This window comes from Somniosus microcephalus, chromosome 13 (genome assembly GCF_052327205.1).
Source record: "Somniosus microcephalus isolate GS21.2 chromosome 13, FLI_Smic_1.0, whole genome shotgun sequence".
Classification (NCBI taxonomy): Eukaryota; Metazoa; Chordata; class Chondrichthyes; order Squaliformes; family Somniosidae; genus Somniosus; species Somniosus microcephalus.
Window position 1 is genome coordinate 125,100,168 of NC_140999.1, and position 288,358 is coordinate 125,388,525.

Consider the following 288,358-nt stretch of genomic DNA (forward strand, 5'->3'; position numbering starts at 1 on the left):
TATATTTAAGAAAGCGACAGATAGATTTCTCAACACAAAAGGCATCAAGGTGTATGGGGAGAGAGGGGGAATATGGTATTGAGATAGAGGATCAGCCATGATTATATTGAATGGCGGAGCAGGCTTGAAGGGTCGAATAGCCTACTCTTGTTCTTATTTTTCTATGTTTGTCTGTTTTCTATGTTTCTATAACAAGTGGCAAATGGCTTTAAAAGACTTCTTGTTGCAGACATCAAGTTAAAGTCTATCTCAGTAGACATCGGTAACAAGAAAGAAGTTGAATATGTTTAACTTTCAGCTGTGGAGGAGATGGGGGGGTCACTCTGCAATTGGCCTCCGTGTCCCCAGGCTCAGATGGAGAAAAGTCAGAAAGGATTCCTAGTCTGAGTCGCTTACTGTGGATCCTACTGGAAAATGCACATTGATACCAGATGAGAGCAAGACCAGGCTCTGCTGTGGTCAAATATCACTGGACTGCCATTTCTCACTGTTTAAGCTCACACATAGACAATGGCCATTTTGACCAGATACTATAGGACCCCAGCTGGGGAAATTATTTTTTGTTAAGTTTCAATCCTGTTGTTCTTTAACCTTAATAATGCTCCAACAATTAAGTAACCCACTCTTTCTTACTCAAACTTCTAAAGCATTAGTCTCAATACTTTTCCAAAAATCAGTGTCAACATGAACTGTTGATGGACTGTGAATCATCTCTTCTCAATTACTTCCAGTGAATACCAGTAAATCTTATGCTCCGATGGTTCAACTGTTTGATATTCTGTTATTTATTTACTGCTCTGGCTTTGAAATTGAATGAAAGTAGGGCATCTTTGCTGCTCGTTGCAAAATGCTATCAGAATGGAAACAATGTAACTGTTCCTCCCACCCTCTCAGTTATCATACACATGGCTCCATTACGGTTAGAGGACGGCAGAATTGAAAAATAAACTATTTTTAAATAGATTTCTTTATATTAATATTAAAATGTGACATTGTCAGTTACAGTAAATCCAGTTTAAAACCCAACAGCTGAAAGGTTCTTATCAGTGGGTGCAAATCCTGAATCAATAGAAATGGTCTAATAATTCCGACCAAAATACGAGCCTGCCATTTTCTATATTTTCACGTTAGGGTGAACGAGTCCCATGTGTAAAAAATCATAAAGCAGTGCTTTAGAAGCAATTTATGAATTTGCTGCACATATCACACAGAGGAAATCATTCTCCAAGGGTATTTACTGCAAATGGTGAGTTAAACGAGAAAATGGAACTTAACAATTGAAAATGACCCACTTGAGCTCTGTCTGGCTTATTTTATGCTGATGGGAAGTGCAGGAAAATGTTGTGCAAAAAGCAAAGTAAAACAACCCATATCCCTGGGAACACTTCATATTTTATAAACTATTTTCATTAGAGAAAAAAAAACTCCTGACGTTGAGGGCATCACCTTAGTTGCAGAATAACAATGTCCCTTGCTGCACCAATAAGCATCAGAAATTCACGATGAAAATTTCAAGTCGTTGACACAATGGATTCCCGAACAAGTTACAGATTAGCAGATCAGAAACGGAATTTAAAGATCAGCATTTGGGGCAGAACCACATTAGTGCATGTGTTTAAATGGAATGTTATTCTTTATGAAATTAGAAGTAGCAATTTAAAATATGTGTATCTGCTTTAAAGCTGCCCATACATGATTACTAGTTTGCATTTATATGCATGGATGGATTGTATGTTTTATAATGTATCCCAATAGAGATGTTTAATACACTTTTACTATGGAATACTTACATTGGAGTTACTTATGGTATTATTTATTTATCTAGTTCAACGAAATTCAGTCAACGACTTATTTTCAATAAAAGAGTTGAGCTTTTGCATTATTTAATACATCACTTACCATCTCATATTTCAGTCTTGTTGCAGCACTCAATGAAATTCAGTCAAACATTCCTGATTGGTACAGATTTCCAATTCTTTCTCAGGCATTCACTGGGGATATGTTTAAATTTATTGCTAATTCTTCAAGCTTGTAAATGAAATTGGCAAAGCCATAGTCAGATGACCAGCAACGCTATCTGTTAAAGAGTTGTAGATTTTACTGGAAGGGATGAAAATATAAAGGGGGCAGAATTCATTATTGCCCAGGAACGGTCGCTAACTTCTGAAAAGTTTGAGATTTAGCACCAGGCACTAATGAATCTCGCTGCACGCAAAATTCAGTGTCGTCGCTCAAAGAAAGGATGGGAGCGCTAAATCAAGTGCTAACGGCATAGCTCAGTGGCGTTAGACTCAAAGCGCTAAGCAATTTCAGGTGCAGTCTAATCGCAAGTCATCATTGCCACAGGCTCTTTCCAGTTCTTAAAGGGGAGGTTCAATCACGCTGCAGAACCTCATTCTCATCATTGCTGGTTCTGCAGCTGTCTCAGCAAGCAGCAGAAGGCCAAGGAGAAGGAACCAGACCACTAAAGAAGGTGTCATTATGGCAGATCAACGGCCCAGGAAGAGCACTCGCAGATTATGTGACCAAATATTGGAGGCTTTGGTCTTCGCTGTGGAGAGACGGAGGGCAGTGCTGTATCTGGCAAGTGGCAGGAGGCCCTCGCCGCAAGTCTTCTGCACCACATGGAGGGAGGTAGCGCAGCAGGTCTCGGGCAGCACTGTGGTCCCCAGGACCCACACACAGTGCAGGATGTAAGAATTTGCAATATTTTACAGTTCTGAAGATTAATTTTTTTGATTAAAGAATCTCTGGGCGATGTGCCTTTCAATTTCCAGGGATAGAAATGGCCGTCAGACTGCATGGCCAAAGACAAAAGGACTTGGAAGCAGCTGGTGTGTGTGTCTGTGAAAAAGGGGTGATCAAAGATGGCTCCCCGACCTCGTGTCAGGGCACAGAGACAATCAACATGAAAAAGGAGGATCAAAGATGGCTGACTAAACTGCCAATCAAAGACAGTTCAGGGAGTTCCCTCCCTGCAGAGACAATCGATGTTTGTTTACAGGAACTGCTACTTTGTGTACACAAGGGATTATCCACTTCAGACTGTGGTTTCGGGTGACCACAGAACAATGGCCTTCTGTTTACACTCCTCCCAAGCTGTTTACATAGTAATACAGCTCCATTCAAAACCCATCAGTTTGAATGGAAATGGTTCAATAGCCCATTACACACAACGAGGACACATCCAAACTGCAGCTTTACATTCAAAGCTCAGCACAGAAGAGACATTTGAACTAAGAAAAGGAACAGTTTAAAATGAATGGGTTTGGATGAACCACCCATTACTGGACAATGGGGCAGTTGAATCCCTTTTGTTTTAGCCCAGAAACATCCGGAGCTGGGCGGGCCCCAAAAGGGGGTATAAAAGATAGCTTCCCAGAAGCTCTCTCTCTCTGGCCTTGCCTCCGTGTGCCTCTACAGCGTGGGAGTCTGCCTGTGGAAGCGAAACACCAGCAGTTTACTTTTAAAACACTGGGGTGTTTTTCACTTCAGGGCAGTGAAGATCTAAGTTCGCAGGGCACAGAGCTGGCACTGCAGTGGTGAGCATATATTTTTCTGGCCTTCCACAAGGCAACTTAGGATAGGCATAGGGGTGGAAGTAAAGTGGGAATTTCGTTAGAATTGTGATTTTAGTCGATTTCCCTCGTTGTGTCCATTTTTCCTCCCCCATTTAAGTAAGACAGTGTTGCACCTAGCAGAAAAGTGCTATAGTGAACACTGGTTTTGGTATTTAAAACTGTATTAAAAGGAGTAGCTGTTTTAAAGTACTGTATTTAAAACTGTATTAAAAGGGGTGTTGCACCAAGCAAAGGAGTGCTGTGGTGAACGCTGTTAGCTGTTTTTAACGTAACTTTATTAAAGTGCTGTGTTTTTAAGTAAAAGCCACTAAGCTAAGGTGCTGTAGTGAGTAAAGGGTCTTTTAAGTAAAAAGTACTGGATTTAAAATAAAAGCAGTGTTGCACTGAGCAGGGAGCCCTCTAGTGGACACTGAGTGTACTGCGTGTATTAATCAAAGGAGAGTTGCACTGAGTAGGGAGCCCTCTAGTGGACACTAAGTGAACTGTGTTTAAGCAAAAGTGTTGTACCAGGCATAAGGGACATTTCGATTTTTCTTTCTTTTGTTTTCAATAAATACTGGTCTGTTTTGCACCCAAACCACGAGTCACGTTGTTTTCTGTCTACATTGCCACCGAATAATTCCGGGGGTCAGAACTCAGGAATAGGGGAGCGCTTCGAAACCACAAGGGGGTCCCTGGAGCAGCTCAGAGGATTCTGACTGGCCAGAGACAAATAACCCCAGCCCCGCTATATTAATTCCTTACAAGGAAGAAATTTAATGACCTCATTCAGGTGGTCAGGGTGAGTGAATGCTTCTACAAATGCTACATACCACTATCTGAACATCAGTCTGCACACACTGCCCAAAGCACCACACCCCCAGCACTCACCCACCAACAATCTCCACCTACCAACATGCACACCCACATCTCACACCATGCACAGAATGACAGCTATTCAACTATGGCAGGCACATCTCTCAAACACATTGCACCACAATCACTCACACACTTTCCTCTCTCTTGCAGGCCCAGGTGGCTCATAACAGGAGGGAGCAGGAGCGCGCAGGCAGGGAACAACCTGACAACTAACCACAGTCTGAGCTGGAGAATAGAGTGCTGCAGATTATTGGGCGCCAGGTGATGGGCACCGTGGCCACCAGCGACGTTGACCCCCTTGGGGAAAACAACAGTATGTTCATCCCTACTCCTTCTTCTCACATCCCACTTTCCCCTCACCCAACAAGCCTTTCCCACTTTCCAGCTAATCATGCTGCATGCATGCATTTCTCCCTTCCTGCCCCCCTCTCCTCAACCTTAACCCGACTCTTGTGCCTTTATGCTTTCAGATAATGAACGGACACATGTCTACTCTAGCATCCCTCCCAGACAGGAGGTCTATGAGCCTCTGCCGTCTATGCTCCATAGATAACCATCTATTCTTCATAGAGACCATGTGCTCCTGTGAGTGGCGCATTAGCTGCTCCATGCAGGTGGCCATCCTATCTATGGAGGAGCCTACAGATGCCGTTGCCTGCGACACGATGCTGCTAATGTTGGAGATGGACTCTGTTGTGTCCGTGTATAATAAGACACAGACTGCAGGAGAACGGTACAACAGGTGTTTACTCAACGTGGCTCACACTGGAACTGATCTGTACAGATTACTACTCAGTGCTATGTACAGGTGTGGTCACTGCCGGTACTGCAGTATACATGAGCTGTAAAAGATAGTTCCCCCCTTAAAGGTATATACATTACAATTCCTCCCCTTTTAGATTAACAGTACCATAACACTCATTTAACAATTAAATATCAAACTAATTACAATTAACACTTTTAACATGCAACATTAGCTGAAAATAGTCTATTTATAAATTCAGTCTTTGGGGAGGCTTCCTGATCCTTTCTGGATAGCGCCTTTCCCGAGTGTCTTGCTCTTGGTGCGGAGGCGATTCTGGCCCCCTGTCGTCGGTTGGTTCATCAGCTTCTGATGCTACTGTTTCTGGGGTAGATGCTACCTGTACGTCGGGTTCATCACCAGGTACATATGGGCGAGGCATGGGGTTGACTTGTTCCTGTGACTCTAGGATCTGGTCAACATGGCGTCTCACGATGCTCTCCCCAACATCCACCGTGTACATTAGTGGGCCCTGCCATGTGCATATCATTCCTGGCTGCCATTTTTCTGTTCGGTAGTCGTGGGCCAAGACTGGTTGCCCTACATTGAAGCTCCTTGTTGGCTTCTCATGGATGTGCTGGAATTGCTTACTCTCAACATCTCTTTGTACGTTTGGTCTGAGCAAATCCAGGCGAGATCTTAACCTTCGGTTAAAGAACATCATGGCTGGGGCCTGGTTGGTGACTGCATGTGTCGCATTCCGGTAGGCGAACAGGAAATTGTCCACCTTGTGCTGCAGCGGAATGTTGTCATTGTACATAGCCTTTATTGCCTTCTTAAAGGTTTGTACGAACCTCTCAGCCAATCCATTTGTGGCTGGATGATACGGGGCGGATGTGTAATGCCTTACCCCATTCTTTTTCAAGAACCTCTGGAACTTTTTGGACACAAACTGTGGTCCGTTGTCAGAGCAAATCTGTTCTGGCAAGCCATTCCTGGCAAAAATGGTCCGTTGGACTGCAATAGTTTTCTCCATGGTGGTGGAGGACATTTTGATGACCTCAGGCCATTTCGAGTGCGCATCCACGGCTATTAAAAACATTGAGTCCATGAATGGACCAGCAAAATCAATATGCACCCGTTGCCATGGAGATGAGGGCCACTCCCATGAGTGTAGAAGGGCCTGTGGTGGTGCATTTTGGACTTTCTGGCATCCTGAGCAGCTCTTGGTCAGGTCCTCGATTTGTTTATCAATTCCCGGCCACCACGCATAAGCCCTGGCTAGGCTTTTCATTTTTACCCCTCCCAGATGACCCTCATGAAGCTCATTGAGCACTCTATCCCTTAACTTGGGTGGAATTACCACTCGGGATCCACACATCAAGGTCCCCCAGCGCACTGACAGCTGTTCTCTCCTTGTCGCGAATGCTGGCAACAGTGAGTCGCCATGTGCTGGCCATCCCTTCACCGTCAAATCATATACCCGAGACAGTGTCGGGTCATTTCGGGTTTCCTTTTCGATACAAGCGTTAGTTACCGGTAGGTATTCAACTATAGTCGAATGGAATATTTCGACAGGATCCACTGCTGGTGCTTCCTCCGCAGTAGGCAGTGGCAGGCGTGATAGCCCATCAGCATTTCCATGCTGTTTCGTGCCCTTATATTCAATCTCATAGTGGTGCGCCCCTAGAAAAAGTGACCTTCTTTGTAGTCGTTGCGCAGTCATCACCGGAACGCCCTTCTTTGGATTAAAAATGGAGACAAGAGGCTGGTGATCAGTCAGCAAGGTAAATTTCTGCCCGTGCAGATAGTGATTCAACTTTTTTACTCCCCACACTAGCCTGAGGGCCTCCCTGTCAATCTGGGCGTAGTTACGCTCGGCTGAGGTTAGTGATCGTGACGCAAAGGCTATTGGCCTCTCTGAGCCGTCCGAGAATTTGTGCGACAGCACCGCTCCAATGCCGTAGGGTGACGCATCACATGCCAACCGAATTGGTAATGCTGGGTTGTAATGGGCCAATACCTCTTTCGATGTGATTAGTGTTTTGCTCTTCTGGAAAGCTCGTCTACATTCGTCACTCCACTTCCATGGCACCCCAGTTTGCAGTAGGGTGTTCAGTGGGTGTAGTATTGTAGACAAATTTGGCAAGAACTTATGGTAGTAGTTTACCAGCCTGAGGAATGACCTTAGTTGTGACACATTTTCCGGTGCTGGAGCCTTGACTACTGCCTCAATCTTCTCTGGGGACTTATGTAACCCCTCTTTATCGATAACGTGGCCACAATATAAGATCTGTTTTCTAAAAAACTCGCATTTGGGGCGGTTAGCTCAGAGCCCATATTCCTGCAAACTAGTGAGCACCTGCTCCAGGTTGGCAAGGTGATCACTGTCATTTTCGTCCGTGACCAGGATGCCGTCCACATAACACTGGGTCCCTGGGATCCCTTGCAGGATTTGTTCCATTGCCCTCTGCCACATAGACGGAGCTGATGCTACCCCGAATACCAGCCAGTTGTATTGGTAGAGACCTTTATGGGTGTTGATTGTGAGGTATTTTTTTGATGCTTCTTCTACCTCCATTTGCAGATATGCCTGGGCCAGATCAATCTTAGTGAAGCGTTTCCCTCCAGATAGCGAGGCAAAAATATCTTCAATCCGCGGAAGTGGATATTGTACGGTGTGAAGGATCGGGTTCACTGTTACCTTAAAGCCCCCACAGAAGTGAACCTTCCTTGGTTCCCCAGGCGTGCTGCTCAATGACGTTTTTATCACAGGGACGATGGGTGTAGCCCACTCGCTCCAGTCTACCTTGGACAGTACATTTGAACGTTCCACACTCTCCAGCTCTGCTTCGACGGTTGGGCGGATCGCATAAGGCACCGGTCTGGCCTTAAAAAATTTTGGCCTTGCATTTTCTTCAATTTTAATCGTCGCTGCCATGCCTTTTAGTGTTCCGAGTCCTTGCTGGAACACTTCTTTCGCGTCAGTTAGGATCTTTGACAGTCTCCCAGTTGTGACGTCGTCATCCTTTTTGTCAGCCACAGTCAGTGCCTGTATGGAATGCCAATCCAGTTGTATTTTCCGGATCCATTCACGTCCCAGTAATGGTGGTCCTCCATCTTGCAATACATACAGGTCTAGTTTTGGTGTTTCCTTACCGTTATATATAACGGTCACCCTTATTTTTCCTTTGTGGTAGACATTTTGCCCCGTGTACGTCTTCAAAATAATTTTTGTGTCTCTCAAGGGTATGTGTGAGAATAGCCGCTCGTAGTCCTGTCGGTTTATGACTGTTAGGGCTGATCCTGTGTCCAATTTCATCTTTACCTGGACTCCTGCTATCTTGAGAGTGACCCAAATGGTTCGGTGATCCTCCATTGTGATCACATTATGTAGTTTCAGGCAACTCAGTTCCATGCTTTCGGAGTCGTTATCACTCTTTTGTTCGTCTGAACTATTCTCCGTCATCTTATGTACCTTCTTGTACTTTTCTTTGGTAGGTTTCTTATTGCTGGTTTTCTTTCCCGACCTGCAGACTCGTGCTATGTGTCCTACTTTTCCACACTGTCTGCACACTTTGTCTTTGAACCAGCAATCATTCTGGTCATGTGTTGTTCTGCCGCAGCGATAGCACTTCTCTGTTCCATATGTAAGAAGTCACACAACACCAGGTTATAGTCCAACAGCTTTATTTGAAATCACAAGCTTTCGGAGCGCTGCTCCTTCTTCAGGTGAAGTGGAGAAATGCATAAAGACACAACTTATATAGTCAGAGAATCATGTCAGATGTTTACAGGTAACCTTTCCAACTGCCATTTATCACACCTCGGCAGAGAGATAATCACAGCAGTTCCATATGACATTTCGTTTGTGCCATATTCTTGCGGTCTCTGTTGTGTCTCTGCAGCGCCCCGTGCTGCTGCTTCATATGATACCGCAATGCTGAAATCCTTTTTCAGCGTAAGGTCCTTTTCAGATAAAAGCCGTTTCTGGATTCCTTCACTTTGAATCCCACACACAAACTTGTCCCTTAAGGTATCTGCCAGTCTCACTCCAAACTGGCAGTGTTTCGATAGTTTGCGCAGTTCTGTTAAATAATCAGCATTGCTTTCATCCTTATGCTGGTTCCGTTTGTGAAACTTGAATCTTTCTGCTATCAGCAGCGGTGTGGGGTTTAAATGTTCCTGTAGTATCATTACTATGTCTTCAAAACTCTTTTCCATTGGCTTCGTTGGGGTTACTAGATTTCGTAATAAACCATACGTCTTTGCACCCATTAAATTTAACAATACCGACGCTTTCTTGTCATCTGACACCTCATTTGCCTTGCAGTAAACCTCTATTCGTTCGACATATGTAGTCCAATCTTTGACTTCATTGTCAAACGCGGTGATACTGCCACTCTTCGGCATTTTGGGTGTGGTTTAAAATGGCGTCTCCCAATGGCTTAAAATGGCGTCTCCCGCGCTTTCCTTCCTCCCCCGCTGCTGCCAACGCCGCTCCCGGCGGTTCTCGCGGCAATGGCGGTGCCCTGTAGGTTTCGCGCGCTTCTCCTGCACTGCTGCCAACGCCGCTCTCGGCGGTCCTCGTGGCAATGGCGGTGCCTCGTGGATTTCTGCGCATCTCTCTCTCCCTCTCTTCGACGCTGCTCGGCCCCTGAACACCGGCTGCGCCCTGTGCGCTCTGCCCTCTCTCTCTCTCCCCCGTCGATGCTGCTTGGCCCTTTGCTGTGCTGCTCGTTCAGGCTCTAACCCGCCGCTGTCCGGGAAGGGTCTGCGCACTACCTGTTGCCAGCCTGTTTCGCTGGACCACCTCAACTGGAAAGCCAAGCCTGGCTCTCGGCAGCCTCCCCCGCAATTCTCGAGTCTCTGCTGGATGACTGGGCGGTTGCCCGTGGTTGACGCCCTAGTCTCTGGCCTTGACCTCCTATCCACTGATCTCCAGGAACGAATCCCCGGGAGGTGTTGCAGAGTTGCAGGTAGGTTCGAACTTGCCTTGTCGCCAATGTTGTGTCCGTGTATAATAAGACACAGACTGCAGGAGAACGGTACAACAGGTGTTTACTCAATGTGGCTCACACTGAACTGATCTGTACAGATTACTACTCAGTGCTATATACAGGTGTGGTCACTGCTGGTACTGCAGTATACATGAGCTGTAAAAGATAGTTCCCCCCTTAAAGGTATATACATTACAGACTCCTTCATTCTCTGAACATTTGGAGACATCGCACTCACCAAACCTGTCAGAGCCTCCTGCACTTCTTGCTGCACCTCCAGGATTGCCCCCTTACTGGATGGCCCCCGAGTCTCAGCGTCTGCATGCAGCTGAGCAGAGCTGGGAGTATCCTGCGCCCTCTGGTGAGGTGTCCCTGTCTCCACCATCTGCTCTTGCTCACTTGTGACTTGTGACAGACCATGTGACACCCATCCACGTGTGCGTCTCTGCGCTGGTGCTGGGTGTGCTTATGTCTGGTGACTGTGCACCCTCAGAGGTTGGAGGCTCCTCTGAGGCGTCATCTTCTGCTTCCTCCTGGACAGTGCGGGGTGGGCTCTTGATGCACCTGTGGGAGAGTAAAGAGATGAATTAAATATGTCATTTGAAGAATGGTACAGATACCATTATGCACATGGTGACCATTCTGTGGCTGCTGACATCAGCCTCCATATGAGTGACTGGTGTATGCCCTGTAGCTGTATGATAAGTAATTCTGTCACCAGGTTGCTGAGATGTCCCCTCTCTCCGTCTCTCACCGCCAGCTGCTCAGCCAATCCCGATACTTCCAATGCAGCCTCCTCTGCTGTTGTAAGGGTGGCAAATGATGGTGGCCCACCTCCAGTTCTCTCCCTCTCATTGTGGGCTCTCTTCTCCTGCAGGCAGGGAAAGAAGAGAAGGTTGAGTGAGAGTGATGGAATGAGTGTAAGGAATGGATGTGTTACATCTTTAGAGGGAGACTATGATGGATTGGGGTGGCAATGCCAATTGGCCTCCTTGTGTGTTGTTAGTTGGTATGATTGCATTAGGATGAGGGTGAGTGTGAGGGGTGGCTAGTAAGATGGGGATGTGATAATGTAGATAGAGAGGGATGGGTGGACGTGCAAGGTAAGTTGGTGTGAGGATGTGCAGGAGTAGGGTTGGGAAGGCAGAGTGATGGGGATGTGATGAGAGGCACAGCAGGGTGAAGTTGAGTGTGGCTTTTCACTCACCTCTCCTGATCTAATGAGATCTTTGAAACATTTCTGGCACTGCACCCAGGTCCTCCTGAACACATCACTGCTGTTCACCTCCTCTGCAATTTGAAGCCAGGCTCTTTTTCTCTCCTGGGGAGGTTTCTTCCACAATTTCAAAGGGAAGTGGACTTTCCTGCCTGCTCTGACTCCCTCCACAAAGATATGGAGGGAGTCATCGGAGAACCTAGGTACAGCCCTCTGCCGCTGTGCAGTCATGTCTCCAAGTGTTTGGAGCAATCAAAGCCTCCAGTGCAGTGACTGCACACTCCTAGATGAACTTTCAAATGTCATGTGGCCGTGGCTCCTTTAAATATCCCAGCTGAAAACGTGCCATCGATGATGTCATCAGACCCAGACCATTTAATTGGGCTGGGTAATGCGCAGGGCCAGCTTAATAGGTCCCATTAGTGGAATGTCGATTTCTGCAGCGGGATGGAAGCAAGAACGGGGCCGCGACCCGCCACGCCAGCCACCCGCACCCCACCAACCCAGGTAAAGAAAATTCTGGCCCATGTCTCTATAATTGAGTAGAACTGTTAATTAAGTAATTCTATAGTCTTGGCCATTCTGAGGACAATAATTAAATTCAGAACTAACATTTATTATGGTTCCTTGTGGTGTAATGGAATTGCACACAAAGTTGGCTTGTGTGGCACCTTATCGAGTGCCTTCTGAAAATTCAAATACATCACATCCACTGGTTCGACCTTATCATTCTGCTAGTTACTACCTCAAAAACTCTAACAGGTTTGTTAAACATGATTTCCCTTTCATAAATCCGTGTTGACTTTGCCCAATCCTATTATTATTTTCTAAGTGTCTTGTTACCACGTCCTTAATAATAGATTCTAGCATTTCCCCTACTACTGATGTCAGGCTAACTGGTCTGTGGTTCCCCGTTTTCTCTCTCCTTCCTTTCTTAAATAGTGGGGTTACATTTGCTACCTTCCAATCTGCAAGAACCATTCTAGAATCTATGGAATTTTGGAAGATGACAACCAATGCACCAGTATCTCTACACCCACCTCTTTTAAATCCCTAGGATGTAGGCCATCAGGTCCAGGAGATTTATTGGCTTTCAGTCCCATGAATTTCTCCAGTACTACTTTTTACAAATACTAATTTCTTTCAGTTCCTCATTCTCGCCCTTGGTTCTCCACTATTTCTGGAAAGCTTTTTTGCGTCTTCTTCCGTGAAGAAAGACACAAAGTATTTATTTAATTTCTCTGCCATTTCCTTATTCCCCATTATAATTTCTCCTGTCTCAGCCTGTAAGGGACCCACGTTTACTTTTGCTCATCTTTTTCTTTTTACATAGCTATAGAAGCTTTTACAGTCTGTTTTTATATCCCTCGCTAGTTTACGCTCATATTCTATTTTCCCTTTCTTTATCAATTTCTTGGTCCTCCTTTGCTGAATTCTAAAATCTTCCCAATCCTCAGGCTTACTATTCTTTTTGGCAGCATTATAAGCCTCTTCCTTTGATCTAATACTATCTTTAACTTCTCTTGTTAGCCATGTTTGGACAACTTTCCCTGTGGGGTTTTTCTGCCTTAAAGGAATGTATATTTGTTGTAAATTAATTATTAATTCTTTAAATGTTAGCCATTGCTTGTCTACCATCGTGCCTTTTAATGTAGTTTCCCAATCTACCTTCGTAAACTTGCCCCTCATACCTACGTAGTTTGCTTTGTTTAGATTTAAGACCAGAGTTTCAAATTTAACTAAATTACTTTCAAACTCAATATAAAATTCTATCATATTACGGTCACGCTTCCCTAAAGGCCCCTTTACTACAAGGTTATTAATTGACCCCTTCTCATTTCACAATACTAGATCTAAAATAGCCTGTTCCCTAGTTGGTTCCTCAACATACTGATCTAGAAAACTATCTTGTATACATTCCATGAACTCGTCCTCCACAGTATTACTGCAAATTTGGTTTGCCCAGTCTATATGTAGATTGAAGTCCCTCGTGATTACTATATTACCCTGGTTATATGCACCTCTAATTTCCTGATTTATACTCTGCCCTACATTACAACTGCTGTTTGGAGACCTAGGAACAACTCCCACCAATGTTTTCTGCCCCTTGCTGTTTCTTAGCTCCACCCAAACTGATTCTACTTCTTGATTCTCAGAGCTAAGATCCTTTCTCTCTACTGTCTTTATCCCATCCTTTATTATCGGGAGCGGAGAGCCAGAGTGACAGAGTACTTTAAACAGCACGGACCTAATTGGAGACACCAGCAGCGGCGACGGCGGGACCTTCCACAATTTCCCAAAAATAAGGTGTGACATCACAGGGCAGCAGTACAGTCTGCGTGAGCGGACCTGCGGCAGGAATGGAGTCAGAGACCGGGGATAAAAACAGTGCGGAGCAGAGGCCTGGGAGTCTGAGCGAGCGGACTACCTGCGAGGGGGACAGTCAGCAAGTGACACAACGAAGGAGTGGCACAGAATTCAATGGTGTCACTGGCACAAGGGAGCTGGGAGGTGAGTATTTGTGGTAAGTTTTTTTTGTTCTGTTTTGGGTATATTTCTGCTAAGTAGGTCATAGCCTATCCAATAGAGGGAAGTGCTGATTGGTGGGTAGCTGTTAAGTGCTTCTTGTAAAGATTTAAGTTTATTGCTGCTAAATTACCTCCATAGACTGGTAAATAGAGGCACGGCAGGGCAGCTCAGTCCCATGATTTGCACATCCTGTGCCATGTGGGAAATCCTGGATGCTTCTTGTGGCCTAGATGACCACGTGTGCAGGAAGTGTCACCAATGGCAGCTGGCGTCACTACAGTGCATCCGTGAGGCTGAGATATACTTGGAAAGCACGTTTCCAGAAGTGGAGTCTGCGCAGTGTCATTTTCTAAGCTGGTGTCTGTGAGTGTCAGATGCAGTGCCGGTGTCGCTTCTTCTTCTCCTCCATCTGAGAACAGTCTCGCCCTTTCTCTAGGGTGTTGAGCCATGGCTTCGTCTCACTTGACAATGAAGTGATGCTGCAACAAAGCACCTCCCCTTTAAGTAGTGGAGAATCCTAGGCCAAACTTTACTGGCCAGTAGACTGCACCCGATATTGCCCCCCCCCCCCATTGAGTGCTAAGCCAATCAGCATTGCTTTTAGCACTGAGATCAGCGCTGCAATCATGTAAATGAGCAGGCAGCACAAATTAGAAGGGGTGCAGGCAAATAGCACTGGGTGGTGCCCTCGCCTGTTTTCAGGCTGTGATAAAAATGATAACTTCCGGGAAGTTATGTCATCACTTCCTGTGAACTATGAACTATGAACTATGAACTGTGTACATACCTCACTTCCTGTCATATGTCACTTCCTGTTGGACTGGTATAAATACTGGTCTGTTCAGTATTGTAAGAGGCTTCTACCAGAGGCATGGTAAAGACCTCTCTTGTGTATATAGTGTGTTTATAAGTTACTTAAAGCTTACTTTAAAGTTACTTGATGGTAAGTCTCCTTTTTCTTACATCAATTTAAGTAACTTAGTATTTACACTGACAAATACTAGACCTTCAGACAAACTCGGAAGTTAAGGATCCAGGGAACCACCCATCATGGAGAAAATCCTTAGACCTATTCGTCTGGACTTGGACCCGAATACACCAGCAGCTGGCAGGGTATGGAAGCATTGGTATCGTACTTTTGAGAATTTTCTGGATGAATGTAAAGCGGATGCTCCTGCTAAATTGAAGATACTTGTCAATTATGTGACCCCAAAAGTGTTCGAATATGTTGATGACTGGGATAATTACGAAGAGGTGATTCGGGCACTTAAGAAACTGTATGCGAAGACCCCAAATGAGGTCTATGCTAGACATCTACTGGCCACAGCCCGACAAGGGCCAGGGGAATCAATTGACGAATTCCTGCAAGAACTTCGCAGGCTCAGCGTAGATTGTAACTTTCAGGCAGCCTCAGCTGAGCTGTACCGCCAAGAAATGATTCGTGATGCTTTCATCTGCGGGATTGCCTCTCCATTTATACGCCAGCGTCTACTAGAAAGTAAAACACTTGAGCTACAAAAAGCTTTTGACCTAGCTTGTTCACTGGATTTGGCAAAGAGAAATGCAGACCTCTATCAGCTGCCCAGATCTCGATCTGCTGCTGTAGCTGCAACCAGACAATTCAAGCGGTCTCAGGTGAACCCTATCATGGGGGAATCTAATTCTGATAATTCTGATGAAGAAGAGGAGGACGACCCCACTTTAGCAGCCTCTTGGCAATCTAGGAAGGAATGCTTCTTTTGTGGAGATGCTTTTCACCCTTGGAAAACCTGCCCTGCTCGCAATGCAATCTGCAGTTATTGCGGGAAAAAAGGACACTTTGCTAAAGTTTGCCTATCAAGGGCCTCTACGAGGGCCAATCCAGCTAAGGCCTACCGAACTGCCCCAATTAGGGCCTATCAAGATGCTCCAGCTAGGACCTATCAAGCTTCCTCTCGAGCTCTCTCCCGAAGAAGCACACCGAGAGTTTTAGCCACTCTCTGTGCAACGACACCAATTACAGCTGCTTGCCCACAGAACCTGTCTCAGGCAGCCACAAAAATTTCAATTAAAGGGCATACCTTAGATGCCTTAATTGACTCAGGAAGTACTGATAGTTTCATTAAGGAACAGATTGTTGCGAAATTGAAACTACATGTCTTCCCATCGGACCAGGCAATTGCGATGGCCCAGTCATCACTTAATACCAGAATCTCCGGCTTTTGTGTTGTTGATATGACACTTCATGGTCGTATGTATCCCTCCACCTGACTTTCGGTGCTCAAAGACTTATGTAGTGATCTCCTCTTAGGGCTGGACTTCCAAAAACAGCATAAGAAACTCACCATTGAGTTTGGTGGATCCAAACCCGGACTTACTATTTCTAATATACCATCTAAATTACCATTTTGTGCATTATCAGCAGCTTCACTTGATGAACCCTCATTATTTGCCAGTATTCCGCCTCAATGCCAACCGATAATAACGAAATCGCGGCGCTTTAATCAGGAAGACCAATCTTTTATTGCGGCTGAAATCTCTCGACTTCTAGCAGAGGATATCATTGAACCATGTTCGTCGCCCTGGCGGGCTCAAGTCGTCATTGTCAAGAACCCTCTAAAACCTCACAAACAGCGACTATGCATCGATTATTCGCAAACCATCAATCAATATACCGACTTGGACGCCTACCCATTGCCACGCATTGATGATATGGTTAATAAACTGGCCGAATACAAAGTGTTCTCAACTTACGATTTAAAAAGTGCCTATCATCAGTTACCCTTGAAGGTCTCAGATAAGCAGTACACAGCCTTTGAGGCTAATGGACGGCTGTACCAATTTCGTCGCCTCCCATTCGGGGTTACTAATGGAGTGGCTGTCTTTCAACGGGCAATGGATGGCCTGGTTAAGCAGGAAAACCTAAGGGACACTTTTCCCTATCTTGATAACATTACCATTGCAGGTCACGATCAACAGGAACACGACTCCAACCTCCAAAAATTTCGGGATGCCCTCCATCGCCGTAATTTGACCCTGAATGAATCCAAATCTGTTGAGTCGCAACCGACCATCAACATCCTTGGCTACTGCGTAGGCAATGGTATCATTAAGCCAGACCCAGAAAGACTTCGCCCGCTCCAAGAGCTCCCGTCACCTAAGAATCCGGCTTCTTTACGTCGGGCTCTCGGTCTGTTTGCATACTACGCTAAATGGATTCCTCATTTTTCGGACAAAATCCAACCCTTGCTGCATGCTAGATCATTTCCACTGGGAACAGCGGCTGTTGCAGCCTTTAACCTTCTCAGAAAACAGTTGGAGAAAGCGGCTCTTCACTCCATTGATGAGAATCTCCCTTTCGTGGTTGAATGTCATGCCTCGGAGGTGGCGATCTCAGCTACTCTGAATCAGGAAGGTCGTCCTGTAGCATTTATGTCCAGGACCTTACAAGGTGCCGAGCTACATTATCCTCCGGTTGAGAAAGAAGCCACAGCCATCATAGAGGCAGTACGGAAGTGGAACCATTTTCTAGCTCGCCAGCACTTTACATTGATCACGGACCAACGATCAGTCGCCTTCATGCTCGATAATCGAAAACGAACCAAAATTAAGAATAATAAAATACAACTTTGGAGGATGGAACTGGCCTCTTTTGGTTATACCATTCTCTATCGGCCTGGCAAGGAGAATGTGGCCCCGGACACCCTCACACGGGCATTCTGCTCCACTATGTCATCCTCCACTCTCATGGATGTCCACAATGGTTTGTGTCATCCTGGCGTTACGCGCATGCTACATTTCGTACGATCACGGAATCTCCCTTTTTCCACTGGAGATGTAAAGAAAATATGCTCAGAATGCCGGCTTTGTGCGGAATTAAAACCTCAGTTCTTCCGCCCCTCAGATGGTATACTCATACATGCAACCCAACCGATGCAACGACTTAGCATCGATTTTAAGGGCCCAGTGCCCTCTTCAACTCGGAACACATATTTGCTCACCATGATCGACGAATATTCACGTTTTCCGTTTGCCTTCCCCTGCTCCAATATACTGGCGTCCACAGTAATCTGCTGCCTTGAGCAGGTATTTTCTCTCTGTGGCATGCCGGCTTATATTCACTCAGATCGGGGTCCATCCTTTATGTCAAGGGAACTCAAGGACTACCTCTCAGAACGGGGAATTGCTACAAGCAAAACAACACCATACCATCCCATCGGAAATGGGCAGGTAGAGAGGTATAACGGTATCATCTGGAATTCCGTACGTCTCGCTTTAAGATCTCGGGGCCTACCAGACCAGCAATGGGAAACAGTGCTTCCGGATGCATTGCACTCTATACGGTCCCTGCTTTCTACAGCCACAAATACTACACCATTCTTTGGATTCCAGCGTCGCTCATCTCATGGAACATCACTCCCGTCATGGCTAACTACTCCTGGACCTGTATTACTCCGAAGATACCTTCGGACGTCTAAAAATGACCCTCTTGTAGACGAGGTCGAACTAACCGATGCCAACCCCACCTATGCAAACATACGATATTCCGACGGCCGAGAATCTACCGTATCATTACGGGATCTGGCTCCCTGCCCACCAGGACCTAGTGGGACATCGGGTGATGGCATTTCACCAGGAAACTCTTGGGACCTATCAGGTACCCCTCTCCAGGATCCTGATCGGACACCAACTAGCTTGGTGCCGGTAGAACCCCGTGCTCAAGGTTGCGACCCTCCCAGTACCGCGCATGAAAGTACTGATCCGCCACAGACCAGCTCTGCACCTCCCTCTGAACAGAGGCAGTCTGACTTTGAACCTATTGGGGCTCGTACTCGAAGCCATGATCTCCCCGACCCTTCACAGGGCAATCCAGGCCACACAGACTCTGACCAATGGCCAACCGCATGTAAGCGGACCAGCGACCCTCTACGACGGGAATCCAAACGGGTGCGACTCTTCCTTGTTCGGCGGCTGCGGACCAAAAGGTAGACCACCGCCTCCTAATCCTGCAGGAGGGAAGAATGTGATAAAAATGATAACTTCCGGGAAGTTATGTCATCACTTCCTGTGAACTATGAACTATGAACTGTGTACATACCTCACTTCCTGTCATATGTCACTTCCTGTTGGACTGGTATAAATACTGGTCTGTTCAGTATTGTAAGAGGCTTCTACCAGAGGCATGGTAAAGACCTCTCTTGTGTATATAGTGTGTTCATAAGTTACTTAAAGCTTACTTTAAAGTTACTTGATGGTAAGTCTCCTTTTTCTTACATCACAGGCCTTATCTAATTTCTAGACCTTAGATTTAAATGCTGGCTCGCCTAACACTGTGCTGCACAGATCAATGATTCAACCAACATTTTTCTCTAATTGACCCTGGGATTTACATGGCCAAATGGAGATTTCAACATTGTAAATGATGCATTGAATCAGATGTAGACTGCAGACAATAAATGTTGCAATCATTTGTGTAAAACGTCGTGTAGTTTGTTATACATTGAAACCACAAATAGCAGAACAACCTCCTACAGCTCTACTCTAGCAGAGTATTTAACCCACTACTCCTCAGAACATAAGAAATAGGAGCAGGAGTAGTCCATATGGCCTCTTGAGCCTGCTCTGCCATTCAGTAATGACTGAGCATCCACAGCCCTTTGGGGTAGAGAATTCCAAAGATTCACAACCCTATGAGTGAAGACATTTCTCCTCATCTTAGTCCTAAATGGCCGACCCTTTATCCTGAGTTTATGACCCCTAGTTCTAGATACACCAGCCAAGGGAAACAGTCTCTCAGCATCTACCTTGTCAAGTCCTGTCAGAATTTTATATGTTTCAATGAGATTACCACTCAGTTTTCGAAACCCCAGAGAATATAAGCCCATTCCACTCAATCTCTCCTCATAGGACAGCCCTCTCATCCCAGGAATCAATCTAGTGAACATTTTTTGCACCCCTCTAGGGCAAGTATATCCTTCCTTAGGTAAGATCAAAACTGTACTCAGTACTCCAGTTGCGGTCTCACCAAAGCCATATACAGGTAGACTACCCTTTATCCGGACTTCCGAAAACCGAAACCCTCTAAAAACCGAAGGTTTTTTCGTTCAGCGTAAGTCGTGCGTACGAACGAAAAAACCTTCGGTTTTTAGAGGGTTCCAGTTTTGGAAGTTCGGATAAAGGGTAAGTCGTGCGCACGACCCCCCGCCGACCCCCCCACCGGCCCCGACAACCGCCGACCCCCCCGCGGACCCCGCCGGCCCCGACAACCGCCGACCCCGACAACCGCCGACCCCCCCGCGGACCCCGCCGGCCCCGACAACCGCCGATCCCCCCCCGCGTACCCCGCCGGCCCCGACTGACTTACGCTGAGCGTCAGCGTAAGTCGTGCGCACGACCCCCCGCCGACCCCCCCGCCGCCCCCCCCGCGGACCCCCGCCGACCCACCTTCCGAAATCCGAAATTCTCCTTTATCCGAAACTCGGCTGGTCCCGAGGTCTTCGGATAAAGGATAGTCTACCTGTACAATTGCAGCAAGACTTCCTTACTCTTCTACTCCAACCCCTTCTCAATAAAAGCTAACATACCACTTGCCTTTCTAATTACTTGCTGTACCTGCATGTTAACTTTCTGTGATTCGTGTACAAGGACACCCAGGTCCCTCCGAATACCAACATTTTCCAGTCTCTCACCTTTTAAAAAATATTCTGCTTTTCCATTCTTTCTACCAAAGTGGATAATTTCACACTTCCCCACATTACACTCCTTCTGCCACCTTTTTGCCCAATCACTATTTCCCTTTGCAGACTCTTTGGTGGCAATTTTGCCTTCCTCAGCGGGTTCGGAGCGGCCGGGGTCAGTGACGGGGTGTGACCCCGCTGCTGGCTGCAGCCCGCTCTGTGAAATGATTTTACGCTGATTGGGCTTGTGCAGGTAGTTGGACTCACACCTCCCATCTTATAATTGCAGAATCCGACTTGTACCCCTTCTGCGTGGAGTAAAATGGTCAAGGCTCACAAACTCATTGCAACTCAGCATGCTTTTAACAATTTATTGTACTACGAATAACATACAAACGTCAATGCACTGTTCCCTTATAACTCCAAAAAATACTAAAATACACCGTTCCCTTTAACTCTTTTAATTTCAAACACCACTCACCCCGGCGAGCAAGTGGAGGAGTCTGTTTCCATCTGTACGGGCGATCAAACCATCCGCAATTTCCTTGCAAGTTGCCACCCTCTGCTTCTAAACACACCCTTTTATAATACAACAGATCAAAACCCGTGACAATAGATTAATGCAAACCCTTCCCCTTTTGATTGTACCACCTTAATCTCGTTTTTCTGCCATTCTGTTCGATTTCAAACCATGCAATACAAAAAGAAATGTCTTCATCCTGATGTGCCTCAATAATTCCGAGACTCGATGTTAGCGAAACAAAACAAGGCTTTTATTAACTTAGTAGGTAACACGTAGTGGAGAGAGGTATCTTCCATCCGGAGGGCTGCAGTACTGGATATGAGGCCAGACTGAGCTTGCTTACATAGGGGCCAGGTATGGGCGGAGCCCTACACACAACACATTCCAATATACAATACAATGGTGAGGAAACGGAACTGGGGGAAGGGAAATGAAACTGAAACCGACCACAGTCACAGGCAGTGATGAATGGAATATTTCATCACATTCACCCCTTCTATAGATTTAGTCTGTTCGGGGGTTTGATAGTCCTCTGCGACCGACGTGGCTGTTGCGATGCCGCGGGTGTCGGCTGGGTGTCCCCGGTAGCCTCCTGGGTCTCTGCCGGGGGTGCCGCCAGGGCTGTTGAAGGGGTAGTTGGTGGGGGTGCCGTTGGTCGATGTTCTTCCGGGGGCGATGAAAGAGTAGTGGGTGGGTAAGAGTTGCTGCGATCGTTGTCGCTGCTATCGCCGTGGTTGTTGTCGTTACCGGCTGGGGCGACGTCTTTTATGGACACGGTGTCCTCCCTTCCGTCGGCGTGCTGGACATATGCATATTGGGGGTTGGCGTGGAGTAGGTACACTGGCTCCACGAGAGGGTCCGTCTTGTGGCCCCTCACATGCCTTCGCATGAATACCGGACCTGGGGTGGAGAGCCATGACGGCATGGATACGCCTGAGGTGGATTTCCGGGGAAAGACAAACATTCGTTCATGAGGCGTGGCATTAGTGGCAGTACACAATAGCGACTATATCGAATGGAGCACATCCGAGAGGACTTCCTGCCAGTGGGAGATAGGGAGGCCCTTGGTCCTTAGAGCTAGAGTGACTGCTTTCCATACTGTCCCGTTCTCTCGCTCCACTTGGCCGTTACCCCGGGGGTTGTAGCTGGTGGTACGGCTCGTGGCGATCCCCTTGGACAGCATGTACTGGCGTAGCTCTTCACTCATGAAGGACGCCCCCCTATCCGTATGGATGTAGCTCGGCATACCGAACAGGCAGAACAGGCTGTTGAGGCATTTAATGACCGTGGCGCTGGTCACGTCTGGGCAGGGGAAGGCGAATGGGAACCGGGAGTATTCGTCCACAATGTTCAGGAAGTAAACATTGCGGTCGACGGACGGGAGGGGGCCCTTGAAATCTAAGCTGAGCCGCTCAAAGGGCCGTGTAGCTTTGATTAGGTGGGCTCTATCTGGGCGGTAGAACCGAGGCTTGCACTCAGCGCAAGTGCGGCAGTTCCTGGTCAGAGACCGAACTTCCTCAATCGAGTAGGGTAAGTTACGGGACTTTATGAAGTGGAACAGCCGCGTGACCCCTGGGTGGCAGAGGTCGTTGTGGAGGGTCTGTAGCCGATCCCCGGTGGCGCTGGCACACATCCCTCGTGAGAGGGCGTCAGGGGATTCGTTAAGGGCCCCTGACCGGTAAATGATGTCATACTCGAAGGTGGAGAGCTCGATCCGCCACCTAAGAATCTTATCGTTTTTAATCTTCCCCCTCTGTTTATTATTGAACATAAACGCTACCGACCGCTGGTCGGTAAGTAGGGTGAAGCGTTTGCCGGCTAGGTAGTGGCGCCAGTGGCGCACTGCCTCCACGATGGCTTGGGCCTCCTTTTCCATGGAGGAGTGTCTGATCTCGGGCCCTTGGAGGGTCCTCGAGAAGAAAGCTACGGGCCACCCCGCCTGGTTGAGGGTGGCCGCCAAGGCAAAGTCAGACGCATCACTTTCCACTTGAAATGGAGTGTTCTCGTCCACTGCCTGTAGCGTGGCCCGCTCAATATCCTGCTTAATGCTTTTGAAGGCGGTGTGGGCCTCAGCAGAGAGCGGAAAAGAGGATGCTTTCAAGAGGGGGCGGGCTTTGTCGGAGTAGTTGGGGACCCATTGGGAATAATAAGAAAATAACCCCAGGCACCTTTTCAGGGCTTTGGGAGTGTTGGGCAGGGGCAGCTCCCGTAGGGGGCGCAATCGGTCGGGGTCTGGTCCGATTTCCCCATTCTCCACCACGCTGCCTAGTATGCAGAGGCGCATGGTGTTGAAAATGCACTTGTCCTTGTTGTAGGTGAGGTTGAGTTTTTGTGCGGTTTCCAGGAACCTCTCGAGGTTCGAGTCGTGATCCTGCTGGTTGTGACCGCAGATGGTGATGTTGTCGAGGTAGGGGAAGGTTGCCTGCAAGTGGTGGTCATCGACCATGCGGTCCATCTCCCTCTGGAAGACCGAGACCCCATTCGTCACCCCAAAGGGGACTCTGAGGAATTGGTAGAGGCATCCGTTCACCTCGAAGGCGGTGTACGGGTGGTCCTCTGGTCTGATAGGGAGCTGGTGGTACGCTGACTTAAGGTTGATGGTGGAGAACACCCGGTATTGGGCGATTTGGTTCACCATTTCTGATATGCGGGGTAGCGGGTAGGCGTCTAGTTGGGTGTACCTGTTGATCGTTTGGCTATAGTCGATCACCATCCATTTCTTCTCGCTACCCCTTACCACTACCACTTGGGCGCGCCACGGGCTGTTGCTGCGTTCAATAATGCGCTCTTTCAGGAGCCTGTCTACCTCGGTCGCGATAAACCGCCTGTCCTCCCAGCTGTACCTCCTGCTTTTGGTCGCTATTGGCCGGCAGTTAGGGGTAAGGTTCGCTTTACCTTCAGGGTAGCCAGACCGCACACTGTGAGGGGCGGCTGGGACCCACCGTACTTGAGCGTGATGCTTTGGTGGTTGCGCTGGAAATCCAGGCCCAAGATCACGCTTGCACATAGATTCTTCATGATTAATACTTTAAAATGATCATATACAGTTCCATTAACGGACAATTGTACCGTGCAGTAACCCAGAATGGTCGATGTCTGGGTTTTATCAGCCATAGAGATGGTACCCTGAGTAGGGACCACCTTTAGGGAGAGTTGTTGTGCCAGTTCAGGGTGGATAAAACTCTCCGTGCTTCCACTGTCAATTAAACATTTAACCCTGCACCCGTTTACCTCGATGTCCACCATTGATTTGGATAGCGGGTGCGGCCTGGTCTGGTCCACTGTGACCGATGCCACTGTAGGGCCCTGATCGAGACAAGATGGCGTCCACGCTGTCTGCTCATAAGATGGCGGACCCCACGAGGTCGGGCAAGATGGTGTCCAAGATGGCCGCTCCCACGGCGCGCATGCGGCGGTGGCGGGTTTTCCGGCGGTTGGTTTTCCGGCGGGGTTCCCTCTGCACACCTTCCCGAAGTGCCCCTTCTTACCGCACTTAAAGCAGGTGGTGCCTTTCGCCGGGCACAGGTTTCTGGTGTGCTTTGGCTGCCCGCAGAAGTAGCAGTTGGGTCCCCGACGCGTCGCGGCTGTCGTAGGACTTCTGGGGGGAGAGCGGGGCCCCGACGGTGTCGGGCTGCCGGGCGGGGAAGGTGCCTTCCAAGATGGCGGCGCCCTTGGTGCACACGTGGCGGCGTGGACGGCGCGGGCTGAAGAGTAGGCGTCCGAGTTTCTCTGGGCCACATCCAGGGATCGCGCGGTGTCCGCAGCCTGTTTCAGGTCCAATCACGTTTTTTCCAGCAGTCTTTGCCGGATGTAAGTGGAGCTGAGGCCTGCGATAAAGGCATCGCGAGCAAGCTCGTCAGTGTACACTGCGGCTTTTACATCTCGGCACTTGCAGTCTTTGCCAAGCATTTTCAGGGTGCCTAGGAACTCCTCCACCGATTCCCCAGGTCGCTGTGCGCGAGTAACGAGCAGATGCCTAGCATACACCTCATTCGTAGGCTGCTGGTAATGCGCCTTTAAGATGTCGCAGGCGGCCAGGTACGTGTCGGCATCTTGGATGAGGGGGTAAACCCGGTGGCTTACCCAATTCCGCAGAATTCCGAGTTTCATACTCGCAGCGTCCGTAGCGTCTTTGACGGCTGCGGAATTGTCCAGGAAGAATTCCATACACATAAACCAGTGTCCGAAGCGTGCTGATGCATCCGGAGCATGCTGATCCAAATCCAAACATTCGGGTTTCAGGAGTTGATCCATTGTGTTGAAAAATAAGTTAATAAAATTGATGTGCCTCAATAATTCCGAGACTCGATGTTAGCGAAACAAAACAAGGCTTTTATTAACTTAGAAGGTAACACGTAGTGGAGAGAGGTATCTTCCATCCGGAGTGCTGCAGTACTGGATATGAGGCCAGACTGAGCTTGCTTACATAGGGGCCAGGTATGGGCGGAGCCCTACACACAACACATTCCAATATACAATACAATGGTGAGGAAACAGAACTGGGGGAAGGGAAATGAAACTGAAACCGACCACAGTCACAGGCAGTGATGAATGGAATATTTCATCACACATCCTATTTGATGTTCGACCATTATCACACAAAGAAATGTCTTGATTAAACACTTCCTTGCTGATCATCAGTTTGAAAGGTTAATGAATGGGTTTCAATCCAACGCCAATCCTGGCATTAACATTTCCAAAAGCTGAGGGAGCCGTTCCAGACTCAGTGGAACCAATTGCAAGTCTGGGTAACAGCTGGATCAAGGCTAAATTTACACAAACACATGCCATTGTGTGGTTTGATTGTTCCAGCCACTTCCTTGGTTAGCATACTCATGAAGTTCTTCTTAGGCAGTCCCTCGGAACCGAGGATGACTTGCTTCCACATTAAAAATGAGTTCGCAGATGACTGATGAGTCCAATGCGGGACCTACAGTCTCTGTCACAGGTGGGGCAGACGGTGGTTGAAGGGGCGGGTGGGTGGGGTGCTTGGGTTGACGTGCGCTCCTTGCGCTTGGCTTCCGCTTGCTCCCAGCGAAGAGACTGGAGGTGTTCGGCGCCTTCCCGGATGCTTCTCCTCCACTTTGTGCGGTCTTGGGCCAGGGATTCCCAGGTATCGGTGGGGATGTTACACTTTTTTAAGGAGGCTTTGAGGGTGTCCTTGAAGCGTTTCCTCTGCCCACCTGGGGCTCTCTTGCCGTGCCGGAGATCCGAGTAGAGCGCTTGTTTTGGGAGTCTCGTATCGGGCGTGCGGACAATGTGACCCCTCCATCGGAGCTGATCAAGCGTGGTCAAAGCTTCGATGCTGGGGATGCTGGCCTGAGCCAGAACACTGACATTGGTGCGCCTATCCTGCCAATGGATTTGCAGGATCTTGCGGAGGCAGCATTGGTGGTACCTCTCCAGTGCTTTGAGGTGCCTGCTGTACATGGTCCATGTCTCTGAGGCATACAGCAGGGCGGGTATCACTGCTGCTCTGTAGACCATGAGCTTAGTGCCGGGTTTGAGGTCCTGGTCTTCAAACACTCTCTTCCTCAGGCGGCCAAAGGCTGCACTGGCACACTGAAGGCGGTGTTGGACTTCGTCGTTGATGTCTGCCCTTGTTGACAGTAGGCTCCCGAGGTATGGAAAGTGGTCCACGTTGTCCAAGGCCTTGTCATGGATTTTGATAATCGGGGGGCAGTACTGTGTGGCGGGGGCAGGTTGGTAGAGGCCCTTTGTCTTGTGGATGTTTAGTGTAAGGCCTATGCTCTCGTATGCTTCGGTGAAGGTGTTGATGATGGTTTGGAGTTCGACCTCCGAGTTAGCGAAGATGCAAGCATCGTCTGCATACTGTAATTCAAAAACAGAGGATGGGACGACCTTGGATCTGGACTGGAGGTGACAGAGTTTGAACAGTTTCCCATTTGTTCTGTAAATTAGCTGCACTCCAGTGGGGAGCTTACTGAGGGTGAGATGGAGCATTGCAGCAAGGAAGATCGAGAAGAGCGTTGGTGCAATGACACAGCCTTGCTTGACTCCCGTTCGTACATGAATTGGGTCTGTGGTGGAACCGTTGGTCAGGATCACGGCTTGCATGTCATCGTGAAGCAGGCGGAGGATGGAGACAAACTTTTGTGGACAGCCGAATTTGAGGAGGCACTCCATAATCCCTCACGGTTGACAGTGTCGAAGGCCTTTGTGAGATCAAAGAAGGCCATGTACAGCGGTTGGTGCTGTTCCCTGCATTTCTCTTGTAATTGACGTGTGGTGAAGATCATGTCCATTGTGCCCCTTAGTGGGCGAAATCTGCATTGTGACTCTGGGAGGAGCTCTTCCGCCACTGGGAGAAGGCGATTGAGGAGGATTCATGAAGTAAAAAAAAGTAGTGTCTGTGGTACTTATGCTGTTTAATCCAGAGTGTGTATTACAATTTCCTTTTAAACAGTTTTGTCTTTCCTCATGTTATACTAGGATATGAAGTTTAGTCAGTTTCTTACGTTTACTCAATTTCACAAAACTGCTTTTACAGTACAGCCGTTTGACCCTTTAATGTTGGTATCAATTAAGTTGAATGCATTCTTGCTGCAGGAACTGGCTACACTTGTTAAACCCGCCCAGCGCATTTCCCGGCCAATTGAAGGAAGCGGGTCTGATGATGTCACTTGATGATGCATCATCAGCCAGTTTCCTTAAAGGGACCATGCCCAAATTTAGTTTTGACAGTTCTGCTGTCAGTGTTGTACAGCATTGAGGTGCTGCAAACACTAACAAGCACTGCACAAATGTGCACGGCTGCACCCAGGCTCTTCCATGACTCCCTCCAAATTCTTATGGAGGGAGTCACACCATGCACGGAGGTCCTCTTCCCTTCCCATGGACGAAGAGACCTCCCCAGTAGATCAACGCAGCCTGGTTGCACTTTGCACAGGAGGACACAAGCAAGGATATCATTCGGAGGACCTGGGTGCAGTGGCACAAAACCTTCAATGATCTCAGCAGATCACAAAATGTTACTGCAAAGCCACACTCAACCTCATCCTGCTGTACCACTCATCACATCCCCATCACTCTGCCTTCCCTACCCTACTCCTGCAACATCCTTACTCACACCAACTTACCTTGCACCTCCACCCCATCCCTCTCTATCTACATTATCACTTCCACATCTCACTAGCCACCCCACACACTCACCCTCATCCTAGTTCAATGATACCAACAAACAACACACAAGTGTAGGCACTGGGTGTTTTAGCCAATGTTCATGTGAAGTTTCTGTTAATGTGCTGTCAAACATTGAAATCTTTATTTTCAACACTTTGCGTTCTTGGACAGATTTGTGTGCACCTTTGGAAGTGGCTTAGTGAGTTACAGTGGATGGTGAGACATAATGGTACTCCCCGCAATGGCGATGAGTGTGAAAGGAATGGCTTGGGCATTGTAGGGATGCTTTATGGTGTTGGTGTGGGGTGGTGCCAACCTGGCACATCATGTGGCAGGCAGGGTGTACAGCGTCAAGTGAAGTAAATCTGGCTATGGTGAATCCATCCCTGGCCTCCCGGGCAGCAGTGTGGCCGGGTGCTGATGCCCTCTGTCCTGTGCAGCATCAGTTGTTTGCGGAGAAGGTTGGTGTTGTTGTTGGTGCTGCTGGTGTGCCTGGTGCTGCTGGTGTTGGGGCTGATCATGGTGGGCTTCTGAGGACCAAGGTGAGATTTTTTCAAGGGCACCAATGCTGATGGAATAGATGGCAGGTGAAGATGACAGAAGCGATCTGTCACTGGTGAGAGGCGTTCTTCCAATGAGGTGACACTGGATAAAGGGTTTGCACCAAACACTTGCAAGCTGCATAAAGCTCAATCTGTCTTCTAAATGCAGTAAGCAACAGCTTCTAACCTTGGAAAGTGAACAGCTATAAAATGGGAGCTTTTATAAACCATTTGCTGCTGTCAAGTTAAGAAACCATCCCATGCTGACACAACACCCGACCTCCTTACCTGGCGTGATCCCCGAGCAGTGGGGAAGCTGTGAGCAAACTCTTAAAAACTATTTTAAGCTCAACTTTAGATTTTAAGTGCCTGTTAACAAGTTCGTAATAATCTAAATTGCCTCCCCCTGCTGCTTCATGTCAGGTCTGTTCAGTGACTACAGATCTGACATCAGGAAGACTAGCATGGAAGTAGATTGACAGCGGGTTCCTGCTGACCCCCTGAAAAATTCCCCTCCTTGTGTCCTCCTCACAGCTTACTTTTCCACCGAGCTTTGTATTGTCAGCAAACGCTACAATACACTTGTTCCCTTAGCCAAGTCATTAATATAGATTGCAAATAACTGAGGTCCAAGCACTGATCCTTGCATTACCCCACTAGTTACAGCCTGCCAAAACGGAAATGATCCGTTTATTCATTACAAGCCCACTGACTCCCACAGCTACCTGGACTACACTTCCTCTCACCCCGCCTCCTGTAAGGACTCTACTCCAGTCTCCCAGTTTCTCCGTCTTTGACGCACCTGCTCTGATGATGCCACCTTCCACACCAGTGCTTCCGACATGTTTTCCTTTTCCCTCAACCGAGGATTCCCCTCTACCATGGTTGACACAGCTCTCGACCGGGTCCGTTCTATCTCCCGCACTTCAGCCCTCGCCCCTGCCCCTCCCTCCCGGAACCACGATAGGTTTCCCCTTGTCCTCACCTTTCACCACACCAGCCTCCACATTCAACGGATCATCCTCCACCATTTCCGGCATCTTCAACGTGATCCCACTACCAAACGCATCTTCCCCTCCCCTTTCAGCATTCCATAGGGACCGCTCCCTCCGAGACACCCTATTCCACTCCTCTATCACCCCCAGCACCCCTTCCCCTTTGCCCGGCACCTTCCCGTGCAAGCGCAGGAGATGCAACACCTGCCCCTATACCTCCCCCCTTCCCACTGTCCAGGGCCCCAAACACCCCTTCCAGATGAAACAGCGATTTACTTGTACTTCTTGCAATCTAGTATACTGTATTCGCTGATGATGTGGTCTCCTCTACATTGGGGAGACCAAACGCGGATTAGCTGACCGCTTTGCGGAACACCTCCGTTCAGTCCGTAAGGGTGACCCCAAGCTTCCGGTCGCCTGTCATTTCAATTCACTGCCCCATTCCCACTCAGACCTCACCGTCTGCGGCCTCTTGTATTGTTCCACGGAAGCTCACCGAAAACTTAAGGAACAGCACCTCATCTTCCGATTAGGCACTTTACAGCCTTCCGGACTCAATATCGAGTTCAACAATTTCAGATCATAACCTCGGCCCCTATTACATTTTTATATTTTTTATCCACACTTTTGGTTTGTGACTTTTCCTTTTCTCTCTCTCTCCCACATGGCCGCTGTCTCTCACTCTGCCGGCGCGTTTCACACTTCATCCAGAGCCATTGTCTGTTTCTTTACGCGGCCTATTACTATCTCGTCTCACCTTGAATATCTCTTAATGTCTCTTGTTTCATACCCTCCCCCATTTCCCAGCCCCCAAAACTGCCTTTTGTTTCATTTCCTGCCTTTTCTCAGTTCTGTAGAAGGGTTTTGACCTGAAACGTTGACTCTATTTCTGTCTCCACGGATGTTGCCTGGCCTGCTGAGTTTTTCCAGCATTTTCTGTTGTTATTTCATTTATTCCTACTCTCTGTTTTCTGTCCATTAATCAATCCTCTATTCATGCTAATATATTACCCCCAACCCCATGAGTCCTAAACTTGTGTAACAACCTCTTGCGTTGCAACTTATCGAATGCCTTTTCAAAATTCAAATATACTACATCCACTGGTTCCCCCTTATCTACACTGCTATGTACACCCTCAAGAAATTCTAACAGATTTGTCAAACACAATTTCCCTTTCATAATCTATGTTGACCCTTCCCAGTCATATTATGATATTCTAAGTGCCCTGATACCACGTCCCTAATAATAGATTCTAGCATTTTCCCTACTACTGATGTCAGGCTAACTGGTCTGTCGTTCCCTATTTTCTCTTTCCCTCCTTTCCTGAATTGCAGCATTACATTTATTATCTTCCAATCCACGGGGACCGTTCTGGAATCTAGGGAATTCTGGAAGATCAAAACCAATCCATCCACTATCTCTGTATTAATAAATCTCTGAAATATATCAAGGAATACTTTTTAATGCAAGGGAATAAAAATAAATAATTATGCTCTAAAACACTGCCCAATTGTGCTGGTTCATGGAAGATTTTAAGTTTGTAATTATGCAAATGTGTTTGAGCAGAAACATGAACCTTAACTTCACTTCAGAAAATCTCCTCCATACCCTCTCCAAGGCTATTGATAAACCACATAAATTTCAATATTGCAGTTTATAACAACTTCTAGACTTCTTAGTATGTTACTGCTTGTAAAGCATTCAGCCTATATGTTATATTTAATGCATTGACTCAGGCATTTTATGACTTTCAGATGAAGAAAATTCTCATTGAAACATATAGGGGGAGAAATTGGGTGAGTAGCGCCACGTGTTAGCGCCTAAAGAGGCAGTCAGTGGCTGTAGCACCACTGGCTGCGTCTCCGGCGATATTCAGTAGGGGCGCTAATGGTGGCGTTAGGCATTTGCGCTGCACCGCCACTGATGACATCATCGGTGTGCGCAGCACCCCATTCGTGCCCCGTTCGCGATATTTGGTAGCGAACGCCGCAGTTGCGCCGCTCGCTACCCACGCCCGGTTCACGGGGCCTTACTGTGCCGGCAGGAGCACTAGTTAGGGTGGAGGTGTGGGGCGGCCACTTTTTCGGCGGCCGCCTGCCAGCACCTCCGTCCCCAGCCTCCTAACCCCCCCTGCCCGCGGCATTGCTGGCTGTTTCCCGAGAGCCCGGCACTTCTCCTTGGTGCCGGGCTCATTTGCCGGCACTCGCGAGTGGGGATCGCGCTGTTGCAGGCACCTCCCCCTTAACAGTGGGAGGAAGGCCTGCAGTGCCGCAGTGTGCCGTGCCGCAGCATGTGGTGCTGTGGCACGTTGCGCTGCGATAATCAGTTTCAGCACCCTAAGAGGGATGTGGAGCGCCTCGAGCCTCGCCCCGTCTCCCTCGAGGGGCACTGAAACTGAATTTCTGGCGATTGGTATCACTCTGATCGCTGCGCTAAATCCTGCGCTCAGGCGACTTTTGCGTCACTTTGCCGCCCCAACCCAATTTCTAGGCCACAAAATTCTGACAAGGCTAGACAGACTGGATGCAGGGAGGATGTTTCCCCAGGCTGGGGGGTCAAGAACAAGGGGTCACAGTCTCAGAATACGGGGTAAGACATTTAGGACTGAGATGAGGAGAAATGTCTTTACTCAGAGGGTGGTGAACCTGTGGAATTCTCTACCACAGAAGGCTGTGAAGGCGAAGTCATTGAATATATTTAAGAAGGAGATAGATAGATTTCTAGACACAAAAGGCATCAAGGGGTTTGGGGAGAGAGCAGGAATATGGTATTGAGATAGAGGATCAGCCATGATCATATTGAATGGGCTCGAAGGGCTGAATGGCCTACTCCTGCTCCAATTTTTCTATGTTTCTAATTACATATCAGTTGGAAAACATGGGTGCTCTATTGTGCAACTTAAAAGTGCAACATAAGGGTACAAACAATCTGACAGCAGTATATAGTATCCTGTTCACTGAGGCAATACAAGGACGAAAACCATTATCAAGTTTCATTGCTAAAAAGTAGAATGAGAAAACAGCACATTCATTATATTTTAATTCAATTTCTGTTCCAAGAGGATCAAACAATAGTAACTAGTATAATAACAAAATTGCTTTTTCTCTCATGATTTTCTCTTCTCTCCCCTCCCGAAATTAGTGGGGTAGATTTTCTCCTTCATTGCACAAGGAGAATGGAAGTTGAGACCAATTGCTTCAGATCTCCATCCCCAAACATGCTGCCCAGGCACTTTCTGCATTTTTTAAATATTTGTTCCTGGGATGTGGGCGTTGCTGGCAAGGCCAGCATTTATTGCCCATCCCTAGTTGCCCTTGAGAAGGTGGTGGCACGCTGCCTTCTTGATCCACTGTAGTCCGTGTGGTGAAGGTACTCCCACAGTGCTGTTAGGGAGGGAGTTCCAGGATTTTGACCCAGCGATGATGAAGAAACGACAATATATTTCCAAGTCAGGATGGTGTGTGACTTGGAGGGGAATTTGGAGGTGGTGGTGTTGCCATGCGCCTGCTGACCTTGTCCTTCGAGGTGGTAGAGGTCGCGGGTTTGGGAGGTGGCTCTTTGGCTCAATTAGACCTATGTTGAGGCTGCCGCGGAACACGAATGGAGGCCGAACCGATCTGAGGAACACATGGCTTTTCATTACATTCTCTTGAGAGATGGCTGCCCCAGCTCTTCTCTCTGCTAAACCCGAAAACAGAATGAGGGCGACGCCTGCGCTTTTGTGTACACAGAGGGCGATGCCCGCTCCTTTGTCAAGCCTTAAAGGCAGCATGCTTCTTAAAGGCAAGGTGCCCAATTTATTGTCCACGGACGGAAAAGTGGATTGCGCCCGTTTAGGTGGTGATCCGCCACACAGCTCCCCCCAGAATCTGCTTAGGAGGAGTGGATGAGACGGTGCGGTGGTCTGATGGGCCGGCCAGAGCGGCTCTTGTAGGATGCCGGTGGACGTGGAACGGCCGGGCGTGGAGCAGCCGGGTGTACTGGCTTGAGGGCAGGTTGGCCGCGTGGCGGTGGACGAGCTACTGGGACCTGCTCACCGGGCTCAGAGTGTGCTGGTTTGAGTCGGTCAACCGACACTTTTTCAGTCCTGTCGCCCACTTGTAGGGCAAAAAATTTGTCCCCAGCCTGTAGCACTTTGTAGGGCCCGTCGTACGGGGGTTGAAGGGGTCCGCGGTGGGCGTCGTGCCAGACGAAAACGAACCGTGCCTGGTGCAGGCTTAGCGGGACGTGTGAGGTGGATTCGCCGTGCCGGGCAATGGGCACCGGGGCAAACTGTAGCGCCGGTGAGGTGAAGTTGTGGCGTTGCTGGTCAGCTGACCAGGGTGTCGTGGCGGTGGGCAGGAACTCGCCGGGTACGCACAGCGGCTGGCCATACACGAGCTCTGCTGCCGATGCGTGGAGGTCTTCTTTAACCGCGGAGCGCAGGCCGAGGAGGACCCACGGGAGTCGGTCGGTCCAGGCGCCGTCCTGGAGGCTGGCTCGAAGAGATGCCTTCAAGGATCTGTGGAACCGCTCACACAGTCCGTTGGCTTGGGGGTGGTGCGCTGTGGTGTGGTGAATGGTCACCCTGAGATTGCGTGCGATGGCGGTCCAGAGTTCAGAAGTAAATTGCGGACCTCTGTCCGACGTCATGTCGGAGGGGACGCCGAACCGTGCGACCCAGGTGCTGACGAAGGCTCTGGTGATGTCGGCGGTGGTGTTAGAGGTCAGTGGAATTGCCTTGGGCCAGCGCGTGGTGCGGTCGACGATCGTCAGCAAGTGCGTGTGGCCACGCGACGGCGGCAGGGGCCCAACGATGTCCACGTGGATGTGGTCGAATCTACGTGAAGGGACGGTGAACTCCTCGAGGGGTGCTTTCGTGTGTTGCTGCACCTTGGCCCGTTGGCAGGCTAGGCAGGAGTTGGCCCAAGTACGCACATCCTTGCGAAGGCCGCGCCAGACAAAGCGGTTGGCTACCAATTTGATGGATGCGCGGGTGACGGGGTGGGAGAGGTTGTGGAGAATCTCGAACACCCGGCGGCGCCAGGACGCTGGGCCGAGGTTGAGATAGGGATATGTCGCACTTGACCGTGACTGCGGTCGGGCTGCAGGCGACGTCGGCCAGGCGTCGCCCTGGTAGGTTGGTAGGTGCGGAGAGCAGATCAGGGTCCGTGAGCTGGTCTGCTGCGAGTTGAGCGTAGTCGACTGCCAGGTGTGCGGCGTGGATGGCGGGGCGGGAGAGGCAGTCGGCTACCATGTTGTCTCGGCCGGAGACGTGTTGGATGTCCGTGGTGAACTCGGACACTGCCGTGAGCTGGCGCTGCTGCCTGGCGGACCAGGGGGTCAGTTGTCTTTGCCATTGCGAATGTCAGGGGTTTGTGGTCGACAAACGCAGTGAAGGGGTGGCCCTCCAGCAAAAACCGAAAATGGCGGACCGCCAGGTACAGTGCGAGGAGCTCGCGGTCGAAGGTGCTGTACTTGACCTCCAGGGGGCGTAGTTGGCGGCTGAAGAAGGCAAGTGGTTGCCAGGCGCCATCGACCCACTGCTCGTACACGGCACTGACCGCGTGGTCGGAGGCGTCCGTGGTGAGCGCTACTCTGGCATTGGGCAGTGGGTGCGCGAGCAGGGTGGCGTCGGCGAGCGCGGTCTTGGTGGAGTTGAAGGCGGCTGATACGTCTGCCGTCCATTCGACCGCCATCTTGCTGCTCCTGCCCCGGAGGGCTTCATACAGGGGCCTCATGAGGGACGCCGCTTTGGGGATGAAGCCGTTGTAGTAATTCACCATCCCGAGGAACTCCTGGAGTCCTTTGATGGTGGTGGGGCGGGGAAATTGCTGGACGGCCTGCACCTTGGTGGGCAGGGGAATGGCCCCAGCATGGGTGATGTGGTGGCCGAGGAAGTCGATCTTGTCCAGGCCGAACTGGCACTTGGCTGGGCTGAGGATGAGCCCGTGGTCGCTGAGGCGCCCGAACAGGATGCGAAGGTGTTCGAGGTGTTCCTGCTTGGAGGGATTGGCTACCAGGATGTCGTCCAGGTAGACGAACAGGAACTTCAGGTCCCGAAGGACCGAGTCCGAGTCCATGAGCCGTTGGAATGCCTGGGCCGTGTTTTTGAGGCCGAAGGGCATCCGCAGGAACTCGAAAAGCCCGAAGGGGGTGATTACGGCCGTCTTGGGGACGTCCGCGGGGTGGACGGGGACTTAGTGGTAGCTGCGCACCAGGTCGACTTTGGAAAAGACTGAGCGGCCGGCCAGTCTAGCCGAGAAGTCCTGAATGTGCGGCACGGGGTACCGATCAGGGGTGGTGGTGTCGTTGAGGCGGCGGTAATCCCCGCAGGGGCGCCAACCCCCGCCTGGTTTGGGGGCGATGTGGAGTGGGGAGGCCCAGGGACTGTTGGAGCGGCGGATGATGCCGAGCTGTTCCATAGTGGCAAACTCGGTCCGCGCGATCTCCAGTTTGGCCGGGTCCAGCCTGTGGGCGTGGGTGTACACTGGGGGGCCTGTGGTGGGGATGAAGTGTTCCACCCCGTGTTTGGCGACCTCCGCGGAGAAGGTCGGGTTGGTGAGGGCCGGGAATTCGGCCAGGAGTGCCAAGTAGTCATCCGTGGCCCGGGCGTGGCACTGTGACACCATGTCGGTGGGTTGACGGGGGGCCATGGTGCCCAGGATGGGGGACATGGTGTTCATGTCCACGAGGCGGTGTCGAGGGATGTCTACCAGTAGGCCGTGGGCGCACAGGAAATCTGCGCCGATGAGAGGGGAGAGTACCTTGGCAGTGATGAACTCCCATCGGTAGCAGCGACCAGCGAGGTCGAGGGTGACTGTGCGGGTGCCGTACGTCCGGATGTCCGAGCCATTAGCGGCAGCCAGCGCCTGTCCTTGTTCGTCCTTTTGGATGTCGAGGGCGGAGGCCGGGATGATGCTGTGCTGAGCTCCAGTGTCGCACAGGAACCGGCGGCCGGTTTTGTCATCCGTGACGTACAGCAGGGAGCCCGCATGGCCCACGGCCATCGCGGGGGCTGGTACGGGGGTGGACTTGAAGGAGTAGGGAGGTGTGCACCGTTGTGCCCTGGCGCCGAACCGTGCGTGGTAGTAACAGTAGCCCGGGTTTGTGGGGCGCGAAGGCCCCGTGGGCCCCGTGGCTGGGCCTTGTGGCCGCGTGGTGGCCGGTGAGGGGCGCGCCCAGGCTGTGGCTGCCAGGTCCGGAGCGACGTCGCGGCTGGAGTGAGCGGACAGCAGCTTGTCGGCCTCGTCGGCCAGGGCTTCTAGGTCTGTGAGGCCGGACGCCACGATCGCTGGGCGGATGCTGGGAGGTAGCTGGCGGATGAACAGTGTGCTGAAGAGGGACCCAGGTGGGCTCTCATCGGTGAGTAAGAGCATGTGGGAGAGGAGGTCTGACGGTGAGGCATCACTGAGGCCTGGAAGGTCGAGGAGGCGGCAGTTTCGCTGGTATGTCGAGGTCGTAAATTTTTAAGGAGCGCGGCCTTAAGATGCGCATACTTGCCCTCCTCTGGTGAGTCCTGCAGCGCTATCCAGACCTTCGTGACTGTGGAGCTACCAAGTGATGCGACGAGGTAGTCATACTTCGTCCCATCTGTGGTGATGTGTCGCAGCCGGAATCGGGACTCAGCTTGGAGGAACCAGGCTTCGGGCTGGTTTTCCCAAAACTCCGGCAGTTTCACGGAAACTGCGTTTGTGTCCGCCATTGCAGTGCTCGGAATACGTTCTGAGCGTCGGGGTCACCAATGTTGAGGCTGCCGCGGAACACGAATGGAGGCCGAACCGATCTGAGGAACACATGGCTTTTTATTACATTCTCTTGAGAGATGGCTGCCCCAGCTCTTCTCTCTGCTAAACCCGAAAACAGAATGAGGGCGACGCCCACGCTTTTGGGTACACACTGAGGGCGACGCCCACTCCTTTGTTATGTTTTAAAGGCAGCATGCTTCTTAAAGGCAAGGTGCCCGATTTATTGTCCACGGATGGAAAAGTGGATTGCGCCCGTTTAGGTGGCAATCCGCCACGCCTGCACCTACAGAAGGCACAGGTTCGGTGTAACAATGCTCAGTGTAACAATGCTCAGTATAACAATGCTCAGTGTAACAATGTTCAGTGTAACAATGTTCAGTGTAACATAAGAACATAAGAAAATAAGAAATAAGAGCAGGAGTAGGCCATTCGGCCCTTCGAACCTACTCCGCCATTCAATGAGATCATGGCTGATCTTCTGCCTCAACTCCATTCACTGGCCCTATCGCCATATCCCTTGATGCCCTTACTAGTCAGAAATCTATCGACTTCTGTTTTGAATATACCCAATGACTGAGCTTCCACAGCCCTCTGGGGTAGAGAATTCCAAAGATTCACCACCCTCTGTATGAAGAAATGTTTTGTCTTCTCAGTCCTGAATGGCCTACCGTTTACCTTAAGGCTGTCGCCCCTGGTTCTAGACTCCCCAGCTAAGGGAAACATTCTTCCAGCATCCACCCTATCAAGCCCTGTAATAATTTTGTATGCTTCAATGAGATCCCCTCTCATTCTTCTGAATTCAAGAGAATACAGGCCTAGTTTACTCAATCTCTTCTCATACGACAGTCCCGCCTTCCCAGGAATCATTCTCGTGAACCTTCGTTGCACTCCCTCTATGGCAAATATATCCTTCCTTTGGTAAGGAGACCAAAATTGTACACAGTACTCCAGGTGTGGTCTCACCAAGGCCCTATATAATTGGAAAAAGACTTCTTTACTCCTGTACTCAAATCCTCTTGTAATGAAGGCCAGCATACCATTTGCCATCCTAATGGCTTGCTGCACCTGCACATTCACTTTCAGTGACTCATGTACAAGGATACCCAGGTCCCTTTGAGCATCTGCATTCCCCAATCTTTCACCATTTAGGAATACTCTGCCTTTCTGTTTTTTCTACCAAAGTGGATAATTTCACATTTATCCATATTATATTCCATCTGCCATGTTCTCGCCCACTCACTGAGCCTGTCGGGATCCCCTTGAAGCCTCTTCACATCCTCTTCGCAACTGACACTACCACCTAGCTTTGTATCATCAGCAAATTTGGAAATGTTACATTTAGTCCCCTCATCCAAATCATTGATATAGATTGTGAATAGCTGGGGCCCAAGCACCGATCCTTGCGGTACCCCACTAGTCACAGCCTGCCATCCTGAAAAACACCCATTTATCCCTACTCTTTGTTTTCTGTCTGTTAACCAATTCTCAATCCATGCTAGTATATTACCCCCAATTCCACGTGCCCTAATTTTGTTCACCAACCTCTTATGTGGGACCTTATTGAAGGCCTTCTGAAAATCCAGATACACCACATCTATTGGTTCCCCTTTGTCTACTCCACTAGTTACATCCTCAAAGAACTCCAATAGGTTTGTCAAACAGAATGTCCCTTTCATAAATCCATGTTGACTCTGCCCAATCTTACTATTAGTTTCTAAGTGCCCAGTTATTGCATCCTTTATAATAGATTCCAGCTTTTTCCCAACTACTGATGTGGGGCTAACAGGTCTGTAGTTCCCGGTTTTCTCTCTCCCTCCTTTCTTAAATAGCAGGGTTACATTTGCTATCCTCCAATCTGCAGGAACCGTTCCAGAATCTATAGAATTTTGGGAGATGACAACCAATGCGTCCACTATTCCAATGGCCACCTCTTTCAAAACCCTAGGATGTAGGTCATCCGGTCCTTGAGATTTGTTGACTTTTAGTCCCATTAATTTTGCTAGTCTGTTTTTTTACTAATAATAATTTCTTTAAGTTCCTCATTCTTGCCACGCCCTTGGTTTTCTCGTGTTTCTGGGAGGTTTTTTGTGTCTTCCTCTGTGAAGACAGAAATAAAGTATTTATTTAATTTCTCAGCCATTTCCTCATTCCCCATTATAAATTCTCCCATCTCTGACTGTAAAGGACATACATTTACCTTTGCCAGTCTTTTCCTTTTCACATACCTATAGAAGCTTTTACAATACGTTTTTATAGTTTTTGCTCGTTTGTGCTCATATTCCATTTTCTGTTTCTTTATCAATTTCTTGGTCCCCCTTTGCTGATTTCTAAAAAGATCCCAATCCTCAGGCTGACCGCTTTTTCTGGCAACTTTATAAACTTCCTCCTTTGACTTAATACTAGATTTAATTTCTTTTGTTAGTCATGGTTGGATCACTTTTCCTTTTGGATTTTTATGCCCTAGAGGAATATATGTTTGTTGCAAATTATGCATTATTTCCTTGAATGTTAGCCATTGTATGTCCACCTTCATACCTTTTAGTGCAGTCTCCCAATCTACCATGGCCAACTTGTCCCTCATACCCTTGTAGTTTCCTCTGTTTAGATTGAAGACCTTAGTTTCAGATTGTACTACATCACTCTCAAACTTAATGTAAAATTCAATCATATTATGGTCACTTGTCCCTAAAGACCCCTTTTACACAAGATTATTGATTAGCCCTTTTTCATTACACAGTACCAGATCCAGAATAGCCTGTTCCCTGTTTGGTTCCTCCACATACTGATCCATTCCAAGAATTTGTCCTCCACACCATTAGTGGTAATTTGATTTGCCCAGTCAATATATAGATTAAAGTTCCCCATGATTACCGTATTGCCCTTGTTACATGCACTTCTAATCTCTTGATTGATACTGTGCCCTACATTACCATTACTGTTTGGTGTCCTGCACACAACTACCACCAATGTTTTCCACCCTTTGCTGTTTCTTAGCTCCACCCAAACTGATTCCAGTTCTGCATCATGATCTGCCAAGCCAAAGTCTTTAATCTCTACTATACCGATCTCATCCCTTATTAACAGCGCTACGCCACTTCCTTTTCCTTTTTGTCTGTCCTTCCTAAATTTTGAGTACCCTGGAACATTCAGTTCCCAGCTTTGGTTACCCTGCAACCATGTCTCTGTAATGGCAATTACATCATACCCATTTACTTCTATTGGTGCCATTAATTCATCCACCTTGTTGTGAATGCTATGTGTATTTAGATAAAGTGCCTTCAACTTTGCCTGTTTAATATTTTTCTGCACTTTGACCCTCTTTACTTTTGGCCTTTGTTTCTGCTCCCTACTAGTTTTGCTGACTTCTTTTCTAACTTGCACTTCCAGCTTGTTCCTCTCTGTTCTGGGCCACACTTAGGTTCCCAGCCCCCTGACAAACGAGTTTAAATCCTTCCCAACAGCACTAGCAAACCGCCCTGTGAGGATGTTGGTTCCGTTTCTGCCGAGGTGCAACCTGTCCAGCTTGTACAGGTCCCACCTTCCCCAGAAACGATCCCAATGCCTCAGAAATTTAAATCCCTCCCTCCTACACCATCTCTCCAGCCACGCATTCATCTGGTCTATTCTCCTGTTTCTGCTCTTGCTAGCATGTGGCACTGGGAGTAATCCTGAGATTACTACCTTTGAGGTTCTGCTTTTTAATTTATTTCCTAGCCCCCTATATTCTGCTTGCAGGACCTCATCCCTCTTTCTACCTATGTCATTGGTACCGATATGGACTATGACCTCTGGCTGTTCACACTCCCCCTTCAGAATGTCCTGCAGCCGCTCAGTGACATCCTTGACCCTGGCACCAGGGAAGCAACATACCATCCTGGAGTCACATCTGCGGCCACAGAAATGTCTATCTGTTCCCCTTACGATAGAATCCCCAATTACTATTGCTCTCCCATTCTTTTTCCTCCCTTCCTGTGCAGCTGAGCCACTCGTAGTGCCATGGACTTGGCTGTTGCTGCATTCCCCTGAGAAACCATCTCCCCCAGCAGTATGCAAAATGGAAAATCTGTTGGAGAGGGAGACGGACCCAGGGGACTCCTGCACTACGTTCCTAGTTCTTTTACTCTGTCTGGCAGTCACCCATTCCCTGACTGCCTGTGCACTCTTTACCTGCGTTGTGACCACCTCAATAAATGTGCTATCCACGAGGATCTCAGCCTCGCGGATGCTCCACAGTGACTCCAGCCGCAGCTCCAGCTCCGAAATGTGGATTTCGAGTAGCTGCAGCTGGAGACACTTCCTGCACATGCGTTCGCCCTGGACACTGAAAGTGTCCCTGACTTCCCACATAGCATAGGAGGAGCACTCCATGCTGCCGAGCTGCCCTGCCATGTCCGACCCTTAATTTACTCCCTTTACTTCCTTAAAATTAAAGAATATTAAATACACTAGCGACCTTACTTCATTTTAAACACTACTTACTCTAAACTAGAGACCTTATTTTTACTTTAACGACTGGACTGTAGAAATACTCACCAGGTCCTACTTACCAATCAGCTCCTTCCCTTGTGCCGACGTCACTTTTAATCTCTGACGTCACTTTCAAATGTTGCCTGTTGAGGTCCACTCTTGCTGCTGTTCCCAATAGCTCAGTCTGGGCCTCGAGCCTCGGGCTTTATTTCCTTGCTCCTCCTTTGCCTGTTCCCTCACAGGTCGGTCCGCTCTCGCTGCTGCTCCAAATAGTAACAAGAGCCTCTTGCTCTAATTGTGCACTGGCCAAGCAGTGGGTGCCCCAAAAACCCGGGAGTGAAGTTTACAATGGATCCCTCTTCAGACAGGAGGGTCTGCAGAGGTCTTGGAAGCATCCTGATGTAATTCCCGACTTGAGTGGGTGGTGAGGGGCGGGGGGGTCAAAAAAAGTCAATAGCACAGTACAGGTAGCACATACAGTTAATGCTATGGAAATAATGGGATGACTTCATGCGTCCACATTCATCCCCTTGCACTCAGTGCTACCTACAACCAGATAAATGAGACACTAAGGCTCGTCAGGATCAGCTGACCCTGACGGAACTGCTCTACTTAAAGGTGCCTACTGCCTGGACAGCATTTGTCCAGATATCAGGTGTACCTGTATATTTTGGGAATTCATTAATGCCTATGTGAGCTACTGAGATGGCCATTAAACTGACAAGATTGAGCGAATCTGCTAATCTTCAAACCTATGAACCCCTTCCCCCACAGTAAAGGGACTATAGAGCAGCAGAGGTTTCACTATGTGGATTGGTCTGTTTGCAATCGTGTTGGAGAAGGAGGCCAGAAAGGAGAAAAGGAGAATGTAGCAGCATTGAAGGATGAGGACAAGGATGAGGGAATTCATCCAATTTGGGATGTCTTCACAGCCTGAAAGAGCCAGTCAGTTCTATCATGTTGCTGGTTTTCCCAGAATTCAGAGGGTGATAGATGGGACTCATGTTGCGTTGTGGGCCCCTACTGTGTATCCCCTGAATTTCCTGAATGGAAAGGGGTTCCACTCCCTGAATGTTCACATTTTTTGTGACCATCAGCTACAAATTCACCATGTCAGTGCCAAACTTCTAGGGATTGGTCACAATTCTTCTGTCATAAGGTAGTCCGGCCTCTCAGCTCTATTCAGGAAAGACAAGGCTTCTGGGTGAAAAGGCATACCCTGAGCTCTCAACTTCACTATAAGAGTCATCCTCACCAACTGACCATCAGTACAATGGGTCACATTCATCCACGGGAGTGGTCTTTGAGCGGACTATTGGGGTTCTGAAGGGTACGTTTTGCTCGATAGATCAGGAGGGGATGCAGGCTGACATTGTGGTTTCTTGCTGTGCTCTGCACAACATAGCTATTCAGAAAAGAATGGAAATGGAATCTCCAGATGGGGAAGGCTTGGCTGCTGTGGAGGCTGAGGAACTCAACCTCATGAGGATCCCAACTCGGGTGAGATTACAGTTCTGGCCGCCATGGAAATTTGTAGGCGGAGTGCTGGAGATACATTTTCCTCCGATCAAAACACTTTCCTGATTAAACTTCCATCACTGAATTTCCCAAGTTTACACGCCTATTCCAATCATCCCACGAGAAAACATCTGTCTATGTCTTGCTAAACAAACATACCACTTCACCTAAATTAGACTACATAAGACCTAATGAGCTCTTGAAACAACGGAGCCAAACCAAACAGTCTGTAAGGGGTGGTGTGTGTGGTCAGCTTTGCCTCTGACTCCTGAGCGGTTCGAATCGCTCCCACTCCCTTGGTTCTAGACTTTGGACTTATTTTGGGGTTGTAATGAAATTGCAACAGACTACTGAGTTGGTGAAAAAAACTTGGATTTTATTTGAGACAAGAAAATATAAACACAATAATCTTACACTCTAAAAGGGGGAACACTTCGGAATATACGAGGGAGAACAATAGACAGAATACTTCACCCCTCCCAATCCCACTACACTAAGTTGGACTCCAGAGGACCAGGGAAAATGCTCACCAAACGACTTTCTTGACAGTTGTAGAGGTTCGCGATTTCGGGGTTCTCTAGGTGTGGCGGTTGGGGCCTGCTGTACCCCGGACGAGGTAGAAGACTTCACCTGCATTGCTTTTTCAGTCTTCGTGTGTCCGCTGATGCAGTCGGGTGCATATTGGATCTATCGGGTCAGTACCCAATTTCCTTTGGTCAGCAATATGGTTTGGAGTCTTTTCATCAAATCTTACCCAGGGGTAAATCAGAATAGTTTGTAGAGTGGAAACAAGCTTGCGAATCTTCGGTTTCTTCCAGGTTGGTTTCTTGTTGGTCGCGGTGGCCCAATATTACCTAGTTGCTGGTAATATTTTTTTGGTTGTTTGTTTCTTGGGGCCTTTGGTTGCCGCGAGGCGTTCGATGGGATACTTTTGTGATTTGACTTGGATTTTGAAGTCAGTTTCTTCTTCTTCTCTACACGAGTCGTGCTGTATCGAACGGGCTGAAACCGAACTGCTCACTTCTTCTTTCTCCGTATGGCTGTGTCTGCCTTTTACTGAAAAAGCAGGCCCCAATTATACCGTTTGAGGCCTTGCTTATCTGCCCGCCAAATCTTCTCTGGCCCATTGTCAATTTTGGCAGCTCATTAACATTAATAGTTTTAAATTCTTTAACAGGTTTTGAGCTGGTCCCATCTATTTTTAATTGATTTAAATTGGTGTAAACTAGGTTCGGGATGGTCCATCAAAGCCTAAATTGGCTTTAAATGACTGTTTAATCTTTGGTCCGATTAGTAAGTTTTGTCTTCTCCTGCTGGGGCCAGAGTCCCTTTCGTTGGTCAGTGGCATGTACTGCATTATGCATACTCTTGATGGCTCTGTAATTTTGGCGGGAACTGCTCTTCTGTAGGTCTTTTGTCATTTATGTGAAATGACTGAGACAGTCCAGAACATTCCCAGACAGTTTGGCCTATGCCAATACCCAAACTGCTTGTTTTACAGAGGCCCATCCCAACCCCTTTGTCGCAGCCTTCCACAGGCCTGGACATGCCCTTTTAAAATAACCAAAATCCTGGGGTTTTAACTTTAAGCCCCTTTTTGGCCCAACATTCTTTAAAACAATCCAACAATCTCTTCTTTGGGGTAATCTTCTTGGTTTGAGGGAATCTGCAGAATTTTGCGAACCTTACAATTCACATCTGTTTTGTTCTTATTTACAGTTAGTGTTTAGTTGATGGCCTATGAGCCTATGTCAAGAGATGGAGTTGGCTGCTCAATTGCAATAAGAGTTCATTGGGATTGGGATGGCTCTTATCTCATGAGGACAGCGGAGTCCTGGGAAAGAATTTTTGAGGCTGTTATTGCTTTATGACTGCTGGGGCAGACTGGCTCAACCTCCTAAATGCCCTTTGAGTAGACCTTGAGTGGCTAGGCTAGAAGCTTTTTATGTGTTGCTAACCTGAGGTCGAACCCAGCCATGTCACTGGTTGCCGTTCATGGTGGCCATTGATTAGTGGGAGGGCAGATTTAACGGATCTTGAAAGCCCTGAGAGATTATCTCTTGTAAGTTGGCCCCAAGTGTCTGAAGACCCTTTCAAATGTATCCCGCAAGGCCTTAAGTGCTGCGGTTTGTGCTTCTGAGGAGGAGAAACCCTGGGCCACCTCTATGGGGTAGCTCCATAACATTATCTTCATATGACGTCATTTCTTTTACGTGTGCCTGCCCACCTCTGGCATTGTGCGCAAGTCCTTTCCTGGAACAAGCTTAGATGAAAGCAAGCATGTCAAGGAAATCTCCCAAGTGACGGTAGACGGGGAGGATAGGAGCAAAAAAGGCCCAGTGACAGGAGAAGTTGGGGTTGTAAGGGGTGGCATGAAAGAAAGCTTGTGAGGTGAGTTCCAAACACAGGTTCGATGTGGAAGAGTTAAAGAGCCATTGAACCAGTGTGTGCTGTGCATGATGACTTGTTATTCCATTTAAGAAATGAAGGTGCGCAGTGGAGAGGGACTGTGGCAGAACATGGTGGTTTTCTCACCTCGCCCGCCCTCATCAGATCATTGTTCTGGCTCTGGTCAGGGTCCTTAAGGTAAATTGGTCCTCTAATTCTGCCCTCTTGAGGATCCCTGATTATAATCGCTCAACCTTTGGTGGCCGCACCTTCTGTTGCCTAGGCCCTAAGCTCTGGAATTCCCTGCCTAAACCTCTCCGCCTCGCTACCTCTCTTTCCTCCTTTAAGACACTCTTTAAACCTACCTCTTTGACCAAGCTTTTGGTCACCTGCCCTAATTTATCCTTAGGTGGCTCAATGTCAAATTTTTTGTCTTAAAATACATTGTGCAGCGCCTTGGGACATTTTACTATGTTAAAGGTGCTATATAAATACAAGTTGTTGTTGTTGCTGAGAGGGCTGTCAATGAGTGCTACTGCCATCTTGCTCCACATGACTCGGCCGACTCCTATGACTGGCTTTCTTCTATATGATCCCAACAATCAGTCCCTCCTCCTCTTCATTTGTCCCATCAGGACCTCCAGATCAGGACCTTCTGCTTCAGCCTTGGCGTTGCCTGGCCACAGGCTGGGCCTGCTGTGCCACTAGCAGATGTGGTTGCCATTTTAAAATTTCTGGTGCCTATCTGAAAGTAGTCTTGAAAAAGCACAGCAGTCTCCTGGTAAGAACTGAATGCAGAGGTGCATGCTGGAGGAGAAAGCACTGAACTGCCGGCCCTACAGGAACCTGCTGTTACTTTAAGATGCTGCACGCTTTCAATTCCTGCATCAACAATTTTCCTTCCTGCCCCCAGCACTTTACTCCCAATTTACACTGGATTTGCACTCCTGGGCTGTCATGCATTATGTAAATGAGCTGACCCTGTGAATTCTGGCAGGGTCAACGGTGCACTTCCCTGCCAGAGTAAAGTCCCGGCCCTGCAGCATAAACACACTGTAAATGGCCCCGAGGAATTCGGGACCTTGCTTTCTAAAATCTATTATAAGTTGCACTTCTCAATCTCTTCATTCACTACATATTTCACACCATCATACTTTGTAAATTAAAATAGCTTTTACTCTCATTTATATTTGATTTTTCAAAGATTAATATTTCTGTGTATTAATTGGAAAGTATCTTTGCTTGAAGTGTAGGAACCGAGTTCTGTGATTTTTCTGTTCTAAAGAGTAAAATATCTGACACTCCCGCTCCGTGATTTTCTAAAGTATGCTCCCTGCTGGAATTACCACCTCTTATAATCAACCCTTATAAAAATTGTAGGTAGTGGCAGTGAGCAACAAATTAACTGATTGATTGGAGGGGTTTTGGATATGGATTTTCTCTTTGGTCTGATGTAACTCAACAGTTGTGGTCTGAGGTACATTCACACTCTCAAGGTCGTGTTGGCGTGAAGTGATTTCATAGCAATGCTGCAGTTAGTTCAGCCTGAGACTGCAGTCAGGATCTGACTAGACACTGGCTCAAAGAGAAACGAGACTCCTTGGACGAAGTGGTCTCACTCCGCTTTATGAACCTTTGCACTCGATTTCACTCCGCGAGTTTAGTGTAGCTTGTAGTGCGAATGTGCCCGTAAATATAATCACCGAGTTTGGTTGGCTTCAATCTCCAACTGTTTGTATTATCACAGCGGCACAAAATTGTTCAAAGAAAAGGCGATTAACAGTAAAGAATGCCTGTGGTTTTTCATTGAACTGAACTTATGGTAAGCAATGTTGAAAATTGTGTAAACATATGGTAGAATAAGAATGACATAGAAATAACCTTTGCTTTTTTCCCCACATACTTACAGTAACACTTTGTGACACACATGGTTTCACTCAGTAAGTGACTTCTTGAAATCCTCCCGCACAGATTGCAAAAGATGTCTCAACGCAACATGTTGAATTAGGAAGTTCATCAGGAGATTGGACTATTGACTATTTTTTGACAGGAAAATGCAATCAAGAAACAGCTACATCCATTAAGAAGGTTAACACCAAGATTTGGCTTTTGATTTCTTGGCATGAAACCTCACCCACCAAAAAACTGTGTAGCAGACATTCGGCACACTGCTCAGACCATTTAGAAACTGACTATAAAATAGCGTGCAGTCCAATTTGGGGAACTCCGCCAATGAAGTGCCCCACCAGGAGTGCAAAGTTCGAAAATTGTCCCCTCTTAATGTTTGACTGAGTTTTAAACGCAGAAGCAGAGTTGTAATGATATGGAATGCAGTACCTAAAAGGGTAATGGAAGCAGATTCATTGGTAACTTTGAGAAAGGAAATGGATATTTACTTGAAATAGGAAAAAATGCCCAGGGCGCTGGGGAAAGACCAGCGGAGTGGGACTAATTGTGAGTAATTTTAACCTTCTGAAACAGGTGGGTTTGGGTCGAGTGGGAATTTAAAATTGTTAACATTTCAAACCCGGAACCAACTGACCTCGAACCCACCCACTTTCGGCTTTAATGGAGGGGTGTCGGGGGGGGGGGGCGGGCGATCAATACACTCTCAGGAGGTGAGTTGGTCATTAAAAGCTGTTAAGAAGGCTGCGTGCCTCCATTTTAACCAGCTTTTTATTTTTAACTAAAGTCGGGCGGGTTTCCCAGGCCTCGGGAAACCCCTCAGGTGAAAGGAGGCGTGAAGGGCTGGATCTAAGAGGCGAGTGCCTTTACAGCCCTGCTTATTGGCCAGATTGACCAGGAGTGTTTCCTGCAGGTCCAACAAGCTACCCTGTAAAACCCCCACTACCCCTGGGATCTGTCCGACCCCCCCACCTGCGATCACCAATTCTCCCCAACCTCCCCATGATCACCGATCCCACCACGACTAGACCTACCTGCTCCTCCGCTGTGGTCTTGTGCGGCAGGCTTTCCCACCCGACAGGCAGCCAGCTTATCAATCAGACTGGCTGTTGGGCAGGAAATCTAAAGAGAAAATTTAAAAGGCGGGACGTTCAGGAAACTCGTGCTTCCGGGTTTCCCGTCCATAACTCCTCCCTGCTCCAAATGCGTGACTCGGTAAATATCGGGGCCATTGGATAGCTCTTTGAAAGAGCCGGAACAGGCATGAGGGGCCAAATGGCCTCCTTCTGTGCTGTCAGATTCTATGAGAATCCAAGATTGCAACATCCTTCTTGTCCTGGAGATGATCATTAGTTCATTTTCTAATGTTGTAATCTGGTGCTTCCAGTAGGGAGCCAGGCTCGAAGCAAGCGCAGGTTAGAGGTAGAGTTATAATGGGGAGTGGAGAATTATCTCTCATGTATCAGGTTGAATCCATGTGTTGATCTTTTCATTAAAAAGACCAAGACGTAAGCATCCAAATTCTTAGTAATTGCACTGCACACTGAGGAAGTGAGTCATAAAGACCAGGAAGGTCCCAGGTTCAATCCTAGTCTGTGCTGAGTTAGCTCATTGCAGTCATAGTACCAGTGGGTGCGCTATAATTAGCCACAGAACCTGTGGGCTGAGGAGCAGGAATGAATGAGACAAGATCCTGAAAGCTGTCCATGACCACTGCTGGAAAGTTTGCTTGTATGGACAATGGGTGACAGTAGAGCTGGGCTCAGCTGTGAGGCCTCCAATGGTTGCTGACACTCACTGTTGAGGCTCGCTCATGCAGGTGTCCGTGGACTTGTACTGCAGCATGAGTCAGCCCCTTCAGGAGTGGAGGGAAATGGGTTGGATCCACATAATGATGCCAATACAGGTTGAGCGTCCAAAACCCGGAGTTCCAGAATCGGGGACGTTAAGGAATCCGGACTCCGGGACGATTGGTGGCAGGATCGTTCGGAATCCGTAAAATGTTCCGGAATCTGGACACCCTGTCAAACCGTAACCTGGGCCCAGGCATTTCCGGACTCGGAACGTGTTTCTGATGTCCGAAGTCCGGAAACGCCCGAGCCCAGGTTGCGATATTTCCGAACTTCGGACATCAGAAACACGTTCGGAAGTCCGGAAAGTACGAAACCCGACTCGACCTCGGGCCCACTGTTGCCGGATTCGGGACGCTCAACCTGTATACCTCCCACTCCCTTGGTCAGGCTGCTGTTGGAGAAGGCACCAAAACCTGAAGATCCACTGGATCCCTGAAAAAGAAAGCAAAGTCTCACATTTAGAGACCTCTTTACCTTTCTGCTAAGTCCTTTAGACCCGCTGATCTGAGGAGGGTCCTGGCCCACGAGCTACCGGGGATACCATTGGAGGTGGATTCTCCTTTGGTTGTAGTGGGAGGAAATTAAGTTGAGAGCCCAGGAACGCCCTCTCCCATGGGCCCTGTGTTTGTTACAGGTGCAGTCCCATCTCCTTCCATTTAGGGAAGCCTTGAAAATCCTGGGGCAGTGGAAAGAGGGCAGAGACCCAACATAACAGAGACTCTGTGCTCTTTTTATCTCGGCAGTGGCTTGTAATTGAATTTCCCTAGGCGCTACAGAGAGTAATATTGGGGCCAGTTACTTTTTTCAGCTGGAATGTATTATTGCAGATAATCACTCCATGCTCCATGGTTAGAATGCCATCTGGACCTCTCAATGACTCAGTATCCATTGTTCTATATGTAAGCATTGTATAACAATGAATTTCAGTATCGTGGCCATATATCCTACAAAAGTAATTTACACACAAACTTTACAATCATCTAACAATCATATAATTTATTTTTAATCTAAGCACTGGTCTGTGTTTTTGCACCTAGACGTCTGTTCAGAAGCTCCAAAAGTATATCTATGGTCAGGCCTGAAACTATACACCATTATCAATGCAGCTAGTGACCAGTGAGAAGGCAGCTGTGGCATCTTCTCAGGCTGTGCCTTAAATTGAATCATGAAGGCATGAGATCTGTGCCAGAACAAAATTATCATAAGTCTGTAGGTGGTCAAACTTCAACCTTTCTGCCAGCACTTAATGGTAATTTTTCTTAGAGTTTTTCAGTGTGTCTGTATGATGAAGCGACCATATAGTACAGGCAAAGTTAATGAGCTGTTGGATGGAGTGCTATAATGGATTTTTGTCTGAGGCATTCATTCTGTTGTAAAGGTTTCTATGTAAGGTGATATTGCATCAGGTTAGGCCTTTCAAAATGTCAAATTGTCATTTTGTCCATGTCAGTGCTGATGTCGAAATGTTTGAGAGATTTGCCAAGAATTCAGTGGGTGTAGAATAGAGGGCACCAGAGAGAGTGGTTTAATTGTATATCAATCAATTTTGTGTGATCACTCTTGCCTGACACGGGTATTGTGGAGGTGCATATACAAGTGAAGCAGTGATATGAAGAGTAGGGATATTGATGCACCAGGGGTTACTAGTTAGTTTCTCCTGATGTAATCTTTGCAGCTAAGCTCCTGTAATTTGAATGTTAGATCAGACTGGTCAAGTGTCATCCCAAAATGAGCCTCCTTTGTCACCCATTCACTAAATATTGTGTATAAATGTGCCAGTCATGTGCTACGATTTTCCAGTACATCTACAGTAATGATCTGAAAAGCTGCAAGGTGTTTGACGTGGGGAACAACTCACAAATGATTCTACTTATCTTTAGAATATATTAAAGATTAGTGCCACAGGAATTTGGTGTCTCTCTTACTCCTTGGGATCAATCACAGTTATTTGTGGAATTTTAAATAAGCCGGATCACCTATTTTGTGACTGTTTCAGGTTTTCTGGTGATTTACAGTAACATAACAGTGCAAACCATCACAGAACAGTATTACACTGCTTTGTGATAAAGTTGCCATCATATCAGTACAGTGATACATTAGTTGTGTCCCTCCATGGGAGATTAAGGCTTTTCTGGCTATTATAGCCGATGTATTGGACATTTAACTTATGGCACATTACAGGTGAATGTATACATAAGATGGGTAGTTTTGACTTTGTGCAATAGTGTAAAATGGGTGATAGTGAATCGGCAGCACATTTTACATCTCCCCCCATTGACTTTAATGGAAATTAAAATGGTGAGAGATGTAAAATGGGCTGCCGATTCACATCACCTGTTTTACACTATCACACAGCCAAAATTACCCCCAGTGTGTTCTGTATACTCAATGGTTGTTCTGAACTAAAAAGATATAATATTGAATATTTTCAGTGCACATGTATTAAAAACATATTTTAATTACTACAGTGTATTATATAAAACTCACCTCTCTTATAAAATTGCTTTAAGGGTTAATAATGAACTCCAACTTTTACGTTTCTGTTAAACCCAATAAACCATTAAACAGCCGAGCTTGTTTGATGACAGACATTCTTTATTGAACATCTGACATCCTACACAGTATATTGAGTAAAACCTTTGAAACGTTATACACAGTTCAAGCAAAACAAAATGTGCTGAACAGTCTCTGTTCTGACACATTTATTTCATTCACCAGTGAAGCAGAAATAAAAAACAGTACAGTGGTTCCTCGAAAATTCTTGCCACAGATGGTTCCTCAATGCTTGTGTTGTTTTTTTTTTTAATTTACCTCTTCCACTTATAACAAGGTTCAACCTTTGATGGCTCTTAACCTCTATACTCAACCTTTTAGAGGTTGAGAGTCATCAAAACTTTCAATTTCAAATTAGTGCAGTTTTTTTTACATTACAGGTAAGTAGAATTTAATGTCTGTCAGAAATGGTGGGCACAATATTGTGCTTGAGTCGTAATTGTACAACTCAGACAAAATAATGTGTTTTTAAAATCACATGGGTTAACACTGAAGTGTCCCTTTACCATTGAAGATTAGTGTGTGTAAGCAAGACAGTCTTTGGTTTTTCAAATGTTAGACACATGACAACAATACTTATCCTTGAGGGCTATATCTTCCTCTGCTTGATCATTTTAATGAAAAACTAGACACGAGTAAAAAGTAATGTGATGTCAGTAGAAAGTGCTAAAGGAGTATTTGTTTACAACTGACCCGAGAGGAGAGGACATGATATTTCTCCAAAATTGTGTTATTTTGTATGGGACCAATTGCCATCCAGTGTGTGGAAATTAAAGGTATGAGGAAGTTTGCCCAGGTTGAGAGCAAAGCCTTAAAAATACTTTTATGATATATGCTGTGAAATTTGGTGTGGCACAAATTCAGTGCACAGCCTCCACCCTAGTTGTACAAGGAACAGTAGCATTTTGGGTATGTTACTGAATGAATGATCCAGAGACTGTAAAGTCATATTCCAAGAGATACACCAACCTATGAACAGATTTTGACTTTATTAAAACATGAAAACTGGGTTTAAAAACCTAAAAGCCTCAATGACACAGGCTGCAAACAGAACACAGGCTTTTGAGATAAGATGAAGTGTTAACACAAAAGTTGTAAACACCATACAAGCTTTTGAAATGGGAATTGATTGTTAATACTAAGACAATGGCCCTATTGAAGCAAAGGGTTGGAGGTTCCTCTATGTCTGAACATTGGAACCAATGCAATAGCAATGCCCAAGTAAAGTGTTAAAAACTGACACCGAACAGAAACACAGAATATTAAAAAACCATGTGCCTTTGATAAAAGTAACATCAAATGAAAGACAGGAAACACGATTATATATACAACCAATTGAAGTAGCTATGAAATGCATGAAACACTCTGGTTGAAGTGGTTTTGATTTACATGTTGTAAAAGATACCAACAGAACACTTTGAAAATATTACATCAATAGATGACACCAAGCAATCACATGGTTTTTGTATTGAAAATGGAATAGTTAGGAGACACAATGTCTGCTAATAACCAGTTAAGCCAATATTAAGAATTGAATTGAAGCCCTTTGTAAGAATGGCATCAAAGAGATAAATCTGTTGCAGTGTAGGAACCTCTGTTCCTTACCAAAAGATGGAGTTCAACTCACGAAGTCAAAACAATAAACTTTAATGAGCAAATGAAGCAAGTTAACAACTACAGGATGAACTGGAAACGTGTCTGGTCTGCTTGGAAACCTTTCTCCAACTGCCTGGAACTGCTGGAAGGTTCTGAGCTATGACCCTCTCCTCAACTGCCTGGAACTGCTAGAAGGTTCCGAGCTATGCCCCTCCTTCCAACTGTCTAGAACTGCTAGAGGATTCCGAGCTCTGATGTCATGATGTCATCACACAGAGTACAGGAATGAAGCCTGAGTGCAGTAACAGATACATTTAAAGGTACATCATCAGACTATATAACAGAGCTGTAAAAAGGAATTATATACAATGTCCATAGCCCAATGGTGGCTCCGCCACAGTAGCCATTTTATGCTAAGTTTTGGAACGCCTAAACAACAGACAGAAGTCTGCAAGCTAATAATTGAATTGGCAGTTTTTAATTCTTTGAGTCTCGGGGATCAAAAAGGTACTCTTATTTGATTTTGGTGGATATTCTGGATTAAGAATAACAGAAATGTAAAAATGTATGCAGTTAAGATTTGAGAATAAGGATCTCTGAGAATAAAAAATGTAATCTATTTGTATTTTGAACTGTTAAAGTTGCGATTGACTCAACAGCTGTTAACTGTATGTCGGCTCTTAAATAAATCTATATATTTTTAGAATTGTCTCAAATAATATTTCTGTATCAAACTCACAAACTCAATTTCTGTACACTCTGTTGTAAGGAGTTGCAGAATTCTGGGGGGGGGGTTTCTGGACCCTCATAATATCCGGAAGGTTACAGTCTAGTTAAACTTATTACAAGTGCTATCTGGAGGACGGTAACATCTTTACATCGTTCCTTTCCTTTAGAGAGAGATAGCCTGGACCTTTAGACCCAATTAAGTGTTTTATAGAATTTGGCTATCTCTAACTTTAGTTGAAGGTGAACGTCTGGGGAATACGTCTGATCTGGGATAGCCCGAAAAGGGCTAGGTTTCGGGCTAGGACTAGTAATTATCCCTTCAAGACGTGAGTTCAAATTCCACCATGGCAGCTGGGGAATTTAAATTCAGTTACATAAGAACATAAGAAATAGGAGCAGGAGTAGGCCATTCGGCCCTTCGAGCCTGTCTGCCATTCAATGAGATCATTGCTGATCTTCTGCCTCAACTCTATTCACCGGCCCTATCACCATATCCCTTACTAGTCAGAAATCTATTGACTTCTGTTTTGAATATACCCAATGACTGAGCCTCCACAGCCCTCTGGGGTAGAGAATTCCAAAGATTCACCACCCTCTGTGTGAAGAAATTTCTTCTCCTCTCAGTCCTGAATGGCCTACCCTTTATCCTGAGGCTGTGGCCCCTGGTTCTAGACTCCCCAGCCAATGGAAACATTCTCCCAACATCCATCCTTTCAAGCCCTGTAATAATGTTTTATGCTTCAATGAGATCCCCTCTCATTCTTCTGAAATCAAGAGAATACAGGCCTAGTTTACTCAATACTTAATAGATAAATCTGGAATAAAAAAAGCTAGTATCAGTAATGGTGACCATGAAACTACCGGATTGTCATAAAAACCCATCTCGTTCACTAATCCCCTTTAAGCAAGGTCTCCTTACCTGGTCTGGCCTATATGTGACTCCAGACCCACAGCAATGTGGTTGACTCTTAACAGCCCTCTGAAATGGCCTAGCAAGCCACTCAATTAAGGGCAATTAGGGATGGGCAATAAATGCTAGCCTTGCCAGTGATGCCCACATCACATGAATGAATTTAAAAAATACATTGCCTGAGTTTAGGTTCCTCTTTGGGTCTGATATTATACATTTTCCTGCTTCTTCTCCATATCTTCTTTATATTCTTTAAGTGATAATATGCAATACTATTTTGAATGCTGTATTGATTTAGCATCCATCCCCACCTCATTAAACCTTTTTTACTTCAAATAAAGTTTACATCACATTTCAGTGGATAAATAATGACTGAAATCCCTTTCCACCAAATACTAGACATGATGATTAAGCAACTCAAGGATTCTCAGTATTTGCAGGGTTTCACACCCCTTGTGGTGAGCGGTGGCTCTGTACCGCCAGAGGGAGCTCTTATGTGTTCTCCTAAATATAAATAAAACGTATTCATTGCCCCTGGGACACCTTAATTTGCATAAGTCAGATGTCACACTTCGTGGGTCTGTTATTCTTCCAATTTCCGAGAAGTTTTAGTGTGACGTGTTGGGTTGACTATAAAAGTTTGCAAACTGGACAGTGGAAATGCAGAGTAGGAGCAGAGGGCGCTCGGGGTGAGAACAGCAGAAAACATTCACGACAGAAAGAACATGGCACAAGGTGAGGGAACTTTAGAATCATTGAACAAACCCGCCGGAGTGAATGAATGAAGTTGTTTTAGTGGCAAAAGTGCATGAGATAACATCATGGCTTTTTCTTAAATTTAAGCACACAAAAAGTTATGAAGACCTGAAAATTAACGATCAACCTGCTCAGTGTTTAATATTCTGAAAAGTTTGAAGTTATTGACCCAATTTATTGCACATTAAGTTACTAGAAATTGTCGTTTTGCATTCAAATGAAGCGGATGGAATAATTAATATTTGTTTTGTGATTTGTAGAACAGAAATTGAGAATAGTTCGATCAAGGTTGTGGAACCCGTTACTGTAACTGTCTCTTGTTTGTTGCTTCACAGCCCTGGAAGTGGCAGGTACAGATTTGCAGTGTAAACCCAATAACACAGCGCACAGGACAGCCGATTTCGGTTTCAGTCGACTGATTTTGAGACGGGGCAGTCATTTCACCATCACCGTGCGTTTCACCGGCAGGGGCTATCAGCCAGGAGATGACAAGATCTCCTTCACTGTGGAAACAGGTAGGAAGTGACTGTATTGAGGTCAAGGGAACAAGGGTGTATTCAAACACAATTTACCATATTTTGTGAGCCGGTTGTTCATATATTATAAGCCTAGAAATTAAAGAAAAAGAACTTGCATTTATATAGCGCCTTTCACGACCTCAGGACCTCCCAAAGCGCTTTACAGCCAATCAAGTACTTTTTAAATGCGGTCACTGTTGTAATGTAGGAAATGCAGCAGCCAATTTGCGCACAGCAAGCTCCCACAAACAGCGGTGTGACGATGACCAGATCAACTGTTTAAGTGATGTTGATTGAGGGATAAATATTGGCCAGGACACCGGGGATAACTCCCCAGCTCTTATTCGAAATAGTGCCATGGGAAGTTTTGCATCCACCTGAGAGAGCAGACATTTAACATCTCATCCGAAAGACAGATTATTACAGATTATTATTGTAATAGAGACCACCTGGTGAACTACTGATGTATATAATAATAAAGCCATGTGCAGTACAGTTCTTACTGGAAGCCATGTTGTGCTGTTGTGTGTGTATATATATGCTGTGTCTCAAAATATCACAGAATTGGCGATGAGGATGCGATTGCGGATTCTCTAGCTGAAATTTTTGTTGAAGGATAATCCTGCCAACCGACGGAGGGACTGTTAGAGGTTCTTCGTTTTGCAGAAAAACTTAAAAAGCTGAGGTAAATTTTGAGCATACGTGGCTGAACTGTCAACGTTGCCAGATTCCAGATGGCCACTGATATACCTATCAATTCATTCCATGAAAAGCGACGAGTTAAGATAGTAACTATAGGTTTTTATTGGCTAAATAACAGAGCCCACCCTCGTGGGTGATCGGTTCCAACAAGGAAGAATACTAGCCAAGCGGTCACCTTTATACCTGGGCAAGCAGGCGGAGCCATGGGCGGAGTCAGCTGAGGTATGCCTAGGTATAACAGCGTGCGTGGCAAGAGGTAACCTTGTGTAGTGATAACAACAGTGTAAACAGTGATAACAACAGTGTAACAATAGTGAACGGTTGTGAATGGTAACAGTGGTTTACCACATTCACCCCTTGTTTAAAATTGAGTCCGGCGGGGTGAAGTGTACTACCAGTTCGTGTATGTCAGTCTCTCAGGAGGCCTCGTAAGCCTTTCTGATCGGCGCAGCAGCGGCGGCGGTGGTGCAGTATCCGATGTTAATGCTGGTGTCTGCGTGGTTGACGAAGGCTCCTGGGGTTCCGGCATGCCATCTACAGGAGCTGGATTTGGGGGAGTGGTGGGGGGTAATGGTGGTATCTCAGGGGTGCCCGAGGGTGCGAGGTCTCGCAAGGAGACAGTGTCCTCCCGCCCGTCTGGGTATGCCACATAGGCGTACTGAGGGTTGGCATGCAGGAGGTCCACCCTCTCGACCAGGGGGTCCATTTTATGGGCCCTCACGTGCTTCCGCAGCAAGACGGGCCCCGGAGGAGTCAGCCATGTTGGTAGCGAGGTTCCCGTAGTCGACTTCCTGGGGAAAACAAACATTCGTTCATGGGGGGTGGCGTTAATGGCAGTGCAAAGCAGTGACCAGATGGAATGGAGTGCTGTCGGGAGGACTTCCTGCCAGCGAGAGATTGGGAGGCCCTTAGACTTTAGGGCTAAGAGGACGGCCTTCCAAACTGTCGCGTTTTCTCTTTCCACCTGGCCGTTCCCCCGGGGGTTGTAGCTGGTGGTCCTGCTCACAGCAATATCTCTCGCGAGCAGGAACTGGCGAAGTTCCTCGCTCATGAAGGATGCGCCCCAGTCGCTATGTATATAGTTCGGGAACCCGAACAAGGCGAAGAGGTCGTTCAGGCATTTGATGACCGTGGTACTAGTCATGTCTGGGCAGGGGATGGCAAAGGGGAAACGGGAGTACTCGTCAATAATGTTGAGGAAGTACACATTACGGTCAGAGGACGGGAGGGGCCCCTTAAAATCGATGCTCAAGTGCTCGAAGGGGCGGGTGGCCTTGATCAGGCTTGCTCTGTCCGGCCTATAGAAATGCGGTTTGCATTCGGCACAGGTTTGGCAGTTCCTGGTCATGGTCCTGACCTCCTCGATGGAGTAGGGCAGGTTGCGGGCCTTAATGAAGTGGTAAAGTCTGGTGACCCCGGGGTGGCAGAGGTCGTTGTGGAGGGTCCGTAGTCTATCAACTTGCGCGTTTGCGCAAGTACTTTGTGATAGAGCATCCGGGGGGTCGTTGAGTTTACCAGGCCAGTACAAGATATCGTAATCGTAGGTGGAGAGCTCAATTCTCCACCTCAAGATCTTGTCGTTCTTGATTTTGCCCTTCAGCTTGTTATTAAACATAAAAGCAACCGAACGCTGGTTGGTGAGGAGGGTAAATCGTTTGCCTGCCAGGTAATGCCTCCAGCGTCGTACCGCCTCCACAATCGCCTGGGCCTCCTTCTCGACAGACGAGTGTCGGATCTCAGGGCCCTGGAGGGTCCTTGAGAAGAAGGCCACAGGTCTCCCCGCCTGGTTAAGGGTTGCCGCTAGGGCGAAGTCGGAGGCATCGCTCTCCACTTGGAAAGGGATGGACTCATCCACAGCATGCATTGTGGCCTTCGCAATGTCTCCTTTTATGAGGGAGAAGGCTGCGCCTGCTTCTGCTGTCAGGGGGAAGGAGGTGGACTTCATGAGGGGTCTGGCTTTGTCCGCATAATTCGGCACCCATTGGGCATAGTAAGCGAAGAGCCCCAGGGTTCTCTTCAGCGCCTTTGGACAGTGGGGGAGGGGAAGCTCCATGAGGGGGCGCATTCTTTCGGGGTCGGGGCCGATGACTCCGTTCTCTACTACGCAGCCGAGGATGGCCAGGCGCGAGGTATTAAACACACATTTATCCTTATTGTAAGTGAGATTCAGCCGTTGGGCCGTACGGAGGAATTTCTCCAGATTAACATCATGGTCCTGCTGGTCGCGGCCGCAGATGGTGACGTTATCTAGATAAGGGAACGTGGCCTGAAGCGCGTTCTGGTCGACCATCCGGTCCATCTCCCTTTGGAAGACCGAGACTCCGTTGGTGACGCCGAAGGGAACCCTAAGGAAGTGGTAGAGGCGGCCGTTCGCCTCGAAGGCGGTATACTGGCGGTCCTCAGGGCAGATAGGGAGTTGGTGATAGGCTGACTTGAGGCCGATGGTGGAGAATACCCGGTATTGTGCAATCTGGTTGACCATATCAGATATGCGGGGAAGGGGGTATGCGTCCAGCTGGGTGTACCGGTTTATGGTTTGGCTGTAGTCGATGACCAGGCGGTGTTTATCGCCGGTCTTAACGACTACGACCTGGGCACGCCAGGGGCTGGTGCTCCCCTCGATGATGCCCTCCTTCAGGAGTCGCTGCACCTCAGAGCTAATAAAAGCTCTGTCCCCGGCGCTGTACCGCCTGCTCTTGGTAGCGACGGGTTTACAGTCACGGGTGAGGTTAGCGAACAAGGAGGGGGGCGGGACTTTGAGGGTGGAGAGGCTGCAGGTGGTACGCGGTGGGCGGTTTAAATTTTGCTGGTTGTAGACTGTGAGTGGGGGGAGGGGTCCACCGTAAGCCAAAGTGACACTTTGAAGGTGGCATTGGAAATCCAGCCCTAGTAGGACGGCAGCGCAGAGCTGAGGCAGGACGAGAAGTTTAAAATTTTTATATTCCGTGCCCCTAACCAACAGGGTCACTACACAGTAGCCGCTAATGCCTGTTGAATGGGACTTCGCCGCCATCGAGATCCGATGGCGCGCTGGCCGGACAGTGAGGGAGTAGCAGCTCACCGTGTCTGGATGAATAAAACTCTCCATGCTTCCGCTGTCGAACAGGCAGGACGTGGCGTGGCCGTTTACTTCGATGTCCATCATGGACTTGGACAGATGATGCGGGAGAGCTTGGTCAAGCGTGACGGAGGCCAGTGTATGGCTGAGCGAGCTGCTGTAGTCTGCAGGCGAGGCGGTGGTCGGGTCTGGAGACAAGACGGCGGCCGAGTGCGGCGAACAAAATGGCGGCGCCCATGACGCGGGTCCCCACGAAGTTGGACAAAATGGCGGAGAAGATGGCCGCCCCCACAACTCACATGAGGCACTGCTGGCGTCTGTGGCCTTGATCAAAGATGGCTGCCCCCACAACCCACCTGAGGCAATGCTGGCGTCTGTGGCCTTGATCAAAGATGGCCGCCCCCACAACTCACATGAGGCAATGCTGGCGTCTGTGGCTTTCCCCCTGCAGGCGTTTACAAAGTGGCCTTTCTTTTTGCAGCCGGAGCAGGTCGCGTTCCTTGCAGGGCAGCGCGCCCTTTGATGTCTCGCCTGGCCACAGAAGAAGCAACTGGCGGCCCGATCGCGGAGGTCCGCTGCCACAGCGGGTCCCGGGGGTGGCGGTCCCGATCGATTCCGGGACACCGACGCCGTGGTGGGTCCCAGGGGTGGCGGTGCGAGGGGAATTGCGGCCGGAGTCGGGCCCGAGTCCCAGGGTCGCGCAGCACAGTACCTGGAGTACACCTCGAGGTCCCGATGGGCCACTTCCAGAGAGCGAGCGAGGGCTGCAGTTGTATTCAAGTCGAGGTCCTTTGATTCGAGCAGTCTTTGCCGTGAGTAGTCAGACCGAAGGCCTTTCACGAAGGCATCGCGGATATTTCCTTCAGTATTTTCTGCAGCCGTTACAGCTTTAAAGTCACAGTCCCTGCCGAGTGTTTGTAGCGCCCGTAAAAATTCATCTACAGACTCTCCTGGCTGTTGCGAGCGGGATCTTAGGAGATGTCTGGCATACATAGAATTTACAGGGCTCCGGTACTGCTCTTTTAGCAGGTTGAGGGCGTCCTCGTATGTAGCAAGGTCCCGGATGAATGCAAATACTTTAGGGCTCACCTGGGCGGTCAGAACTCTTAGTTTGGATCCCGGAGGCACGCCGGATTCTCCCAGGTAGGATTCGAAACAGCTCAGCCAGTGTTCGAAGTCGAGGGCTGAGTTCGCTGCCTGTGGGTTTAGATCCAGGTCCGGCGGTCGGTGGGCTCGCAGCCAGGCCGGCTGCTGTGGCTGTTGTAGCTGGCCGTTTGGCTGGTCGTTTGGCTGCTCCGATCCACTCATTTCAAAATTTAGCCAATAAAATTGATATACCTATCAATTCATTCCATGAAAAGCGATGAGTTAAGATAGTAACTATAGGTTTTTATTGGCTAAATAACAGAGCCCACCCTCGTGGGTGATCGGTTCCAACAAGGAAGAATACTAGCCAAGCGGTCACCTTTATACCTGGGCAAGCAGGCGGAGCCATGGGCGGAGTCAGCTGAGGTATGCCTAGGTATAACAGCGTGCGTGGCAAGAGGTAACCTTGTGTAGTGATAACAACAGTGTAAACAGTGATAACAACAGTGTAACAATAGTGAACGGTTGTGAACGGTAACAGTGGTTTACCACAGCCACGTCTATGGGAATAATAGGGCACTTGTGTGAGTTCCATCACGACCGAGAGACTTTCGGAGCATATGTGGAGTGGATAGAAATGTTTTTCACCGCGAATAGTATTGTCGAAGTCTCCGATGATGTAAACCGTAACCGGGCAGTTTTAGAAATGAAACAGGCTATTTTTTTGACTGAAGCAGGCCCCGAGGTGTATGAAACCCTGAAAAATGTGTTTGTTCCTGCCAAGCTGAAGTTCTCGCCACTGACGGAGATCCTAACCAAGTTAGAACAGTATTACAGTCCTGAGCCCCTGGAAATTGCTGAAAGTTATCATTTTGGAACACATGATCAATTAAATGATGAGGGTACCAGTGAGTGCATTGTAGCTTTAAAAAAGCTATCCATTCACTGTCATTTCGGAAACTTTCAGGACCCAGCTTTGCGTGAACGCTTTGTGGGTTGAAAAATGAACGTATCAGAAGTAAATTGTTGACAACCCCTAACTTAACTTTTGACTTAGCTTGTCAGACAGCTATGTCGATGGATATGGCCGACCGATACCCCTGAGAGTTCCGCGCCATTTCCAGTCGCCAGACAACCGAGGTGAATCGGCTGCACGATAAAAGTAAAAGGCAGTTGGGCCCCAAGGCCTCAGTAACTGGCCAAGGTAACAGTGCATTGAAGTCGTGCTATTGGTGCCTGGGACAACACATTGCTCAAAGCTGTCCATATGTGAAGGCAGACTGTTTCTACTACAAGAAAACTGGGCATCTTGTGAAGGCGGCCGACAGAAGAGTAAAGCAACTGGCAACGCTAGAAGTAGAAATCGCCAGACACTACATACCGCTGAAGTGAAGCAGCAGGACGAGGAGTTTCTGGAGATTCATATCATCAGGAGCACGAATGTATCTAACAGCGATTTGCGAGGTATCATCATCCAAGTTGATGTCGCAGGAACCAGGATACCCATGGAAATCGACAGTGGTGCATCCGTGAGCGTGGTACTGGAATCACTATATTACGATAAGTTGCGTGATTATCGGCTAGCCCCATTGTTGTTGTACCTAAGTCAGATGGTAAGGTAAGTTTGTGTGGTGATTATAAGGTAACCGTAAACCAGGTTCCAGAGTGTAATCTACCCAATATGTTGCCAAATGTGGAAGATTTGTTCACAACGCTGACAGGTGGCCAGATCTTTTCGAAGTTAAATCTAACAAAAGCCTATGTACAACTTGAGTTAGATGAAGAGTCCAAGTCATGCTTGACTATAAATACTCACCGAGGCCTATATCAGTTCACTAGACTACCATTTGGAGTGTCTTCTGCCCCTGACATATTCCAGGGAGTGATGAACCAAATTTTGCAAGGGATTGAAGGGGTAGTGTATTATTTGGATGACATACTCATTTTAGCACCAAACAGGCAAATCCATGATGAGGTGTTGAATGAAGTGCTCAAATGGCTAGAGAAGCACGGAGTGTAAGTGACAGCAAGTGTGAGTTGTTTCAGCTGACCACGGTAATGCTGATGCTATGTCCAGGTTGCCATCCCCGTCACAAGTTACACCCAATAAGGAAGAAGTGTTCTATTTCTCCTACATTGATGAGCTGCCAGTCACAGCTGAAGAGATTGGTAGGGCAACCTAATGTGACCCAATTATGTCAAAGTTGTATGATTACATAGCAAATGGATGGCCAAACCAGGTATCAGAGGAAGATATCTATCCATACTTCATTCATAGGAATAAATTGTCAGTGGATAAAGATTGTTACATGTGGGGAGCAAGAGTGGCTATCCCAAATAGGTTCAAGTCTAAATTGTTAGGAGATCTTCATGACCAGCACCTGGGAAAGTGCTTGACCAAGAGCTTTGCACGCAGTTACTTATGGTGGCCAGGTTTAGATAAAGAGATAGAGTATATAGTCAGTCAGTGTATAACATGTCAATCGGTGAGCAAGAAACCACCATCAGTACCATTACAGCCATGGAAATGGCCTCCCAGAGTGTGGCAAAGGTTACGTATAGATTTTGCTGAGCTAGAAGGACAGCAATTGTTCATAGTGAGAGATAGTCACTTGAAGTGGGTGGAGGTGTTTCCGATGTGGATCATAACAAGCAAAACACTAGACAATTTGCGAAGATTGTTTTCTTCATACAGCCTCCCAGATGAAATTGTGTCTGATAATGGGCCGCAATTTTGTTCAGAAGAGTTCACACAGTTCATGAACAGAAACGGTGTGAAACATAGCAAAGTTCCACCGTATCACCCTGTTTAAATGGTGCAGCAGAGTGCACAGTACAAATTGTCAAACATGCCTTCATCAAGCAAATGTTGGATCCAAAACCAAAGAAACGTCAGTTGTCGTTGGACCACAAACTGGCAGATTTTCTGATTACCTATTGAAATACTCCTCATACCACTACTGGTAGAAAACTAGCAGAGTTGTTTCTCAAATGACAGCCATGAACTAGGTTCTCGCTGTTAAAGCCAAACTTGGCACAGTCCATAGAAGAGAAACAATCAAGGTAGAAAGAGAATCATAATAAAGGTAGAGTTAGAGAGAAAAGTGTGAAGTTGAACCAGAGGTTAGAGTGAAGAACCATCACCATAAGTGGTTACCAGGAAGAGTAGCAAAGATATGTGGCCCTCGCACATATTTGGTCAAGATGTTTGATCATGGAAAGGTTAGGTTTGTTCACATTGATCATATCTTACCTACAGATGTGGAAGGAGTTGAAAGCTGGGATGATTCAATTTATTTGATGAGTCAGATAGTCTTGTTACAAGTAGAGTACCAGTAACAAATCCTACATCAGATATACCTACAACAAGTCCAAGAGAAAGTCAGAATTTAAGTCTGAGCCCAAGTCAGGCAGACAGTATGAAAGTGTAGAGTCCAAACGTAGATCAAGGTCAGTCTTTGGAGAAAAATTCTCCACAGACTCAGCCTAGAATGAATAAAAGTCCTACAACAAGATCTGAAAATTCTGTTCAAGAAAGAAGGTATCCTCTTCGAAACAGAAAACCAGTGGTTAAGTTTAATCTGTAAATATGGAAAATAAGTTATATATTTCGTTTGTGTTACCGAATTCTATAGTAGAATTTGGAAACATAAAATGGGTTCTATTTGAGAAGTGTATACCAAGAGTTGTGAATACCATGCAAGTCATGTACAATGATTATTTGCTAAGATTAACTTCTTCAATAAGGAGGGAGAAGTGTAATAGAGCCACCTGGTGGACTACTGATGTATATAATAATAAAGCCATATGCAGTACAGTTCTTACCGGAAGCCATGTTGTGCTGTTGTATATATATGCTGTGTCTCAAGATATCACAATTATTGTAATTACTGTCAGTGGCGTTGGGGTAGAACACTTAATGTGCTTCAAATTCCTTTAAATGGGTTATTAATGAATTGGCTAAAGCATCAGAAAGGGGAATCTGATATGAGCATTTGTTAAGCATTTGTACCAGAACTGCTCACAGCAATTCCTATCCCATGGTGACCAGTTCTATCAGTTTTGCTAATCTAACTTTTTACGTTTTACTTTAGGAAGGTTCTGAGGAAATTGTGGGTGAAGCGGTCTTCTGTGCACTCAGCAACCCCTCATTCCCAGCATTGAACCTCATTAGACAGGAGCCAAGGTCGGAGAATCCGGGCTACATTGTTCCAGTCCTATCTCTGGCCTGTGCTCCCATCAGGCAAGGCTCATTGCTGGGAGAGCTGAGGAGGCCCATTTATGCAATGAAATTGTAAACTCAGCGCCAAAGAACAGGTTTATGTTTATTCAGAACACAGCACAAGGTGAAAATTTCCCACCAAAATTAGTTTTTGCTCACCATGCATAATGACATTTTGAACAAAACTTCCAGTCCCAATATTTAAGGGGTGCTTATTATGGATGAGGATTGAGATTCGTTTGATACTCAGGATCAGTCAGCCTCCACACTTTTAACCTGTCCCAACAAAGTTAGAGAATTCACAATCCATTAAAATTCCACAGACCACCAGGAAAATTGGAGATATATATCCAATAGACCAACAGAGAAATCAGGCAACAGGCAATCTATGGGGAAATCAGGCACAGGCACAGATGTTGCGAACTCATCGCCTTACAGTGCTGTTATACTGGCACTTTTGCACTATTGTAAAGGGGTTTGCATGATGATATGAATGACAATATGACTTCAGAGTCAGGTTCTGATATGACTTTGGAGTGGAGCTGAGAGATCAAAGGAGCAAGCACATGTCTAGAGTGTTGGGGAGGACATCAAGAGCAATTCCAAGATTTGGAGGGAGGGAGGGAGACATAACTCATGGCCAAAGATATTGTGTATAGGGGGTGTGTACATACACCCTTCTCCCTGTGGTTGCTTCAAAGCTGTGTTGCTCACTTGGACATGGACACTGCATGGAGTATAACTCCCAGACCTGTAGCTACAACCTTAGACTACAATAGGAAATTATTGATACTTGCACCTTTTAGAGCACCCGAGAAACAGAATGGTCTGATGAACACCCATATGATTAATTAGGTTTCAACTTTACTTCTGTTTGTGGTGTGATTCAACTCTTTCAGGATCCTTTGAGTCACTATGACTTAATATCTGAAGTGTACAGCCAGAGATGTTAGAAATTATGGAAAATTCCTTACAAAACTTACACAGAATCAGCAATGGAGCTGGTGGATATCTGACAATTGTATTTAGCAGGAGAAGGTGTAACAGACTCTGTCAATTATTGTGAGGGAGCTGGTTTCTGGAAGTGGTTTGAGATGATTTGACAGCATGGCACCATGATCAGGAGGGTAAGACTCTCAAGCAGTTAGACAAGCGTACCAATTATTTTGTGGCCCTCGCAAACACCAGTACACTGCGGCAAAGGTGGGAAATTGGGCGTCTCATCCTGTCCAATGGGGGAGGCAGATGTTGAACTAACTGTTCAGCTGATGCACAGTGAGTCTGTGTCAATGCAGCTGAGCAGAATGCAGAAGGGCGAGGCAGAGAGATTTGGTGTTTTAAAATGTGATGAAGTGAGTCACAAGGCCAATGAGTGCTGGTTTTATAGAAGGCCTGTGGGGTGTATAAAATAATCAATATTGCATCATCTGCACGATTTTCCTTTCCATTGAAGTAATGATGTCGTGGGTATATGATGGGCATTCGCTTCGATAGCACCCATTTTTCACCCCTGCCGATGTTGAAAGTTCTGGCAATTGTCTTTGGTCATGTCAGGTCTGACCTGGAGTGAAATACTCCATTGCTGCATAATTCTGCACAGGGTTTTTCATGATTCACTGTTAATAAAGCTTGTCCCCAAACATTTGCTAATGATCACTAATTGGCAGAGCAGTGCTACACGTAATCAAATAGTCTGTTGGCACTTTCTAGTCACATAATGTCCCCTTTTATTTATACCTACTTTTGTTTTGCTATAAGAAAGGAAATTCTAACTGCTCACCAGCTCGGTGCCAGTTGTAGTGGTTTATAAAGAGGCTGGCGTAGACCAGTTGGACTGAATGACCCTTTTTCTCTTTGGATTGTAATTTTAATGCCACCATTAAATGCAATGATTTTCCATTATAAAGTCCGAAATACAAACTCTGAAATTTGTACAAGTCAAGAATTAATGTTTCAGGTCTACGTCTACAGGTAATGTACAGATTGCCCCTATTCTGTGCTGTTGATTCATTGTAATTCTTTTCAACTTAACTTGTCTGATCACCTACTCTTTTCAATCTTGGTAGTGCAGAAATAGCATTCGGCATAATCGATTTTGATTGTACCCCCTTTAGTAACTGGCAAAAACAAAGGGTGCAGTTAGCATGAACAAAGAACAGACCATGCGGTCAGATGGCTTCCAACATTAAGAAGATTTAAAATAAGGTTTGAAAAGTTTCCAGGTGGGCCATTAGAACATTTTAAACTTTACTTGACACTGGCCACAGTCGAGATGAAGCCTTGGGAGGCTACCTAGCTTGCTTGATTTCAGTTCTGACAACACTACACTATTGTGTCGATGGGGAACCATCTTGACAATACAAACAGTGTAATAAGACACAAGAGTATTGAGCTGTGATGTTAGCAACAAATCTGTAAGTGCATTTAAGTAATTCCTTCGTTGGCTATCTTACTTAAAAGCAGATAAAGGAGCTTTAGATGGATGCATTAGTGCTCTTATTCCTAACATTGCACAACATGCTTTTAAGACTTTCAGTCAGTGAAATAAAAATGATATGTTGTGACTCGATAAAAAACTTGAAATCTTGTTTTATCGCCACACCAGTATTCAGCCCAACTGATTAATTTGCATAATCATTTTAACTCGTTGTGCCCAATAGCACTAAATTCGTAAAGGAAGTTATACAATTGAAATTCTTTATTATTAATGGCTTTTGTGCTAGAAATTCCTACAGTTTAAAATGAGTCAGAATTAGTCTTTTTTTTCATTATCACCCCAAAAACTCACTGATTAAGTGTTAACTTATGGTTCTGTAATGAAAGTGCTCTAAAGATGGAGGACACCCAGCAGAGTCTAAAATAGAACAGATCCAACACAGCAACAGAGTTACTGGACAAAACAACAATGGCTGTACTTGGAAAGTAATTCAATGGCTGTGAAGTGCTTTGGGACATCCTGAGGACGTGCAGCATGCTATAAATGCAAGTTTTCTTTCTCCTTCTTTAATGTTAAAACAACCTTGGTACTGACTGAAAAGCAGAATTGGTGAGTTTTTTGAAAGCAAGATGGAATATGTTTAAACTTCAAGGGACACCAGCAATCTATGGAGTCAGTGGTGAGGGGGTGGGGAGGGGAGGCAACATTTCAGATCCAGCTGAGACTTGGTGGAGTCATTTATTACAGAGGCATGTCTGCCTCATTGTTGGCGTTTGTCAAACGAGACAAATTGATTGTGACGCAATGGAGTAGATTTTGACTTATTGTGATAGTGTAAAATGGGTGATAGCGAATCAGCAGCCTGTTTTAGATCTCTTCTAGTTTACATTGACAAGGTTCACACAAAGTCAAAATCTACCTCAATCTTAAAATATTTTGTCAATGGAGTTCAAAATAAATGAGCTATAAACAGCCAAAGTATCTAAAGCTGCTGACTCAGTTAATCACTAGTAGTTTGTGTTTAATTCTTTCTAATGTCACGAGTGTTGCCAGTTCTATATTTAGGAGGAGTCACTGACACGTTTGAAGTTTCTAAGCAGAGCAGAAGGAACTGGGTGGTAAGTGGTAAAATAGACTGAATAATAAAAGGCTGTATTCTTAGGAAAATGCAGCAAATACCCAGCAGATCCACAAGCACGTGAAAACAAAAGGACAGGTTAACATTTGGATGTAGACTCTTCAGCAGAACTAGACACTAAGGCCGAGATTTTGCTCACCTCCGGGGACCTGGTGCGGCTGGTGTCGGTGGCGAGTCGCGGCCCCGCTTCTGGCTCCATTCCACTGCCTAAATTGAACTTACCTCAATAGGGCTTGTTATGCCCGCCCAATGCGTTTCCCGGCCCAATTAGATGGAGCAGATCTGGTGACATCATTCATGACTCGTCTTGAGCCGATTTCCTTAACGGGGCCATGGCCACCTTTTGACGTTTGTGCTGTCAATGTTCTACAGCATTGAATTGCTGCAAACACTCACAGTGACTGCACAGAGGTGCAGGGCTACAACCAGGTACTGGCATGACTCCCTCCATAAGCACGCAGGGAGATCCTCTTCCCTTCCCATGGGCGGAAGAGACCTCCCCAGGAGACCAAGACAGCCTTGTTGCACATTGCAGAGGAGGGCACAAGCAGGGATGCTATCAGAAAGACTTGGGTGCAGTGGTGCAAACCTTTCAATGATCTCATTAGATCAGGAAACATGAGCACAAAGCCACACTCACCTTCATCTTACTGTGCCTCTCATCACATCCCCATCACTCTGCCTTCCCTACTCTACTCCTGCACATCCTTACTCACACCAACTTACCTTGCACCTCCACCCATCCCTTTCTATCTACATTATCACTTCCCCATCTCACTAGCCTTCCCCTCACACTCACCTTCATCCAAGTCCAAGCATACCAACTAACAACACACAAGGGTGTTTTATCCAATCTTCATGTAAAGTTTCTGTTAATGTGCTGTCAAACATTGAAACCTTTATTTTCAACACTTTGCGTTCTTGGACAGATTTGTGTGCACCTTTGGAAGTGGCTTAGAGAGTCGCAGTGAATGGTGAGACATAACGGTACCCCCCGCAATGGTGATGAGTGTGAAAGGAATGGCTTGGGCATTGTAGGGATGCTTTATGGTGTTGGTGTGGGGTGGTGCCAACCTGGCACATCATGTGGCAGCCAGGGTGTACAACGTCAAGTGAAGTAAATTTGGCCATGGTGAGGCCATCCCTGGTGTCCCGGGCAGCAGTGTTCTTGGGTGCTGATGCCCTCTGTCCAGGGCAGCATCAGGTGATTGCGGAGAAGGTTGGTGTTGTTGTTGGTGCTGCTGGTGTGCCTAGTGCTGCTGGTGTTGGAGCTGATCGTGGTCAGATTCTGAGGACCAAGGTGAAACAGTATAAATGGCACCGATGCTGACATAATAGATGGCAGGTGAACTTGAGATGACAAGCGATCTGTCAATGGTGAGCGAGGTTGTTCCAATGAGGTGACACTGGATGGAGAATTTGCTCCAAACACTTGCAACCTGCATAAAGCTCAATCTGTCTTCCAAATACAGTAAGCAACAGCTTCTGTGCTTGGAAAATGAACAGCTGTGAGGTGGGAGCTTTTATAGTACATTTCAAACTGTCAGCTAATCAGCTGATTCAATGACCAATCAGCTCCCGGCTTAGGTTAACAGACGTGGTCCACAATTAGGGTGGACCCCGTGGACGAGCAATTAAAGTGAAAAGGTAAGGTTAAAAGCATTATTTAAGCGTCTGTCAACAAGTCAATAATTGCTTTAATTGAGTGTCCCGCCTCTGCGGGTCGGGTCTGATCTGAGGTCACAGACGCACCATTGGGAAAGGTGCGTTGCGGTGGAACGACAGCGGATTCCTAACCCGCTGTCAAAAAAATCAAATTTTCCACCCGACCCGCCACCAATCCTGCCCGCTGACCCCCCAGAAAATTCCAGCCTGAAAGACTTGAGAGCCCCTTGATAGGGCTGAACAAAACAAAGGAGAGACAACAACAGGTAATAGTCGAGTACAGAGCCACCACTTACACCATCCCTGCTTATAAATGCTTATATCGGGCAAATGGCGCTAACCATTTGCCATTACCATTGATGTCAATTACAAGAGGCACCGCTTAAACCATATTAAGTTCATTTGCTCTTTCGGCTGGTTCAAGCAGCTGCTCGCACCTCGTTAAAGTGGGATTTCTAAACAATCCCAGTTATTTCCTAATTCCTGTCACAAATTCCAGGCTCTTTTTTACAATCGGGTTTAAATTCGGTTCTTCCTACATTGCAAAACTTTCTTGTTGCTGGAATCGGTTTTGACAAAGAAACCAGGAGTAAGTATCGGAACAGAATCACTAAATTGTGAAAGTCTGAAGTATTAGGACTGCAGACTCCTGTCACGAGAGGAGTTAATGAGTTAAATGACTAGTAAATGGCATTTTATTTTGGAAAAGCTGAAAGCCAGTGGATGATATGTAATGATCATCTCAATGAAACAGTGAAATACAACTAAAAGAACAAAATGGTGTGTAACTAGCTAAATAAGACAGGGAAAATTCATAGGAAATATGTACACAAAAAGATGCAGAAAATATGAAATAAAACAGAAAATCGAGCTCATAGAACTGTTATTCCTCTTTCCTCTCTTACTTTACAGTTACCAGTGCTGACAGAATCTATACTCAATGTCAATCTGTTTTAACTGGGTGCAGATGCTGACTGGTTTAGTGTGTATTTTCTGTATTTTCTATATTTATTTCCAATTTGCGGCATTTGCAATTTTTTGTCTTTTTAGCTGTACCCTTAAAGAGGGAGTTTCCCCCCTTGTGCCTTTTAAAAGAATTAAAAAGCAGAATTTATTTTAAAATTATTTTTTGCTCTAATTTTGTGACAACTCTTCGAAAATTGTTTACAAATAGTGACAACACAAGACGGCCAAATTAACAACGGTGCATTCATTCATTAACCTGGCGACTGCGGTAGTCCTAAAAACTGCATCTTTTAATTTCAATTGTGTGTTAATTCACGCCATGGAGCCCAGTTGTCCCCTTTAGTTCAGGTGATGAAGTCATCAATCTAAAATATAAATCAGATTAAATCACCCGAATAGAACACTGAGCACAATATGAAGCCGAATGTCTCTGACCTTATAATTCGTTATGAAGGACTCAATTTATGAAACACATTTGATTTGTAAAATCATTTACACTGAATTGAAATTAATCTTAAACATTTCGCTGCTTTCGGTAGAATTAATTTGGGAGTGGCATGTGTGATGACCTCATGCAAAACTATCTCATAATGATGAAAGATGATTTAAGAATTAATTTGAACCCACAATTTCGCTTTATCATATAGCCAGTGAGTGCTTGGTGAATTGGAAGAGAGAGAGGTAGTCGTCTTTGATCATCTGTGGTAATGCCATCAGCTCCTGACACGTAGCCGGTGGCACCATCAAAGACACGAGCCTTCCTGGCAGCCGGGATTTGCGAATCCGGCCAGTTTACCTTTGGTGCTGCCGCTAATGATGTAAAACCCAGGTGTCATGAGCAGTGGTGCCAGTACGATACAAGAGCGGATTTCGAGGGGTGTCGTGCAGTTAGTCGGTGCAGACCGCTGCCTCATCCAAGTGCTGAGAAACACAAGAACTGAACGTACTGTTTGTGCTATTAGTGTATGAATGCATAACACTTTTAGTACAACAGTGGTCTGTCTGCTATTTTAATGGAGGTGTTAACTCATTTAAAATGATGGGCATTAGAATCACTGAGTGGAATTTCGGTGGGGCTTAAAGAAGGACGATCTTGGATCAGACGTCTATTATATACCTTGTCATAAGAACACAAGAAATAGGAGCTGGAGTAGTCCATTTGGCCCTTGGAGCCTGCTCCGCCATTCAACAAGATCATGGCTGATCTCCTACCTCAACTCCACCTTCCCACACTATCCCCATATCCCTTAGTTCCCTCAGTATCCAAAAATCTATCGATCTCCATCTTCAATATACTAAATGACTGAGCAAGCACAGCCCGCTGGGGTAGAGAATCGCAAAGATTCACAACCCTCTGAGTGAAGACATTTCTCCTTTTTTTTTCTTTTGTCCAACTTTCCTTTCTATTTCCATCCAATATAGTGCCTGTTTTATGCTGAAGCTGAAAGTTCCCGCGACTGCATGGATACGCGGTAGCTTTTCAGTAGGGATTAGTACAAGCAAATGTTAGCAACATTTATTTAAATGTAATGGGCTTGTTTTCAAGGCAGCCGACAACTAACTTGAAGATTAAAACCATATATTTAGTTAACGAGGACATTTCACTGCAGGAACTCCCACTAAGAATCTATTGAATGCTTTCTGTTTATGAAATATGTTCTGTTTACACCACTGGCTGAGTTGGGCAGCACGGTGGCATAGTGGTTAGCACTGTTGCCTCACAGCGCCAGGAACCCGGGTTTCGAATCCGGCCTCGGGCGACTGTCTGTGTGGAGTTTGCACATTCTCCCCGTGTTTGCGTGGGTTTCCTCCGGGTGCTCCGGTTTCCTCCCACAGTCCAAAGATGTGCAGGTTAGGTTGTTTGGCTATGATAAATTGACCCTTAGTGTTAGGGGGATTAAATACGTGGGGTTACGGGGATAGGGTGGGATATGTGTTGGTGTAGGGGTTACGGGGATCGGGTGGGATATGTGTCGTGCAGGCTCGATGGGCCGAAAGGGCCTCTATCTGCACTGTGGGGTTTCTGTGATTCTGTGATGTGTCGGTTTAATGCCTCTACTGAACCACAACTGGAACTATTTATTTTCAAACTGTCGAAACAGGAAGAATTTAACTTTTTTAAGCTGTTAATTTTGTGCCTTATTTATTTTAATACTAGCTGGAGTGCCCGGCGGTGCCGAGGCTTTTTCGAGGGCATGTTGTTGTTGGAAGAGAGAGAGAGAGCAACTGGGGGGAAGAGAGAGAGCGACTGGGTGGGAAGAGAGAGAGCGACTGGGGGGGAAGAGAGAGCGACTGGGGGGGAAGAGAGAGAGCGACTGGGGGGGAAGAGAGAGAGCGACTGGGGGGGAGGAGAGAGAGCGACTGGGGGGGAAGAGAGAGAGCGACTGGGGGGGAAGGGAGAGAGAGAGCGACTGGGGGAAGAGAGAGAGAGAGAGCGACTGGGAGGGAAGAGAGAGAGAGAGAGCGACTGGGAGGGAAGAGAGAGAGAGAGCGACTGGAGGGGAAGAGAGAGAGAGAGCGACTGGGGGGGGTAGAGAGAGAGAGAGAGCGACTGGGGGGGGAAGAGAGAGAGAGCGACGGGGGAAGAGAGAGAGAGCGACTGGGGGGGAAGAGAGAGAGAGAGCGACTGGGGGGGAAGAGAGAGAGAGAGCGACTGGGGGGGAAGAGAGAGAGAGAGAGAGTGACTGGGGGGGAAGAGAGAGAGAGCGACTGGGGGGGAAGAGAGAGAGAGCGACTGGGGGGGAAGAGAGAGAGAGCGCGACTGGGGGGGAAGAGAGAGAGGAGAGCGACTGGGGGGGAAGAGAGAGAGAGCGACTGGGGGGGAGAGAGAGAGAGCGACTGGGGGGGAAGAGAGAGAGAGAGCGACTGGGGGGGAAGAGAGAGAGCGACTGGGGGGGAAGAGAGAGAGAGAGCGACTGGGGGGGAAGAGAGAGAGAGAGCGACTGGGGGGGAAGAGAGAGAGAGAGAGAGCGACTTGGGGGGAAGAGAGAGAGAGAGAGAGCGACTGGGGGGGAAGAGAGAGAGAGAGCGACTGGGGGGGAAGAGAGAGAGAGAGAGCGACTGGGGGGGAAGAGAGAGAGAGAGCGACTGGGGGGGAAGAGAGAGAGAGAGCGACTGGGGGGGAAGAGAGAGAGCGAGCGACGGGGGGGAAGAGAGAGAGCGACTGGGGGGAAGAGAGAGAGCGACTGGGGGGGAGGGGAGGGGGAGAGGGAGTGGGGGAAGAGGAAGGGGGGAGGAGTGGGGGAAGTGGAAGGGGGAGGAGTGGGGAGGGAGTGGGGGAAGGGGAAGGGGAAGGGGGAGGAGTGGGGGAAGGGGAAGGGGGAGGAGTGGGGGAGGGAGGAGGGGGAGGGGGAGTGGGGGAAGGTGAAGGGGGGCGATGAGGGGGAGGGAGGAGGGGGAAGGGGGAGGCAGGGGGGAAGGGGGATGGAGGGGGAGGGAGGAGGGGGAGGGAGGGGGAAGGGGGGAGGAGGGGGGGAAGGGGAGGGGAGGGAGGAGGGGGATGGGAGGGGGAGGGGATGGGGAAGGGGGGAGGGGAGGAGGGGGCGAGGGGAGGGGGGAGGGGAGGGGGGAGGGGGAGGGGGGAGGGGAGGGAGGGGGAAGGGGGAGGGGAGGAGGGAGGGGGAGGGGGGGAGGGGAGGGGGAGGGAAGGGGGGGAGGGGTGTGGGGGAGGGAAGGGGGGGAGGGGTGTGGGGGAGGGGAAGGGGGGGTGGGGGGGAGGGGGGTGGGGGGTGTTGGGGGGGCGGTGGAAAGGGAGCGGGGGGAGATAAACTTAAAGTACAGGAAACTTTGTGCTATCCGGCACCCACGGGACCGAGCTGCTGCCTTGCCTCAAAACTGCCCTACTCTCCAGAGTTAATGTTGAGAGATGAGATTCTTATCTCCGTATTTGACAACAAACACTGTTGCTTAGCAACAGCTTCTAAACACTCAGGTGTGGCCCTAAAGCTCTGTAGCTAAAGCTGTTGCTATAGCTACAGACCTTGCACAGCTTGACTGTTCAAACAAAGCAAAAAAAACAAACAAAAAGATTAAAAAACTGCTGCTGATTTTTGCCGGTGGCTCCAGATTGCCGGATAGCTCACCTCAGGATAGCACAAAGTTTCCTGTACTTATAAAACATATTTGGTAAATCTTTCTATAACATACACTTTACAACCTCACCAATCTTTTTATTAAAAAAGGGGTGCTCACCTCTCAGTGTGTTGTATCACAAACAATTGCCGCCGCTTGCTTTTCAGTTGGAAAGATTAGGCCCCGCCCACACAGTCGATTGTCTGTCTCGGTCACCCGGACCCGATTTGGAGCACAGAAGCCCCACCCACTCTATGTTCCTGTACTAAGATGGCCGCACATGCACTCTGTTACACACTGAATCAAAATGGCGTCGCACTGAAACTTTTCGCCCTCCTTGACAAAGATGGCTGCCGTTAACCTGGGGCTGTCAGCAGAAGAAATTTCCTCAGCTGCAAACATAGGATCTTCAGATTATTATTCGGGGCTTGCGACCTACCCCAGTTGCTTATGAAGCCTCCCCCACCTACTGACCCCGGGAATGGAGCTGAGGCAGCACACCCTCTCCCCTCTGCCAGTGTTTGTCTCTGTCTAGGCCGGGAGCCTGGGTCTAGAGTTGCACTGCTGGCAGTTGGAGAAGCCTAGGCCCCGGGCCTGGAAAAACAGTGAAAGGTAGGAGAATTATAGAGGTTAGAGAAAAGATTTACAAATTAATTAACTTTTTTTTAAAACAATTTGTGTTTTAAAAGCAACTTTTTTTTTGCTGGAAATGTAGATTTGAAAAGAAACACGCAGAAAGCGGGAAAAAGAAAGGAAAAGTTTGGAATCAAGATGGCGGCGACTCACCTCGGTTGAGAATGATAAGGCCCGCCCACACACACACCGATTGGTCGACCGTCAGGTCACTGAACTGTAGGATTGGTCAATCATCACGTCACTCAACTGTAGGATGGCTCGCCCGCACACACAATGAACCCGCCCCCACTCGATGCAAATGAGCAGATGAGAGGAATTTTGAGCGTTTTTTGGATACCGTCGGCTCAATTTTTGTCCGACTGTCGGCACAATTTTTGTCGGAGCAAAAAGTAAATACGCCTACAAGAGTCCCCTAATGATGAGCTTTCTTTTGATATAACATATGCATAGGTACGGTCTATAACTTTTGATTGTATAGCCGGCCAGAGAGACAGACAGAGAGACAGACAGAGAGACAGACAGATAGACATATCCTTTTATATATATAGATTACATAGAATTACATAGAATTTACAGCACAGAAACAGGCCATGCGGCCCAACTGGTCAGTGTTTATGCTCCACGTGAGTCTCCTCCCACCCCTGTTCATCTAATCCTATCTGCATATCCTTCTATTCCTTTCTCCCTCGAGTACTTATCTAGCTTCCCTTTAAAGGCATCTATGCTATTTGCCTCAACTACTCCTTGTGGTAGCAAGTTCCACATTCTAACCACTCTCTCGGTAAAGAAGTTTCTCCTGAATTGCTTATCAGATTTATTAGTGACTATCTTATATTTATAGCCCCTAGTTTTGGACTCAAGTTAGTAACATCTACTCTACAGCTACCCCATCGAACCGCTTCGTAATTTTAAAGATCTCTATTAGGTCACCCCCTCAGCCTTCTTTTTTCCAGAGGAAAGAGCCCCAGACTGTTCAGTCTATCCTGATAGTTATAGCTTCTCTGGATCGTTTTATAAATCTTTTTTGTACCTTCTCCAGTGCCTCTTGCCTATGATTGCCTATGGCTGGATCTACTCCAGAGAGACAACCCTGCCCAAGAGGCAAACCTTGGTGAGGCGCACCAATCCAATACCGACGTGGTCAATCATTTTGCGACAGTCTACCCCTGATACTTCAGCGTCGTTTTGTGTGCTGATAAAAAAATGTGAATTATCCAATCATTTGGATTAGGCAACTTAAATAACACAGCAAAGTGGGAAGTTACTGCTTAAAATATTTACTTTTCAGATAATTTGAATGAAGCAACTTTGAATTCAGAAGCTGGGGCTGTCATGAAAATACACGGGTGGTTTAACTTGGTCTTGGTTTCACACTGAGACTGCGAAAAGTTGAAGCTGACTCAGAGTTTAGGAGTTCAATGTCTAGTTTACAAAATGGACATCTTATTTGGACATATTTGTGCATAGAAATAAACCACAAATTCAGCAACTGTTCAGCCATTCAGGAATGAAATCAGGAAACACTTTTTCACACAAACATTAGCCCAAAGGCTGTGGATGCTGAATCAACTGCATTTTAGAAACTGAGATTGACAGATTTATTTTAGGTAAGGGTATGGAGGCATATGAATCAAAGGCAGGCAAATGGAGTTGAGATACAGATCAGCCATGATCTAATTGAATGGCAGAACAGGCTCGAGGGGCTGAATGGTCAATGTTGCTATGTTTTTATGTTCTTAGAACAGCTCTTTGATTTCAGAATCTTGATGGAGGAGTTGGGGGAGGGGGGAGGGGGTTGTGTGGCCAGGATGGGGAAGTCTTCCTTTTGTTTTGCTGATTGCAAGGTTTCTGTGTGAAATAATTTTGGAACCGTTTAAGCTCAGTTTCAAGGTCTATAACTAACTAACTGTCAATAAACGGGATTAAATTGATATGAGAATCCCAATCTTATTTATCGAGATTTTAAGAATGGCTGCTGTTGAAATAGAAAACTTCAGACTGATATGTGATTGGATGCGGGTTCTTCTGAGGTTGATGTCAAGTTATAGTGTTGAAGCAAAGGAGCTTTACTCTGTGTGCGTATCCACTTCCCCTATCCCCTTGTCTTGTTAAATCCTCACCAGTCTCCACGATTACCAAACCAGACTGTTGCTTCACTGATGTCTATTTCAATTATTCACTTCTACTCGTAACTTTGCCAAGTCTGTCCAGGTCACTCTTTCTTCAATGTTCCCATTTTTCGGAGTCTACATGTCTATATTTGTCCTTGACATCACCAAATTGGCCTAAGTTCCACTGAAAACATTGACCGTCAATGTCTGCACATATTGTTTAAGCTCTGCTGCAGCAGGATGACTAATATATCAAGTGGGCACTTCAGCCAAACAGATTTGAAACTTAGACCAACATCAAATGTAATCTTTCCCATGGTTTAGCACTCTGCCACACTTCATCCATGTAGGTGAAATAGGATTGCTTTTATCCACCTCAAATCCACAGTAGGACATGGAGAACACACACCAGAATATGGAGAACACATACCGACATGGAGAACACACACCAGAACATGGAGAACACACACCAGAACGTGGAGAACACGCACCAGAACGTGGAGAACCCACACCAGAACATGGAGAACACACACCAGAACATGGAGAACACACACCAGAACATGGAGAACACACACCAGAATATGGAGAACACACACCAGAACATGGAGAACACACACTAGAACATGGAGAACACACACTAGAACATGGAGAACACACACCAGAGCAGGGAGAACACACACTAGAACATGGAGAACACACACTAGAACATGGAGAACACACACTAGAACGTGGAGAACACACACCAGAACGTGGCGAACCCACACCAGAACATGGAGAACACACACCAGAGCAGGGAGAACACAGACCAGAACGTGGAGAACACACACCAGAACGTGGAGAACCCACACCAGAACATGGAGAACACACACCATCAAGGGCATTGCACAACTGAACTATTTAAGGGGCTCGAAAGAAAGAAATATTTTCTTTTGAAATAAACATCAACAAAAAGGCAAAGAAAGTAATTTGGATATGATTATTTTTCCATAACTACTCTGTTCCACTTGGACTGCCTGCCTCGTGCACTGCAACACAGATTTGTTTGAATAGTTTAAACAGTGGTCAATGCTTTGTGAGTCAGTGGTTGGAATTAACCTAAACTGCAAGCACCCTGCTATGTAAACAGTTTGCTCCTGTCACACCATTAGTTGATTTGTCATTCAGCTGACTGAGATCTTATGTTAATTTGATAGGATAAAAAAATCAAGGCAAAAGCAACAAAAACATATCAGGAATTGAGTTTAATTTTTTTGAAAAGGTATGTAAGGGGTTATTGGGCTGTGAGCATAAGCTGAAGGCCATCTGCCTCCCAGGGTGATAGGTGGCTCTGGGACCAGAATCCATTCATTCATTTTTAGGATGAGCTTGTTTGAAGCTTGGTACAGGCAGCTTGCTTCATCCTGTTCACTTATATGCTTAAGATGACAGCCTGACGAACTGGAAACTTTCTCAACATGCTATAGGGATTAGGTTAAAACTTGTCAGTGTTCAATTCAGAATCTAGATAATTTGAAAAAGCCAGGGAGGAATCATAGAGTAGTACGGCACAGAAGGAAGTCATTTGGCCCATCAGGTCTGCGCTAAAGCAAGGAACAAAAAAAAACAGCATTAATAAAGCACCGTACCTGGTCTCTGAAAAATGTCTGTAACTATCGCACATACAATGAATTGCTTTGTACTGTGGGGACTATTACTAGGCAAAAGCAGCAGCCATTTTGCCCACTGAAATTCTCACAAACAGCAATGACCCTGAAGTGGAGCATTTGTATTAAACACTCGACACCAAGGCCCCGATTTTCTGCCAGCTGTCGGGCGGCTTTCCAGGCGGCCGGGGACCGAAAATCGCCGAAAAAGTGGGTCGCGACCACCCCCCCCCCCGCCTGATTCCCCGCCCCGTCCGACTTTCGGACCGCCGTTTCTCCGCGACCCGCTTCAGTCCCGGCCGCCGCTGGCGGGACTGGCCGTCGGAACACAAATCACCAATTATTACCTTGTTTAAGTAGATTTTACGGGGCCGTTGCGATTTTGGGGCCTTCCCCACGTGAAACACGCCTGCGGGGAACCCCGCTGATGAGACCTGGTGTGAAAACAGTTGGCTTGCTTGCTTGCAGCTGCAGGTCAATGAGGACTGAAGAGATTTAAACAGGCAGCATTTGCAGGCTGCAGGACCTTGTTGATGAAGGCTTGGGGGAACTTTTTGAAGGCTTAGGCACAGCTGTAGAAAGTTGGAGCCTCACAAACTTCTCCAGTGTGAGCTCCTGGGAAACCCCTCTCACCACCCTAACTCAGCGCCTCCTCAACGGAGGCATCTGCCAGAAGCATGGGAGGCCTTTGGTACCTTCCCTTCCTGGCATTAGAGGATCTCCAACAGCAGAGGAGGCTGGAGCAACTCCAGCAAAACCAGCAGCACCAGCAGGAGCGGCAGGCTGTGGCTCACCCACCTGAGGCAGCACAGGCCAGAGGGGGTCAGCGCATGGAAGGCCATCGGCGCAGGAGATAGCCCCCAAACAGGGTGTACAGACACAGGGTCAGCTACCTCAACATGACTGAGCAGCAGTGCCAGAGGCGGCTCCGACTTTCGCGAGAGGTTGTGACTGACATCTGCGCAATGCTACAGCAAGACCTGGAGCCCAGAGCAACAGGTCCACACTACTTGCCAGTGGCCATCAAAGTCACCACCGCACTCAACTTTTATGCCTCAGGCTCCTTCCCGGGATCAGCAGCAGACATCAGCGGCATCTCCCAGGCTGCCGCACACACATGCATCACGCAGGTAACCGATGCCCTCTTTGCCATTGCGCATAATCACATCCATTTCACCAGGGATCGCGCAAGTGTGAGGGCGCGAGCGCGTGGATTCGCTCAGCTGGCAGACTTTCCAAGGGTGCAGGGCGTCATTGACTGCACACATGTGGCCCTTAGGGCACCCCACCGCAATCCAGGAGTTTTTGTCAACCGCAAGGGCTTAACGTTCAGCTGGTGTGTGACCACAAGAAGGTGATTTTGCATGTTTGTGCCAGGTTCCCTGGTAGCTGCCATGACTCCTTCATACTGCGCCAGTCTACTGTGCCTCCGCTATTCAGTCCGCCAAACGAACTTCAAGGATGGCTACTTGGAGAAGAGGGATATGCCCTGCGCTCTTGGCTAATGATGCCGTTGAGGAGACCAGCCAGCGAAGCTGAGGAGCGCTACAACTCCAGCCACATAACCACCAGATGCATTATCGAGCAAGTCATCGGATTGCTGAAGATGCGCTTCAGATGCCTCGATAGATCAGGTGGAGCCCTACCAGTACTCATCAGCCAAGGTCTCCAAAATCATTGTGGTATGCTGTGTGCTTCACAACATGGCACAGCATCGTGGCTTGCCGATTCCACAGGACCAAGAGGCTCCTCACAGAGCTGCCTCGGATGAGGATGATGCTGAGGAGGAGGAGGAGGAGGAGGAGAGAAACGAGTATCCTGCAGAGGCCCGCCAACCAGCAGCACCAGTGCGCGAGAACATTGCTGGGTGGAATGCAAGGAACGCACTCATCCTGGGCAGATTTGCGTTGCCTGGAACATCAAACGCTGCAGCCTCACTGCTTCTGAATTGACCATGGACAGTGGCCCATGCCTGTACTTTCCAACAACTTTTACCAGCTTGCAGTCATCTGCAAGTTATCCTAAGGCCTCTATGTGACATCCCCATTCGCCAAATGACAGACGCCATAACTGCAGCAGCTGGCACCAGATTTTTATGCACAGGAAAATGATGGCATTAAAACTATTTACAAGACTGGATGGTGGAATAGTTATGTGAATGTGAGCATAGAGAGAGATGGAATGGGTAAGGGTGCATGGATGTGACTGTGAAGTGGGATATGGAAGAAGAGATTGCTGAAGCTGAGTGCTGTTGAGGAAAGTCAATGGGGATCAGGTTGACGGTGATGGAAACTTCATATTTGCTTTCCCTGTGCGGTGAAGGTCATGGAAGCGCTTCCTGCACTGCAGCCAGGTGCGACGGGTGACACCCAGAGAGCTTACCTCTGCTTCCCCCTCCATCCAGGCAGCCGTGGACTCTTTGGGAGGCCTCTTCCTCCCTAGAGGACCACCCTGTGGGCCCTTACCCAATCCACCAAGGTCTGCAATGACATCTTGTTGAATTTGGCCGCAGCTCGGCCTCTGCTGCTGGCAGCAGCTGGTGCAGGCCCCTCTGCCATTGTGCAAGAGTGGTTGAGAAGCCTGCAGAGGTGGAGAAGCTTGCTGGACACTTTGAAAGCACCACGAATGATGTCATCATACTGTGGGGCTTTCTGACACAAATTGGACAATTAGCAAGGCTGCCCACATGCTGGGAATTAATTGGCCACTTGAGGGAAAATTGCATGGAGCTGGCTGACACATTTTTTTGTGTGTCAGAAACCCCACATTCGGGGAAACCCGACCATTTCCCACACAAGCCAAAAATCAGGCCCCAAGTCTGCATTCGAAGATTCAAGCAGTCTTTATTTGCACCGGTGGGGAGACGACCTGCTATCGGTCTAGCCAGGCTTCTCTCTGCTGATACAAAGTTTTAAGCAGTCTTTCATACAACATAGAGCAGAACTTACATCAACGCCGCCTACAATCACCTGACATTAAGGTACAGCCTTCATTACCGGAAAAGCATATGACCATTATCATCGCAAGCTGTTGCTGCAACTGTGACTTTTGCTTATGCTAGGTGGGGTTTCACCAACATTGTACTTCTGACTCATTGTTCTGCTCTATCTGCCCCTCTAGGGCTCTTGTAGTTCAACGATTTGGTTATTTGCAATTATCTCCAAGTTACACAGCCTGCACAAGTTAATCATTCTAACACTACTGCAAAATTTCTTAGTGTTATCTCAATTGCCAGTTAAGCAACTTAGAGATGCTTACTACTGTAAAAGCCTATTAGCTCATTCGATTCCTGAGACCCATTCTTAACCCTTTAATTATAGTAGAGCTCGAAAGCCCCACTTCAACACGAATAACCAGTTCTTTTACTGTTGCTGGTGTTGATGGGCAGGAGGTTTTAACAGGTCACTGGGAAAACTTGCTGCTTTAATTCAAATAGCACCACAGGATCTTTAACATTCTCCTGGACCACGAGAACAGATGGCTGCAGCTATGGTTTAATGTCTCATTTGAAGGATGACAACTCCAACATTGGAGTGTCAACCTAAATCGTGCTCAATTCCTGAGGTGCTTAGAAAACAAAGCCGAGAGTCACATTGGCTCCCTGGCCTTTCTGGATCCACCTTATTTGAAAATGGTTACTAATCTGACCCAATTTTGGACAGTATGGGGGGAGCTTTGCCAGTGCTCAGGGGGCGGGTTTGGAGGCGGGACCGGTTGCAAAATTGCAAAGATTGACAGCGGGTCCCGAACCCGCTGTCAAGCTGCCTCCAGACAATCTTCCCAGGTGTCTGGTCCCCAATTTGCACATGGACCTGACAGCTAGCGGCAGGAAGAGGATTAGAGGCACTTAACTGCTTGTTAACAGGTAGTGAACAGGCAGTTAAGAGGCTTTTTATAATTTTGACAGGCCTATTGCGGGCTTTCCGACATCCGGATGCCATGCCAGGGTAAGTGTGGCATGCTGTGGATCTACTGTAATGTTTATGTATTGATGACAGTTGCAGAAGTGGTGTGATGGATCCAATGGTACACTGGTGAGTTTCAGAGGTAAGAAAATGTTGGGAAAATCATTTTTAATGTATTTAGGCTTTTCTGTAGGTAACAAGTTTTGAAGTGTTTGTGCAGTCCCACCTCATTGGAAGAACCTCTCTCACCAGTGACAGATCGCTTCTGTAACCTCACCTGCAGCTGCCATCTGTTCTAGCCTAAGGAGGGAGTCACTGGAGAGCCTAGGTGCAAGTGCTCACCTTTGTACAGTGATTGTCAGGGCTGGATTTTACCTGCCGAGACGAGTTAGGGGCGGGACTGCTGCCTTTGGGTTCTAGTCCCTCCCCAAGCGACGCCCGATGCACAGGTGCTATTTTCCCCTGATTGGCCTTGTTAAGCCCGCCCTGTGGGCTTGCTGGCCAATTAAGGAAAAGCCGGTTTCAGATGTCGTCAGTTGATGACGCTTCATCTGCCGGTTTTCTTAAAGGGACATGAATCATTTAATTTTGACAGATGATTTGACAGTGTTTGACAGCATTGAGGTGCTGTCAAACACTGACATTCACTGTACAAAGGTGAGCCTTTGCACCCAGGCTCTCCGGTGACTGTCCTTAGGATAAAACAGATCACAGCTGCAGGTGAGGGTACAGAAGCAATCTGTCACTTCTCCCAATGAGGCAAGGCCACACAAACACTTCAAAGCTTGTCATCTACAGAAAAATCTAAACACATTAAAAATGACTTTACCAACATTTCCTTACCTCTGATACATATCAGTGTCCCATTGCATCCTTCACACCACATCTGCAGCTGTCATCTATACACAAACATTACAACAGACCCACAGCACACCTCACTTACCCTGGCGGTGTTCCCCGACGTCAGGAAATCGCAGCAGAAGTCTCAAAATTGGAAAAAGCCTCTTAAATGCCAGTTAACTGGCTATAATCCTCTTCCCACCGCTAGGATGTCGGGTCCCTGCACAAATTGGGCACCCGATTCCTGGGAAGATTGGTTGGAGGTAGGTTGTGAGTGGGTTTGGGACCCGCTCCCATTCTTTTTGATTTTCCCAGCAGTCCCGCCTCCAAACCCGCCTCCTCAGGGCTGGTAAAATCCAGTCCTCAGTGTTTGCAGCACCTCAATGCTGTCAAAAAAAAATGTGTGTGGCCTCTTTAAGAAAACTGGCAGATGACACATCATCAACTGACGTCATCTGACACTGGCTTTCTCTTAATTGGTCAGCAAGCTCGCAGGGCGGGCTTAACGAGGCCAATTGATGCAAAATAGTAACTGTGCATCAGACGTCATTGGGGGCAGGATCAGAACCCAGAAGACAGCTGTCCCGCCCCCAAGCCACATCGAAAGGTAAAATCCAGCCCTGTGTCTTTATGATCTAGCAGAGGGCCTGAACACCCACTTGGCTGAGCTCCTTCAACAGATTTGTTGACACATTCTGTAGGTCCTTGGTGGCCTCATCCTAGAGGTTTGCCATTGAGCAGAGGATAAATAAATCAGCTTGCAAGATCAGGCCTTTCCCATTGTTGTTTCAAGGATTAAGTCTGTCTTGTAAACACACTGGTCAATCCTAGTGGCTGGACCCACAACCTCAGCAATTGGTGGGGCAAGGCCTGGTCACTGAGATGAACAAAACTCTCTCTCCAGTCTCTCTCTCCCCAGTCTCACTCTCTCTCCCCATCTCTCTCTCCCCCAGTCTCTCTCTCCCCACTCTCGCTCTCTTTCCAATTCCAATTCCAATTCCAATTAAAATGCTTTATTGGCATGAAAGTTTACAGAGAACCATATTGCCAAAGCTTACATAGCAAAAAGGTACAGTTTTCCAACATTCTGTAGGTGTCAATCGATTTGACATTTGTTGGGTACATACAATATTACTTTTAAACAATATTAATTTTAAACAGTCTTTGTACTTCATTTGGTACGTTCAATATTAATTTTAAACAGTCTTAATTTTAAACAGTCCTCAGGTTGTGACATGTTGTTACATATTTGGCCCCAAGGTATGGTCTGTCTCCTTCTCCTAGGACTAATCTCAATTTTGACAGATCATCCAATTCCTTGAAATCTGGGGTTGTTTGGCTTAGCTTGTTGAATAATATGTTTCTTGATGTGTTGAATTTTTCGCATTTTAGGAGGAAATGCATTTCTGTTTCAACCTCGCCAGCCAGACATTGATCGCATATTCTATTCTCTCTAGGCTGCCAGGATTTCTTGTATCTGCCTTTTTCAATTTCCAGTTGGTGGTCGCTTAGTCTGTACCTGGTGAGGGTCTGTCTCTGTTTTGTGTCTCTGATGGTCGTGAGGTAGTCTGCCAGTTTATATTCTCTTTTTAGGGCCCGGTAACATTCTAATCTGCTTTGGCTTTCGGTTATTTTGTTCCAATGTTCCAGGTAGGTTTCTTTGCATTTTTTAATGATTTGGTTCACTCGGATTGGTGTTTGGACGGCTGTGTTGGTCTGGGGCTGGTCAGGGTCCGGCTGAGTACTTAGTTTCCGTAGCAGCTGACTCAGGGGACTCTTTTCTGGGTTTAGCTCTTGGGTCTGAAAGGCTTTGAAATGAAGGGTGTCTGGGGAGCTAGATTTGAGGTGATTTAGGAAGTTTAGTGCTCGTTTTTGGATGTTTATTATCAGTGGGTATCTGCCTAGTTCGGCTCTGCATGCATTTGTTGGCGTTTTTCTTTGGGTGCGAAGGATGCTTCGGCAGAATTCTGCATGTAGGGCTTCTATTGTATGTTTTTCCCATTTAGTGTAGCTTTGGTGATTTAGCGGGCCCCATACTTCACTACCGTACAGTGCAATGGGCAGGATTATGCTGTCAAATATTTTGAGCCAGATTTTGATTGGGATTTGGATGTTGTAGAATTTTCTTTTTATTGCATATAGGGCTCTTCGGGCTTTTTCTTTTAGTGCATTCACTGCTATGCTGAAGCTCCCTGATGCTGTAATAGTTAGACCAAGGTAGGTGTAGCTCATAGTGTGTCCTATAGTGATATCACTGAGGGTAAACTGGTATTTGTTTTCCTGACATCTGGGCCTTTTTTGAAAAATCATGATGTTGGTTTTCTTTAGATTTACTGTTAGAGCCCAATTTTGGCAGTATTTGTCGAGTAGGTCTAGTTGTTGCTGTAATCCCTGTTCTGTGGGAGACAGCAGAACCAGGTCGTCCGCATAGAACAGGGATTTCACTTCTCCATCCAGGAGACGGAGACCTGGTGACTCGCTTTGCTCCAGCATGTCTGCTAATTCATTTATGTATATGTTGAACAGGGTCGGGCTCAAATTGCAGCCCTGCCGGACGCCTCTTCTCTGGGTGAAGAAATCGGTGCGTTTGTCTCCAATTTTGACCCCGCATTTGTTTTTCAGATACATTGATTTAATAAGGTCATAGACTTTGCCCCCTATTCCACATTGAAGAAGTTTATAATAGAGCCCTTCGTGCCATATAGAGTCAAAGGCTTTCTTGAAGTCGATGAAACAGGCGAATATTTTCCCATTTTTTGTTTGGTGTATATGTTTTTCAATGAGGGTGTGAAGGGTATAGATATGGTCGGCGGTGCGGTGTTTTGGAAGAAAGCCTATTTGGTTTTTTCTGAGGATATTATGTTTGTTAAGAAAATCAAGTAATCTATTATTTAGAATACTGCAGAATAACTTCCCTAGACAACTGTTGACACAGATGCCGCGGTAGTTATTTGGGTCTGATTTGTTTCCGCTTTTATATATGGGGGAGATTAGTCCTTGGCACCAGATATCGGGAAAACAGCCTGAACGTAATATGATGTTGAATAATTTGAGTACCGCACCCTGCATCTCCATATTGCTGAACTTGAGCATTTCATTTTTGATGTTGTCTGGGCCACAGGCTTTCTTTAGGTGGAGAGATTTTGTTTTTGTGGCCATTTCTTTCCATGTGATTGGGGAGTCTAGAGGGTTTTGGTTGTCTTTGATTGTTGCTTCTAATGTGTGGAGTTTTTCTGTGACCTGATGTTGACTTGGGTTTGTTTCGTTTATTGGGATGTCTTTGTAGAGGTTTTCAAAATGTGTTCTCCAGATGTCGCCATCTTGGATTGGTAATGCTTGCAATTGTGTTGTACTCAGGTTATTCCACATTTCCCAGAATTGTTTTGGGTTGGTGGAGTTTTCAATTTCTTCTAGTATTTTGTGGGTATAGTTTTGTGTTTTGTTCCTAATGGTGTGTTTATATCTTTTGAGGGTTTCATTGTATCTAGTACGTAGGTCCGGATTGTTTGGTTGGCGATGCTTTTGGTTTGATATTTTTCTCAGGTCTTTTCTGGCATTTTTGCATTCGTGGTCAAACCATTTCTTATTTTTATTTTGTCTTTTGTGACTCTTCCTCTTCTGTTTCACGAGGTCGGCTTTTACAGCTGCCTCATGAAAGATCATATTTATATCCTCTATGGCCATGTTTACCCCATCTCTGGTGATCTCATATAGATTTTCTTTAAATTTTGAAATTTTACTTGTGAGATCAGGTGAATTTAGTGCTGTGATGAATTTATCTCCACTGTCTGGGGCCCATCTGTATGTCTGGTTTATTTTATGTAGCTTACTGGGTTCCTTTTTTGTGTCTGTAGTTTGGGCAGAAAGTTTAAGGTACACATTTATTTGGTTATGGTCTGAGAGGGGGGATTGCTGCCTGACAGTGAATGCGTTGATATCGCAGGGGTCCAGGTCAGTGATTGTATAATCCACCACACTAGACCCAAGAGTTGAGGAATATGTGAGTCTCCCTAAGGAGTCCCCTCTGAACCTACCGTTAACTATGTACAGGCCTAAGGCTCGGCAGAGTTGCACTACCTCCCTACCGCTTTTATTTATTTCACAATCGAGGTTGTTTCGGTTTGCGATGGCTGGTGTGACATATAGAGGGGTCTGGCCAAACACATGGTTGTTGCCCTGTGGGTCTATGAAGTCAGGTTCACATCCTGTCCTTGCATTTAGGTCCCCACATAGTAGCACCTTTCCTTGGGCCTGGAAATGGCTGATTTCCATGTGGAGAGTGTCAAATATCTCCTCTTCAAAATATGGCGATTCTATTGGAGGTATGTAGATCGCACATAAGTAAACATCGTTTTTTGCTATTCCTATATTTTTATCTAATTTTAGCCATACGTGTGATTTTCCCTGTTTTATCGGTGAGATGTGTTTGTTCAGTTCTCCTTTATACCACACCAGGATTCCCCCGGAGGTTCTGCCCTTGCGTGTCTTAATGTTCTTTACTGAAGGCACAATAATTTCATGGTACATTGGGGGACAGTGGGTCGGCATGTCCTTTTGGCACCATGTTTCTGTTAACACAATTATATCAATGTCTTTTATAGCTTTTAGGAATTCAGGGTCTGTACTCTTCATCCCAAAAGTTGAGGAGCGGAGGCCCTGGATATTCCAGCAGCTTATGTGGAAAGAACGCATTTATATAGTTCAATAAAACGAAATAAAATGGACCTATTTTGTGGGATGAGTGTGGAAACACTATTTTCTATAATGCTAAATGATGATTTAGTATAAATTTCATGAGGCATGCACATATATCTATCTAATAGTAGTAATAATACTGATAAGATAACAATAATGATAATGATAAATAACAATATTAATAATTTCTCCGGCTTTCTATCAGGCTGTTCAGCATTGTCATGATCTTTCTCAGTTCTTGGTCTACAGTCTGTGGTCTAGAGGGGGGTCTTGGGTCAGGTATAAAAGCACGGTTCTGTTGTTGGTTTTGTAAAGGGGGGTGGGGGACATTGGTGGTCCTGTTTGGGTTACGGCTCCCAATGGTAGAGGGGGTGGGAGGGCTGCGTCTTTTGGCAGTGTTTATGAGGTTTTTTGCAAAGACCCACATCCGCTGTTTGAGTAGATGTATTTCGTCATAGAGGTCCCTTGTGTTGATGTTTGGATGATGGGCCAGGTAGACGTTGGGGAAGACAGAACATCTCGTGTCGATCTCCCTGTTGGTGTTGTGGATTATATAGGCTGGGGTGTCCTTTCTGGGCAGTAGTGTGGAGATCACGATCCGCGCCTCGGGGAATTCCTTGCTGGCCTTTTCCGCCATCCTGCTCACCGCCCTAGCAGTGCCTTCCCGTAGGGTGCGTAGGTCGTTTGTGCCTGTGTGGATCACAAGCCATTTGGGGCTTCCAAGGGATTCTTTGTTCAGGATCTTCATTGCATGTTCTGTGTTGCTGCACCATTTTTTCAGGACTTGATGACCTGGGAACAGCCTCTGGGGGTCCAGAAACTTTCCGTTGGAGTCGGTCAGCAGGACCGCCTGAGGGGCTGGTTTTTCAGACTGGGTAGCAGTAGTCTGGGCAGGACTCGACTGATGGCTGGTTGTTGGCTGGGTTTCTGGGATATGTTGTGTGGCAGGAGCGGGGTTTGAGGCTTTCGGTGTGTCCTCGTGTGGGGGGGCATCTGACGGGTTCTGCGTCCCTGTGTGTGAGGACTGGGTAGCGGTAGTCTGGGCAGGACTCGACTGAGGGCTGGTTGTTGGCTGGGTTTCTGTGGTGAGCTGTGTGGCAGGAGCGGGGTTTGTGGCTTTCGGTGTGTCCTCGTGTGGGGTGGCATCCGACGGGTTCTGTGTCCTTGTGTGTGTTGTTTTTTGGACCTTAAGAGGTTTGTGTTGCCTGCTGAGCCTTTCTACGGCCTCCGTCATTTTGTTTAGTTGGGTATGGAGTTCTTTGATCTTATTTCTTTGTTCCTCTACGGTCTTTCTCAGATTTTGGATGGTGGACTCGTTTTCCATTTTCAGCTGTTTGAGTTCCTCCGTCCAGTTCTTGGTCTGTGTTTCTCTGTATTCGTTGAATTCGAGTTCTAGTTTTCTTTCTCTCTCTCCCCAGTCTCTCTCTCACCCTCTCTCTCACTTTTGCAGTCTCTCTCTCTCCCAGTCTCTCTCTCCCCAGTCTCTCTGTCTTTCTCCCAGTCTCTCTCTCCCCAGTCTCTCTCTCTCCCAGGCTCCCTCTCCCCAGTCTCCCTCTCTCACCTACCTCTCACTCTTGCCCCACTGCCTCTCTCCCAATCTCTCTCTCCCAGTCTCTCTCTCCCAGTCTCTCTCTCCAGTCTCTCTCCCCAATCTCTCTCTTCCCTCACCCTCTCTCTCTTTCCCCAAACTCTCTCTCTCCCCCAGTCTCTCTCTCTCACACAGTCTCTCTCTCTCCCCAGTCCCTTTCTCCCCCAGTCTCTCTCTCTCCCCAGTCTCTCACTCCCCATTCGCTCTCTCTCTCCCAGGCTCTCTGATGTGCTATCAATTACTCATAAAAGACTGAGAGTTAGAAGAGTAACTAAAGGCTTTTATTAACAACAGAATGGAGGTCTGCCTCGCGTGGTCGACCGGTCCAGGATACAAAGGGCTGGGGAGTAGTCACCTTTATACTAGGACCTGTGGGAGGAGTCAGCCAAGGCATGTCCAGGCATGTACACAGTGGAATACAAACAGGACAAACAGGAATACAAACAGTGGTTTACCACACTCTCCCTCTCCCCAGTCTCTCTCTCACCTATCTCTCACTCTCGCCCCACTGTCGCTCTACCAGACTCTCTCTCTCCCCAGTCTCTCTCTCCCAGTCTCTCTCTCCCAGTCGCTGTCCCCAATCTCTCTTCCTCACCCTCTCTCTCTACCCAATCTCTCTCTCCCCCCAGTCTCTCTCTCTCCCCCACTCACTCAATAGTCTCTCTCTCTCCTATCCCCTTCTCCCTCTTTCCCCATCTCTCTTTCGCTCCCCAGTCTATCTCTAAATACCCCCTCTCTCTCCCCAGTCTCTCTCTCCCCAGTCTCTGTCTCCCAGTCTCTCTCTTTCCCAGGCTCTCTCTCCCCAGTCTCCCTCTCTCACCTACCTCCCACTCTCACCCCACTGTCTCTCTACCAGTCTCTCTCTCCCCAGTCTCTCTCTCCCAGTCTCTCTCACCCTCTCTCACTCTCCTCAGTCTCTCTCTCTCTCTCTACACAGTCTCTCTATCTGAGGATGCAATAACTGGGCACTTAGAAACTATTAGTAAGATTGGGCAGAGTCAGCATGGATTTATGAAAGCGAAGTCATGTTTGACAAACCTATTGGAGTTCTTTCAGGATGTAACTAGTGGAGTTAACAAAGGGGAACCAGTAGTTGTGGTGTATTTGGATTTTCAGAAGGCCTTTGATAAGGTCCCATACAAGAGGTTGGTGAACAAAATTCAGGCACATGGAATTGGGGTTAATATACTAGCATGGATTGAGAATTGGTCAACAGACAGAAAACAAAGAGTAGGGATAAACGGGTCTTTTTCAGGATGACAGGCTGTGACTAGTGGGTAACCGCATGGATCGGTGCTTGGGCCCGAGCTAGTCACAATCTATATCAATGATTTGGATGGGGGGACTAAATGTAACATTTCCAAATTTGCTGATGACACAAAGCTAGGTGGCAGTGTCAGTTGCGAACATGATGTGAAGAGGATTCAAGGGGATCTCGACAGGCTCAGTGAGTGGGCGAGAACATGGCAGATGGATTATAATGTGGATAAATGTGAAGTTATCGACTTTGGTAGAAAAAACAGAAAGTCAGAGTATTTCCTAAATGGTGAAAGATTGGGGAATACAGGTGCTTAAAGGTACCTGGCTGTCCTTGTACCTGAGTCACTGAAAGTGAATGTGCTGGTGCATCAAGCCATTAGGAAGGCAAATGGTATACTGGCTTTCATTACAAGAGGATTTGAGTACAGGAGTAAAGATGTCTTACTCCAATTATATAGGGCCTTGGTGAGACCACAGCTGGAGTACTGTGTACAATTTTGGTCTCCCTACCCGAGGAAGGATATACTTGCCATAGAGGGAGTGCAATGAAGGTTCACGAGATTGATTCCTGGGATGGCGGGACTGTCGTATGAGAAGAGACTGAGTAAACTAGGCCTGTATTCTCTTGAATTCAGAAGAATCAGAAGGGATCTCATTGAAGCATACAAAATTATTACAGGGCTTGATAGGATGGATGCTGGGAGAATGTTTCCATTGGCTGGGGAGTCTAGAACCAGGGGCCACAGCCTCAGGATAAAGGGTCGGCCATTCAGGACTGAGATGAGAAGAAATTTATTCACGCAGAGGGTGGTGAGTCTTTGGAATTCTCTACCCCAGAGGGCTGTGGAGGCTCAGTCATTGGCTATATTCAAAACAGAAGTCAATAGATTTCTGACTAGTAAGGGCATCAAGGGATATGGCGATAGGGCTGATGAATGGAATTGAGGCATAAGATCAGCCATGATCTCATTGAATGGTGGAGCAGGCTCGAAGGGCCGAATGGCCTACTCCTGCTCCTATTTCTTATGTTTTAAAACACTAACTATGCCCTTGATACTGTGGGCAGTGCGGTCTCATAGAAACATAAAAGATAGGAGCAGGAGTAGGCCATTCGGCCCCTCGAGCCTGCTCCGCCATTCAATGAGATCATGGCTGATCATCCAAATTCAGTACCCTGTCCCTGCCTTCTTCCCATATCCCTTGATCCCTTTAGCCTTAAGAAATATATGCAACTCCTTCTTGAATATATTTAATGAACTGGCCTCCACTGCCCTCTGTGGCAGAGAATTCCACAGGTACACCACTCTCTGGGTGAAGAAATTCCTCCTCATCTCAGTCCTAAATGGCTTACCCCTTATCCTTAGACTATGACTGCTGGTTCTGGACTCCCCGGCCATCGGAAACATCCTTCCTGCATCTAGTCTGTCCAGGCCTGACAGAATTTTATAGGTTTTGATGAGATCCCCTCTCAATCTTCTAAACTCCAGTGAGTATAAGCCCAATCGACAGAGCTGCCTGGAGACAGAGGCAAAATATATATATCTTTATACTTAAGCTCTAAAAGTCAATAAACTTCTCAGCATTTGCTTTTAAATGTCTGAAATATATATTATATTACTAAGCAAAAGCAGCAGCCGATAACACTCCTGTGAAGCGCCTTGGGATGTTTTACTACGTTAAAGGTGCTATATAAAGGCAAGTTGTTGTTGTATTGCAGACTCTGCCATGCATTACAAGTGTGTTGATAGTTTACCAACATAATGTAGACCTTTTACTGCTTTTGAACATTCCCCAAAGTGCATTGGTTTGTACAGACTCCAGAAATATAGCAATTTATTTTCTTTACATTGAATTTCCCATCGTTCACATTTGTTCAGTTTTGTTTCCTTGCTGGTGATGTCATCACAGCAGATGTTTGCCTCATGCTGATCTACCTTGTGATCTTTTACATCCACCTGAGTGGGCAGAAGGAGCCTCGGTTCTAAATCCGAAAGACGGCACCTCCGAAAGCGCAGCACTCTCCTCAGATCAGACGCTTAAGTCTCTGGAGTGGGGCTTGAAGCCACGACCTTCTGACTCCAAAGCGGGACTGCCATCACTGAGCCAAGGCCGACACCTTTTATAAGTACCTGACTGGGTGAGAGAGAGAGGGGAAGGGGAAGTCAACTGATTGGTGCTACATTTAAAATAGGCACACAGGGTGGCATCAACAATAGCTAGCCCGTGGTCCAGTGGGTCATTCTGCCTTCTTTGATAAGTGAGATCGCATGATGGTCAGTGGCTGCAGGTAGAGAGAAAATGTGAGCAAGTTGAAAGAAGTTTGGGGTGGCACAACATATGGCATTTAATAGGTACGTGGTCATGATTTCTCACACAATAAACAGCCGGGCATGGCCAAGTTGCTGGAAGAGACGTCGATTAGAAGTGAGATGTTTTCTCACAGGGAGGGAAGGGAGTTGGTATGTGAATTATACCATGGCAATTCACCAGTATGTACCTGGTTGCTGAAGGGTAGAGGCCTGGGAACTAATAACCCATCTGCTCTCTTGCCTGGGGACTGATTGAGACATGGGCCGCATTTTTGCCGGCGCTCAGAGGGCAGGTTCGGAGGTGGGTCAGCTGATAAATTCAGAATGATTGACGGCGGTTTGGGCGAACCTGCCTCCATGTGAGTTTCCAAAGTGTCGGGTCTGTGATTTCAGACCCGACTCCAAGCGGCGGGGGAGGCATTTAAGATAGTTAAATGCTTGTTAGACGCTTGTTAACTACTATTTTGCCAGCCTTTTACTATTTTCCCACATTTTTAAGGGGGTTCCTGTCGTTTAGAGATCACGTTTGGTAAGTAGGTCGGGTTCTCTATGTCTCCCCATTGCTGTGAATAGATGACAGATGCAAAAGTCGTATGAAAGCTCCCATTTCACAGCTGGTCACTTTCTAGTGTCAGAAGCTTGAGCCTTCAGGACTTAGACACTTTTGAGCTGTATGCAGTTTGGAAGTGTTTGAAGTAAACTCTCTATCCACTGTCACCTCCTTGGATCAAGCTCTCTCACCATTGACAAATCGCTTCTGTCATCTCAACTTCAGCTGCCATCTATTCCAGCAACATCGGTGCCCTTGAAAAAATCTCACCTTGGTCCCTCCACAATCATCCCCAGCACCTACAATACCAGGCACACCAACATCACCAACAACATCAAAACAACAACACCAACAACAACACCAACTTTCTATGCAATCACCTGATATTGCACAGGACACAGGGCATCAGCACCCGACCACATTGTTGCCCGGGAGGCCACGATGGCATCACCATGGCCAGATTTACTTCACTTGACGCTGTACACCCTGGCTGCCACATGATGTGCCAGGTAAACTCCACCCCACACCAGAACTATAAAGTATTCCTACAATGACCAAGCCATTCCTTTCACTCATCACCATTGTGGGGGATACTGTTATGTCTCACCATTCACTGCAACTCACTAAGACACTTCCAAAGGTGAGCACAGATCTGTACAATAAGGCAAAGTGTTGAAAATAAAGGTTTCAATGTTTGACACTGCATTAACAGAAAATTTGCAAGAACATTGCATAAGACACCCAAGTGTCTATCCTTGTGTGTTGTTAGTTGGTATGATTGGACTAGGATGAGGGTGAGTGTGAGGTGTGGCTAGTGAGATGGGGAAGTGATAATGTAGATAGAGAGGGATGGGTGGAGGTTCAAGGTAAGATGGTGTGAGTAAGGATGTGCAGGAGTAGGGTAGGGAAGGCAAATTGATGGAGATGTGATGAGTGGCACAGCAGGATGAGGTTGCGTGTGGCTTTGCAGTAATGTTTCATGATCTAATGAGATCATTGAAAGGTTTGTGCCACTGCAGCCAGGTCCTCCTGACCATATTCCTGCTTTTGCCCTCCTCTGCAATGTGCAACCAGGCTGCGTTGGTGTCCTGGGGAGGTCTCTTTCGCCCATGGGAAGGGAAGAGAACCTGCATGCTGTGACTCCCTCCATAAGCATGTAGAGGGAGTAATGGGAGAGGCTGGGTGCAGCCGTGCACCTTTGTGCAGTGCTTGTCAGTGTTTGCAGCACTTCAATGCTGCAGAACATTGACAGCACAAATGTCAAAATCAATTTGGACATGGCCCCTTTAAGGAAACCGGCTGATGACACATCATCAAATAACATCATCAGACCCGCTTCCTATTAATTGGCCTGGAACCCCACAGGGTGGGCTTAACAAGCCCTATTAACGGAAAATCCTTTTGGTGGGACCGCAACCCGCCAAACAGCTCTCCCGCCGTGGACACGCCTCCGCTGGGAAAATCCAGCCCATGGTGAGATAATCCAAAGGAAAAGGGAGAAAATAGGTATAATGTTGGAAAGGAAACAAAGGAAGATTTATATGCAATTGCGGGTCAATAATAATTTACTTACAAGGTAATAGTGAACTATATTTAAAGCTGACAATTATTAGCTGGTGAAAGGGTAGGTCACTTTTGAACATGTAGCACATTCCTTTTGAATAGCTACTTGATGAGCTCGCTGTAATATAATTAGTGCTGACAGTCTAATTCATTTCCTGAATTCAATAAAATTCCGTCTTTCTACTTTCAGGTTTGGCACCTTTGGAAACATCTGAAACTAAAGTCCAGTTTCCGCTGTCAAATTCACTGGATGAAAATAAATGGAATGCTGCCCTTGTAAGCAATAGTGGGCACGAACTATCCTTGTCCATATGCTCACCCGCCAATGCCAAGATTGGGCGCCACACCTTACAACTGCTGTGCACAACACAGGGTCAACCTACGCTGTTTTACCTTGGAGAATTCATCCTGCTCTTCAATCCATGGTGCACAGGTACAATATTATGTAAAAAGTTTCTGTAGTGAAACCAGAGGTGTGCGATTGTATAACTGTCCAGAAGACAGGGCAACAAAGGATGTGCAATAAATGTGGCTTAGAAACATAGAAACATAGAAGATAGGAGCAGGAGTAGGCCATTCGGCCCCTCGAGCCTGCTCCGCCATTCAATGCGATCATGGCTGATCATCCTGCTTTCTCCCATACCCCTTGATCCCTTTAGCCTTAAGAAATATATCCAACTCCTTCTTGAATATATTTAATGTATTGGCCTCTACTGCCTTCTGTGGTAGAGAATTCCACAGGTTCACCACTCTCTGGGTGAAGAAATTCCTCCTCATTTCTGTCCTAAATGGCCTACCCCTTATCCTTAGACTGTGACCCCTGGTTCTGGATTCCCCGACCATCGGGAACATCCTTCCTGCATCTAGTCTGTCCAGTCCTGTCAGAATTTTTAAAGTTTCAATGAGATCCCCTCTCATTCTTCTAAATTCCAGCGAGTACAAGCCCAATCGACCCAATCTCTCCTCATACGTCATTCCTGCCATCCCAGGTATCAGCCTGGTGAATCTTCGCTGAACTCCTTCCATGGCAAGAACATCCTTCCTCAGATAAGGCGACCAAAACTGCACACAATACTCAAGATGTGGTCTCACCAAGTCCCTGTATAATTGCAGCAAGACATCCTTGTTCCTGTACTCAAACCCTCTCGCTACGAAGGCCAACATACCATTTGCCTTCTTAACCGCCTGCTGCAGCTGCATGCTTACCTTCAGCGACTGGTGCACAAGGACACCCAGGTCTCGTTGCACTTCCCCTTCTCCCAATCTATTGCCATTCAGATAATAATCTGCCTTCCTGTTTTTGCCACTAATGTGGATAACCTCACATTTATCCACGTTATATTGCATCTGCCATGCTTTTGCCCAATCACCCAACCTGTCCAAATCATCCTGGAGTTTCTCGGCATCCTCCTCACAGCACACACGCCCACCCAGCTTTGTGTCGTCTGCAAACTTGGAGATATTACATCTAGTTCCCTTGTCTAGATCATTAATATATATTGTGAATAGCTGGGGTCCAAGGACCAATCCCTGCGGTACCCCACTAGTCACTGCCTGCCACTCGGAAAAAGACCCGTTTATTCCAACTCTTTGCTTTCTGTCTGCCAACCAGTTCTCTATCCAAGTCAATACCTTGCCCCCAATCCCATGTGCCTCAACTTTACATGTTAATCTCTTATGCAGGACCTTATTGAAAGCCTTCTGAAAGTCCAAATACACCACATCCACTGGTTCTCCCTTATCTATTTTACCAGTTACATCTGCCAGCTTTGCCTACATCCTGAGAACAAATAAGAAAAGACCGTTTATCAATATGTGTCGAATTACACTGAGAGGGAGTTTCACAGTTGAACAATTATATGATTAACCTTTACATTTTGTCCTCTTTATTTGATTCCTCATATTTGAGAGTTTATTTATGGTGTTCATTGAGGTAAATAATGGCAGCATGGGGAATAGAACATTTTTCTTCCTTCTGTAAGTATCCTGTGTTGCTATGAAGTACATCTAGGGGGGAAAAATTTGGCAAAGTTTAGTGCCTGGCGCTAATTAAACGCTTCTGACTGCAAACTTGGCTTCTATCACCCCTGGGGGTAATTAGAGCGCTAAATCAGGTGCTACACACCTCTCTTAAGGCGCAAAGGCCGAGAAGCGAGACGCTAACTCAGAGCGCTGGCGAAGCTCATGTGATGTCAGTCAGCAATGGAACATAGACACACTGACGCCAGCCAGTTCTTAAAGGGGAGGGTTGATTTTGCTCTCCATCCACATCCTGCTCATTGCAGCCTTGAATCTCGGCCTGGAGAGACCTGTACATCAATTCTGCTGGAAAGAACAATGGAGAGGCCCAGGGAAAGAGCTCAGAGTGCAGCCCCCACAGTGTCTTCTAAATTGATACAAGGAAGGACAAATCAAAATGAACCTGCAAAGTGCAGCTCAGTACCCAAAACTCCTTCACACAGCGTTGAATCTCTCCAGAAGTCTCTCTCTCTCAGAATGCGTGGTGCAAGAATGTCGCCAACAAAAAAAGGCAGGAAGCATTCGCCTTTAAATAGCGCTCCCCCAGTCCCTTCCTGACTGCAAAACGTTCCCCTCAACCTGTCATTGCTAGCGGCAGGCAGTAAGGCAGGGGGCACCACTCAATATCCAGTCCGGGGCACTACTGGGGCATTGCACGCTCGACTGACATCACAATCTGCGGGCGCAGGAGATTGTAGTGGTAGTGTTTAGCGCCACCGCAAAATGTCTGGTCAATTTCACTAGTGGCGCAAACATCGCTGCCCCCGGCGCTCGTTGCTTTACGACCCATTAGCGCCCTCTTAGGGTGCTAACGGGAGACGCAAAGCAACTGAATTTCCTCCTCCCCCCAGATCAATAGTGCCATGCCCCAGACGCAGAGTTAAATTCCATCTACTCTGTCACCATAACATACTTCAAATGCAAACTCAGAAGAGGGCTCCCGATTATAACTGTCTGATTTTTACTTTCCATTTCCCAACACCAGGCATCCTTTGAATCTCTATAATTTGAGATTCTCAATGTGTGCAGAATTATGAGCAGCTTTGTGTTAAGGACAGTGCTCACTAGGATTTGGGTCGAGCTTGCTTCACGTTATTTCACTTAGTAACCCTTGCAGCCAACAGAGGGAGGAGATATACGTCGCACCGGTCTCTGCTGGATTCAAATCAAGGCCATTGAGAGAAAGGGCAGTGCACCAACCGAGTAGAACCCCCAATTTCCTTAGCTAGGAAGTATCCCCGAGCTCAACAGTGTGCGGGTGCTTGACCAACATCAGTAGGCACTGTGATTAAGCCAAGCTATTTCAGTAATATTGGCAGCTGTTGTTGTTATTATGTTGTCGACTGCTTAGCACGTTTATGCACAGTAAATCCTCCAAGTCAGTTTCCCCAAGACATCCTTCACAGGATTGATTCACCTGTACTATTTATAATGGAGATTTGAGAAATATTGAATTGGATTGACTGCTATACAGTACAATTATCTGTACACACCTCAGGAAGGTGACTGATCTTTCTATTTGCCTCACATTCATGGCCTACAGACACAAATTACAGTAACTGTATGTGCGGATGTTTGTAGGATGGCTAACCTCGTTGTGATTTTTTTTAAATTTCAGCTGATGCTGTCTTCCTGGACGTTGAGAGTCAACGCAAGGAATATGTACTGAATGATCAGGGCTTGATCTATCGGGGTTCAAAGAAATTCATTTCCCCCATTGCTTGGAATTTTGGGCAGGTACTGAAGAAATCAAACATTTTTTTTGTCAGCTTCAGTGAAGAAAAATAACCGGGAAGCACAAGGAAAGGACACGCACATGTACAAAATGCAACAGTTTATCAATTCTGCTTTTGTTGTGGACCATTACACTTTTATTACCCTCATTATATGTTCAGGCTACAGTAGTGTTGAGAAGGTTAAGGGGAGATTTGATAGAGGCGTTCAAAATCAGGAAGGGTTTTGATAGAGTACATAAGGAGAAACTTTTTCACTGGTAGAAGGGTCAGTAACCAGAGGACACAAATTTAAGGTAATTGGCAAAAGAACCAGAGGTCAGTTGAGCAGAATTGTTTTTTACGCAGCAAGTTGTTATGATCTGGAATGCACTGCCCGAAAAGGCGGTGGAAGCAGATTCAGTACTAACTTTCAAAAGGGAATTGGATAAATACTTAAATGGGAGAAAGTTTGGGCTAGGGGGAAAGAGCAGGGGAATGCGACTAATTGGACAGTTCTTTCAAAGAGCCAGCACAGGCACGATGGGCCGAATGGCCTCCTCATGCGCTGTAAGATTCTATGATACTCTGCTTATTATGCACCTAACCATTGCTTGTTGATTTACCTAGACTTCTCCACTACTCTTTGAAGTCTCATGGAGTCTTATATTGTGGACTTTAACTGTAGCATGTTTGAATTATAAAGAATATGCAGCTAAGTTGCTAAGAACTGAGACCGATAGATTGTTGTTGGGTAAGGGTATTAAGGAATATGGAGCAAAGGCGAGTAAATGGAGTTGAGGTACAGATCAGCCATCATGTCATTGAATGGCGGAACAGGTTCGAGGGACTGAATGGCCTACTCCTGCTCCTATGTTCCTGAGAAATGTTCGGCTTGGATAATGATTTGCATAAGCTGTTCAGAAAAGGTCAAGGGGCTGATTTTCATCTTCTGGTGCAAGTTGGTTCTAATTTGCTTTGCACTGCTTTAAGAACTGGCAGAGTCTCAAATGCAAGTAGCGCCTGATTTTCCCAGTCTAAGCTCATTTGCTTAATTATTCACAGTTACGGGAAAAAAACTCAAATGGGTCTGGGGATGATACCATTGGTCGGCGAAGATAATTGTGGGCAAGTGAAATTTAAAGGGCTGGGTAATAATTAAAAAGGAAATTTTGTGTCGAACATAAATTCAGAGAGCTTCTGGGAGGGCATTAAAATGCATCCCAACCCATTAGCAGCCGTTGCAGTCTGCAGACAAGTGACGGAGCAGCCCAGCACCCGACTTCCTTCTCTGATGCTTGCTGAAGTCGAAGAGGTGCGGCATAAAATGCTTGCGAGGAGGGTTGTCCTCGGTGCCACCTCACAGCACCACCCCCATAGGTCAGCGCCGCAGCATGCGGCAAGGGGAGCGCCAGCAAGTTTCAGGCCACAGCTGACCGTTGCCGTTCCTGGGCGCGTGCACACTCTGTGCTGCATGGTAACCGCAGGTGCTTTTGCAGCAGGTGGCACAGCTTGGCTTCTGCCCATCTGCTGGCCCAGACCCCGAGACAGCAGGCTCCTCTGTCTATTCCCAGCTGGGTTTGCCAGGGCCTGAAGCGTCTTGCAAACAAACAGGCAACGCTGATTCCTGACCACTCTGGCATGCCTGCTTTCATGCAGTACCATGACAAGTATGACAAAAGTAAAATAGCATCTTTCACACCCTCAGGATGCCCAGAAGCACTTCACAGCCAATGAAGTATAGTCACTGTTGCAATGTAGGGAACATGCTGTGATTAAGGGGCTTCTAAAGAACCTTGCAGCATAAATGGCTAATCAGGCATTCAGATCTGAACCATCTCCTTTGGGAAGAGAACTACCGACCAGCACAATGTTTACCAAAACGAGGTGTGGGTGTGGGTACGGGCACGGGCATGGGCAGGAGGCCATGAGGCAACCCGACCCACTTGGCATCCCTCTGCAGACCCTACTCTTCCTCCAAACATCAGTGCCCCTATCGGCAAACCCTCTGGAGCCAAAAAAGGGAGCTTGGGACCATAGCAAAAATAAAGATAACTGGCACAAAGGCTCATGAAAGAAAAAAAACCCAAAACAGGCGTGTTCTCCCCCATCGAATTGCTAGACCACGATTTCACACATTGGAACCGAAGTTTAAACAGGGTGTGTGTCTGTCAGCTACTGACTGTGGAAAACAAGGCAAACTTCATAGTTTGAAATAAATGGATGCTGTACGTTTTATTATTGATTCTTGCTTTCAGTTTGAAGATGGTATTGTGGATATTTGCCTGAAACTGTTAGATAACAGCCTGAACTGCCTGCAAAACCAGGATGAGGACTGTTCTCAAAGGCATGATCCTGTTTATATCAGCAGAATTGTGACAGCTATGGTAAGCACTGAAACCTAATGTCTGCTGCTGCTATTAGTAATGTAATTACCTCCGAAGGGAGGAAATTAACAGTTCTCTATATATGTGCGTCCGCTGTTATCATTGTAACAAATGACCATTGGATGGACCTGACAGTTGTCCCAGTTACCCTAAGACATTCAAAAGTTCATTACTATAATTACATTTATGCAAAAGACAATTGTGAAAAGACAAGACTCAAGGGGAGCCGATTATTTCAAAGGGAATAAGATTCCAAAGTAATTTGGTAGAGAGAGTAACATTTGCCAAAGTTGATAATGGCATGCACTGGAATGATTTGTGGATTTGCTCAGAATGTTGCAGCTATAAGAAGGAGACAGCTGCATGCAATTTATATGCAAGGTCTGATGGTGTTATAAGTGTCTTAGTAAAAATATATTAATTACTAATGTCCAAATAGAGCCTTCAGATGGCACCTTCTCCTATGCTTCATGATAACCGCACTAGTGGTCTGCTGGGTGTACTAATGCCATACCTCAGACTTGGGTTCATGTGCCCGGGTACCTATGGGCTGAATTCACAAGCTCAGATGGCGTGCAATAGAGAAGTGCATATCCCTATGGGAATAGATGGAGGGAACATCAGCTCAGATCACTCTGGAGCACCTCTTCATGCCAGGCTTGAACAGAAAAACTGGGGCCTGGGAACAGCTTACGTTCCTGCCTACTGCCCTGGAAGGCAGGGCAGTTTCAAATATTTAAAATGATTGAAGAAAGTCTAGAAACAATTGAGTCTTAGTGGTTATGTTAATGCTAATGGTAACCAATAAAAACAATGTAGTTACCTGCCCAAGGAGTGCAGTAACGAATGAGCTGAGTCTGCACATGCAGATTTGGTAGATACACAGAAATAACTCACTCTGCAAGTGGCTACACTTATTAACACCCTCTTTAATATCTAGGTTGTAATCTAGTATCCCTTACAAATATCTAAAATAATTACACGGATTAGCAATTCTTCTCTTATCCTGCTGCTGTTGTGACTGTCATTTATGATTGAAAGCCTGTTTGTCTATTTTATTTTAAAATAAGGCAAAACAAAATGTGAAGTCAGTTGATTCATTGTCAGTAACGACTGCCAAGATGTACATATAATCAGCGTTTTGACCACAGCAGAATTCTGCTTTGCCTTCTGCCAATACAATCCACGTGTAGCTAAAGGATTGTGTGATATTATGAAATATTTAATTGCCGTTCCTTATTACCGATTTTATATTTATTGCTTTTCTTGTTCAAACATCAGTATGAATGCTAACTCCCGCAGTGTTGTTGTGGGGAGGGAGAGAATTGTGTTACGAGACTGTAGCCCCAATTTTAATCCAACCGCACCTCCCCCCACCCCCACAGCGTGAATGGAGAGGGTTCAAGTCCCACACCAGTTTTACTCCCTGCCCGATTTTACTCTCATTGACGAGGTTAAGAAAAATGGGCACCTTACCCAAACCCACCCCATTCTAACCAGGCAGGTGAGGTTCGTGGTCCAATGGATAACATAGAAATACAGATTTGAATCAAGCCGCATTGGGACTTTCCATTGTGTAATGATCAATAACATGTCATTCTAGAGTGGTACACTAGATGGAGCCGTAGAGCTGTATAGAGCTGTATATTTAGTTGTATGTGTTTAAGACTACATTACCCACGATGCACTAGGCTACCCACAAGGCAGTAGTCAAGATGGCTGCCTGCACACAGAAGTACACATGCTGAATCTCTACAGATGCTGTACCTAGAGAACGTGTACTGAATAAATGACTAGCTAGAAGCTAGCTGTTCATAATAAGAATGTCTAGATATTAATGAACATAACATGGTACCAGGATTGGTGAAGATCTGCTCAAAATTGTGAAACGCGACATGGAGAATTTGAAGCCACCGGAGTTTTTGAATCTCACGGGAAATGTTGACTACAATTGGCAGACTTTCAAACAACAATTCGAACTCTACATTGCTGCCATCGGGTTCGGTACGAAGCCAGACGCAAGGAAAATAGCGTTGCTGCTCACGGTTGCAGGCCCACAGGCGATAGAGGTGTTTAATACATTTGTATTTAATCCAGAGGAGAACAGAAACAAATTAGACGATGTGCTAAAGAAATTTGATACACATTGTTCTCCCAAAAAGAATGAAACCTATGAGAGGTATGTGTTCTGTTCAAGGACACAGCAGCAAAATGAGACCTTTGATAGCTTTGTGACTGATCTGAAACTGAAAGCACAGACATGTAATTTCTCTGAACTGAAAGCATCCATGATTCGTGACCAGATTGTGTTTGGTATTCAGGATAAAAAGGTCAGGGAACATCTGTTGAGAGAAACCGAACTGACATTGGAAAATGCTGTGAAAATATGCCAAGCCAGTGAGCGAGCTCGACAGCACGCGAAGACTTTCAGTGAAATCAATAATGATGCAATTGTAGTAAGTGCTGCTGTCGGTGCTGAGTCCTACAAAGGGAAGAAACATGGGCAGAACAGAAATGAAAAGCAATCGGAGGAAGGAATTTTTGATTGTAAACGCTGTGGTTACAAACACCAGTTAAAACAATGCCCAGCGTTTGGAAAAATATGCACAAAATGTCATGGAAAGAATCACTTTGCCAAACAATGCTTTTCAAAAGTAAAAACAAAGGAAGGGCAACAAGTCAATACGATTGAGGACACTGATTTAAGTGAGACATTTTTTGTACGAATGGTGTCATGTGACAATGTCAAAAATGATACAGAAAATGTGCAGCCCTCAGATATGGACAATGCTGAACATAAAATTAATGCAGTAAAAGAGGACAAATGGATGATCCCACTGCAGGTAAATAGAGCATTAGTTACAATGAAACTAGACACTGGGGCAAAAGCAAACTTAATCAGTATTAGTGACATTAAAAATATGAAAGGAAAGCCCAAAATACAGAAAAAGTCAGTACTACTGAAGGACTATAATGGACAGAAAATAGATAGCTTAGGTGTATGCAGACTTAAAGTGACAGTCAAAGACAAAGTGCATCATCATGTTTTCTGTTGTGGCTGAAGGACTTGATTCACTACTGGGTGACAAAGCTTGTGAGGACTTAGAACTGGTCAAGAGAGTATACCATATAAACTGTGCCATAAACAGACCAGATGACTCAGTGGATTCTGTAGTAAATAATTTCCAGGATGTGTTCAAGGGATTTGGAGTTCTACCATTCACTTACAAGATCCAGCTAAAGGAGGATGCTCAGCCAATGGTACATGCTCTATGAAGAGTTCCAGCACCCCTGCGTGACCGGCTCAAGAATGAACTGGACAGAATGACCACACTAGGAGTCATCAGGAAAGTCGAAGAGCCAACAGACTGGGTTAACTCCATGGTATGTGTAAAGAAAAAGAACAATGATCTAAGAATATGCATGGATCCAAAGGACTTAAATGCAAACATAAAACGTGAACACTACCAGATTCCCAAGTGAGAAAAAATCACCAGTGAAATGTCAGGTGCCAGATACTTTACAAAGCTCGATGCCTCACAAGGATTTTGGCAACTAAAACTGGATGAAGAGAGCACCAAATACTGTACCTTCAACACACCATTTGGCAGGTATTGTTTCCTCAGAATGCCTTTCGGGATAATATCTGCATCTGAAATCTTTCATCGAGCGATGGAACACATAATTGAAGGTCTGGAAGGAGTTCAGGTCTATGTTGATGACATCATCATCTGGGGCTCCACACTGAAAAAACACAATGAGAGAGTGACTAAAGTGCTACAGAGCATACGCCAGAATGGACTGAAGCTCAACAAAGCCAAGTGTCAGTTTGGCGTCCAGGAAGTCACTTTCCTAGGAGATAATCTATCTGGTAAAGGAATAGAGCCAGATATGGAAAAAGTAAACGCCATACTCAAAATGCCCCGACCCACTGACAAAAAAGGAGTGCTACGCATCATGGGGATGATAAACTTCATTGGAAAGTTCATTCCTAACTTGTCAGCCAAGACAACCTGTCTGCGAGACCTGCTACATAAAACAAATGAGTTCGCATGGACAGAAAGACATGAACAAGAGTGGATTAATCTCAAAACAGTGTTGACAACCACACCTGTACTCACTTTCTTTGAACCAACAAAGAGAATCAAAGTGTCAACGGATGCATCAAAAGATGGCCTAGGTGCGGTCTTGCTACAAGCAGAGGGTGAAGATTGGAAGCCTGTTGCCTATGCCTCCAGGTCTATGACTGATACTGAGTGTTGATACACCCAGATTGAAAAGGAATGTCTAGGCTTGGTAGTTGGACTAGAAAAGTTTCATGGCTACATATATGGACTTCCCACCTTCACAGTTGAGACAGACCACAGCCCACTGGTTGCCATCATAAAAAAAAATCTGAATGAGATGTCTCCAAGGATTCAACGACTCATGATGAAGCTGCAAAGATATGACTTTGAACTGATCCACACACCAGGCAAATACATAGTGTTAGCAGATGCACTATCCCGAGCACCCACAATGAGTCAAGCGAGCTCTACTGAAGAAGATGTGGATGTTCATGTGAGTATGGTCACTGCTGCGCTGCCCGTGTCAGACACAAAATCAATGCAAATAGCAGAAGAAACAGTAAAAGATACAGTGTTACAAACAGTAATAGAAAACATTCATCATCATTGGCCAAAAGGTTCCTTTCCAAAATACTTTCACATAAGGTCAGAATTGAGTGCCGCAAGTGGACTATTACTAAAACAGAACAGAATAGTCATTCCACAGGCTCTATATCAAGACATGCTCAAAAGGATTCATGAGGGACACCTCGGAATTGAAAAATGCAAAAGGAGAGCAAGAGACACTGTTTATTGGCCTGGCATAAATAAGGACATTGAGAACATGATAGGCAAATGTGAGACATGTCAGAAACACCAAAACAAACAAGCAAAGGAACCAATGATAGTAGCTGACATACCAACAGCACCATGGCAAAAGGTTGGTATGGACCTCTTTCATTTAAATGGTAAAGAATATCTAATAGTGATTGACTACTATTCTAACTATCCTGAGATGGCGCTGCTCTCAAGCACATCAGCAAGCAGTGTCATAATGCATGTGAAATCCATCTTCGCCAGATATGGAATTCCTAGGATTGCCGTTAGCGACAATGGTCCGTGCTTCAACTGTAAGGAGTGGCAACCCTTTGCAGCACAGTATGACTTTCAGCACATCACATCCAGTCCTTTGTATGCTCAGTCAAATGGTAAGGCAGAGAAAAGTGTTCAAGTTCTCAAGCAGCTACTGAAGAAAGCGACAGAAAGCAAGTATGATCCTTATCTCGCCCTGCTGAGCTACCGAGCCTCACCTTTAGACTGTGGTTCTTCACCTGCTGAACTACTAATGGGTCGCAAGTTGTGCACCATGCTGCCCTGCTGTGCAAATGAAAAGCAAAGTAAGGAACTTAGACAGAGACTTCAACTGTTAAAGCTGAAACAGAAATCATACTATGACAAGTCATCCAAAACTCTAAAATCATTGACAAGGGATGATGTTGTCAGGATTGAGGATCCAGATGCATGGAACAGGAAAGCTACAGTTCTTGAGGAAGTACGACCAAGGTCATTCATTGTTAGAACTGAGGAAGGACAGATTCTCAGGAGGAACCGCCGTTCCCTCCTAAAAACACAAGAAACTATCCAACAGCAGATTGATGACAATGCCGCAACTGAATCTTGTCAATCACCACCAGAACAATCTCATGCAAACACATCAGACTTACCCATGCTGAGAAGACCCACACGTGTAGTATAAAAACCTGATAGACTTAATCTTTGAGTACAAAGAAAAACTATATTGAAAATGTATTGACTGTTGCGAAAATGTTTATGTTTATAGAGCACTAACAAAAGTGTTACTGATATCATCTTTATCGTTTTTCTTGAAAGTTGATTGATATTGATTTTGTTAACCTCAAAGAAAGGGGGATGTAATGATCAATAACATGTCATTCTAGAGTGGTACACTAGATGGAGCCGTAGAGCTGTATAGAGCTGTATATTTAGTTGTATGTGTTTAAGACTACACTACCCACGATGCACTAGGCTACCCACAAGGCAGTAGTCAAGATGGCTGCCTGCACACAGAAGTACACATGCTGAATCTCCACAGATGCTGTACCTAGAGAACGTGTACTGAATAAATGACTAGCTAGAAGCTAGCTGTTCATAATAAGAATGTCTAGTTATTAATGAACAGAACACATTGTGCACTGGAGCTCACAAGTACTGCCCACATTGACATATTTCCAGCATAATTGGGTTTTTTAGGGTTCTTTCTGGTTTAGGCTTCCAGGGGCTAAAACCGCTTTCGCAGAAGCAGAGTCACCACCATTTATTATATCAAAAACAATTGTAAACACTAATGGAGGGTAGAGATTCCTAATCACCCATGTGCTATTTAATAAAACTATGTTTGTTTTGTTTCATGGCACCTGTGGCTGGAAAGGAAGTGACCATTGTAAACTTCCTGTGTCATGAGATAATTTCCTCCCCAATATTTAGTCAGAATTGTTATAGGGCTCTAAAGTACAGCAGAAATGAATTAAAATGAGGTCATTCATATCAATTTGGTGGTATTTCAACTTAATATTGCCTAATGAAAAAGATCAAGGAGGAAATGGCCTATTTAAAGTTCCTGTACTGTATGCTCTACAAGATCCATGTAAATGCTAGTTGGTTGATTCGATAGTAAAACTTAGCAGCAATGGCATCAATGCATGTAACTGAATGCCGATGTTGGTTCTCTCAACCCACACAGGTAGGTTTATAACTGGAGTCTTGCATCTCTCTGCTATGTTCAAAACAGCTTGATGCAGGCTGCCATTTTTTGCAGCACAGTGAAGTCCTTTACAGCTGGCAGTTATCTTTACTGCGCCAAATGTTATCCATTGCTGGTGGCAAACTTCTATTTACACTTCTCAACAGCTGTATTCTTTGGTCCCGGTTATAAAATGCCGAAAAATGTAAATTTTAAAACATTTAAGCTAAAATAACCCATTCTATCCACTTCTTTGAATATTCAGTATGATATATGGAAGAAAGAGGAAAGGAAAATAAGATAAAAGTCTTGGGGGTACATTTACGTCTTTACTGCTTGGACATTAAGCATTGGTTGGATGTAACACAGAGAGAAAAGTCTGGCAGGGAGCATTGCATACCCCTTACAGAACCCACCAGATATTCCTTTCATTAAATTACATGCTGGCACTCAATGGGCTATGAGAGCAAATCTCCAGAACACCACAAAAGCAGACTCCATAAAGTTTCTAACTAATGGTATTTCACAGGGATTCCTGTCTAAAATCATTTGCTTCCAAATACCTCGAGGAATAAAGAAAATTGCATTATGTTAGAATGGAGCCATCAATTTTGCTGTGACAATATCTGTAAGCAAAGTTTGAAAGAAATTTAGAAACATTTATTTCCTTAAAGAGTAGAGTGAGTAATGTTAAATTGAATCAGATTCCCGAACGAGGCAGCTCCAAGGGTTTTGTTTATTATGTCCATAGAAAAATAATTACAACAAGCATAATTGGTTCTGGAGAGGCCTCGAGGTACTGAAGAATTTAACAGTAAATAGTTGCAACATCTTGTCAAATGACATAGCTCCAAAAAGGCGAGATCAGAATCATGTTAAACTAGTCCTGCTTAAGCAATATCTCCTAATCACTGAGTTTGACGAAAGAACTAGTCCTGTGTTATACCTGCTGCAATGCAAGAGTTTACTGATTTATTTGTTTTAATATGAATTAAACATGACATTTCCTGCAAAATAAACTACAGATTGATAATTCACTTGTGTGAACATTACCACACTCTAAATAACATGGGAAAGGGGCCAACAATTTACAGGCACAGAGACCGCATACTGTTGGTAAAACTGAACCAAGACTGAATAAACCCACAGTCACACAATTGAATGAAAATATCTTTATTATTAATTAGACAGGAGGAGTGGCTTCAAAGCTATCATCTAAGCTACAGGTTCAAAGCCAACTACCAGCCCTGAAATTCCAAAGGAGCTCTCCCATCTCCAGATGTAATTCTGATGGGAGACTGGCAGAATCCTCAGTAAACCACCCATTTACGCAATTTCCCATAATGGTCCCCTGATCTCCCATTGGGGTTACGTCGGGAGAACCCCTGCGGAAATTCAGTGCCGCCATCTTCTGTCAAGTCCAAGACCAGTCGGGGGCAGGGCAAGGATTCGGATCATTGCTTGAGTTTGTTTATATTTGCTCATGGGATGTGGACATTGCTGGTGAGGCTGCAATTACTGCCCATTCCTAGCTGCCCTGAGTAGATAGTGGTGGGCCTTCTTGAAATGATACTGGAGTGACTAACTGGGCATTGCATCAACTACATAGTATGGGACTGCGTAGGGGTCCCTGAAAGACTTTAGTGAACCATTTGGGCTTTTACAGCAGCTTTCATGGTGTCCGACCACTGATGACCAGATTTATAGAACTCAATTTCATGACTTGAATTCTGGGCCTCGATATTCCTCTCTCCACTGCAATGGAACGTTAGGCAGGCGCGGCACACCGGACAGGCACTGCGCTTGGATTTACAGGTTTGGGTCATTAGCATGGCTCTGGCAGGTGGAAGGAGCTACTGATAGCTTCTTCAGGCACTCCTCCAAATGGATGTCCAAACAGCATTCCAAAAGGAAAATGATGCAGGAGGATTCTCGTGTTTCCACACCTTTTCGCCTCTCCCTTGTACCTGCGAATTGAACATTTCTCAGGCCCACAGGAGAGGAATTCTGGGGCCCTGATGGTTGCTTTGCTGCTGTGAATTTATTGAAAACTGCAAAAAACAGGTGGGATCACATTACAAGACATAGGGGTGAGCGTAAAAAAACAGATTTGGTTTTCAAAATCAGATTTTTAGTTTCATTTTTACTTTTTAGAAGTGTCTGGGTATCCCACTCGGGCTGTCTGGTTGTAAAGTGGGCAGGTGGAAACCCGAGGATCAGGTAACTGTTAGGAATCACTCAGACTTTGTTCTTATGGTTTCCGATGTCAATTAGCCTCCCAATTACTCCCAGGTATCCATTATTTCCAATTTATTTTCCATGTAAACCACAATGATTATTCTCAAATGAACTTTTACTAATGAGATATGACCATCTTAACCAGGTGAAAAGAGAGTTGTTCTCTTAATTCTGTTGCAATTGATCAGAGCTTTCGTACACCAATACCTTTTATGCCAAGTCCGTTGGTTACCTTACACACGTAACCCGTGCATGTCGTTTAATCACTAAAGCGACATCTTGCATACTTAACTCATTGTTCGGTTTCTGTGTTTGTGTCGCTGTGTAATACTTTACAATTACTTTTGTTTTTACAGGTGAACTGCAATGATGATAACGGGATACTGCTGGGCAATTGGGGCCCCAATTATTCTGATGGAGTACCTCCAACAATGTGGAATGGAAGCATTACCATCCTCCATCGATGGAATAAATTGGTCTGTCAGCCTGTTCGCTATGGCCAATGCTGGGTGTTTGCGGCAGTGGCCTGCACAGGTACGTAGCAGACTGGGCAATGGGGTTTGATAAAGAAATGGTATAAAACACCAAAATTAGCATCTGACTGGCATGGAACTGCATAGGAATAGATTAAGAAACAATTGTGGTTTTAAGCTACTGAGAACTGGATATATAGCACAGACCTCATTATAACCAACTCCGATAATACACATTTAACCTTATCAGAAGCTTTTTTATAATCCCATCTGAAGCTCCAACATCTTTTGTGAAAGAAGCTCAAACTTCAATTGCATGAATTCTTTATGAATTATTCCAACAGCATCTACCAGTTGGTAGTAATGAGGTCTAACTGGAGTCGTACAATCACAACCAATTCATTCGCAACAACTGGGCTTAAGTAAATGGTTGCGTATTGAATGAGACTTATCGTGACCTCTTAAAATGTGATTCGGTTCCAGTTTTATGTGGCAATGCTCATGAAGTGCAGGAATGCAATGGCAGTGTTCCTGATTTTTTTATGTAATTATATTGCTTTTAGTGAGAACATATGTAGGTATGAAAATATTAGCTAACAACTAACACTCTGGAAAAAAAACATTCTGATTAAAATATAGATGGGGCTATGAAGGAAAGGGTGGTAATATCAGAGAGCGAGGTGGAGCTGACAATTTCTTGTGGAGGCAACAGTTTAGTCTTGCGCAGTTAAATGTCCCAATTGGGTAGGATTGATGTGATTTATAATTTAATGTCCCATTGATGTAATCTGAACAGTGAGTTTAAATAATAGCCTGAAATTCACTTTCTTTTGAACACTGCTGGTATTTTGGAGTAATGGAGAAGGAATCTCTAGTTTAACGGAGTATAGATATTTTATCAACTGAGTACTTTGACCGTTTATTATGCAATTATACCTTTATGATGCACTGGCAGTTTAGATGGAAATTCTATTATGTCATGTATTCACATAATAAAAGAAATATTTGCCAATTAAACACAATTTACTTTGCCAATTAACTCCCCCCTCCCTCTCCCCCTCCCCTCTCCCCCCTGTCTCACCCTCTCTCTCTCCCCCTCTCTCCCTCCCCCTCTCTCTCCCCCCTCCCTCCCCTTCCCTCCCCCTCCCCCTCCCTCCCCCTCTCTCTCTCCCCCTCCCTCCCCTCGCTCTCTCTCCCCCTCGCTCGCTCTCCCCCTCTCTCTCTCCCCCTCTCTCCCCCTCTCTCTCTCTCCCCCCTCCCTCCCCCCTCCCTCCCCCTCTCTCCCCCTCCCTCCCCCTCTCTCTCTCCCCCTCCCTCCCCCTCTCTCCCCCTCTCTCTCTCCCCCCTCTCTCTCTCCCCCCTCCCTCCCCCTCTCTCTCTCCCCCTCTCTCTCTCTCCCCCCTCCCTCCCCCCTCCCCCTCTCTCTCCCCCCTCCCTCCCCCTCTCTCTCTCCCCCCTCCCTCCCCCCCTCCCTCCCCCTCTCTCTCTCTCCCCCCTCCCTCCCCCTCTCTGCACCCTCCCTCCCCCTCTCTCCCCCCTCCCTCCCCCTCTCTCTCTCCCCCTCCCTCCCCCTCTCTCTCTCCCCCTCTCTCTCTCTCCCCCCTCCCTCCCCTCTCTCCCCCTCTCTCTCTCTCTCCCCCCTCCCTCCCCCTCTCTCTCTCCCCCCTCCCTCCCTCCCCCCTCCCTCCCTGTTACGTCCGTGTAATAATAAGAAAAGGACTGCAGAGAACGGTACAACAGGAGTTTACTCAACGTGGTTCAAACTGCAACTGAAACAACAGATTACTACTCAGCGTTATATACAGGTGTGGTCACTGCCGGTACTACAGTATACATGAGCTGTAGAAGGTAGTTCCCCCCTTAAAGGTACATACATTACAATTCCTCCCCTTTTAGATTAACAGTACCATAACACTCATTTAACAATTAAATATCAAACTAATTACAATTAACACTTTTAACATGCAACATTAGCTGAAAATAGTCTATTTATAAATTCAGTCTTTGGGGAGGCGTCCTGATCCTTTCTGGATAGCGCCTTTCCCGAGTGTCTTGCTCTTGGTGCGGAGGCGATTCTGGCCCCCTGTCGTCGGTTGGTTCATCAGCTTCCGATGCTACTGTTTCTGGGGTAGATGCTACCTGTACGTCGGGTTCATCACCAGGTATGTATGGGCGAGGCATGGGGTTGACTCTTTCCTCTGACTCTAGGATCTGGTCAGCATGGCGTCTCACGATGCTCTCCCCAACATCCACTGTGTACATTAGTGGCCCCTGCCGTGTGCATATCGTTCCTGGTTGCTATTTCTCTGTTCGGTAGTCGCGGGCCAAGACTGGTTGCCCTACATTGAAGCTCCTTGTCTGCTTCTCATTGATGTGCTGGAATTGCTTACTCTCAACATCTCTTCGTACATTTGGTCTGAGCAAATCCAGACGAGATCTCAACCTTCGGTTAAAGAACATCATGGCTGGGGCCTGGTTGGTGACTGCATGTGTCGCATTTCTGTAGGCTAACAGGAAATTGTCCATCTTATGCTACAGTGGAATGTCGTCATCGCACATGGCCCTTACTGCTTTTTTAAAGGTTTGTACGAACCTCTCAGCCAATCCATTTGTGGCTGGATGATACGGGGTGGATGTGTAATGCCTTACCCCATTCCTTTTCATAAATCTTCGAAACTCTTCGGACACAAACTGTGGTCCGTTATCAGAGGAAATCTGCTCTGGCAAGCCATTCCTGGCAAAAATGGTCCGTAGGACTGCAATAGTTTTCTCCGTGGTGGTGGAGGACATTTTGATCACCTCAGGCCATTTCGAGTGCGCATCCACGGCTATTAAAAACATTGAGTCCATGAATGGACCAGCAAAATCAATATGCACCCGTTGCCATGGAGATGAGGGCCACTCCCATGGGTGTAGAGGGGCATGTGGTGGTGCATTTTGGACCTTCTGGCATCCTGAGCAGCTCTTTGTCAGGTCCTCAATTTGCTGATCGATCCCCGGCCACCACACATAAGTCCTAGCAAGGCTTTTCATTTTCACCCCTCCCAGATAACCTTCGTGAAGCTCATTGAGCACTCTCTCCCTTAACTTGGGTGGAATTACCACTCGGGATCCACACATCAAGGTCCCCTGGCATACTGACAGCTGTTCTCTTCTGGATGAGAATGCTGGCAACAGTGAGTCGCCATGTGCTGGCCATCCCTTCACCGTCAAATCATATGCCCGAGAGAGTGTCGGGTCATTTCGGGTCTCCTTCTCTATACCAGCGTTAGTTACTGGCAAGCATTCAATTATAGTCGAATGAAATATTTCAACAGGATCCACTGCTGGTGCTTCCTCCGCAGTAGGTAGTGGCAGGCGTGATAGCCCATCAGCGTTTCCATGCTGTTTCATGCCCTTATACTCGATTTCATATTGCTGCGCCCCTAGAAAAAGGGACCATCTTTGTAGCCGTTGCGCATTCATCACCGGAACGCCCTTCTTTGGATTAAAGATGGAGACAAGTGGTTGGTGGTCAGTCAGCAAGGTGAACTTCTGCCCGTGCAGATAGTGATTCAACTTTTTCACTCCCCACACTAGGCTGAGGGCCTCCCTGTCAATCTGGGCATAGTTACGCTCGGCTGAGGTTAGTGACCGAGACGCAAAGGCTACTGGCCTCTCCGAGCCGTCCGGGAATTTGTGCGACAGCACCGCTCCAATGCCATAGGGTGATGTATCACACGCCAACCGAATTGGTAGTGCTGGGTTGAAATGAGCCAACACCTCTTTTGATGTGATCAATGCTTTGCTCTTCTGGAAAGCTCGTTTACATTCGTCACTCCACTTCCATGGTACCCCTGTTTGCAGTAGGGTGTTCAGTGGGTGTAGTACGGTAGACAAATTAGGCAAGAACTTATGATAGTAGTTCACCAGCCCGAGGAACGACCTCAGTTGTGACACATTTTCCGGTGCTGGAGCCTTGACTACTGCCTCAATCTTTTCAGGGGACTTATGTAACCCCTCTTTATCAATAACGTGGCCACAATACGAGATCTGCTTCTGGAAAAACTCGCATTTGTGGCGATTAGCTCGGAGCCCATATTCCTTCAATCTAGTGAGCACCTGCTCCAGGTTGGCGAGGTGATCACTGTCATTTTCGCCCGTGACCAGGATGTCGTCCAAATAACACTGGGTCCCTGGAATCCCTTGCAGAACTTGTTCCATTGCCCTTTGCCAAATAGCCGGAGCTGATGCTACCCCGAACACCAGCCGGTTGTATTGGTAGAGACCTTTATGAGTGTTGATCGTGAGGTACTGTTTCGAGGCTTCTTCTACCTCCATTTGCAGGTACGCCTGGGCCAGATCAATCTTAGTGAAGCGTTTCCCTCCAGATAGCGAGGCGAAAATATCTTCAATCCGCAGAAGCGGATATTGTACCATGTGAAGGACTGGGTTCACTGTCACCTTAAAGTCCCCACAGATGTGAACCTTCTTTGGTTCCCCAGGCGTATTACTCAACGACCTCTTCATTACAGGAACGATGGGTGTAGCCCACTCACTCCAGTCCACTTTGGACAGTACTCCTGAACGTTCCAAACCTCCCAGCTCTGCTTCGATGGCTGGGCGGATCGCATAAGGTATCGGTCTGGCCTTAAAAACCTTTGGGTTTGCATTTTCCTCTATTTTGATCGTCGCTGTTATGCCTTTTAGTGTTCCGAGTCCGTGCTGGAACACTTCTTGTGCGTCAGTTAGCATTTTTGACAGTCGACCAGGTGTGACGTCGTCATCCTTTTTGGCATCTACAGTCAGTGCTTGTTTGGAATGCCAATCTAGCTGTATCTTCCGGATCCATTCACGTCCTAGTAGTGGTGGTCCTCCATCTGGCAATACATATAGGTCCATTTTTGGTGTTTCCTTGCCGTTATATATAACGTTCACCCTTATTTTTCCTTTGGGGTAGACTTTTTGCCCCGTGTACATCTTCAAGACAATCTTTGTATCTCTCAAAGGTATATGTGAGAATAGCCGCCTGTAGTCCCTTCGGTTTATGACTGTTAGGGCTGATCCTGTGTCCAATTCCATTTTCACTTGGACTCCTGCTATCTTGAGCGTGACCCAGATAGTTTGGTGATCCTCCATTTTGATCACATTATGTAGTTTCAGACAACCCAGCTCCTTGCTTCCGGAGTCTGTATCACTCTTCTGTTTGTCTGAACTACTCTCCGTCACCTTATGTACCTTCTTGTACTTCTCCTGTGGAGATTTCTTGCTGCTGGTTTTCTTTCCCGACCTACAGACTCTTGCTGCGTGTCCTACTTTTCCACACTGTCTGCACACTTTGTCCTTGAACCAGCAATCATTATGGTTGTGTGTTGTTCTGCCGCAGCGATAGCACTTCACTGTTCCGTATGACATTTCATTTGTGCCATATTCTTGCGGTCTCCGTTGTATCTCTGCAGCGCCCCGTGCTGCTGCTTCGTGTGATACTGCAATGCTGAAAGCCTTGTCCAGTGTAAGATCCTTTTCTGATAGAAGCCGTTTCTGGGTTCCTTCACCTTGAAGCCCACACACAAACTTGTCCCTTAAAGTATCTGCTAGTCCCGTTCCAAACTGGCAGTGTTTCGATAGCTTGCGCAGTTCCGTTAAATACTCAGCATTACTTTCATCTTTATGCTGGTTCCTTTTGTGAAACTTAAATCTTTCTGCTATCAGCAGCGGTGTGGGGTTTAAGTGGTCCTGTAGGATTGACACTATGTTTTCAATATCCTTTTCTACTGGCTTCTCTGGGGTTACTAGGTTTCATAGTAAACCATATGTTTTTGTACCCATTGAATTCAACAATACCAGCACTTTCTTGTCATCTGGCACTTCTTTCGCCTTGCAGTATACTTCTATGCGTTCGACGTATGTCGTCCAAACTTCGACTTCATTGTCGAACGCTGTGATACTGCCACTCTTCGGCATTTTTGGGTGTGGTTAGACTGGCTTAAAATGGCATCTTCCGCGCTTTCCTTTCTTCCCCGCTGCGTCTTATAATGGCATCTTCCGCGCTGCTGCGAACGCCGCTCTCGGCGGTCCTCATGGCAAATGGCGACGCCCTGTGGGTTTCGTGCGCTGCTCTTGCACTGCTGCCAATGCCGCTCTCTGCGGTCCTCGTGGCAATGGCAGCGCCTCGCGTTTTCCTGCACGCCTCTCTCTCCCGTTGATGCTGCTCGGCCCTTGACCACTGGCTGAGCTCTGCTCTCTCTCGCCTCTCTCCCCCGTTGACGCCACTCGGTCCTGAACACCGGCTGCGCCCTGTGCGCTCTGCCCTCTCTCCCCCGTCGACGCTGCTCGGCCTTTTTCTGTGCCGCTCGGTCGGGCTCTAGCCCGTCGCTGTCCGGGAAGGGTCTGCGCAGTACCTGTTGCCAGCCCATTTCGCTGGACCACCGTGACTGGAAAGCCAAGCCTGGCTCTCGACAGCCTCCCCTGCGATGCTCAAATCTCCGCTGGATGACTGGGCGGTTGCCCGTGGTCGACGCACATGCTTCTGGACTCAACCTTCTTCCACTGTTCTCCAGGAGCGAATCCCTGGGAGGTGATGCAGAGTTGCAGGTAGGTTCGAACTTGCTCGTCGCCACTGTTACGTCCATGTAATAATAAGAAAAGGACTGCAGAGAACGGTACAACAGCAGTTTACTCAACGTGGTTCAAACTGCAACTGAAACAACAGATTACTACTCAGCGTTATATACAGGTGTGGTCACTGCCGGTACTACAGTATACATGAGCTGTAGAAAGTAGTTCCCCCCCTTAAAGGTACATACATTACACTCCCCCCTCCCTCCCCCCCGCCCCCTCCCTCCCCCCTCTCTCTGCCCCCTCCCTCCCCCCTCTCTGCCCCCTCCCTCCCCCTCTCTCTGCCCCCTCCCTCCCCCTCTCTCTGCCCCCTCCCTCCCCCTCGCTCTGCCCCCTCCCTCCCCCTCTCTCTGCCCCCTCCATCCCCCTCTCTCCCCACTCTCTGCCCCCTCCCTCCCCCTCTCTCTGCCCTCCCCCTCTCCCCTCTCTCTGCCCCCTCCCTCCCCCTCTCCCCTCTCTCTGCCCCCTCCCTCCCCCTCTCTCTGCCCCTCCCTCCCCCTCTCTCTGCCCCCTCCCTCCTCCTCTCTCTGCCCCCTCCCTCCTCCTCTCTCTGCCCCCTCCCTCCCCCTCTCTCTGCCCCCTCCCGCCCCCTCTCTCTCCCCCCTCTCCCCCCTCTCTCTCCCCTCTCTCTCTCCCCCAGTCTCTCTCTCCCTCCCCAGTCTCTCTCTCTCCCCCCCAGTCTCTCTCTCTCCCCCAGTCTCTCTCTCTCTCTCCCCGCCTCTCTCTCTCCCCAGTCTCTCTCTCTCTCTCTCCCCCCAGTCTCTCTTTTTCCTTCCCTCTTTCTCTCCTTCCCTCTCTCTCCTACCCTTTCTCTCTCTCCTTCCCCCTCTCTCTCTCCTTCCCTCTCTCTCTCCTTCCCTCTCTCTCTCCTTCCCTCTCTCTCTCTCCTTCCCTCTCTCTCTCTCTCCTTCCCTCTCTCTCTCTCTCTCCTTCCCTCTCTCTCTCTCTCCTTCCCTCTCTCTCTCTCTCTCCTCTCTCCTTCCCTCTCTCTCTCCTCTCTCCTTCCCTCTCTCTCTCCTACCCTCTCCTTCCCTCTCTCCTTCCCTCTCTCTCTGTCACACACTCCCAGTCTCACTCTCTCTCTCTCTCTCCCCCAGTCTCCCTCTCTCTCTTTCTCTCTCTTCCCCCCAGTCGCTCTCTCCCCCCAGTCTCTCTCTTCTCCCCCCAGTCTCTCTCTTCTCTCCCCAGTCTCTCTCTCTCCTTCCCTCTCTCTCTCCTTCCCTCTCTCTCTCTCCTTCCCTCTCTCTCCTTCCTTCTCTCTCTCTCCTTCCCTCTCTCTCTCTCTCCTTCCCTCTCTCTCTCTCCTTCCCTCTCTCCCTGTCTCTCTCTCCTTCCCTCTCTCCTTCCCTCTCTCTCTCTCTCTCCCCCAGTCTCTCTCTCTCTCTCTCTCCCCCAGTCTCTCTCTCTCTCACACTCCCAGTCTCTCTCCCCCCCCCAGTCTCCCTCTCTCTCCCAGTCTCTCTCTGCCCCCCCAGTCTCTCTCTACCCCCCAGTCTCTCTCTGCCCCCCATCTCTTTCTCTTCTCCCCCCAATCTCTCTCTCTTTCTCTTCTCCCCCCAGTCTCTCTCTCTTCTCCCCCCAGTCTGTCAACCGCGCGGCCCTCTAAACTGCCCTGGCAACGCCGGGCCCCCCGAGCTAGTACTGTATAAATAAGATTTGAGCTTCTATCATTTTCATTGCAGTCTACTCTGGATAATTGAAAAGTCATTTTTAGCAGTAAAATATATCCAATGATTTGAATTAAGCAACATAAATAACAGAGCAAAGTGAAAACTTAGTGCTTAATGCAAATTTGAATTGTCAGATAACTGGAGCTAAGAATAGGCTGTTTTTACATTTTTGGGGTAGACTTTTTACCCGTTTTTTGTACACAATTTTTAACAAATATGTCTTAGTGATTTACTTGTTGCTGTGCTCAGGCAAAGGGTCTTTTATTGTTGTGGCAATTGAACATTATTTCCTACTCTTTGTGCATATTATCCATACAGAGAGTTCTCCGGTCAGGTATAACTCAGGTTCAGTGTAGTGCTCAATTCAGGCCTGGCCTCATTTCCTGGCTGAATGAGGGATAATGACAGAGGCTGTGAGCTCACTATTGTGTCTATCATTCCGACTGATCTGGGGAAGATAATGGGATTAACTTGGTTAGAGTAAATATTAACGTTTAAAAGAAATTAAGTGTAATATTTCTTTAAATAAATTACCCAGCAAACAACAGCAACAATTGCATTTATATAGCACCTTTAATGTAGTAAAACGTTCCTAGGCACTTCACAGGAGCGTTATAAAACAAAATTTGACACCGAGCCACTAGGGCAGATGACCAAAAGTTTGGTCAAAGAGGTAGGTTTAAAGTAGTGTCTTAAAGGAGATGAAAGAGGTAGTGTGGCAGAGATTTAGGTAGGGAATTCTAGAGCTTAGGGCCTTGGCAGCTGAAGGCACAGCCACCAATGGTTGAGCAATTAAAATCAGGGATGCTCAAGAGGCCAGAATTAGAGGAGCGCTGATATCTCGGAGGGTTGCGGGGCTGGGGGAGATTACAGAGATAGGGAAGGGGCGAGGCCATGGAGGGATTTGAAAACAAGGATGCAGTTCAGCATTAAAAGCATATAATAGGATACTTCTTTTTTAAACATAGCATATGCTTCTTTATGATTTGCTTCCTCTAAGCATTTGCAGCTGTAGAACTATAAAACAAAAGAAAAATTATGAGAGGTTCCCAAGAGTTATTAACTGTGGGAATTTGTCATGCTTTGACCATCCCAATCAAATTCAAATCCCAAGGCTGTCTGCGTTGCTTCAGTCCCTGTGTAACTTCACAACCAGTGCTCAGTCAGGCTGCTGCAAAAATTCATCTTGGGCTTCATCTCAGCAAGAGATTCCCTTTTAATGGGGCTGTGGGAGGGGGGGGGGGTGGTAGAATGGTTGTGTGCATCCCACTCCAATCACAGCTGCTGCTGGTTAGTCACAACGTGCAGTTAAGGGTTGACCCCTGTGGTAAACCACTGTTATACCTGTCTGTGCCTGTATGTGTATTCCACTAGGTACAGGGCTGGACATGCCTCGGCTGACTCCTCCCACTATTCCAGGTATATAAGTGACTACCTCCCAGTCCCTTAGTATTCTGGACGGGTCGACCACTCGAGACTAGACCTTCATTCTTTAGTTAATAAAAGCCTGGTTGTTACTCGCTTAACCTCAGTCTTTTGAGTAATTGATGGCGCATCAATTTTATTAACTAAATTTTTTATAATGGAGAAGATCCTCACACCAGCATGCCTGGACCTGGACAGTCGGGAAGCGGACGCTTCCACCAAGTTTGCTCACTGGCTCATGTGCTTCGAGGCATTCCTGACTGCCTCCACTGCGGTCGTAACGGATGCAAACAAACTGTCTGTCCTGATCTCCAAGGTGAACCACCGAGTGTACTCAGTCATCCGGGACGCGACCTCGTACACAGCCGCCCTCCAGCTCCTCAAGACCCAGTACACGCGGCCTGTGAACGAAGTTTACGCCAGGCACCTCCTGGGGAGTCGCAAGCAACAACCTGGGGAATCGACTGAGGAATACCTCCAAGCACTGTCCGTGCTTGGCCGGGCCTGTGGGTGTAAGGCGGTAACGCCCACTAAGTACACGGAGGAACTGATCCGGGATGCCTTCGTAGCGGGCCACAGGTCCAACTACACCCGACAGCGACTGCTGGAGCAGAGTGACCTCACCCTCGACAAAGCCTCCGAAATCGCACTAACGCTGGACGCAGCCTACTGGGGCATGGATGCCTACTCCTCTGCACCGTGGACGCCGCGGGGAACGACAACCTGGGACATGGTAGGACAGCCCCATAGCACCGTGCCACCCCAGCCGCAGCCCAACAACGGCCCAACCACCGCAGCAGTGTCCCAAAGCCAGACAGCAGTATCCCAAGGCCAGAAATGCTACTTCTGTGGCCAGGCCAAACACCCCAGAGCGCGCTGCCCGGCGAAGAATGCGACCTGCTCGGGCTGCGGGAAAAAGGGACACTACGCTAGCGTCTGCAAGGCCAAAGCCACCCCGAACGCCAGCAGCGCCGCGTGTGGGCCGTGCGAGCCGCCATCTTGGGCCCCCAACAGCGCCGCGTGTGGGCCGTGCGGGCCGCCATCTTGGGCCTCCCCAGCCATGTGCGAACCACCGCAGCAGCAGCCATCTTGGACGACTCCAGCCACATGGGAATCATGGACGCCGCCATCTTGGACACCAGCCGGGACGCAGCAGGCCGCCAACCCCCCCACATCTGATACCCGCAGCGACACACTGACCCCTACGCTGGCCTCTGTTACGCTGGACCAAACGAGACCGCACCAACTAGCTCGGTCCAAAATGGACGTTAAGGTAAACGGCCATGCAATAAACTGCCTTTTTGACTCCGGGAGCACAGAGAGCTTCATCCACCCCGACACGGTGCGGCGTTGCTCTCTCCCAGTCCTGCCTGCGCACCAGCGGATTTCTATGGCCGCCGAGTCCCAGTCAGTGGACATTGGCGGCTACTGCGTGGTGACACTAGTAGTAGACGGGACTGTGTTCAATAATTTTAAACTCCTGGTCCTGCCCCAACTTTGCGCTGCCGTTCTACTGGGGTTGGATTTCCAGTGCCACCTCAAAAGCGTTACGATGGCGTACGGTGGCCCCCTCCCCCCACTCACAGTCCGCAGCCAGCAGCCTCCAAATTGCCCGCCGCGCACCAGATGCAACCTCTCCACACTCAGAGTCCCACCCCCCCCACTGTTTGCTAACCTCACCCCCGACTGTAAGCCCATCGCCACAAAGAGCAGGCGATACAGTGCCGGGGACAGGGTTTTCATCAAAACCGAAGTGGAGCGGCTCCTGAAGGAGGGGATTATTGAGGGCAGCTCCAGCCCCTGGCGAGCCCAGGTTGTGGTCGTTAAGACCGGCGAGAAACAACGCCTGGTCATCGACTACAGCCAAACAATAAACCGCTACACCCTGCTGGACGCCTACCCACTCCCCCGCATAGCTGACATGGTCAACCAGATCGCGCAGTACCGCGTCTTTTCGACCATTGACCTGAAATCAGCGTACCACCAGCTCCCCATCCGCCCCGAAGACCGCCAGTATACTGCTTTTGAGGCAAACGGCCGCCTCTATCACTTCCTTAGGGTTCCCTTTGGCCTTACCAATGGGGTATCCGTCTTCCAAAGGGAGATGGACTGGATGGTCGATCAAAACGCGCTGCAGGCCACTTTCCCTTACCTAGACAATGTGGCCATCTGCGGCCATGACTTGCAGGACCATGACGCAAACCTCGAGAAATTCCTCCGCACCGCCCAACTCCTGAACCTGACATATAACAAGGAGAAGTGCATATTCCGCACAGACCGCCTCGCCATCCTTGGCTGTGTTGTGGAACACGGGGTCATCGGTCCCGACCCGGACCGGATGCGTCCCCTTATGGAACTCCCACTGCCCCACTGCCTAAAAGCTCTGAAGAGGTGCCTAGGGTTTTTTTCCTACTACGCCCAGTGGGTCCCCTACTATGCGGACAAAGCCCGTCCGCTGATCAAATCCACCTCTTTTCCCCTGATGGCAGAGGCCCGCTTGGCCTTCCACCGTATCAAGGAGGACATTGCCAAAGCCACCATGCACGCAGTGGACGAATCCATCCCCTTCCAGGTGGAAAGCAATGCGTCCGACTTCGCTCTGGCCGCCACCCTTAATCAGGCGGGGAGACCTGTGGCATTCTTCTCACGAACCCTCCAGGGCCCGGAGACCAGACACTCCGCGGTCGAGAAGGAGGCCCAGGCTATTGTGGAGGCTGTGCGTCATTGGAGGCACTACCTGGCCGGAAAACGATTTACCCTGCTCACTGACCAGCGTTCAGTTGCTTTTATGTTCAACAACAAGCAGAGGGGCAAAATCAAAAATGACAAGATCTTGAGGTGGAGAATCGAACTTTCCACCTACAATTACGAGATCTTGTACCGGCCTGGGAAGCTCAATGAACCCCCAGATGCCCTATCGCGTGGCACCTGCGCCAGCGCGCAGATCGATAGGCTGAGGGCCCTCCACAATGACCTCTGCCACCCGGGGGTCACCAGGTTCTTCCACTTCATCAAGGCCCGCAACCTGCCTTACTCCATTGAGGAGGTCAGGACCATGACCAAGAACTGCCAAGTCTGCGCTGAGTGCAAACCGCACTTTTATAGACCAGACAGAGCCCACCTGATAAAAGCCACTCGCCCTTTCGAACGCCTGAGCGTCGATTTTAAAGGGCCTCTCCCCTCCTCCGACCGCAATGTGTACTTCCTCAACATCATTGACGAGTACTCCCGTTTCCCGTTCGCTATCCCCTGCCCGGACATGACCAGTGCCACGGTCATTAAATGTCTGAACAGCCTCTTCACCCTGTTCGGTTTCCCCAGCTATATCCATAGCGACCGGGGCTTATCGTTTATGAGCGACAAACTCCGCCAGTACCTGCTCGCTAGGGGTATAGCCACAAGCAGGACCACCAGTTACAACCCCCGGGGGAACGGACAGGTGGAAAGAGAGAATGCAACAGTTTGGAAGGCCGCCCTATTAGCCTTAAAGTCTAGGGGCCTTCCGACCTCCCGCTGGCAGGAGGTGCTCCCCAATGCGCTCCACTCGATTCGGTCACTGCTCTGCACTGCCACCAATGCCACCCCTCACGAGAAAATGTTTGTCTTCCCAAGGAAGTCCACATCGGGGACAACGTTACCGCCATGGCTGACGTCCCCAAGGCCGGTACTACTGAGAAGACACGTGAGGACCAATAAAACGGACCCCCTGGTCGAGAGGGTCGACCTCCTCTACGCCAACCCCCAGTACGCTTACATTGCGTACCCGGACGGGCGGGAGAACACAGTCTCCATACGAGACCTCGCACCCTCGGGGACCGCTGTAACCCACTACCCATTACCACCCCCCCCCCCACGACACCCTCGGGGACCGCTGTAACCCACTACCCATTACCACCCCCCCCCACGACCCGATATCCAACCCCAGCAGCCGGCTCGCCTTGGACCGTCACCCACGAGGACTACACTCCAGTGCCCCAGCCTACACGGGACGCGACGCCGGAAGCTCCACCACCCCTGCTGTCGCCACGTCGATCACAGCGGCAGACAAGACCTCCGGAGAGACTCCAATACACAAACTTTTAAATACACTTCACCCCGCCGGACTCATTTTTAAACAAGGGGTGAATGTGGTAAACCACTGTTATACCTGTCTGTATGTGTATGTGTATTCCACTAGGTACAGGTCTGGACATGCCTCGGCTGACCCCTCCCACTATTCCAGGTATATAAGTGACTACCTCCCAGTCCCTTAGTATTCTGGACGGGTCGACCACTCGAGACTAGACCTTCATTCTTTAGTTAATAAAAGCCTGGTTGTTACTCGCTTAACCTCAGTCTTTTGAGTAATTGATGGCGCATCAACCCCCTACTGCTGCTTCCCACCGGCACGCCGCCTCTTTCTGGGACAAGGTCCTTGCAGACAGCATTTTCACGGGAATGCTAAATGCTGCTAGAAGATTAGCCACAAGTTGTTGAGCTGAAGGACTCCTGCCAACTTCCCCAACTGCTTAAAGCAGATCATTCTGCTGCTTTGCAGGTAACAAAAAAAAAGGAAATGACACAGATACGAGCAATCTGTGAGTTGGTAGTGGTGCTGCTGCTGGACAGGTCTAAATGGTGGTACTTGTTATCCATACTCCTTAGCATAGATGAAAGCTCTCTACAAAGGCCATATAGCAGATTAATCTACCCTACCAGCATTTAAGAATTGTACGCATTGCGCTCCTGCCTATTTTCATTTCTGTGAGAGGTCAGATACAATGCTTGTGGGAATCCAGACACACTAGCATATGACACATAGTTGGGGGAGGGGGGGTGGAATTTTGGCACCTCCTTCCCCTGCCCAAAACCAGACGGGCAGGTAGTTAAAATGCCCCGGGTGACTTATCCCCTCCGATTCCACTGTCTTTCCGCAGGTCCCGATATTAACCTGCTCTTTTGAGAAGGCGAGAGGGACACCTCAGGCAGCGGGGCCCTTCTTTAAATATTGAGATCGGACTCTGATAGCGTCACTGGGGCCCAACTGTAATTTTGACCCGAGGTCTATGCGGGGAATCTGTCCTGACTTTCCCGCCGGACCAAACCTGTCAGGAAAAGGAACCAGAAAGGTAAGTTTGATTTTAATATATATATTTGAAGTTTCCTTGCAGGCTAGGAGGAGCAAGAGTGCTCCTCCGGGTCCCACAAAGAAACTTTCGGCTCCCCCTGTCCTGTGCTTCCCTCCTCCCCTGACTGCAATGCCTGTCTGACCACCTCCCAACCACTTACCTTAGTGCCGAGGACCATTCCTTCAGGTCGCTGTCGGAGGCTTCCTGCCACCTGAAATTCCGCTCCCTCCCTCCAGCCAGCTCATGCTTCCAGCTAGGTTTGGGCAGGAGACCGATGGTAAGCCTGCAGACGGGGCCCAGGAGACAAATATTCCTCAGGCCGCACGCTGCGAGGGCTGCAATGGATTCCCGACTGCCTCCTCCCCACCCTCCACTGATCCCGCTCGCCATTAAAATCATCCCCTGTAAGTCTGAGAATTGGCACGTCTGATCCAAAAGACTGGCGGAAGAGCTCCCAAAATGTATTCAACGAGGCAGATGAATTCAAATGCAAGTCGGGGCTGGTGTTGGAACAGGCGATTCTCTGAGTTAAGCACAGCCCTAAAGTTACTGGGTGGATCTCTGAAGCCAACTCTAGTAGGTACCGGTGGGGCTGTTTCCTCCGGGTTTTCTTTATGTATAGCAACAGTGCAAACAAAGGCAGGAAGATTTCCTCGGGTCGGTATTTCCACTGATATAGTGAACTGTTCCTTTTGAACTAGAAATAAGGCCAAAGAAAATCTTCCTGCCTTTGTCTACAGTGTCACTGCACGCAATGACTTGAGGAAACATCCCCAATGCCAAGATACTCAGCCCTACAGGAGCATTGTAACATTGATTTCACTATGTTATAGAATGGGAACTGACAGTTAACAAAGTATTTCCTAATGTCTAATGTATGATGAACTCAAGATAAAGCCAAGATGAAGCATTTAACTCTAGATGATAATGTTGTCAGATGTAACTGTGCTGTGCTATGTTGCAAGGCTAAATTTCAAGATAAGCAGTGTCACATTTTCGCCAATTTCCTTCCCTCTTCTTCTGAAGGTGGAGACCCTTTATGATTCTCTGGGTGACTGCAGTCCTCCCGGTAGTTGATGCAAGTGGCCATTCGCCATGTGTGACTCTAATCAGCAGGCTATTTGGCATTTGGAGGCATCACAGCCAAGCCTAGTGCAGTCCTCACCCTACTTCACAATCAGTTCAGCCAGGGTTACTGGATAATGATCAGGAGCAGGACTGATTTCGGGAATTTGGGGAACTGGCTCAGTGAGTTTTTCTGAATAACCGGAGTTGGCTTGCACCATAAACTACTATAGTTGCTACTGGAGAAGAGCTTATTAAAATGTTATCTTTAGTGCCTGGGCACAGTGCAGAGAGAAAAATTGGCCAAGGAGAATCACACGCTCATAATGAAGCCTACCTGATTTTCCTTCCCGCCCAACTTTCCTCTTTGCACAGTGCCTAAGTGATGATGTGTATTCAAGCGCTAAAGGTGAAAATCTCCCCCATCAACTCTTTCCCAATTAATGGTGCAAGCCATTTCTGGTTATTCAACAATCTCACTGAACCTGTTCCCCAAATTGATCATTGCCCCGTCAGAAATTCTGCCCTAGTATTGTAGAAGTATTTATCGTAAATCTCTTTCTGTCACTGGGAACCATGTCAGCAGTATGTCATGAGGGGGTACTTTGTCAGCTGTCTGTTGAATCAGAGGTGATTGAATATCAGACAGGCTTAGTAAGGGGGTCTTCTATTTAATTGAAGGTAGCTTTGTAGTTACGATGTAGGTATGCAACACAGTGAATATTTTTGACATCAGATTTTAGAACTGGACGATACAGGCTAGGAAAGTCCCAGGTTTGATCTGATTACATCGAAAATATCTGAACATGTGTTGCAACAATATAACATCAGTATTAAGTAACATAGGTTTTTGCTGATTTAGCTGATCTTTGCGGGGGCAATGATGAGGGACTACAATTTGGTTGCAGTGCCTCTGGGCTAGAGAGAGAGAAAAGCAGCCAAGGTTCCTGTCGCTGATCACTAGTTCGTGACTCTTGCTGGAAAGCATGCACGGACGTTGAACGAGGACAGGATTGGACTATGGCTGTGATGCCCGCAGCACAGTTGAATAGTTCAAGATATGAATTATCATTTGGTTGAGGGGTCAAAGGGCATCTATAGCCTGTGGAAGCGCACCTCAACATGAAAATTGGAAAGGGGATGGGGAACATAATTTTGTAGAGAGTCTTATTATAAAAAGAATTCTTTTCTCTCATGTATTCGCCCAGATTTTGGCTGCCTTCTTGAGATCAGAGTGTAAAATTGGTATCTCTGCTTCATAGTGTGAAAGATAATGGGATAGACTTTGGTATGACCTACGCCTGTTTTTCAGACAATGTTGGCAAATTTAGCAGTGGGATGGCCCGCACCTAAACTGCGTGTGCATTGAGGCCGCTATAAAATTTGTCGGGTCCATTTTTTTAGGCGTTATGGGCAGCCGCCTAAAACAGGCAATAGGCCCATTGTGACCATTACTGAGGGGCCTAACTCCTGTTTAAGGACCCCTATGGGAAATTGGTTCCCGATGAGCTTAGGAGCCGGGCCTGCTTCGTCCAGGATTATTCAGCTGTCGATGTGGTCGCCACCATCAGCTAAGTTTAAATTACTATTATTTTTTTTAAAAAGCATTCCTGTGGAGCCAGGAGAAGCAGGAGTGCTCCCTTGACTCTACAGTCCTCGTGAGACCCCGCCCACCAACCCCCCCCCCCCACCAGTTGCCCTTCCAATCCCCGCAATATTCATCTTAGTAAAATGGGCGAGCTGCTAGCACCTGTCCCGACTCCAAAATGTTAATGAGGCCTGTGGACCAATTTTGGACCAGGCTCGGATCTCCCGTTGGGGTATGTGCTGTTAGCACACTGCTGGTTATGGACCAGAAAACAAGCCATAAACTGATTTCCAACCCAATGTCTGCAAATTAGGCCCCGAGCTCCCTCAGATACGGAAAATATAATTCAACTTATCTGGCACCAGAGCTGGTTCCTGCGAGGATTTAAAATGATCCTTTGTTTATTTAAAGATTTTAATAATGACTTTAATAAAGCCATTATTCAAGTGCATCTGTATAGTTTGTATTCCAAAGAATGTGCTGCAGCCAACTAGAAGCCGCACAAAGACAACTGAGTTTTCTACTCATAACAACCATCTGTGGGAAGTTGTTTAAAATTTATTTTAAGGCTTGTGGTTTATTGCCAACATGAAAGATGCTTTAATCCCTCCTCTCGCCACACTCCAATTGTGACTAAGCCTCATCTTGAATGCCCCCTGTAGAGTGGCTGAGTATTAAAATGGTGTCCGACCCCATCTCAGGTACTGTTAGCTTTACCTGTGAATCACAGAGTTGGTGTGAGGATCACTACCAGAAAATAGTAAAATATTTTTTAAAGTTTTGAGACGGTTAGTGGACGGTTTTGTTGCCTCAATTCTGTCTATTTGCAGTAGAAAGAAAAGAAAGACTTGGATTTATATAGTGCCTTTCACGACCTCAGGACGTCCCAAAGCACTTTACAGCCAATGAAGTACTTTTGAAGTGTAGTCACTGTTGTAATGTCAGAAACACGGCAGCCAATTTGCGCACAGCAAGGTCCCACAAAACAGCAATGTGATAATGACCAGGTAATCAGTTTTAGTGATGTGGGTTGAGGGATAAATACTAGCCAGACAGGGCCTCGGTTTAACGTCTCATCCGAAAGATGGCACCTCAGACAGTGCAACACTCCCTCAGTACAGGTTGATTATCCCTTATCCGAAAACCTTGGGACCAGCTGTGTTTCGGCTTTCGGAAATTTTCAGATTTCAGAAGGTATTATGTCAGACTGGGAAACTCTGAACATTAAATTAATTTGGTAATTAGTATTTGTATTTAATATAAATTTTAAAAGTTCAGGCTACCTCTTGCGACTGTTCCGTGTCTCATTCCCCTTCCTGCTTCTCTGTGCTGCCGCTCACAGTCTGTTTACAGCTCCCCCTGCTCCGTGTTTCATTCCCCTTCCTGCTTCTCTGTGCTGCTGCTCCCAGTCTGTTTACAGCTCCCCCTGCTCCGTATCTGAATTCCTTGACTTAGCGGGGATCTGGGGCTCGACTGCCGCTGCCAGTTGTGGGAAAGCCGGATATCGGCTGACTCCTACGCTAAGCTGGCCCGCAAATCAGATCAGAAAAGCATCGGCCGCGTCGGGTCATGTTTGGCGCCACTCGGGTTATGTCGTGCGCACGACTTACGCTCCACAAAAAAACTTTTGGTTTTCAGAGGTTTTCGGTTTTCAGAAGTGCGGATAAAGGATAGTCTACCTGTACTGCACTGGAGTATCAGCCTAAATTTTGTGCTCAAGTCTCTGGAGCGGGACTTTAGTCTAGTGAAACGCACAACCTTCTGACTCAGAGGTGAGACTGCTATCAACTGAGCCACAGGAGTGTGGTTATTTGAAAGTGAAACAACACATCAGTTTCACAACAGTCATGAGGAGCAAATAGGAAGCAACGAAAATGTGCAGTGAGAGGGGTTTGCATATACACGAACAATAGCAGAATGTGCATCGTAGTAACGCAAATACAGCACCAGGGTTAATATAATGCCAGTTTCATAAATGATGGACCTTGAGAAAAGCGAGTCACGTTAACCTGTCAGAGATGACAATGCGTTATTTATTCAGAGGGTCACATTGTTTGATTTAGCCTCCAGAAAGGGAATTCTAATTAAACTGTCATCATATAAATAAAAGGATTGGCAGTCTTTTGCGCTTAAAAATTGACACAGATTGTTTAGAGTTTTTGTAATTCAGACCACAAGGCATTTCCTGTCAGATAAGGCCTCCTCCTCCTCCACACTAATCATTCCTTATTATAGCGATGTTGCGGCTCATTCTGGTCCCACTAAGGAGAATTAAGGCATGGATGTTCCCAGAATTGGAAGCATAGAAGTTCATGCTTTCCATGCAGCCACAAGTGAATTTTCAGAATTGGGACCACTGGATGTCCTGTGTAGTAATTCGTTGAATCTGAGTTTTGTCCGGTGGTGAAAGAATAGCTACTTTAATACCAGATTTAGGCAGGCATTGTGTTTGTTGCTTATTTCAATCTATACTTTGGAAGATGTATATCTCTGATTTCCATAGGACCATGCAGTTAGCGACAATGGCACAAAAGTAACTTTTTTAGCACTTTTTAATCCCAGAAAAGAAAACAGTGAGTCAAGGGCCCTCAAAAAGTGATCAAAATTAACAACAAAAGATCTCATTCTGAAGGATAAAATACTGGAAAGGAAATAACAGCAAATTTTACTGCTGGTCTCTTTGACCAGCTGTGCACAATCCGACATAAACAATGGTGACTTTTACATCAGTCTAAAACTGAAATTACCTTTACGTACGATTAGCATAAGGGATGTCTTGGATTTTCAGCCACAGCAAAATAATCAGCATAGAATAGCATTCTGCCAGCTGTATAACCTCAGTTGAAAACTTTTTGATTCTACGCACAGCAAAATTTGCCCTGTTGCCTTCAAGCTCTCCAAGCTAGAAATGACTCGAGAACATTATCGTATGAACCCAATATACTAGCACAACACTCTTCTCTTTCTTGTACTGATGCAGGTGTTAATCCCTTTAAAATAATTTCCACTCTTATCATTTTTCATCCTATTTTTCTTGTAGGCCTGTTTTTAGCTGTTAATGGTGATCTATTCACTGAGAGACATCTCCCCTCCCCTCCTGTATTAAATGCATTCTGATCACAAGTTACCTTATTTAATTTGTGCGTAACCTGAACAAGTTTTAAGAAAAACGCTGTGGGGTTCTCCCGATATCCCACTATTATTTTGGTGAAAACCCTGGAGAAACAGGGTTTCCATCAATCTTCCAGTACTGGGACAACCCTTGTGGAAATTCCAGGCTTAACGCTTCCATTTTAACTTCTGTTTTAACTGTATTCCTCTGAAGCTCTAGATAACCCGAAATTAAAGGGACTCTCTTTGAACTCTCCTATGTTCCTAAGGGGGAAAAATTGAGTCGCGCCCCCTTTGGGGCGCTAACTTCGCCGGGGCGCTACTTTCCCGAAAAAATAAGCACCCCCACGGCCAAAATTGAGTTGTAGCGCCCCAAGAGGGAAGCGGGGCGCTACTGGAAGTGCCCCACCTCCCTCTTGGGGTGCTGCGAGGGAATATCCTGGTGCTATGTGCCATGGTATTGCAGGCTTTCCTACCCTTCTTAAAGGGGAGAGGCCTTGTGCAGCGCGACCCGGTGCCCAGAGTGCCGGCAAAAGAGCCCAGCACTCAAGAAAAGTGCCGGGCTCATGGAGTTCAGCTGGCACTCCACGGGGAGTGCTCAGGAGGCCAGAGACAGCAGCGGAGGCAGGTGCTGGCAGGCGGCCAGCAACAAAATGGCCGCCCGGCACCTCGCCTTTAAATAGCGCTGCCCTGGCTACAGGTAGGCCGCCCTGACCCCGTCGGACATAGCGTCTGGAGGTAAGTCAGGGTGCGCTACCGAAGATCATGGCCGGGGTGCGAGCGGGGTGCAAAACAACCACATTTTTCCCCCTGACTCTCCAGTCATTTTTTGATCCTATGTTTTATGTTTTAAACTGCTGGGTTGAGGAAACAAATGTTTTTACATGGGAAGTTCTTCATAATATCATGAACAGGGACAAAGGGCCGCGGGTGTTGTTTTCACAATTGCGATGTAATGTGGGCACATTCCAACAAGTAGCCCATTCCTAGATGGTTAGAACCAACTCTACATTTATCTTTCTTTCAAACATTTAGGAACATGCAACCAATCAGATGACTGCTGTTGAGTGGAGCCTGACTGGTTTAACCCAGTCTCAAATGCCATCCGTGTGGGACCCTTACTAACGTTTGTTGCTTTGTTCCAGTTTTGAGGTGTTTGGGAATTCCCACGCGGCCCATTACAAATTACAACTCCGCTCATGATACGGAGCAAAATTTGAGAATTGACAGTTTCATTGATGAGGATGGAAAACAGGTGAATGCAACAAGAGATAGTATCTGGTGAGTTTCATCTCTGTATGTACTACATAAACAACTTCATATGCAAAGTGTTCAATTTCTATTTGCAATAATGTAACTTTAAGAACTTGCCGTGAACTTTTCAGAGGAACAGTTAATGGATCAGAATTTATAAGGATGAGGTTGGGGTTTCTTAATCTGCTTCTTCACTCCATGACCAGACTGTGGCCTTTATTATTATTGCAAACATGAAAAAACAATCCACTCCATGAATGAACAGGGGAAGTTCTGCCTTTTAAGGATTGTGGTAGACATGAAGATCATAATGTTACCACACAACGATTTGCAAACTTTAAAAAAAACTTATATTTTCTTGATGATTCTGTTTGTGGTTATTCAGTTTTGGGATGCCAGTGCTGGGAAACAAAACAGCCTAGAAATTCAGTATCGCCAGGTTTGGGGCGTTATAGTCGAGCGGGCGCTAAATTTAGCGCCCGGCGCAAATTATCGCCACCTTCAGCGAAATTGACCTGCTTCGCCCCAAGAGGTGCTTGGAGTGCTAAAGCAGGCGCTGCACGACTGTCCTAAGGCGCTAAGCTGGAGAAGTGAGGCGCTACCACCGAGGGCGGGCGCAGCGCAGGTGCGGCCAGTTAGCGATTGCAGGCAGACACGCTGGCGCCGGTCAGCTCTTAAAGGGGGAGGGTCGAATTGGATTGCAGCCACGCCCTGCACATTGGAGCCCTGAATCTCAGCCTGGACAGACCTGCTGCCACATTCTAATGCCTCGGACCATGGAGAGGGCCAGGGAGCGAGTGCAGCAGTTCAGTGAGAGGGCCCTGAAGGTCTGGTTGGCGCAGTGGAGCACAGGCGATCTATCCTGTTTCCGGACAGTGGCAGGAGGCCGCTGCCCAACGAATATCGAAAAGCTTGGAGGGAGGTGGCACACAGAGTGACCTCCAGCAGCATGGTATCTAGGACCCCTGTGCAATGCAGGAAGAAGTTCAACGACCTCACTCGGGTTGTCAGGGTGAGTACCCTTTTCAGTATCCTCTTCATCCCTGCATGTGCACCTCACTTTATGGCCAAAGGGTCCTGAAAGCCCCAATGCCCAACCCTCATCCAACACCTATGGGCCTTTCATGAAACTCACATGCACATTCACCACTTTACACACTGTAAGGGCTATTCGACCATGGGAGGCAGTGCAGCCAAGATCAGGGCTTCACACTGTAAGGGCTATTCGACCATGGGAGGCAGTGCAGCCAAGATCAGGGCTTCACACTGTAAGGGCTATTCCACCATGGGAGGCAGTGCAGCCAAGATCAGGGCTTCACACTGTAAGGGCTATTCAACCATGTGAGGCAGTGCAGCCAAGATCAGGGCTTCACACTGTACTCAGAGCCCGTCCTTTCTGTTGCAGGGCAAGCTGGCCCACAATAGGAGGCAGCAGCAACGGACCGGGGGAGGCTGGTCTGACCTTAAAGACCTCAGCGATCTGGAGCAGCGAGTGGAGCGGATTATGGAAGGCCGGATGATTGGCCCCGTCGCCACTGGAGATGCCGACCCTGGTCTGGACAGCAATGGTAAGGCCATCACCTTTTTGACCTCTCTCCTTCCACTTGTGCCTCACACCAGCATCCTTTGCCACTATCGAACCAATACAGTGCATCGCAGCACTCATGCCTCCCTTGCTGCCGCCCTGTCCTCACGCTAAAGCAACTCTTGTACCTCCCTGCTTTCAGATGCTGATTCGCCAGGTGAGGAGGTGGGCCCTCAAGCTGCCACTTTGAGTGATTCTGAAGGCAAGGAAGAAGAGGAAGCCGGACCATCAGTGCCACCCTCAGCCGAGGCAGCCCATGGCCATAATGTGGACACGTCTTCCCTGGAGGGGAGCAGGGGGGAAGGGTCTGAGGAGGGTGAAGGTCCGGGGCCCATCGGGCTGCAGCAACGCAGGGGGTGGGGTAGGGAAGCTCGGCGGCCTTCTCCCCGGAGGGAGAGTCTGGCCTTCAGTCCTGCTACAGTGAGCGCAGAAGAGGTGCGGCTCCTTGCTGAAATGGGCGCCCAGGTGGAGCAGAGGCACGCTGAGCTCATGGCTGCAGTGGCAAGGATGCCCGACTCCATAGAGTCACTGGCAAGGAGTGTCCAGGACTTCAGGGCAGCACAGGCAAGGAGTCTGCAGGACTTCGGTGCAACACTGGCAAGGAGTCTGCAGGAATTTGGTGCAGCACAGGCGGGTTCCACGCAAGTGCTTAGTGGTACAATGCAGTCAGTGGCTGGTCTGATGCAGACACAGATTGAGGCCACACGAGCACTGACTGCTGCCACCCTCGCTGCATCGGGCACGAATCGCCGGGGCCCTCGCTGCGCCGCAGAAGGCCAGCAGTCTGTGCTTCAGCAGATTGCTCCGCATGCTGCAGTGCTGCCCCGTGGGAGCGCCAGTGTGCCGTCCGACCAGGGAGTACCTGTCCTCTGTCAGAATGGCAGCATTCCTGCTGCCAACACTGTCACTCCTCCACTGCAGCTGCCACCACCTGAAGGACAGACTGCTGCCGCCCATGCAGAGTTGGAGCAGTCAGCAGCCGGGCCCTCCAGGCCCAGAGCTGGTCCAGGCCGTACCTCAAGGGCATCTGCAGGCTCAGTTTCTGACATTCAGCATCCTTCCCCCAGCCTTGTTGCAGCCACTGGGGTCCCATTGCGGAGGAGACGCAGGGTGGGAAGGGGCCAATCTTGCAAGCGAAACAGATCACCCTCGCAGGCCAAAAAGTGGGAGGTGTGGCAAAATGCTGTTAATTTTTTCAGTGAAGGCCGAGGATCGTGGTCATTTTTGGTCAACCCTTTTGTTCATTGTCTCCAGGTTGTGAGAGCCAGTTATGTGTCTGACTTTTTTTGGGGGCTTCTCTGTATTTCTTTGTCACGCGGGAAGGGCACAGAGTTTGTTAAATAAATAATTGTCTTTATTCAGATTGTGCATGTTTGCTCTTTGAACTATTTGTTGCCTTGACTGGCTCAGGGTTTGCGGAACCATTCCATTCATGTTCTTTCAATGGCACAAGCCATTCCCTCAGAGGGGGCCTAGAACCGACTTGCAATAAGCCGCTGACGGACGGCCCTTGCACTTTGTGCCTCCCTCCCGTCTTGGTGCTCCTCCTCCTCGCCCTCCTCCTCCTCCTCCTCCTCCTCTGCTGGTGTTCCAATGTCTGCTGGCAGTGGCTGAGTCCTGAGGATTGCCAGGTTATGCAGCATACAGCACACTACAACGAAATGGGAGACTCGCTCAGGCAAGTATTGAAGGGCTCCCCCGGAATGGTCCAGACAGCGGAACCGTTGCTTTAGCACACCGATTGTGTGCTCAATGATGTTCCTGGTCGCTTGATGGCTGTCATTGTATCGTTCTTCAGCAGGGGTGCTGGGCGCACGGAGCGGGGTCATCGGCCAGGTGCACAAAGGATAGCCCTTGTCCCCGAGAAGCCAGCCTCCTGGGTGAGCCAGGGCTTCGAAAAGGTCTGCCACAGAAGTCTGGCGCAGGATGAAGGCGTCGTGGCTGCTGCCTGGAAAGCGGGCATTGACAGCTAGTATCAGCTGTCTGTGGTCACACACCAACTGCACGTTCAACGAATGGAACCCCTTCCGGTTGCGGTAATCCTCGGCATTCTCTTGAGGCGCCCACAAAGCCACATGCGTGCAGTCAATGGCGCCCTGGACCATGGGGAAGCCCGCTATTCTTGCAAATCCCATTGCGCGCTCTTGCTGCTTGTCCAGGGTCATGGGGAAGGAAATGTACTGACGTCTCCTTTTGAAGAGGGCATTCATGACTTGGCGGATGCAACAATGCACCGCAAACTGGACGACATTGGCAATGTCCCCAGTAGCAGATTGGAAGGAGCCGGTGGCATAGAAGTTGAGAGCCACTGTCACCTTCACTGCCACCGACAGAGACGTCCTGCTCCTCAGCTGACGCTGCAGATCTGTCTGAAGCAGGTGGCAGAGCTCAGTGACCACCTCCCTGCTGAATCGAAGCCTCCGAATACACTGCTCCTCAGACATGTTGAGGTAGGTGAACTGCTGGCGGTATACCCTGGAAGGGTAAGGTCTCCTGTGCCGATGCCTGTTGGCCCTCCTCCGTCTAGCCATGATTGGCACTCTCTCTCGGCGTCTCTGAGCCCTCTCAATGCAATGGAGAAACCCAATGTTTCCACCCATTGCAGCCCCCATAATATGTGGCCACTCAAGGCTATGCCACTGAAAAATCAATCCAACTGCAAAGTTCTGGGCTGAAGCCCGAAGTACCTGTGCGAGCGCTGACTCAATGCAGAAAGCTCTCTCCCTTTGTCTTTCTGCAAATCTCTCTGTCTCTCACACAGAAGGACTGGTCCAAAATGGCTACCACTAAGAAGCCAGGAAGAGCCCCCTTTAAATAGCAACCCCCCAACCCCACAGCGACTGGGAACCATTCCAGTCAACCAGTCGCTGGGAGCGCCAGGCGGAAAGAAGGGGGGCGCCACTGAAGTTCCGGTTCGGGGCGCACCAAGGGTGTTGCACCATGAAATGGCGTAAGGATCTGCGCGCGCAGCTGAGCGGGCATTGCGGTTTTGCGCCGCCGCTAAATGTCCGCTCAATTTCGCGAGAGACGCAGGTTTCGCCGCGCCCGGGTGCTAGCCGCTTTGCACCTCACTTATCGCCCTCTTAAGGTGCCAACGGCTGGCGCTAACACTGAATTTCTCCCCCAACAACTCCAATTTTTCAACCCACTGGCAGAACTGCTCAGGCAGGTATAGCAAGGGTTAATGGAAAGTAAAGCTCTGTCTGCACTATCCCGACAGTGTACCTCAGTCCCCAGCATTGGACGAGTATCTGAGACCCAGTTCTACCTCCCACATCAGCCACCTTTGTAGTTTCTCTGATGAGACTGCCAACTTATCAAGCGGGGCCAAATTGTGGGCAATTTTGTGCTGCAGGCTCATTCAACCGACTTACTAAAAATCTTATGTCTGCGCGCCCTTCCTGTTTGTGTCACTTAGCTTTCTGTTGCCATATTTTTGGCACACTTTTTTGTGTTAATTTTTCTCCCTCCATTATAAATTCATACATCTACATTTAATATGGGTAGAATCATTGGCCGAGATTTTCTGAGGGATCAGCGGGCGCGAACAGTTGCGGGTTGGGTGAGAAAGTGTTTTTTTTCCCCCAGCGGGCTGGGATCCCACTGTGAACCCGCTGCCATGCGCCTTTACCAAATGTCGTGTCTGTCAGCTCTGAGCAGACCTGACACGCAGCGGCGGGAGAGCCAATTTAAATGATTAGTGGCTTGTTTACAGCCAATTACCTTTTCAATTTGACAGCTCGCCCACGGGTTTCACGCTGTTGCTAGACGTCTGTGAAGCCGAGGTGGGAGGTCAGTGACCATTGAATCAGCTGATGAGTTAACAGCCTCAAATGTCAAGTAAAAGCTCCCACCTTACAGAGATATCTTTCCTCAGCCACAAAATCTTCCTCACTGCATTTCCATAACAGATTCACCATGCTGCAAGTCTTTACACAAGTCTCCATCCAGTCTGACCTCATTACCTCTCTCACCATTGACAGATCGCTTCTGTCATCTCTACTTCACCTGCCATCTATTCCATCAGCATGGGTGCCCTTCATACTCTCTCACCTCGGTCCTCAGAATCTGACCACAATCAGCCCCAACACCACCAGCAGCAGGCACACCTGCAGCACCAACAACAACACCAACCTTCTCCGCAGTCAACTGATGCTGAACAGGACAGAGGGCATCAGCACCCAACCACATTGCTGCCCGGGAGGCCAGGGATGGCCTCACCATGGCCAGATTTACTTCACTTGATGCTGTACACCCTGGCTGCCACATGATGTGCCAGGTTGGCACCACCCCTCACCAACACGATAAAGCATCCTTACAATGTCCAAGCCATTCCTTTCACACTCATCAACATTGCAGGGAGTACCGTTATGTCTCACCATTCACTGCAACTCACTAAGCCACTTCCAAAGGTGCTCACAAATCTATCCAAGAGCACAAAGTGTTGAAAATAAAGGTTTCAATGTTTGACACCACATTACAGAAACTTTACATGGACATTGCATAAAACACCCCAGTGCCTACCCTTCTGTGTTGTTAGTTGGTATGATTGCACTAGGATGAGGCTGTGTGTGAGGGTTGGCTAGTGAGATGGGGATGTTATAATATAGATAGAGAGAGAGGGATGGGTGGAGGTGCAAGGTAAGTTGGTGTGAGTAAGGATGTGCAGGAGTAGGGGAGGGAAGGCAGGGTGATGGGGATGTGATGAGAGGCACAGCAGGATGAGGTTGAGTGTGGCTTTGTACTAATGTTTTGTGATCTACTGAGATCATTGAAAGGTATGCAGCACTGCACCCAGGTCCTCCTGACCACATCCCTGCTTGAGTCCTCCTGTGCAATGTGCAAGCAGGCTGTGGTGATCTCCTGGGGAGGTCTCTTCTGCCCATGGGAAGGGAAGTGGACCTCCTTGCATGCTGTGACTCCCTTCATAAGCATATGGAGGGAGTCATGGGAGAGCCTGGGTGCAGCCCTGTGCCTTTGTGCAGTCATTGTCAGTGTTTGCAGCACCTCAATACTGTAGAATACTGACAGCATAACTGTCAAAATAAATTTGGACACGGTCCCTTTAAGGAAACCGGCTGATGACGCGTCATCAAATGACGTCACCAGACCCGCGTCCTCTAAATGGCCGGGAATCGCCCTGGACGGTCTTAACGAGCACCATCAAGGGAAATTCATTTTGGACAGCGGGCTGGAGCCAGCAGCGGGGTCGGGATCCGTCGCCGACGTCACCTGCCACGGACCTGCCAAGATCAGCAAAATCACGGCCAGAGAATCATAGAAACTTATAACACAGAAGGAGGCCATTTGGCCCATCGTGCCTGTGCTGGCTCTTTGAAAGAGCAGGCGTGCTTAGTCCCAGATCCCCGTTTTTTTGTCCTTAACCCTGTAAGTTCTTCATCCTCAAATACCTGTCCAACTCCCTTTTAAAATTATTATTAATGGAATCAGCTTCCACCACCTTTTCAGGTAGAGTGTTCCCAATCCCAGGTACACACACAGATATATATACAATTTCTAAATATCACTCTATGGTAAACGCTATAGTTGTGGAGTAGATTGTGATGCTTCATTTGCTGAATAAACTCAGACTACGTGGTTAACACACCATTGAAACATTCTCCAATACTGCTGCTCCACTCCTGAAGCTGCCCCTCCCCCCCCACCCAATATGTTAGATATCATCCAGGCTTGCCTCTTCCTTCCGATTATCCCTGAATCCTATTGGGAAGTTCTGTCATCTTTTTTCAGCGCCTCATTTCTTGGAACATTTTAGGTCAGGAACAGAGCACAGTGGAGGTTCAACCCTTGTTTGCAACTCCAAATTCCCCCTCCCCATTTTTCTTCTCCTTGGACCTTCTAAAAAAAAAAGACAGCTCTATATATATCTTTAAAAAAAACAATTTGACAAGTACTTGCCATGACATTGCTGACCTTCTAATTGTGACCAATGTCTGAATTGTCTACGTGAAACTAGTTGCTGAAATGGGGCGTCTTTACCTGGCGGTGGCTGCCATTGGAAAAGCAGAAGCTGAAAATCCAAGTGTATAAGAAACCAAGGAGAAATTGTTCCAATAGCCTTAGACCTGCTGTAAGAGTAAGAAACTAACATTGGTTATCTTTAAGCACAACCTCTTTATGTACTTAACAATCAGAGTGTCAGGCAAATGACAAGCTCCTGTTTAAAGGAGTAAAGTGCGGCAAGTTTCTAAATATATTCATATACAACCAGTCATCTTGCTATTTTTGGTTTTAGGCACAGGACCAAGCAAACTATTGCCTCAAATATCTGGGTCACTTACTTTGGTCTCAATAGATTCACATATTCCAGTCTACTTTCCATGTGTTCTACTAATTTATCAGCTTAATTCCTCTATTGGATCCTCCACATACCCTGCACTTTAATACACGTTATGATGTGAAATCACATTTATTTCACCCTATAGCCAAGAGAATAGTCATCGGGTAATTTTGACTTTGTCCAATAGTGTCAAACTGCGATAGCGGATCAGCCGCCTGTTATACATCTCTCCTGATTTTCATTTCCATCAACAGCAATGAAATGAAAAATCGGGAGAGATGTGTAACGAGTGGCTGATTCCAAAATCAAAATGACCCCCATTACACCTTTCTTCACTATTCCCAATACAACTAGCCACTGAACAGCTCATTTCTATTAAACAGCTTTACTCAGTAAAGTTTTAAACATGCAGGGAAAGGTTTCCTCTGCACTGTGTTTAGAAAGAGTGGGTTTCCAATTGCATTACACACAGTGCAGAGACAAAATCTTCCCCTCATAGCATGATTCTAATTAGACATGGTGCTTGTACAAATTGTTATGTTGCTGGAAACTATTATATTTCTGGTTTCGTGGTTTCCTGAGATTAGTACCCATGAAATAGAAACACTAACTTAACTTTTAGAGTACTGGAGCTCCGCTGGGAGTCTGGCAGCAGAGCCAGAAAATAGGCCTGGCCCCTGATTAGCCGGCTCCCAGCCTGCTCTGGGAGTTACTGCAGGGTCTTGTAAGGGGTAGAGCCTCATTTTGCTTATTACAAAGCAAGCGCTGTGGATAGAGCAGGGTCAGAGACACCCTAAGTAGGGAATCCCCATGACCCGGGCCTTACACAGGACCGGTGGATCTATGGAAGCCTGTTAAATGGTGCATGCGGGGACCAGCTTTGGGATGCAGGCCAGGGATACAGCGTGGATTAGATTTTTTACAGGTTAAAGTTTATTTCCACCCACTTATAAAGGGGCTGTGCAATGGGCTGCCAATATTTGGTTTAAGGTGGGTGGGGGAGAAGGGCCTCCTCAAAACCGAACCACCATCCACTGGGATTCCTGGCCTCTTGGGGCAGTCGGGCTCCCGAGATGTGCCCCTAGTCAACCGGGGACCTGCCAGTCTCTTACTGACTCCACAAGCTTCAACAGCATCTCTGGTGCATGTGTCCCAGCCCTTGTTCCAAGGATGTTGGCACTGGGAATTTATGGCCCCGACATATTTTATGAATCCTTGACTTTAAAAAAAAGGAGCCAAATATTTTCTCTATAATTTGGCCTTCTTAATGACTCTCAGAGGGTACACTGTGGAGAATAGATACCTGAATCCGAGGAATCAACACCAACGGGTTTAAATGGTAAATTGGCTCATTTTCAACCCAAAATGTGTATGTGTGTTATGTGGAAGACGGCAGGCTGGGATTGAATACAAAAGATCTGGGATGCTGAAGTTTACTTGACGACTTTTGCAAAACTTTCCTTCAGGAGCTTAAGTAGGTGGGATAGAGTCCATGATAAGGTAGATGGCATGTAGCTTGCAGAAAGAAGGGCTTGATGGGCCAACTGGCTTGTTTTAATTTGAAATGTTTTTAAGAGCATAGTAGGAGGGACATGATCGTCTTTGAAAATATGCAAGCTCTTATATTCATATCTCCCATGCCAGTTCTGTAGATTTCACTGTTGAATCTTTTGACGGACTTGTACTTTGAAGGGGGAGAAGTTCTACATGCCTGCAAAACTAGATTTAACACAAATTATACAATCCAATCAAAAAGCCAGGGCAGTGGTTGTTAACTATAATTACTGTCTGTAATGTTGAAGGAATTTCCACTGCTGGGTGGAGTCTTGGATGACACGTCCTGATCTGAAGCCAGGCTATGATGGTTGGCAAGTACTAGACCCAACTCCACAGGAGAAAAGTGAAGGTAAGGGTAGATAATGTAGCTGTGCAGTAACACATTTGTGTAGTAAGAACCTTTTACCATTATGTGCATAGTTAGAGGCTTTTCTTTGGCAGACAAAAATGATGGCCCACTGCTGGTAGAACTTAAAAACAAAAAGGGGGCAAGCACTTTGCTGGGAGTGTACTATAGGCCCCCAAACAGTCAGGGGGAGATAGAGGAACAGATATGTAGGCAAATCTCAGAGAAATGTGCAAATAATAGGGTAATAATAGTGGGGGATTTCAACTTCCCCAATATTAACTGGGATAGTCAGAGTGTGAAAGGCTTAGAGGGTGCAGAATTCTTAAAGTGCATCCAGGAGAGCTTTTTGAGCCAGCATGTAGAAAGTCCTACAAGAGAGGGGGCGGTACTGGACCTAATTCTAGGGAATGTGGCCGGGCAAGTGGTAGAAGTGTTAGTAGGTGAGCACTTTGGTGACAGTGACCATAATTCGGTGAGATTTAAGGTAGTCATGGAAAAGGACAGAGATGGACCGGAAATAAAGGTTTTAAATTGGGGGAAGGCCGATTTTAATATGATAAGGCAGGATCTGGCCAAAGTGGACTGGGATCAGCTACTTGTAGGAAAATCCACATCGGAGCAATGGGAGTCTTTCAGAAAGGAAATTGAGAGAGTACAATGGCAACATGTTCCTGTAAAGGTCAAGGGTGGGACCAACAAGCCCAGGGAACCTTGGATGTCAAGGGATATACGAGAATGAATTAGGAAAAAAAGGGGGGCTTTTGGCAGATACAAAGGACTAAAGACAAAGGAAGCCCTAGAGGAGTATAAAAAGTGCAGGGGGATACTTAAAAAAGAAATTAGGAGAGCGAGGAAGGGCCATGAAATAACACTGGCGAGTAAAATAAAGGAAAATCCTAAGGTGTTTTATATAAGTATATTAAGGGCAAGAGGATAACTAGGGAAAGAGTAGGGCTCATTAGGGACCAAAGTGGCAATCTGTGTGTGGAGCCAGAAGATGTTGGTGGGGTTTTAAATGAATTTTTTGCATCCGTGTTCACTATGGAGAAGGACGATGTAGACATAGAAATCGGGCAGGGGGACTGTGATATACTTGAACATATTAGCATCAAGAGGGAGGAGGTACTAGCGGCTTTAGTAGGCTTAAAAGTGGATAAATCCCCAGGCCCGGACGAGATGTATCCCAGGCTGCTGTGTGAGGCAAAGGAGGAGATTGCAGGGGCGCTGACACAAATTTTCAAAACCTCTCTGGCCACAGGGGATGTGCCAGAGGACTGGAGAACAGCTAACGTAGTACCATTATTCAAGAAGGGTAGTAGGGATAAGCCAGGGAATTACAGGCCAGCGAGCCTAACATCAGTGGTAGGGAAATTATTGGAAAAACTTCTGAGGGACAGAATTGGTCTCCACTTGGAGAGGCAAGGATTAATCAGGGATAGTCAGCATGGCTTTGTCAAGGGAAGATCATGTCTGACCAATTTGATTGAATTTTTCGAGGGGGTGACTAGGTGTGTGGATGAGGGTAGTGCAGTGGATGTGGTATACATGGATTTCAGTAAGGCTTTCGATAAAGTCCCGCACAGGAGACTGGTCAAGAAGGTAAGAGCCCATGGGATCCAGGGTGCCTTGGCACATTGGATCCAAAACTGGCTTAGTGGCAGAAGGCAGAGGGTGATGGTCGAAGGTTGTTTTTGTGACTGGAAGTCTGTGTCCAGTGGGGTACCACAGGGGTCGGTGCTGGGTCCCTTGCTGTTTGTGGTCTACATTAATGATTTGGATGTGAATGTAAAAGGTATGATCTGTAAGTTCGCAGATGACACGAAAATTGGTGGGGTGGTAAATAGCGAGGAGGGTAGCCTCAGTCTGCAGGACGATATAGATGAATTGGTCAGATGGGCGGAACAGTGGCTAATGGAATTTAACCCTGAAAAGTGTGAGGTGATGCATTTTGGAGGGACTAACAAGGCAAGGGAATACACAATGAATGGTAAGACCCTAGGAAAGACAGAGGATCAGAGGGACCTTGGTGTGCATGTACATAGATCCCTGAAGGCAGCAGAACAGGTGGATAAGGTGGTTAAAAAGGCATATGGGATACTTGCCTTCATTAGCCAAGGCATAGAATATAAGAGCAGGGAGGTTATGATGGAGCTGTACAAAACGCTGGTTAGGCCACAGCTGGAATACTGTGTGCAGTTCTGGTCGCCACACTATAGGAAGGATGTGATTGCTTTGGAGAGGGTGCAGAGGAGATTCACCAGGATGTTACCTGGGCTGGAGCGCTTCAGCTATGAAGAAAGACTGGACAGGCTGGGGTTGTTTTCCTTGGAGCAGAGAAGGCTGAGGGGAGACCTGATTGAGGTGTACAAAATTATGAGGGGCATAGATAGGGTAGATAGAAAGGAACTTTTTCCCTTAGTAGAGGGGTCAATAACAAGGGGGCATAGATTCAAGGTATGGGGCAGGAGGTTTAGAGGGGATTTGAGGAAGAACTTTTTCACCCAGAGGGTGGTTGGAATCTGGAACTCACTGCCTGAAAGGGTGGTAGAGGCATGAACCCTCACAACATTCAAGAAGCTTTTGGATGAGCACTTGAAATGCCATAGCATACAAGGCTACGGACCAAATGCTGGAAAATGGGATTAGATTAGACAGGGCTTGATGGCCGGCGCGGACGCGATGGGCCGAAGGGCCGAAGGGCCTCTTTCTGTGCTGTATGACTCTATGGTGAAATCAAAAGTTCTCCAAAGGAAATATTCCTAAATCCCAGTAATCAACTGCAGATTGTCACCCAATAAACTAGCAGTAATAATGTCACAGTAATTAATCCTTCAACTAAATAGAGTGTCCATCTCATTGGTATCTGCTACAATTCTCTCCAATGGCAAAAGTACCACCAAATATTGTCCCCAACTAACTCCCGTGTTCTTCACAGATGTGGAGCAAACCTTTAAAAAAAAGGCCAATCATTTCAGGCTGAGCTTTTCTGACCTGAAGCTAAAGATTTACAAGCAGTTACAAATGCCCTCTGATTGACTTCAGGAGCTTACAATCAGCTTTAATTATCTGGACGTGCCTATTTAAATCAGTACTTTCGGGAATACTTGAACATGGCTTTTTTTTTAAAGGACAGGCCATGTTAGCAGCTAAACATCACAACTGTGCTCCAGATCCCAGACTATTACCTGGGAGAACACCACAGGCAATACACTAATATTTTATATTAAAAAAAGAGCAGTTTTCAGGAAGGAGACATGGGGACCAAATGGTGGTCATCAGCCATGCAAACTTAACTCTCACAATTTATGTCATCTGAACCCAAGATGAGATTACTCTTTTGTAATCAATTTTGACCAGCCATTACTTGGCAATATAATTGGTGAATAAGTAATTCAAATTGATTATGGGCCAGAAATTCAGGTTGGAGGCTTCCCGTGGGTGCAAGCCCCCGATCTGCACTTACCTAGCGCGCCTGCCGTTGTGCTGTGGGCCTGCGTGGGATTCCGAACCTGGGCCTCCTCCAGCTGCCGGCGCGCAGTGCTTGCGTATCCCAGGGGCGCAGTTAGTTCGAAGCGTCCCCTGGGATCACGTGGGCCATGGAGAGCCAATCATAGCAGGGAATCTCTATTCATAGATTTGACAGGAAGAGCTGTCAAATCTATGAATAGAGATCGGCCCCAAAACCTAACTAAAACTTCAAACAAATTTTTAAAATAACTATAAATTACATAAAATAACTATTTTAAACAATAATTTAAATTTTTGGAAAAATTAATTACAGTTTTTAACAGGGCTAAAAATAAACTTACCTTTCTTTAAAGTATTTAAAAATAATAAACCTGTGGAAAAAATGTTTTAATTTTACTTAATTCACCACTTACCTTGTTAAAAGCAGGCCTTGCGACTGCTTTTTAAATGCGCAGCTGCTAGAGTCTTACCCTCCCGGAGAAACCTGTAAAAAAAAAAGAAAGTTCCAGGCGTACGCGCTGCCTCTCCGGTGCACGCGTTTGACCTGTGAACCCCTTCCTTTGAGGGAACAGAAGTTCTGGTTTCCAGCGCAATGCACGAAACCGGCACTTTCGTTGGCCCTTCGCGTGAGTACCCAGCGCGTACTCACCCGTGGGGTCCCAAATTTCTGGCCCTATATGTTTAAGCTACAGAATGTTAGCAAAGCTTTGACAATTCCAAGTACTGTATTGCACACTGTTAAAATTGTTCATTAGAACAGAATGCAATTGTTTTAATGTTGACATTGCAGTGATGTTTGGCCTTGTTCATTTCAGGAATCTACTGCTGTGGACCAGCTCCTGTCAAAGCCATTAAATGTGGGCACATCGATCAGAATTTTGATACTCCCTTTGTCTTTGCTGAAGTCAATGCAGATTACGTGTCATGGCTTCTCCGTAAAGATGGATCGAAAAAGCAGATCATGGTTAATAGTCGTCTAGTTGGTCAGAAGATCAGTACAAAGGCTGTCGGCAGTGATGAACGTGAGGATGTCACACACAATTACAAATATCTGGAGGGTAAGCAATGATTAGACTGGCATCATAATTGGCATAGACATCAAAGGTTACGGGAAATAATTGAAAGCAAGCCTTGTGAATTACATTTAATCACCCCTAAATGGAATTATGAAAGTTGAGTGACCGAATGACCCTTGAATACAGTTATGTTACACCAGACTGAACCACAGTTCTAGGGAGGGGAAGAGAGGCTGAATAATGAATATTTGTTAGATAGAAAAAAAAACACTAAAAACAACAACAACAACTTGTATTTATATAGCACTTTTAGCATAGTAAAACGTCCCAAGGCGCTGCACAGGAGTATTGTAAGACAAAAATTTGACACCGAGCCACATAAGGAGAAATTAGGACAGATGACCAAAAGTTTGGTCAAAGAGGTAGGTTTTAAGGAATGTCTTAAAGGAGGAAAGAGAGGTAGAGAGGCGGCGAGGTTTAGAGAAGGAATTCCAGAGCTTAGGGCCTAGGCAGCTGAAGGCACAGACAGCAATGATGGAGCAATTAAAATCGGGGATGCTCAAGAGGGCAGAATTAGAGGAGTGCAGTTATCTCTCGGGAGTGGGGATGAGGGGGGGTGGTCGGTGGCTGGAGGAGGTTGCAGAGATGGGGATGGGGTGGGTGGCTGGGGGAGGTTACAGAGATGGGGGGGAGGTGGGGGTGGCGAGGCCATAGAACTATTTGAAAAGAAGGTTGAGAATTTTAAAAATGGAGGCATTGCTCAACCAGGAGCCGATGTGGGTCAGCGAGCACAGGGATGATGGGTGATTGGGACTTGGTGCGAGTTAGGCACAGGCAGCCAAGTTTTGGATGACTTCAAGTTTACATAGGGTAGAATGTGGGAGGCCAGCCAGGAGTGCGTTGGAATAGTCAAGTCTAGAAGTAACAGAGGCATGGATGAGGGTTTCAGCAGCAGATGAGGTGAGGCAGGGGCAGAGGCAGGCGATGTTACAGAGGTGGAAATAGGCGGTCTTAGTTATGCCACGGATATGTGGTCGGAAGCTAATTTCAGGGTCAAATATGACACCAAGATTGCGAATAGTCTGGATTGGCCTCCGACAGATGCTAGGGAGAGGGATGGAGGCTAGGGAATGGAGTTTGTGGCGCGGACCAAAGGCAATAGCTTCGGTCTTCCCAATATTTAATTGGAGAAAATTTCTGCTCATCCAGAACTGGACGTCGGACAAGCAGTCTGACAATTTAGAGACAGTGGAGCGGTCGAGAGAAGTGGTGGTGAGGTAGAGCTGGGTGTCGTCAGCATACATGTGGAAACTGACACTGTTTTTGGATGATGTCACCAAGGGGCAGCATATAACTGGTACATCAAAACTGTTAAGGTGTGATTGAGTGTCAATACTGGAGTTCCTTGGCAAACTGAGACTGAGGAAGGATGTTTCCATAGATGCCAGCTTCAGGATCAGCCTTTAATTCACATATCCTACATTGTAGTCCTCATTATACACAAGGCCATTAGAGTGTCATTAACAGAAGCCTTTTTCAGAAATGAAACAGCCTCAAAGAATAATTGGAACTTTAAACTTCCATTTTTGTTTTTGTAAGTGTAGGGGAAACGATAGTCAGAACCTGACAAAAGGTCATCAACCTGAAAAGTTAACACTACCTTCTGAAAGTCTGGGAGAGATGCTGTCTGACCTGCTGAGTGTTTCCAGCAGGGATTAGAGAAGCTGGGGTTGTTCTCCTTAGAGCACAGAAAGTTAAGGGGAGATTTGATAGAGGTGGTCAAAATTATGAAGGGTTTTGATAGAGTAAATGAGGAGAAACTGTTTCCAGTGGCAGAAAGGTCAGTAACCAGCGGACACAGATTTAAGGTAATTGGCAACAGAACCAGAGGTGAGATGAGGAGAAATGATTTTGCATAGTGAGTTGTTATGATCTGGAATGCACAGCCTGAAAGGGTGATGGAAGCAGATGCAGTAAAAACATTCAAAAGGGATTTGGATTTGGATAACTACTTGAAGGGGAAATATTTGTAGGACTATGGGGAAAGGGTAGAGGAATGGGACTATTTGGATAGTTCTTTCAAAGAGCCGACACAGGCACGATGGGCTGAATGGCCTCCTTCTGAACTGTATCATTCTATGGTTGTATGATTTTTTTTTACTGGGACATGGTTCATAAGCACACAGGGCAGACTCCCAACAGGATCATCACCACAAAAAGGGAGCCCCAATGCCAGGTGGAGCAGCAACCTTGAAAAGGGGTGGAAGTGCCCTGAAGAGTTTCATTTAAATCATCATAAAGGACGCTGAATGATTCTTAGCCATCACCAGACCCTCTCCACCCAACGGGGCAGTCTGCCGTCTTGGCCCTCACCATATACCATGCCACCTGTCCTCTTGCCTTACCTGGATTTGGCAGTAGCTCAGCAGGGAGGTAGGGAAATTGGCTGGTTTTCCTAGCCCCGTGTCTCTAAGCTACTGCTGCAGCCAAGATCCCTGCTTGGGCAGGTTGGGAGTAAAATTCCTAGCACCAGTTTCAGGGGCAGAGATCCATAGTAGGCCTCCTCAACCCATTCTCCCTCTTCTTCAGCTGATTTTGGGCAGTATAGCAGAGGAAAATCCAGCCCTTATGGTCCATAAACCACACCCGTTCAATTATGCTGAATGATCTTAAGGTTAACAATTAATGTTGCTGAATTTCCAAATGTGTACATAATTGTAACTTAATATCCTTGCAAAATATGACAATTTAAAAAAGTGTCCATTATTTAAGAAAACTTTATGCTTGGGTGGGTGGACTGAATCTTTCAGCAGGGAATGTAATGCATTTTGGGGTCATTTTCCATTAGGTTTCTGTGTTGGAGTATAAGGTTTTATCTGTAGGCACAAGTTAATGTTGGGAAATTTTGCTTAAAAAAGGAAAAAAATTCTTTCTGCTCTAATATATTCGACAATTAATCAATTTTTAAAAAGGTTCTGAGGAAGAAAGAGCGGTTTTCAGTAAAGCAGACAAACTGACTCAAGAGCCAGAGAAGAAACTCTTCATAAAAGTGAAAACTGACAAAGTCAACATGAACGGGACCGACTTTGAAGTCTCTGCTGTTCTCTCGAACAAATCCTCGGTGACGAAGAATTTCAGGCTGATCTTCCGTGCCCAAACAGTCCTGTACAACGGGAAACCAATTAAAGATTGTAGCTGGAGAGACCTAGACAACATCACAGTTGGACCTCAAGAAGGTAATGCATCCAAAGTGCATTTTGACTGTGGGAAAGGGATCAGTGTTTGATGATTAAAATGTGAGTCATTGTGAAGCCAAGTCATACTAAGCCCCCAGGGAATATAGATGTTTCCATCTTCACCCCTAACCCCATACTGTCCTTTAATATGGATGTTTATCTCATCTGCTAATCTACAGTACCAGGATTTGGAGATAAAGTGGGTAAAATAAAACAGCTGTTAATACACAAAGCTGTACACACAACTTAACAAAATTTGTACAAGGCAATGGTTAGACCACAGTTAGAGCACTGTGTGCAGCTTTGGACACCCTGCTATAGAAAGGATATTGTAGAGCATACAGCGTGGATTAACCAGGTTGTTACTCGGAATGAGAAACTTTAGCTAGGAGCAGAGACTTGAGCTACTGAGACTCTTTGCCCTGAAGCAAAGAAGGCTAAGAGAAGATGTAACACCACTTTTATAAAATAGTGAATGGTTTTAATAGGGTGAATAGGGAAAGACTATTTCATCCGGCTAGGGAATCAGTGACGAGGGATCATTCATTTAAAATTTCAATGAGACGAGGAAAGCGGTTAAAAGAAATAAGGATAGAGTTTCCACTTGGCAGCGCTGGTTATTTCAGCACAAATAGCCCGAAATTGGCGCAAAAGATCGTAGAATTTTAAGCACAAATGACGTTCAGTGCAAATTGAGTTTCTGCGATCTTTTTCGCTAGTTTTTTAGAAATTGCGCTAGAATCCGGCCCTGCCCACAAAACTGGCCACGCCCACAGGGTAAATTAATCACCATTGGGAGTTTCCGCTAATTGCACTTGTTTGCAGGCCTTCGAGCAGGCTCTAAACGTTAAGCTGGTTCTTTTGGTGTAAGGACATTAATAGGCACTTTTTAAAAGCTTTTAAATGTTTTTTTTTATTTTACTGAGAAACGAACTACTGCACCCCAATATAACTGGCAAAATGGTTCTGTATAATTTTTAAAAGTCATTTTCAGTCATTTAAAATCGGGTTAGTCACAAGTGGTGGATTGACAGTGTGATTAAAAATGCTTATTGTTCACGATAAACCCATTTTCAGCTCTAATAATCCAACTTTACCAAGCTACCACTCTTAAATATAGCCCCCCAAATTTTTTTTTGAAGGAAATTAAAAAAATACATTTTAAAATGCTGCCGATTGCGCTGGTTCATGGCAGATTTTGCGTTCGGCGATATGCAAATTGGTTTGAGTGGAAACTGAAGAGAAAAAAAACACTGCTCAAAACGGGCACGATTTTGGGTGCAATTTGCACCCGGAGCGCCAATTTTGCCCAAAGAAGAATCTCTCCCACCCATTAATTATGCAGGGGGTTGTTAGAGTATGGGCGCTTTGCCACAGGGAGTATTTGAGGAATAGGCTATTGTATCTTTTAAAGGAAGTGTAGATAAAGATTTGAAGCCAAGAAGGACACCGAGCTAAATGGACATGATGGGCCAAATGCTCTCCTCCTGTGCTGTAAACTTGTATAGGTCCATGGTAATGTTTCTGGCTTTTTAATCAAACAAAATGTGTAAGCTCCCCTGATAAATCAAACAGTTCATAGGAGAAAATTTGTACGTCTCATATTCATGAGTTGGCACAGTAAAACAAAGTAATGAAAAACAGTAAAAGAGCCCAGCTTATCTTATGCTGTATCAAACAAAATACAATGGTTCCTCTTTCTTACAGTCTGAATTCCCAATATCCAGTTCATTTATTTTATCTGCAGAAAGCCGAGAGGAGTATAGAAAGTGCAGGGGTGAAATTAAAAAGGAAATTAGGAAAGCAAAAAGAGGGCATGAAAAATATTGGCAAGTAAAATCAAGGAAAATCCAAAGATGTTTTATAAATACATTAAGAGCAAGAGGATAACTAAAGTAAGAGTAAGGCCTATTAGAGACCATAAAGGTAACCTGTGTGTGGAAGCGGAAGGCATGGGTATGGCTCTTAATGAATATATCAATGATTTGGACTTGAATGTAGGAAGTATGATTAAGAAGTTTGCAGATGATACAAAAATTGGCCATGTGGTTGATAATGAAGAAGAAAGCTGCAGACTGCAGGAAGATATCAATGGACTGGTCAGGTGGGCAGAACAGTGACAAATGGAATTCAATCCGGAGAAGTGTGAGGTAATGCTTTTGGGGAGGGCTAACGAGGCAAGGGAATGCACTATAATTGGTAGGACACTGAGAAGTGCAGAAGATCAAAGGGACCTTGGAGTGCATTTCCACAGATCCCTGAAGGTAGCAGGACAGGTAGATAAGGTGGTTAAGAGGGTATGCGGGATACTTGCATTTATTAGACAAGGCAAAGAACACAAGAGCAGGGAGGTTATGCTTGAACTGCATAAAACACTAGTTAGGCCGCAGCTAGAATATCGCATGCAGTTCTGGTCTCCACATTACAGGAAGGATGTAATTGCACTAGAGGGGGTGCAGAGGAGATTTATGAGGATGTTGCCTGAGCTGGGGAATTTTAGCTATGAGGAAAGATTGGATAGGCTGGGGTTGTTCTCTTTGGAACAGAGGAGGCTGAGGGAGACCTAATTGAGGTGTATAAAATTATGAGGGGCCTAGATAAAGTGGATAGGAAGGACCTATTTCCCTTAGTAGATGGATCAATAACCAGGGGCATAGATTTAAAGTAATTGGTAGGAGGTTTAGAGGGGATTTGAGGAGAATTTTTTTCCACCAAGAGGGTGGTGGAGGTTTGGAACTCACTGCCTGAAAGGGTGGTAGAGGCAGAGATCCTCATCACATATAAAAAGGACCTGGATAACCTACAAGGCTACAGACCAAGTGCTGGAAAGTTGGATTAGGGTGGCTAGCTCTTTGTCGGCCGGCACAGACAAGATGGGCCAAATGGCCTCCTTCTGTGCTGTAAATTTCTATGATTCTATCTATACTGTAACTTGCTAATGAAAGTGAAAACTTACTTCATACTTATGTACTTATGCTAATGTTTGCACTAACATTAGTAAGCGGAGGAAAATATATCCCATTATTTGACTAGATTTGTTGCTTGTGTAACTTTGATGAACCTTTGTCCCAGTACTGCACCATCCATTGCGTTTTTATTCATATGCTGTCGCTATGTTTTATTTGTGCTTGAGGCCGACCACTGCAGATACAACAGCAACAGCGCCTTTAACCTAGTAAAATGTCCCAAGGTGCTTCACAGGGGTATTAAAAGAAAAAAAAATCATTCATGGTAGATAGAAGAGTTCACAATGCAGCCGATTCATGTGTTTCAATTTACTTTTACTGAATCTGATCAGCGGATGTTTCAAGTCACGATACAGAGTCTGTATTTAAAGTGAGTCAAATTGAGCAGTGCGGGTCAATCTGCTGTCTCCTGTTTTGTCCCTCATCGAAATTGAATTTCACCACCATAAACTCAATTACATTTTTTTTTACATTGTCACTTTATTCTTTTGCTTCCCCTGTCGGTCCCAAATTACTGTTGTTTATTAAAAACCTTTAACTTTAAGGGGTACAGTAGTGCAGTGGTTATGTTCCTGGACTAATAATACAGAAATTGTGAATTCAAATCCCACCATAGCAGTTTGAAAATTCAAATCTATTTTTGTAAAAAAAAGCTGGAAATAAAAAACTGGCCTCAGTAAAAGTGGCCATGAAGTTGTTGAATTGTCATAAAAACCCAACTGTTGGTAATGTCCTTTAGGGAAGGAAATCTGCCGTCCTTACCCAGTCTGGCCTATATGTGACTCCAGTCCCACACTAGCATGGTTGACTCTTACCTGCCCTCTGAAGTGGCACTTAAACCGCTACAAAGAAGGTGGCCCACCGTCACTTTCTCAAGAGCAAATAGGGATGGGAAATAAATAGCCCCATCAGTGATGTTCACAGCCCGATAATTCATTAAAAAAATCTTTCTAGGCTTGCTTGGTGGCTTTGTGGGTAAGTGCACCACAGACAGGTAGAATTCCTTTTGGTAAATGTGTAATGAGTTCATAGAATGAGATCCCTGGTACCATTCTCGGAAATCACTTCTGCACCCTCTCCAAGACCTTGACATGCTTCCTAAAGTGCAGTGCCCAGAATTAGACAATACTCCAGCTGCGGTCTAACCAGTGATTTATGAAGGTTTGCATAACTTCCTTGCTTTTGTACTCTATCCCTCTATTAATAATGCCTTTTTAACAGCTTTCTCAACTTGTCCTGCCAGCTTCAAAGACTTGTACACATACACCCCCAGGTCTCTCTGTTACTGCACCCCCTTTAAAATTTTACCATTTAGTTTATATTGCCTTTCCTCATTCTTCCTACAAAAATGTATCACTTCACATTTCTCTGCATTAAATTTCATCTGCTATGTGTCTGCCCATTGTACCAGTCTGTCTCTGTCCTCCTGAAGTCTGTTACTATCCTCCACATTGCTTACTACATTTGAGTTTTATGTCATCTGCAAACTTTGAAATTATGCCCTATATATCCAACTCTAGGTCATTAATATATATCAAAAAGAGCAGTTGTCCCAACACCAACCCCTGGGGGACACCACTGCATACTTCCCTCTGGTCTGAAAAACAACTGTTCACCACTACTCTCTGCTTTCTGTCCCATAGCCAATTCCATATCCATGCTGCCACTGTCCCTTTAATTCCATGGGCTTTAATTTTGCTGAAAAGTTTATTATGTGCTACTTTATCAAACACCTTTTGAAAGTCTATACACACAACATCAACCGCAATACATGGAGGTGTTTGTGAAAATGTCCTCTGTTTGCGGTTTCTAAGGGCTGATTTCCCAATCAGGCACTCTTGTTGAAGAGTTACACTCGCAAGGGTCCACAGACTTTTATTTTCTGCTGATGGGCCTGTGATTTCCCATCACACCTGTACTCACAGACCTACATTGAGTGCCGGTTGGCCAATATCTCAAATTTAAAATTCTCATCCTTGTGTTTAAAACTCTTCATAGCCTCACCCCTCTCTATCTCTCTAATTCTCCATCACTACAAACCCGCCTACCTCCAACACAAACTTTGCAATCTTCCGACTCTGGCCTCTTTTGCATCCCCTTTCCCTTCAACTGCCTAGTCACAAGCTCTGGAAATCCCTCCACCTCTACATCTGCCTCTCATTATTTAAAACCTTCCTTATAACCCACTTCTGTAACCAAGCTTTTAGTAAACCCTACTAATATCTCCTTCTTTGGCTCAGTGTCCATTTTTCTTCACACCTTGGGACTTTCTTTTCTATGTTAAATGCAAATTGTTGTAGTCTATTTTGAGATGGCTTATCATATTTAGGGTGATGGTAAATGGCCTGAACATTTTGGGCAAGGAAGAGAGGGGAGGGAGGGAAATCAGCAAACATTCTTGCTCCTGACTCTTGTCCAGCGAACCCTACTGGCAATGCGTGTGTGTACACACTAGTGAGGATAAGAATGGCCTTTGCAAACAATCACTATGCAGCTTTGCATGTGAAGAATAGCTGGTTGGATGAGGCACCCAAGGGCCAGTGGCAGCCTTGGGGCTATACCTCAGTACAAATCATCATCACCTTCAGGAGAAGAGGGGTAATGAAAGAAAACCATCACTTCAGTTGATTTTCTATTTTGAGAATCATAGAATGGTTACAGCACGGAAGAAGGCCATTTGGCCTGTCGAGCACGTGCCAGCTCTCTCCAAGAGTACCTCAGCTAGTCCCACTCCCCTGCCCTTTCCCCGTAGCCCTGCAAATTTTTTTTCTTATCCAATTCCCCTTTGAAAGCCATGATTGAGTCTGCCTTCCTTTCAGGCAGTGCATTTCAGATCTTAACCACTCGCTGCATAAATTTTTTTTTTCTTACGCTGCCTTTGGTTCTTTTGCCAATCACCTTAAATCTGTGTCCTCTGGTTCTCAACCCCTCTGTCAATGAGAACAGTTCCCCTCTATCGACTTTGCCCAGACCCCTCATGATTTTGAACACCTCTATCAAATCTCCTCTCAACCTTCTCTGCTCCAAGGAGAACAACCCCAGCTTCTCCAGTCTATCAACATAACTGAAGTCCCTCATTCCTGGAATCATTTTCATAAATCTTTTCTGCACCCTCTCTAAGGCCTTCACATCCTTCCTAAAGTGTGGTGCCTAGAATTGGACACAGTACTCCATTTGGGGCCGAACCAGTGTTTTATACAGGTTCATCATAATTTCCACTTTTGCACTCTATGGGCTCGATTTTCCAAGCCCCGAGGAGGCGGGTTTGGAGGCGGGAGTGGTGGGAAAATTGCAGAATCGGGGGCAGGAACCCATCCCGCCCCCCAACCCGCTTCCATGCCAATGTCCCAGGAGACGGGTACCCGACCTGTGCTGGGAGCCGCCTCCCTGAGGCGGGAAGGGGATTAGTGCCAATTAACCACCTGTTAACATGTAGTTAACAGGCAGTTTTTTGCCTAATCTCTATTTTTAGCCCTGAAGTGTGGGCTGTCCGACGGCTCCGAACTACGCCAATTAGCAAGGCGGACCGTCGGTCTGCAGGGGTTGGAGGGGTTGAAATGTCCGTTGTGCAGGTGAGTGATGGGTGCATGTGTGCAGAGGTAAGCGTGTGAGGTAAGTGTAAAGTTTTTTAATAAGTTTTACTTACCTTTACTTTCTCCTGCAGGCTTCCTTCCTTCAGTTCTCGGGAGTCCCCCAGCTCACCGGCACAGTAAGCAGAATGGCCGCTGAACTGTCAAAATCTGCAGCCTCTGCTTTCTGGTCTGGAGAGCTCTCTAACTGAGTCTGAGTAGAAGGACTAAGTTAGAAGACAGATTGTCAGTGTTTGACAGCTTCACAGAGCCGTCAAATGCTGATCTTTCATCTGTCAAAAGCTCTTGACAGATGAAATGTCAATCGCTGACATCACCAGTAACCAGGTGTCCCTTAATTGGCCTGCTAAGCCTGCTGGATGGGCTTAACAAGGTCAATCAAGGGAAAACAGCGTCGGTTGGCCACAAGTCGATGGAGGCGGGACTACAACCCAAAAAGTGGGAATCCCACCTCCAAAAGCTCCCCATTGACAAAATCGAGTCCTATATCTCTATGAAGCCCAGCATCCCGTAAACCTTTTTAACTGCTTTATCAATCTTCTCTACCATCTTCAATGATTTGTGCACACATCACAGAATCACAGAAACCCCACAGTGCAGATAGAGGCCATTTTGGCCCATCGAGCCTGCACCGACACATATCCCACCCAATCCCCGTAACCCCTACACCAACACATATCCCACCCTATCCCCGTAACCCCACGTATTTAATCCCCCTAACACTAAGGGTCAATTTATCATAGCCAATCAACCTAACCCGCACATCTTTGGACTGTGGGAGGAAACCGGAGCACCCGGAGAAAACCCACGCAAACACGGGGAGAATGTGCAAACTCCACACAGACAGTCGCCCGAGGCCGGATTCGAACCCAGGTCCCTGGCGCTGTGAGGCAACAGTGCTAACCACTATGCCACCGTGCTGCCCAAACATAACCCCACATCTCTCTGTTCGTGCACCCCTTTAGGCTTATACCCTTTAGTTTAATTTCCTCTCCTCATTCTTTCCACCAAAATGTATCACATCACACTTTTCTGCGTTAAATTTCATCTGCCATGTGTCCGCCCATTTCACCAGTCTGTTTATGTCTTCCTGAAGTCTATCAATCTGCTCCTCACTGTTCATTATACTTCCAAGTTTTGTGTCATCTGCAAATTTTGAAATTGTGCCCTGTACACCCATGTCCAAGTCATTAATATATATCAAGAAAAGCAGTGGTCCTAGAATCAACCCCTGGGGAACACCACTGTATACCTTCCTCCAGTCTGAAAAACAACCGTTCACCACTACTCTCTGTTTCCTGTCACTTAGCCAATTCTGTATCCATGTTGCCACTGTCCCTTTTATTCCATGGGCTTCAATTTTGCTGGCAACCCTATTATGTGGCACTTTGTCGAACGCCTTTTGGAAATCCATGTACACTACGTCAACTGCGTGGCCCTCATCAACCCTCTCTGTTACCTCATCAAATAACTCAATCAAGTTTGTTAAACACGATTTGCCTTTAACAAATCTGTGCTGGCTTTTTGTACTAGACTCCAGTCGTGTGTGAAATATCACAGGGTTGTAAATTCGTACCGGTTAAAGGAGGAGACTTAGTCAGATCATTATGCAAATAAATAAATAGGTTGAAACCTGAAGGCCAACTTTATAGAAACAAAATGATCGGTAAATAACATAAGTTACATTTGCATTAAAAATAGAGGAAAATTAGAACTTCAGATTACAGTAAGACTGTGGAAATAACCTACTGTTTTTAATTACTTTGTTTCTCCGGAGCCGGTTTTCTGCGAATTAGGAACGTTCTCCATTTCCGAATATAGTAACTGAATGTACAGCAGATCCTTCAGTTTACTGTTTATTGATCAGGAGTGTTTCTATTCACGGGGAGAAGTCCTACAGATTCTGCCTTTTGTATTTTACCTGCGATTCCACACTGGATATTACACTTATTGTAAAGCAGAACATGGAATCCGGAAGCTACAAATCCTAATCTCAGCACAATCCTGAATCAGTTCAAAACTTTTTTTTTAAGTAGTTATAAATATATCATGATTCAACAGTAGTATTAAAGTAAACCTAACCATTTATGGTCTAAATTTATCCTGTAGTTTTTATGCCTCACTGAAAATAAAAGATTTAATTTGGCTCTGCGCTAAGAAATTACCATTTTCCTCTGTGCAAAATCCTTTTTATACTGACCAAGAACTACCTTCATATTATTAGGCTATGAATTGCTATTAATAGTATGCCTTTAGTTGATATACTATTGGTCTTTAGATCTACAGTAAGTTGCTTGTAGAATGTGTCAAAATTTAATGGAGCAAGTTGACTGAGGATACACAGTTTGAAGACACTGGGCAGGATTTTCATTGGGCCGTGGAGGCGGGATTGGAGGCATGTGGGGGATTAAAATCCCGAAATCGGGGGGCACGAACCCATCCCGCCCCCAACCCGCCTCCATGCCAGTTTCAAAGGAGGCGGGTACCCGACCCGCAGTGGTAACCGCCTCCCCGAGGCGGGAAGGGAATTAGTGCCAATTAACTGCCTGTTAACAGGTAGTTAACAGGCAGTTTTAAGGCCTAATCCCTATTTTCTTTGTTGAAATGTGGGATTCCCGACGGCTCCAAGCCACGCCAAGTTAGCGAGGCGGACCGTCGGGATGAAGGGCTTGGAGGGGTCGAGATGTCCGGTGTTCAGGTGAGTGATGTGTGCATGAGTGCAGAGGTAAGTGTGTTTGGTGTGTTTAAAGTGTTTCAATAAGTTTTACTTACGTTTATAGCCTCCCTTCCCTCAGGTCTCGGGAGTCCCTCATCTCACTGGTACAGAAAGCAGAATGGCCGCGATCTGTCAAAAGTTCCAGCATTCAGCTTTCTGTTCCGCGGAGATCGCTAAATCATCCTGACAGGAAGGAATTAACTTAGAGTACAGATTGTCAGTATTTGACAGCTTCAAACAGCTGTCAAACGCTGATATTTCATCTGTCAAAAGGTCTTGCCAGATGAAATATCAATCTGTGACGTCACCTGTTGCCGGCTGGCCCTTAATTGGCCTGCTGAGCCCGCTGGGTGGGCTCAACAAGGTCAATCAAGTCAAAATCGCTTGGATTGGCTACAACTCGATGGAGGCAGGACTACAACCCCAAAAGTTGTAGTCCCGCCTCCTACCCGACTCCTCAATGAAAATCCAGCCAACTGAGTCTATGGATCTTGGCAATTCCTTTTGGAGAGAGTGCAGCTAGCAAACTTCCACAGGAAAAAGAGAAGGGTGTGTTACCTCAGGCGGGTCCTGTGTACCTCACACTGGCCAGTTCACAAGCGGCATTGGGAACAGATTGCCTTTGTACTCTTAGCTAGGGAATGGTGCATGGCAAGGCAAATGGAGACACAAAAACAAGGAGAATGTGAAAAAATAAGAATGCAAAGCATCTTGCAGATGGTTTACACCTTTCTATTTATGGTATCTAAACACAATGGGGACCAAAGATGGTTCTGCTGTTAACAAGTATATTACAGGCACGGTGGCATAGTGGTTAGCACTGTTGCCTCACAGCGCCAGGGACCTGGGTTCGAATCCGGCCTCGGGTGACTGTCTGTGTGGAGTTTGCACATTCTCCCCGTGTTTGCGTGGGTTTCCTCCGGGTGCTCCGGTTTCCTCCCACAGTCCAAAGATGTGCGGGTTAGGTTGATTGGCTATGATAAATTGACCCTTAGTGTTAGGGGGATTAAATACGTGGGGTTACGGGGATAGGGTGGGATATGTGTTGGTGTAGGGGTTACGGGGATCGGGTGGGATATGTGTCGGTGCAGGCTCGATGGGCCGAAATGGTCTCTATCTGCACTGTGGGGTTTCTGTGATTCTGTGATTAATTGACACAGGCTACCAATGAGAAAGCAAAGATAACAAGAGTATTTTTATGTGGCAAGTATTTAAAGGTTCCCTCAGTATTCCAGCGTTGTTTCTTTCCCTCAGTAAAGACGGTGACTCTGCAGGTGTGTTACTCCGAGTATGGCGAGTCCTTGACAGAACACAATCAGATTCTCATCGTGGCCCTTGCAATAGAGTACGAGGCTGAGGAATTACTGGTTGCTAAAAAAGTGATCTCTCTCCAGAATCCAGATCTACACATTAAGGTAATGATTATTGAGAAATATGGTGGGAAATAGCAACCCATTGTAACAATCTTTCATGTATGAGACATCTTATGAACTATATAGCCTACATAGTCTCCAGATATTATGACATTTACCACATTACAACAGTGACTACACACCAAAAGACCAAAAGTACTTCATTGGCTGTGAAGTGCTTTGAGACATTTGGTGGTCATGAAAGGCACTGTATAAATGCAAGTCTTTCTTTCTCTCAATTGGCACAGCTTGTCCAGCCTGAGCCTCAACAGACCTTGTCCCTGTCAGAACTTGGGCGAGAAACCTCATTAAAACCCCAGTGGAATATCTGGGCTGCAGTTCTTTGATGGATTTTAGCTGTGCCTTCTACAGAGGCCCATCAGCCTGGGGTAACTGGTAGACACTGCTGAGCCTCGACACTTCCAACTACTAACTTCCACTACCCAACAGTCTGGCTCTGCACCCATTTGGCTACAGTAATGCCAATACCAGATGCACAAAATCCTCCGATTCAACTGCTAAATGTTATTCCTTACAATCAGAAGTATGATGTGCCAAATATGGTTATGAACTCCAAATAAAGAGGGGGCCGCATGTGACTTCTGAGGATCAAACCCACATTCACATGCTCAGCCTGCATTTTCTGGTGGGCCCTGTCCTGAAAAAGTATTGAAAACCACTGAATCGGAGAGTTTTGTTCAAATTTATTGTCAAGTTGACACGATAAAACCTTGAGCAAAGGGATGTGGTGATGCATGCCTGCAGTGTCCTTGCCATCACTTTGTCAGTGGCTGCACATGTACTTGCACCCACCCTGACCTATACTTCCTCCAACATGGCCTTGCTTACTGGCAAGCTTTCATTTCCAGCCATACAACATTTTATGTCTAGCCATTTTCCACTGCACAACTCCCAACAGGAGAAATAAGATATAGCCTTCAATTTTACACCACTGTTTTAACTTCTTTTTCCAATTATGAACGCACATAATTCCTGCCAATGAGTTACATACTCACTACTCAGTGACCCCAAGCCTGGCCTCTATACCTTTCATTCCTGTACTTTTCTCCCAAACAGTAATAACCTTCCCATACTAACCTAACCAATTAGGAGATCAAGGAGGGGCCATGAAATAGCACTGGCGAGCAAAATAAAGGAAAATCCTAAGATGTTTTATAAGTATATTAAGGGTAAGAGGATAACTAGGGAAAAAATAGGGCCCATTAGGGACAAAAGTGGCAATCTGTGTGTGGAGCCGGAAGATGTAGGAGGGGTTCTAAATGAATTTTTTGCATCTGTTTTCACGATGGAGAAGGACGATGTAGACATAGAAATAGGGCGGGGGGACTGTGATATGCTCGAACATATTAACATCGAGAGGGAGGAGGTATTGGCGGTTTTAGCTGGCCTAAAAATGGATAAATCCCCAGGCCTGGATGAAATGTATCCCAGGCTGCTGGGTGAGGCAAAGGAAGAGATTGCGGGGGCTCTAACACATATATTCAGGACCTCTCTGGCCACAGGGGATGTGCCAGAGGACTGGAGAACCGCTAATGTAGTACCATTATTCAAGAAGGGAAGTAGGGAAAAACCGAGGAACTACAGGCCAGTGAGCCTAACATCAGTGGTAGGAAAATTATTGGAAAAAATTCTGAGGGACAAAATTTGTCTCCACTTGGAGAGGCAAGGATTAATCAGGGATAGTCAACATGGCTTTGTCAAGGGAAGATCATGTCTGACTAATTTGATTGAATTTTTTGAGGGGGTGACTAGGTGTGTGGATGAGGGTAACGCAGTGGATGTGGTATACATGGATTTCAGTAAGGCCTTCGATAAAGTCCCGCACAGGAGACTGGTCAAGAAGGTAAGAGCCCATGGAATCCAGGGTGCCTTGGCACATTGGATACAAAACTGGCTTAGTGGCAGAAGGCAGAGGGTGATGGTCGAAGGTTGTTTTTGTGAATGGAAGCCTGTGGCTAGTGGGGTACCACAGGGATCGGTGCTGGGTCCCTTGCTGTTTGTGGTCTACATTAATGACTTGGATATGAATGTAAAAGGTATGATCAGTAAGTTCGCGGATGATACAAAAATTGGTAGGGTGGTAAATAGCGAGGAGGGTAGCCTCAGTCTGCAGGATGATATCGATGGGTTGGTCAGATGGGCGGAACAGTGGCAAATGGAATTTAACCCGGAAAAGTGCGAGGTGATGCACTTTGGAGGGACTAACAAGGCAAGGGAATATACAATGAATGGTAAGACCCTAGGCAAGACGGAGGGTCAGAGGGATCTGGGTGTGCAAGTACACAGATCCCTGAAGGCGGCGGAACAGGTGGATAAGGTGGTAAAAAAGGCATATGGGATACTTGCCTTCATTAGCCGAGGCATTGAATATAAGAGCAAGGAGGTTATGATGGAGCTGTATAAAACACTGGTTAGGCCACAGCTGGAATATTGTGTGCAGTTCTGGTCGCCACACTACAGGAAGGATGTGATCGCGTTGGAGAGGGTGCAGAGGAGGTTCACCAGGATGTTACCAGGGCTGGAGCGCTTCAGCTATGAAGAGAGACTGGGCAGATTGGGTTTGTTTTCCTTGGAGCAGAGGAGGCTGAGGGGGGACATGATTGAGGTGTACAAAATTATGAGGGGCATAGATAGGATGGATGCTGAGGAGCTTTTTCCCTTAGTAGAGGGGTCAATAACTAGGGGGCATAGATTCAAGGTAAAGGGCGGGAGGTTTAGAGGGGATTTGAGAAAGAACTTTTTCACCCAGAGGGTGGTTGGAGTCTGGAACTCACTGCCTGAAAGGGTTGTGGAGGCAGGAACCCTCACAACATTTAAGAAGCATTTGGACGAGCACTTGAAATGCCACAGCATACAAGGCTATGGACCAAATGCTGGAATATGGGATTTGATTAGACAGGGCTTGATGGCCGGCGTGGACACGATGGGCCGAAGGGCCTCTATCCGTGCTGTATAACTCTATGACTCTATGACTCCAATCCCCACTAAGGACAATTACCTGCTATCCACCGCCCTGTTCTTTCTTACCCCCAAATGCCCAACACCTACCTACATGAGACTCACTCGCCCTGAACTTTTGATCATCCCCATGTTCACTACACTGATTCCAAACACGCAAAGAAGTCTAAAAATGAGCAAAAAGCAAAAAAAATGTTAAAGTTGCCCAACTCGTATTGGAAATTGTCTCTTGCTCCTTGCCCCACCCCAACCCCACTCAGCTTAAATTCTGCCAGGGGCCTCGGGCTTGAGTTTTGCTTTAATGCCAGTATCCATACTCCTGGGGAGGCTGAATCCCTTCTATCTGGGCCCAGCCCCCTACTTTACCCATGCTGCCACAGTCTGTAATGTCCCTACCATCACTTTGCCACTGCCACATGGTCCACCTTACCCTTCCCTGGCTTACCCTAATGCTGACACTTTCCATACCTGTCGTGCCCAGCCTTCCATCCATAGTCCTAGTCCATGAGTGCTCTGAATCTCAAATATTACTTAGATCTTCATTAATCAAATGCCATAGCACATCTTATAATGGAACACTTTAAAATAGGAATAAGGCACGTTGTTCAACAGACTAGGAAGCAAGATCAAAGAAGTTAAAATTTGAAAAGTTGACATGCATAAGCCATTGACACGGCAACATCTAGGGTATATTTTGCTCTTGTGTGTATAAAAAGAGAAATTATTTTATTAGTTGAGGAAGCTTATAATAGTTTTATTAAAAAAAAGTTGATCTTTATGCACAGAGCAAAATAAGTCCCTTAGTGACTTCATTGAGAGTTTAAATAAATTCTTTATTCCCACAGATCATAGGAGAACCGCTGCAGTACCGAGATCTAAGAGCAGAAATCTGCTTTACCAATCCACTGCCGGTGAATCTGTGCGATGGTACATTCCTGGTAGAGGGAGCTGGCCTCACTGATGAGCAGAACATTCCATGCCCGTAAGTAGAACCTGCAGTTGTCAGCATCTGAGTGAAGTGCCAGCCGGGGCTCAGTTGGCAGCACTCACGCCTCTGATTCAGAAGGTTGTACGTTCAAGTCCCATTCCAGGGGCTTGAGCACAGAACCTAGCCTGTCACTTCAGCGCAGTACTGAGGGAGTGCTGCACCAGCTTTTGGATAAGACGTTAAACAGTGGCCCAGTTTGCCATCTTAAGGGGACGTAAAAAATAGAAGAAGAGCAGGGGAGTTCTCTCCAGAGTCCTGGCCAATATTTATCCCTCAACCAACATCAATAAAACAGATGATCTGGTCATTACGACAGCAAAATACTGCGGATGCTGGAAATCCGAAATAACAACAGAAACCGCTAGAAAAACTCAGCAGGCCAGGAGAGAGAAACAGAGTCAACGTTTCAGGTCGATGACCTTTCGTCAGAACTGGAAAAAAGCAGGAAATGGAAAGCAGGTTTGGGGGCTGGGAAAAGGGGGAGGGGATGAAAGAACAAAAGGGAAGGTCAGTGATAGGATAGAAAGCAGGAGAGATTAAGAGACGTTGAGAGACATTAAGAGATATTCAAGGCGAGAGGAGGTGGTAATAGGACAGGTTAAGGAACAAAGGATGGCTCTAGATGGGGTGTGAATTGCGCTGGCAAAATGAAGGACAGCTGCCAAGTGGGAGGGATCTCATTGCTGTTTGTGAGTGCTTGCTGTGTGCAAATTAGGTGCTGTGTTTCCTGCATTACAACAGTGACTAGAATTCAAAAGTACTTCATTGGCTGTAAAGCGCTTTGTGGCATTTTGAGGTCATGAAAGGTGCTATGTTTCTTTCTTTGTCTACCACTCAATTCATCAACATCTAAGCAGTTAGAATACATCCACACACAATTAACTCCCCAATGGCTCAGTGAATAAAGACACCGTCCAGTGTGGAACTAAGGTGAGGTCAGGAAGCTCCCAGGTCAATCTCCATTCTATGGGTTTAGCTGATCGGTCATATATAATAGTGTCGTATAATCCTAGAAATTACAACTGGTGATATCAGGGGATGAACACTTAACACAATCATATGACATCCTTCTGTCCCCTATTATTAAGAGGTGTTAACCATTCAAATTAAATAGGTTAGCATCAACACTAATTTCTAAGGTCATTATCTCTCCATTATTAATGTCACATTTCTGCATTTTTATCAATTCACATAATTCCAATTGCTGCAGTGCCTTCCCCCCTCAATTCTTAAAAATAATTTCTTAATTTTGCTAATGATTTTCTTGTGCTCATAGGTAGGGTGATAGAAATTACAGTACAGATGGAGGCCATTCAGCCCATCATCGTGCTGGTGTCAGCTCTTTAACTAGAGCTATCGGCCTAGAAATTCATTATAGCCACTTTTGGGGCGGTGAAGTCGGGCGGCCGCTGAAGTTTGCGCCCGGTGCAAATTCGAGGCCACTTCCCCGATATTCATTAGCTTCACCCTAAGAGTTTGCTTGAGCGCTAAAACTGGCGATGCACGGCTCTCTTTAGGCGCTAAGCCGGCGGCCCGGGCGCTAACACCGGAAGGTGGGCGCAGGGCAGGTGCGGCGAGCTGCTGATTGACGGCAGACACTCTGGCTCCGGTGAGCTCTTAAAGGGGGAGGGTGGATTCGAGACTGCTGTATTTGTGTTGTTGGGGAGGGCTTCTCTCCATCAGTTTGTTATGTGGTACCGGCACACCATCACCATCACCACCACCATCCTCCTCCTCCTCCTCCTCCTCCATCATCATCATCTTTGTCTCTCACAAAGTGTTGCAAAACGGCTGCCTTTTCTACTGCAGGAGTGCCCTTTAATTTGCGCTCCCCGCGGCCCGCCTCGGCTGTGTACCGTTCCACTTCACAGTCGTTAGGGCCGCCCGGCGCACAATGGGGCGGCGCGAGTGAAGTTCCGGTTCCGGGCGCACAAAGGGCGTTGCACGACGAAATGACGTCATGATCTGCGCGCGCAGCAGGGCGCGCACTAAGACTTTGCGCCGGCGCTAAATGTCTACTGAAGTTGGGGCGAGGCGCAGATCGCACTGCGCCCGGGCGCTAAGCGCCTAGCGCTCGAGATCTACTCCTCCTAAGGCGCTAACGGCTGGCGCGCCCAACTGAATTTCTAGGCCATCTAGTCTAGTTTAAATTTCCTCCTTTTCTGTATCTTTTTATATTATTCCTTCTCTAACATTTATCCAAGTTCCTTTTAAGTTATGCTATAACCTCTGCCTCAATAGCCAATTGTGGTAAAACATTGCAGACTTGCACAAAAAAGCTTATTAAACTTCCCCTTTTGTTCATCTTGATATGCTGAATCTACATTTGTGACTGGAAGCCTGTGGCCAGTGGGGTAACACAGGGATCGGTGCTGGGTCCCTTGCTGTTTGTGGTCTACATTAATGACTTGGATATGAATGTAAAGGGTATGATCAGTAAGTTCGCGGATGATACAAAAATTGGTAGGGTGGTAAATAGCGAGGAGGGTAGCCTCAGTCTGCAGGACGATATAGATGGGTTGGTCAGATGGGCGGAACAGTGGCAAATGGAATTTAACCCGGAAAAGTGCGAGGTGATGCACTTTGGGGGGACTAACAAGGCAAAGGAATACACAATGAATGGAAAGACCCTAGGCAAGACGGAGGGTCAGAGGGATCTGGGTGTGCAAGTACACAGATCCCTGAAGGCGGCGGAACAGGTGGATAAGGTGGTAAAAAAGGCATATGGGATACTTGCCTTCATTAGCCGAGGCATTGAATATAAGAGCAAGGAGGTTATGATGGAGCTGTATAAAACACTGGTTAGGCCACAGCTGGAATATTGTGTGCAGTTCTGGTCGCCACACTACAGGAAAGATGTGATCGCGTTAGAGAGGGTGCAGAGGAGGTTCACCAGGATGTTACCAGGGCTGGAGCGCTTCAGCTATGAAGAGAGACTGGGCAGGTTGGGTTTGTTTTCCTTGGAGCTGAGGAGGCTGAGGGGGGACATGATTGAGGTGTACAAAATTATGAGGGGCATAGATAGGATGGATGCTGAGGAGCTTTTTCCCTTAGTAGAGGGGTCGATAACTAGGGGGCATAGATTCAAGGTAAAGGGCGGGAGGTTTAGAGGGGATTTGAGAAAGAACTTTTTCACCCAGAGGGTGGTTGGAGTCTGGAACTCACTGCCTGAAAGGGTTGTGGAGGCAGAAACCCTCACAACATTTAAGAAGCATATGGATGTGCACTTGAAATGCCATAACATACAAGGCTACGGGCCAAATGCTGGAATATGGGATTAGATTAGACAGGGCTTGATGGCCGGCGCGGACACGATGGGCCGAAGGGCCTCTATCCGTGCTGTATTACTCTATGACTCTATGACTCTATGACTCTTTGTTACTGATTGACCAACCAGTGAAAACAATCTTTCACAACCTGAAATAGCAGTGGAAGTAACTTTCAAATGGTAATTGGATAAATACTTGAACAGGAAAAATTTGCAGGGGAAAGAGCAGGGGATTGGGACTAATTGTATAGCTCTTTCAAAGAGTTGGCACAGGCATGATGGGCTGAATGGCCTCCTTCTGTGCTGAAATGGTTCTATGTTTACCCTCTCTAAACCGTGAAGCAGAGCGGAACATTTTCTATTTTCGGCACTCAGTGCCAGGCATAGTGCAGTTAGATTCAGAATAAGGTAGAAGGAGCTTTAAGAGTACACATTTTGCTCAGTGGAAGCAGTTCTGCCAGTGGTAAGACATCAAGGGCTGGATTTTGTCATTGGGGGCAGGACTGCTGGTTTTTGGGTTTCAGTCCTGCCCCCAATGATGACTGACCAACCCACTATTAGGAGCTGTGTTTCCTGCATTTTCCTTTCATTGATCTTGTTAAGCCTGCGGGCTTACCAGCCGGTGACAGAGGACGTTAGCGTATGACGTTTCATCTGTTGAAAATTTTTTGACAGATGAATTGTCAGCGTTTAACAGCTTTGAGAAGCTGTCAAACACTGACAATCTCTTTTATAAGGTGAGCCCTTGCACAGCGGGCTCACCAAAACCTCTCTCCTCAGCAGAAAGCAGATGGCATCTGAGAATGCAGCAGCCATTATGTCATCTCTGCCGTTGAGATGAGGCACCTCCGGATCCTCAAAAGTTGAAGCCTGCAGGAAGAAACAAAGGTAAGGAAACTTTTTCCAACACTTTACACTCACCTCTCATACTTACCTCTCCACACTTGCACCCATCACTCACCTCTACAGCGGACTTTTCGATCCCTCTCACCCGCAGACCCACTGCTCGCCTCGCTGACCCTGGCAAAGTTCACAGCTGTCGGGAAGCCCACATTTGCAGGGTAAAGTGTGGATATACCTCAAAACTGCCTGTTAACTACCTGTTAACAGGCAGTTAATTGGCTCTAATCCCCTTCCCGCCTCGAGGAGACGAGTCCCTGTGTGACTCAGGGGCCCGCCTCCTGGGAAGATGGCGCGGAGGCGGGTTGGGAGCGGAGTCGGTACCCGCTCCCAGTTTCTGCCATTTTCCCAGCAGTCCCTCCTGCATACCTGCCTCCCCAGGGCTGGCAAAATTCCCCCCCAAGTGAGGACAGAAAAAGGCAGATTCCCAAACTGCTGGCTTCCCATTCGTAACTACACAAAATGCCACCTGGTTTCCCTCTGCTGCTGTTTGCTCTCGCAAAGAGTATGCAAGAGTTTCGTTGCATATTGAAACAGAACCCAGATGAAGATAATTTGATGGGGTGAGATGAAGTAAGGTGGGAGGAGGCTCGTGTGGAAGATGAACACCAGCACAGATCAGTTGTTTCTGTGCTATAAAATTGTATGTAATTCTGTGTAATATTATGTTGTGGCCCTTGCTTTCCTGTTATTTTCTGATGTACCCACTCAGTGTTGCGTCTACCCATTTAATGTGGACAACAAGATTATTGGCTGTCAGGAAAAGCGCTCTTAAAGGTGCACTGTCATTTTTTAGTGAGCCATTTATTTGCAAGTATTCCTTTCCAATGTTCCCTGTAAGCTATGCTTTGCTCTGCGCAGCCTTCATTTTTAGTGCATGGTCCCTTTAAATTTCCATGCATGCCCGGTATTTACAATGGAGAAGTCAGTAAGCGGCCTGTGTGGGACCTTTCCCATTACTGCGTGGCTGCACAGCTTAGAGGAAATATTGCTCCCATTGTAGGAATTTATGCAAGAAAGAAGGAACTTGCAATATGTACGTGTCTTTCACAACCTCAGGATATCCCAAACACTTCACCGCCAATGACTTGTTTTTGAAGTACAGTTAATCTTGCTTTGTAGACAGATGCAGCAGCCAAATTGTGCACAATAAGATCACATCAAGAACAAATGAGAGAAATTATTAATGAATCTGTTTTTATGGTGTTGGTTGAGGGAGGAGTGTTGCCCAGGAGAGCTCCCTGTTCTTTGAATAGTGCTCTGCGATCTTTTACATCCATCAGAACAGGCAGACAGGGCCTTGGTTTAAAGTCTTATCTCAAAGACAGCACCTCCTTCAATGCAGTACTCCATCAGAGTATCAGCTTAGATTATGTGCGCAAGCGCTAGAGTCCGAGAGTGCTGCTTGAACCCACAACGTTTTAGATCAGAGGCAAGAGTGCTACCACTGTGCCAAACGAATAAAAAAATCAAAGGGGGGCATGTTTGGCAGATCAGATGGTACCAAAATTAGAATGGCCATTACGCTTTAATCCACCAATGATGTCTGCCACTCTGTATCTGTATAGGAGCACATTAGAATGCTGACTCCAAGAGAGATAGCATTGTAAGGTATTTTGTGTGACATTACTGCGATTGTATGCATGTCCATATCTGTCTTCCCTCCCCCCCTCACCCAACCAAACAGGTCCTGCATTCCCTGCTCCTAATCAGTAAGCCTGGAAACAACTTTTTGAAAAATTAGAAAAATTACCAACTCAATAATGGATACCACACATTGAAATGAATGAATAAAAACATCTGCTAACTTTCCTCTGTTTGTTTCAGGATAAAGTCAATTGCTCCGGGCCAGGAAGTGAAGGTGAGGGTTAATTTCACCCCTCAGAAATCAGGCCTGAGGAAACTGGCTGTGGATTTCGACTGCAACAAACTGAAAGATGTGAAGGGTTTCAAAAATGTTATTATCAGACCAATGGACAAATAATGGACCTGTCACTCATCCTTAAGGAAGTGTTGTATCTGGGACAGTGCCTTTAAGAAGGGAAGGGGAATCAACAGAGATTAAGTCCTGCAAACCTCTGTCCCTTAAAAAAGTATTTCAATGATAATTTGTGTTGAAATTATAAAATAAACCACTGTTGTGTATGTATGCTCCATTTTGCTTCATATCCTCTAAGGACCCAAAGGCTCCTTATAACCGTTATATTTGTCTTTGTCCTGTTTCTACTAATTTCTATTACATTTACTTAAGATGCAGTTGATCTGAAATGATGTAGTCTCTTGGCATTAATGGTTCACCACAACCCAATGCTCAAGACTCATCAGATGGTATCAGATTAGCAACTCTGCACATGTATTGTCTCAGGACCTCAGCAGATCCAGCAGCATGTCTAAATCCAACTTTTAAAAAATAGTTTTTAGTGTCCATAAAGACCAAGAATTTCATTGCTGAGGCATGGAACAATTTCAGACACGTATTGGCCTAAAACAGAACAAGATTTATATAGGGCATGATCAGCTACAAGAGTGGAGCTCTTTCTGTCTCAGGCTCGCCTCAGGATAGAAAGTAACCAGAGATTGGTGAAACGGCTGGATCCAATCATCATGTCAAATATATTAACTAACCAAGAAAGCTACCACTGAGCCAAGGTATCAGACTTAGCTCAGTGGTAGTACTCTTACCTCTGAGTCAGAAGGTTGTGGGTTTATAGACCCACTCCAGCTTCCCGAGCGTAAAATCTAGGCTGACACATCAGTGCAGTCCAAAGGGAGTGTGCCACTAGGAGGTGCCGTTTTTTGGATGAGACACTAAACCGCGGTCACATCTGCCCTCTCAGGTGGACGTAACAGATCCCTCAGCACCTTTCAAAGATGAGCAGGGGCGTTCTCCTGGTGTGCAATCCAACAACCTCAAAAACAAATGATCCGCTCATGTATCTGTTTGTGGGACATTGCTGTGTCCAAGTTAGCTTCCACAGTTCTTTACAACAATGACTGCAGCTCAAAAGTGCTTCATTGGCTGTGAAGCGCTTTATGGGCATCCTGAGGTTGTGAAATTTGCTGGGTAAATGCAAATTCTTTCTTCCTTCACTTACCTTTGAGCCAGCTTTATGAGCTGGGCAATGCAGTTCTTCGGGAGTGGATTACGATTGAAGTAAAGAATTATCAACTGAATATACTTGTCATTTTAATGGCAACAGTAATTTTTCCAACTGGCATAAAGCCAGGCTTCTAATGGCTCTTTATAATCCCTATTGTTTGTACAAGTTATTTTGCTTATCAGACTTCTGCCTTCATCAACATAAATCTTTTTAGAACAATATAATGGAGTCATACTGGCTATCCTATCAATAAAGTGTTTTGCAAAACATACACTGGAGTATTGTGGTTTTCTTCAAACTGTTCTGCCATATTTTTTAACTTTAAATAGATGTTGAAGTAATGAAGTAGTCTGTGCCAGCATCCAGCAAGACCTGGACAACATTCAGGTTTGGGCTAATAAGGGCAAGTAACATTCGCGCCACACAAGTGCCAGGCAATGATTATTTCCAACAAGAGAGAGTCTAGCCACCTTCCCACGACATTCAATGGCATTACCATCGCCGAATTCCCCACCATCAACATCCTGGGGGGTCACCATTGATGAGAAACTTAACTGAACCAGCCACATAAATGCATAGCTACAAGAGCAGGTCAGAGGCTAGGTATTCTGCAGTGAGTGACTCATCTCCTGAGTCCCCATAGCCTTTCCACCATCTACAAGGCACAAGTAAGGAGTGCGATGGAATACTCTCCACTTGCCTGGATGAGTGCAGCTCCAACAACACTCAAGAAACTCGACGCCATCCAGGACAAAGCAGCCCGCTTGAGTGGCACCCCATCTACCACCTTAAACATTCACTCCCTCCACCACCGGCGTGCCGTGGCTGCAGTGTGTACCATCTACAAGATGCACTGCAGCGACTTGCCAAGGCTTCTTCTACAGCACCTCCCAAACCCGCGACCTCTACCACCTAGAAGGACAAGGGCAGCAGGCGCATAGGAACACCTCCAAGTTCCCCTCCAAGTCACACACCATTCTGACTTGGAAATATATTGTCAATCCTTCATCGTCACTGGGTCAAAATCCTGGAACTTCCTAACAGCACTGTGGGAGTACCTTCATCTCATGGATTGCAGCGGTTCAAGAATGCAGCTTACTATCACCTTCTCAAGGGCAATTAGGGATGGGCAATAAATGCTGGCCTTGCCAGTGATGCTCACATCACATGAATGAATAAAAAGAAATTCTCTTTTTACAATTTTTAATTCTGCTGAATCCTCAGGTTTGTGTCCCTTCAGGAGAGAAGACGGTTATTCGTTTCGCAGGCCTTGGTCAGTGCTGTTCATGAGCTGCCTGGCTGAACTTGGAACAAACCACCTGGGCTGATAAGCCCCCCAATTTCTCCTCTTACTCTGTGATGTAATGCCTGACCTTTACCCAGTGATTTTTAAGAACTGTACACTGCAGTGCCTGACCCCTCTAAGCAGACATGCTTTTTTGTGCATAAAATGCAGAGAACAGTCGGGCGACTTTGATTAAAATATTTTTTTACAAATTTCTGCATTTTGCCCTCTGTTTCTCTCTGAGCACTAGCTGGTATGCTCGAAGGGATTTTCATCTTCATCCACATCCTCTTCCTGGGGTTGACCATGCTGCTGCTCCTCTTCAGAACCACATGGCTCTTTTAATGGAATGCAACGTACTACAATTATCTGACAACTTGTTCTGGGTCATACTGGGAGGCACCACAAAAATGGTTCAAACATTGGAACTATGTTAACAAGCCAAAGGTCTGCTCTATTATTTCTCTACCTAACGATTGAGTGTCACTGCAGGCCCTTTCATGGGGGTTTACACAGAGATGCCACTAGCCATATCTCTTAGGAGCCAATGCTGGATTTGGTCTTCCTGTTTGAATAGCTGGGGAGCACTTTGTGTAGTCCCTCCTCAAACTCTTCAAGAATCTCAGAAGCATTTATGGCCATTTCACCTGATGCAGATTGCTGACGTGATTGTTGCAGTGCTGCTGGACTGCGTTCCTTCTTTTGGACTTGAGGCTGTTTGTTGAACAAAAGATTGTGTAGAATAAGCACGTGGGCAATATTGCTACTGCGCTGACAGTGCATGCTGTGTACCGCAGGAAAAACATAAACACTGTTAATAGGCTGACAAGAGTCTTAACCATTGCCACAGCGGACAAATGGAATTATCATTGCATAAATTGAGAGTACTGTTATCTATAAAAACTTTAGCAGGATCCAGGCTCTATAGAGCCTCTAAACCCATGGGCCTAGAAATTCAGTGGGCTGCGCCACCAGTTAGCGCCCAAAGAGGGCACTCAGTGGCTTTAGCACCACTGGCCACGCCTCCCGCGATATTTAGCGGGGCGCTAATGGCGGCGTTAACTTGTAGCGCTGCGCCGCCACCGATGACGTCATTGGTGTGTGCAGCGCCCTGCTCCTGCCCCGATCGCAATATTTGGTCGCGCCCGCCTCTGTAACGCCGGTCGCAAATCGCGACCGGTTCACAGGGCCTACCTGTGGCGGTAGTGGCGCAAATTAAGGTGGAGGTGCGGGGTGGCCATTTTTTCCGGTGGCCGCCTGCCAGCACCTCCTCGCGCCGCCCTCCCCGGCCTCCTGATCCACCCCCCGGGCAGTGCCGGCTGTGTCCCAAAAGCCCGGCACTTCTCCTCGGTGTCGGGCTCTTTTGCTGGCACTCGCGATCGGTGATCGCGCTGGTGCAGGCCCCTACCCCTTAAGAAGGGGAGGAAGGCCTGCAGTACAGCAGCGCGCCGTGCCACAGCATGTGGCGCTGTGGCACGTAGCGCGGCGATATTCAGTTTGAGCGCCCCAAGCGGGATGCGGGGAGCCTCGAGCAGTGCCCCAAGTCCCTCTTGGGGCGCTCCCACTGAATATCGGGAGGGCGCAAGCGGCTCTGGCCGGAGCGCAAATTCCGGTGCCCAGGCGAGCTTGGCGCCCCAAACGCGGCACCACCGAATTTCTAGGCCATGATCTCCATAATGGTGTCCTTATAGTAGATAAGGGGCTTCACTTGCTGTGTGTCACCATCAGTTCTCTCCCATTAGTATAGATTTTAAGAAATGCATTTTGCAGAAACCAGGGAAGGCTATGTAATAATGTACATATTGGTAGACACAGTAGAATAAAATGTCAAATACTTTGCCAGCTGTAGTTAGAAAAGCAAAGTATTTTAAGATTTCCAGTACTATGTATATATTAAGGATATAAGTGAACAATCTTTTCCAGCTCCTTCTCTAAATCTACCTCTTGTGGCCTGTTGTAGTACTTCTGAAATATCCTCTTATCTGCTCTGCTTTCAGCACAATAGTGGATAAATTTGGATTAACAAAAGTCTTATGCCGAAACTATTCAGGAAAGTATGGCTGACACCTTGGACAGACATTTATAGACAGGTGAGGTAATTGATACACAGAACCATACTTGGCAGTGCAAGATACCTGGCAGTCTGCTGACAATGCTTACCCAGGCACTTTTCAAATCAGAGAACTTTGTCTGTAGGCGCAATGGATAGCAGACACGATTTTACTGCCAATGGAGAACGGGCAGGCAGCAGGTGGGTTGCGCCACCGCCCGCATGTTCTTGCTCGCAGGAGGCCCGAGCCATTTAGAGGCCCAAGACTCATTAACATTCCGCCGGCAAGCAGCGAGTGCCAAATGGGTGGCCCGTTTCAGTTCACCAGTTCTGGGAGGAGAAATCAGTCAGCTCCCACATTGAGCTGGCTGACAGTCGGAGCCGGAGGGGTGGGGGATGGGGGAAAGGTCCCTCTGCGGGGGAGGGTGGGGTTCTTCGGATGGTCCAACAGTGGCCCAGTTTTTTTTTATGGGCCTAAGAGGAGCATTATTGGTTCTCCCGGCTGCACCAAAACAAAAATTAGATATTTCCTGGTTGTTTTCTGAGCGGTCTCCAGGGCCACTGTTTAGGCCGCTCACTCGCGTGTACAAATGTGTGCCGGGTGCACCGCCCATTTATACTTCGAAATTGTAATCGGGCTCCAATGTACATCATACAACCTTGATTTGCATCTTTAATGAGACTTCTGCTTTCTTCAGGCAGGTGCCCGGGCTGCCCTTATGAAGGCCCCTGGCAAAATGATGGCGGACGGGATCATTTCAGGAACGGAGTGGTATGTGCAGCATTTTGGGGCCACTACTACCCCGTTCTCACCAGATGGGCAGAGTTAAAATTGGCTCTTCTGTGTTCATTCCTCTTAGAGATCACTGCTGACACCTGCTGGACCCACTGGTTTCTTGATGGCTGCATTCATAATTATGCTGGGCATTTAACAGCTCCCTGATGTTGGCTACAATAAGCTAAAGGGCCTCTGTCAGAGGTAAGCCTTTCTATGTCTGGCTTCCTCCATCACAGATGCAATTTGTGCTCTCCACAGCTGGAGTGATACACTGCACATTGAATATTACGTTACATATTTAATAAAGATGAGTCCAAAGTATTGTTGCAGATGCATTCTGATTGAATTCTCAATTGTCCATAAGTTCCAAAACACCCAACCACCAAGAAAAGCCACTGAGTAAATCTGCATTGTCTCCTGGACCCCCAACGCCTCACATTTAAAATTCTCATCTTTATGTTTAAATCTCTTCATGACCTTGCCTCTTCCTATCTCTGTAACCCCCTCTAGCCCTGCAAGCCTCCCCCCAAACTCTCCATTCCTCTGATATTCCTCTGGCCTCTTGTGCATCCCCATTTCCTTCGGCCCACTATTTTCAGGTGTGCCATCAGCCGCCTGGGCCTCACACTCTGGAATTCCCTCCCTAACCCCCTTTTCTTGACACCTCTCTTTCCTCCTTGAAACCTACCTCTTTGAGCAAGATTTTAGTCACCCCTCCTAATATGTCCTTTTTTCACTTGGTGTCAATTTTTAGATTATGCCTCTGTGAAACACTTTGGGACGTTTGAAAGCTTTGAAAGGCGCTACATAATTGCAAGTTGCTGTTGTTCTTTAAATGTTTAACAAAAAATCTATTCAGGAAGGAATGGGTTAGAATTCTGCTGACTGTTACTTTTAGCACACGGATTAATATATTTGTGTAAAACTCCTCTGTTCATAACTTTAACCAATCTTAAAGTCATATAAGGTAAAGTGGGCAAACTTCATCATTAAAAAAGAGCAAAAGGGATCTTATACAAAAGTATTAATCAGTACATTAAAAATACTCTGCCAATTTCTTCACATTGTTAAATTAATTTGCCAAGAGCCATTTTTTAATGAAAATGTGAAAAAATTGTGCAGAATTTTTTCTCCTTGAGAATGCTCTCCTTAGAGCAGAGAAGGTTAAGGGGAGATTTAATAGAGATGTTGAAAATTATGAGGGGTATTGATAGAGTAGATAATGAGAAATTGTTTCCACGGGCAGGAGGGTCAGTAACAAATGACACAGATTTAAGATAATTGGCAAAAGAACCGGTAGGAGAGGAGGAGAATTTTTTTTTATGCAGCGAGTTGTTATGATCTGGAATGCACGGCCTGAAAGGGTGGTGGAAGCAGATTCAATAGTAACTTCCAAAAGGGAATCGGATATATTCTTGAATAGGAAAAATTTGCAGGGCTATGGGGAAAGAGCAGGGAAGTGGGACTAATTGGATAGCTCTTTCAAAGAGCCAGCACAGACACGATGGGCCAAATGGCCTCCTTCTGTGCTGTATCATTCTATGATTCTATGATTGATTCTATCATTCTATGATTGATGTGCTTCTACTAGATGTAATTATTAAGGTTATTTTAGTGCATACTAGAGACAAAAATGTTTGGACAGAACTGCTCATGTGGGCTGTACCTCCAGCAGCCCTGAGACTTGGATTGTTGGTAGTGTTGTAGCTTCTTATAATAATTTCTCTTTACTAAAGATTGCCTTCACTTAAAGGAGTGAACTTTCCCATGAGGTTACCTCATGGTTTTAACATCCTGCAAACAGATTCATGTCTAAAATCCAATCTCCTGCTCGTGACGCTGTGCACTCAGCTTACCTCAACTGGAGATTGTAGAGCTGTCTGAAGTAATAATGTCATTGCATATTTATAGAAAGTCTCTCTTGGGAGATTGTCACTCAAATTGACCACCCAGATAACTTGGAGTAGTTGCTGAAGTGGAAAACTTCTATTTTGGTAGAGGAATCAGAACTGAGAATCCAGTGGAAATAATGGATTTGGCTTTGACAATGGCATCATTAAATACCTTCTATTGTTGATTGATATTTAGCCATTGCCCTGCTGAATCCACTGTATCATATCTAGGGCATGCAGGAATACCAATTCAAAGGCTCTAACGTCGTACAATGTCATTTTACATATTATAATTAAAACACCAGCTGCACTGTCGAGTGTAGCCACTGTTGTAATGTAGGACATGCGGCAGCAAATTTGGGCACACTTTCACTTTCACTTAAATAAGTACAATGCTGTTAAATTATTCATATTAACTGTTAAAGAAAACTTAAGATTTGTTTTGCAAACCATATTTGCTAACAGCAGAACTCAGCTGGGCTACTTCAGACTAAAAGCACTGTTATTACACAAACTAAGAACCAGTGGCATGGACATGATGTGAGGCTTCCCTCTGATGTTGTTGGAGCAGGTCCATATTCACCCCATGCTCACCAGCTTGACACAATGCAGAATATTTCTCTGCTGAAAGGTAGGACTGTGTTTTAAACAACAGGACACATAATGGGGGGAAGGAATTATTTAAATGGAAATTGATCCTATGGATTTCTTTGTCTTTCCAATGAAAAATGGCTCAGGTTTATCTATCATTGAGTGTTCTGATATCAGATTTCCAATCTGCAGAGTTGTGTAGAAAGGTGTGGTTATGTATTGCACCATGATGTTCTAGTGACCCAAGTATCAGGATATCCTGAAGTAATTTGTCTTGGTTGCTTACTTTCTGTAAAGGAAACCAGTCTGGGTTCACTGGCACTAATTAGACCAGCAAAAATGTTGTCATGAATATGATTACCTAAAGCAGACAAAGGGATCCAAGGGTGGTCTCAGTAATGCCTTAGAGTGCCTCAGTATTGGACAGTCTTGCATATGAAAAAAACTTTGAATTTGCATTCTGTCAATCTGTTTATACCCACAGACAGGCGAGTGGTCAATCTATGGAACAGACTCCCTCGGGAGACGGTGGAAGCAGTTAGTATTGATTCATTCAAATGCAAATTACATAGATTTCTTTCAAAAAATAACATTTTGGGATACAGTATACAAATAATTTGAGACGTGACATGTGGTAAGTGTAACATGATTGGGAGGAAAAGGCAACTTTGGACCTATGGTTCCCAAAGCTCTTCACCACTGGGTCTGTTCTAGACTAATTGATAGAGATTGGTTGCTATGATTAGTTAACAGCTCCATTATCATTGTATCATGTGACCACCAGGATGGTAGAAAGCGAATTAGATGGACCGTGGTGTTTTTTTGTCCATCAATTCCTATGTTCCTATTTTACTGCAGTAAGCTTTGAATGATAGATCAACTATTACACCTTGATCTTTGTCCTCACCTTATTCATTGATGTACACTCAATCTAATCTAATCTAATCTAATCTAATCTAATCTAATATAATCCAATCCAATCCAATCAACTACAAATTCACAGCACAAAGCATCAGTCAAAGTAGCCACATTGTAAATGCCAATGTGGTAAATAGAAATATCAGTTACAATATGTGCCTCTTAGATTTGGGTTAAGGCACATATTTGAAGCACTTTAGGGGTGCTGTGATCTGTATCTGTGCACAGGATCTCAAAGAATTTGATATGAGAAAATTAGTAAACATTTCCGTTTCAGAACTGCCCTTCTAAAAGCTTATTGGCCAAATGCCTGATGTGGGGTGGCAGCAAACCAGATGAACCATAGTCTAATATTCGATCCTTTATCTGTGCTGAGTTAACCAGGGTTTCCTGATCATCACTCGGTGAACTTGCTGGAAAGTACTGATAGATGCAGGTGAGAACAGGATCAGGCATCAGTGTCATGCTTCCCACTGTCAAAAAGCCTGATGACATTCACTGTCTACTCTCGCACACGGTGATTGGGCACTTTGGTGAAGTACTGGATGGCTGCCAGATGCCACGGAAGACTCGGCAACTACTTAAGAGGAAAAGCATAGGGAGAAACTTGCATTTTACTGTATTAGAGTGCCTCGCTTCGGTGAATAAAAACTCCACTCCTCCACTCAAAGTAAAGGTTGTACCTGAATGTGGTTGTGCAGGGTACATCAGTGAGCTTTTCAAAAATGTATTTAACCAACTGAAAATAATATCCTTTTCTTTCCTTCCTTTCAGGCAATAAGGTTTCACTCAGTATACAAGTAATTGGAAATAACACTCTGCAAACTTCTGTTGATAAGGTCATCTGTCAGTTATGCTTTATAAAGGGAAGTACACAGCTGGAGGAAGAGATATAATAAAGCCTTTCCTGAAACCGAGGTAACAAAACATCACATAGTGAGGAGATTGGAGGGATGTGGGAAGTCAACTGATCAAGTAGTTTGAATTTAACAAGCCTATGCACCCATCCATTGATTCATGAAGAACACATTGTACTACAAAGGGTGGACCTCGGCTTCTCCACCCCCGCCCAGAGATTGAGTAGATTGGGCCTATACTCTCTGGAATTTAGAAGAATGAGGGGTGATCTCATTGAAACATACAAGATTCTGAGGGAGATTGACAGGATAGATGTGGAGAGGTTGTTTCCCCTGGCTGGAGTGTCTAGAACTAGGGGGCATAGTCTCAGGATAAGGGGTTGGCGATTTAAGACTGAGATGAGGAGGAATTTCTTCACTCAGAGGGTTGTGAATTTTTGAAATTCTCTACTCCAAAGGGCTGTGGATGCTGAGTCGTTGAGTATATTCAAGGTTGAGATAGATAGATTTTTGGACTCTAGGGGAATCAAGGGATATGGGGATCGGGCAGGAAAGTAGAGTTGAGGTCAAAGATCAGCCATGATCTTATTGAATGGCAGAGCAGGCTCGAGGGGCCATAACTCTTTTTTATCCAGCACCGACGGGACCGGCGTGGTGCCGGTTTATCAAAAAATCCGGATTACAGAGAGTTATAGTTAAAAGGTACGAGAGCTCCGCACACAGTAACAAATCCAGGCTTTCCTGTTGCTTAGCAACAGGTGCAAGAAGCCCGGCCACAGACCAAGCGTCCCTGTTGCTTAGCAAGAAGTGCAGGAACCCCCGATTACACAGCCAAGAATCAAGAAACGGCCACTAATATGAAGAAAAACTTAACTGAACCTACTCCTGAATTTTGCCGGTTAACCGAGATTTCCGGTTGTTTGGGTGCTGGTAAATCGAGAGTTTCCTATATTATCATATTCATTAATGCTATATCTGCCATTACCCTTTGTAGCTCTGGTTCCTTTTACATAACTATTATAAACTTGTTGCATTCGCTCTTAAAAACACCTTGCAAACATTTATTAAAACAAGCAATTGAAGATTTATCACAGAAATAATATTTCTGCTACATTTTAAACCAAACCACTTGACATGCTTGAACTCACTGAAGTAAAAATCCACTCCAACAATTTACATGTTACTTATAATGATTAAACATTTACTTAATTCCAATATGATTTTTAAGCAATCAATTTCTTTAATTCATAAATAACTATCCACCCAGGAGGCGGGTTGGCATTTTGAATATGTCAATGAGGCTGGAAGCCTCGGATTTAACCTGCTATGCAGGTATTACAGTGACCGACTGGGATTTCTGGGCCTCGGGAGACCTGATGAGGTGAGCACAACCTCGGGGAGCACTCCTTATGGGCCAGGAGGAGCAGGAGTGCATCCTCCTGTCTCCCAAGCTCCCTCACCATCAGACCACCCCCCCATGCAACCCTCCCCCAACCCCTGGGGTCAGGGATCAGACCCCCGCCCTCGGGGTCAGGGAATCAGACCCTCCTTGGGATCGGATCCCTCCGTCCCCCGGGGCCGGAGATCAGACCTACCCGGTCCTGTGGCCTCCTCCGGAGTACATCCCACCTGACTGGAAACCAAGCCTGTCAATCAGGCTGACTTCCGGGCAGGGAACCTGTCACTGACAAAAGGCACACACTGTGGAGTGAAATCTCCACAGCGTGCGGGGAAACCCAGATTTTTGGGTTTCCCACATGCTACCGGACTGCCCCCACCCCCCACTTCCAGCATATCGGGGAGTAAAAATTCCCCCAGTGTCTCTGTTAAAATAAGAGAGCAGTCAAGATAATACAAACATGTACAGCATTCATGGTAAACATTGTGACAGTAATTTCCAGGCTATGGTGACCCATGATTAGAGGGTCAATTTTACACTTTGGCCGTGATTTCCCCTACCTCGGCGGGTCCGTGGTGAGTGACATAGATGGAGGGTCCCGACCCCGCTGCTGGTTCCAGCCCACTCTGTAGAATGATTTTACGTTGATTGGGCTTGTTAAGCCCGCCCAGTGCGATTGCCGGCCAATTGAAGGAAGTGGGTCTGATGACGTCATTTGATGACACGTCACCAGGCAGTTTCCTTAAAGGGGCCATGCGCAAATTGATTTTGACAGTTGTGCTGTCAGTGTTCTACAGCATTGAGGGGCTGCAAACACAGACAAGCACTGCACACAGGTGCGGGGCTACACCAAGGCTCTCCCATGGCTCCCTCCATATGTTTATGGAGGGAGTCACTGCACGCAGGAAGGTCCTCTTCCATTCCAATGGGCAGAAGAGACCTCCCCAGGAGACCAACACAGCCTGGTTGCACATTGCACAGGAGTACACAAGCAGGGATGTCATCAGGAGGACCAGGTTGCAGTGGCGCAAACCTTTCAATGATTTCAGTAGATCACGAAACGTTACTGCAGAGCCTTACTCAACCTTATCCTGCTGTGGTTTGTGGTGTCAAAAATTGAAACCTTTATTTTCAACACTTTGCATTCTTGGACAGATTTGGAAGTGGCTTAGTGAGTTGCAATGAATGGTGAAACATAACGGCATCTCCCGCAATAGTGATGAGTGTGAAAGGAATGGGTTGGGCATTGTAGGGATGCTTTATGTTGTTGGTGTGGGGTGGCGCCAACCTGGTGCATCATGTGGCAGCCAGGGTGTACAGCGTCAAGTGAAGTAAATCTAGCCATGGTGAGGCCATCCCTGGTGTCCCGGGCAGCAATGTGGTCAGGTACACTCTGTCCTGTGCAGCATCAGTTGATTGCGGAGAAGGTTGGTGTTGTTGTTGGTGCTGCTGGTGTGGTTGGTGCTGCTGATGTTGGGGCTGATCATGTTGGGATTCTGAGGACCAAGGTGAGATAGTTTCAAGGGCTGATGCTGATGGAATAGATGGCAGGTGAAGTTGAGATGACAGAAGCAATCTGTCAATGGTGAGAGAGGTTATTCCAATGAGGTGACACTGGATAGAAAGTTTACTCCAAACACTTGCAACCTGCATAAAGCTCAATCTGTCTTCCAAATTCAGTAAACAACAGCTGTGAGATGGGAGCTTTTATAGCACATTTGCAGCTGTCAAGTAATGAGAAGATTCCATGGCCATTCAACTCCCGTCCTGCTTACCCGACATGATCCCCGAGCAGCGTGGACCCCGTGGGCGACCTTTAAGAGAGAACTGTTTTACAGCTCCTGTATACTGTAGTACCGGCAGTGACCACACCTGTATATAAAGCCAGAGCAGGCTTCTGTACTTCAGTCTTGAGACTACTCTACTCCAGTAAATACCTGTTGATTGTTAAGTTACAGCATCCGTGTAGTTCTTGGGGAAACATCCTATTTAAAGAATCACGGATCTAACAGTGGCGACGAGTGTCGATTCGAATCTACCTGCAACTTTGCATTTCCCTTCGAGGATTCACTCCGGGAGGGCGGTGGAAGAAAGTCGAGGCCAGAAACACGGGCGTCGACCACGAGCAACTGCCCAGGCGTCTGGCAGAGAGTGAACATCGCAGGGGAGGCTGTGGAGAGCCGGGCTTGGTTCCCCAGCCACAACGATCAGCAACAGACTGACGACAGGTACAGCACAGACCCTTCCTGGACAGCGGCGGCTGGAGCCGACCGACGGCAGAGAAAAAGCCGAGCAGCGTCGACGGGGTAAGATAGAGGGTGAAGCGCACAGGGCGCAGCCGGGGGTTGAAAACCGAGCGGCGTCGAGGAAAAACAAAACGGAGTGAGAGAGGGTAAAGCAGCAGCCGGGTTCAGGACCGAGCGGCGGAAACGGGAAAGGTGCACAGAAAAAAAACGTGCAGAGCACAGCCAGGGCTCAAGGGCTGAACAGTGTCTGCAGGGAGAAGAAGGGAGAGCGCGGGAGATGCCATTGAGCCACGGAGAAGAAGGAAGAGCGCGGGAGATGCCATTTTTAGAAGCCGCAGTGGAGAAGAAGGGCGAGCGCGGGAAGAAAGGAAAGCACGGGAGACGCCATTTTGTGCCAGCGGAGAAGAAGGGAAAGCGCGGGAGACGCCATTTTTGACAGTTAAATCACACCCAGGGATGCCGAAGAGTGGCAGTATCTCTACGTTCGACAATGAAGTCAAAGATTGGGCGACATATGTGGAACGTATTGAGGTGTACTGCAGGGCGAATGAAGTGCCAGATGCTAGGAAAGCACTGGTTTTGTTAAATTCCATGGGTGCAAAAGCTTATGGGTTACTGCGAAACCTAATAACCCCAGAGAAGCCTGTGAATAAGAATTTCGAAACCATAGTAGAAATCCTACAGGACCACTTAAACCCCACACCGCTGCTGATAGCAGAACGATTTAAGTTCCATAAAAGGAACCAACACAAAGACGAAAGCAATGCTGAGTACTTAACGGAACTGCGCAAGCTATCGAAACACTGCCAGTTTGGAGTGGGACTAGCAGATACGTTAAGGGACAAGTTCGTGTGTGGGCTTCAAAGTGAAGGAATCCAGAAATGGCTTCTATCAGAAAAGGATCTTACGCTGGACAAGGCTTTCAGTATGGCAGTATCACACGAAGCAGCCGCAAGGGGCACTGCAGAGATACAACGGAGACCGCAAGAATATGGCACCAATGAAATGTCCTATGGAACAGGGAAGTGTTTTCGCCGCGGCAGAACAACACACGACCAGAAGGATTGTTGGTTCAAGGACCAAGTGTGCAGACAGTGTGGAAAAGCAGGACACATAGCAAGAGTCTCCAGGTCTGGGAAGAAAACCAACAGCAAGAAATCTCCACAGGAGAAGTACAAAAAGGTACACAAGGTGATGAACAGTAGTTCAGACGAACAGAAAAGTGACACAGACTCCGGAAGCAAGGAGCTGGTTTGTCTGAAACTACATAAGGTAACCAAAATGGAGGATCACCAGGCTATCTGGGTTACACTCAAGATAGACGGAGTCCAAGTGAAAATGGAATTGGACACAGGATCCGCCCTAACAGTAATTAACCAAAGGGAATACAAGCGGCTATTTTCACATATACCCTTGAAAGCTACAGAGATTGTCTTGAAGACGTACACAGGGCAAAAAGTCTACCCCAAAGGAAAAATAAGGGGGAAAGTGATATACAAAGGCCAGGAAATACCTAAAATGGACTTATATGTATTGCCAGATGGAGGACCACCACTGCTAGGACGTGAATGGATCCGAAAGATACAATTGGATTGGCATTCCATACAGGCGCTGAAGGGTGAGGCCAAAAAGGATGACGATGTCACACCTGGACGACTGTCAAAAATGCTAACTGACGCAAAAGAAGTGTTCCAGGAGGGACTCAGAACAATAAAAGGCATAAGAGCAACGATTAAAATAGAGGAAAATGCAAGCCCAAAGTTTCTTAAGGCCAGACCAGTGCCTTATGCGATCAGACCAGCCGTCGAAGCAGAGCTGGAAGGGTTGGAACGTTCAGGAGTACTGTCCAAAGTAGACTGGAGCGAGTGGGCTACACCCATCATTCCTGTAATGAAGAGGTCATTGAGTAATACGCCTGGGGAACCAAAGAAGGTCCGCATCTGTGGGGATTTTAAGGTGACAGTGAACCCAGTCCTTCACACGGTACAATATCTGCTTCCACGAATTAAGGATATTTTTGCCACGCTATCTGGAGGTAAACGCTTCACCAAAATTGATCTAGCCCAGGCGTACTTGCAAATGGAGGTAGAAGAAGCCTCGAAACAATACCTTACAATCAACACTCATAAAGGTCTCTATCAATACAACCGGCTGGTGTTCGGGGTAGCATCGGCTCCGGCTATTTGGCAAGTGGCGATGGATCAAGTCCTGCAAGGGATTCCAGGGACCCAGTGTTATTTGGACGACATCCTGGTCACGGGCGAAAATGACAGTGATCACCTCGCCAACTTGGAGAAGGTGCTCACCAGATTAAAGGAATATGGGCTACGAGCTAATCGCCACAAGTGCGAGTTTTTCCAGAAGCAGATCTCGTATTATGGCCACGTCATCGATGAAGAGGGGTTACATAAGTCCCCTGAAAAGATTGAGGCAGTAGTCAAGGCTCCAGCACCGGAAAATGTGTCACAACTGAGGTCGTTCCTCGGGCTGGTAAACTACTACCATAAGTTCTTACCAAATTTGTCCATGGTATTACACCCACTGAACACCCTACTGCAAACAGGGGTGCCATGGAAGTGGAATGACAAACGTAGACGAGCTTTCCAGAAGTGTAAAGAATTGATCACATCAAAAGAGGTGTTGGCCCATTTCAACCCAGCACTACCAATTCGTTTGGCATGTGATGCATCACCCTATGGTATTGGAGCGGTGCTGTCGCACAAATTCCCAGACGGGTTGGAGAGGCCAGTAGCCTTTGCGTCTCGGTCACTAACCTCAGCCGAGCGCAACTACGCCCAGATTGACAGGGAGACCCTCAGCCTAGTATGGGGACTAAAAAAATTCAACCACTATCTGCATGGGCAGAAGTTCACCTTGCTGACTGACCACCAACCACTTGTCTCCATCTTTAATCCTAAGAAGGGCGTTCCAGTGATGACTGCACAACGGTTACAAAGATGGTCCCTGTTTCTAGGGGCGAATCAATATGAAATAGAATATAAAGGCACGAAACAGCATGGAAACGCTGATGGGCTACCACGCCTGCCACTGCCTACTGTGGAGGAAGCACCAGCAGTGGACCCTATCGAGATATTTTATTCGTCAATAATTGAACGATTGCCAGTAACGAACGCGGATATAGAGAAGGAGACCCGCAATGATCCGACACTGTCTCGGGTATATGATTTGACGGTGAGGGGATGGCCAACACATGGCGACTCACTGTTGCCAGCATTCTCATCCAGAAGAGAACAGCTGTCAGTGTGCCAGGGGACAGTGATGTGTGGATCCCGAGTGGTGATTCCACCCAAGTTAAGGGAGAGAGTGCTAAATGAGCTTCATGAACGTCATCTGGGAGGGGTGAAAATGAAAAGCCTTGCTAGGGCTTATGTGTGGTGGCCGGGGATCGATCAACAAATCGAGGACCTAACCAAGAGCTGCTCAGGATGCCAGAAAGTCCAAAATGCACCACCACATGCCCCTCTACACCCATGGGAGTGGCCCTCCTCTCATGGCAACGGGTGCATATTGATTTTGCTGGTCCATTCACGGACTCAATGTTCTTAATAGCAGTGGATGCTCACTCGAAATGGCCTGAGGTGATAAAAATGTCCTCAACCACTACAGAGGAAACGATTGCAGTCCTACGGACCATATTTGCCAGAAACGGCTTGCCAGAGCAGATTTGCTCTGATAATGGACCACAGTTTGTGTCCGAAGAGTTTCGAAAATTTATGAGAAGGAATGGGGTAAGGCATTACACATCCGCCCCGTATCATCCAGCCACAAATGGATTGGCTGAAAGGTTCGTACAAACCTTTAAAAAGGTGATAAAGGCCATGTGCGATGATGAAATTCCACTACAGCATAAGGTGGACAATTTCCTATTAGCCTACAGAAATGCGACACATGCAGTTACCAACCAGACCCCGGCCATGATGTTCTTTAACCGAAGGTTGAGCTCTCGTCTGGATTTGCTCAGACCCAATGTGCGAAGAAAAGTTGAGGATAAACAATTCCAGCACATCAATGAGAAGCCGACAAGGAGCTTCAATGTAGGACAACCAGTCTTGGTCCGTGACTACCGAACAGAGAAATGGCAACCCGGAACGATATGCACAAGGCAGGGGCCATTAATGTACACAGTGGATGTCGGGGCGAACATTGTGAGACGCCACGTCGATCAGATCTTAGCGTCACAGGAACGAGTCAACCCCATGTCTCGAGTACCTGGGGATGAATCCGACATACCGGTAGCATCTACCTCCGAACCAGTAGCAGTGGAAACCGATGAACTAACCAACGAAAAGGTGCCAGAATCGCCTCCGCACCAAGAACAAGAACCTCAGGAAAGGCGCTATCCTGAAAGGATCAGGAAGCCGCCCCAAAGACTGAATCTATAAATGGACTATTTTCAGTTAATGTTGCATGTTAATTGTTAAATGAATGTTATGGTACTGTTAATCTAAAAGGGGAGGAATTTTTCTGTATGTACCTTTAAGAGAGAACTGTTTTACAGCTCCTGTATACTGTAGTACCGGCAGTGACCACACCTGTATATAAAGCCAGAGCAGGCTTCTGTACTTCAGTCTTGAGACTACTCTACTCCAGTAAATACCTGTTGATTGTTAAGTTACAGCATCCGTGTAGTTCTTGGGGAAACATCCTATTTAAAGAATCACGGATCTAACAAAGGTGAGTTCAAAATAGTTCTTAATGGGCTGTTAATGACCTGAATTGCCTCGCCCGCTGCTGCGTGTCAGGTCTGCTCAGCGCTTACAGACCCGACATCTAGAAAAGGCGTGTAACGGCGGGTTGACAGCGGATTCCCGACTCGCTGTCTAAATTTTTTTTCCCCACCCAACCCGCCACTAAACGTGTCCACTGACCCCCTGGAAAATTGCCCCCTTTGACTCTGTGATTAACATTTCTGTCACAGGTTTTTTGTGTCCTTGAATTATTTAAATGCAGGAAACTGCAAACCTTAAAATGTTCTTAACCTGCTGGTTTTTAGATAAAGCCCCCCACAGTTTATAACGTGGTGTTAACACGATTTATCCAGTATATGCAGTGGACTGTAAAACCAGAAAGGGAAGTAACCAACATATTTAGTAAATGCAGGAAGTCACCACTGCCTCTCCCACTTGTTATCAGTTGTTTGTTCATTTTAGACACCCTTTGTGCAGTTGATCTTGATCTGAATTTGAAGTGATCTGAATGCTTCAAAAGAATCTAATGTTCAGTTGGAGCAGCAGAGTTTTGTTCTGTGTGATGGTTGTGTTTGCGGCCTTGGATTTTGTACTAAGTATATTAAAAGGCACCATGCCACATTTGTGGTTTCTAGCTGTAGGAGCCATCTGGTACTCAAATTACAAACATATGTTGAAATGTGTTGAGCCAAAGTGCATTTAATATCCAGATACAAGAAGGTTAAATGCATGGCTGTGCTGGATATTAATGGGGAAATAGGAATAAAGATGTGCAGTTTGGTTACTGCAAGCAGAGGGGTAAGTACGGTAATGGTGTCGCATTTTTGCCTCATTAACTGGGGGCAAGAATTCCTCTAGTTGCCAATTTATAGTGGCATCATAAATGCATTTGTGAAGATGGTTGTGGTGGTTGGAGTTCAATCATCACAGCCCCAGGACATCGCTGCTGGAGTTCCTCAGGGCAGTGTCCTAGGCCAAACCATCTTCAGCTGCTTCACCAATGACCTTTCCCCCATCATAAGGTCAGAAGTGGAGGTGTTCACTTATGACTGCAGTATTCAGTTCCATTCACAACTCCTTAGATAATGAAGCAGTCCATGCTCACGTGCAACAAGAGCTGGACAACGTTCAGGCTTGGGCTGATAAGTTGCAAATAACATTCATGCCATACAAGTGCCAGGCCATGACTATCTCCAACAAGCGAGAGTCTAACCACCGCCCCTTGACATTCAACGACTTTACCATCACCAAATCGCACATTATCAACAGTCTGGCGGTCACCATTGAGCAGAAAATTATCTGGACCAGCCACATAAATACCATGGCCACAAGAGCAGGTCAGAGGCTGGGAATTCTGCAGTGAGTGACTCACCTCCTGACCAAAGCCTTTCCACCAGCTACAAGGCACAAGTCAGGAGTGTGATGGAATACTCTCCACTTGCCTGGATGAGTGCAGCTCCAACAACATTCACGAAGCTCGTCACCATGCAGGACAAAGCATCCCGCTTGATTGACACCTCATCCACCACCTTAAACATTCACTCCCTCTACCATCGGCGTACCATGGCTGCAGTGTGTACCATCTACAAGGTGCACTGCAGCAACTCGCCAAGGCTTCTTCGACAGCACCTCCCAAACCCGCGACCTCTGCCACCTAGAAGGACAAGGGCAGCAGGCGCATGGGAACACCACCATCTCCAAGTTCCCCTCCAAGTCACACACCACCCTGACTTGGAAATATATCGCTGTTCCTTCATCGTCGCTGGGTCAAAATCCTGGAACTAACTCCCTAATGGCACTGTGGGAGCACCATCACCCCATGGACTGCAGCGATTCAAGATGACGGCTCACCACCACCTTCTCAAGGGTATTTAGGGATGGGCAATAAATGTTGGCCTTGCCAGCAATGCCTACATCCCTTGAATGAATAAAAAGAAATGATTTCCCATAATCAGTACTTCTAGCAGAATTATAGACACATTCATGATTTCACTAAAGTATCGACAGAGGAAATGTTGGCAAACACATTTATGATATGGCTACAGATAGAGGAATTCTTACTCACAGGTCTCACTGAAGGATTACCACAATGTTCTGACATTAAAGGTAATGGCGATTATGTCAACCTCAGGGGAGTAACAATATTCTGCTTGGTATAATGAGGCCCAGAAGCATAAGGACATAGTTTCTTCTTGGGTGCAACAGTGGTGCAACTTTGGCAATTCCATCCCATGCTGGCTGATTTCCCAAGTTGAAGGTTGTTGTAATTGTCTTGGCAGCCACCTGGCAGTAGTTCTGCTCCATTGAGGCACTTGGGTAGAGGGGAAAAGGAGGGAAATGGGTGCATGATAACCACAGCAAAGCATGAACAGCACAGCCGAGTGAAATCAATCGCTCTACACGAGTCCTTTAAAATTTAAATCCCCCTCCATCACTTTAGCAACGCTGGATGGCAGGAAAGTGTTGTTATGGCACAAATGACAAATTACAGGAAGTATCTTTGGCTTTATATTAATTGAAATAATATGCACATAATACTTTTTGACGGATAGATTGGCCTGCAATAAAATTGATGCATCATTTTTCATGAGAATTCCCATCTATGATCATGATAATTACAGAATTATTATAATTCACTGTTAAGGGACTCTTCTGAAAGTGAAAGCAAATATTTATGCAGGTGGAGCAGGCAGGATAGTGAAAAGGAGGAAGACAGATGAAGCAGAAGGGACACAAGTAGGAAAGGCGCATTAAGTAATCTTGGTCATGTTTCTGAATCTTATTGACAATTTTTCCACAGAAAGGGTTTAGAAAAAAACTCAGCTACATTTAAGGGTTATGTTTGGCAACTGTACTGAGACAAAAGGTGGTTAGATTGTTAATGTGCTAAGTTCCCCAAAGACTGTAATTGATAAGCATTTTGTTCTGGCTCACAAATTGATAAACATCTCATTGTATCAGTTGGTTCCTGTATGGGGGCTCGTCTGGGGTCACCTGACAGGCCTTCCCATGGGCTGTGATCAGAGTAGGATAAAGATCAGAGGCAGATACACACACTGACAGGCACAAGCTGAGAAGTCAATTGGGTTTTAAACAGAAAGCTGGAAGAGCAAGCTATAGCCAGGCTCAGAAGGAGAAGGGAGCAGGGTAATTAATAGTTGTTTTAAATCAAACAAAATGACCCATGACATGGGGACGTGGAACGTGCTGAATATCTCAAATTATTACACAAATACAAGTTGTACTGATTGCACTAAACACGCTCGGTCATAATTGTTGCTCTGTATTTTGACTTGCTGCAAAATCATTTGTATCCAGCATCCTCGTACCAGCTGCTTGCCCGATCCGCCTTCAGAAAGACTGGAGAGGCAGGCACAAAAGATAGGAATATCCATTTTAGATCCCAAGAATGGAATATCATTACGGCCCGGTTTACACTATTTTATAATGAGATATTGAGCAGTACATCCACAATCCTAAATGTAAGATGCTAGGGGGGAAAATTGGGTAGCACCCATTTTGGGGCGCTAATATCGGCCGGGCGCAAAGTTTAGCGCCTGACGCTAATTATCGCCTCCGACTGCAAAATTCGCCTCCAGCGCCCCGGAGGTGATTTGAGCGCTAAATCAGGTGCTACACACCTCTCTTAAGGCGCAAACGTTGGGGAGCGAGGCGCTACCTCAGAACGCTACTGAAGCTCAGGCGATGTCAGTTACCATGGAAGCCAGACAGACTGGCGCCATCCAGTTCTTAAAGGGGAGGGGCCATCTTGCTGGCCAGCCACATCCTGCTCATTGCAGCCTTGAATCTCGGCCTGGAGAGACCTCTAAAGCAATTGTGTTGGAAGCACTAATGGATAGGCACAGGGAAAGAGCTTGGCGCTTAGGAACCTCAAAAGTGGTGCTAAGGACCAAAACTCCTTAGGACAGCGTTAAATCTCTCCAGATGTCTCTTTCCCTCTCAACCTGCGTGTACCAAAAATTTTGCCGACAAGTATAGGCAGGATGCGCCCGCCTTTAAATAGCACTCCCCCAGCCCCTTCCCGACTTGAAAACATTCCCCTCTACCTGTCATTCCTAGTGGCAGGTGCTAAGGCAGGGGGCGCGACTCAATTTCTGGTCTGGGGCATTGCACGCTTGACTGATGTCACAATCTGCGGGAGCAGGAGATCGTGGCGGTAGTGTTTAGCGCCGCCACAGAACGACTGGTCAATTTACCAAGCGGAGCTAAAATCGCCGCGCTCGGGCGCAAAGTTCCTAGCGCCCCGTTAGCGCCCCCAGAGGTGCTAACGGGAGGCGCTAACCAGCCGAATTTCCCCCCTCGACCTCCTACAGGGGTAATTAGCACCGCAGTGCCCGCGAGAATATCTAAGGTAAGAACCTAGGGGCTAGATTTTCAGTATAGGCAGTTTTGGGGCGCTAACCTTAGCGCCCGCCCGAAGTTAGCGCCCGCCCCAAAGTAGCGCCCCGTTGCCGGGAATTCAGTGTCTTCGCCCTAAGAGGTTGGTGGAGCGCTAAAAGAGGCGTTCCACTACTATCTTTAGGCGCTAAGCCGGTGGTCCAGAGGGATAGCGCCCAGGCGGGGCGCAGCGCGGGTGCAGTCATTTTTGGACTGACAGCAGACCCCGTGGCGCCGACCAGCTCTTAAAGGGGGAAGGGACGAATTGGTCTGCTACCACGCCCTGCACACTGCAGCCTTGCAAAGAGGCCTCAACACTGCTGCTCAGCCCCAGGGAGTCATGGCAACGCCAGAGAAGGCCCGTCAGCGTGCCCTGCGCTTCTCAGAGGGTGATCTGGACATAATGGTCACAGCTCTGGAGGTGAGGCGCAAGATCTTGTTCCCAGAGAGTGGGAGGAATCCAACCCACCATGACTACACCAAAGCCTGGAAGCAGATCGCCCAGAGGGTGACGTTCACCGGCGATGCCCCCAGGACCCACAAACAATGTCGTAAAAAATACAACGACCTGACCAGGATTGTGAAGGTGAGTAGCCTTTCCAGTCTCCTCCTCATTCTTGCATGTACACCTGACATGATGGGCAAAGGGAGCTGAAAGTCCTATTGGCCAGCCCTCAGCCAGCAGCATTGGGACAGTCATGAGCATCAAATGGCCATTCGGCACTCTACACTTTGGCCAAGCTATTCCACCATGGGAGGCTGTGCACACTACATCAGGGCTTCACTCTGGCCAAGCTATTCCACCATGGGAGGCTGTGCACACTACATCAGGGCTTCACTCTGGCCAAGCTATTCCACCATGGGAGGCTGTGCACACTACATCAGGGCTTCACTCTGGCCAAGCTATTCCACCATGGGAGGCAGTGCACACTACATCAGGGCTTCACTCTGGCCAAGCTATTCCACCATGGGAGGCAGTGCACACTACATCAGGGCTTCACTCTGGCCAAGCTATTCCACCATGGGAGGCAGTGCACACTACATCAGGGCTTCACTCTGGCCAAGCTATTCCACCATGGGAGGCAGTGCACACTACATCAGGGCTTCACTCTGGCCAAGCTGTTCCACCATGGGAGGCAGTGCACACTACATCAGGGCTTCACTCTGGCCAAGCTATTCCACCATGGGAGGCAGTGCACACTACATCAGGGCTACACTGCGCACTTACAGCCCGTCCTTTCTCTTGCAGGCTAAAGTAGCCTTTAATCACCAGGCCCGTGCCAGGGGTGGCCGCGCCAAGCTGCAGAAGCTCACTCGGCTGGAGGAGCGCGTGTGTGTGCTCATGGGAGCCCGTGTGATCGTCCCCACAGCGTGCGGAGTATCCGACCCTCCACTGCCCGGCAATGGTAAGGACCTCGCCTTTTGGCCCTCTCGCGTCGCACTGGCCCATCCGAGCTACCTCCTTTGCCACTGTCCCACCAATGCGCTGAATGCCACCAGTCCTAACTCCCTCGCTGACGCCGTCTCCTCACTCTGAAGCTACTCTTGTGCATTCCTGCTTTCAGCTGGTGACGACCAGGACCCTGAAGCTGCCAGTGACAGCACCTCCGAGCAGGAGGAGGAGGAGGAGCAAGCCGGACCATCGGGGGAACAGTCACGTCCCGCAGGAGAGGAGGAAATGCTTGACACCTCCTCACTGGACGAGTGCCTGGAGGAACTGTCGCAGGGCAATGCAGCTTCTGGGACCAGTGGCGTCCAGCCACCCAGGAGCCGTGCGCGTGGCCCGCGGCCTTCCCCCCAAAGGGGGGAAGGATCAGAGGGGAGTGCTGCTGATCGGCACACTCGCCGCCACCAACGTGGCAAGGGTCCCTTAGTTCAGCCCCCTCCTCCCCAGCGGGAGAGTCGCGACTCCAGTCCGGACATCTTCACCTCGGAGGAGGTGCGGAAGCTGGATAAGATGGCCGAGGATTCGGACCGGCGCCACACGGAGCTCATGAGCGTGGTGGGGCGCATGCCTGAGGCCATCGAGTCGCTGGCGACCAGTGTGCGTGAGTTCGGGGCAGCAACTGCCGCGAGTGGCCGCATGCTGACTGATGCCGTCAAGACCCTGGCAGATGTGATGCGCGCGCACACCAGGACAACAGGGGCACTCACTGCTGCCACACGCGCTGTCTCAGGCAGGCATCGCCAGGGCAGCCGCCGCGCTGGATCATCCCAGCAAGCCGCCCCTCGGCTGATTGTTGCAGATCCTGCAGTGCGGGCCCGGCCGAGTGCCACCGCGCCACAGCACCAGCCAGCGCATCCCAGACGCCAGCTGGCCCACATTGCGCCATCCGTCGCCGCCATTCCCCCACTGGGGCATCAAGGGCAAGCGGCTGCAGCTGATGGTGGCCAGGCTCAGGTGCGCCACTCAGCAGACGGCCCCTCGAGGCCCAAACGCCGTGTAGGCCGCCCCCCAGCGGCATCTGGCGGAAGGGCATCTGAGCCTCAGGCACCTTCCCCCAGCCTCGCAGCAGCCACTGGGCAGAGCTTGCGAAGGAGCAGCAGGCCGGGCAGGGGAGGCAAAAGGCTGGGCAAGGTCTCGCCCTCGCGGGCCACTCAGTAGAGGGTGTGGCCAGCTTTCCTTTTATATGGCGGTGGCCATCTTTATTTTGCCCATGGTTGTGTTGTTGGAGGGCTTATTTTTTGCGTTAGGCCGACGTTGAGGCCCGGTTTGAAGAAAGGTGGAGTGACTCCTCCCCAGTTTGTGGGAGTGAGTCGTTTGTTGGGCTTTTTGTGGGGCCCGTTTATTGTTTTTGGGGATTCATGTGGGAAGGGCTTTTCATTTTTGTGTAATAAAAAATTATCTTTATTCATGCAGTCTCCATGGTTGTTCTTCTTAGTGTTTGTTGGCTTCGCCGGCTGAGGGCTTGCGGAGCGGCTGCATTCATCTTCCCTCATGGCCCCTGGCCATTCCCTGACAGGGGGCTTAGAAGTACCGTGTAATAAGGTGGCGTCGTGCGGCCCTTGGCCCTGGTCGCTCCCTCCTGGGAACGTACTCCTGCTCCTCCTCCTCCTCCTCCTCATGCTCCTCCTGCTCCTCCTCCTGAGGTGCTGGTCCAACGTCAGGTGGCAGTGCCTGAGTCCTGCGGATAGCCAGGTTGTGTAGCATGCAGCAAACCACCACAAATTGGGAGACCCGGTCCGGCAAATACTGGAGAGCTCCTCCGGAGCGATCAAGGCAGCAGAACCGCTGCTTGAGGACCCCAATAGTTAGCTCGATGATGTTGCGGGTGGTTTGATGGCTCTCGTTGTAGGCCTCTTCAGCAGCGGTCCTGGGCGCGCGGAGCGGGGTCATGAGCCAGGTGCACAAAGGATAGCCTTTGTCCCCGAGTAGCCATCCTCTTGGGGGAGGCTGTGCCTGGAACATGTCATGCACAGTACTCTGCCGCAGGATAAAGGCATCGTGGCTGCTGCCTGGGAAGCTGGCATTGACTGCCATGATGCGCTGCTTGTGGTCACAGACCAGCTGCACATTCAGAGAATGGTAGCCCTTCCTGTTGCGATACTGCTCGCCATGCTCCAGAGGGGCCCGCAAAGCCACATGCGTACAATCAATGGCGCCCTGCACCAAGGGGAATTCCCCGAGTCTGGAAAATCCCAATGCGCGCTGATGCTGGCTCTCCAGGGCCATGGGGAAGGAGATGAATTGGCTTCTCCTTCTGAACAGTGCTTCGGTCACCTGGCGGATGCAGCGATGCGCGCCGTACTGGGAGATGTTTGCTATGTCCCCAGCAGCGTATTGGAAGGAGCCGGTGGCATAGAAGTTCAATGCCACCGTCACCTTCACTTCCACCGACAGAGACGTCCTGCACCTGAGCTTTGGCCGCAGATCTCGGCGAAGCAGGTGGCAGATCTCTGCAATCACCTCCTTTCGGAATCGGAGCCTTTTAACACATCGCGCGGCACTCATGTTTAGGTAGGAGCGCTGCTGGCGGTATAGCCTGACTGGGTAAGGCCTACGTGGCCGACGCCTGTAGCCCCCTCTGCCTCTAGCCAGGGCTGCCCCTCTCACAATGCGTCTGCGAGCCCTACGGACATGGAGCTGCAGCTCCGCGTTGGCACCCCATGCAACCCCCATCAAATCCTGGCAAACACTCAAATTTCCAAAAGGCCACTTGCAGCGCTCTGGCCTGAGTCCAAAAATACCTGAGCTCTTGCTGCTTGAAACCAGTTAGCTATCCTCCTTGTTGTGTCTCCAGAAATGCGTTGCACAAGAGTGTTTTCTGAAAAAAGGCTGGCCTTTATACTGGAGAGCACGTCCCCTTTAATTTGCGGCCCCCGGGGCCCGCGCTGGTTGTGTTGCGTTCCTTTTTCCAAACGCTCCGGCCGCCAGCCGCACAATGGGGCGGTCCGACTGAAGTTTGGAATCGGGGCGCACAAAGGGCGTTGCACGAGGATGTGACGTCATTTTCTGCGCGCGCATCCGGGCGGGCGCTAAACTTTGTGCCGGCGCTAACGGGCAACTTAATTTGGGGCGGGGTGCAAACTGCGCTGCGCACGGGCGCTACACGCATAGCGCCCGAAAATCACTTCTCTTAAGGCGCTAACTGCTGGCGCTATCAACTGAAAATCTAGCCCTAAGTGTGTAACGATTTCCCATCTAAAAGCATCTGTTGGATAGATCTGACTCTAGCCGATTGTCATAAAGGTTTACTGCTCCTGAATATTAATCCTTTCACTCAAACAAAATCTTCATCATTTTTGAAATTGGTGACAGAGCTGTGAATTTTAGATGAACACTGAAGCACATGGAGCTCCCCCAATGGGAGCCTTTCACGACCACCGGATGTCTCAAAGCGCCAATGAAGTACCTTTGAATTGTAGTCGCTGTTGTAATGTAGGTAATAGCATAAGAACATAAGAAATAGGAGCAGGAGTAAGTCATTCGGCCCTTCGAGCCTGCTCCGACATTCAATGAGATCATGGCTGATCTTCTGCCTCAACTCCATTCACCGGCCCTATCGCCATATCCCTTGATGCCCTTACTAGTCAGAAATCTATCGACTTCTGTTTTGAATATACCCAATGACTGAGCCTCCACAGCCCTCTGGGGTAGAGAGTTCCAAAGATTCACCACCCTCTGTGTGAAGAAAATTCATCTCATCTCAGTTCTGAATGGCCTACCCTTTATCTTGAGGCTGTGGCCCCTGGTTCTAGACTCCCCAGCTAAGGGAAACATTCTCCCAGCATCCATCCTATCAAGCCCTGTAATAATTTTGTATGCTTCAATGAGATCCCCTCTCATTCTTCTGAATTCAAGAGAATACTCAATCTCTTCTCATATGACAGTCCCGCCATCCCAGGAATCAATCTCGTGAACCTTTGTTGCACTCCCTCTATGGCAAGTATATCCTTCCATAGGTAAGGAGACCAAAATTGTACACAGTACTCCAGGTGTGGCTTCACCAAGGCCCTATATAATTGGAGTAAGACCATTGTAGTTGGCTTTATACTTCAGCTTTTATTTAATCTGCATTTAGTAATTTGTTTCCGACTTGACAATGATTATCATAGTTAATTGTATGCAATTTTCTTAATCAAGGTACAGGTAGTATCAATCTAGCTAATAGAATGGGGTTAGTCGAGTTCCTCACAATCTGCATCAGAATAGGATCTGCATCAGAAATCAAGCAAATGTTATTTTAAATATTTGGTAAATGTAAGTAATGGGAGCAATTTTTTTCTTGTATTTTGTTGCTGTACCTGATTAAGCATTGGAGGTATTTTGATTTTGGGCGATAGTGTAAAATGGGTGATATCGGATCAGCCGCCTGTTATACATCTGTCCCGATTTTCTTTTCCATCGACATCAATAGAAATGAAAATCTGGAGAGATGTGTAACGGGCAGCTGATCCGATATTGCCCGTGTTACACTATCGCCCAAACTAAAATTACTCCCATCTACTTCTATAGACTATTACAGCATCCCAACTATATAGTATGATGACGTAGCTTGACCACCAAGCACTGGAAGACATTCGAGTCTCAGTCACTAAGGAAGAGCTCCATTCCTTTCCCAATTCAGATTGGTCTGAATTGGTCCAGTTTAGATGACTTTCGATGACTGATGAATGTAATGCCTTTGGGATAGACAGACTGGCCAGGATTTTCTGCTTCTGCCCATGATTTTCTGCCTATTCACTTTATTGAGAGGAAAATCACGGTCAGCAAGTGCTTAAAAGAAAGACTTGCATTTATATAGCGCCTTTCACAACCACCAAAGCGCTTTACAGCCAATGAAGTACTTTTGAAGTGTAGTCGCTGTTGTAATGTGGGAAACACGGCAGCCAATTTGCGCACAGCAAGGTCCCACAAACAACAATGTGATAATGACCAGATAATCTGTTTTAATTATGTCAGTTGAGGGATTGGCCAGGATACTAGGGATAACTCCCCTGCTCTTCTTCAAATTAGTGCCATGGGATCTTTTACATCCACCTGAGAGAGCAGATGTGGCCTCGGTTTAACATCTCATCTGAAAGACAGCACCTCCAACAGTGCAGCACTCCCTCAGCACTGCACTGGAGTGTCAGCCTAGCTTTATGTGTTCAAGTCCCTGGAGTGGGACTTCAACCCACAACCTCTGACTCAGAGACGAGTGTGCTACCCGCTGAGCCATGGCTGACACCTAAGTGGAAAACCTCAGCCTGTGTGTAACTAGAATATATCTGGCTTCCTGTGACGGTGTCTTATAGATAACCTAACTTCAAGGCATAAACACCATAACATCTTTGAATATTACTGCTAAATGAATTTGTATGAAATTCTTATTTTGATCAGGTTCGTGTTTCTGATCTTCATGCACTGAAATTCAGCTCGAAGACTTAAAAAATTGAATTTAAATCCCAATCCAAAGTTCAGATCCAGATATTCTGGACAGATTCAAATCTATAAATCCCCATTTCTCAAAACATTGAACTGAGACAGTTGCATTTCTTCTTCTTCAACCACATTGTTTATTTTCAACCTTATGATAACTATTGTATGGTCAAATAGAAGTTTTCATCAATGGTCTTAAAGGGACCCTGCTTTGCAAGTATGTCAAAGGATTACCAAACTGCCAAGAGAATAGTTCCCAGCCATAAAAGGGTCAGTAAGGTTTCTCCATTTTCAATGCACCTATCTACCAAGTGAAAGTTAACTCATCTAGTCTGCTACAACGGACAGTCTCTGGCCATTTCACTATTACCAAAATTGTCTCGCAGTGTGTTCACTAAAATTTTGGATGAAGTCACAGTTGTGCATAGGTGTACCCAACTTTCTTGCTCCCCAGTGGCAGGCTGACAGTGGATTTTCCACTGACACCTGAGCTGAGCCCATAGTGATGCGGGTGCCTGGTGGCCCAGTGCAAATAAAGCACCTTCTCCTGACCCCGTGAACCCTGATGGCATCAGCACTGGAGGCCACCAGCAGCCTGTGGATGTTGGAGGCCAAGATCTTCACCAATATTCAAATATATTCTCTGGGGTAAATAAAAGGCAGTGATTTTGTGCAGTTACAGGTTAACCACACTTTAAAACCAAGGTTGGCAACTATGTCAAATATTAAATGCAGCAGACCAGAAATTAGCAGTCCAATAAATCAGTGTAAAATCAAATGGCACTGTCAAACCCTCCTGAAAAGTTTGACTCAGTTTTTATGAGCAAAGACTGCACTGCAGGGGAGCCCCACCTGCTATTGAGACATTGGACGTAGCATGCCAGGTCAGCGGCCGATTTCCTGAAATGTGTGGCCCCGATTTGAACATCAGGTGGATTCCCTGCTCAGGCCTGGGTTAAAATTACAGTCGGGTCTCAATGATGTCATCGAGCTGCAACATGCATATGTAAAGAAGGACCCATTGGCTCCGGGCGCATGTCCTTGCTGCCTGCTCAGGAGAGAAGGTTAAAATTGCAGATGTTGCAAAATGGCAGCTTTCAGAAAGATAAGAGGCAGGGCAATTTTAACTGCCCACCCACCAGGTTTCTGCTAAGCAAGCAGGGTTAAAATCACCCCCCAGTCTGCCCGCAGGATCTTGCGCTGGTGACAGAGCCTTACATATCAGAAAATTGGCTCAAATATGTATTGGGCATCCCATAACTATTAAAATACAGCTTACTGTAAGATACTAAAAAGAATAGCCAAGTTATGGAGCTAAAATTGAGTTTTTCTGGAACAGAGCAAGCTTGTAACCATCCTTTACGTGCAATTGGCCCTCTCACTCTATTACGAATGATCTTCTAAGCCCATGTGTCAGTAATTCAAAGAGCAGGAGCCCTGGCCAACATTCCTCCCTCAACCCAAAACAGAATATCTGCATATTTGTTGTTTGTGAGAACTTGTGGTGTGCAAATTGGTTTGCCGACAGTGCTTCAGTTCATGAAGTATTTTGGAACATGCTGAGTATATGATGAAGTGCTATATAAATGGGCCTGGAGTTTCCGTTCGATTGTGCTAGATTTTTTGATGCAATTCGGCCGGAATCAGCGAAACCGGCGCAAAAGATTGCGGAATTTTAAGCGCAATTTGTGTTCAACGCAACTCAAGTTTCAGCAATGTTTTGTGCTAGGTTTAAAAACATTGCACTGGAAGAAGGCAAAACTGGCCACGCTCCAGGGTGAATTAATCACCATTGGGAGTTTGCGTTATTTGCGCTCGTTTGCGGGCCTTCGCGGAGGCTCCAAAAATTAAGCTGGTTCTTTTGGGCACAAGGACACCAATAGGTAAGTTTTAAAATCTTTTGAATGTAATTTTTGTTTAAATTTAGTAAGGAACTGACTATTGTACATCAATATAACTAGAAAATTGTTTTATATATTTTTTTAAGTGAATTTTAGTAATTTAAAATCGGGTTACAAATGCTTATTTTTTGTGACTAAGCCCATTTTCAGCTGTTTTAATCAAACTTCACCAAGTTACCGCTTCATATATTTAAAAGTGGTAACTTGGTGAAGGAAAATTGCGCTTAAATTTTTGCAATTTAGCTTTGTACCATTTAGAAAGCACCCTGTTCTACCTTTATAGGTCTAAAGGGGATGACCTCACATTTGCTTACATTGAAATCCATTTGCCACAGTTTTGTCTATTCACCTAATCTATCCCTTTGCAATGTTAGGCTTTCATCTACACTACCTACAATGCCGCCTATCTTTGTGTCATCGGCTACTTTGGATATATGGGGCGGGGGGGGGAATTGGCTCACGCCCCTTTTGGGGTGCTAACTTCGCCGGGGCGCTGAAAAAGTTAATGCCCGCGCGCCCAAAGTGCAATGTTAGCGCCCCAAGCAGGAGGCGGGGCACTACAGGAAGCACTTCCCCTCACTCTTGGGGTGCTCCCATGGAATATCACGGCGTTACGTGTGGGGCACTACCAACTACCGCTGCCGCTAACCTCCCACTGAATTTCGCGGGAGGCGTTAGCAGTGCCGCGCCTGGGCGCTAGTTGCTTTGCACCCCATTAGTGCCCCCTCGGGACGCTAATGGGAGGCGCAAAGTAACCGAATCTTTCCCCCATGATTTTCTATGTCATCATTTAAATCATTAATAAATATTGTGAATAGTTGAGGCCCCAACACAGATCCCTGCGAGATACCACTAGTCACATCCTGCCAATTTGGGTACCTACCCATTATCTCTACACTTGGTCTCCTGCCGCTCAGCCAATTTCCTAACCAGGTCAATAATGTGCCCTCAATTCCGTGGGCTTCTACCTTAGATAACAGTCTCTTATGTGGGACTTTATCAAATTAATCTAGAAGTCCATATAAATAACATCCATAGTCATTCCTGACTCCCCAAAGCCTTTCCACCATCTACAAGGCACTCATCCACTTGCCTGGATGAGTGCAGCTCCAACAACACTCAAGAAGCTCGACACCATCCAGGACAAAGCAGCCTGCTTGATTGGCACCCCATCCACCACCTTAAACATTCACTCCCTCCACCACCGGCGTACCATGGCTGCAGTGTGTACCATCTACAAGATGCACTGCAGCAACTCGCCAAGGCTTCTTCGGCAGCACCTCCCAAACCTGCGACCTCTTCCACCTAGAAGGACAAGGGCAGCAGGTGCAAGGGAACACCACCACCTGCAAGTTCCCCTCCAAGTCACACACCATCCTGACTTAGAAGTATATCGCCGATCCTTCATCATCGCTGGGTCAAAATCCTGGAACTCCCTACCTAACAGCACTGTGGGAGTACCATCACCACACGGACTGCAGTGGTTCAAGAAGGCGACTCACCACCACCTCCTCAAGGGCAACTAGTGATGGGCAATAAATGCTGGCATTGCTAGCGATGCCCTGAACTCATAAAAAAATTTAAAAACATTTTTTTTAAATTCCCCTGTCCACTACTTTAGTCACCTCTTCAAAAAATTCAATCAGGTTTGTCAGGCATGACCTACCTTTCACAAATCCCTGCTGGCTATCCCTGATCAACAAAAATTTTTCAAGTTGTTCAGTCACCCTATCCTTAATTATAGACTCTAGCAATTTCCCGACAATAGATGTAAGGCTAACTGATCTATAATTCCCTGGTTTCTCTCTCTCGCCGTTCTTAAAAAGCGAAGTGACATGCGCAATTTTCCAATCTAAAGGGACAGTTCCTGAATCTAGAGAACTTTGGAAGATTATAGTTAGGGCATTTGCAATGTGCTCACCTACTTCCTTTAAAACCCTGGGATGGAAACCATCTGGTCCTGGGGATTTGTCACTCGTTAGTGCCATTATTTTCTTCATTACTGTTATTTTACTTACGTTAATTTTATTGAGTACCTGTCCCCGATTCAATATTAGTTTCTTTGTGATTTCCAGTATGCTATCCTCTTCTTCTACTGTAAATTTTGAAGTGTAATTCCTTTACATCTAGGAACATGTTGGAATGAAGCACAATCTGTGGTGGCCATGAACGCCATGTGTTTGGGAGCTTTAGTAAAGTTCATAGTAAGACAGTAAGACATACATTGAAGGTAAAGCAGAAAGTGCTAGCTCAGTGAGTTTATCTAGTTAATAGTTGAGTTCTGCAGACCAGGAGGGTCCCAGGTTTGATTCCCAGTCCGTGCGCAGTTAACTGATCTCATCTTGGGTGGCTGTAGTTGCTAGGTTTGTATTAACAGCAGAAGGTGATAAGACTTCATGCCAGGAATTTAGCCTCGCAAACTTCACTCATACAGTAACCATCTCTTAATATAATCTCCATTGATCTGCTGCTTTTAATATAGACCTAGCATCAACATTTACATTAGCCTCAGCACTCTTCAATACGGGAGAGGAAAACTGACCAGAGCTCCCATTAATGATTGCAACCCCGGCTGGAAGTACACGTGAGGGCATGCCGAGGATTGGTTGTGATGCCCCCACCCCCACCACAATGAAATAGATTGCTGAAACTCACCATTGGGGTTCACACATAAATAATGGCCATTTGGCAGAGATATTAGAGGGTGTCCCCAGCAAGGAGGGTGAAAGAAGTGCATTTAAAAACACAGTAAATGTTAGAACTGCACAGCAGATGAGATAGCATCTAAAAGAAAAAGAGAAGTTGGCTTTAGCTGAACACAAATTGACCTAGTTTTGGCACTAATTGCTGCTAACTCATCAGCCTTGTAATTAGCTAAGTGGTGCCATATCTCTTTAACCTGTGTGCTAAGGCTAATGGAACATAAACTGGTTAACAAGATGCCAGTTTGAAGTCTTGCGTGTTTCTATCTACAACGATTTGTTTGCTTTCCTTGATCCACTAAGTAATTTAAATCTAACTTCCATTTTTGTATGTTACATAAGAATTTTAGAGATGGCACCAATTCACAGCACAAAAATGCTCATAATTTGCCACAAATAGTCAGAAAACCCGCAGCAATGGCTGGCGGAAGAAAGGAAGAAAATGAAAAGTCACACTAACACAATAGGAGGTTGAAATGAAGGCACGTTGCTGGGAAGGATAGAGGGAGCTTTACTTTTATACCCAATCTGTTCTATGTCTGACTTGAGAGCACAGTCAACAATAAACACTGCCCATTAGTTAGAAGGCCGTGTGAAGGCTGTGATCCTGGAATAGAGCATCACTTGACAGGAGCATAGATTGGAGAATGGGTCCGGAGTTCAATGTTTCCAATCCTGATTTCTGTTGATTAATTATACAATTAATGTCCCTCCCCCTGATTCTTGGTAAGGCTTCCTGTCAGGAGGGCAGCCTCATACAGTAACCATCCTCCTCATATATTCTCCACTCACTTCTGCTGTAAAACAGACCTAGCATCAGAGTCAGATTTTCTGCAGCGCTTGCACTGAAGCATATTTAAAAATGCATTAATTACTGATGTTAACACCGGGTGCAATCAGTTACTCGATGAAAGTGATGCACTTTTAAACTGCTAAAGGAAGCATTTAGTGTATGAATAAAACAAAAGGTCACTTTTGATAGTGCAGGATATTTATCAAATGTTAATTAAAATTTAATTGAAAGGCCTTTCTAGTCAGAACATAGGTTATTTTACTCATTCAGTAATTTTTCATTATTCAATTTCAGGATGACACTAACCAACAGCGGAAGAGGAAACTGTACAGGAGGAATCCTGTGGTGATTGTGCAGTACACTAAAGGGTACACTGCAGGAGAGCATCAAAATGTCTAGGGACACATACACAATCTAATAGGCTTTAATTAAAAAAAAATGAATTATTGGGATATGGGCAATGCTAACAAGGCCGGCATTTATTGCCCATCCCTAATTGCTGTTGGGAAGGTGGTGGTTGGCCGCCTTCTTGAATTGTGGTAAAGATACACCCACAGGTTAGGTACTAGTTCCAAGCTTTTGACCCAGTGATGGTGAAGGAATGGCGATATATGTCCAAGTCAGGATGGTGAGTGACTTGGAGGGGAAATTGGAGGTGATGGTGTTTCCATGCATCTACTGCACTTGTCATTCTAGGTGGTGGAGGTCATGGGTTTGGGAGATGCTGTCAAAGAAGCCCTGGGGAGTTGCTGCACATGAGTCAACTGAAAAGTACAATATACAATATACATGAGCACATAATGTAGGCTAACACTTCAGTGCAGTGTTGAGGGAGGGTTGCACCGTCAAAAGTGCTGGGGGCAAAATTTGGCCCTGTAGTATCTGTTTTTAGGCGCTATGTGACCAAACAACTCTTGAAATTGGGGTCCAAGATGCACGGGTGAACTTTTGATGGGAAGTATGCAGGACGCCATCTTAGTAAAGGGGCTTTAGCGCAGGTATGTAATGACCACCGGCAGCATGCAGAGCAGGCAGATTATGATACAAATCTGTGCAACACTGATTTGATGCCAGCATTGCCATTTTTGAACGCCACAGTCTAGTCAACGTCCTGCCTTAACCTCGCATGGCTGAATATGACATTAAATGGAATGAAGGACCACCCACCAGCGCTAGTTAAAGGGACCATGAACTACTTACAAGTTAGTTGCTGGATTATTTCTTCTGGCTGCTGGTTCAATTGCATGTGTTTTTGGAGCTTTCCTATAGTTGACTAATGTTTGAATAGTCTACAGGGAGTGGTCCGGCTGGTGCTGAAGTTTATTTTGGTCATTTAAAAACCTGTGTTGAAATAAGTTGCTTCCAGACATGGGGGGCCTGGGAGGGCTTCCTCTGGGAATTGAGCATGACTGGGAGACTGAAAAGATGCCATGCAGAGCAAGACAAGCTGCTAGAAGAGGGAGGAGGAGGAGGACGGGGAGAAGCTTCACATGAACATTGGCTAAAACACCCAAGTGCCTACCCTTGAGTGTTGTTAGTTGGTATGATTGGACGAGGATGAGGGTGAGTGTGAGGGGTGGTTAGTGAGATGGGGAAGTGATAATGTAGATAGAGAGGGATGGGTGGAGGTGCAAGGTAAGTTGGTGTGAGTAAGGATGTGCAGGAGTAGGGTAGGAAAGACTGAGTGATGGGGATGTAATGAGTGGCACAGCAGGATGAGCTTGAGTGTGGCTTTGCAGTAACGTTTCGTGATCTGCTGAGATCATTGAAAGGTTTGCGCCACTGCAGCCTGGTCCTCCTGATGACATCCCTGCTTGTGTCCACCTGTGTAATGTGCAAGCAGGCTGTGATGATCTCCTGGGGAGGTCTCTTCCACCCATTGGAAGAGAAGAGACTCCCTCCATAAGCACATGCAGGGATTCATGGGAGAGCCTGGGTGCAACCGTGCACCTTTGTGCAGTCATTGCCAGCGTTTCCAGCACCTCAATGCTATAGAACACTGACAGCACAACTGTCAAAATAAATTTGCACAGGGACCCTTTAAGGAAACCGGCTGATGACGCGTCGTCAAATAACATCAGCAGACCTGCTTTCTTTAATTGGCCGGCAAATGCGCTGGGCGGGCTTAACAAGCCGAATCAACGTAAAATCATTTTGGACAGCGGGCTGGAGACAGCAGCAAGGTCGGTACCTGCCACCAACCCTGGCCTCCCCGGACCTGCCGAGGTAGGGGAAATCACAGCCAGAGAAACAGTTTAATCTCATTCCCTCTTGCCAGAGATAAGCAGGTGGAGCACAAGGGTTTTTATGGATTGCAAGCTTCCCCATGGTGCAGGGTGCCATTGACTGCCCTCACCTATCAGGTGAGAAGCTAAGAATCAGGAGCACGAGGAAGAGGAGAAGGAGGAAGTGGAAGTGCAACAGGAAGTGGAGGAACACGAAGAGGAAGGAAGGATACAAAATAGACAGCCCCTTTCTACTCGGGCTCTACATGATCAAATTATTCATGAGTGATACCAGTAACCTCAACCACATGTCCCCATTCATCAACTGTCCCACACTCCTTCCCTTTCCTCTATCACTAGCCATCACATCGTCCTCTTTCTGACAACACAAAAATAAAAACCACCAGAAAATGCACATTCCATCCAATTTTATAAATTCACTTATTACATAATGCATACAAAATTAAACGAATCACCATGTGCATTCCCTTAGTGCCTGTCTTCCATGTGCCTTTGTCTTTCCTTGTACTCCTACGAGGTGCTTCCCCAGTGACTGCAGCATGGATGGTGGAAGGTTGCTGACTTTCAGTGGAGGAGATGGCAGATTGCCTTGAAGGGCGACTCTGGGCCTATAGGGCTGGGCTTCAGATTGCACCACCTTGTCCTGGGCTGCAGCAGTCTGGGCTGGTTGGCTGGCTGACAGGCAACAGCAAGGGTGCTGGCAGAGTGGCAGGGGTGGGGGGGAGCAGGAATGCTGTCATCCTGACAGAGGACAGCAGGTTTGTGCTCCATGAAGCCACTGCCACTCTCCCAGCAATCCTATTGACCTGTTGGAGAACAGATTGATGGACTTCTCTGATGCCCTGGAAGTCCCTTTGAACAGTGATAGCCATGATGGCAGCAGTCTGAGCTAGCAAGGCACCAGTCTGAGCTTCCACTGTAGCACTCAGACCTTTGATAAAAGCTGTTTGTGCTTCAATGGGAGCTGTGACATCGTCCATCAGATGCTGCATCATGGTGGGGTTCAATGCCCCTTCCCATGATGGCCAGCACTGTCTCCTCCATGGGGGTTAAAACATGCAGGCGCGCTTGTCATCCTCCAGTTCTTTCCTGCTGCCTCATATTATGCACCAGCATCTCATGCAAGAAAGAGGGAAGTGTGTCAGTGAGTGTCCTGCAATATGTTCGGGTGATGTGGCTGTCATGGGTGAATAGCAGGCAGTGTTTGCGAGCTGTGAGTTGTGGGTGCGAGGCTTGCAACAGTGCTAATTGTGTGAGGGTGAGGTGAAGCATATGAATTGAAGGGTTGAGTACTGATTGATAAAGATTATTGCTAGGTGGATGATGGAGATGTAGTGAATTGAGCAGTTGATGAGGCTAGTACATGCAGTTGGTAGGATATGGCATTTCAAGATGAACTCCCTCAGCTTGACAACTCATGTCAGATCGTTAAACTTTTTCACACTGCATCCATATTCTTGGAGCATAAGATCCCATGACACTATTTGAAGCAAAGCAGGGGAGTTCTCCCTGGTGCCCTGGTCAATATTTATCCCTCAACCAACATTGCTGAAAAACAGATTATCTGGTCATTATCTCATTGCTGTTTGTGGGATCTTGCTGTGCACAAATTGGCTGCCGCGTTTCCTACCTTACAGCAGTGACGACCACTTCAAAAAGTACTTCATTGCTGTAAAGCATTTTGGGATGTCCGGAGGTCTTGAAAGGCGCTACATAAATGTAAGTCTTGCTTTTTATTCCTTCAGCCTTTCTACTGTGTTGTAGAAAACACTGAATACTTTAAATCCAACAGCTCGGTCCTAAAATCAGTTGTATATAGCATTTAAAATTAGTAGTATAGAAACAAATGGTGCCATTTCCATTCCTTCCCAAATCTGTAAACCTCCCCTTTTCTTCAGTTACCTGATCACAATTCAGTTACTGTATGATCCCTGTCATTATCAACACTTTAAATGGGAGTTTTTTAACAAGAAACTCATTGCCACAAAGTCTGTGCTGTTCTTGCCATGCATTACAATCTCTCTTCTTTTAATGCATGTTATAACAGCTACATTATTCCGTCTAGCTTCTTCTCTTTCTGATGTATTCGACCTCCATTTATGTTTAGTGGATTGGCAATTGTCAACAACATCTGTTTCATGGAGCTCAATGTTTATATCTCTTTCTATTGAGTGACACAATTCATGGACACAACTATCAGTTTGCCCAAAGCATCTATCACATTTTGTTTGTCACAAGTATTTCCCACAGTGTTTATTACTAAAGACTCAAATTTGAAGTAGACTAAAAGATGAAACGAGAGGGAGTAACTTTGGCCAAATGTAATAAAACATAACATAAAACATAAAATTACCCTAACTGAGTTATTTGTGGGATAGCTATTAGGACATAACTCTCAGCATTTATGTGTATCTGAGAATTTTTTATCTCTCTATTTACAGTTTAAAAAAAATTAATTCTTGGGCTATTGGTGTCACTGGTAAGGCCAGCATTTATTGCTCATTCCTAGTTGCCCTTCAGAAGGTGGTGGTGGACTGCCTTCTTGAACTGTTGCAGTCCACGTGCTGTAGGTACTGTTAGAGAGGGAGTTCCAGGATTTTGACCCAGTGATGATGAAGGAAAGGCGATATATTTCCAAGTCAGGATAATGTGTGACTTGGAGGGGAACTTGGAGGTGATGGTGTATCCCCTGCATCTGTTGCCCTTGTCCATCTAGGTGGTAGAGGTTGTGGGTTTGGGAGGTGCTGTAGAAAAAGCCTTGGCAAGTTGCTGCAGTGCATCTTGTAGATAGTGCACACTGGACACTCTGATGGTGGAGTGAGTGGATCTTTAAGGTGGTGGATGGACTGCTGATCAATTGGACTGCACTGTCCTGGATGGTGTCAAACTTCATGAGTGTTGTAGCTGCAACCACCCAGGCAAGTGGAGACTATTCCATAACACTCCTGAGTTGTCCCTTGTAGGTGGTGAAGAAGTTTGGGGAGTCAGGAGGTGAGTCACACACCACAGAATACCCAGCCTCTGACCTGTTCTGGTAGCCAACAGATATTTACAGTTGGAGAGAATGTCAAAATTAATATCAAACATAGACACTGCTACCAATGAACGCAATGAGCACATAATGCTGCACGTCATATTGGACCCTTCAGCGTCCATTTGCTGCCTGAAAACGGTCGCTGCGTGATTTAATTTCTAGGCCAGAGAGTCCAAATAAATATGTTATACTAACCAGGAACTAGGAGAATGCCATCAAAAATAGGTTGAAACTAAATAAAAATAGATATGTCATACAAATGCTAAACACCAATACCGAGCCAGATGTCCTGGCTTAGAAATTCGATTGCTTTTCAGGCACTAAACAGCCTCCTAAGCTTACAATATGGCGGGAAAGAAACGCATGCTGATTATGAACCAGAAGTGTGCCACCTGCCATATTGGTGTAGGTGAAAAATAGGCGTCAAGGGCCCTTGCCTGAAACGGGCATCAGCCCCTTTGTATTTTCAAATAAGGTGCTTAACGCCTTCTAAAGGCCCCCTCTGCAATATTGGGCAGACCTGAATGCAGCCAGCGCTGGACACACTGCGTTCAGGAATGCCAGGTCTACATACAGCCTAACAGTTGGTCCTCATCATTCCATGCTCTGTCAGTATTTTTTATAACTGGTAAAATATGGCAGATCTACCAGAATACCCAGTGACTCCTCTAGCTAAAGCAATGATGAGGAAGGTTCCAGGTTCAATTCTTGGCTCATGATGGATTGGCTAATCTCATTAAAGATGCTACAATTGGCTTCAGCACCCCAGGTTAGGGATGGGAACAATCACCCAGGCCTGCTGTTGCTGGTTGCTCTCCAGTGACCTATGTGGAAAGTGCCTACAGGATTGGGCTTGGCTGGGAAGCCCCCATGGCCAAATAGCTCACCAACAATCACTGTCCAGATTCATTTATAAAGAATAGCCACATCGACAAGGTTGCGGTTGCTATCTGTTACCTGTGGAACTGTACCCCAGCAGGGCTTGACATCCTCAGGCGGGGAGAGTAGAGAATTGGCACAAAACTACCAGCAGCCTCTCCCATTAAAATTTAGGGAAGCTGTCGAGTAGATAGCAGCAAGGATGCGTATGATTCTACAACTATAACCTTCATTGAGAATGCTCTCAGTCAAACAACAGCACAAATATGGCACGATGTATTCAGTGCAATAGGACAGTCAGAATACAAAGTCAATTCAGAATATAAATAAATTCAAATATTAATGTAGAGAGGGCTTTAAACTAATTAGTGGGGGGGAGGTTTCAAGAGAGCAAAAAATAAAAATGTCAGCGGAGAAGGCAATAGAGCAAGGTAGCAGTGGGGGAATTAAAAACCAGAGCATGTCAGGAAGGGACAGAATATATAAAGATAAAGGTAAAGTAGTAAAGGGGGTAAAAGCAGGAATAAATTGTCACAAAACATATTTAAAAGTCCTTTATCTGAATGCACGCAGCATTCGTAACAAAATAGACAAATTGACGGTACAAATAACTACACATGGGTATAATCTGGTGGCCATTACGGAGACATGGCTGCAGGGTGACCATGACTGGGAACTAAACATCCAGGGGTATTTGACTATTAGGAAGGACAGACAGGAAGGAAAGGGAGGTGGGGTGGCTGTGTTAATAAAGGATGGAATCACTGCAATAGTGAGAAATGATATTGGGTCAAAGGATCAGGATAGTGAAACGGTTTGGGTGGAGATAAGGAATAATAAGGGGAAAAAGTCACTAGTGGGCGTAGTCTATAGGCCTCCTAACAGTTGCAACTCTATTAGTTGGCGTATAAATCAGGAAATAGTTGGGGCTTGTAATAAGGGAACAGCTATAATCATGGGAGATTTTTACTTTCATATTGACTGGACAAATCAAATTGGGCAGGGCAGCCTTGAAGAAGAGTTCATAGAGTGCATTAGGGACGGGTTCCTTGAGCAGTATGTTACTGAACCAACCAGGGGGCAGGCAATCTTAGATCTGGTCCTGTGTAATGAGACAGGATTAATAAAAAATGTCCTAGTAAAGGATCCCCTTGGAATGAGTGACCATAACATGGTTGAATTCCAAATTCAGTTGGAGGGTGAGAGAGTTGGATCTCAAACCAGCGTACTAAGCTTAAATAAAGGAGACTATGAAGGTATGAGAGCAGAGTTGACTAAAGTGGAGTGGGAAAATAGATTAAGGTGTAAGACGGTACATGAGCAGTCGTGTACATTCAAGGAGATATTTCACAACTTTCAAGAAAAATATATTCCACTGAGGAAAAAGGGACATAAAAGAAAAGACAGCCATCCGTGGCTAAGTAAAGTAATAAAGGATAGTATCCAACTGAAAACAAGGGCATATAAAGTAGCCAAATCTAGTGGGAGGATAGAAGATTGGGAAGCATTTAAAAGCCAGCAAAGAATAACTAAAAGATTAATTAAGAAAGGGAAGATAAATTATGAAAGTATACTAGCAAAAAATATAAAAACAGACAGCAAAAGTTTCTACAGTTATATAAAAAGAAAAAGGGTGGCTAAAGTGAATGTTGGTCCCTTAGAGGACGAGACCGGGAAATTAGTGGTGGGGAACATGGAGTTGGCAGAAACACTGAACAAATATTTTGTATCAGTCTTTATAGTAGAGGACACTAAAAATATTCCAACACTGGACAAACAGGGGGCTATAGGGGGGGAGGAGCTAAACACAATTAAAATCACTAAGGAGATGGTACTCGGTAAGTTAATGGGACTTAAGGCGGATAAATCCCCTGGACCCGATGGCTTACATCCTAGGATCTTGAGAGAAGTAGCGGTAGGGATTGCGGATGCATTGGTGGTAATTTTCCAAAACTCCCTGGGTTCAGGAAAGGTCCCAGCAGATTGGAAAACTGCTAATGTAACGCCCTTATTTAAAAAGGGAGGTAGACAAAAGGCTGGAAACTATAGACCAGTTAGCCTAATATCTGTGGTTGGTAAAATGTTAGAGTCCATTATTAAGGAAGCAGTAACAAGACATTTGGATAAGCATAATTTAATCGGACAGAGTCAGCATGGTTTTATGAAGGGGAAGTCATGTTTGACAAATTTGCCCGAATTCTTTGAGGATGTAACAAACAGGGTGGATAAAGGGGAACCAGTGGATGTGGTGTATTTGGGCTTCCAAAAGGCATTTGACAAGGTGCCACACAAAAGATCACTGCACAAAATAAAAAATCACGGGATTGGGGGTAATATACTGGCATGGGTGGAAGATTGGCTATCTAATAGAAAACAGAAAGTTGGGATAAATTGTTCATTCTCAGGTTGGCAATCAGTGACTAGCGGTGTTCCACAGGGGTCAGTGCTGGGACCCCAACTCTTTACAATCTATATTAACGATTTGGAGGAGGGGATCAAGTGCAATGTATCCAAGTTTGCCGACGATACAAAGATGGGAGGGAAAGCAGTGAGTGAGGAGGACATAAAAAACCTGCAAAAGGACATAGACAGGCTAAGTGAGTGGGCAGAAATTTGGCAGATGGAATATAACGTTGGAAAGTGTGAGGTTATGCACGTTGGCAGAAAAAATCAAAGAGCAAGTTATTATCTAAATGGAGAGAAACTGCAAAGTGCTACAGTACAAAGGGATCTGGGGGTCCTGGTGCATGAAACACAGAAGGTTAGTATGCAGGTACAGCAGGTGATCAGGAAGGCCAATGGAATCTTGGCTTTTATTGCAAAGGGGATGGAGTATAAAAGCAGGGAAGTCTTGCTTCAGTTATACAGTGTACTGGTGAGGCCACACCTGGAATATTGCGTACAGTTTTGGTTTCCATATTTAAGAAAAGATATACTTGCTCTCGAGGCAGTTCAGAGAAGGTTCACTCGGTTGATTTCGGAGATGAGGGGGTTGACTTATGAGGAAAGGTTGAGTAGGTTGGACCTCTACTCATTGGAATTCAGAAGAATGAGAGGCGATCTTATCGAAACATATAAGATTGTGAGGGGGCTTGATCGGGTGGATGCGGGGAGGATGTTTCCACTGATGGGTGAGACTAGAACTAGGGGGCATAACCTTAGAATAAGGGGCTGCCGTTTCAAAACTGAGATGAGGAGAAACTTCTTCACTCAGAGGGTAGTAAATCTATGGAATTTGCTACCTCAGAGAGCTGTGGAAGCTGCGACATTAAATAAATTTAAAACGGAGATAGACAGTTTCCTAGCTGATAAGGGAATTAGGGGTTATGGGGAGCGGGCAGGGAAGTGGACGTGAGTCTTGGTTCGGATCAGCCAAGATCCTATTGAATGGCGGAGCAGGCCCGAGGGGCCGTATGGCCTACTCCTGCTCCTACTTCTTATGTTCTTATGTTCTATTGTTAACGCATGCAACAGCTTGCTCTGTGTATTTTAGTGACTACATATATGTACAATTCATCAGGAGGGAAGAGTAAAGTTGTAAGGTTAGTACAACACGGGAAAATGAATTTCCTTCCGAGTTAACTGACCATTACCAGACTTATTGGGCTGGATTTCATTCGGCGGGTCTGTGGCGGGCGAGGTCACTGGCGGATCCCGGCCTCGCTGCTGGATTCAGCCCGCTGTCGATAATTATTTTCCCTTGACTGGGCTTGATAAGCCCACCCAGCGTGTTTGCCGGCCAATTGAAGGAAGCGGGTCTGATGATGTCATTCGATGACATGTCATCAGCCAGTTTCCTTAAAGGGGCCGTGCGCAAATTAAATTTTGACAGTTCTGCTGTCAGTGTTCTACAGCACTGAGGTGCTGCAAACACTGACAAGCACTGCACAAAGGTGCAGGGCTGCACCCAGGTTCTCCCATGACTCCCTTCATATGCTTATGGAGGGAGTCACAGCATGCAGGGAGGTTCTCTTCCCTTCCAATGGGTGGAAGAGACCTCCCCAGGAAATCAACGCAGCCTGGGGTTGCACATTGCACAGGAGGGCACAAGCAGGGATGTCACAAGAAGGACTAGGCTGCAGTGGCGCAAACCTTTCAATGATCTCAGTAGATCACGAGACATTAATACAAAGCCACACTCAACCTCGTTCTGCTGTGCCACTCATCACATCCCCATCACTCTGCCTTCCCTACCCTACTCCTGCACATCCTTACTCACACCAACTTACCTTGCACCTCCACCCATCCCTCTCTATCTACATTATCACTTCCCCATCTCACTAGCCACCCCTTACACTCACCCTCATCCTAGTCCAATCATACCAACTAACAACACACAAGGGTAGCCACTTGTGTGTTTTGGCCAATGTTCATGTGAAGTTTCTGCTAATGTGCTGTTAAACATTGAAATCTTTATTTTCAACACTTTGTGTTCTTGGACAAAATTGTGTGCACCTTTGGAAATGGCTTAGTGAGTTTGCAGCTAATGAAGAAGAAAGCTGCAGACTGCAGGAAGATATCAATTGACTGGTCTGGTGGGCAGAACAGTGGCAAATGGAATTCAATCTGGAGAAGTGTGAGGTAATGCATTTGGTGAGGGCTAACAGGCAAGCAAATATACTATAATTGGTAGGACACTGAGAAGTGCAGCAGATCAGAGGGACCTTGGAGTGCATTTTCACAGATCCCTGAAGGTAGCAGGACAGGTAGATAAGGTGGTTAGGAAGGCATACAGGATACTTGCCTTTATTAGACAAGGCATAGAATATAAGAGCAGGGAGGTTATGCTTGAACTGTATAAAACACTAGTTAGGCCTAGAATACTGCATGCAGTTCTGGTCACCGCATTACAGGAAGGATGTAATTGCGCTAGAGGGGGTGCAGAGGAGATTTAAGAGGATGTTGCCTGGGCTGGGGAATTTTAGCTATGAGGAAAGATTGGATAGGCTGGGGTTGTTTTCTTTGGAACAGAGGAGGCTGAGGGGGGACCAAATTGAGGTGTATAAAGTTATGAGGTGCCAAGATAGAATGGATAGGAAGGACCCATTTCCCTTAGCAGAAGGGTCAATAACCAGGGGGCATAGGTTTAAAGCAATTGGCCGGAGGTTTAGAGGGGATTTGAGGAGAATGTTTTTCACCCAGATGGTGGTGAGGGTCTGGAACTCACTGCCTGAAAAGATGGTAGAGGCAGAAACCCTCATCACATTTAAAAAGTACTTAGATATGCAATTGAAGTGCCGTAACTTACAAGGCTACGGACCAAGTGCTGGAAAGTGGGATTAGGGTGGATAGCATTTTGTCGGCCGGCACGGATAAGATGGGCCGAATGGCCTCCTTCTCTTTTGTTGTAAATTTCTATGATCCTATAAATCTATGATTCATGCCACTCCTCCCCAGGAGCACCCAATCAGGGAATCAGCCCAGAGGTCGACCTGAGGTCGTGAAAGGCGCTATTTAAATGTAAATTAATTCTTTACATTTATTCTCATTAGAAAGAAAGATTAAGAGGATTAAACTTTTAGGAGTAATAAAGGGAATCAATAATGTGGATGTCAAGGTATTTTGTGCAAAACTAGGATGGCAGAACTAGGTGATATGGTTACAGGAAGAAGCCCCAAACTTAGTTTGACCTAAGGAATAACTTCTTTGCATTTCAGTCATTGGGTCATGGAATAGACTGTCAGCGAGTGCAGTAAATATTGATTCATTTGAAGCATTTAAAAGATCATTGGATCAATTTCTGATTCATCAGGACACATTTGTGGTAGAACGAGGTGTTGAGATCAAATCGTGAAGCAGCAGATGATGGATGGAATGAGCTGAATCAGTTGAATATATATTTTTTGTTTTCTTGTTTTATGAATGTCATCCAATAAATGTTCCTTCATCTGAATATCATTGGTTCATTTGTCTATTTTTGCCAGTAATGCAGTAATGTCATTCATCTTTTAAGAAAGCTTTACACATTATTTCATTCAATTAAAAAGAACACAACCAACCAAAGTCACAAAATAAAACTTTCATTTCTTGGTGTAACCAAGCACAATAAGCAATAACAAGATATCCTCCCTACTCCAGATTTGCTGACATCTTGGCTTAGGTTTTCTGCTAACTGTGTTTTCCTGCAGAAACATAGGAACAGGAGTAGGCCATTGAGCCCTTCAAGTCTGTTCTGCCATTCAATGAGATCATGGCTGACCTGTGACCTAACTCAATATACCCGCCTTTGGCCCATATCCTTAATACCTTTGGTTAACAAAAATCTATCAATCTCAGATTTAAAATGAACAATTGATCTAGCATCAAATGCCGTTTGCAGAAGAGTTCCACAACTTCTACCACCCTTTGGGCTGAATTTTGCCGGTGCTCAGAGGGCGGGTTTGGAGGCGGGTCTGCTGTCAAAATGACAGTGATTGACAGCGGCGCAGAAGTCCACTCTGAACCCGCCTCCTTGTTAATTTCCCAAGTGTCGGCTCAGCCTACGACAATTGAGCTACTAAAGAAGCTGCTTAAAGGTAATTAAGCAGCATTTTACCAGGTCCTAATGATTTTTCCATGTTTTTTACAAGGTTCCCCGGGGCTCGGGGATCACGTCAGGTAAGTGTGTCAGGTTCTCAATGACTCTGCATCGCTGTGAATAGTTGACAGCTGCAAAAGTGGTATAAAAGCTATCATTTCACAGCTGTTCAATTTCCAATCTTTGAGGCTAGAGCCGTTAGGATTTGAAATACACTTTTCAGCTTTATGGAGGTTTGAAGTGTTTGGAGCAAACTCTCTATCCCATGTCACCTCCTTGGAGCAACCTCTCTCATCATTGACAGATCACTTCTGCCATCTCAACTTCAGCTGCCAACTATTCCATCAGCATTGGTGCCCTTGAAAAAATCTCACCTTGGTCCTCAGAATCCCACCACAATCAGCCGCAACACCAACATCACCAGGCACACCAACATCACCAGGCACACCAGCAGCACCAACAACAGCACCAACCTTCTCCGCAATCACCTGATGCTACACAGGACACAGGGAACAGCACCTGAGCACATTGCTTCCTGGGAGGCCAGCGATGGCATCACCATGGTCAGATTTACTTCACTTGATGCTGTACAGCCTGGCTGCCACATGATGTGCCAGGTTGGCACCACCCCACACCAACACCATAAAGCATCCCTACAATGCCCAAGCCATTCCTTTCACACTCATCTCCATTTGGGGGTGGCGGGGGGGGGGTTACTGTTATATCTCACCATTCATAGCAACTCACTGAGCCACTTCCAAAGGTGCACACAGATCTGTCCAAGAAGGCAAAGTGTTGAAAATAAAGAATTCAATGTTTGACAACACATTAACAGAAACATTACATGAACATTGGCTAAAATACGCAACTGCCTACCCTTGTATGATGTTAGTTGGTATGATTGCACTAGGATGAGGGCTAGTGAGATGGGGAAGTGATAATGTAGATAGAGAGGGATGGATGGAGGTGCAAGGTAAGTTGGTGTGAGTAAGAATGTGCAGGAGTAGGGTAGGGAAGGCAGAGTGATGGGGATGTGATGAGTGGCACAGCAGGATGAGGCTGAGTGTGGCTTTGCAGTAATGTTTCGTGATCTACTGAGATAATTGAAAGGTTTGCGCCACTGCAACCAGGTACTCCTGACGACATCCCTGCTTGTGTCCTCCTGTGTAATGTGCAACCAGGCTGCGTTGGTGTCCTAGGAAGGTCTCTTCCGCCCATTGGAAGGGAAGAGAACCTCCCTGCGTGCTGTGACTCCCTCCATAAACATATGGAGGGGGTAATGGGAGAGCCTGGGTGCAGCCGTGCACTTTTATGCAGTGCTTGTCAGTGTTTGCAGCACCTCAATGCTGAAGAACACTGACAGCACAACTGTCAAAATGATTGTGGACATGGTCCCTTTAAGGAAACCGGCTGATGACGTGTCATCAAATGACATCATCAGACCCGCTTCCTATTCATTGGTCGGGAACCTCGCAGGGTGGGCTTAACAAACGCAATCAGTGTGGCAGGAGTCTCGGAGCGGCGGTGGGAATCTCGGCGGCGGTGGCGGCGAGTATTTAAGGTGAGCTCGAGGACCAGATATGCCTCAGTGCGGTGGGAGTCTCGGAGGGAGAGAAGTAAAAAGTAATCGAGTGTGACGTTACCAGAAGCAGGTAACTGATTGGTTGGTGAGTATTTCTCTCTTTTTTAAACTTTAACTCTGTGGTTTATAGTTTCTAAAGCCTCTGAGGGGTAGCGGGGACTGTTTGTAAACCAGAGCCCTTAAATATACCATTTAACTGTAGTGTAATTTGTGGGATTGATTTGATTTAATAGAATTGCAATTAATTAAAGGGTAAGTCATGGCAGGACAGCCCGGTACTGTGGTATGCTCCTCCTGCGCTATATGGGAACTCAGGGACACTTCCTGTGTCCCTGATAACTATGTGTGCAGGAAGTGTGCCCAGCTGCAGCTACTGGCAGACCACATTGCGGTGCTGGAGCTGCGATTGGATATATACTGGACCATTCACGAGGCTGAGGACGTCGTGAATAGCACATTAATCAGTTGGTCACACCGCAGGCAAAGGTTGGACAGGCAGAAAGGGAATGGGTGACCAACAGAAAGAGTACTAGGCACAGGCAGGTAGTGCAGGGGTCCCCTGTGGACATCCCCCTCTCAAACAGATAAACCACTTTGAGTACTGTTGGGGGGGATGGCTTATCAGAGGAAGGCAGCAGCAGCCAACTTCCTGGCACCAGGGGTGGCTCTGCTGCACAGGACGGGAGGAAAAAGAGTGGTAGAGCTATAGTAATAGGGGATTCTATTGTAAGGGGAATAGATAGGCGTTTCTGCGGCCGCAAACAAAACTCCAGGATGGTGTGTTGCCTCCCTGGTGCAAGGGTTAAGGATGTCTCAGAGCGGCGGCAGAACATCTTGGAAGGGGAGGGTGAACAGCCAGTTGTCGTGGTGCATATAGGTACCAACGATATAGGTAAAAAACGGGATGAGGTCCTAAAAGCTGAATATAGGGAGTTAGGAGGTAAATTAAAAAATAGGACCTCAAAGGTAGTAATCTCAGGATTGCTACCAGTGCCACGTGCTATTCAGAGTAGAAATAGAAGGATATTTCAGATGAATACGTGGTGACAGGAATGGTACGAGGGGGAGGGATTCAAATTCCTGGGACATTGAAACCGATTCTGGGGTAGGTGGGACCAGTTCAAACCGGACGGTTTGCACCTGGGCAGGGCCGGGACCGATGTCCTAGGGGGAGTGTTTGCTAGTGCTCTGGGGGAGGGTTTAAACTAAAATGGCAGGGGATTGGGAACCTGACCAGGGGGACAGAGGAAAGGGAAACAAGGATAAAAGTGAAAGATAGGAAGGAGAAAAACAAAAGTGGCAGTCAGAGAAATCCACGGTTTAAATCAAACATGGCCACAGTAAATAATAATTCTAATAGGTCCAAGAGCGTTAAAAAAACATGCCTGAAGGCTTTGTGTCTTAATACGAGGAGCATCCGTAATAAGGTGGATGAATTAGCTGCGCAAATAGAGGAAAACGAATATGATTTGAATGGTATTACGGAAACTTGGCTCTAGGGTGGCCAAGGCTGGGAATTCAACATCCAGGGGTATTCAATATTCAGGAAAGATAGGCAAAAAGGAAAGGGAGGTGGGGTAGCATTGCTGGTTAAAGAGGGGATTAACACAATTGTAAGGAAGGATATTAGCTCTGATGATGTGGAATCTGTATGGGTAGAACTGAGAAATACCAAGGGGCAGAAAACGTTAGTGGGAGTGGTATATAGACCTCCAAACAGTAATGCAGAGGTTGGGGATGGCATTAAAAGGGAAATTAGAGAAGCGTGCAATAAGGGCATAGAAGTCATCATGGGTGACTTTAATCTACATACAGATTGAGCTAACCAAATTAGTAACAATACTGTGGAGGAGAAATTCCTGGAGTGTTTACGGGATGGTTTCCTGGACCAATATGTCGAGGAACCAACCAGAGATCAGGCCATCTTAGACTGGGTATTATGTAAAGAGAAAGGATTAATTAGCAATCTTGGTGTCCAAGGCCCCTTGGGTCGGAGTGATCATAATATGATCGAAATCTTCATTAAGATGGAGAATGAAGTAGTTGATTCAGAGACTAGGGTCCTGAATTTAAATAAAGGAAACTACAATGGTCTGAGGCGCGAGTTGGGTAGGATTGATTGGGGAATGTCACTCAAAGGGTTGACGATGGATAGGCAATGACAAACATTCAAAGACCGCATGGATGAACTACAGAATTTGTTCATCCCAGTTTGGCATAAAAATAAAACAAAAAAGGTGACTCAACCATGGCAACAAGGGAAATTAGGGATAGCGTAAGATCCCAGGAAAGGACATATAAATTGGCCAGAAAAAGCAGTAAACCTGAAGATTGGGAGCAGTTTAGGATTCAACAAAGGAGGACAAAGAGATTAATTATGAAAGGGAAAATAGAATATGAGAGTAAGCTTGCAGGGAACATAAAAACTGACTGTAAAAGCTTTTATAGATATGTGAAGAGAAAAAGATTGGTGAAGTCAAGCGTAGGTCCCTTGCAGTCAGAATCAGGGGAATTTATAATGGGGAACAAAGAAATGGCAGATGAATTAAATACATACTTTGGTTCTGTCTTCACAAAGGAGGACACAAATAACCTCCCAGAGATGTCGGGGAACATAGGGTCTGATGAAATGGAAGAACTGAAAGAAATCAGTATTTGTAGGGAAATGGTGTTGGGGAAATTGATGAGATTGAAGGCCGATAAATCCCCAGGGCCTGATAATCTACATCCGAGGGTACTTAAGGAAGTGGCCCTAGAAATAATAGATGCATTGCTGATCATCTTCCAACATTCGATAAAATCTGGAACAGTACCCATGGATTGGAGGGTAGCTAATGTTACCCCACTATTCAAAAAAGGTGATAGAGAGAAAATGGGGAATTACAGACCGGTAAGCCTGACATCGGTAGTGGGGAAAATGCTAGAGTCCATTATAAAAGATGTAATAGCAGTGCACTTGTAAAACAGTGACAGGATCGGACAAAGTCAACATGGATTTACAAAAGGTAAATCGTGCTTGACTAATCTACTGGAATTTTTTGAGGATGTAACTAGTAAAATAGATAAGGGAGAATCAGTGGATGTGGTGTATTTGGACTTTCAGAAGGCTTTCGATAAGGTCCCGCATAAGAGATTAGCATGTAAAGTTAAGGCACTTGGGATTGGGAGCAAGATATTGACTTGGATAGAGAACTGGTTGGCAGACAGAAAGCAAAGAGTTGGAATAAATGGGACTTTTTCCGAATGGCAGGCAGTGACTAGTGGGGTACCGCAGGGATCAGTCCTTGGACCCCAGCTATTCACAATATATATTAATGATCTAGACAAGGGAACTAGATGTAATATCTCCAAATTTGCAGACAACACAAATCTGGGTGGACATGTGCGCTGTGAGGAGGATGCTGAGAAACTCCAGGATGATTTGGACAGGTTGGGTGATTGGGCAGAAGCATGGCAGATGCAATATAACATGGATAAATGTGAGGTTATCCAATTTGGTGGCAAAAACAGGAAGGCAGATTATTATCTGAACGGCAATAGATTGGGAAAAGGGGAAGTGCAACGAGACCTGGGTGTCCTTGTGCACCAGTCGCTGAAGGTAAGTAAGCATGCAGGTGCAGCAGGTGGTTAAGAAGGCAAATGGTATGTTGGCCTTCGTAGCGAGAGGGTTTGAGTACAGGAACAAGGATGTCTTGCTGCAGTTGTACAGGGCCTTGGTGAGACCACATCTTGAGTATTGTGTGCAGTTTTGGCCGCCTTATCTGAGGAAGAATGTTCTTGCCATGGAAGAAGTTCAGCGAAGATTCACCAGGCTGATACCTGGGATGGCAGGAATGATGTATGAGGAGAGATTGGGACGATTGGGCTTGTACTCGCTGGAGTTTAGAAGAATGCGAGGGGATCTCATTGAAACTTATAAAATTCTGACAGGACTGGACAGACTAGATGCAGGAAGGATGTTCCCGATGGTCGGGGAGTCCAGAACCAGGGGTCACAGTCTAAGGATAAGGGGTAGGCCATTTAGGACAGAAATGAGGAGGAATTTCTTCACCCAGAGAGTGGTGAACCTATGGAATTCTCTACCACAGAAGGCAATAGAGGCCAATACATTAAATATATTCAAGAAGGAGTTGGATATATTTCTTAAGGCTAAAGGGATCAAGGGGTATGGGGAGAAAGCAGGGACCAGGTGCTGAATTTGGATGATCAGCCATGATCGCATTGAATGGCGGAGCAGGCTCGAGGGGCCGAATGGCCTACTCCTGCTCCTATCTTCTATGTTTCTATGTTTCTATGTAATCAACGGAAAATCTTTTGGAGTCCGGGATCGAGACCGATGCGGGCTCTCCACACGCCATGGACATCGCACGCCCCGGACCCGCCGTGGTTGGAAAAATCCTGCCCTTTGTGTGTAGAAGTGTTTCCTAATTTCACTTCTGAAAGGTCTGGCTCTAATTTTTAGACTATGCCCCCTAGTCCTCAACTCCCCAACCTATGGAAATAGTTTCTCTCTGTCTACTCTATCTGTTCCCCTAAATATCTTGGAAAAATTCATTCAGATCACCGCTTACCCTTCTAAATTCTAGGGAATACAACCGTAATTTGTGTAATCTCTCCTCGTAATTTAACCCTTGGAGTCCGGGTATCATTCTGGTAAACCTACGCTGCACTCCCTCCAAGGCCAATATATCCTTCTTAATGTCTGGTGCCCAGAACTGCTCACAGTACTCCAGTTGTGTTCTAACCAGGGTTTTGTATAGCTGCAGCATAACTTCTACCCCTTGTATTCTAGTCCTCTAGATATAAAGGCCAGCATCCATTAGCCTTTTTGATTATTTTCTGAACCTGTTCATGACATAGGGGAGTGCAGTGGACTCAGTCTCCACCCCTTCCAGCAATATGGCTACAGTATGTACGATCTACAGGACGCACTGTGTCAACTCACCAAGGTTACCTCCACAGCACCGTCCTCCTGTGTACCCTCTACCACCAAGAAGGACAGTGTTGTGGGATCACTATCACCTCCAATTTTGCCTTCAAGTCACACACCATCCTGACTTGGACATATATCTCCGTTCCTTCATCGTCCCTAGGTCACTAGGCTGGAATTCCTGCTCTAATACCATTGCGGGAACACCATCAGCACAGGGACTGCAGCGGGTCAAGAAGGCCCACCAGGATATGTGGCTAATGCTGAATTCGTATTAATTTCCCAAACTGTGAGTGTTGAACTAAATTACATTTTATAATAACTAAAATGCAGGAAAGGCCATGGAAAAATAGACTTGGAGTACAATTATTCAACTATATCATTACAGCAAAATTGTTTAGATCATTTAAAATGCATTTACTATGAATATTTTTGCAAGCTCATGTTGTGATTAATGTAGAAGTTACACTGCCTGTAACAGGAGCCAATAAAGCCTGATCTGTCATAGCTTGGCTGATTATAATTATTGCTGAAATACATTTTTCACACAATCGTTTTTGCCAGTAGCCTTTTTGAAAAGAACCAATTATAGTTTCTATAAAATGCTATCCATAATATGCAAACTTTTAAACCTTATTACTGAGAGTCAAATGCTTGCATGGCTGCAACTAAAGCAACTAAATTTAATTTGTTTTATGACTGTTAGAAAGTTGAGCCTAGCTCATTGACCTAGGTAGCCATTAAATAAAGGTGGGCTGATCTTTACTTCATAAGAATAATGTGTATTTTTGCAGGGCTATGGGGTAAGAGCTGGGGAGTGGGACTAATTGGATAGCTATTTCAAAGAGCCGGCAGACATGATGGGCCAATTGGCCTCCTTCTGTGCTGTATGATTCTATATATAAGAATATACAGGATTGTTTAGTGCTGGAAAGACCATTTCAGTCCATCGGGCCAGTCAACTGCTTGCATGGTTGAAAAGTTCAAAACCAGAATACACAGTACACTACCTATATCCCTCAAATTGATTTCCTCACCAGGTGCCCGTCCAATTCTCTCTCAGAATTACCGTGACATCAGCCTCGATCGCCCCCCTGAGTAATCCACTTCAAACAGTCACCAACCTCAGTGTGAAATAGTTCTAAATGATCCGCCATTCACCTTCCCTACTATTAAGCCTCACCCCATGCAGCCCATTTTGCTCCCATGGGAACTATTTTCACAAGGTAAAGCTTGTTAGTACCTTTAAAATTCATGAATGCTTCAATAAGATTCCCTCTCAGTCTTTTGTTCTCTAGTGTAAAGAAAATATATACAGACAGAAATAATGCTTTGTTCTTAAATAATGCTTTATTCAAATTCACCAGCTGATTGAATAGCTCAGCTCTGCTCCCATGCTATACAATTCATGTGTACGGCTGCCTCTTATCATTCAGATTTCATTCAATCACTCTTTGGGTTACTATCTTAAAAGAATGATCCTAATCTCATGATTCAGTAAGTGAACTTTAAAGAAATTTCCTTCATGTAGAGTGTTTCAACTTGATCATCCCTGAATTTTCATATCTGTTTACTTACATCCAGAAAACCCAACTTTGGCGGGGGGAGCAAAACGGACGGTAGCAGATCCTTTCCGTTGACTTCAATTGGGCGGATGTATAATGGGCGGCCAATCCGATACCGCCAATTTTGTATCCCCCCACTAATCTGAATTTCCAGATTTTGTTGTTCAATCCAACTTTTTAACGTGAACTTGGAAACAAATTCCTGAAACAATACAAGCTCTAGACATTGACTTAGATAACACAAGCTGCTCTAGGATACTCACTGGTAAAGCACTCCACCTATTATTTACCAAATCTGTACTAAGGATCCATCGCTATTCTTCCCTCTATGAACTATTTTCATTTCACCTATTATTTTCTCCTTTCAGTGCATTTCTATCACCACACTGCTGTCGTTCAGCAGGTAAAGCAGAACGGATTGAGCAGAGATTTCAGGCCTGCCCATTTGTTTTTGTGTTATCCAACAGGGCATGTAGCTCATGGGTTTGGATTCTTAATACCATTAGGCATGCAACCTAGTGGCCTTGCCAACTAATGAAATATGTCTGAGTCAGTCAACCTCAAATATCATCCAAAGATGGAACCCAGTCTTTTAAGAGAAAATCCAAGGCTCTAGTGCTAGACCCATGCCACAGCTAGTAAGGGTACAGTGTAGCTAGAGCTGGAGAACTTAGGAGACCAGTATGGTATCTATTTATATTGTGCAGGTACCACAATGTCACCAATAGCAATGGAGAATCATAAGAAGCCATTGTCAGATCACCCATTCAGTCTTCCTCCATTTATGAGTTTTCAATATGGCATTTCTAGCTCTCAAAATATCGAGGGGAACAATTTCCATGCGAGGGTTTCTGATCTCCCACTATAACTTTGGTGGAAGATTGGTAGAAATGCTAGGGAAAACAGCTGCTTACTCCATTTCTCTGAGGTTTCTGATAAAGTTATGTCAGGAGATTGCTGAAATGCCCCCATGGAAATTCTACATCTTAGAGTTACATAAAATGTACAGCACAGAAACAAGCCATTCGGCCCAACTCGGCCATGCCAGTAACATTGAGGGCAACAAATCATTGGCAACAACCGTACAATAAAAAGAAAGTTTAGTAATTAGTAAAAATGTAAACAAAAATCTAAAATGGATAAGTAATTGCAGAAATATAAAAAAAGAAACATGGGATTACCTGAGGTAACGTGTGACCTTTGGATATTCCACCAATGGCAATGTTTCAGATAGACAGAGAGTTCAATAGAATGGTGAATGTTTAAAATGAAACAGTTTCTGGTAACTTCTGATGAAACAACATCTATTTTAAGATCAGCTATTTCACTTGGCAAAAATGTCTGTCTGCATCTAACAGGGCTGTGTTTACCCTGGAGCTATGAAGAGGTTAGAAAATGTGAAAAGTCAATTCCTTTTCCTGCTCATTAAAGGTTTAAGGAATGGAGCATTTTTCAAATGTATTTTGTCTGAAATTATGATGGACTTCTAGTTAGTATCAGCAACACTGCTTTCTTGGGTCCCTATGCTTTCACTTGTGTGGCAGAAGGCATCTCCTCTTCCAGTACATTTAAATTATCTACATGCTTAAAATTAACAGAGCTGAGGTATAATTTGGAAGTGTTTTGTTTGATCATTTCAACCTAATTGTACTCTTCCCCGCACCCCCCCCACCCCCACCTTATTCTGACCCTTTACTTTTATCCTTCTTTCTTTATCTGGGAAACTCATTGTATGTTTGACATGAATAAACATGGGTGAAGTTCCCATTTTATCCTTAGATAAAGATCTAGAAACCTAGGTGCTGCAGGAAAAAAAACTCATAAGAACATAAGAATATAAGAAATAGGAGCAGGAGTAGGCCATTTGGCCCGTCGAGCCTGCTCCGCCATTCAATGAGATCATGGCTGATCTTCTGCCTCATCTCCACTTTCCTGCACTATCCTCATATCCCTTGATTCCCTTAATATTCAAAAATCTATTGATCTCTATCTTGAATATACTCAACGACTGAGCCTCCACAGCCCTCTGGGGTAGAGAATTCCAAAGATTCACCACCCTCTGAGTGAAGACATTTCTCCTCATCTCAGTCCTAAATGGCCAACCCCTTATTCTGAGACTGTGACCCCTGGTTCTAGACTCCCCAGCCAGGGGAAACATCCTCCCTGCATCTACCCTGTCAAGCCCTGTAAGAATTTTGTATGTTTCAATGAGATCACCTCTTATTCTTCTAAATGCTAGAGAATATAGGCCTAGTCTACTCAATCTCTCCTCGTAGGACAATCCCCCCATCTCAGGAACCAGTCTAGTGATGCTAACTCCTAGAGAATATCTAGTGAAAACCAGAACATTTATAAAATCTTTCTACACTATGGTATACTCAGCAATCAAAAAAATTGATCTTTCAAGTTGACCCAAAGCTAACAGAGATTTATGAACTTTGGAACCCAAATGGAAAAAGTTATAAACTTCAGATGGACTTGCAAATTTTAGACTCCAGCTGATGAGCACTTGATGAAAAGTGGAATAACTCCACCATAAATCAAAGGTGAAGTTATTAGAAGACAAGATCATTATCCTTTCTGCCAGAAGATATAATATAAATGTAAATTGCATTATTATCGTTACCTTTTAGGAATGTAAACCAATTTACATCTTAGTTTCTATTTTTGCCTATGTGAACTTGGTGGAATTTAGTTCAATAATTTGATTCAAAGAAACCAGGGAAAACCGTCAAAACAGGACAGGAGGAATTTCAGGTTGGTGTTAGATGGTGGGGGGTGGAGGGAGTCTGAAACAGTGAGAGAGACAGAGAGATTTCCTTGATTTGGATGAAGGGAAGCTATTTTTAAGTTTGCAGATGACACAAACATATGTCGGAGAGTTTAAAAATATAAATTGCAGGCAGATCAAGATCCAACGGGGGAATGAGCTCACACGTGGCAGTTGTCTTTTCGTACAGACAAATGTAGCATGATACATTTGGGTAGGGACAGCACCAAGCATGTATACACCATGCAGAGTTGCATGCTCGAGGCTGCTGAGCAGCAAGAGGACCTGGAGTTATAGTGCATGAGTCATCGAATGTCCATGATCAGTCCTATGAGGCTATTGTGAAGGAGGCAGTCAGAATATATTGCCAAGACAATTAAATATAAAACAAGAAACACTGTCCTTTCTTTGAGTAAGGCCTTGCTCAGGCCACATCAGGAATGGTGCGTGAGAGCGGTTAAAATTGGTTGAGTTCATTTACTGGCCGGAGACTGCAACATTCCCACCTGGTGACATTGTATCTTCACCGACTTTGAAGCTGGGCATGACTTACGCTGTGGGCAGGCGGGGGTCGACTTTAAATCTAATGGTCGGGGCCCGAGGATGTCATCGGCCCCGCTACATGATTTTTAGGACAATTCGGGGTTGGGGTGTGGGGGGGTGTGCGGTCCCGCTCGATGCCAAACCCACCAGGGAAACCTGGCGGGATGCAGCAGGGCAACCACAAGAGGCCAAGGTAAGTAATATTTTTCACTTTTCGGTCGGATTCCTTGGGAGCCAGGACAGGTGGGAGTGCTTCTCCGAGCTCCGCAAGGAATTCTTAGACCTCCCATACCCTGCCTTTCCTCTTCCTCCCCACATTGGCCTTGACATCATTCCCATTGACTTTGGGCAGGAGATCGATTTGAAATATTGTAGGAACGGAGGTTCCTATCGAAAAGACTGAGTTCGACTCAGGCAATTAAAACAATGAACTTTAATGGAACAAAACAGGTTTTAACTAGAAACTGCTGGAATACATCAACTACAGGTCTGCTCTCCTTGAGGGCTCCACGAGGACTCATTCCCCCGGTCAGAAGACTGACGTCATGACATCATCACGTTCTTGCCGCCATTGGGGAATCACATGACTAACGGCATGACGTCATCATGTTGAAACCGCGCTGTAAAGGTAACTAGACATTGTGCAGTCAAACAGTATAATTAAAGGTACAGGCACAAACAGTAACTACATTGCTGTTAAAGGAATTATGTACAACCGCTCTGAGTCCTTTGGTGGCTCCGCCAAATGCGCCCCCCCAGAATTGTCTTTAACAGAAAAAGTAAGATGAGGAGGAGGTCTGACAAGTCTGTCTGATCGACTTCGATACCCTGGTAGAGGAAGTTGGTGACCGGTGGTCGAGTTGGCGGGTGGCTTTGGATGATCTGGCGCGGCGGCTGCGGGCGGTTGGCCACGTTTGGGTGGTTGAGCGACTACGACTGGGTGGTCCAGGTCCAGGTGAGCCGGCTTCAATCAGTCAACTGAGATGTGATCCAGCTTTCCTCCGACGTTGACCGAAAAATATTTGTCTCCTGGCTCGATGACGCGGAAAGGACCAGTGTAAGGGGGTTTGAGCGGATCCCGGTGAGCGTCGTGGTGGATGAATACATACTCCGCATTCTTCAGTCCCGGTGGCACATGGGAGTTCCGCAAGCCGTGATTTAATGTAGGCACCGGAGCGAAGCATCTGGCCGCTTCCTGGTGGCTAACGAGTTGCTGGGAGGCGGACCATTGCTCTGTGGGAGAAGGGAGGAAATCTCCTGGTACTTGGAGAGGCTGGCCGTAGACGAGTTCAGCTGAGGACGATTGCAGGTCTTCTTTGGGTGCCGTACGAAGACCCAAAAGGACCCATGGAAGTCTGTCCACCCATCCTGCACCTTGAAGACTGGCCCGAAGAGCGGCTTTAAGCGACCTGTGGAATCGCTCGCAAAGGCCGTTCGTCTGTGGATGATAGGCGGTGGTGCGATGAAGTTTGGTGCCGAGCCCCTGAGCTACGGCGTTCCAAAGCTCCGAGGAAAATTGTGGCCCACGGTCAGAAGAGAAGTCCGCCGGTACCCCGTAACAGGCAAGCCAACAGGAGATGAAAGCTCTAGCGATGTCTGCCGAAGTGGTGGAAACCAAAGGAATTGCCTCTGGCCACCTAGTGGTGTGGTCCACCATGGTGAGGAGATGAGTATAACCCTGAGAAGGCAGAAGCGGCCCCACATGCACGTGGTCGAAACGACGCTCTGGAACAGCGAACGCAGCCACTGGAGCTTTAACATGATGCTGGACTTTGGCCTTCTGGCAGATGATGCAGGTATTAGCCCAGTCACGGACATCGAGGTGCATACCTTTCCAGATGAACTTCGCCAACATAAGCCGTTGTGAAGCCTTCATCCCAGGGTGCGACAACCCGTGTATGGCATCAAACACCTTCCGGCGCCATGCGGCCGGCACGATAGGTCGGGGAACGCCCATGGAGACATCGCAAAGGAGCGTGGCGCCTGCGGCCTGGAAAGTGACGTCGGTCGCTTGAAAGCTGGAGGGAACGGTTCTGTATGATTGGACCTCAGAGTCCGATGCCTGATCTGCAGCCATGAGGGCGTAGTCGATCCCCAGGTTCACCACGTGGACCGTCGCACGGGAGAGGCAATCCGCCATCAGGTTGTCCTTACCAGACACATGTTCAATGTCCGTGGTAAATTCGGAAATAAACATCAGGTGCCGTTGTTGACGAGCGGACCACGGTTTGACGGTCTTGGCCATGGCAAACGTAAGAGGTTTGTGGTCGACAAAAGCCGTGAAGGGACGTCCTTCCAATAAGAACCAGAAATGGCGAATGGCGAGGAAAAGGGCCATTAGCTCTCGATCGAAGGTGCTGTATTTTTTTCATTTTTCCGTAGTTGACGGCTGAAAAACGCCAGCGGTTGCCACGTGCCGTTGACCCACTGCTCTTGCACTGCACCGATGGCGTAGTCTAACGCGTCCGTGGTAAGGGCGATGGTGGCACCTGGAAGTGGGTGCGCTAGCATGGTTGCGTTGGCCAAAGCGCTCTTGGTGTTGACGAACGCCTGATCCATCTCGGCTGTCCAGCTGATTGGATCCTTACTGGACTTGCCCTTGAGGGCCCCGTACAAGGGTTGCATAAGCTGAGCCGCCTTAGGGACAAAATGGTGGTAGAAGTTGACCATCTCCAGGAATTCTTGCATGGCCTTGACGGTCGGCGGCCGTGGGAAAGAGGTAACCGCTTCCACCTTCGTCATTAAGGGGACGGTGCCATCCGATGTTATGCGGTGTCCCAAGAAATTGATCTGCTGCAGGCCGAACTGGCACTTGGCCGGGTTGATGATTAAACCATGCTGGCTGAGGCGCGTAAAGAGGGAACGCAAATGGGAGATGTGCTCTTCTTGCTGGCACTGGCGATGAGAATGTCGTCAAGGTAGACGAAGATGAAGCGTAGATCTTGAAGAACGGAGTCCACTAAACGCTGGAACGCCTGTGCTGCGTTCTTCAAGCCAAACGGCATCCGCAGGAACTCAAAGATGCCAAATGGGGTGATGACTGCGGTTTTCGGGACATCTTGCGGGTGCACGGGAACCTGGTGATATCCACGGACGAGGTCGACTTTAGAGAAGATAGAATTTCCCGCCAAATGGGCCGAGAAATCCTGAATATGTGGAACCGGGTACCAATCCGAAGTGGTGGCGTCGTTTAGGCATTGGTAGTCACCGCATGGCTGCCAGCTGCCGCCCGGTTTCAGGACAATGTGGAGAGGCTAGGACCAGGGACTATTGGATCGTCGAATGATCCCGAGCCGCTCCATTGTGTTGAACTCCGCTTTCGCAGCTGCGAGCTTGCCGGGTTCGAGCCTTCTAGCCCGCGCATAAACCGGGGAGCCAGTAGTGGTGATATGATGTTCAACACTATGCTTCTTTGCTGAGGAGGAGAAAGTGGGCCTTGTCAGCTCCGGAAATTCCCCGAGGAGCCGAGTGAAGTCATCCGGAGGAGGGAAGGCGCAGGCAATAGAGCGCGACATGGAGGTACCGTGGTAGCAAGGAATCGAGTGGAAGGTGGCCGCGTTGATCAGCCGGCGGTGCCGGACATCGACCAGGAGGCTGTTGGCACACAGAAAATCCGCCCCTAGGATGGCCTGTGAGACTGTGGCCGTGACAAATTCCCAAAAGAAGCACTGACCACCAAAACAGACTTCGATCCGCCGCTTTCGGAAAGTTCGAATTGCTGCGCCATTAGCCACTACGAGGGAAAAACCGAGGTTCCCAGCCTGCATGTCGAGCTTCGACACAGGTAGAATGCTACACTGCACCCCGGTGTCACAAAGAAAACGTCGGCCCAATAGGGAATCGGTGATATAAAGGAGATTCCTTGTAGATCCGATGGCCATCGCAACCGCGGAGCGCCCATTAGACCCGGTCCTCCTTCGCCAGGAATGCTGCAGGAGATTTGTTGGGTTTTTTTGGGCGAAAAACTGCAGGGGGAGTGGCAGCATCGTGCTTTCGTGCCAAAACGGGTGTGGTAGGAGCACCAGCCCGCTGTAGGAGGAGCTGGAACCGCGTCTGTGGGGGATGGGCGCCTCGTGGCCGCGCAGCGCTGCTGGGTTACTGTGAAAATCTTATCAGCTTCGGCAGCAAGCTCGGCGCAGTCTGTAATGTCGGATCTGGCTAGGGCAGCCTGTAACTGTTCAGGCATTTGATAGAGGAAAAGCTCCCGGAAGAGGAAGCATTCTGGTTCGGCACCCAAGAGCGTGAGCATTTGGCTCATGAGCTCGGACGGTTTGGAGTCCCCGAGGCCGGGCAGCGTGATGAGCTGGCGAGCGTGCTCCAACTTCGAGAGCCCAAAAACCTGAAGCTACCGCGCCTTAATCGCATCATACTTGCTGTCAGTAGGAGGACTACTGAGGAGGCTGATGATCCGTGAGGCAGTTGTGCTATTGAGGGCGGAGACCACGTAATAATAACGGGTCTGATCCGCGACGATGTTCCTAATGACGAACTGGGCTTCAGCCTGGATAAACCAGGCGTCAGGTTGTTGTTCCCAGAAATGTGGCAGTTTCAGCGCGACGGCATTCATATCCATGATGAATCTTCCACGAAAATTGTTTGTACAATTCGGGGTCACCAATGTAGGAACAGAGGTTCCTATCTGTTATGTCCGTGTATCTTAATGTTGTGTCCTTCAATAATCAGACAACAGACTGCAGGGAACGATTCAACAGGTGTTTACTGAATGAGGGTTACTCTAGAACTAACTTTACAGATCACTACTCAGGGCTTTTATACAGGTGTGGTCACTGCCGGTACTACAGTATACAGGAGCTGTAAAAAGTAGTTCTCTCCCTTAAGGTATATATGCATTACATACATTACAATTCCTCCCCTTTTAGATTAACAGTACCATAATACTCATTTAACAATTAACATTTTTAATATACAATGTTATATGAAAATAGTCCATTCATATATTCAGTCTCTGGGGAGGCTTCCTGATTCTTTCTCGATAACGCCTTTCCCGAGTGTCTCGGTCTTGGTGCAGAGGCGATTCTATCAACCTGTCGTCAGTTGATTCATCAGCTTCCAATGCTATTGTTTCTGAGATAGATGCGACCTGTACGTCGGGTTCCTCACCAGGTACGTATGGCCGAGACATGGGGTTGACTCGTTCCTGTGACTCTAGGATCTGGTCAGCATGGCGTCTCACAATGTTCTCCCCAACATCCACTGTGTACATTAGTGGCCCCTGCCGTGTGCATATCGTTCCTGGTTGCCATTTCTCTGTTCGGTAGTCGCGGGCCAAGACTGGTTGCCCTACATTGAAGCTCCTTGTCGGCTTCTCATTGATGTGCTGGAATTGCTTACTCTCAACATCTCTTCGTACATTTGGTCTGAGCAAATCCAGACGAGATCTCAACCTTCGGTTAAAGAACATCATGGCCGGGGCCTGGTTGGTGACTGCATGTGTCGCATTTCTGTAGGCTAACAGGAAATTGTCCACCTTATGCTGCAGTGGAATGTCGTCATCGCACATGGCCTTTACTGCTTTTTTAAAGGTTTGTACGAACCTCTCAGCCAATCCATTTGTGGCTGGATGATACGGGGCGGATGTGTAATGCCTTACCCCATTCCTTTTCATAAATCTTCGAAACTCTTCGGACACAAACTGTGGTCTGTTATCAGAGCAAATCTGCTCTGGCAAGCCGTTCCTGGCAAAAATGGTCCGTAGGACTGCAATAGTTTTCTCCGTGGTGGTGGAGGACATTTTGATCAACTCAGGCCATTTTGAGTGCGCATCCATGGCTATTAAAAACATTGAGTCCATGAATGGACCAGCAAAATCAATATGCACCCGTTGCCATGGAGATGAGGGCCACTCCCATGGGTGTAGAGGGGCATGTGGTGGTGCATTTTGGACCTTCTGGCATCCTGAGCAGCTCTTTGTCAGGTCCTCGATTTGCTGATCGATCCCCAGCCACCACACATAAGCCCTAGCAAGGCTTTTCATTTTCACCCCTCCCAGATGACCTTCGTGAAGCTCATTGAGCACTCTCTCCCTTAACTTGGGTGGAATTACCACTCGGGATCCACACATCAAGGTCCCCTGGCATACTGACAGCTGTTCTCTTCTGGATGAGAATGCTGGCAACAGTGAGTCACCATGCGCCAGTCACCGTCAAATCATATACCCGAGACAGTGTCGGGTCATTTCGGGTCTCCTTCTCTACACCAGCGTTAGTTACTGGCAAGCATTCAATTATAGTCGAATGAAATATTTCGATAGGATCCACTGCTGGTGCTTCCTCCGCAGTAGGCAGTGGCAGGCGTGATAGCCCATCAGCGTTTCCATGCTGTTTCGTGCCCTTATACTCGATTTCATATTGGTGCGCCCCTAGAAAAAGGGACCATCTTTGTAGCCGTTGCGCAGTCATCACCGGAACGCCCTTCTTTGCATTAAAGATGGAGACAAGTGGTTGGTGGTCAGTCAGCAAGGTGAAGTTCTGCCCGTGCAGATAGTGATTGAACTTTTTCACTCCCCACACTAGGCTGAGGGCCTCCCTGTCAATCTGGGCGTAGTTGCGCTCGGCTGAGCTTAGTGACCGAGACGCAAAGGCTACTTGCCTCTCCGAGCCATCCGGGAATTTGTGCGACAGCACCGCTCCAATGCCATAGGGTGATGCATCACACGCCAACCGAATTGATAGTGCTGGGTTGAAATGAGCCAACACCTCTTTTGATGTGATCAATGCTTTGCTCTTCTGGAAAGCTCGTTTACATTCGTCACTCCACTTCCATGGTACCCCCGTTTGCAGTAGGGTGTTCAGTGGGTGTAGTATGGTAGACAAATTCGGCAAGAACTTATGGTAGTAGTTCACCAGCCCGAGGAACGACCTCAGTTGTGACACATTTTCCGGTGCTGGAGCCTTGACTACTGCCTCAATCTTTTCAGGGGACTTATGTAACCCCTCTTTATCAATAACGTGGCCACAATACGAGATCTGCTTCTGGAAAAACTCGCATTTGTGGCGATTAGCTCGGAGCCCATATTCCTTCAATCTAGTGAGCACCTGCTCCAGGTTGGCGAGGTGATCACTGTCATTTTCGCCCGTGACCAGGATGTCGTCCAAATAACACTGGGTCCCTGGAATCCCTTGCAGGACTTGTTCCATTGCCCTTTGCCAAATAGCCAGAGCTGATGCTACCCCGAACACCAGCCGGTGTATTGGTAGAGACCTTTATGAGTGTTGATCGTGAGGTATTGTTTCAAGGCTTCTTCTACCTCCATTTGCAGGTACGCCTGGGCCAGGTCAATCTTAGTGAAGAGTTTCCCTCCAGACAGCGAGGCGAAAATATCTTCAATCCGCGGAAGCGGATATTGTACAGTGTGAAGGACTGGGTTCACTGTCACTTTAAAGTCCCCACAGATGCGAACCTTCTTTGGTTCCCCAGGCGTATTACTCAACGACCTCTTCATTACAGGAACGATGGGTGTAGCCCACTCGCTCCAGTCCACTTTGGACAGTACTCCTGAATGTTCCAAACCTTCCAGCTCTGCTTCAATGGCTGGGCGGATCGCATAAGGCCTTAAAAAACTTTGGGCTTGCATTTTCCTCTATTTTGATCATCGCTGTTATGCCTTTTAGTGTTCCGAGTCCCTGCTGGAACACTTCTTGTGCGTCAGTTAGCATTTTTGACAGTCGTCCAGGTGTGACATCGTCATCCTTTTTGGCATCTACAGTCAGTGCTTGTATGGAATGCCAATCTAGCTGTATCTTCCGGATCCATTCACATCCTAGTAGTGGTGGCCCTCCATCTGGCAATACATATAGGTCCATTTTTGGTGTTTCCTTGCCGTTATATATAACGTTCACCCTTATTTTTCCTTTGGGGTAGACTTTTTGCCCCGTGTACATCTTCAAGACAATCTTTGTATCTCTCAAGGGTATATGTGAGAATAGCCGCTTGTAGTCCCTTCGGTTTATGACTGTTAGGGCTGATCCTGTGTCCAATTCCATTTTCACTTGGACTCCTGCTATCTTGGGCGTGACCCAGATAGTTTGGTGATCCTCCGTTTTGATCACATTATGTAGTTTCAGACAACCCAGCTCCTTGCTTCCGGAGTCTGTATTACTCTTCTGTTCATCTGAACTACTCTCCGTCACCTTATGTACCTTCTTGTACTTCTCCTGTGGAGATTTCTTGCTTCTGGTTTTCTTTCCCGACCTGCAGACTCTTGCTATGTGTCCTACCTTTCCACACTGTCTGCACATTTTGTCCTTGAACCAGCAATCATTATGGTCATGTGTTGTTCTGCCGCAGCGATAGCACTTCACTGTTCCGTATGACATTTCATTTGTGCCATATTCTTGCGGTCTCCGTTGTATCTCTGCAGCGCCCCGTGCTGCTGCTTCATGTGATACTGCAATGCTGAAAGCCTTGTCCAGCGTAAGATCCTTTTCTGATAGAAGCCGTTTCTGGGTTCCTTCACTTTGAAGCCCACACACAAACTTGTCCCTTAAAGTATCTGCTAGTCCCGTTCCAAACTGGCAGTGTTTCGATAGCTTGCGCAGTTCCGTTAAATACTCAGCATTACTTTCATCTTTATGCTGGTTCCTTTTGTGAAACTTAAATCTTTCTGCTATCAGCAGCGGTGTGGGGTTTAAGTGGTCCTGTAGGATTGACACCATGTTTCCAAAATCCTTTTCTACTGGCTTCTCTGGTAGTAAGCCATACGTTTTTGCACCCATTGAATTCAACAATACCAGCGCTTTCTTGTCATCTGGCACTTCTTTCGCCTTGCAGTATACTTCTATGCGTTCAACATATGTCGTCCAATCTTCGACTTCATTGTCGAACGCTGTGATACTGCCACTCTTCGGCATTTTTGGGTGTGGTTAGACTGGCTTAAAATGGCGTCTCCCACGCTTTCCTTTCTTCCCCGCTGCGGCTTAAAATGGCGTCTCCCGCGCTGCTGCCAACGCTGCTCTCGGCAGTCCTCGTGGCAAATGGCAATGCCCTGTGGGTTTCGTGCGCTGCTCCTGCGCTGCTGCCAACGCCGCTCTCTGCGGTCCTTGTGACAATGGAAGCGCCTCGCGTTTTCCTGCACGCCTCTCTCCCCCATTGACGCTGCTCGGCCCTTGAACACCGGCTGCGCTCTGCTCTCTCTCGCCTCTCTCCCCCGTTGACGCCGCTCGGCCCTGAACGCCGGCTGCACCCTGTGTGCTCTGCCCTCTCTCTCTCCCCCGTCGACGCTGCTCGGCCTTTTTCTGTGCCGCTCGGTCGGGCTCTAGCCCGTCGCTGTCTGGGAAGGGTCTGCACAGTACCTGTTGCCAGTCCGTTTCGCTGGACCACCGTGACTGGAAAGCCAAGCCTGGCTCTCGACAGCCTCCCCTGCGATGCTCAAATCTCCGCTGGATGACTGGGCGGTTGCCCGTGGTCGACGCCTGTGCTTCTGGACTCGACCTTCTTCCACTATTCTCCAGGAGCGAATCCCTGGGAGGTGATGCAGAGTTGCAGGTAGGTTTGAATCTGCCTAGTCGCTGTCAAAGTCTCGACTCCCGAGTAAGACTCTTAAACACAAAGTATCGTCAAAGACAGGCTTTATTTGCTTGCAAGGGAAGGGTTGTGTAGTCAAAGGCTACATCAGACCTCTTCAAAGTAATACAGAATTTGTAACATATTTATACAGTACAGAAACAAAACAGGCTTTCTATGCCACATGACATAGTATTGAATCATACCTGATTACAAAGGCACAGACCTTGCAAATTATTGGAACAACGTATTCCAGGCTTCGTTAGAATAACGAACAGAAATACCTTGAGATAAGATTAATTAATCCTTTATTATGGGATCCTTCTGTTCTCCCACTGTACCAACTGAGCCTGTGGGCCGATGTTTACCTTATCCTGTCCTTGGCTATTTGTTTCATAAACGAGGCTCCTTGTTAAGCTTGTCACAGATAAGGAGTACGTATGTAGCATTCCTAAATTGTCTCATCCCCTTGAAACTGATTAGTGAATCATGCTGTCGGCCATTTGAGTTTTTATTCTATGCCTAGGAAGCCATTTTGTGTCTAAGTGAGAAACTGTACTTCCACATTCTTCCCTTTTGTCCTTACTAGGACAACATAACTGAAATTAACCTCTTCCTATCGGTCCTCATACCAAATTTAGATTTTAGCCAAGGATACCGACTTCTTTGCCGTTTTGAACCATCCCCGGGATTTACCTGTATTGATGGTTGACCTTGTCTAAGATCGTCTTTCTTCTCTGTCTATTCTTAGTGTTTGGGCGTGTGTTCTTGTCGGGTTTAATTATGTTTGATTTGATTTCAGGTTTATGTCTTTGTATAGTTCTGCAGCTTATGTTAGCCTGCAGTGTTCTAATTTCCCTGCAGCTTATATTAGCCTGCAGTTCCAATTTTCCTGCAGCTTATATTAGCCTGCAGTTCTCATTTGAGTGGAAAAATATGTTTTACAGAAAGAGGAGAGCATGTGGAATATATATGTATATATTTTGTCTAAGTCTTCTAATCCTTATAATTGTATTTTATTCAATCGTCTCAGTTCCCCATCTAGGGGACCATTCTTTTCCTCTACTGACTTTACTTCTCTCTGTATCATCATATTCATTGCAGGCAAGACTGCCTAGCCTAACCTATTGCAACAACACTTAATCGTTGTGACAAACAGAGCAATGCATACAATCAGGGCTATTACTACTACCAGTCCATGCAATAATATTTGTCCTACTGATCCCAGCCATCCTCCCAATATCCAGTCAGCCCAGCCTTGGTTCTTTGGGTTTTCATACTGACTTACTGCGTCTAGCATATTCGTAAGACATGTACAAAAAAGTATTCACGTGTAATTCTCGTTTCTTTCGGGATCTTTCCCCATCTCCTTGGCATATTAGACTCAGTAGTCCGATTAGTATACAAAATATAAGTAACGTCTTCATTGTTAGAGTCTTTCAAAATTCAATTGTCTCTATTCGGTGCCTTCTTGCAGTGGGATGCGTGAATCCAGGAAGATCTTTCCTTGACTTTTACGGCTGTGTTTGTAGTCAGGAGCACTTGATATGGTCCTTCGAAGCGTGGTTGCAGACCGTTCTTCCTTTTAAAAACCTTCACGTAGACGTCATCTCCAGGTTCCAAGTCGTGGCACTTTCCCTCTGCTGGACTCGTTTGAGCTTCCTTTACCTGTTGGTGAAAGCTGGAAATACATTTAGTTAATGCGATGCAATAGTTTAGCATAGCCTCGTCCATTTTATGAATGTCCATTTGTTTCACCGTAAATGGTGCCGAAAATGGCAGTCTTAGGGGTCGTCCCATAACAATCTCATGTGGAGACAGTCCATTTGTCCTGTTAGTTGCTGCTCGCATTATCATCAATGCTAAGGGTAATAGTTCGACCCATTTAAATCCAGTTTCATTGCAAAGTTTAGAAAGTTTATTCTTCAGCACTCCATTATGTCTTTCCACCAGTCCTGCGGATTGTGGATGATAACTGCAGTGAAAATGCTGGTTAATCTGCAAAGCTTTACATAGTTCTTTTATAATTGCTCCAGTGAAGTGCGATCCTCTGTCGCTTGAAAGCTGCATAGGTATTCCAAACCTTGGTATGATTTCTTTTAACAAGCACTTTGCTACTGTTACAGCATCATTCTTTTTACATGGGAAAGCTTCGACCCATCTTGAAAACATATCTATAATTACTAACACATACTTAAATCCTAAACATGGAGGTAATTCAATAAAATCCATTTGCAAATTTACAAAAGGGCCTGATGGATTCGGGTGGGAGGCAGGCTGTACCTTCTCTGTTTTACCTGGATTCATTTCCTGGCATGTGGTGCACCTTTCACTGATTTGTTTTGCAATTGCCGAAATACCTGGTGCATACAATGTTTGATTAATATAGTCTGCCATCCCCCCTTTGCCCGCATGCGTGAACACATGAACGCATCGGGCAATCCATGGGAGTAAAGATTTAGGCGCCACCATGCGGCCGTCATGGTGAACCCATACCCCTTCAGGCGTTTTAAAGCAAGAATCCCTTGCCCAAGCTAACACTTCGTCCGGGTTAGCCTGTGACTGAAAGGCTAAAACATCATTAATAGAAGGTGGGTCATTATCTGATTTTTGTTGACGCAAAACAAAGGCTGAGACCTGTGGCCCTGTATCTGACAGAGCGGCTGATTTAGCAGCTCTATCTGATCACTCGTTACCCAAGGATATCTGATCCTGACTGCCTGTATGAGCCTGACATTTAATAACTGAAATCTTAGTGGGGCACACTAGAGCCTTTAAAAGATTATTGATTTGCTCAGCATTCTCAATAGTTGATCCTGAGGAAGTTAGAAACCCCCTTAATTTCCAGATCTGTCCATAATCGTGAGCAACTCCAAAAGCATACCTGGAGTCGGTATAAATGTTAACAGTTTGATCAGTAGCCAATATACAAGCTCTGGTAAGAGCGAAGAGTTCTGCTTGTTGTGCTGAAAATGACTGAGGTAGTGAGAGTTCTTCCATAACTGAATGATCATCTGAAACGGCATACCCAGCCCTAGGTGATCCCTTGTCATCCCTAAGGGCCGATCCATCTACGTAGAATACCAAGTCACAATTAGGAATAGGAGTTTCAGATCGATCTGTTCGGGCCTTGGTAGCTAGTTGGGTAACCGTGTCACAGCAGTGCGGGATTCCGTCCTCTTCTGTTGGTAGCAGCGTGGCTGGATTCAAAACTGAACATCTTTGAATTAGGAGATTGGAGTTGGATAACAGTGCAACCTCATATTTGCTGCTACGGGCTGATGTTAGATGCTGAGTGGCGTATTTTGATAACAGTACTTCCACTGAATGTGGTACAAACAAAACGGTTCGGTGATTAAGCGTGATGCCTTGAGCCTGTTGTACAGCGTAATAGGCAGCAGCTAGAATTGGCAGGCATCCAGGCAGGCCGCATGCAACGGGATCCAATTGAGTAACTGTCTTTTATAGTCGTGTCTTTTCCCGTGCCTTCATAAAAGGCAGTGCAATGCAGATTCATGTGCCAGCTGTCTAATTTCAAATCCTTCTGGTACTCTGAGACTGTTCTTGAGGCACGGTGTAGTGCTCCTACAATTATCATTAGTTTATGGCTTATTTCTTGGTTTTCATTTGCCCACTGGTAGACAATGGGAGGGGAGCATTCTTGTAAAAGGCACATAGTACATCTATCGGTCGGAACGTGTATCTGCAGTCCCTTTTCTGAACAAATTATTGTTGCCTGCATTTTGCACAAGTCTCTCCCTAAAAAGTTCATGGGGGCGTCGTCTGATAACAAAAAAGCATGTTGGCCAGAAAAATTATCTGCTCGTATTTGTAACGGTTGTGACCATGTCAGAGTCTGTGAGACACCAGAAAGTCCTATGCAGGTAACATCCTTGTCAGTGCATGGAATTCCTGTAGCGTATTGTTTTGTCAGTAGTGAGGTTGTGGCTCCTGTGTCGACGAGAAAAGGGACTTTCTTGCCTTGCATATTTATGGATAGATATGGCTCATCTCTAGAATTTAGCAATACTAGTGGTAATTGGAGAGTTTGGGTATTGTTCGGGGCCGTTTCTCTGTGTCATGCTGAATAGTTTTGCCCTGGGGGTCCGAATTGTCCTTCCATAATCTGACCTCCCCAAGGATCCCCTGTTGTAAAGCCTGCTTGTGGACGAGTGTGAACCTGGGCTTGGGTATTTGTATTTACTGGGGCACCTCCCCAGCCTTGATTTTGCTGTTTGGGGAACAGGCAATTGGACTTCCAGTGTCCGATCTGACCACAGTTAAAACACGGAGAGTTTGTGCCTCTTCCGTACCACTGGCCTCTGCCAGTCCCTCCTCTACTATTTCCTCTAAATCCGCCTCTGTTATACCCTCTACCTCGTCCCCTGTTTTGACCCTGGTAGTAAATAGTAGTCTGGGCGGTCGGGGCTGGAGAAGCTGCTTGCTCCATTAACAAGGAAACTTTACTCTTTTGATCTTTATTCCTTTCCTGTATTCCTTTCAAGATTTGTGTCAATTCAGGAATGGTTTTATGTCTCCAGTCAAGGCAAACTAAAGTCAACGGTTCCTTAAGTTCTGTTCTGAGGCCGTTTACAAGGGCGTTAATTAAAGGGATTTGGCCATTTTCTTTTGTCATACCCGAATGCTGTCCCATAACTGCTTCCATTCTTTCTATATAATCCTCAACGTCTTCATCCCTTTTCTGAGTTGTCTCAATTATCTTATCTAGTGTTGATTATATTCTCCTGACTTACAGCACTGGGGTCGGGTGATTCGCCACCCGCTGCGCCTTGTTGTTGCACTTCATATTCAGGAGGCGGGGCTGGTCTTCTGAACCATCCCTGATCCTCGTCATCACTGGAATGAGTCGTGGGCATGGGAGGATATTCACAGGGAGGAGCGGTAGGCTTCGGGTTTTGTCTTAAAGGCATTAGCGTAACCTTTTCTTGTTTAATCAATTTATTCATTAGATCTCTTTTCTTATTTTTGTTCTCAATTTTACTAGCTAATATGCTGCGTTCCTTACGTTTTTCTGCTTCCCTTTTCCAATCTGAGAAGGCAGACCAATTTACTGACTTTGCAGCCCTTCTCCTTGGGTCTCTGCCTGCTAGGCAGTTTTCTAGACACGTGATTCTATCTAGATTAAATGTACCATCCATGGGGAAAGGGTGCCTGTCTTTCTTGGTCCATCTAGCCCACTTAGGTAAATCATTTATGGATATCTGACCATAGTAGGTAAAGACATAAGAAGCGGGAGTTCCTTTTTTTTTTTTTTTCTGGGATCTTGCTCTGTGCAGCTCCCATCTTAGTTTGTATGTTTTTTTTTTTAACTAGGCTCTCTTCTTCTAGATCGCAAGTTTCACCCCTTACCCCCTTACAACTATTACTGACTGTCCAAAGGACCATAAGTGATGAAAAATAACAAGTAATAACAACAGTCAAAGAAATGACAAGTAATGCAGCCGCCCAAACAGGCAAACAGACCAAATATTCAGACATTTATCTTACACTCTAAACTAAACAAATAGTCAATTCTCAGTTTGCGTTGTACACCACCACAAGCTGAGTCCTTAACATTTAACTTATACTTTATGTGAGAGTCTTCTGTCTTAACGTTGTCAATAATCAACAAACAAAACGGAAAACAATGGTTGCGATAATTCTTAACCTCTATATTCATATAAAATCCTTATGCTTTAATGCGAGGGGCTTGAACCCTCGTAGAAGGTATCTCAACGGAGAATAGTCCTGAGCCTGGTAATACAGGTCATTAAAACACAGTGACAATCCTCAAACGATACTTTCTGCCGCGGGTCTCTCACCCCGGCTCAAGGGACCCACCCTTGATACTGCAGTTTTAATTTGGTACCTTATCTGTCTGGGACTCAGCCCTGTCGACTTTCCTCTTGCCTTCTTTGCCCGATACTTTTTTTATTAAAGACTTGAGTTGTCAGTATTCTCCTCCTTTCAGTGGTCAACAATAAAAGAAGCAAAAGTTACAGGATTCAACTCAAGTCTGAAACACGAGTCTTAACTTGATCGCAGTACTCCCGTCGGAAGAAACAGACCACACCAATTCAATATCTAATGAGAAATCCTTTTATGTGATAAAACATCACTGTGGCCATTCAGGATCTGTCATTAGAGATTCACGATGCCCTTGTCCGTGACTTACCGAAAGGCAGCAAGCAATCTCAGTGGAACCTCCAAGTAATTCTGTCGAAGTCTCGACTCCTGAGTAAGACTCTTAAACACAAAGTATCGTCAAAGACAGGCTTTATTTGCTTGCAAGGGAAGGGTTGTGTAGTCAAAGGCTACATCAGACCTCTTCAAAGTAATACAGAATTTGTAATATATTTATACAGTACAGAAACAAAACAGGCTTTCTATGCCACATGACATAGTATTGAATCATACCTGATTACAAAGGCACAGACCTTGCGAATTATTGGAACAACGTATTCCAGGCTTCGTTAGAATAACGAACAGAAATACCTTGAGATAAGATTAATTAATCCTTTATTATGGGATCCTTCTGTTCTCCTACTGTACCAACTGAGCCTGTGGGCCGATGTTTACCTTATCCTGTCCTTGGCTATTTGTTTGGTAAATGAGGCTCCTTGTTAAGCTTGTCACAGATAAGGAGTACGTATGTAGCATTCCTAAATTGTCTCATCCCCTTGAACCTGATTAGTGAATCATGCTGTCGGCCATTTGAGTTTTTATTCTATGCCTAGGAAGCCATTTTGTGTCTAAGTGAGAAACTGTACTTCCACATTGCCAATGTTATGTCCGTGTATCTTAATGTTGTGTCCTTCAATAATCAGACAACAGACTGCAGGGAATGATTCAACAGGTGTTTACTGAATGAGGGTTACTCTAGAACTAACTGTACAGATCACTACTCAGGGTTTATATACAGGTGTGGTCACTGCCGGTACTACAGTATACAGGAGCTGTAAAAAGTAGTTCTCTCCCTTAAGGTAAATATACATTACATACATTACACTATCGAAAAGACTGAGTTCGACTCAGGCAATTAAAACAATGAACTTTAATGGAACAAAACAGGTTTTAACTAGAAACTGCTGGAATACATCAACTACAGTTCTGCTCTCCTTGAGGGCTCCACGAGGACTCATCCCCCGGTCAGAAGACTGACGTCATGACGTCATCACGTTCTTCCTGCCATTGGGAAATCACGTGACTAACGGCATGACGTCATCACATTGAAACCGCACTGTAAAGGTAACTAGGTATTGTACAGTCAAACAGTGTAATTAAAGGTACAGGCACAAACAGTAACTACATTGCTGTTAAAGGAATTATGTACAACTGCTCTGAGTCCTTTGGTGGCTCCGCCACAATATTAAAATATTAAAATCGCTTCCTTCAGTACTTCTGGGAGTGCCATCCACTTCTGGCTTCTCATGCACTGAGTCCATGTTCGAGTCAAATTGATGGGCATATTTGAGACCTTCATGTGAATTTTGTATTTTTGTTATTATTAAGCCAGCGTATCCTACTCACTCTACGATTGCTAGCAATTGGACAAATAAATAATCACCACAAGGTTAAATAATGCACCAGACCATTCATTATCAAACAAATTCATGAGGCTCCATACCCTACTGCCAGTAGTCAGACTCATCAACATGTCTCATAAACCACTGGACTACCTGCAATTGAATAGATCTATCTCAAAGTTCCACAGCACTGTTAGATTATTTTGAAGGATTCGAATATTTCGAAGGGTCAATCCTGAACAAGCCAGCGCAGGCTATTTCAAAATTCAGCTGGACACTCATCTTTACTCATCTGCTAATCCTGCTACCAGCCTCTTATTTCACGTTCTCCCAGATATCAGTCAACAAAACATTTGGCTTCACATTCAGAAGCAAACATGCAGAATTTGAACCTTTTTCATTCACAATGAATCTTTGTGCTAACTTCTAGGTTAATCGCGGCTTCCAGAAGCAAAAATGTAAAAACCATTGTATTCATTCTCTGTAATAATCTGTAATAATCACCAAGGCTGCCTGCTTCCAACTTTGTAACATCGCTTGGCTCCGCCCTTGCCTCAGTTCATCTGCTGCTGAAATGCTCATCCATCCCTTTGTTACCTCTAGACTTGACTGGTCTAATGCTCTCCTGGCCAGCCTCCTATGTTGCACCCTACATAAATTTGAGCTCATCCAAACCTCTGCTGCCTGTATCCTAACTCGCAACAAGTTTCATTCACCTATCACCCCTGTGCTCACTGACCTACATTGGCTCCCGGTCTGGTCATGCCTCAATATTAAAATTCTCATACTGTTGAGATACCGCGGCAAACGTGGGAGTCGAGACCAGAGTTAGTTAAACACAACTGCTTTAATCAACCTCATGGCAAAGAGGAACTGGAAAAGACCGCGCAACCACTTAAACACTCCCCAGATAGGAAGTGCTCCCGGCAGCCTGTCCCTGCGGGAAACAAGTTGCTGGAGTAGAGGGCCCCCGGCTGGGGGCGTCTGCTTAAACTGTCCGTGCCGCCGTGAGCGGATTATGTCCAGTGGTGGCGTGTCGCCACAATACTTGCTTTCAAATCTGTCCATGGCCTCGCCCCTCCCTATCTTTGTCGCCTCCTACTGCCCTCCGAGATCTCAGCACTCCTCCAATTCTGGCCTCCAATTGTGTGCAGTTTTGGTCGCCTTATCTGAGGAAGGATGTTCTTGCCATGGAAGGAGTTCAGCGAAGATTCACCAGGCTGATACCTGGGATGGCAGGAATGACGTATGAGGAGAGATTGGTTCGATTGGGCTTATATTCGCTGGAGTTTAGAAGAATGAGAGGGGATCTCATTGAAACTTATAAAATTCTGACAGGACTGGACAGACTAGATGCAGGAAGGATGTTCCCGATGGTCGGGGAGTCCAGAACCAGGGGTCACAGTCTAAGGATAAGGGGTAAGCCATTTAGGACAGAAATGAGGAGGAATTTCTTCACCCAGGGAGTGGTGAACCTGTGGAATTCTCTACCACAGAAGGCAGTGGAGGCCAATTCATTAAATATATTCAAGAAGGAGTTGGATATATTTCTTAAGGCTAAAGGGATCAAGGGGTATGTGGAGAAAGCAGGGACAGGGTACTGAATTTGGATGATCAGCCATGATCGCATTGAATGGCGGAGCAGGCTCGAGGGGCCGAATGGCCTACTCCTGCTCCTATCTTCTATGTTTCTATGGCCTCTTGTGCATCTCCGATTTTAATCGTTCCACCATTGGCAGCCTTGTCTTCAGTTACCTAAACCTCTCCGCCTGTCACCCTCTCCCTCCTCTTTTTAAAAATTTGTTCATGGGATGTGGGCATTGCTGGCAAGGCCAGCATTTATTGCCCATCACTAATTGACCTTGAGAAGGTGGAGGTGAGCTGCCTTCTAGAACCGCTGCAGTCTATGTGGTGTAGGTACTCCCAGAGTGCTGTTAGGAAGGGAGTTTTGACCCAGTGACAATGAAGGATCGGCGATATATTTCTAAGTCAGGATGGTGTGTGACTTGGAGGGGAACTTGGAGGTGGTGGTGTTCCCATGCGCCTGCTGCCCTTGGCCTTCTAGGTGGAACAGGTCACGGGTTTGGGAGGTGCTGCCAAAGAAGCCTTGGTGAGTAGCTGCACTGCATCTTGTAGCTAGTACACACTGCAGCCACGGTATACTGGTGGTGGAGGGAGTGAATGTTTAAGGTGGTGAATGGGGTGCCAATCAAGTGGGCTGTTTTGTACTGGTGTCGAGCTTCTTGAGTGTTGTTGGAGCTGCACTCATCCAGGCAAGTGGAGAGTATTCCATCACACTCATGACTTGTGCCTTGTAGATGGTGGAAAGGCTTTGGGGAGTCAGGAGGTGAGTCACTCATTGCAGAATTCCCAGCCTCTGACCTGCTCTCATTGCTACAGTATTTATGTGGCTGGTCCAGATATTTTTCTGGTCAATGGTGACCCCCAGGATATTGATGGTGGGGGATTCAGCGATGGTAATGCCATTGAATATCAAGGTGTGATGGTTAGATTCTCGCTTGTTGGAGATAGTCATTGCCTGGCAATTCTGTGGTGCAAATGTTACCTGCCACTTATCAGCCCAAGCCTGAATGTCATCCAGCTCTTGTTGCATGCGGGCATGGACTGCTTCATTATCTGTGGAGTTGTGAATGGTGCTGAACACTGTGCAGTCATCAGTGAACATCCCCATTTCTGACCTTATGTTGGAGGGAAGGTCATTGATGAAGCAGCTGAAGATGGTTGGGCCTAGGACACTGCCCTGAGGAACTCTTGCAGCGATGTCCTGGGGCTGTGATGATTGACCTTCCACCACTACAACCATCTTCCTTTGTGCTAGGCATGACTCCAGCCAGTGGAGAGTTTTCCCCCCGATTCCCATTGACTTCCATTTTACTAGGGCTCCTTGATGTCACACTCGGTCAAATGCTGCCTTGATGCCTAGGGCAGTCACTCTCACTTCACCTCTGGAATTCTGCTGCTTTGTCTATGTTTGGAAAAAAGGCTGTAATGAGGCCGGTAGCGAATGGTCTTGGCGGAACCCAAACTGGGTATCAGTGAGCAGGTTATTGGTGAGTAAGTGCCGTTTGATAGCACTATCGATGACACTTTCCATCACTTTGCTGATGATTGAGAGTAGACTGATGGATGGGTACTTGGCCAGATTGTTCATTAATAAATAGACATTCTTATTATGAACACAGCTAGCTTTTGCTAGACACTTTTATTGAGCACATGTGGACTAGGTACAGTATCTGTAGAGGCATCCATCTTGACTGCTGCCTTGTGGGTAGCCTAGTGCCTCATGGGTAATGTAGTCTTAATATACATACAGCTGGGTAGTGTAGTCTTATATACAGCTCTACACAGCTCTACGGCTCCACCTAGTGTCCACTATAGAATGACATGTTATTGATCATTACAGGATTTGTCCTGCTTTTTGTGGACAGGAGATACCTGGGAAGTTTTCCACATTGTCGGATAGATGCCAGTGTTGTAGCTATACTGGAACAGCTTGGCTAGAGGCACAGCTAATTCTGGAGCACAAGTGTTCAGCACAATAGCCGGGATGTTGTTGGGGCCCATAGCCTTTGCTGTATCCAGTGTGCTCAGCCGTTTTTTGATATCACATGGAGTGAATCGAATTGGCTGAAGACTGGCTTCTGTGATGCTGGGGACCTCAGGAGTAGGCCGATATGGATCATCCACTCGGCACTTCTGGCTGAAGATGGTTGCAAATGCTTCAGCCATGTCTTTTGCACTCTCGTGCTGGGCTCCACCATCATTGAGGATGGGGATATTCATGGAGCCTCCTCCTTCCGTTAGTTGTTTAAGATCCACCACCATTCACGACTGGATGTGGCAAGACTGCAGAGCTTTGATCTGATCCGTTGATTGTGGGATTGCTTAGCCCTGTCTATAGCATGCAGCTTCCGCTTTTTAGCATGCATGTAGTCCTGTGTTGCAGCTTCGCCAGATTGGCACCTCATTTTTAAGTGTGCCTGGTGCTGCTCCTGGCATGCTCTTCTACACTCCTTATTGAACCAGGGTTGGTCCCCTGACTTGATGGTAATGGTAGAGAGAGGGATATGCCGGGCCATGAGGTTACAGATTGTGGTGGAATACAATTCTGCTGCTTCTGATGTCCCACAGCGCCTCATGGATGCCCAGTTTTGAGCTGCTAGATCTGTTCTGAATCTAACCCATTTAGCACAGTGATAGTGCCACACAACAAGACGGGACTTCGTTTCCACAATAACTGTGCGGTGGTCACTGCTACCAATACTGTCATGGACAGATGCATCTGCGACAGGTTGATTAGTGAGGATGAGGTCAAGTAGGTTTTCCCTCATGTTGTTTCTCTCACCACCTGTTGCAGGCCCAGACTGGCAGCTATATCCTTCAGGACTCAGCCATCTAGGTCAGTAGTGGTGCTATCGAGCCACTCTTGATGATGGACATTGAATTCCCCCACCCAGAGTATATTCTGTGCCCTTGCTACTCTTAGTACTTCTTCCAAGTGATGTTCAACATGGAGATGTACTGATTCATCAGCTGAGGGAAGGCGCTAGGTGGTAGTCAGCAGGAGGTTTCCTTGCCCATGCTTGACCTGAAGCCATGAGACTTGATGGGGTCCGAAGTCAATGTTGAGGACTCCCAGGGCCACTCGTCCCGACTGAATACCACTGTGCCGCCACCCCTGGTGGGTCTGTCCTGCTGGTGGAACAGGACATACTATAGGATTGTGATGGAGGAGTATGGGACATTGGCTGAAAGGTATGATTATATTAGTATGACTATGTCAGGCTGTTGCTTGACTATTCTGTGGGACAGCTCTCCCAATTTTGGCACAAGTCCCTAGATGTTGGTGAGGAGGACTTTGCACAGTCAACCGGGCTGGGTGTGCCGCTACCGTGTCCGTAGCTGGTGCCGAGGTCGATGCTGTGTTGTCCGTCCGGTTTCATTCTTCTTATTATTTTGTTTTATAGCAGTTTGTTACAACTGAGTGGCTTGCTAGGCCATTTCAGAGGACAGTTAAGAGTCAACCACATTGCTGTGGGTCTGGAGTCACATATTTGCCAAACCACGTAAGGGCGGCAGATTTCCTTCCCTAACGGACATTAGTGAACCAGATGGGTTTTTACGACAATCCGATAGTTTCATGGCCACCATTACGGAAACTAGCTTTTTATTCCAGATTTATTTAATTAACTGAATTTAAATTCCCTAGCTGCTTAAAACCTATGTCTTTGACAACGCTTTTGGTCATCTTTCCTAATATCTCCTAAGGTGGCTCGATGTCAAATTTTGTTTGATAATGCTCCTGTGAAGCACTTTGGGAAGTTATACTACATTAAAGGAACCATATAAATGCCAGTTGTTGTTATTGTAGTCAGTAATGAAGATCCTCCTGATCTCAGCTTGGTTAATATTAGCTCACCTATTCCATTCGACTTTGATCCATTATCTTTCTCTGATCGGTAGTGCTCAGTTTTGTTCTATTCCTACATTGGAATTTCCCACAATTTTTTGTCCATTCCTTTAGTTTGAGATGTAATTTTGTTTGTTTCTCTTGTCTTCACTCTTTTTGTGTTAGTTGAAATGCATAAATAAGAGTGAGAAAAATATAATAACTTACTTGGACATAGGAACATAAGAATTGCTAGAAGAAGAAAGATCAAGGTCTATCTACAAAAAGAAAATACTGCAGATGCTGGAAATCTGGAATAAAAACAGAAAATGCTGGAGAAACTCAGGAGGTCAGGCAGCATCTGTGAAGAGAGAAACAGAGTTAACGTTTCAGGTCGATGACCTTTCGTCAGAACTGGAAAAAGCAGGAAATGGAACAGATTTTTAAGCAAGTGTAGTGGCTGGGAAATGGGAGAGGGGATGAAAGAACAAAAGGGAAGGCCTGTGATAGGATAGAAGGCAGGAGAGATTAAGAGACATTGAGAGACAAAAAGGGCTGGATTTTCATTCAGGAGTCGGGCTTGAGGTGGGACTACAACTTTCGGGGTTGTAGTCCCGCCTCCATCGAGATGCGGCCAATCCACGCGATTTTAACTTGATTGACCTTGTTGAGCCTGTCCAGCGGGCTCAGCAGGCCAATTAAGGGCCACCCGGCAGCAGGTGACATCATATTCTGGAATTTCATCTGTCAAGACGTTTTGAAGCTGTCAAATACTGACAGTCTTACTTCGAACATGAGTCCTTCTCCACAGACTCAGTTAGAAATCTCTCCTGCACAGAAAGCTGCAGGCTGTCACTTTTGACAGTTCGCAGCCATTCTGCTTTCTGTGCTGGTGAGATGAGGGACTCCCCGAACCTAAAGGAAGGAAGGCTGAAAAGGTAAGAAAAGGTAATTTACACTTCTTTAATCACTTTAGACACACCAAACACACTTACCTTTGCACTCATGCACACATCGCTCACCTGAACACCGATATCTCGACCCCTCCAAGTCCTTCAACCCGACGGCCCAACTCCTCCAACTTGGCGTGGTTTGGAGCCATCGGGAATCCCACAGTTCAAGCTTAAAAATAGGGATTAGGCTAAAAACTGCCTGTTAACTACCTGTTAACAGGCAGTTAATTGGCACTAATCCCTTCCCGCCTCGGGGAGGCGGGTCCCAGTGTGGGGCAGGTACCCGCCTCCTTTGAAACTGGCATGGAGGCGGGTTGGGGGGCGGGATGGGGTCGGGACCCCCGATTTCGGGAATTAAACCCCCCGCACGTCTCCAATCCCGACTCCACGGCACCCTGGAAATCGAGCCCTAAGAGATATTCAAGGCAAAAGGAGATGGTAATGGGACAGGTTAAGAAACAAAGGATGGCTCTAGATGAAGTGTAAATTGCACTGGCAGAATGGAAGACAGTTGCATGTGGGAGAGAAGTACAGAACAAAAGTATGGATAAAAAATATATATATGATAGGGGCTGGGGTTATGATCTGAAATTGTTGAACTCTATGTTGAGTCCAGAAGGCTGTAAAGATGAGGTGCTGTTCCTCAAGCTTACGCTGAGCTTCTGTGCAACAATGCAAGAGGCCGAGGACAGTGAGGTCTGAGTGGGAGTGGAGAGGTGAATTAAAGTGACAGGTGACCGGAAGCTCGGGGTCCCCCTTATGGCCTGAACGGAGGTGTTCCGCAAAGCAGTCACCCAATCTGCGTTTGGTCTCCCCAATGTAGCGGAGACCACATCGTGAGCAGTGAATACAGTATACTAAATTGCAAGAAGTACAAGTAAATCGCTGTTTCACCTGGAAGGGCTGTTTGGGGCCCTGGACAGTGGAAAGTGGGGAGGTATAAGGGCATGTGTTGCATCTCCTGCGCTTGCATGGGAAGGTGCCGGACGAAGGGGAAGGGGTGTTGGGGGCGATAGAGGAGTGGACTAGTATTATGTCCGTGAATGATTGAGACACGGACAGGAGGAGTTGAACAAAACAAGTCTTTACTGATTGAAGTCAATAGGGAAACTGAAACTACAGAGGCTCACTAGCACCTTTTATACAGGGGTGGTCACTGCCGGTACTGCAGTCTGAGACCAGTTATTCTCTTAAAGGTACATACACAACAATTCCTCCCCTTTTAGATAAACAGTACATAACATTCATTTAACAACTAAATGATAACTAATTACAATCACAATTACGGTTGCTAGATACATTGGTTAAGTTTAAGCAATTATAAGTTCAGTCTTTGAGGAGGCTTCCTGATTCTGTCTGGATAACGCCTCTTTGGGGTATCAGGTTCTTCTGGCAAGGTTGAGTCAGGATCAATGTCGTTGTTTGGTTCATCTGCTTCCAATATCACCGATTCTGCGGTAGCTGCAATTGGTACGTCGATTTCATTGCCAGGTGTATCAGATCGTGGTGTGGAGTTGACGTTTTCCAGTGACTCTAGAATCTGGTCAGCATGGCGTCTTACAATGCTCTCTCCAACATCCACGGTATACATGAGAGGTCCTTGCCGTGTACAAATCGTTCCTGGCTGCCATTTCTCAGTGCGGTAGTCCCGGGCCAAAACTGGTTGACCTATCTTAAAACTCCTGGTCGGCCTTTCATTCATATTCTGAAACTGCCTGTTCTCCACATCTCTTTGGACGCTTGGCTTAACCAAATCCAAGCGGCATCGTAGTCTTCGATTGAAGAACATCATGGCTGGAGTTTGGTTGGTAACCGCATGTGTTGCATTTCGGTAGGCAAAAAAAAGTTGTCCACCTTGTGTTGTAGGGGTATATCTTCATTACACATTGCCTTGATAGCCTTCTTGAATGTTTGAACAAACCTCTCGGCCAATCCATTAGTGGCTGGATGATATGGGGCAGATGTGTAATGCTTAACACCATTGTTCTTTAAGAACCTCCGGAACTCTTCAGACACAAACTGTGGTCCATTGTCAGAGCAAATCTGTTCAGGTAGTCCATTCCTGGCGAATATGGTTCGTAAAACTGTGATAGTTTTTTCCGTGGTGGTTGAGGACATTTTTATTACCTCTGGCCACTTTGAATGTGCATCCACCGCAATTAAAAACATCGAGTCCATGAAGGGACCAGCAAAATCAATGTGCACCCTTTGCCATGGAGATGAGGGCCACTCCCATGGATGCAGAGGAGCTTGTGGTGGGGCGTTTTGGACCTTCTGGCATCCTGCACAGCTCTTGGTCATCTCTTTGATTTCTCTATCGATTCCCGGCCACCACACAAACGCTCTGGCTAAGTTCTTCATTTTTACCCCACCCAGATGACCCTCATGAAGCTCATTGAGCACTCTATCCTTCAATTTGGGTGGAATTACTACTCTGGATCCACACATCAAGGTTTCTCTGCACACTGACAGCTGTTCTCTTCTCGGTGAGAATGCTGGCAGCAGTGGTTCGCCATGTGCTGGCCATCCCTTCACCGTTAAATCATAGACCCGTGATAGTGTCGGGTCATTCCGTGTTTCCTTTTCTATGTTTGCATTCGTCACAGGAAGACATTCGACTATGGTCGAGTGGAATAACTCCATTGGATCCACTGCAAGGTCTTCTTCCACCGTCGGCAACGGTAGGCGTGACAATCCATCAGCATTCCCATGCTGTTTAGTTCCTTTGCACTCAATGTCATATTGGTGTGCCCCTAGGAAAAGGGACCACCTCTGCAGCCATTGTGCTGTCATTATCGGTACGCCGTTCTGAGTGTTGAAAATGGAGACAAGAGGTTGATGATCGGTTAGTAGAGTAAATTTTTGACCGTGCAGGTAGTGATTGAACTTCTTCACCCCCCACACTAGGCTTGAGGGCCTCTCTGTCAGTCTGGGTGTAGTTACGCTCAGCAGAAGTTAACGAGCATGACGCAAAAGCTATCGGCCTCTCTAAACCATCAAGGAATTTATGTGACAGTACCGCCCCAATGCCGTAGGGAGACGCACCACACGCCAGTCTGATCGGCAGTGCTGGGTTGTAGTGAGCCAATACTTCTCTTGAAGTGATTAAGTCCTTACTCTTCTGAAAGGCCCGCTTACAGTCATTGCTCCATTTCCATGCTACTCCCGTTCGTAGCAGGGCGTTCAGTGGGTGCAGAATTGTCGACAAATTCGGCAAAAACTTATGGTAGTAATTCACCAATCCGAGGAATGACCTCAGTTGCGACACATTTTCAGGCGCTGGGGCCTTAACAACCGCTTCAATTTTGTCAGGGGACTTATGTAACCCCTCTTCATCAATCACGTGGCCACAATACGATATCTGTTTCTTAAAAAACTCGCACTTGGGGCGGTTGGCTCGTAGCCCATGTTCCCGTAGTCTAGTAAGCACCTATTCTAGGTTGTTAAGGTGTTCACTGTCATCTTCACCTGTCACAAGGATGTCGTCCAAGTAACACTGAGTACCTGGAATCCCTTGCAGGACTTGTTCCATCGCTCTTTGCCATATCGCCGGAGCCGATGCTACTCCAAATATCAATCGATGATACTGGTAAAGACCTTTGTGAGTGTTTATCGTGAGATACTTCCTAGAGGATTCTTCAACCTCCATCTGCAAATATGCTTGTGCTAGGTCAATTTTTGTAAAACGTTTCCCTCCAGACAGTGAGGCGAAGATGTCTTCTATCCTTGGAAGAGGATATTGTACTGTGTGAAGGACTGGGTTCACCGTCACCTTGAAATCCCCACAGATGCGAACCTTCCTTGGCTCCTCAGACTTATTGCTTAACGTTTTCTTCATGACAGGAACGATTGGTGTCACCCACTCGCTCCAGTCGACCTTCGTCAACACGCCTGCCTTCTCCAGATTCTCCAGCTCTGCCTCGACGGCTGGGCGAATTGCATATTGTACCGGTCTTGCTTTGAAAAACTTGGGAATTGCATTCTCTTCTATTTTTATCGAGGCGGTTACGCCTTTAAGAGTGCCCAGTTCTTGTTGAAATACCTCTTTGGCATTAGCTAAGATTGTTGACAATCGTCCAGGAGTGACGTCTTCATCTTTTTTACTGTCCACCATCATTGCCTGAATGGATTGCCAATCTAAGCTTATCTTCCTGATCCATTCACGTCCCAATAACGGTGGTCCACCATTTTGCAGTATGTAGAGATACAATTTCCGTATTTTCTTGCCGTTGTATTCGACAGGCACCCTTATTTTTCCTCTGGGGTATACTTTTTGCCCCGTATACGTCGTCAAGACGATGGATGTCTCTCTCAAGGGTATGTGTGAGAATAGCCGCTCGTAGTCTCGTCAATTCATGACGGTTAGCGCTGATCCTGTATCCAATTCCATTTTAACTTGGGACCCTGCTATCGTGAGGGTGACCCAAATGGTTCAGTGATCCTCTTTTGCGATTACATTGTGAAGTTTGAGACAGCTTAGTCTCCTGTTCCCGGATTCACTATCGCTCATCTGGTCTTCGGAACTACTGTCCGTCATCTTTTGTACTTTCTTGTACGGTTCCTTAGTAGCCTTTTTGTTGTCGCTGGTCTTCTTCCCAGACCTGCAAACTCGTGCAATGTATCCCATCCTCGTCGCCAGTATTATGTCCGTGAATGATTGAGACACGGACAGCAGGAGTTGAACAAAACAAGTCTTTACTGATTGAAGTCAATAGGGAAACTGAAACTACAGAGGCTCACTAGCGCCTTTTATACAGGGGTGGTTACTGCCGGTACTGCAGTCTGAGACCAGTTATTCTCTTAAAGGTACATACACAACAATTAGGGTGTCGCGGAGGGAGTGGTCCCAAGGTCTATCTAATTCGCCTTCTACCATCTTACTAGTCACATGATACAATGATAATGGAGTTGTTGACCAATCATAGCGATTAATCTTTATCAATTAGTCTACAACAGACCTAGAACTTCCAACACTGCAAACACATTACATCAGTGACTACACTTCAAAAGTACCTAATTGGCTGTAAAGCGCTTTGAGCAGGCTCGAGGGGCCGAATGGCATACTTCTGCTCCCATCTTCTATGTTTCTATGTTTCTACATTGGCTACCTTGTTGAAATACCTCCATGGCTTCACCCTTCCCTATCTCTGGAACCTCCTCCAGCCCTCCAACAACTCTGCATTCTTCCAATTCTGGCATCTGGTGCTGTAGCAATGCAAGTCTTTCTTTCTTTTTCAAAGCATTCTCTGCTCGGCACATCAGGCTTGTCATGTTTGTACAAAGACCGGTGACTCAAGCTCAGAAGAAAAGCACTCCTGCAGCTTGTGGGATATTGCTGAGAATGCACAATGTTTTGCGAGTGAAATCTTTATATTATACATTCTGAAACCGCAAGAGAATTGCAGGAAGAGGTCATGAGGAGTGAGTTCAATCAAGTTCTGTTTGTTTCTTCTAAACATTGTTGTAAATTGCTCTGGAACCAAAAGAATTAACAGCTTTGTGTTTCTCTGTTTGCAATTAGTTGACAGAATTAGATTTTTTTTTAAATTTATGCATCAGTTTATGCTGATGGTGTGTAATGGTTGTTTAGCAGCTGATCCAAGGCCACTTTCTAATGCTGAATAAATATGAGTGAACACATTTTCCTATGAGAATTTGTGCTGTGATATGGCAAACTACACTGGGGCATAGAGGAGAAAAGAATTTCACATGGTGCAGAAAGATAAAGCAGGATGTTTCCTCCTTGGTGGAGGAGTAACTGCAGTGGAACAAAACAGCACTAAAGGTCAGTAGGTTTGTGAGTCTATTTTTAAGCAAAATAATTTCTATATATTGTGGCCATATGATGAGTAGTGCATGGAACTAAAGCCTGTGCTCTTCTTCATTAAAAATAAAGTCGTGGTTATGAAGATGCCACATTACTGAACAACAAGTTGCATTTATGTAGCGCCTTTAACATAGTAAAATGTGCTTCACAGGAGCATAATCAGACAAAATTAGACATCAAGCCACGTAAGGTGATATTAGGACAGGTGAAAGAGATAGGTTTTAAGGAGCGTCTTAATGGTGTGGAAGGGTAATCGGGGATTCACAAGGTGCCAGAATTGGAAGAATGCAGAGTTGTTGAAGGGCTGGAGGAGGTTCCAGAGATAGGGAGGGGTGAAGCCATGGAGGTATTTCAACAATGTAGCCAATGTAGAAACATAGAAGATAGGAGCAGGAGTAGGCCATTTGGCCCCTCGAGCCTGCTCCGCCATTCAATGCGATCATGGCTGATCATCCAAATTCAGTACCCGGTCCCTGCCTTCTCCCCATATCCCTTGATCCCCTTAGCCTTAAGAAATATATCTATTTAAAAATATATCCTTAAAAAATACATCCTTCCTCAGATAAGGCAACCAAAACTGCACATAATACTCAAGGTGTGGTCTCACCAAGGCCCTGTTCAACTGCAGCAAGGCATCCTTGCTCCTGTACTCAAATCCTCTCGCTATGAAGGCCAGCATACCATTTGCCTTCTTAACTGCCTGCTGCATCTGCATGCTTACCTTCAGCGACTGGTGCACAAGGACACCCAGCTCTCGATGCACTTCCCCTTTTCCCAATCTATTGCCGTTCAGATGATAATCTGCCTTCCTGTTTTTGCCACCAAAGTGGATAACCTCGCATTTATCCACATTATACTGCACCTGCCATGCATCTGCCCAATCGCCCAACCTGTCCAAATTATACTGGAGTTTCTCTGCATCCTCCTCACAGCACACACGCCCACCCAGCTTTGTGTCATCTGCAAACTTGGAGATATTACATCTAGTTCCCTCATCTAGATCATTAATATATATTGTGAATAACTGGGGTCCTAGCACCAATCCCTGCGGTACCCCACTAGTCACTGCCTTCCACTCAGAAAAAGACCCATTTATTCCAACTCTTTGCTTCCTGTCTGCCAACCGCTAGTCTCTTATGTGGGACCTTATCGAAAGCCTTCTGAAAGTCCTAATACACCACATCCACTGGATCTCCCTTATCTATTCTACCAGTTACATCCGCAAAAAATTCCAGTAGATTAGTCAAGCATGATTTACCTTTTGTAAATCCATGTTGACTTTGTCCGATTCTGTCACTGTTTTACAAGTGCTCTGCTATTACATCTTTTATAATGGACTCTAGCATTTTCCCCACTACTGATGTCAGGCTTACCGGTCTATAATTCCCCATTTTTTCTCTGCCACCTTTTTTAAATAGTGGGGTTACATTAGCTACCCTCCAATCCATGGGAACTGTTCCAGAGTCTATAGAATTTTGAAAGATGACCAGCAATGCATCTACTATTTCTAGGGCCACTTCCTTAAGTACCCTAGGTCAGTGAGCACAGTGGTGATGGGAGATGGGACCTGGTGTGATTTAGGATGCAGACAGCAGAGTTTTGGATGAGCTCCAATTTAGGAAGCTCAAGTTGAAAGGCCTCTACCCCTTCCTGAGTGGCACAAAGCAATCCTCATGTGTAAGCAATATTAGGGACAGAATGCAGCATGGTTTATGTACTACATAATTATGCTTGTGCTACAAGAATGTGGTACGGATACAGTTGTGCAAGAAATACTGTCTGAAATGCAGTTGTGTTTTCATATGCATGAATCTTTACCTGTGATAAAATTTCACGTAAAAAAGATACTCCTCAAGCTGATCCTAATCGCTTTGTAAATCCACAGTGTGTGTGGTTCTGAAACATATAGACTCAACCGAGGATTCCCCTCTACCGTGGTTGACACGGCCCTTGACTGTGTCCGTTCTATTTCCCGCACTTCTGCTCTCACCCCTGCCCCTCCCTCCCAGAACCACGATAGGGTTCCCCTTGTCCTCACCTTTCACCCCACCAGCCTCCACATTCAACGGATCATCCTCCGCCATTTCCGCCACCTCCAACGTGATCCCACCACCAAACACATCTTCCCCTCACCTCCCCTTTCAGCATTCCGAAGGGACCGCTCCCTCCGCAACACCCTGGTCCACTCCTCAATCACCCCCAACAGCCCTGCTCCTTCACCTGGCACCTTCCCGTGCAAGCGCAGGAGATGCAACACATGCCCTTTTACCTCCTCCCTTCCCACTGTCCAGGGCCCCAAACACCCCTTCCAGGTGAAACAGCGATTTACTTGTACTTCTTGCAATTTAATATACTGTATTCGCTGCTCACGATGCGGTCTCCTCTACATTGGGGAGATCAAACGCAGATTGGGCGACTGCTTTGCGGAACACCTCCGTTCAGTCCGTATGGGTGACCCTGAGCTTCCGGTCGCCTGTCACTTTAATTCACCGCTTCACTCCCACTCTGATCTCTCTGTCCTCGGGCTATTGCATTGTTCCAATGAAGCTCAACGTAAGCTCGAGGAACAGCACCTCATCTTTTGATTGGGCACTTTGCAGCCTGCCGGACTCAACATTGAGTTCAACAATTTCAGATAATTATCCCTGCCCCCATTTTTCATGCAGTATGATTTTTGCCATTCCCATTTGCAACATTTTATCTTTCCTGCCTCTTACAAAAGTACAGGATGTTCTTTCTATTTCTTCCTCCCCTCCTAACCCCCCCCCCTCCTGCCCCGCCCCCTGTCTCTGCACCTGCTTAATATTTGTTACATATCCAGCTTTTTCCAGTTCTGATGAAGGGTCCCAGACCTGAAACGTTAACTCTGTTTCTCTCTCCACGGATGCTGCCTGGCCTGCTGAGTATTTCCAGCATTTTCTGTTGTTATTTCAGATTTCCAGCATCCGCAGTATTTTGCAATTATAGACTAGGAAGGTCCCTGGTGCAATTCTCAGTGCTAAGTCAGTTGATCTCATTTGGCCTAAGTAGGTCAAAAGTAAATAGGCCAGGTTCCCACACCGACTTGTTATCCAATAACCCTGCTGGAAAGTCTACATTTGTGGACATTAATTGGGACAGGAACAGGCTTCCCTTCCCTTGTTGTCTAAACTCATATGTAATGGATGATAATGGCTGCCAGTACTCTGCAACTGACCCTTTCACAAGTCATTGCCTTCAGGAGAAGAGAGAAGGAAATTAGAAAAAGAGAAAGAAACTCACACCACTATTCCCAGTGAGACTTAACATCAGTCTGCCATGGAGTAAAAACTTTGCTGCAATGTCTGCAGCATATGCGCACAGTTTAACATGCTATGGATTAATGCACTGACACATGAAAGAAAGAAAAAAAGAAAGAGTTGCATTTATATAGCTCCTTTCATGATCTCAGGATGTCCCAAAGTGCTTTACAGCCAATGAAGTATTTTTGAAGTGCAGTCACTGTTGTAATGTAGGACTTTTGAATACATTGAAAGGTAAGTCAAGCAAAATTGGATGACATTAAGAATAAATTTCAGTAGCTTATTCCACATTAATTTCTCATTAAAATGTAATAATAAGATTGTAGAGGATTGAGGGTAGAACAAACCAGACCATATTTTACTTTTAGATCATGGCGTAGCATCTGTGAATATGGACTAAATTTTGCACCCATTGGCTATAAATGGGCAAAAAATCTAATACTCAGTCCTGGCACAATAATTCAGGGAACACCTGCTTTGTGTATCATAGGGATGATGAACCACACTTTAGATTTCACTGCTCCATAGGTTTAACATGTTACTGAATAATACAACTAGCCATTGTACAGCATGTGGGAATCCTACAGTTCGTAATTACATGGTAGACTTTGGTATTGAAACTATTGGAAACAGCAATGATATGGTTAAACAAACCAAAGGCCGCAAATTTAATTGACCTCAGTGGGCGGGTTTGGAGGCGAGTCGGTTGCAAAAATCGGAAAGATTGCCGGCGGGCTGTGAACCCGGCACCATCCCGCCCTGACCCGACGCCAAACGGCGGGAGAGGCAGTTCAGGCAGTTAACAGCTTGTTAACTGCCTGGATAATCCTATTTGAACTGCCTGTTCGGATTTGCAGGGTTTTCACCATGTTGCCCGCCTTCACAAAACCATGCCAGCTGAATCGAGCCGGGTTGAGCGAGGACCTGAATTGTTGCCAGCTGGTCAAACAGCTTAAAAGCGGTCCTGCAATCTCTCATTCTTTCACACGCCACAACTTAGTGCTTTGAGTTTTGGGATACATTTTTCAGCTCTACTAATCTTGTGAGTGTTGAGGCTGAAATCCATCTGCAGTATGAGCTCCTTGGAATACCCTCTGGCCACTTTGTCTGAGCGCACACAACCTTCATTCCTCCACTGAGATATATACAAGCGGATCCTCTCATCCTGGTCATCAGATTCGGAGGAACAGCAGCCGCGGCAGCAGCGCAACCAGACACAGCAGCAGCACCAACAACAGAAGCATCAACCTTCTCCTCAGCCACCTGATGCTTCTGGGCAGAGGGCGCCAGCGCAGGGCTGCACCGTGCCGCAGGAGATACCCCCAACACTGGGTTTACAGGCCGAGGATGAGCTTCCTCAACAGGAGTGAGCAGCAGTGCCAAAGGAGGCTGAGAGTTCCGCGAGACGTAGTCACTGACATCTACACAATGCTGCACCAGCACCTGGAGCCCAGAGGAGCGGGTGGACACTCCTTACCAGTGGCTGTCAAAGTCTCCACCGCACTCAACTTCTTTGCTTTGGGCTCCTTCCAGGGATCAACTGTATACATCAGCGGCATCTCCCAGTCAGCCGCGCACACCTGCATCACACAGGTTACCGATGCCCTCTTTTCAAAGTTGCACAATTACATCCACTTCTCCATGGAAGAAGCAAGTGTAACTGCGCATGCAGTTGGCTTTGCAAATATGGCAGGCTTCCCAAGGGTGCAGGACGTCGTAGATTGCACACTTGTGGCCATTAGGGCACCCCATCACAACCCAGCTGTTTTTGTCAACTGCAAGGGATTCCACTCCCTTAATGTCCAGCTGGTGTGTAACCACAAGAAGATCATCATGCTTGTTTGCACAAAGTACCCTGGCAGTTGCCATGACTCCTTCATCCTGTGGCAATCTACTGTGCCTCAGCTCTTCAATCCACCAACCCAACTTTCCGGAAGGCTACCTGGAGACAAGGGCTATCCCCTGAAAAAGTGACTAATGACACCGATGAGGAGGCCATCAAACGAAACTGAGGAGCGATACAATCTGAGCCACATTTCCACCAGAAGCATCATGGAGCAAACCATCGGCTTGCTCAAAATGCGATTCTGATGCCTCGACAGATCTGGTGGAGCCCTACAGAATTCCCCAGCCAGGATGTCCAGAATCATCGTGGTCTGCTGTGCTCTGCACAACATCGCACAGCAGTGTGGCTTACCGCTGCCTGAGGAACAAGTGGCTCAGTGCAGAGCATCCTCAGAGGAGGGGGAGGACGAGGAGGAGAACGAGAAAGAGGAGGAGGAGGCATGCCTTGTGGGGCCGGATGTGTCCAATGCAACAGCACTCGAGTACATTGCTGGCCATCACGCAAGGGATGCACTCATCCATGCCAGATTCGCGTAAGCTTACGCTTCAACCACAGGTGGCTGGCATATGGCTATGAATGTGTGGATGACCTTCTAACATGCCATACATCATCTCTCCAATAAACGGTGCTTTCATATCACTCTCAGCACCATCATTACAAATGCAAGTCGCCCTGAGCCCTTAATGTGCAACCTCCATTTTCAGAACACATAGGCCAGAACTTCAACTGTTTGCCATCACTTTTTTGTTTGATATCATCGCAAAAGGATGACAATAGAAAATATACAACAGAACAAAACATCCAAGTGACTACTCTTGTGACTTTGTGTGTTAGCGTCCTCTTACGCGCGCTTCTACGTGGTGCTTCCCCTGTGGCCTCAGCAGATGTAGAGGCATCTTGCTCACTTTGATGCTGCGCCTGCTTAGACACCTTTGGCAGGCGTCCTCTGGGTTTGGGAGCCTTTGAGGGCTTCTGCACAGTCTGCTCTTCCCGCGGCTGTGCAGGGGCTGAGACGGTCATCTCAGTTGGGTGAGGACACTGGGGTTCTGACTGAGGGCTCCGCAGTGACATGGCCATGTGAGCGCTTGAAGAGGAGCCCACACTTCCTGCCACCAACATTCCTCTCATGGGTCACTCGCACTTTACTGCTAGCAAGTGGCTGGAGAGCACCTTGATGCACATCAGTGGGGCCATGAGGACCCGTCTCATTACTGACAATCCTCATAACGTGGTTGTCCATGTACCTATTGTGTCTCTCCTCAATAGATGCCCATCTATCCTCCATAGCATACCATCTATTTAGAAGAGTCACCATGTTCTCGTGTGTTTGACGACTTATGTCCTCCATGGAGGTTGCCACCCTCTCCATGGCAGCACATTCATGCACCATTGCCTCCATCATGGCATTGCTTATGTTTGAGTTGGACTCCTCCATTCTCTGCACACTCGCAGTTACCCTGGATGCAAACCCTGTCAGAGACTCCTGCACTTGTTCCTGGAGTTCCAGCACCGCTCCCTTTCTGGATGGCCCCAGAGGCACAGTGTCTACATGCAGCTGAGCAGAGCTGGGAGCATCCTGCAACCTCTGACGAGGAGTCTCCACTGCTGTCACTGTCTCCACCATCTGCTGATGCTCACTTGTGAGCTGTGATACACCAGGTGACAACACTACGCTAAGTCGCGAAGGCCCCGCCAAGGTGTGTGTCTCTGTGCTGGTGCTGGGTGCGGTGAGTCCTGGTGATGCTGCTCCCTCAGAGACTGCAGGTTCCTCTAAGGAGTCGTCCGGCTCTTCCTCCTGGACAGTGGGGAAGGGGACTCTCGATGGTCCTGTGAGAGAGTAAAGGCATGAGTTAGACATCTGATTTTTAGATAGCAGACACATCCTATTTGCAGATGATCCAAAGTCAATCTCTATGAACATCATATGCCATTGCAGTCAATCATGAAATCTAAATGCAAGGGTTCAAAATCTATTCTGTCACTAGCTTCATCTAGTGTGCCCGTCTCTCCATTCCCCACTTCCAGCTCCTCGCCACCTCCCACGATCATGTGCGCAGCCTCCTCAGCACTTGTCAATGTTGCGAGGGTTGGTATGCCTCCTCCTGTCTTCTCTCGTTCCCTCTTATTGTGGGCTATCTTTTCCTGCAAGGAGGGACACAAATGAAGTTTCAGTGAGAGTAATGGAGTGATTGTGAAGAATCCATAACATAGAAGCTTAGAGGGAGACGAAGATGGAATGAGGTACCAAGAGGAAGCTGCCTTCCTGTGAGTTGTTAGTTGTTGTTATTGCATAACAGTGAGAGCAAGTGTGAGTGCTGCATAGTAGGATGGAGAAGTGATTCAGTACAGAGAGAGATGGAGAGGTAAAGCTGCAAGGGAGTAAGGGTAAGGTGGGATGTGGAGGAGCAGGCTGACAATGCAGAGTGCTGGTGATGAGAAGAGAAGGGAAGCAGATTGAAGGTAAGTGTGATGTGATACTCATTTTTGATGATCGCAGAAGATCATTAAACCCTTTCTGGCACTGGATCCAGGTGCATGAGCATATGGACCTTGCGCTGACCTCCTCAGCAATGTGCAGCCAGGCTACCTTTGTTTGCTGAGGAGGCTTCCTCCGGCCATCGGGAGGGAACAGAACAAGAGCTTGGAGGGAGTCCTCATTAAACTGTGCAGAAGCCTTGGCTTTTGTAGCACTCATTGTAGCCTGGGCCCATTCAAACACAAGCAGAAACGAGAAATGAAAGGCTGAGGCTGCATTGGCCCCTTAAAAACAACTGTCGCAATGACTTCATCAGAGACGACTAACAGACCCGATCCCACTCATTGGACTGGGCAGCACCCACGACAGGACTTAATAGGCCACTTAAATTAAAATCTCAATTCGGGAGAGGCTGAAACCAACAGCGGGGCCGGAACCTACCCACCAGGCAACCCGCCTCCTCTATTAAATTCGCGGCCCAAGGTATTGTATCTTTGCCTTGTTTGGTAAATCTGAGAAAGCTTAGTTCAGCTAAAGGTTAGATAACAAACTGTTGGGAACATTGTTGTTTTTATTTTCAATTGTTGTTTTAGAGAAATATTCAGTTAACTAGTTTTAGTTTGGCTAAGGCTGACCGGGAATGCTTATCTTGAAAATGTTTTGCCCATGTCAACAGATGGTGATTTATTTTGTAAATTAGTGTGTCTGGAATGAGATTAGTGTTTAAAATGGTTTACTTATGCTGCCTATTAAAAGCCAAGATTGAAGATATGTTTGAAAAATGAAAACCAGTTCATTGTAGTCTTCCGTTTCTAGTGCAAACATTGCCTCCCCTCAGCTCTTCTTCCCATTCTACAGAAGGGGTGACCCAGGTTGTGTATTTTGACATGATTTTTGTACTGTGGGGTACTACGGTCTCCTGCGTAAAGAAATAGGCAACACAGCGAGCAACAAGAAATAGGTCTTTACTCCAACTCTCACAATACAATACTGAATTCGTGAAGCCCGCGAACCTGTGATGACTCACGGATTGGTCACCAGCTGGAACCTGATTGGTTTTCCTTCTATCAGCAGCAGGCAAGTCTGAACGTGCCTTGTTCCTCTCAGCTTGCAACTGTTTGCGGGGGGAGGGGAATACAGTAGTTAAAAGGGGATTATACAGGTTTATCTACATACACACAGTGTTTCCCCAATGTGGCAACGCCACATACGCCCCCCCAGAATCCTCGTTAACTGTAAAAGTCAGTCTCTGTGGAGGTTTGACCAAGCGGCCGTAGCGGCTGTAGTAGCCATCTGGCGTGTGAGGAGGGCTGTCTGGGAGGTCGGCCGGTTGGTTCGTCGGCTGGTCTGGCGGCTGGTCTGCCAGTGGGCTGGCTGGACGGGCTGCCGGCGAAGGTGGGGCGGCGGCCGGGAAGTAAGGTTCTGGCGTGTCTTGGTCCTCTTGTGGGGCCGCCGCCAATGCAGGAGGTCAGCCCCACCGTGGGGGATGAGCCGGCCGAAATGGGAAGCTGAGGTCCAGGTGCGCCGGTTTGAGGTGGTCTACTGAAATAAGGTCCGGCTTCCCGCCGACATCAATAAGAAAAGCTTTGTCCCCCGTCTCCAACACTGGGAAGGGGCCGGTGTATGGTGCCTGCAGCGGGCCTCTGTGCGCGTCCCGGCGCACGAAGACGAACTCCGCATGTTGTAAGTCTCGAGGCACGTAGGACGGCTGTGGGCCGTGTTGCGAAGTGGGCACTGGACGGAATTGCTGGGCCGCGTCCTGGTGCAGGGAAAGCTGTCCGGCGGCCGACCACGGCTCCTTTGTCAGGGGGAGGAAGTCGCCTTGTACTCTGAGCGGTTGGCCATAGACCATCTCGGCCGCAGAGGCGCGGAGGTCCTCCTTGGGCGCAGTACGCAATCCCAGGAGAACCCAGGGTAGTTTGTCGATCCAGCTGGTGTCGGCCAGGCTGGCGCGGAGGGAGGCTTTCAAAGAACGATGAAAGCGCTCGCAGAGCCCATTGGCCTGCGGGTGGTAGGCTGTTGTCCTGTGCAACTTGGTGCCGAGGCTGGCGATGATGGCATTCCACAAGTGGGAGGTGAACTGGGGGCCTCTGTCCGAGGATATGTCGGTCAGCACGCCGAACTGGGCCACCCATGTCGAGATGAATGCTCGCGCGACATCGGTCGTGGTGGTGGAGGCGAGGGGAACCACCTCGGGCCATCTGGTGGTGCGGTCGACGATCGTGAGCAGGTGTGTAAAACCGTGCGACGGCGGCAAGGGGCCTACCAGATCGACGTGGACGTGGTCGAAATGCCTCTCGGGCACCGGGAAACACTCCAATGGCGCCTTGGTGTGCTGCTGGACCTTAGCGCGCTGACACGGCACGCATGTGTTGGTCCAGTCTCTCACATCCTTGTGGAGTCCAGGCCAGACGAACTTGGCGGACATAAGTTTCTGAGATGCACGCATCCCTGGATGTGAAAGGCCGTGGATGATGTCGAAAACTCGCTTGCGCCAGGCGGATGGAACGACCGGCCTCGGCGAGGGGACTGAGACGTCGCACAGGAGGGTTGTGCCGGCTGCGTGGAAGTGGATGTCGGCCAGGGTGAAGCTGGTAGTTGACGTCCTGAGGGCCTGGATCTCCGCGTCGGCAGCCTGGTCTCTCGCCATGCTGGCGTAGTCGACGCCCAGGTGCACTGCGTGGAGCGAGGGTCTTGAGAGGCAGTCGGCCACCAAATTGTCCTTGCCGGCAACGTGGCGGATGTCCGTGGTGAACTCCGAGAAGAAGTTGAGTTGGCGCTGTTGGCGCGCGGACCAGGGTTCGGTTACTTTGGCCATGGCAAAAGTGAGCGGCTTGTGGTCCACGAATGCGGTGAATGGCTGGCCTTCCAGAAGGAAACGGAAGTGCCCGATTGCCAGGAACAGGGCCAGGAGCTCTCTGTCGAACGTGCTGTAGGCCTGCTCGTTCTTGCGCAGCTGTTGGCTGAAAAATGCCACTGGCTGCCACGCGCCTTCGACCCACTGTTGCTGAACGGCGCCGACGGCGTAATCCGAGGCGTCCGTGGTGAGGGCGGTCTTGGCGCCCGGGATGGGGTGGGCCAGTAGTTGGCCAAGGCGCTTTTGGTCTGGTGGAAGGCTGTCGCCATCTCGCTGGACCAGGTGAGTTGCTCTTTGCCCATTTTGCCCCTGGTGGCTTCGTAGAGGGGGCGCATGAGTGCGGCAGCCTTGGGCACGAACCGGTGATAGAAATTGACCATCCCCAAAAATTCCTGCAGCGCCTTAACCGAGGTGGGCTGGGGAAAGTCCGCCACCACCTGCACCTTGGAAGGTAGGGGAATGGCTCCCCTTGGCGAGATTCTGTGGCCGAGAAAGTCAATTTGGGCTGCTCCGAACTGGCATTTGGCCGGGTTGACGATTAGCTCGTGTTGGCTGAGGCGCTGGAAAAGGGAGCACAAATGCGCGATGTGCTCGGCCTTGCTGGTACTGGCCACGAGGATATCGTTCAGATAGACGAACAGGAAGCTCAGGTCCCGTAGGACGGAGTCCATGAGCCGTTGGAAGGCCTGTGCGGCGTTCTTAAGCCCGAAGGGCATGCGCAGGAACTCGAACAGTCCGAAGGGGGTGATGACCGCCATCTTCTGGACGTCTGCGTGGTGGACGGGGACCTGATGGTAGCTGCGAATCAGGTCGACTTTGGAAAAGACGTACTTTCCTGCTAGGTGTGCCGAGAAGTCTTGGATGTGCGGAATGGGGTATCTATCGGTCGTGGTGGTGTCATTGAGCCGTCTGTAGTCGCCGCAGGGGCGCCAGCCACCGCTCGGCTTGGGCACAATGTGGAGGGGGGACGACCAAGGGCTGTTCGAGTGGCGGATGATACCCAGTTTTTCCATCGTGGCGAATTCTTCCTTGGCCACCGCCATCTTGGCTGGGTCCAGGCATCTGGCTCGAGCGAACACTGGTGGTCCCGTAGTGGCGATGTGGTGCTCGACCCCATGCTTGGCTGCCGCGGCTGAGAAGGTTGGTTGTGTGAGCCTCGGGAAATCTGCGAGTAGACGGGCGTAGTCGTCATGCGCCGGGGCGGAGCAGGACCCGACAAGGGCCGGGCTGTTGCTCTGCTGGCAGGCCAGTGAAGCGAAAGTTGCTGCGTCAATCAGGCGCCAGTCGTGGATGTCGACCAGGAGTCCGTGGGCGCAAAGAAAATCGGCGCCCAGCAAAGGATGTGCCACCGAGGCCATCACGAAATCCCACGTAAATCGCTGGCCGTTGAAACAAACCTCGGCCCGTCGCTTTCCGAAAGTAGCAATGGCTGCGCCATTTGCCGCCACGAGGGGTGGGCCGCTGCGGCCTGCCTGGATGTTGAGCTGGGAGGCAGGAATTATGCTGCATTGGGCTCCGGTGTCGCAAAGGAATCTGCGCCCTGAAAGAGAGTCAGTTATGTACAGCAGTTTACCTGTGGTGCCGATGGCCATCGTGGCGGCGGGGGTGTGGTCGAGTGGGCCTAGGCGGCGGCGCGGGGCTGGTGCGTTGGGCCGGGCGGCCATCTCGGTTTGATCGAAAGAGCAGGGTGCTCTGCAGCGTTGGGCCTTGTGGCCGAAATGCGCGTGGTAGTAGCATAGTTCTGCGGCCTGGCGTGGCGGCTCGCGCTCGGTGGTGTCGGGGAGCCTCGCGGCTGCACAGCCGAGTTGGGCGATGGCGAAAACTTTGTCCGCGGCGGCTGCCAGTTGTACGCAGTCCATGATCGGGGACCCCGCGAGGGCAGTCTGTACCTGCTGAGGAAGCAGGCTGAGGAAAAGGGCCCGAAACAAAAAGCACTGCGGTTCAGAGCCCAGGAGCGCAAGCATCCGGCTCATCAACTGGGTCGGGGTAGAATCGCCGAGGCCTGGTAGTGAGAGAAGCCTGCGGGCCCTCTCCTCCTTGGACAGGTCGTAAGCCTGCAGCAAGCGGCCCTTAATGGTTGAGTACTTGCCGGTCTGTGGTGGGTTCCCCAGCAGGTCAAGAACTTTGGCGGCGGTAGAGCTTGCTAGTGCTGAGACTACGTGGAGGTACCTTTCTTCATCGTCTTGAACCCTGCGAAGGGTGAATTGGGCCTCCGAGTGCGCGAACCAAGCTGGTGCTTGGTGTTCCCAGAAGGTGGGGAGCTTCAAGGACGCGGCGCCGGCCGATATCAGGCTGCTGCTGGTTGCCATCGTTGCTGGCCTCTGTAGGGCTGCGTGAGTCGGGGGTTTCAGCCGCCGACATTCGGGGTCACCAATGTGGAGGACTACGGTCTCCCGCGTAAAGAAATAGGCAACACAGCGAGCTACAAGAAATAGGTCTTTACTCCAACTCTCACAATACAGTACTGAATTCGTGAAGCCCGCGAACCTGTGATGACTCACGGATTGGTCACCTGCTGGAACCGGATTGGTTTTCCTTCTATCAGCAGCAGGCAAGTCTGAACGTGCCTTATTCCTCCCAGCTTGCAACTGTCTTGCGGGGGGAGGGGAATACAGTAGTTAAAAGGGGATTATACAGGTTTATCTACATACGCACAGTGTTTCCCCAATGTGGCAACGCCACAGTACCATTAAAATGTATCCTTGTTTCTGATTTACAGGCAGTATTATATAAACTACACATAGATAGAACAGAAAACCTGACAACTGCATCTTAACAGCTTTTCACTCCGCCAGACTCTGTCTCTTCCTCCCCACCCTCAAACTTCATACTGCATTCCACATTAGGGTGCAATGATGCAACCTGTGCTTACTTGTGCACTAGGGATGTGCTATGTGTCATTAATGAAGGAATTGTGGAGACCAACAATAAGGAGGCAGATTGGATGCAGCTACCCTGATACTTGACTCAAACACAATTTAAGTATGGTCTCAACAGCAAGGATCTGTATGAACGAGGTATATGAGTATCATACGGCAAACCAACCGTCTGAAAGGAGGATGATGACAACATGTGAGTGACTTGTATTACCCAGAATGATGCTCACCTCCTCCACCATTCACTGAATAAAAGGCTGGAATCGAACGTGTGCTTTTTAACCTAATGCATAAGCATATGGAGAGAGTCATGGGAGAGCCTGGGTGCAGCCCTTCACCTCTGATCAGTGATTGTCAGTGTTTGCAGCACCTCAACGCTGAAAAACACTGACAGCATAATTTTCAAAATAAATGTGAACGCGGCCCCTGTAAGTCTGCTGATGTATCATCAAATGATGTCACCAGACCCGCTTCCTCTTATTGGCCAGGAAACGTGCTGGCCGGGCTTAACAAGCCCAATCAATGGAAAGTTAATTTACAGAATGGGATGGAGCCAGCAGCAGGGTCGGATCCCGCCACTGACATCGCCCGCCATGGACCCGCCGAGGTTCGTAAAATCGCGGCCTAAGTTTTCTGGTTACAGCATTCAATTCAACCTGGCAGTTTTCCTTCTACACGTTCAAATTGACATACTTCCCTTTCTCAGTCTGCTCAATTCAACCCAGCAGTCTACTGCCCCTCCAACCAGTTCAGGCTGACACCATTCCTTCTCTCCACTCCGCATTAAGCTGGCATTCTTCCTCCCTCTCTCCTGTTCGAGCTGGTACTATCCCTCTCCCCCCACCTCAGTTACTGCTGTCACTCTATCCTGATTCCCTTTCAGTTCATGCTGGTGCTCACCTTCTTCTCCACCCCAAGGTGTCACTCCCAGCAATCCCCCTCTAGACCTTGATGTTCAATTTCCAGCTTTTCCCGCTCCCCATTCTTCTATCTGCTCTCTGTGTTGCGATCCATTCTGTTACATCCGTGTATAATAAGACACAGACTGCGGAGAACGGTACAACAGGTGTTTACTCAACGTGGCTCACACTACAACTGACCTGTACAGATTACTACTCAGTTTTATATACAGGTGTGGTCACTGTCGGTACTGCAGTATACATGAGCTGTAAAACATAGTTCCCCCCCTTAAAGGTACATACATTACAATTCCTCCCCTTTTAGATTAACAGTACCATAACACTCATTTAACAATTAAATATCAAACTAATTACAATTAACACTTTTAACATGCAACATTAGCTGAAAATAGTCTATTTATACATTCAGTCTTTGGGGAGGCTTCCTGATCCTTTCTGGATAGCGCCTTTCTCGAGTGTCTTGCACTTGGTGCGGAGGTGATTCTGGCCCCCTGTCGTCGGTTGGTTCATCAGCTTCCGATGCTACTGTTTCTGGGGTAGATGCGACCTGTACGTCGGGTTCATCACCAGGTATGTATGGGCGAGGCATGGGGTTGACTCGTTCCTGTGACTCTAGGATCTGGTCAGCATGGCGTCTCACGATGCTCTCCCCAACGTCCACTGTGTACATTAGTGAGCCCTGCCGTGTGCATATCGTTCCTGGCTGCCATTTTTCTGTTCGGTAGTCGCGGGCCAAGACTGGTTGCCCTACATTGAAGCTCTTTGTTGGCTTCTCATGGATGTGCTGGAATTGCTTACTCTCAACATCTCTTCGTACGTTTGGTCTGAGCAAATCCAGGCGAGATCTTAACCTTCGGTTAAAGAGCATCATGGCTGGGGCCTGGTTGGTGACTGCATGTGTCGCATTCCGGTAGGCGAACAGGAAATTGTCCACCTTGTGCTGCAGCGGAATGTTGTCATTGTACATAGCCTTTATTGCCTTCTTAAAGGTTTGGACAAATCTTTCAGCCAATCCATTTGTGGCTGGATGATACGGGGCAGATGTGTAATGCCTTACCCCATTCTTTTTCAAGAACCTCCGGAACTCTTCGGACACAAACTGTGGTCCGTTGTCGGAGCAAATCTGTTCTGGCAAGCCATTCCTGGCAAAAATGGTCCGTAAGACTGCAATAGTTTTCTCCACGGTGGTGGAGGACATTTTGATGACCTCAGGCCATTTCGAGTGCGCATCCACGGCTATTTAAAACATTGAGTCCATGAATGGACCAGCAAAATCAATATGCACCCGTTGCCATGGAGATGAGGGCCACTCCCATGGGTGTAGAGAGGCCTGTGGTGGTGCATTTTGGACTTTCTGGCATCCTGAGCAGCTCTTGGTCAGGTCCTCGATTTGTTTATCGATTCCCGGCCACCACACATAAGCCCTGGCGAGGCTTTTCATTTTTACCCCTCCCAGATGACCCTCATGAAGCTCATTGAGCACTCTATCCCTTAACTTGGGTGGAATTGCCACTCGGGATCCACACATCAAGGTCCCCCGGCACACTGATTGCTGTTCTCTCCTTGTCGAGAATGCTGGCAACAGTGAGTCGCCATGTGCTGGCAATCCCTTCACCGTCAAATCATATACCCGAGACAGTGTCGGGTCATTTCGGGTTTCCTTTTCGATACAAGCGTTAGGTACCGGTAGGTATTCAATTATAGTCGAATGGAATATTTCGACAGGATCCACTGCTGGTGCTTCCTCCGCAGTAGGCAGTGGCAGGCGTGATAGCCCATCAGCATTTCCATGCTGTTTCGTGCCCTTCTATTCAATCTCATAGCGGTGCACCCCTAGAAAAAGTGACCATCTTTGTCGTCGTTGCGCAGTCATCACCGGAACGCCCTTCTTCGGATTAAAAATGGAGACAAGAGGCTCGTGATCAGTCAGCAAGGTGAATTTCTGCCCGTGCAGATAGTGATTGAACTTTTTCACTCCCCAAACTAGGCTGAGGGCCTCCCTGTCAATCTGGGCGTAGTTACGCTCGGCTGAGGTTAGTGATCGTGACGCAAAGGCTATTGGCCTCTCTGAGCCGTACGAGAATTTGTGCGACTGCACCGCTCCAATGCCGTAGGGTGACGCATCACATGCCAGCCGAATTGGTAATGCCGGGTTGTAATGGGCCAATACCTGTTTCGATGTGATTAGTGTTTTGCTCTTCTGGAAAGCTCGTCTACATTCGTCACTCCACTTCCATGGCACCCCAGTTTGCAGTAGGGTGTTCAGTGGGTGTAGTATTGTAGACAAATTTGGCAAGAACTTATGGTAGTAGTTTACCAGCCTGAGGAACGACCTCAGCTGTGACACATTTTCTGGTGCTGGAGCCTTGACTACTGCCTCAATCTTCTCTGGGGACTTATGTAACCCCTCTTTATCGATAACGTGGCCACAATACGAGATCTGTTTTCTAAAAAACTCGCATTTGGGGCGGTTAGCTCGGAGCCCATATTCCTGCAATCTAGTGAGCACCTGCTCCAGGTTGGCAAGGTGATCACTGTCATTTTCGCCCGTGACCAGGATGTCTTCCAAATAACAGTGGGTCCCTGGGATCCCTTGCAGGACTTGTTCCATTGCCCTCTGCCAAATAGCCGGAGCTGATGCTACCCCGAATACCAGCCGGTTGTATTGGTAGAGACCTTTATGAGTGTTGGTTGTGAGGTATTTTTTTGATGCTTCTTCTACCTCCATTTGCAGATACGCCTGGGCCAGATCAATCTTAGTGAAGCATTTCCCTCCAGATAGCGAGGCGAAAATATCTTCAATCCGCGGAAGTTGATATTGTACGGTGTGAACGATCAGGTTCACTGTTACCTTAAAGTCCCCACAGATGCGAACCTTCCTTGGTTCCCCAGGCGTGCTGCTCAACGACTTTTTCATCACAGGGACGATGGGTGTAGCCCACTCGCTCCAGTCTACCTTGGACAGTACACCTGAACGTTCCAGACTCTCCAGCTCTGCTTCGATGGCTGGGCGGATCGCATAAGGTTCTGGTCTGGCCTTAAAAAATTTTGGGCTTGCGTTTGCTTCCATTTTAATCATCGCTGTCATGCCTTTTAGTGTTCCGAGTCCTTGCTGGAACACTTCTTTTGCGTCAGTTAGGATCTTTGACAGTCGCCCAGGTGTGACGTCGTCATCCTTTTTGTCAGCCACAGTCAGTGCCTGTATGGAATGCCAATCCAGTTGTATTTTCCGGATCCATTCACGTCCCAGTAATGGTGGTCCTCCATCTTGCAATACATACAGGTCTAGTTTTGGTGTTTCCTTACCGTTATATATAGCGGTCACCCTTATTTTTCCTTTGGGGTAGACTTTTTGCCCCGTGTACGTCTTCAAGACAATCTTTGTATCTCTCAAGGGTATACGTGAGAATAGCCGCTTGTAGTCCCTTCGGTTTATGACTGTCAGGTCTGATCCTGTGTCCAATTCCATTTTCACTTGGACTCCGGCTATCTTGAGCGTGACCCAGATAGTTTGGTGATCCACCGTTTTGATCACCTTATGTAGTTTCAGACAACCCAGCTCCTTGCTTTCGGAGTCTGTATCAGTTTTCTGTTCGTCTGAACTACTCTCCGTCACCTTATGTATCTTCTTGTACTTCTCCTGTGGAGATTTCTTGCTGCTGGTTTTCTTTCCCGACCTGCAGACTCTTGCTATGTGTCCTACTTTTCCACACTGTCTGCACACTTTGTCCTTGAACCAGCAATCATTATGGTCGTGTGTTGTTCTGCCGCAGCGACAGCACTTCACTGTTCCATATGACATTTCGTTTGTGCCATATTCTTGCGGTCTCTGTTGTATCTCTGCAGCGCCCCGTGCTGCTGCTTCATATGATACCGCAATGCTTAAAGCCTTTTCCAGAGTAAGGTCATTTTCTGATAGAAGCTGTTCCTGGGTTCCTTCACTTTGAAGCCCACACACAAACTTGTCCCTTAAGGTATCTGCCAGTCCCGCTCCAAACTGGCAGTGTTTCGATAGTTTGCGCAGTTCTGTTAAATAATCCGCATTGCTTTCATCCTTATGCTGGTTCCGTTTGTGAAACTTGAATCTTTCTGCTATCAGCAGCAGTGTGGGGTTTAAAAATTCCTTTAGTATCGTTACTATGGCCTAGAAATTCAGTTTGGGGCGGCCAGCTCGCTCGCGCCCAGAAAGAACCGCTGTGCGCGGAGCCACTTGTGCCCGCCGGAAATTCAGTTTCAGCGCCCCAACTCGAAGGCGGCCGCTATTCAAGGGTTTCGGCGCCCCCGGTTGGGGCGCTGAAACTGAATATCGGCGCGTTAGGTGCCGCAGCGCCACCCGCTGCGGAGCGGCAGGCTGCGGTGCTGCAGGCCTTCCTCCCTCTCTTAAGGGGGAGGTGCCTGCAACAGCGAGATCGCCGCTCGCTAGTGCCGGCAAATGAGCCCGGCACCACGGAGAAGTGCCGGGCTCCCGGAAAACAGCTGGCAATGCCGCGGGGGGGGGGTTGGAGGAGGCCGGGGAAGGAGGTGCGGGCAGGCGGCCGCCGAAAAAGCGGCCGACCGCACCTCCGCCTTAACTCGCCCCACTAACACTACAGGACGGCCCCGTTTTCTGATCGCTGTTTGCGGCCGCTGCGGAAGGGGCGGCCGCAACTATATATGGCGGTCGGGCTGGTAGCGGGGCGGTAGCGGGGCACTGCGCACACCGATGACGTCATCGGTGGCAGCGCAGCGCTACTGGCTAACGCCGCCATTACCGCAGCGCTGAATATCGGCGAAAGCTCAGCAAGTGGCGCAAAAGCCCTCTTTGGGCGAAAACTGGGCGCAAAGCCTACTGAATTTCTAGCCCTATGTCTTCAAAACTCTTTTCCATTGGCTTCCTTGGGGTTACTAGATTTCGTAATAAACCATACTTCTTTGCACCCATTAAATTTAACAATACCGACGCTTTCTTGTCATCTGACACCTCATTTGCCTTGCAGTACACCTCTATTCGTTCGACATATGTAGTCCAATCTTCGACTTCATTGTCAAATGCGGTGATACTGCCACTCTTCGGCATTTTGGGTGTGGTTTAAAATGGTGTCTCCCAATGGCTTAAAATGGCGTCTCCCGCGCTTTCCTTCCTCCCCCGCTGCTGCCAACACCGCTCCCGGAGGTTCTCGTGGCAATGGCGGCGCCCTGTAGGTTTAGCGCGCTTCTACTGCGCTGCTGCCAACGCCGCACTCGGCGGTCCTCGTGGCAATGGCGGCGCCTCGCGGGTTTCTGCATGTCTCTCTCCCCCTCTCTCCGACGCTGCTCGGCCCCTGGACACCGGCTGCGCCCTGTGCGCTCTGCCCTCTCTCTCTCTCCACCATCGACGCTGCTAGGCCCTTTGCTGTGCCGCTCGGTCGGGCTCTAGCCCGCCGCTGTCCAGGAAGGGTCTGCACACTACCTGTTGCCAGCCCGTTTCGCTGGACCACCTCAACTGGAGAGCCAAGCCTGGCTCTCAGCAGCCTCCCCCGCAATTCTCGAGTCTCTGCTGGATGACTGGGCGGTTGCCCGTGGTCGACGCCCGAGTCTCTGGCCTTGACCTCCAATCCACTGATCTCCAGGAACGAATCCCCAGGAGGTGATGCAGAGTTGCAGGTAGGTTCGAACCTGCCTCGTCGCCAATGTTGCGTCTGTGTATAATAAGACACAGACTGCGGAGAATGGTACAACAGGTGTTTACTCAACGTGGCTCACACTGCAACTGATCTGTACAGATTACTACTCAGTTTTATATACAGGTGTGGTCACTGCCGGTACTGCAGTATACATGAGCTGTAAAACATCGTTCCCCCCCTTAAAGGTATATACATTACACATTCCTCCCTGCGGTTTCCTCTGCTTTGCTATCCATTCCTGCCCTCTTTGTCTCTCTGGTCGGCTCCATTCCAAGCAGAATGCTTCTGCCAGCAGACGTGATTCCGACCATTGCACTTTCCTGTCCTTGCAAAAATTCACACTTACAATTACCTGTGGCTGAGGTCACTTCCATTAAGACCTGGACTCTAGTAGGGGCGGCACCAAGGGGAAAGGCTTCAAGTTGTTTTTTGTCAGCAGATACTGTCTTGATGTTCTCAATGTGAAACCAACTGTTGGCCAGTATGCCTTCTGCTGATGCCCTTTCCCATACCAACTTGCTGTAATAAACCATGTAAAAAATAAACCTGACAAAGTGAGGAAATGACAATTAAAAAACAGCAGCAGCCAGTCACTTCTCCCTGTTTAGTCAAGAATTCACAAGCATAAAATGTGAGTGCTGCACAGGACATTGATAAACATATCTGTCTTTATTCTTGGGATCACATGAAACTAGAATGGAAACTTTTTCTTGTTCAGACTCTCTCTGCAGATTCACACATTGGTACGGTCAGTAGTGTTAGATCCGTGGTTCAGTGGATATGCTCTTATTAAATAATCACACGGATGCTGTACGTTAACAAATAACAGGTCTTTACTGGAGGAGGGTAGTCTCTAGACTGGGGGTACAGAGGCATGCGCAAAGCTTATATACCGGTGTGGTCACTGCCGGTACTACAGTATACAGGAGCTGTAAAAGTAGTTCTGACTTAAAGGCACATACACTACAATTCCTCCCCTTTTAGATTAGTAATACCCCTAATATTCAAATAACAATTAACATTTCAACATGTACATTAAACAACAAAAGTCCATTTATAGATTCAGTCTTTGGGGTGGCTTCCTGACCCTTTCGGGATAGCGCCTTTCCAGAGGTTCTTGTTCTTGGTGCAGAGGCGATTCTGACCCCTTTTCCTCGGGTAGTTCATCGGGTTCCACTGCTACTGGGTCTGAAGTCGATGCTACCGGTATGTCGGGTTCATCTCCAGGTACTCAAGACATGGGGTTGACGCGTTCCTGTGACGCTAAGATCTGATCGACGTGGCGTCTCACAATGTTCTCCCCAACATCCACTGTGTACCTTAATGGCCCCTGCCTTGTACATATCGTTCCGGGTTGCCACTTCTCTGTTCGATAGTCACGGGCCAAGACTGGTTGCCCTACATTGAAGCTCCTTGTCGGCTTCTCATTGATGTGCTGGAATTGTTTGTCCTCAACATTTCTTCGCACATTTGGTCTGAGCAAGTCCAGACGAGATCTCAACCTTCGGTTAAAGAACATCATGGCCAGGGTCTGGTTGGTAACTGCATGTGTCGCGTTTCGGTAGGCTAATAAGAAATTGTCCATCTTATGCTGTAGTGGAATTTCCTCGTCGCACATGGCCTTTATCGCCTTCTTAAAGGTTTGTACGAACCTCTCAGCCAATCCATTTGTGGCTGGATGATACGGTGCGGATGTGTAATGCCTTACCCCATTCCTTTTCATGAATTTTTGGAACTCGTCGGACACAAACTGTGGTCCATTATCAGAGCAAATCTGCTCTGGCAAACCGTTTCTGGCAAATATGGTCCGTAGGACTGCAATCGTTTTCTCTGTAGTGGTTGAAGACATTTTTATCACCTCAGGCCTCTTCGAATGATCATCCACTGCTATTAAGAACATTGAGTCCATGAATGGACCAGCAAAATCAATATGCACCCGTTGCCATGGAGAGGAGGGCCACTCCCATGGGTGTAGAGGGGCATTTGGTGGTGCATTTTGGACCTTCTGGCATCCTAAGCAGCTCTTAGTTAGGTCTTCGATTTGTTGATCGATTCCCGGCCACCACACATAAGCCCTAGCAAGGCTTTTCATTTTCACTCCCCCCAGATGACCTTCATGTAGCTCATTTAGCACTCTCTCCCTTAACTTGGGTGGAATCACCACTCTGGATCCACACATCACTGTCCCCTGGCATACTGACAGCTGTTCTCTTCTGGATGAGAATGCTGGCAACAGTGAGTCGCCATGTGTTGGCCATCCCCTCACCGTCAATTCATATACCCGTGACAGCGTCGGATCATTGCGGGTCTCCTTCTCTATATCCGCGTTTGTTACTGGCAATCGTTCAATTATTGATGAATAAAATATCTCGATAGGGTCCACTGCTGGTGCTTCCTCCACAGTAGGCAGTGGCAGGCGCGATAGCCCATCAGCATTTCCATGCTGTTTCGTGCCTTTATATTCTATTTCATATTGATTCGCCCCTAGGAACAGGGACCATCTTTGTAACCGCTGTGCAGTCATCACTGGAACGCCCTTCTTAGGATTAAAGATGGAGACAAGTGGTTGGTGGTCAGTCAGCAAAGTGAACTTCTGCCCATGCAGATAGTGGTTGAATTTTGTTAAAAACAAGGGGCTAAAAATTGAGTAGCGCCCCAATTGGGGCGTTAACTTCGCCAGGGCGCTAAAAGTAGCGTCCCAGAAAAATTAGCGCCCCCGCACTGGAAATTGAGTGGTTGCACCCCAAGAGGGAAGCGGGACATAACTGGAGGCGCCCCCATCCCTCTTGGGGCACTGTGAGTCAATACTGCGGTGTTATGTGCCGCAGCGCCACACGCTGCGGCACTTCACACCACGGTATAGTAGGCCTTCCTCCCCTTCTTAAAGGGGAGGGGGCCTTGTGAAGCGCGACCTGGGGCCCAGCTTGGCCCCCAGGGATCGGGAGTGCAGGCAAAAGAACCCGGCGCTCAAGAGAAGTGCCGGGCTCTTGGAGCATAGCCAGCACTCCGCGGGGCGGGGGGGGCGTTTCAGGTGGTCTGGGACGGGAGTGCAGGCAGGTGCTGGCAGGCGGCCGGCAACAAAAATGGCCGCCCCACACCTCGCCTTTAAATTGCGCCTCCCCGGCCACAGGTACGCCCCCCCCTTACTCCGTCGGACATAGCGTCCGGCGGTAAGTCAGGGGGCGCTCCCGAAGTTCGTGGCCGGGGCGTGAGCGGGGCGCTGCGCACACCAATGATGTCATCACCAGCGGCGCAGTGCTACCGGTTAGCGCCACCACTAACCTCCCGCTGAATTTTGCGGGAGGTGTGGACAGTGCCGCGCTCGGGCGCTAGTTGCATTGCGTCCCGCTAGCGCCCTCTTAAGGTGCTAACGGGAGGCGCAACCAACTGAATTTTTCCCGCAAGATCTATTATTGTGCTAAAGAATCTAATTTGAAACAGTTTATGTACAAATGTGTTGAAGCAAAAAATCCTGCCAGTGGTTAATGCTTCCGATTGGGCCCTGTCACACTGATAAGTCCGCTTAAGTCAATATAAGAGTTGAAAGCATTGGCTGGTGGCTTAATTCATTCCCTGAATTTTACTAGCACTTTAGGTGACAGAATATTCATTGGCGTAAAAATGCAGTTGGTAGCGCCACCCATTAGTGCCTTAAGAGGGCGCTAAGTGGGGTGTAAACCAACTAGCGCCCGGGTGCGGCGATGTTTGCACCGCTCGCGAAATTAACTAGACATTTTGCGGTGGCGCTAAACACTACCGCCACGATCTCCTGCGCCAGCAGATCGTGACATCAATCGAGTACGCAACGCCCCGGTTGCGCCCCGGACTGGATATTGACTGGCGCCCCCTGCCTTACCGCCTGCCGCTAGCAACGACAGGTTGAGGGGAGCATTTTGCAGTCAGGAAGGGACTGGGGGAGCGCTATTTAAAGGCGACCGCTTCCTGCCTTTTTCTGTTGGTGACATTTCTGCACCACGCATTCTGAGAGAGAGAGAGACTTCTGGAGAGATTCTACACTGTGTGAAGGAGTTTTGCATACTGGGCAGCACTTTGCAGGTTCATTTTGATTTGCCCTTCCTTGTATCTATTTAGAAGAGACTGTGGGGGCTGCACTCTGAGCTCTTTCCCTGGGTCTCTCCATTGTTCTTTCCAGCAGATTTGATGTACAGGTCTCTCCAGGCCGAGATTCAAGGCTGCAATGAACAGGATGTGGATGGAGACCAAGATCAACCCTCCCCTTTAAGATAAAAACAGAAATGCTGGAGAAACTCAGCAGGTCAAGCAGCATCTGTGAAGAGAGAAACAGAGTTAACGGGGTCGATTTTCCCGAACCTGTTGGGAAGAAGGCGGGACTTCCCCTTTCGGGTTTTTGACCCGCCTACTTCGACGTCCGGTCAATCCGCGCGATTTTCCCTTGATTGACCTTGTTGAGCCCGCCCAGCAGGCTCAGCAGGCCAATTAAGGGCCACCCTGCAACAGGTGACGTCACAGACTGAAATTTCATCTGTCAAGAGTTCTTGACAGATGAAATATTAGCGTTTGACAGCTGTTTGAAGCTGTCAAACACTGACAGTCTGAATTCTAACATGAGTCATTCTGCACAGACTCAGTTAGAACTCTTAACGGCACTCAAAGCTGAAGGCTGTCACTTTTCACAGATCGCAGCCGTTCAGCTTTCAGTTCCGGCTGAGTGATGCACTCCCGACGGCTACAGGAAGAAAGGCTGTGAAGGTAAGTACAGGGAAGTAAAAGTTCTTTACACACTTTAGACACACCAAACACACTTACCTTTACACTCATGCACCCATCACTCACCTGAGCCGGTACCGACATCGCGACCCCTCCAACTCCTTCAACCCAACGGCCCGCCTGCTCTAACCTGGCGTGGTTTGGAGCCGTCGGGAAACCCACACGAAACCCCTCAAAATTGGGATTAGGCTAAAAACTGCCTGTTAACTACCTGTTAACAGGCAGTTAATTGGCACTAATCCCTTCCCACCTGGTTTCGGCGGGTCCCAGTGCGGGGCGGGTACCTGCCGCCCCTGAAACGTACGTGGGGCGGGGTTTTGGGCGGGATGGTGTCAGGACCCCCAAATTCAGGATTTCCCCCCCCATGCCTGAAACCCCGCCTGACGGCTCCACGAAAATCTAGCCCAACGTTTCAGGTCGATGACCATTCATCAGAACTCCCCTTTAAGAACTGGCCGGTGCCAGGAACACGGCGTCGACCACGAGCAACCGCCCAGCAGTCAGGCAGAGATCCAACTTCACAGGGGAGGCTGTGGAGAGCTGGGCTTGGTTCCCCAGCCACAACGAGCAGTAAGAGACCGACGACAGGTCCAGCGCAGACCCTTCCCGAGCAGCGGCGGCTGGAGCCGACCGACGATGGAGAGAGAGCCGAGCAGCGTCGACGGGGTAAGACAGAGGGTGAAGAGCGCAGGGCGCAGCCGGGGGTTGAACACCGAGCGGCGTTGAGGAAAATAAAACAAACCGGAGAGAGAGAGGGTCAGCAGTGACTAGTGGGGTACCGCAGGGATCAGTCCTTGGGCCCCAGCTATTCACAATATATATTAATGATCTAGACAAGGGAACTAGATGTAATACCTCCAAATTTGCAGACAACACAAAGCTGGGTGGGCGTGTGTGCTGTGAGGAGGATGCCTAGAAACTCCAGGATGATTTGGACAGGTTGGGTGATTGGGCAAAAGCATGGCAGATGCAATATAACGTGGATAAATGCGAGGTTATCCACTTTGGTGGCAAAAACAGGAAGGCAGATTATTATCTGAATGGCAATAGACTGGGAGAAGGGGAAGTGCAACGAGACCTGGGTGTCCTTGTGCACCAGTCGCTGAAGGTAAGCATGCAGGTGCAGCAGGCGGTTAAGAAGTCAAATGGCATGTTGGCCTTCGTAGCGAGAGGGTTTGAGTACAGGAACAAGGATCTCTTGCTGCAGTTGTGCAGGGCCTTGGTGAGACCACATCTTGCGTATTGTGTGCAGTTTTGGTCACCTTATCTGAGGAAGGATGTTCTTGCCATGGAAGGAGTTCAGTGAAGATTCACCAGGCTGATACCTGGGATGGCAGGAATGATGTATGAGGAGAGATTGGGTCGATAGGGCTTGGCCTCGCTGGAGTTTAGAAGAATGAGAGGGGATCTCATTGAAACTTATAAAATTCTGACTGGACTGGACAGACTAGAAGCAGGAAGAATGTTACCAATGGTCGGGGAGTCCAGAACCAGGGGTCACAGTCTAAGTGTAAGGGGTAGGCCATTTAGGACAGAAATGAGGAGGAATTTCTTCACCCAGAGAGTGGTGAACCTGTGGAATTCTCTACCACAGAAGGCAGTTGAGGCCAATACATTAAATATATTCAAGAAGGAGTTGGATATATTTCTTAAGGCTAAAGGGATCAAGGGGTATGGGGAGAAAGCAGGGACAGGGTACTGAATTTGGATGATCAGCCATGATCGCATTGAATGGCGGAGCAGGCTCGAGGGGTCGAATGGCCTACTCCTGCTCCTATCTTCTATGTTTCTATGTTTACCACCGTGCTAAATGGGATAGATTCAGAACAGATCTAGAAGCTCAAAACTGGGCATCTATGAGGCGTTCCATCAGCAGCAGCAGAATTGTATTCCACCACAATCTGTCACCTCATGGCCCGGCATATCCCTCACTCTAACATTACCATCAAGCCAGGAGACCAACCCTGGTTCAGTAAGGAGTGTAGAAGAGCATGCCAGGAGCAGCACCATGAGTATCTATAATTGAGGTGGCAACTTGGGGAAGCTACAACACAGGACTACATGCATGATATAAAAGCGGAAGTAGCATGCTATAGACAGGGCTAAGCAATCCCACAATCAACGGATCAGATCAAAGCTCTGCAGTCTCCCCACATCCAGTCATGAATGGTGGTGGACCATTAACATCTAACGGGAGGAGGAGGCTCCATGAATATCACCATCCTCAATGATGGTGGAGCCCAGCACATGAGTGCAAAAGACAAGGCTGAAGCGTTTGCAACCATCTTCAGCCAGAAGTGCCAAGTGGACGATGGATATTGGCCTACTCCTGAGGTCCCCAGCATCACAGAAGCCAGTCTTCAGCCAATTTGATTCACTCCATGTGATATCAGGAAATAGCTAAGGGCACTGGATACAGCAAAGGCTATGGGCCCCGACAACATCCTGGCTATCGTGCTGAAGACTTGTGCTCCAGAACTCGCCGTGCCTCAAGCCAAGCTGTTCCAGTACAGCTATAACACTGGCATCTATCCGACAATGTGGAAAACTGCCACAAAAAGCAGGACATATCCAATCCAGCCAATTACCGCCCCATCAGTATATTCTCAATCATCAGCAAAGTGATGGAATGTGTCATCGACAGTGCTATCAAGCGGCACTTACTCACCAATAACCTGCTCACTGAAGCCCAGTTTTGGGTTCTGCCAAGACCACTTGGCTCCCGACCTCATTACAGTCTTGGTCCAAACATAGACAGAGGAGCTGAATTTCAGAGGTGTGGTGAGAGTAACTGCCCTTGACATCAAGGCAGCATTTGACTGAGTGTGGCATCAAGGAGCCCTAGTAAAACTGAAGTTAATGAAAATCGGGGGGGAAACTCTCTACTGGCTGGAGTCATACCTAGCACAAATGAAGATGGTTGTGGTGGTTGAAGGTCACTCATCACAGCCCCAGGACATCGCTGCAGGAGTTCCTCAGGGCAGTGTCC

At 47.0% G+C, this 288,358-nt stretch overlaps 1 protein-coding gene across 1 annotated transcript; it reads left to right on the forward strand.

Moving 5' to 3' along the window:
- Positions 1–56,045: 56,045 nt before the first annotated feature.
- On the forward strand, positions 56,046–174,308 carry LOC147108584 (protein-glutamine gamma-glutamyltransferase 2-like). Its single transcript, XM_086005272.1, has 13 exons — positions 56,046–56,167; positions 56,524–56,703; positions 97,342–97,584; positions 100,789–100,907; positions 103,141–103,269; positions 112,671–112,848; positions 134,497–134,632; positions 144,294–144,397; positions 148,681–148,923; positions 151,854–152,117; positions 162,644–162,804; positions 166,626–166,762; positions 172,764–174,308. Exons 1-13 carry the CDS (start codon positions 56,158–56,160, stop codon positions 172,918–172,920), a joined length of 2,061 nt encoding a protein of 686 aa, XP_085861398.1. The 5' UTR covers positions 56,046–56,157; the 3' UTR covers positions 172,921–174,308.
- The last annotated feature ends 114,050 nt before the right edge of the window (positions 174,309–288,358 follow it).

Excerpts from the sequence above, each read along its gene's own strand:
- LOC147108584 (XM_086005272.1), top strand. Across the intron at positions 103,270-112,670 it reads GCAGAATTGTGACAGCTATG|GTGAACTGCAATGATGATAA; the intron begins GTAAGCACTGAA and ends TTGTTTTTACAG. Across the intron at positions 152,118-162,643 it reads CACAGTTGGACCTCAAGAAG|TAAAGACGGTGACTCTGCAG; the intron begins GTAATGCATCCA and ends TCTTTCCCTCAG.